Source organism: Ambystoma mexicanum, chromosome 3q (assembly GCF_040938575.1).
Source record: "Ambystoma mexicanum isolate Mex_15411 chromosome 3q, UKY_AmexF1_1, whole genome shotgun sequence".
NCBI classification, from domain to species: Eukaryota; Metazoa; Chordata; class Amphibia; order Caudata; family Ambystomatidae; genus Ambystoma; species Ambystoma mexicanum.
The window spans coordinates 337,329,904-337,618,261 of record NC_090926.1 but is presented as its reverse complement, the minus strand read 5'-3'; the positions used below and the strand labels follow the sequence as shown (position 1 = coordinate 337,618,261).

General features: G+C 47.4%; 1 protein-coding gene across 1 annotated transcript; it reads right to left on the bottom strand.

Annotated features, from left to right (window-relative positions):
- Positions 1 to 103,383: 103,383 nt before the first annotated feature.
- Positions 103,384 to 274,726, bottom strand: LOC138582555 (hepatitis A virus cellular receptor 1-like). Its single transcript, XM_069653934.1, has 7 exons — positions 274,542 to 274,726; positions 214,741 to 215,073; positions 204,198 to 205,478; positions 147,038 to 147,093; positions 122,615 to 122,711; positions 116,930 to 116,969; positions 103,384 to 103,826 (listed from the first exon to the last, which is right to left on the bottom strand). Exons 1-7 carry the CDS (start codon positions 274,618 to 274,620, stop codon positions 103,742 to 103,744), a joined length of 1,971 nt encoding a protein of 656 aa, XP_069510035.1. The 5' UTR covers positions 274,621 to 274,726; the 3' UTR covers positions 103,384 to 103,741.
- Between the last annotated feature and the right edge of the window lie 13,632 nt (positions 274,727 to 288,358).

Genomic DNA, 288,358 nt, shown 5'->3' with positions numbered 1-288,358 from the left:
ATGGATGGTGCGGCTCCCATTTTGGGAGCAGGGCTGGAAAGAAATGAAGCCTCTTCCTCACGCCTGTGTCCGGACCTCCTGATTGTTTCCTTCTTCTGTCCTGCCTTCCAAGTACCGAAGTAACATGGCTCACTGCATCCAAGAAGTCAGGAGTCCAGTAACTTCACAGGTGTACCAACACAGCACTTCTCTCAGAGGTGCCAGCATAAGGGTGCACCATCTTTAATGATCAACCCTAGAGGGTAGGATTGAGGTGAGCTGTGGGGCTGGATTTCACTACTTGCTTTGTGATGCAGGCCCCAAAGGGTAATCCTGGAGGTGCCACAGCTCTGTCTTCCTATCCCTGACCTCATATGTGTTCCTAGTCTCTCAGACAAAAACTCCCAAATATCCCTGAAAACGATGGCTGTACTTTTGTTGGTCCACGTGACTCAAAACGGAAGCGAGACACTTGTGGACATGCTGGGTGTAGGGGCTGGCATCCCTTGAGCTGTGGTAGGTCCAAAGTAAACAATTTTAGTTCAGGGGGAGAATTAATGAGAAATGTTTGTTGGTAATACTTAGCCCCCAAATGTACCCGTTTGTGGGGATCTGTGATCAGCCTTGAACAATCCCAATCTTTGCTGTACAAAGGAGGCATTGCAATGATCCAGAATACTCTGGAGAGGGTTGTGAGTCTTTGACTCACAGCTATACTAATTCCAAAAAGGTAGCCGCATTTTCTGTGAGTTTATAAAGTGGTGCTATAGGGTGCTCAGCATCAAATTGAAATTCCATGAAGAAAGGGTAGTCCCAGTAGCTGAAGAACGATGCACAGACATGCTTGCACCACAAATACACCTTTACGCAATGGTAACCCTTCCCCATAAATAGGGTTACAAAAAGCACAAGTGTTTATTGTAAAGCAAAAGTGCTCTTCTATTGTACTACTTGGTGGTACAGCCCAAGCTTTCCATGGTTGTACATCATGGTTTGGGCCCCCGGTTGCTCAAGCACACTTTCGAAACAAATAGAGGTGGCTTGGTACTGTAAAGGAATGTAGCACAATTACAGCAGTCGAGAGACTAAATGGAGGATCATACTCCCTGGTACTCTGCTACGTCACATAGTACTCCACTATAGGTCTGCTATTTGTTAAAGTACATATTGTGTATATCTGGGCAATGGCAGCACTAGAATAATTATAGAGAAAGAAAAAAGTGACACATACTGAATACTACATAAGAGTACTTAATACACCAAATTAGGAAGTATAGCCAGACTTCACCTTGTGATTCATTTATGTGTCAATTCTTCTTACAGCCAACATGTGTTTCAAACCCCCAGCGCACTTTTCAAGGCAAAAAAAATTGATACTACATTAAAATCAATGCACAACCAATTTTACGATTAAGATGATTTTAGAATTGACACAACAAAAACATTTCTTTTCATTGAACATAATAGGAAAATGGCGCCATTATATATCCTAAAAGTAGACATCAATAAGTGGAAGAAACAAATGTTACCATAAGAAATCATAAGAATTCAGGTATTGTTTTGATCTTATCTAATTAGCTTTATAAATGAAGGGGCTTTGGGTGTTACACCCACATTTCTTTAGGAGAAATACACCTCTGCCTACTTCCCCTTCTGTACTTAAATTTCTTGAATTCAGGGGATCCGAAAATGGCATCCTTCACATGCATGTCTTCTGTGTATTTGTGTCAATTTTCAAACGATCACAATGATGTCATCACGTTCGAAGCACCTTTATGACATCAAAGCAAAACAATCAATTTTAGCGTGATCCATAATTTGTACATTTCTGGTGAAAACGATAGCATTAAAGTTAAATAGTTTGAATTATGTTATCAAGCATACTAGTGTAATGAACTAAATAATATATTTTATTTATCAATTATTGTTCCTTCAAATTCTACATCATGGCAATATTCAAAAGAGTAACTTGCTTAATTTTGAATTTCATTTATCAATGTACGTCTTTTTATAATTTATATTAAAAGAAATTAAAATAGTTTTTTGTATTTATGGCATAATATTCTTTTTTAAACAATGAAATGTGTCTCACATTTCAAAGTACTTTGTTAGGAGGGAAATCTCTTATTCATCGAGGATTATGAATTATTGTGAGTAAATCACAATTTAAATACATTTGGGATGGGTCCAGTGTTATAGATTTGCTTGAACTATGCCACAACTTTTTCATGATCAGTGTTTAGAAGCACCTTAGAGTTTATAATATAATAAGAGCAGGATACCGAGGGAATGGCATCTAATTTTTCACATTTGTTATTGTTAAATCAGTAATGATCAATTGGTTGATCATTGCCAGTGTCTCCATTTTCCATCGTGCTCTCTGTACCGTGCTAATGACAGCTTTAGTCAGCTGCCGAACCAACACTCCTCAGCCCTCTTCGCCTGGGCCACTCGTTACTGCTCTGCCAGCCTGCCCGATGCCGCCTCCCTTCTTCAAGACCCCGGACAGACTCAGTTTTAGATCTCCATAGGCCAGCCAACCATCTGCTCCATAACCTGGTCCACTGCTGGCCTGCCCCTCAGGGCCCTCAAGAACAGCCAATTGGGTATGGAGCCCCCACAGCCGACCCAGAGCGCTTCATGCTCTGGTAGCCAACCGACTAACACACGACAGGGCTGCCGGGATATCATCCACCAACAACAATCATCTTGAAAAAACATCTGGGACATCATACTATCCTGGTGAGGTTGCAAATGTCAGGACAAAATCTGAGTCAGCATTTCTAAACTACCTCTATATATAAAGTGCTGTTGTGTTGGGTAACACAATCTGGGGTACTGGGAAAAAAGATCATATTTGCCCTCTGTCTTCCAGGGACAAACATGGAGACCACCTTATTATAAAATCTCAAATGAACAGTATACCAGAGTCTATGGTGGTCAGTGGATTGAGTGTGCTTGTTTACTGTAAATCACATGTTAAAATAGTTTTTTTTCTACTTTTAAGAAATTGGGGGTCCCCGCCATCCCACTTCCTTCCTTTCCTGAACCCACACACCATCCATTCCATTCCTAAGCACAACCCCTGGGCTGCCCACGAAGCTCAGGATCAGTGGTAGTCAGGAGAGACAGGTAAGGGGCAGGCAAGGGTGATATGTGGGGACATAAGCAAAAGAGTATTTACCATTTGCCTTGGTAACCTATGCCTGTCTCTACCTCATACAATTGCATGCTACACAGTAATACAGCGCAAGCCCAAACCCCTTTTTAAGCAGACATCTGAAGAGGTCCAATAAAGGGAGTGGTTGAAGGTAAAGAGGAGGGAGAACAGAGAAGAAGGTGAAGTGCAGATAGAAACAGAGCATTCAAGAGTGGTACATTGGTTAAATCAGTGAACAAGTGCTATTCGAGAAGCAGGAGATGCAGAAATTAAGGAGAGTGTGGCGAGATGGTGAAGAGGTGGAAGGTACAACTGACATCTCACTAGTATTTTATTTTGTATTTTATTAGGGATTTATAAAGCGCTTTAATCCAAAGCGATGTACAGAGATTCATAAAAACGGTACAATAAAATGAAAATATAAGCAAGAATAGGACAGCAGTCAGCTTTGTATATCCGTTTGCAATAAAAAGGTCTTCAGTGAGGAACAAAATAAAGAGTATGAAGAAACTGAACAGAGAGAAAATGGGAGACAATTCCAATGAAAAGGAGCTAACAAAGTAAAAGAACGAATGTGGGAACTAGCACAAGGAGTACGGGAAGCTGCAAGAATAAATTGTGACTGAGAGCGAAGAGAACGAGTAGGGATATAAAAAAAGAGAACATTGAGGAGAGATAAGTAGGTGCAAGATTATGAACAGATTTAAAGACTAGACACAAAAAATAAAATTTAAGACGAGTATGGAAAGCGAGCCAGCCGAGAGTAGAGAGAGAAGAGACAATCCAATCACATAGGAGAAGAAGATAAATAAGACAAATAGAAGCATTAAAACATTATTTTAGTGGAGCAAGACGGGAGAGAAAGACCAACTAGAGAGACAGAACAAAAGAAAAGTCGAGAAAAAATTAACAAAGAGATCAGAGATTTTGTTGTGTTAAATGTTAAAAGTTAAGAAAGAACGAGATTTGTGGATGTTGTACAAATGATAAGGACAGGCGTGGGGAGCTAAAGAGATATGATGAGGAAAAGATAGATCAGAATCAAATTAGAGTCCCAAGATATGAGCCGAGAAAGAAATAGGAAGCAAAGAAAGAGGAAAAGAAATAGAAGAGGGAGGAAGAGGACAAGGAATAGGGTTTGCAGAGAAAAAGAGTACTTCAGTTTTGGCAGCATTTAATACCAAAAAGTGTTCTGTCATCCAAGAATTGATGGCTAGGAGACATGTAGAGAATTGATTGTGACTTCATGAGTGAAAGGAGAGAAAGACAAGAAAAGTTGAGTGTCATCCGCATAAAACTGGCGAGAAAGACTGAACAATGAAATAACTTCCGCCAAGGGAGAAGTATAGTGAGAAAAAAGGAATGGACCAAGGAGCAAGCCTTGGAGAACACCATGGACAAGAGGAAATGTGTCAGAGGGTGATTCACCCCAAGAGACTGAGAATGTCCTTTGGGATAAATAGGACCGGAACCAAGAATGAACAGACCCTGAAAATCCAAAAGAAGTAAGAGAAGAAAGTATAAGAGCGTGATCAACAGTGTCAAAAGCTGCAGACAAGTTTAACAGAATAAGTAAGGATACATTTTTAGAATTGCGTGCTGAAAGTAAAGAATTAGAAACAGAAATAAGAACGGTTTCAATAGAGTGAAAAGGCTGGAACCCCGACTGAAAAAGAGGAAGAGTAGAATTATCAGAAACAAAAGTGGAGACTTCAGAATAAACAAGACGTTCCAGTAGTTTAGAGAGAATAGGCAAAAGAGAAATAGGATGAAAATTAGAAACGAGAGAAGGATCAGAGGAAGGTTTTTTCAGGATATGAAGGATATTGGCATGCTTGAAAGAGGCAGGAAAAACAGAAGTTGAAAGACAAATATTAAAGAAAGAAGTTGGCTAAGAGACGGGAGAAGGATAGATTTTAGGAAGGAGCACTAGGAGCACTGATGGGATAGGGTCAATCAGAGTTGCAGTGGGGTGAGCCTGGGTTAACAAGAGAGAAGTCTCATCATTCGTAATAAGAGAAAATTAGGAAATAGTAGTGTTAAGAGACAATGGTGAAACAGTCTTACCAAAAGTAGAAGACTCAATGGAGGCATGATGAGTGGCCACCTTTGAGGAGAAACATAAAGCAAGATCAGATGCAGATAAAGTAGAGTTGCTAGAGTGATCAGGAGTAGTAGAAGAAGGAAGGCATGTGAGAGTTTGAAACAAACATTGAGGGTGAGTTAACTAAGTGTGAAGAAGATCAGAAATAAAAGAACTAGTCAACGTACATAACCTTCAAACCCATACTCAAGGCAGCTCTTCTAATCTCACATTCTTATCTTCCTCGCTGGTCTCCTCGGCTCCCACAATTGACCCCTTCCTCATTCACTTCTCTATTCCTCCACCAAGCTCTCATCCTGCACCCTCATCTACCACCAAACATAAATGCAAGCCCGACTCCCTGGTCCCCTATCTCAGCCAAGTAAACCTCTAATTTCAAACTCTCTCTCCTCCACTTGCTCACTCAATTGAACTCAACTTTTTCAAATTCCGCTTTGCAGTGTGTTAACCCTGATCACTACCCTGCCCTTTCGTTCAACGGCTCCTTCCTGCATTCTCAACAATGGCTTTCCCGAGCTATACAGATGCTGAGGGCTCCAATGTATCCCTCCTTACTCTGCGGGCACAAAGACAGAAACCCCACTGTTCTCATTGTCGACAAGGTCTCTCTACTGAGCCTGACCACAGCTCCCAAATCCTCTTATTACAATAATCTGTTTTCCTCACACCGCTCACAAACTCACAAACTATCTGTGACCTTACAGATAGGCTTCCCCCCAAGAACCATTGCATTTCCCCCTCTCTCTCTCCGTGAATCATGTGCCTTCTAATTCTCCTTCTAAATTACCATAATATGTGGCATGTTGCCAATGTTTCTATCATTCTCAGCCTTTTCCCTATTCTCCCCTCCTCAAATCTTTTGCACACTCCACCTCTACCTCACATCATTTCCCCTACGTCCTCTACTGACATTCTACCCATCCTGCACTCCCTAAACTCTTCCTTCATTGCAACTGCCCGCTTTGCACGACATGTTGTTAAGGAACTTGCCCCCTTTGCCCACCTTTCCATCTTATTTAACTGATATTCCAACTCATACCTTTGGCCCCCCCATTAGAAAACCACTACAGTTATACCTTTCCTAAATAAACCACGTGCTTACCACAAAAAAAACCCATTCTACAGAACTGTCTCTCCCCTTTCCTACCACTCTAAAATCTTCAAGAGGGTTGCCTTTAACTGTATATTCAATTATCTTGAGGTACACTCGCTTGCTAAACCCCTCCAAACCAGATTCTGCTTCAAATACTCCAGAGAGACTGAGTTCATCCATGTCACCAATGCTGTTGCAGTTTTACCTCTCCTCCATTCTCATCCTTCTAGGTCATTCCTCTACCTTTGACACTGGATTATCCCTCTCTCCTTAATTCTCTCCCTCGTTGGCTTCATGGACACCATACGCAGCTGAGTGACCTTCTATCTCCTTGACTGCTCTTTCTCCATCTCATGGGACTCCAACACCCCCTCTCCATCACCCTTTACTGTGGGTGTTCTCCAAAGATCAGCCCTGGGCCCTCTCCTCTTCATCCTATAGACTTGGCAAAATCATTTCCTAATTTGGCATCAACTATCACCTTTGTGCTAACAATTCTCTTATATTACCCTCCTCCCCCTTCACCCTTACATCCCTGAATTTACAGACAACTTCTGAACTGCCATCTGCATCTGGATGGCTCTGTGCTGCATCAAGATAAACTCTTCAAAGATTGAAGTCATCTTCCTCCCTGGCTCCAACGCCAACCCCGCTATCTCCTATGCATTTTCTTTTCTCCCTCACCTTCTCACCCTTCACCCATGGCTTGAAACCTTGGGGATCCTTTCACAGCAACCTGAAACTATATCATTTCATCTTGGCTGCTGCCAATACAGACCGACCGAGACCTCCTAAATGTTAGACAAATCTGCCCACATCTCTCTCACCACTCAACTCAATTTTCTCTACTCTTGCGCTCAGGAAATTGGACTACTGTGCAAGCCTATTTCATCATCTACCCCTCTGCTATTATGGTCCCCTCAAAAAGTCCTCAACTTGGCAACACACACCGTTTGCAACCTACCCAAATCTTCACACACCTCTCTTTACTGTCACCAGAAAGGATAGTTCTTCACACGGAATCAATATCTCTTTAAATTCCTGCTACTCGTCTATTAATCCATCGTGGTTTTGCTCCCCCCACATTTCTGAATGCATCTCACTGTACTCTCCCACCATAACTCTCTGATCCTCTGCTCTTTACAACCTTACAGTCCCGTCTGTGCCTCCCCCACATTCACTCCTTTTCCTCACTTGCCCCACTCACCTGAAATGCTCGCCCTCTGGGCATCAAAGCCATCGCTTCAGTGGAACTGTTCAACACAAGGCTCAAACTTCACTGCTATGGATGGAAGCAGCCCCACAAGCTCCCAGCCCCTCAACGTCTTATCTAAACTAACCTCTTAATCCACCTCTCCTGAATTCTGCCCTCAATACTACTCTATGTAAATATGTAAATACTGCTCCCAGGCTCCGAATGTTGAGCATATTATTATATGCTCCAGTCCATGTCATTATTATATGTTCCTGCTGTTACCCTTTACCACCTGGTATACTCCAATCCAACAATGCCCTTATGCAGACACCTTATCCGATGACTGCCTCTGCTATCCTTTACTGCCTGCTTTGTAAACAATATCTGTTCAAAAGGGCACCCTGTGCTTAGATAAATACACATACAACAACAAATACAAATACAAGAAACTGGAAGAGAAGGGGAGGTGCAGGTGAAAGGGGGTCATGTCAGAGTGACGAGGAGGTGCAATAAAAGAGAGTAGAGGAGAAACAGAGGTGCAGGAGAGGCAAATAACAGAGGCAGTCTCTCAATCACTGTCACAGTCTTCCTGTCACAGACACATTCTCGCCGTAATGTTCTCCCAATCGCTACCACAGTCTCAGTCACACTCTTACAGTCATAGGGCCTCAATACGACTTTGGAGGTAGCCATCGAATCTGGGTCCGGGTTCCCTGAATGGGGAAATACCGGGCCATTCCGAGTATGGAGGGCCCAGTATTTCCCCCTTCAGGGAACCCGGGCTCGGTCCTTCCCCATTCCCATTCCCATTCGAGCCCACATAGGGCTCAATGGGAATGGGGAGGGAGCTAACAACGGGCCCATTACGAACGGGCCCGTTGTTAGCTCCCTGGTCCCCTCGCGGGACCCGCTATGGACGTCTGGAAAAAAAAAAACAGACTTCCAGAGCGGGTCCCGCGAGGGGACCTCGTAATAGCGCACAGTGGGTCTAATGGCGCCGGCAACATTACCGGCGCCGTTAAACCCATTCCGCACATGTTGTAATGAGGCCCATAGTCTCAGTCACAATGTACTAATCACAATGTCACAGTCCCTCAGTCACAAACATTCAGTCACAGTTTCTCAGTCTCAGAATGTAAGCCTGCCTGATTCTCTGCCAAAGTATCATGGTATCTCAGTCGAAGTCTCATAGTTTCTTCATCAGAGTCTCCCAGTCACAGTCCCTTAGTCTCTCAATCCCATCCTTTTAAAGTCTCAGTTGCAATCTCTGGGTCTCAGTCTCTAAGTCACAGCTTATCAGCCTTATTCTCAGTCACTGGGCCTCATTACGAGTTATGCCGGTAAGGGACAAATGATGCCGGTATGTAAATACCGGCATCATTTAACGTTCCGTAGCATTCTGACCCAGAAACGCGGTATTAACGGCACCGTTATTTACGGTGCCACTAATAGCGGCATAGGCGCGTACACGCGCCTCCTCAGGTAGCAAATACCGGCATGCCTGTAATAGGGGGCAATCACAACCCACGCAAACATGCAAATACCGGCATCGCGAACACGGTAATAACGGGCTGCATGATGGGGGAAAAACAGGCATCGCGGACCACCCGCAAACAGCAACCAAGATACAAGGCAGCTGCCACAGGTGCACACAATCCCCACAGGTGGAGTCAAAGGAGGCTGTGCCAGTATGAACTGAGCACACCCACACACCACAACCCCCCCCCCACAGGTGTAGGCAATGCAGAGTGGCCCAGTACAAAAGGAGCACACCTACACACCACACCCCTTCCTACACCAAAATGCTACCACTAGCATTTGCAATCATGGCGCAGGAGGACATGTCTATACTGCTACAACTACAGCAACAACAGCAACAACAGCAACAACAACAACAACTACAGCAGCAAGAACAGGCAGCACAGAGGAGACGCAGGAGGAGAAGGAGGGTGAGACAGGCCCAGCAATTACCACCAGCGCAGCCACCAGCGCCTCGTAGGCAGCCACCAATCTCTTGCACCAGACCCAGCCCATTCCACCTAACCCCTGAGCAGATCCACACCCTGTACCGGTTGGACCGTGACACCATCACCACCATAGTGGACATGATACACAACGACATTGCCAGCCACATACAAATACGCACTGCCATCCCCCCACTACTGAAGGTGGTGTCTGTGCTACACTTCCTGGCCACAGGCACCTACCAACACACAGTGGGCCAGCTGCATGGCATTTCACAGCCACTATTCTCACGCATGCTGAACCAAGTGCTCGATGCCCTCCTGAAGCACGCAAGCACCCACATATCCCTACCACGGACTGGCCAGGAGATAGCCGAAACCAAAGTAGGCTTCCATGCACTGGCCGGCATGCCCAATTGTGTTGGTGCCATCGACTGCACCCATGTGGAATTGGTAGTCCCCCATGCCATAGAGGCGGTGTACCGCAATCGCAAGCAATAGCACTCCATCAATGTGCAAATGGTATGTGACTCCAGCAAAATCATCACCCATTGCTGCGCCAGATTTCCTGGATCCACACATGATGCCATGGTACTGCGCAACTCCACGCTACCCCGTCACATGGAGCGACATGCTGGACCACGTGCCTGGCTGCTCAGTGAGTTGCACAACAGGCCCATGGCCATGCTGTGAGGTACTCATGTGTGCAGATGCAGAAGGGGGGGATAGTACACCTGGGTGGAAAAGGGGGGGATACTCTACCACGGTGGGAAAGGGGGGGGTAGTTTACCAGGGTGGGAAAGGGGGGGTTAAAAGTACACCTGGGTGGCAATAGCCAGTGAGTGGAGAATGAATGCAGAGCTAAACACTCCTCACCTGACACAGCCAAACGGAAAATGACACATCACTGGGCCACATATCACAAATAATGCAAATGGATGACAACAAGTAAGAGGCACAACCGGGGCACCATGGTGATGGCAAGCAATGCATGACTGAATAGGATGGCAACTGTTCCAATGCGGCCAGTGTGACCATGCAAAGTAAAGAGTACACAGCATGAATTGGAGGCTAAACATTGTTGCACTGCCACAGCACATCTGCCTCAGCATGCATGATTACACCCTGCATCATCTATTCAACCCCATCCAGTGTTCCACACCTCTTTCCAGTATACATCCCATATAGGTGACTATTTGGTACACGTACAGGGACATGTGCATGCTCACACCTAATAGCTGCTGCCATGACCGTGCTCCCTGAAGGTGTCAGTTCAGTGTGACACACACCTATTTGTATCTGCTTGCAGGTGATGGAGGATATCCCTTGAGGCCGTGGCTACTTACCCCTGTGTGGAACCCACAGAACAGCCATGAAAAGGAGTACAATCGTGTGCACACTCATACCCGTGTCGTGATTGAGCAGACCTTTGGCCTGTTGAAGGCACGGTTCCGCTGCCTAAGCAGGTCTGGTGGGGCACTCCTATATAGGCCTGAGAAGGTAGCAAAGATCCCCATGGCCTGTGTCATGCTGCACAACATGTGCGTCCGAAGGAATGTACCACTGCCACCTGACATTGACATGCATGGCCCGGGTGAGGATGAAGGGGATCGAGACGGAGGCGAAGGAGCCCCCCTACCAGTACGTGATGCACGGGACGGCCATGCTGTATGCCAAGCACTAATTGACGAATACTTTTAAGACACAGGGACCATGAATGACTTTTGTCAGTCAGACACTAGGCCAATGTGAAAATGCACAAAGGGAATGTTGTAATTTTGAGACTGAACACCGTAACACATTAAATGGATGCACACCAAAAATGACAATGTCCAGCCATGGATTGTTCTCCAGAAAACCTGTGTATTATATGAAAGTGCAAAACTGTGCCCACTCCCCCCTCCCACGATCCCCCAACAAACTCCCTCACCCACCCCACAGACCCCAGTGAACAGCCCAACAAACTCCCTCACCCACCCCACAGATCCCAGATGTCCCCATGTGTGCAACAAACAGTGTTGCCTTCAACAATCCTACTCCTCACATTTCTTCCATTTTTCAAAAAGTCACTTTTTGGCGACTTTCAGGTCTGGGGGTGCCATGGCCATGCACCGTGCACTCCTGCGCGTTAAGCGCACGGGGCTTGATTGGACAGAGGTGGAAGGTGTTGATGTGGTCGAGGTGTCAATTGTCAATCCTCTGTCAGACCTATGGTGTGGCTGCTGCACTTGCCTGATGTTGGCTAGTAGGGCCTCGGTCAGTGACCCCATGCACTGCCTGAATGCAGACGTGGACGCCTCCACGGCTGCTGTATTTGCGGCAATGGCCGTGGCTATGGCCTTCATGGCCGCATTACCGGCAACGACCTGTTGCCACATTATCTGCAGCATCTCGTCTTGACGGGCCTCCACCCTTGCCAGACGGACCTCAAAGGGGGTTTCTGTCGCAGGTGTACCGGTGGAGGGCTGGGTGGTGGAGGGCTGGGTGGTGGAGGGCTGGGTGGCGGAGGGCTGGGTGGTGGCAGGCACCTGCATGGGGCCCTCGTCCTGGGCACTGTCATCCTCAAATATGCCGATGTCCGAGTCCCCTAGGTCGGAGTCATGGAGACATGGGTCATCCAGGCTCTCTGTCTCCGCAGTGGTGGAGGGGGGGCCAATGGGTGTTGGGCTGGGCGATCCCGAAAATTCTTCGGCCTCTTCAACCACCTCTGTGGACAGGACGTCCGTGGTGGCCGGCGGTACAGCTGGCACTGTCGCAGCAGGTGCCCCCTGCAGAGATAATGCTTGCGTGGCACACTGGGAGTGGTCAGAGGACATTTTTTGGAGGAGGGGGTTTCGGTGTCCTTGGTCCCCTTGCTTGCACTGGATGTGCCTGGCCCCCTGTCCTGGGTTCCACCTTCCTCATCGGTGCCTGGGGGATAGAAGAGATGCAGGTCATCAGTGAGATTGCCAAATAGCAGCTGTGATTTGTGGCAGTGTTATATCTTGATACATTCAGGCATGATTTCATTTCTGTTGTGTGGCATTTGGTGTACTGAGGGGACATGTTGGCAATGATTGCATGGCTGGTGGCAATGGATTGTCTAGGTGTGGGGGAGGACATGGGCATGGATGAGTTTACAGATTTAACGCAGCATGCGTGTGGTGCAGGGGGTGGCAATCAATATTCTGTTGGTGAGTCGATGTTGCCTTGGTTATGGGAATTGCCTTGCCTATTCTGACTCCCACCTCACTTGTGTCACATCATGTTTTGTTATAGGTGGATGTGATGGTTCACTCACCTTCCTCTGTTGTAGTAGCTGCCCCGTACTCCTGCTCTCCAATCCCCTCGATGGATTCTGGATCGATGAATCCACTTGCAATCTCCTCCCATGTGGTGAGCTTAACAGGGGAGTGTGTGCCACCGCCTGTCGCCATTGCGGCCCTCCGGTTCTCCGCAAGGATCTTCCGCACACGGAGGCGGAGGTCGTCCCAGTGCTTTCTGCAATCCCGGACAATCCTTGGGGTAACCCCCACTGCTGTTACACTATGCGCAACCTCCTGCCACACCTGTTTTTTATGCGTTTGGGCCGCATGCTTCAGGTCCGTGCTTCGGATAATGTCAGCATGCTGTTGTAGGGTGTCCGCTAGCATTGTCAATTCTGCATCTGAGAAGCGCTGCTTCCTCTTCCTTTGTTTGCTTTGTTTGCTTTTTCCGGTGGCCTTTGACATCCTGGTTCTGTTTTGGCACTCAACAACACGGGTGTAGTGGTGGTAATGGAGGATGGCAATGGATTGTGTTTTTAAAGATGGTCACCGGCCCATTTCCCGTTCCTGCACGATGACGTAATTTCCGGGTCTGTTTTTTGCGAACACGGTAATACCATGGTGGTATTACCGTGCCGGTATTTACGGGTTAGTGTGAGGCGGTAGCGCAATGGGCGGGCCCCGCAATGCCGGTATAGGGGGTTTGGAGGCCCTTTACCGGCATGGCGGTGTTGCCACTACCGGCATGGGGGAACGCGTGTGCTCGCGCACTCGTAATGGCCCGCTATTAGTGGGTTCATACGTGCACGGACCCGCTCATTCCGCCATGCCGGTAATGAACACGGTTTTACCGGCATACTCGTAATGAGGCCCACAGTCTATTATTCTCCCTCCATCTCATTTCCGTTCTTTCAGTCACAGGCTCTGTCCCAGTTTCTCAGTCTCAGTCTCTCAAGGTCTCAGTTATAGGGCCTCATTACACGGAAGGCGGTAAGCCATGGCGCTATTAGCGCCATGGCTGCCGCCGGTACCTTACCGGGTCCGCCTTGGTGGATGGCGGAATTAGCGCCATATTCCAAGGTGCGTGGGGGCGCTAATTCCGCCATCCACCATTGCCCCTTCACCATTGCCAGTCAGCCCCATAGGGCTCCATGTTAATGGTGAAGGTGCTAATTACGGTACCGCAAATTGCGGTACCGTAATTAGCACCAAGGTCCCTTTGCGGGTCCCGTACTTAACGCCTGTAAAAACCAGGCGTTAAGGGAGGACCCGCAAAGGGACCTCGTAGTAAGGCGGTAAGGGTTTACCGGTACCGGTGCCCTTACCGGTACCGGTAAACCCTTACCGCCTTCCGTGTAATGAGGCCCATAGTCCCACGTTCTTCGTCTCAGTAACATTCTTGCAGTCACAGGGCCTCATTACACGGATGGTGGAGAACCATGGCGATATTAGCGCCATGGTTCATGCCGGTAAAATACCGGCACCGCCTTGGCGGAAAGGGGAATTACCGCCCCATTCCAAGGTTGGCGGGGCGGTAATTTCCCCTTCCACCATTGCCCTTCCCCATTCCCATTTTTGCCCCATAGGGCTCAATGAGAATGGGGAAGGCGCTAATTACGGTACCGCAAATTGCAGTACCGTAATTAGCTCCCTGGGTCCCTTTGCGGGTTGGTTTTTAACGCCTGCAAAAAGCTGGCATTAAATCCCCCAACCCGCAAAGGGACCTCGTAGTAAGGCGGTAAGGATTTACCGGTACCGGTATTTTACCGGTAAATCCTTACCGCCATCCGTTTAATGAGGCCCACAGTCTCTGTCTCTGTCGTTCACAATCTCTCAGTCCCCGTCTCTGTCACAGTTTGTCAATAACTGAAGCTTAGTCACAGTGTATCATTCCCAATGTATCAGTCACATTGGGGGTCATTCCGAGTTGGGCGGTAAGGGATACCGGGCACCAGTAAGGAGACCGGTGCCGGTAATCCCTTAACGCCCTATTCCAAGGTCCCTTGGCGCGGACCGTAAGGAACGTGTGGTCTGACCACACGTCCCTTAAGGGGTCCCGCTAAGGGACCAGGGCGCTAATAACTGGCTTGCAAGTCGCGAGCCCGTTGTTAGCACCCTCCCCATTTCCATTGAGCCCTATGGGGGCTCAAATGGGAATGGGGAATGGTGTGTTCAATTGGGATTTACCGGTCCCGCCAGGGTCAGACTACACCGGTAAGTCCCCATTGAACGAGACCGGACACTGGCATGGTATGGGAGGCAGCCATCAGCCATGGAGCTAATAGCTCCATGGCTACTGCCCATCTCGTAATGAGGCCCATTCTCTCAGTAACTGGGCCTCATTCTGAGTAGGGCGGTAAGGGATACCGGGCACCGGTAAGGAGACCAGTGCCGGTAATCCCTTACCGCCCTACTACGAGGTCCCTTAGCGGGTCTCTCCTTTAATACCAGGTCTGACCTGGCGTTATGGACGGGACCCGTTAAGGGACCAGTGCGCAAATAACAGGTTTGACATACGCGAGCCCGTTGTTTGCGCCCTCCCCATTCCCATTGAGCCCTATGGGGGCTCAAATGGGAATGGGGAATGGCATTTTCAATGGGGACTTACCGGTCCCGCAAAGGTCGGACTACACCGGTAAGTGCCCATTGAACTAGGCCGGTGCCGGATCCGTTATTGGTGGCAGTCATGGCGCAAATAGCGCCATGACTACCACCAACCTCGAAATGAGGCCCACTGTCTCTAAGGCTCCAATCTTTCAGTTCTAGTATCACTGCCAGTATCTATTTCTCAGTGTCTAAATCATAGTCACCATCTCTCTGTCTTTTAGATTAAGTCAGTCTTTCAGTCTCAGCTTCATAGTCTCCATCACAGTCTCTGCATCTCATCTCATCCTGTCTTAGTCACAGCTTTTTATCATAGTCATACAGTCTCAGTCACAGGGCCTCATTACACGGAATGCGGTAAGGGTTTACCGGTACCGGTAAGGGCACCAGTACCGGTAAACCCTCACTGCCTTACTATGAGGTCCCTTTGCGGGACCCGACCTCAACAGCTGGTTTTACCAGCCGTTAAGGAACGGGCCCGCAAAGGGACCTTGGTGTTAATTACGGTACCGCAATTTGAGGTACCGTAATTAGCTCCTTCCCCATTCCCATTGAGCCCTATAGGGGCAAAAATGGGAATGGCGAAGTGCCTTGGTGAATAGGGAATTACCGCCCCCGCTCACCTTGGAGTAGGGCGGAAATTCCGCCATCCACCAAGGCGGACACAGTAAAATAGCGGCGGCAACCATGGCACTAATAGCGCCATGGTTACCGCATAGCGTGTAATGAGGCCCACAGTCTCAATAAGTCTGTATATCAGTAACAGTCTTTGAGTCTCATTCGCAGACTCTCAGTCACAGTGTATTAGTATCAGGCTCACAGTCATAATCTCTCAGTACCCATCCCAGGTTCAGTCTTCTGGTCACAAGCTCACAGTCATAGTCTCTCAGTCTTCATCTTAGCCTCAATCTATCAGCAGCATTTATTTATAGGGCTTCATCACGAGATTGGTGGTGCCAGAAAAAGTTGGTGGTAGATCTGTTTCTGCCACCTTTCCCACACTGCCAAATTACAAATTTGGAGTAATTACTGTTAAGCAGAATCCTGTGCAGTTCCCTTGGGGATCACTACAGAAGATTAAGACTACAAGTATGAGCAATAAATCTCCTTTGGTATCAATGTGTACCACAAAGATTTAGTTGGTAGCTGTGGCTGAGCAATCAGACTTATCTCAAGAGGGAGATGAGCAGTATTCAGGGTTTACACAATAGGGCTACAGTACTATGGTACAAGGAAACAATGACCAAAGCTTTGTATTAAAAAATAATATATATATATATATATATATATATATATATATATATATATATATATATATATATATATATATATGTTTATTTTACACACTTCTAGTGCAACACATAAATCACAGTTAATAAAGCAAGTTAAATCAGTCAAGAAAAGTATACACAACTCCCTAGTTAAATTGTAGACAAGTTTGAGAGTGAAAACTGAGCAAAACGGCACAGTGAAAACCAAACACAAATGGCACTCTAGCAGTTTCTCATAAGGGAGGGAAAGCACAAGTTATACTGTAATATCTTCTTACACACCCCAGCAACACTTTCCAAAAGTTTGTGAACAAGTTTAGTCCAGCCAGTATTTTAGTATAGAGAATACGTAAATGAAAACCGAGCAAAATGGCACTTGACAAGTTTGAAGAGAGGGAAGGAAAAGCAGTTTAGAAGAATTAGGTGCACCAACACATTTCTAGTTGAGAAGCAATACAGAGAAGGCAGTTTTAACAAATTCAGCCAGAGTCAATAGGCCTGTGCCAAAGTCAGTGGTACAGGGCAAAGAGCCCAGGAGCAAAATGTTCTTGTAGCTGCAGTCAAGTCTTTGGTTAACGATTCGAAAAGGTGGATGCAGAAGGTGAAAGACAATGTTAGACGACAGGGGCGGCCAACCCAACAGGTAGGTAAAGGATTTAAAACACCTTTAGCACTACCACTCGAAAAAGGGAGGCCTGGCGGAACAAAGTACCTTAATATAAAGAAGAGGCTCCTGCAGTGGCGGTTGTTCCTGGTAGTTCCTGCAGTTCGGGGGATCCAGCAGAAGAAGAGGGACTCTCGTCGTGGAGGAAGGTTCGAGTTATTGCACTACCTACGGATGAAACCAGCCGCAGAGCTGCCAAACGAAATAAAAGGTACGCTCCTTTAAATCGCGATCCGGGTGGATGGCTGCCTGGCTATCCGGCGTCCAAGTGTAGGGCACTGGCGTTTCGACCAAGGCATGTCCAAGAAGGTGATTGGCAAACTGGTTGGCCCCAACAGCTCAAGGGAAGAAGGCTCTTTCAGATGAAGATCTCCTCTCGTCGTGTGGAGAAAAGTGGTGAGACGCTGCAGTAGGGCTTCACCGGTGGTTCGGTCATTGCAGGTGTCTTTGGCTTCTCTCCTCTTCGGTTCCTCAGTTCCAGTGGTGAAGTCTTGCTCTTCCAGTCCTCAGGACCCTGTTTTTATGCAAAAAGACCCCCATTCATACAGCCTAGCTGTCACTCACACAGTGGAGTGGTCATCTTGGTGGGAGACCCTCCAGCCTATCAGGTTAGAGTGCGACTTGAGTTGCTGTGGCAACTCTGTCCAGGGGTCCTACTCCCCCTCCCACACAACGGACCCACCCCAGACTCAGTGGCGCCGAAAGGAGGGCTTATTGGTAGAAGCCCGCCAAATGTACGAACAAAGGATCCCCGACCTGGTTTAGGAGTTTAGAGAAAGACACGAGAAAGAATTTATATTAAAGTTCTGGCAAATAAAACCAACCGGAGGAAAGTTAATAATAAAATAAACCGGCGGTATGTTAGAGGCTGTCAGTAAAAGTGGCAGCTGAGAACAATGGGAAAATCTCATATGAAAATATTTGCGGTCGAATATTTCCGGTGGTAACCACTACCACCAGCCAGAAACTTTTGAGAGAGGGACTGTACGGTACCCTCTCGAAAATGAACACCAGGGAAAAACTATTAACCCTTCCCAGTACCTCCATAGTAAGATGGGTTGTACTGGTTTAGTTCATAACTATTGACTAGTAAAGTCAATGGGGACTTTAAATACCCTGGGAGACAGTAGTCAGTCCCAGGGTATGGAGTCTATGTTTGGGGGTTGCTATGACACCCCTGTGTCACTGCACGGACGGTGCTGTGTAACACATGTGTAAAACGATCGTTCCTATGAGGGTGAGATAAACCCCTTAGACATTAAAGACAAAAAATAGCCTAGAACACACATAGAAAATATGTCTAAGGGATTTCAAAAAATGAGGATTTATACCACCTACCACCACTTGCAGTCCCTTAGTAAACCCAAGTTGCGGAATAGTATTTCCATTTGGCGGCATCTCAGTGGATTTACAATCAAAATACTGCCAAACACATAATGAGGTCCATAGTGTCTCAATATGTGACATTGGGCCTCATTGTTGCCTGTGTTACTGGTGGGTTGCCGCCGGACCCGTAAATATTTACTGGCGCTTGATTTCCCAATGCCACCGGGAGATTACAACCCCGGTGGCCCGAAAAGTCAGGAACCGGTAAAATGTAAGCCCTATTCCCATAGAGTTCAGTGGGGAGTGGGGACACGGAAGCACCAGCACTGTTGCTAACGGTGCCAGTGCCTCCGTGACCATTCTACTTACTGTGTCCGCTGTGACCTGCAGGGTCAGAACTGTCAGGCATGTCAGCTCCGGCAGGCAGACCTGTAATATGCCGGTTCGGAAACAACAGTGCCAGTAAGCTTACCAGCACCCTTGTTTCCAGACCGGCAGGGTCATAATGAGGCCCATTGTAATTTTTCACTGTGACTGTTATAGTCTCTGACACAGGGCCTCATTGCGACCCTGGCACTCCCGTAATGAAGGGGGCCGGTACGGGACCAGCCCCCTTCATTACAGGAGTGCCTATTACGAGTTTCTCTTTGCAGGACCCGGATCAGACGTCTGGTAAAACCAGACGTCTTTTCTGCGTCCTGCGAGGGGAAGAGGGAGGTAACAACAGGACACTTGTAATGTGCCCGTTGTTACCTCCCTCCCCATTCCCATTGAGCCCTATGGGGGATCAAATGGGAATGGTGAATGGTTCCTGCAAGAAGGAATTACCGGGTCCTCCTATGTCAGAATGACCCGGTAGCTCCCCATTGCATTAACCCGGTAATGGAGCCCGGTTTGGAAGCAGCCATCTTTCTTACTGTCTAATTCTCTTATCCAAAGTCGTTCAGCCTCAGTCACAGCCTCTCTCTCTCTTCCCTCAGTGGCTGTTGGCTATTTTTCCACTTAAAGGTTGATTCAGACACAAATCCTCCCAGACTAAAATGAGAATAACACGTCTCCAACAGATGGCCAATGTATTCTCGGGTGAGGGGGGGAGAGCAGGGACGGGGAACATCGGGATACTGGGAACATGTTTAGTGGAACCCTGTAAAACAAAAGGAAGCAAGGTGAGGTTCAGCGTGTAACATGCATCACAAATAAAGCAGCATGACTTTGCAAATTAGCTTATTTTTTATATGTTTGTATTGGGCATTTGTATGGCACCTATACCCAAGTGTTTCCAAGCGCCTTACCTAAAAGAGATCTCTAAACACATCACAATAACCACTTCAAGTGTGGGGAGAGATTAGACCAGTGGCTACTGAAAAAGACCTGCAAAATGGGTGGGCACTTTTTATTGTCTAATGCAGCAGCCCATCACCTCTATTGGAATTTAGAAGCATGTATTATTTCCAATGTTTTAAGCCAACTCTGTTACTGCACTGCCTTTTGATCCTCCCTTGCCCTAATTTAGCCCCCAAATTTGAGCCATCGCTCATTTGCCTCAAATGTTTCTGTGATAACGTCTTGTGTTTTCTCTGGTTCCCTAATGAGGCACAGTTCTTTCATTAAGAAGTCAAACAAATTATAAAACTGCAATGTTTGGTGGGTCGGGAGATGCCCTGGTGTATGTATCCCTGATAGGTAACAAAATAGGTGACAGGTATGTTGCTTTCCCCAGGTAAAACAAGCAAAGTCATGGTAATCATTACTACTACACAACACATATTTGTGTGGAGGCCTGGCAAGTTTCCTTGGTATGACTTTCAAATTCGTGTCAAATTGTTGTATGTGCAGGAGTGTAATTTTGAGCCTTGGAAGCTGGATTCCCCACATTACCAAAACTGTGTGATCCTGAGCATATCACCTTCTCTATATACCTCAGTTCGCTTAAGCGTCAATATGAGTGTGCAGAAAACAGTAGCAACCAACCATAAGTAGGACTACAAGAAAACTAAACATGCTTTGGCAAAGCCAATAGGTCTTGCTTTGGTATATTGTAAAGATGGTCTTTACATGGTCTGTGAAGAGCAGGGACATGAGAGTTAGTGAGGAGTTAGGGAATGGGAGCAAACAGATTCACCAGAGCGGAATTACCGCTTGTGGTAAATACACCAAGATCCACATAGATTGCTACAGACTCCAAAAATGGGGACTAACACTGCATCACCACCACTAGTAATGACACAGTGGATTGAGTCTTGCAGGTTTATTGTGTGAGATACAGCAAAGGAGGCAAATGCAGGCAAATCAATGTTTGTCATGTTGCTATAGAATGTTGCAAATGTGTATGGGTGGTAAGATATTTATTTGCGGGGGGGCACCCAATATCTTTCGCACAGGGCTCTGTCAAGTCCAAGGCTGGCCTGAAGAAAAAAAAAGGTGAGTGGTGGGAACAATAAAAATAGGGTATGATCCGATAGGTAAAAATTCATCTGACTTTTAGGACCACTTACAAGTTTGACGGTGTGGGCAAAAAACTGGTGGTAATTCCATTATATCAATTCTTTGGTGGTAACATAATTACCACTGTTTTTATAGCACTGCCGAACTACAAGTTTAACCTTAAATTGGAAAAGATTTCTCCAGCATTGGGATGTAAATCCACACTTTAAGGTAAAAATGCAGCGAAATAATGCAGCAGCATTACTGCTTGCTGCATTTCTTCTGAAATCTCCCTGGACTTCTGTGGACTACAAAATGGTGATTAACAGCACCCTACCACCACTTGTAATCATGTGGCAAGACCACAGGATAATTTATCGTTACATTGCAGTAACGGTAAACAAGTTTGGGGTAATACAGTAGATTTACTATCGAATTACCACCACACATGTAATGAGGCCTACTGTTTCTTCTGAATGGCTAATGCAAAAATGGGAAATTACCCAGACAATAAGTGAAGTGGGAGCGCAAGCGCTGATCAAAGGATAAATGGGGAATAACCACCCACATTCATATGAATGGAGTTACAGTAAGAATGAAACACTGCAATGGGGAGCAAACTCTTGCTCGGGAAGATGAGGTTGTGGAAGTAACTGAGTCACAGACATAGAAGCAAGGATAACTGGCCAGTAAAAGTATGGAGAAACACAGTGCGAGCAGAAGACTAGCTCAAAGAAACAATGCCACTGGGGGGAAAGAAAACCAGGGGCGATACTCGGACTGGGGAGTAACCATGACAAGTTCTAATGTAAATAGTACGGAAAGTGCCAGGGACTCTAGAGAATCAACATATAAGGAGTTCTAAGCAAAATAACACACTGCAGAGGAAACAAGAGCACAGTCAAAATGGCAGACAGAAAAACAGAAACCTCGAAAACATGACATAGCCCAAAGAATGTCAATCTAAGCCTACAAGGGAACAAAAACCTAACTAAATTATTTCCGTAGCGCGACGAGTCAAAAGATCTCATCCCTTTAGGAAGAAGCCCCACTCCCATACCAAAACCAAGACGCTATTTGAAAGTTCCCACGGCTCCCACTCCTATAAATATAAAGAGGATAAGTATCCAACATTCTAGTCTTTTTTCATTTACTGAAACTGACCTGGAAATGAGGACTGAAAAGAAACATGGCACGAGAGCCCCAGGAGAAAGCCCTCGAAACTGGGGAAGCATTAGTGCAAACCACAGAATGAGAAGCAAACACGAGCAGAGAAAGAGAGTGCAAGAAAGATACTGGCCAGTTTACAGCAGACAGAAGAAATAGGAGACCACTGGAGAAACACAGAAGGCATTTCTTAGAAGGACCCACTAGAGTGGAGACACCGGTGAAGGGGAGTGCAGCGTCAGGTCCTAGCTACTAGCCTGGTCTCGGATTACCACAGAGGCAAAGCAAACACCTTATTGAAGCCGCCATCGCCTAATTCCCTATGGCGCTTACGAAAAGCGGATTCAGTAAAGCCTCTACAGAGAAATTCAGTCTTCTGGAAGCACCGCCGAGTGGCAGTCGCAAACCAAAGCCCTGCGACCTGGAAAGACCTCAGCAACCAAAATGTATTCATCATGGGAAAGGACTTCCCTATTTAGAAGAGATGTTAGCAAAACAGAGGGAGAGAGCACATTTAAGAACAAGCATTCAGGACCACTATCAGAAGACCTGGAATCCCATAGTACACTGAGAACAGTGCTCTTCTTTGTCCTAGTGTTGTGGGAAGACATCCAAATTATTTGGCAGGAAAGTGAACCAGGTAGACTGAGCTAAACAAATAAAAACACAGACCTTGGCAGGAGAGTACACCAAGGCTGCCAGGCAAGTGGAAGCCCAACATGGAACCCAAACAAAGAACAACCGCATTTCTGGAAGTCAGTTGAGACCTGTTAAAATGACTTTGAAGTGTGCCGTGCTGCAGAAAAGTACCCCATGGGGAGAGTGGTTTGTGACAGGACATTGGGGCAATAACAAAGTTAACACGAAGTGGAAAACATGTGTTATAACACTCCTAAGTCCAGTACAGTCCCAAACATGATCACACCACCTGACCCTGAAACAGCCTAAATACATAACAATAAGAGCCATTAAAATAAGCACTACATAATCAAACATATAGGCTTGGCATAGGAGTACCCCAAGCCTGCGAGTTCAAGTAAAGCCTGGAAAAGAAGCCCAATTTATCAAAAGGGCCTATGCACATAATAGGTTCACAAAGATGTTATCAGGGGAGTAAACCAAGACTGTGAATCAACCACTAATCGGACAAAGAGGAAACACATAATTTAGAAGCACAGAGATTATCAAGGGGAGTGTGGCAAACCCTGTTCATGCTGTATGGAACTTTTCTTTTGGAACACCGAGCTTTTCATATTGGAACTTTCATTTTGGAAACTACTAAACAAGGCTGCAGGAGGCCAGCCAAGAGACATTTGGCTGCATTATGACCCTGCTGGTCCGGAAACAAGGGTGCCGGTAAGCTCACCGGCACTGTTGTTTTCCGGCCAGCATATTACAGGTATCCCTGTCGGAGCCTCCGTGCCTGACAGGACTGACCCTGCCGGGCACAGCGGCCACGGTAGGCTGGCCGGTCACGGAAGCATCGGCACCATTAGGAACAGTGCCGCTGCTTCCATGTCCCCACTATGGGAATGGGGACTTACATTTTACCAGCGCCTGACATTCCGGGCCGCCAGTGTTGTAATCCCCCAGTGGCACCGGCAGGGTTACCGGCGGACCCGTAATGAGGCACATTGTGTTCCCTTTTGACTATTTTCTTGATTTTAGAGCATGAGGGTCAGATTAGGTTTTGGACACAGGACGGAGAACTTTATTTTGGACACTCTGACATTGACATCAGTTCGTTTTGTTGAAGCAGTGAACCCCTTTTTAGGATTAGGGAAAGTAAGGAATTTCTCACAATACCCCGTTCTTTTGTTATCAATAAAAGAATACTAAGTATGACAATACTGCTGTGTCTGTCCCCTAACTTCTGATTCCTTACAATGGGTAACGCAGAGAGAAATGTCAAACCAAAAGGATGACATTCACATTACCCAAATAGCAGAAGCCAAAGCACAAACCGGAACACCAAGGTGGCTAGATGTTCTCAACTAACTACATTCTTCTCTGGCTTCTAAAAGTAGTGCATGTACTGACCTAGACGTACTAACTGGCCCTAAACGTACCCACTAGTCCACTGACAGTAGAGCCGACTTGCAGTGTAATTCCCTAAATGTCGTACAACAGCTCTCACCTACCTTATCCATGTACCACTGCTCTATCTAACCCTATTCCACTTCCACTCATCTCAGAACTTCCAGGCCATTGTTCTTTATTGTTTTACCTTCTGTTCTTATTTTTCGTATAATATTATGTTCCCCTGCATTCATATTCCTTTCTCTCTATCTCTGCTTTCTTTCTCTCTATCTCTTCTTTCATTCTTTCTTTCTTTCTTTATCACTGCTTTCTTTCTTTCTTTCTTTCTTTCTTTCTTTCTTTCTTTCTTTCTTTCTTTCTTTCTTTCTTTCTCCTCTGGTCCTTCTTTTACCCATCCATATATTCCGTTGTCTCTCTCTTGGTCTCTCTCTTCCTCTCTTGCTTGCTCTCTCTTTCCCTCACTTTCCCTACCTTGCACTGTGGAGTGTGGTGTGGTGCTGGCCATGGTGGAAATAACCCAAAGAAAGGAGAAAAAAGAATGAAAAAGGGATGAAGGTTTTGTAAGGGGACTCAATCCTGAAAGGGAACTGAATGAAAGCTAAACCATCACCCCCAAAGCCTGCATAAAGATCTGTGTGTGTGGTATTTCTACATCCTGCAACTGGGGGCCTTGCTTGCCCCGGGGTTTTGAGGTATGCATAGAACATAAGCTCTGCTATTAAGCATTAACTAGCATTCCAGCTTTGAGTATAGTAGCTGCTTCAGTTGTCTGTAGTTGAATGGTAAGGCTTGCATGCTGCTCAAAATTTGTCACCAAAAATGGCATATAGCCATCACACTAGTGGAATTTCTTTATCTCAGTTATACGTCACATTTCACTTGAATGTTGACGCCATCTTTGCTGGGTCTGGGTATAGCATGGTATTCTCATATTGTTGAAAAAAGCAGGTATCAAGCAGCATGCCTTCTATCCAACTGGACCCTTCATCTCCAGTGTTGTTAACAAAGGAAGTCTAACTCGCCTCTTTCTGGACCATGTTCCCCTGGCTTTTACCCCAACCAAACATTTCCTTAAACATCCTTGGTCTTACTCCCTAACTTATCTCTTGCCACTGGTGGTAAGCAGGTATTTGAGAGCAACAAGGAGTGCAGATTGTGTACCGCCACCTGGTTGGAAAACTGCTTGCGCTCGGTAGGGAACCTCAGAGAACTCAATGGGGGTTTGGGGTTGACACGTGTCCACTGTTTCATGAAGTTCAGCTGGAGCATGCCAAATGAAGGTGTTGCGAAGTAAGAAGCTATTCAGGGAGTGTGATAAATTGGTGTCTGGGGATGGTGAAGGAAATATGACAAAGGGGGGAGAACTGCTGAAAATAACATGCAACTTAGACACGGTATGAAAGGCTAACATAAGAGGGGGCGGAACCTTTCATTACCTTGGAGATTCTCTATGCGCATTTGTCTCACCTGCACTCAGGTTCTCTTCTCTAACAGAGGTTGTGCTGTCTTTAGTTGCTAGGAAACCGTCCCGAAGACGGAGGAAGAAAACGTCAGTTACGAGTGGGCATAGTAGGATATGCTCCAGCGCAACGTTAGAAAGGTTTTATTATTTGCAAAAGTTGCGCCGTTGTGCTGTGTTACTGTTGATAAACTTCGTTTGCCACATGAGAAAAGAAATGGACTGAGTCGTAGAAGCCTCAAGTGTGCAGTGAAATCTGTCCGAAACGACACAGCAGGTGATACAGGAAGCAGGAGTCGAAACGCCCTTCCGAGATGGAAGAAGCAGAAGCGACGTGACGAGCCTCCGACAGTGAGGGGCTGGTCAATCCTGGCCGAATCCTATACGCCGACTCGACCGAGAGAGGGAGGAGCGATTGACGAGCGTCTAAAGGTGAGGGGTTGGCTTATCAATGAGAGCGAGTCTCAAAGCTGACAGACTCCGCTCAGGTGTTCACCGCATCTTTAACGTAGGGCATGAAAGAACTGAGACGGGAGATGTCAAAACGGATCAACTGAAGGAAAATACAGTTATACGAACTGAATCCACTGCTGCGTTTGAGAGGAGGGGCTTTGACTATAAGGACACTAACATTGCACAGCGCCTCTCCCTCTAAACATCCTGTTTGTCACGGAATGATTGAATTGAGCCTAAGTTCTGCAAAAGACTGCCTTTGCTTAAATTAAAAGGGAAAGAACAAGTATTTACACACGGCAGAGTGAGAAGTTATAAATTTTGAACTACAGTTTAATCCACGTTACTATGATAAAAGAATCTTCCCGAGGAAGTGAGAGATTTACAGGTCATCCAGAATAGTGGTCAGAAGCTACCGGAAAGCTGTGCTACACAGTAGGGAAATTCTGAACTGAGATATTAGGTCTTGGACATATGGACTTCCTTTACAGAGGAGGCTAAAGGAATATGTGGTCTTCATCGAGATAGAAGAACTCTACAGATCCAGAAGAGACCTTCACTTCGAGTATCCTTTTTAAGGAAAAGATAAAAGATAGTTTGAAATAAAGTTGCTTGAGACCAAGAGCCCTGTGTGCGTATTCTCTTATTCCCACAAGTGGTGACAGGGAGCAAGGATGGGTCCTTAGAACGGGAGTGACTCTGGCAGATTGACCACAAAGATGGACTTTGCTAGAAAGGGGGGGGCACATTAAGGACTATGACAAGAGCTTTACTATTAATTCCAGCGCAACGGTTCAGGATTTGTGCATGCATTGGTAGTGGGGCGAACCAAATTTTAGGTTCAGGAGTGAACTTGAGAAGGAATCAAGGCAACAGTAATTTACGTCATGATGCCTAAGGGATATGATATGATATGGCATTTGTAATGCACCTATACACAAGTGTTTCAAGGCACGACGAGAAAAGGAAGGGGGATCAGAGGGAGGACAGAGACAACGATCTTACTAGGCCAAGTGACATTGAGGTTGTGCAAGTGCAAGGGAGAGGGGAGGGCAAAAGTGCCAGGGGAAAGGGGAGGGGGGCAGTGCTGTACATGCGATCAAAACAATAACAAGAAGTGCGGCCAGCAGGTGGCAGGTGCAAGGGTAAGTGCAGATAGCAGGTGTCCAAAAGTGCAGGTAGGAGGACTGCAGGGTTACAGATACCGACCCAAGTGCAAGGGCTGCTGGGAGGCAGTGCGGGTGTGCAACTGGGCAAGCAGGGACCTGGGCCTGAAATCAGAGGGTATCCAGGTGACCAGTGCAGTATCAGACAGGAAATCAGTAGGGGAGAGGAAGGGAGAAGGCAGAAGTCTTGAGGTGCTTCCGGAACCGGAGATGGTTCTCCTCAAGTTTCAGAGAGGCAGGGAGGTTGTTCCACAGGAAGGCCCCAGCCGAAGAAAGAGATCTATCACCAACACGTTGCTTGGAGAATTGAATGACCCTTAGGGAATTGGAGGTGGAGGAGCGAAGAGCTTGAGTAGGAAGGTATTTATGAAGAGAGAGTTGGATGTATTGAGGACAAAGGCCCCTGAATGCCTTATGAGCAATGCAGAGGGTCTTGAACTTCATCCTTGCAGCCACTGCGAGCCAATGCAGAGATTTCAGTGCTGGAGGGATACGATCCCTGGGCTTGAGGCCAAGGTGAACTGTTGCAGTCCTGTTCTGAATGAGTTGCAGAGGGCAGAGAGTAGAAGCAGGCAGATTTAGAAAGAGGCGGTTGCAGTAGTCCAGCCTAGAGAGAACCAGAGCTCTAGAGACACCGAGCTTCTGGGGGAAGGCGAGGAAAGGATGACTACCTCTGAGGAGGTGCAGTTGGTAGTTTGACTTCTTAGAGATGCCAGGGTAGGAGCGTATCTCAGAAGGAGGATGAGTGGGGTTGGTGTCACTTCACATATCTAAGTGATTGGCTTTTACCTCTTCGATGGAAAAGGGCCATTCTCTGTATAAATCACTGGTAGAGTACCTTGCAGAGGAAGTGGCTGTAGGGGATGAAAGCTTATTGACAGTCAAAGACAGAGATGGGGATATGCGTAGGATATATAGACGGAAGAGACATCGTGGAAGCAATGGTGACATTTAGTGAAAGGGATGAGCCAACATTAATGACAGGCAGGTTTCTGAATAGGACATCCAACGAGTAACCCATCAGAGGTCTGAGTAGCATGCTAGAGTTGCATGTAGCCAGAGATGCGTGTTGTCCACCAGAGATGCAAGTAAAATGCCATGGGTGCGAGTAGTCGGCCAATGGTGCAAGAAGCCTGACAGCAGGGCGAGTAGCCCACCAAAGGTGCGAGCAGCCTGGCAGAGGTGTAGGGCCATGAATGAGTGAAGATTAAAAGTTAACAAATTGCCATTGAAGTTATGCTATGTATCATGTTGCTACCCGTTTGGATCAGGAATTTCAGATTCTACTCTTGATGGCCTAGTGGTCACAAGGAATTACCATCAAGCATGGATTCCATAATTTGTTGGCATGCAAGGGCAGGGTGTCTCAGTGGGTTTGCAGCCTACCTAGCCAGTTGGCCAGATAACCATTCAGAGTACTGCAATGCCCTACTTGCAGGAACTTATGAACGTGATCTGAGCAAATTACAGATTATCTAAAACAGTGCCCTGCGTGCTTCCACACGTATATCCAAGCATGACCATGTCACCGAAGCTTCCGTGAGAGGATTATCTTCAAAACCTTATCCATCATGCACAGATGTCTCTCCAACAATGCCCGCGTCTATCTCTCTCAACGGGCGGAAAGATACACCCCGCGTGCCCACTTCAATCTGCAAACTGCCACCTAGTCAAAGTCCCCAGCTTCAGACGCAAATCCGCTGGAGACTCGAGCTTCCCTGTCATGGCCGCCAAACTATGGAACAACTACCCCATTGACTTGAGAAAGGAGCCCTCATACTGAACATTCAGAAATAATCTCAGAACCTGGCTGTTCACTTAAAGCACCATGTTCCTAGACTCGACTATCCACCAACTTCATCTCAGTGTACTGAAACTATTATACTTGACCTTCCATGTACCCCCAACAGCTCTCCCATCCCTTAATCTTTTGCTGTTCTTTCTCCTGATATATCAATGTAACGTGCGCCCAGACTATCAATGTAACGTGCACCCAGATACCCAAGTGTTCAGAGCGCTGTAACAAATGCAAAAAGAAAAAAAAGAATAAAAGAATAGGCAGTTGGTCAGATAGCCTACCTAGTCCACAAGGTAGCTCAGTCAGCCAGGAACTTACTGCTGTGATCTGTGTTCATCCTGCAGGTTACAGGTATGAATTCTGGCTTCACTCGGCCTCATTATGAGTATGCCGGTCCAGTAGCAACAGTGCCGATAAGCTACCGGCACTGTTGTTACCGGACCTGCATACTCTGAGTTCTGCGAGCGGGGTGCCTTTCCGCCCAACAGGTTTGAACTGGCGGGCAGAACGGCATCCGCTCGCAAACTTTGACGGATGCACCGGCACTGTTGCACACAGTGCCGGTGCATCCGTCCTCCCCATTCCCATTGAGTCCTATGGGACTCGGATGGGAATGTGGAGAATTTTCCTGGCACCCGGTAATGGGGAATTACCGCAACCACCGGGGTTGTAATGCCCCGGTAAGTCCCCATTGCCGGGCACCGGGCAAAAAATGACTCCGGCTGCAGACGTGACGTTTTTACCGGCACGGCTACCGCCGGGGTCATAATGAGGCCCACTGACTCATTCCTCCATCCTTTCAAAGTTGATAAATTGACGTACAGTAAATTGGGAAAACGTTTCACCTGCGATTTACTATGCTACAAAATGATACACACTGCACTAAAAGAGGTGTGTAAAACAATGTACTATTTAATAATAGCACATGGAAATCGTTATTGACCTCCTCTCAGCCAATCAGAATGTTCACAGTGCAGTCCATAACAACATTATGGAGTGAATTCTGAACATTATGGCTCCAAAAGCTGACAGGGAAGCAAAAATGCAATTTTCGAACAAGATGTATTTTCAACAAGATACTTTCTCTCTAAGAGAAGTATATTTCCCCCCCTGCAACATCCTATTTCGCACACCAACAAGAAAGCTAATATATAGGATTGCTTTCACTTTCCTATAGAGAAACTGTTTACTTTTACACGAACCGTAATGCAGGTTCATATTAAACCTGTTCCACTAAGTTTGCAATTGAAATGCTTAACGTTTCAAAGACAAGCTTTTAAACACTACAAAATAAAACCACATTCAATTTACTAACTCAGTTTGTCTACTTACTTTTTCGTTAATAAAGTTTTTACTTCGCAAAAAGATCCAAAACACGTATTGCTGCCACTATAATGTGCTAATAGCCGTACAGCCCTCGAAAGGGGTCATTATCGCTTAGGCTGACCCTTCCCCAAGGGTTATATTATTATAACCCGATGCCCAGGGTAATTCATCTAAATGAACATGTACTGGCGCCGTTTCCGTGCCCCATCTTTCCTGGCCTCCTGTAATATATGGGCCAATCTTTTAATACAAGCTATTTCCCGAATTTAGGCCATTGCCTGCATATTAGCAGTGCCGCCTGGGAGGTGGCGTACACTGGCTTCCAACCAATCAGTGAGCTCGTAGTGCAGGCTTTATTTCACAGTACTGCCTGCAATCCGCAGGCCCCCTGCTGAGTTGCATGCTTCCCTCATGGGTTGTTGCCTTTCTTCACCCAGGTCCCCCTCTAACTTTCCCTCACCCCATCCCTTTTACATGATTCCCCCATCACCTATCTTTGGTCTGCTTCTAGCCACCACAGAGCACGCTGTCCCTGACACTCCTCCAGCCGGTGACAGATAGCTGCCAAGGAAAGGTAGAATTGGTGGCCATTTTTGATTTGCAGTTTCTTTGACTTGTGAAACGGCTGCTAGGCCGCGTCACAACTTTAGCTATGAGCCCCTCGAGTCGAGGGCTTTAGCCCTCAGGAAGAGCTCTGTCGACTGTATTAAGGCCTGAGCAGCATTACAGAGTGATGAAGCCGGCCGCCTCAGGCACTACGTTGAAGCATACCTGCCTACATTTTAAAATCAAAAATCCTGAGATGTACGACCTGCCCACAACCACACAAGACTCGGCCCCTTTGCACACAGTTCCGACCAAACACACAAAAAAGGTAAACTCGGTTGTTGTAGCTGGCATTAGAATCACGTTTGCAGTTTGCACTTTACAGTGGAATGCAATAAATGTCATTACATTGGCTATTACTAACCACCCAAATTGTATAGGACGAATGTCATTTGCCTGCCATAAAATCAATGCACACACAAACCGAGAGAGGATTTTTTCTTCCATTAGTGTTTTTTGGAAACGTTAAAATGCGTGCATGTTTTAAACTCCAAGAACTGATACAAAGGTTTTCCCAGAAAATAGCAGTACCGAAATTGGACATTTCACCTTAGTTGTTATTTGCCCGTTTCTTGGCCCGGGCGCTTCGGGCAGCTGCCCAGGGCGCAATTGCCCCGTCCCTGGAGCCTCTGGAAGGGATGAAATCCCCCAGTTTGTGGGATGGCCCATTGCCGTGGGGAAAGTTCTATTGGTCAGGTGCTGGCGCTGCCCCTTCCGACTGTAATGTCACGTAGTGCGCAAGTACTATGTGACATTACAGAAGTCAGATTCAACCTCTGACCACTTTCGCGCCACTTGGAGCGGGGTGGGGGCATAAGCACAACAATTAAAACACTTCAGGTCCCTCTGTAGATAAGACCAGCCCCTTCCATCACAATTCCGGCAGGAAACTGCTAATGGTGGCCCATTAGTCAATGAAGGGTTTTGTGCTGGCATTGAGATGGGAGGGGAGGTGCAGTGGGGTGTGGGGAGTGGGTGTGCATTCTAGGCAGCTTTGCCTCTCCCAAAATAATAGTTTTAAAGCAGTGCTATTTCTTTCATGCCGCTTCTTTTCCAGACTATATATCAATTCCACTTTAAAGCACTTCATAGCACTGGTGATGAGTTACTTCATTATGCTGATAAAAGTTTTGACCAGTGTTGCTAAGTAAATATTCTTTAAGCCACGACCCAGTTTATTTATTTATTCATGCAATGTTTGTCGGGTACGTGAAAACAGATAATTTATTTATTTATGTAATGTTTGTAGGATACCAGTATCCGACAAACATGGCATAAATAAATAAATATACAGGTACCCGACAAACATTGCATGAATAAATAAATAAGCTGAGTCCATGTATCCTTATAACAAGTCATTTTTTACTGTATCAAAGCATACACTTGATTCCCATTCAAAGAATTTTAAAGTGATTGTTTATTGGGTTCAGGTGTCTCCTTGTCATTGCCCTTTTGGCTTAGGTTGCCTCCAAACCCCATTCACCATCTTGTGTTCTTTGTTGGTTGTATATATTACATCCTATGCCATATTCATGGTCTCTTGGTGTGCCCAGTCCTCATTAGCTGTAGCCTAAATTGAACTGGGCCATACAATTGTCTTGGGCACCAATGAAAAAGTGGCCCACCGTTGCAAATGGCAATTCATTCCTTGTGTGACGGACTGCTTGACTTTGGCTAGGATCCCTTAACGGTGTAGTTTGAAGTGGCATGCAGGGTGTGGTGGGGTTGATGCATGGGGTCCAGTGGGGTTAGCGCGCGGGGTGTGCTTGGAGTGGTGCGCAGGGTGAAGTCGGAGTGGCACGTGGGATGGCGTGTGTGGGGGGGCGCATTCCTAGTGTTTCGCCCTGGGCACCAAATGGACTACAAACTGCCCTAATGAGGTTATATAGTGCAGTGGTGAGGTGTCCAGCCTGCAAACCTGATGGCTGTGGTTCAATCCCTGAGTTAGGATTTAATTAATGAATTCAAAGCGGACCTTCAATGTTTCTCACTTTAGCTGGGGCAGGGGGTGTAAGTGGGTGGACTGAGTCCACCCGCGTGTACCCTCGACTTGAGCCTTGGCAAACTGGCCAAAAAGAATAAAAGATGAACAACTAAGAAATGCGAAATACTGCTTTCAATGACACCGGATTGAAAGCAGTATTACCCGTTTGTTTTGCTTAAGCTTTCATAACACTCTTTTCAATCTAGCAGTATTACCGTGTTTATTTTGCTACCGGCAGCAGTCTTTTGTAGCCAATCAGATGGAGGATTGGACGGGACCCGAAAACCCAGAGACTCATTGGTCTTCCCCGAGACCCAGAGAAGGGGCTAAAAATCCGAAGAAACCCAGAGGATAGGCAGGTATGCGTTGAAGCCATATTACATGATCTTACAATGCAGGTCATCACCAAAATAGATCCTAGAATTCTAGCCATTGGCCCTCATTACGAGTTTGGCGGTAGCCATGGAGCTGTTAGCTCCATGGCTGCCACCTAACCGGGCTTGTTTACCGGGTTCCTGCAATGAGGAATAACCGGGTCATTCCAACATTGCAGGAACCATTCCCCATTCCCATTTGAGCCCCCATAGGGCTCAATGGGAATGGGGTGGGAGGTAACAACGGGCACATTACCAGGGTAATTCATAGAATTTCGCACAAAAGTGGCGCACGCGGCTGGCGCACAGTGTGCGCGTGCGAATGTCTGCGCCCGCCGCGTGCGCTAAAATCGATATCCGCGCACAGCGTATTCATGGATTTTAGCCTCCAAAACCAGCCGTGGCGCAGCGACCCTGCAGCAGTGCCAGTTACGCCCCCAAGAACGCCCTCGTGCAAGGAAAAGCCATCAAAATTCCCAATTCAGCGCAAAGGGCTGCGCTAACCCTGGACCAGTAGACAGGGCTGGCAAACAGCAAACGCAGAGCGGGGAACGTGTATTACTGAGGTGCGCGGGAAGTTCCACATGCGATTTCAGCAGGGTACGTGTATTTCTGGGGTGCGGTGATGTTTAACATGCGATTACAGCAGGGTACGTGTATTACAGGTGTGTGCGGGAAGTTCCACACGCGATTTCAGCAGGGTACGTGTATTTCTGGGGTGCGCAGGAAGTTCCACATGCGATTTCAGCAGGGTACGTGTATTTCTGGGATGCGGGGAAGTTTTACACGCGATTTCAGCAGGGTACGTGTATTACAGGGGTGCGCGGGAAGTTCCACACACAATTTCAGCAGGGTACGTGAATTTCTGGGGTGCGGGGAAGTACTACACGTAATTTCAGCAGGGTACTTGTATTACAGGGGTGCGCGGGAAGTTCCACACGCGATTTCAGCAGGGTACGTGTATTACTGGGGTGCGCGGGAAGTTTAACACGCGATTTCAGCAGGGTACGTGTATTACAGGGGTGCGCGGGAAGTTCCACATGCGATTTCAGCAGGGCACGTGTATTTCTGGGGTGCGGGGAAGTTTTACACGCGATTCCAGCAGGATAAGTGTATTACAGGGGTGCGCGGGAAGTTCGACACGCGATTTCAGCAGGGTAGGTGTATTTCTGGGGTGCAGGGAATTTTAACACGCGAATACAGCAGGGTATGTGTATTACAGGGGTGCGCGGGAAGTGCCACACGCAATTTCAGCAGGGTACGTGTATTACTCGGGTGCGGGCAAGTTTCACACATGATAGGCCCTGTGCGAGTGGGGTATGTGTATTTCGGGGGTGCAGGGGAGTCCTACACGTGAATTGGCAGTGTGGGTCCTCCCAGGTGTTCCCTCTACACCCTCCACGGCCCCTGAAGGCAGACCCCACCACAGGGGACTACCCTGCACCCCTGGTCATGTTCCGCAGGCAGCCCATCCACCATGGGCATGCCCCTCCAGCTAAGCCACATGTCACCTTGCACTAGTGATCACCAACACATTACCCCCTTGCACCCCCAGCCCACAGCAGTGCAGGGCACCTGCCAGCAGGCCCCCACTCATATCCCCCAGCACCCCTAGCCCCCAAACAGTGCAGGGCACCTGCCAGCAGGCCCCCACAAATGTCCCACTCATTTCCCCTTGCACGCCAACCCCCCAGCACTGAGGGGCACCTGCCAGCAGGCCCCCACTCATGTCCCCTTGCACCCCCACCCCCCAGCAGTGCAGGGCACCTGCCAGCAGGCCCCCACTCATGTCCCACTCATGTCCCCTTGCACCCCCACTCCCCAGCACTGAGGGGCACCTGCCAACAGACCCCCACACATGTCCCCTGCACCCCCACCCCCCAGCAGTGCAGGGCACCTGAAAGCAGGCCCCCACTCATGTCCCCTTGCACACCCATCCCCAGCAGTGTGGGGCACCTGCCAGCAGGCCCCCACTCATGTCCCCTTGCACACACACCTCCCAGCAGTGCGGGGCACCTGCCAGCAGGCCCCCACTCATGTCCCCTTGCACACCCACCCCCCAGCAGTGCGGGGCACCTGCCAGCAGGCCCCCACTCATGTCCCCTTACACACCCACCCCCCAGCAGTGCGGGGCACCTGCCAGCAGGCCCCCACTCATGTCCCCTTGCACCCCCACCCCCCAGCAGTGCGGGGCACCTGCCAGCAGGCCCCTACTCATGTCCCCTTGCACCCCCACCCCCCAGCACTGAGGGGCACCTGCCAACAGGCCCCCACACATGTCCCCTGCACCCTCACCCCCCAGCAGTGCGGGGCACCTGCCAGCAGGCCACGACACATGTCCCCCAGCCAACAAGTCATCACAATCTAGATCCCTGGCCCTTATGGCCAGCCTCCACATGCCAAAGACCCACCCAAGTATTGCATCCACCCACATAGAAATGCAAATTACATTATACAACCCCAATGGCAAGTATGTAAATGAACACATGTCCGTCACACACACACAATGGGTGCAAGTGAATGTCAAAACCCATATCATGACATGCATGAAACCAATGAGATGATACCACAAATGGAAGCATAAAAAAATATATTAAAGATAACATGAACACAAATCAAATTAAACAGACAACAATGGGAATAACAAAAGAAATAGTCCATGTCCGATAAATTAAGAAAATCAAGAAAACGTAAGCAAAAGAAATCCAAAAAGAAATGTTGTCCAAAGTCACAGTTCAAGAAATCAAATCCAAGGGAAAATAAAAACCATTGCTCCATGGTGAACAAAAAAAAATACCAAAAAAGATGAATCCAATGTAAAACTATCTACAATTGAAGAATCCAGGATCCATGAGCCCAATTTAAGAAATGAAACCTACCAGAAACTACTACCTAATATACAATATACAAAAATGTGGTCCATTGTCCAAGCGGTCCAAAATAAAGAAAAAAACAAAGGAAACCTAATACTATTTAACTATTTACAAGGGCAGCGGGCAAGTCCAACGGCTCACATGTTGATGTTCCGGGCCAGGGCATCATCGAACTCCTGCTCGATGTCCGGGAGGCGGTCCTCTTCCATGGCCCCGAGGGTTCGCAGGGACGATGACAACTGGAACTCTAGGTCCCTGCGAATGGCCTCGAGGCACTCGGCCCGCCTCAGGGCCCTACGCATGGAGTTCTCTGCCCTGACCATCGTGAGCCATGCCTCTTCCGCCCGCTGCCGCTCCGCATCTATCGCATGGCCCAACCGCTGCCACACGGAAGACACTTCCCGTCCAGAGTCCTCCTGCCCTCCGGCCGATGCCTGCCCCTCCGTTGTTGATGGCCCTGAGCCATCATTGCTCCCACCAATAGCCTGCTCCTGCTGCTGCTGTCCATGTGCCCTGTCCGAAGGTGCCTGCACATCCTCCATCTGCTGGTCTCCGGTTGTGGTGTCCACCCCTGCTGGACTGCCAACTCCCGACTGTGGCAGGGATGGGATCTCCCCCAAGCTGGCTGTATTGGTCAGGCCAGGTCCACAGGGGGCTCTGGTGGAATCTGGGCTGGAAGACGATGTGGAGAACGACCGGCGCATAGCCTCCACAGAGGAGGAGAGGTCCACCAGAGTGCGCGTCACATGTAGGAACCCACCGACCAGGGCCCCTCCCAGCAGTGCCACGTCACGACGCTGCTCTTCGTGATGGCGTGCGTTCTCCGCCCAGGAAGAACGCACGTCATCACGAATGACACGCGTGCGCAACACGACACCCACCAGGACGGATCCCATACGGTCGCGGGACCCCTCGCCCGCAGGTAGTGGAGAGGCAGGTGATATGGCACCCTCCCCTACCTGCGGACGGGCCTGGGACGGGGCCTCCCTGCTATTGCATGATGGTGCAGTCACAGGGTCAAGGACAGCGACATGCACAAGCCCCTCCGCAGTGACCTGTGCTGCCTCCTGGCCCTGGACTGCACCACTTGCACCAGTGGTACTACCCCCACCAGGCCCCATGTGCGGCTCAGTAGCGGGCTCCTCCTCTGTGGAGACCACCAACCTGGATGTCTCCACACCGTCTTCCGCCATTGGAAGTCCCTGTGGGGGCTCACCCAGCCCTTCCGCCACAGCCGTTGTGGCAGATGCAGCACCAGCCCCCTCACTCCCGGATGATGGTAATTCCTGAGAGGGTGGCTGGGCCTTGCGTCGCCGCCCAGTGGAGGCATCCCCGCCGCTTGGCTCCACAGCGCCGTCTCCGCCCTCTTCTTCACTTGTCGCTGCGTAGTGGGAGACATAGAACACAAGCATCAGGGTACAGTACAAAATACCCTAGACAGGAAGCAATAACACATGAGTGGCACTGTCAAATGTCACTTCCATCCTGTCATTCCACAACACATGGGCGAATGCACACAACACACATGCAGAAACAGTCCTGGCGCCTGCAACCAACATCAACATCCATGTAGAAGGGCCCCTGTAAATCAAGATGTTGCCTTCAAAATCACATGCATCCATGGCGTTTCAAAGTCACACACACACTTCTCAGGCACACACACACACATGTGCACCATACATGTACATGACATCAGCACCCATTCCTCACCCCCTCTCCATGTCCAGGAACAGAGACAGTCATGCTTTCATGTGTGCATTCCACATAGAGCTCCCCATGTTGCATTAAAACACATGCACCAACCATGTGGTTCACACATTGCTGGTCTCACATGCATGACCATGATGTCCCTGCACACACACATCCATACAAGGCCTATGTCACACATACAGGCAAGCATCAGACTACCAGCACACTGCAACATGCCCTGTCTCACACAGCAATGCTTGGCCACTTACCGCTCAACTCCAGATGGGTCTGCCTCGGAAGGATCTGGGCGTGGACCGCTGGGCCTACGCATTCCAGGACCCTCATCTGGATGGTACTCAGGCGTGCCCGGCCCCCCTCCGTGAGGCGCCGGGCCTTGGACGTGAAGTCCTCCCAGCGCTTCTTGACGTGCTTGATGTTGCGGGTTGCCACCCCCTCCGCATTGATGGCAACCACTACGTTGTCCCAGATCCTCTCCCGTCCTTCCTTGTTGGCGCGTGATGTTCTGGAGAGGGCATCATAATGCCCCAGGACATGCTCCACCAGGACACCAACTTCGGTGGCAGTGAAGCTGGTGGCCCTCTGCCTCTCTGGCTGGGGGTTGCCAGTGGTGCCAGATGGAGATGTGCCCGACATGGCAACCCCAGAGACAGGAGTGGGTAGGCAAATGGGTCCTGAGGCTGGGCTGTGGAATGATGGAATCCCAGTCGGGAGTCTTCTGTTCCAGCAGGGGTGGACACAGCAACTGGACCCCTGCAGATGGCTGACGTGCAGGCACCAAATAGCAGGGTATGTGGGCAGCAGGCAGACAGGCAGCAGCAGATGGCTGGTGGGAGCATGCTCGGGGCTCTGGGGGGAAGGAAAATGGCCTTCTGGGCAGGAGCGTAGTCTTCCGTGTGTGTATGCGTGGCCAGCTTGATACAGAGTGATTTGGCACGTGAAAATCTTGCACGTCAGTGTGTAATTCGAGGAAAGGCCCTTAGCGCGTAAGCGCGTCAGCACACGTACGCGATATCATTGGACCAAAGGCCTTTAGCGCGTAAGTGCGTCTGTGACGTATTGTGCACGGGCGTTGCCCTTTCCCGTGTAAAACTTGCCGTGCACCCCTGAAATTCACGTACTCCCTCGACCAAGGCCCTTTCGCGTGTGAAACTTCACACAAACCCGTAATACACTTACCATGCTGAAATCGCAGGTGAAACTTCACGCGAACCCCAGGAATACACGTACCCTGCTGAAATCGCGGGTGAAACTTCACACGAACCCTGTAATACACGTACCCTGCTGAAATCGCGGGTGAAACTTCACGCGAACCCCAGGAATACACGTACCCTGCTGAAATCGTGGGTGAAACTTCACGCGAACCCCGTAATACACGTACCCTGCTGAAATCGCGGGTGAAACTTCACGCGAACCCCAGGAATACACGTACCCTGCTGAAATCGTGGGTGAAACTTCACGCGAACCCCAGGGATACACGTACCCTGCTGAAATCGCGGGTAAAACTTCACGCAAACCCCAGGAATACACGTACCCTGCTCGCTCGCACAGGGCCAATATTCCTGGGGTTTGCGTGAAGTTTCACCCATGATAGGCCCTGTGCGAGTGGGGTACGTGTATTTCAGGGGTTTGCGGGAAGTTTCACACGTGAATTGGCAGTGTGGGTCCTCCCAGGTGATCCCTCTACACCCTCCACGGCCCCTGCAGGCAGACCACACCACAGGGGACTACCCCGCACCCCTGGTCATGTCCCGCAGGCAGCCCATCCACCATGGCCATGCACCCCAGACAAGCCACCTGTCCGCTTGCACCACTGATCACCAACTCATGTCCCCCTGCGACCCCACACCCACAGCAGTCAGGGGCACCTGCCAGCAGGCCCCCACTCATGTCCCCCAGCACCCCCAACCCCCAGCAGTGCAGGGCACCTGCCAGCAGGCCCCCACTCATGTCCCCTTGCAGCCCCACCCCCCAGCAGAGCAGGGCACCTGCCAGCAGGCCCCCACTCATGTCCCCTTGCACCCCCACCCCCAAGCAGTGCAGAGCACCTGCCAGCAGGCCCCCACTCATGTCCCACTCATGTCCCCTTTCACCCCCACCCCCCAGCAGTGCAGGGCACCTGCCAGCAGGCCCCCACTCATGTCCCACTCATGTCCCCTTGCACCCCCACCCCCCAGCACTGAGGGGCACCTGCCAACAGGCCCCCACACATGTCCCCTGCACCCCCACCCCCCAGCAGTGCGGGGCACCTGCCAGCAGGCCCCCACTCATGTCCCCTTGCACACCCACCCCCATCAGTGTGGGGCACCTGCCAGCAGGCCCCCACTCATGTCCCCTTGCACACACACCTCCCAGCAGTGCGGGGCACCTTCCAGCAGGCCCCCACTCATGTCCCCTTGCACACCCACCCCCCAGCAGTGCAAGGCACCTGCCAGCAGGACCCCACTCATGTCCCCTTACACACCCACCCCCCAGCAGTGCAGGGCACCTGCCAGCAGGCCCCCACTCATGTCCCACTCATGTCCCCCAGCACCCCCACCCCCCAGCAGTGCAGGGCACCTGCCGGCAGGCCCCCACTCATGTTCCCCAGTACCCCCACCCCCCAGCAGTGCAGGGCACCTGCCAGCAGGCCCCCACTTATATCCCCTTGCAGCCCCACCCCTCAGCAGAGCAGGGCACCTGCCAGCAGGCCCCCACTCATGTCCCACACATGTCTCCCCGCACTCCCATCCCCCAGCAGTGCAGGGCACCTGCCAGCAGGCCCCCACTCATGTCCCACTCATGTCCTCCAGCACCCCCACCCCCAGCAGTGCAGGGCACCTGCCAGCACGCCCCCACTCATGTCCCACTCATGTCCCCCTGCACCCCCACCCCACAGCAGTGGAGGGCACCTGCCAGCAGGCCCCCACTCATGTCCCCCAGCACCCCCACCCCCCAGCAGTGCAGGGCACCTGCCAGCAGGCCCCCACTCATGTCCCACTCATGTCCCCCAGCACCCCCACCCCCCAGCAGTGCAGGGCACCTGCCAGCAGGCCCCCACTCATGTCCCATTGGAACCCCACCCCCAGCAGTGCAGGGCACCTGCCAGCAGGCCCCCACTCATGTCCCCTTGCATCCCCACCCCCAGCAGTGCAGGGCACCTGCCAGCAGGCCCCCACTCATGTCCCACTCATGTCCCCCAGAACCCCCACCTCCAGCAGTGCAGGGCACCTGCCAACAGGCCCCCACTCATGTCCCACTCATGTCCCCCAGCACCCCCACCCCCCCAGCAGTGCAGGGCACCTGCCAGCAGGCCCCCACTCATGTCCCATTGCACCCCCACTCCCCAGCAGTGCAGGGCACTTGCCAGCAGGCCCCGACACATGTCCCCCAGCCAACACGTCATCACAATCTAGATCCCTGGCCCTTATGGCCAGCCTCCACATGCCAAAGACCCATCCAAGTATTGCATCCACCCACATAGAAATGCCAATTACATGATACAACCCCAGTGGCAAGTATGTAAATGAACACATGTCCGTCACACACACACAATGGGTGCAAGTGAATGTCAAAACCCATATCATGACATGCATGAAACCAATGAGATAATACCACACATCGAAGTATGAAGAAAAAAAGGTATTAAAAGCAACATGAATAGAATTAAAATCAAACAAACAACAATGGGAATAAAAAAAGAAAAGCTGCATGTCCGTAAAATAATGAAAAACCAGAAATCATAATCCAAAGGAAAGGTGTCCAAAGTCACAGTCCAACAAAGCAAATCCAAGGGAAAAACAAAAGTGAAAACCATTGCTCCATGGGGAAATCAAAAAAAAAGTTGAATCCAATAATGAACTATATACAGATGAACAATCCAGGGTCCATGATCCCAACTGAAGAAATTAAACCTATCAAAAATACTACATAATGAAAAACTATATACAGAAACGTGGTGCATTGTCCAAGCGCAACCAAAATAAATAAAAAAACAAAGGAAACCTAACACTATTTAACTATTTACAAGGGCAGCGGGCAAGTCCAATGGCTCACATGTTGATGTCCCGGGCCAGGGCATCATCGAACTCCTGCTCGATGTCCCGGAGGCGGTCCTCTTCCATGGCCCCGAGGGTTCGCAGGGACGATGACATCTGGAACTCCAGGTCCCTGCGAATGGCCTCGAGGAACTCGGCCCGCCTCAGGGCCCTACGCATGGATTTCTCTGCCCTGACCATCGTGAGCCGTGCCTCTTCCACCCGCTGCCGCTCCGCATCTATCGATTGGCCCAACCGCTGCCACACGGAAGACACTTCCCATCCAGGGACTTCCTGCCCTCCGGCTGATGCCTGCCCCTCCGATGATGAAGGCCCTGAGCCATCATGGCTCCCACCTTGTTGCTGCTGCTGCTGTGCCACTGCCTGTGCCCTGGCTCCTGCTGCCTGCACATCCTCCTCCAGCTGGGGTGCAGTTGTTGAGGTGGCCACCCCTGCTGGACATCCGACTCCCGACTGTGGCAGGGATGTGTCCTCCACCAACCTGGCCGCAGGGTCAGAGGCAGCTCCACAGGGCACCCAGGTGACACATGGGTGGGCAGATGGCACGGAGGACGACTGGGGCATAGGGGGTTCAGTTGAGGAGGGGGTCGGAACAAGGTCCAGAAAACTGAGGAATCCGGCCCTGGTGAGCTGTCCCAGTGGGTCAACACGGTCAACGAGCCATGCGAGAAGACGTGCAGTCTCCTCATGAAAAGACTGCAGGTCAGCTCGCATGGCACGTTGACGCAACGCCATCTCACCCAGGACAGGCTCAACCCGGTGCTGGATAGCCACATCCGCAGGGAGAGGAAGGCCAGTTGATGTAAGCCAATCCCCTCCCTGAGAACGGGTCTGGACATAGGTATCCCTGCTGTTGCAAGATGATGCAGTCACAGGATCGGGGACAGGATTACACACAGGCACCTCTGCGGCAGCCTGTGCTGCCTCCTGTCCCTGCCCCTGCACTGCACCACTAGCACCAGTGGAATCCCCACCTCCAGACCCCGTCTCTGTCCCTTCCACGGCCTCCTCCTCCACCAAACCCCCCACCAACCTGGATGACTCCGTGCCATCTTCCTCCGCCGTGTCCTGTGGGGTCTCAGCTGCCCCTTCGGCTGCTGAGGAGTCCAACTCCAACCTCTGCCTCTTGGACCTCCCCTCGGCAGCTGCGACCTGGGACGCGGCACCGGACTCCTCACTCCCCGACGAGATGACAACGTGGGATGGGAGCCGGCCCTTGCGTCTCCGGCTGGTGGTGCGATCCCTGCCGCTGTGCTCCACAGCACCTTCTCCGCCCTCTTCATCAGTTGATGCTACAGACAGGGAGAGATACGAGACAGGCATCAGGGCACTGTACAATGGACTCATACACACATGACAGTTGTACCTGAGTGGCATTGCCAAACTTCAGACATGGCATCACAATCCCCAAGACACATGTCATTGCAACTCACACACATGAGCTTTTACACAGCCATATTGCAACAGCCAGCACCATCCATACACATACAACAGCATGAGCAGCCAAAGGTGAGCCAGACATCACATGAAACAAAGGGAGAAACACTAGACATGCACACACGCCACCACAATTACATGCATGCCAACTGTCGCAGTGATGAGATTGGCATCCATGTCACATCTGGCAATCAGTCTTCTACATATCAGTCTCACATGCATCCATGTTGCATCACTGTTGCACCCATGTCAAATACACACACATGCACATGTACACGGTGCAGATACATGCAGCTGGAACCAACATCCATGTGTGACACCACAACCATGCCAATTTACATACACAATAATCCAAACATGTGTGCTCACACATCTGCATTTGGCCTGCATGCTTACCCACACATACACCATCCATGTGTCTCACACATGAAAGGACTTGCATGTGTCAGCCTCACAGCCCTGTACATACACATCAATACATGGCCCTACAAAACCACATGTACAACCTGCACACTACTGGCACACGACCACACGCACAGCTTCCAATCAGTATGCATGTACACTTACCGCTCGACTACAGACGGGTCTGCCTCTCAAGGACCTGGATGTGGAGCGCTGGGCGTATGCGTTCCAGGACCCTCATCTGATGTTCCAACAGGTGGCCCCGGCGCCCCTTGGCATCTGCTGCCTTCAATAGGCGCCGGGCCTTGTTGAGGGTCCTGGACCTAAAGTCCTCCCAGCGCTTCTTGACATGTTGGAAGTCGCGTACTGCCACCCCCTCCACGTTGATGGCCTTCCTTGTTGGCAGGCGAACTTCCAAAGAGGGCATCATACTGCCCCAGGACTTGCTCCACCAGGACACCAACTTCAGTGGCAGTGAAACTGGTGGCCCTCTGCCTCTCTGGCTGGGGTTTGCCAGTGGTGCCAGATGGTGTAGTGCCCGACATGGCAACCCCAGAGGCAGTTGTGGGTGGGCAACTGGGTCCGGGAGCTGGGCTGTGGAGCGATGGAATAGCAGTCGGGAGTCTTCGGTTCCAGAAGGGGTGGTCACAGCAACAGCACCCCAGGCTGACGTGGAGGCAGCAAATGGCAGGGCACGTTTGCAGCAGGCAATCAGGCAGCAGCAGATGACAGGTGGGAGCATGCTCGGGGCTCTGGGGGCAGTAATTCGGCCTTCTGGGCAGGAGCGTGGTCTTCAGTGTGTGAACGCGTGGCCAGCTTGATACGGAGTGATTTGGCACGTGAAAATCAGCGTGTAATTCGAGGAAAGGCCCTTAGCGCGTAAGTGCGTCAGCGCACGTACGCAATTTCATTGGACCAAAGGCCCTTAGCGCGTAAGCGTGTCTGTGACATGACACACGCGGGTGTTTCCCTCATAGCACGTGATGACAGAGCACACGTGGAAAAGCTGCACGTCCGAGTGTCAGTGCGTGTAATTGGCAGAAAGGACGCGTACACGCGTAAGTGACGTGTACGTGTGGGCCAGTTTAAAAGGTATGTGTAGAACGCCATTTTCTAGTACGTGCTTTTCGTGGAGAGCGAGTGGGTGAATTCTGTACTTCTTGTCGGTTCACAAGCGATTACTTCACAGCGTTTCAAGTTCATACTCCCTGTTACCTCTGACAGCTTTCATTTTTCTACTTTTTTTGGGCCTGTTTCCTCAAACAGTGTTCACTTCTCCTTTTGTCCTGTCTCCTCAGACAGCGTACAATTTTTCTTTTGGCGGGGGGTGTTGCCAACGCGCACACGCGCGTATTTTTCACATTCTTATTCCAAGCAGACGGTGAGTTCCGCACATACTTAGCAACTGTGCTTGCCCTGTGTGTGGCGTTCCCCTTCAGAGGTCATTGTAGCCTGCGTGTATTACGCGTATGCTTATTTTTGTGTTTCTGGGTGCCACAGCGTAGTGCGGGTTCATTGTTCCACGCACGTAGTCTACGACGGGTTGCGTGCACGTTTACTTTTGTTTTTGGGCTGCCTGTGCGTTGCGTGACCCGTCATCTTCCCCCAGGGGTCACAGACAGCCATGTTAGAGCACTAGGGTACGAATCCCATCTAGTACCCTACCCCTTTGACCCCCAATTGCCCAGGACAATAGTTTACTCCTCCTCCCATATGCACAACAACATCAGTGCCATGGTTGGGAGGCGACCAAGCGGTAAGGGAGGCAAAGGCGGCCGACCTTCAAAAGGTGGACGTGGTGGGTGCGGTAGAGGACGTGGCCAGGATTTGCAGGGTGCCCCTAGACCCCCATGTGTGGAGGACCAATCAGGGATGCCCATGCTTCCCCCCATGGTTGAGGGAAACGCGGCTGAGACCATCCCAGCTCAGCCCCTGTTGGACCAGCCCATTGTGGCACCTGACCTGGCACAGGATGACTCCCTGGCTGACTTCCAGGTCAGCAAGTCTAGGCCACGTGTGGCGGTGCAAGTTGTCACCAAGGCACGTGGATCTGGGGCAGCTATGTCATCTGCTGCCCCAAGTATGCACGGTGGTGATGCTGCAGGGGCAGCTGCAGCTCCATCCACCCCAGCTCTGACTCTCCCAGCCAGGACAGTGTCGGTCCTGGTCCATCATACTGATGTTCCCCCTGCCAACATCACACTTCAGACAATGCCTGCACCAAGTCCTATGGTCAATGTGCATTCACACACTCCAAAAACCGAGTCCACCAGTGATTCTGCCCCTACTGACCAGAGCGGTGTTAGCCACTCTGGCTCCGCTCCACCTTCTAAAAAGAGGAAGAAGGGTGCTCTGGCGCGACAGGCTGAGACCCCAGGCACGGCTACACACTCCGGCACGTCAAGAAAGCCTTGCTTTAATGACGCAGAGCTTCATGCACTTGTGAGCTATGTGTCGCAACATAGCCACAAAATGGTGGTGACTGCAGGGTCCAAGACCACACCTGGTCAACGTAAGGCACACTGGCAGACCATCGCCGACCACATAAGTGCCCTTGGATTTGTGAGGCGCTCAGCTGATGATTGCTACAAGCGGTGGAACGACCTGAAACGCAGAGCAAAGGACAAGCTGGCCTCAAATCATGCCGCTACTCTGGTGACTGGCGGTGGGTCTCCACAAGAGGACAACAAACTCACTGAACATGAGTCTGTTGCTGGCACCTTCATCACAGAGGAACAGATCCGAGGTGTGGGAGAACTACCTGATTATGAAGCATTGTCCGGTGAGTGCCCATGCGTGTGTGTGTGTAGTGCCTGTGTATGTATTTTGGGTGACGGGTTCTGATTGAGTGCCAGGTGAGGGTGTGTACTCCAGAGTGTTATGGGTCACCCATTTCCTTCCTCACATGGGATCACGTGCCTTTTATTTGGCTATGACTGCATCCCATCTGCCCACAGTATCCTATTAGGTCCACAATTGTGCAGTTGACCTTGTACTGCCATCTTGCAACTACATTGGTCAGAATTTGTAAGTGTGCCTTCAGGATAATATTTTCCACTCTCCCCTTTTTTGCTAGACATTTATCAACCATATTGCGACATATGTGATATGCTTCGGTCATTGTTTACTGGCCACACTGGGGCAATGTTTTACCTGGTTATGTAAACAATGAGACCATTCAGGCGGATGGAGTATTGGCCAGCACAAATGTTTAGATGAGTGCCTGTTTGCATGTGGAAAATGACAGATGTTTCCTGCGATGTCAATGTGAGGAAAAATAGATCAGCCAACTATTACTGTATTCTTGTACCTTGCATGTGTTGCAGTGAGTGGCACATGTGTACTTAGTCCCAGTATGCAGCATTTTTCATGTCATCATGTCCATCTCACATGGATGGGTTACAGTACTCAATCACTGACATATGGCTGTACTTGTCAAATGTACCATGGCTATTCTAAATGCCATCTGTGTGCTGCCATGTGTCATATATGTGTATTGGACATGCCACTCACAGGCCAATGTGTGATGGCAGTGCTACCCAGCATGCAGCAAGTGTGTTGCTCTCCCATATTGGTGTCATCAGTGTCTGCCTTTTGCCTCCCCTTACTACTCAGTGACAGTGCAGGCATGGGAGGGTTATAGTCATGTGGGACATGTGTGAATCATGTACTGGTTCTGTAGCTTGACAGGCCTATTTGTGTGCTATGGTGCTAATGCCTGTTTCCATTTTTTCTCTTTCATGTTTTTGCAGGGGATGATGCACTTGATGCAGTTGAGGTTGAGGAGATGGTGCAGACCCAGGAGGAATCCCAGGCACGACCGGGCACCAGCGGGGGACGTGGTGTGGTGGTGGGTGAGAACCCAATCCTCCTGCAGACCATACTTTCCAGGGGTGTCTCTGGGTACACCTCCCCAGACCTCTATTCAGGTGCTTATTCGGATGATGAGACCTATGTGCCATCACAGGTAAGTGTTTCTGGCAGGGATTCTGTTCTGGCCAACCCACCTGCACCAGGGGTAGATCCCTCTATGGGGATGTCAGTGTTGGTAGAGGCGCCTTTGGTGGTTACGGATGCAGGGTCACACTCCACAGCATCTGATCCTGTTCCTGGGCCAGCAGATCAGAGGGGGAATGCAGTCCTGCAGCCTCAGGCGGTGCCAGCACAGCAAGGTGCACATCGCCTTGCCCCAAACAGGTGTGGTACCAATCGACGCGGTGGCCGTACGCCACCAGGCAATAGCGTATGGGAGAACTCCATGTACGCTATGGCAACCCAACAGTCAGCATCAGTTGAAATGATGGCTCAGGCAATGGAGAGGGTGGCCACTTCCATTATCCCCCCTGAAAGGCAGATGGAGCAACTACAGCAGGCAACAGACTCCATTTGCCAATCACACAGGGAAGACATGTTGGCGTCCAACAGGGACCGACGGGTGGCACTGGAGACTCTGCGCCAATCCATCTCAATAGAGTCCCAGGCCCACAGGGAAGCCCTGAGTGAAGAACTCCATAACCTCAGGCAGACTCTTCTTGAGCTTGAGACTTCCGCTAATTTTAGGGCAGAACAGCAGCTGGAGCACCTCACAAGTACGCTCTCAGCTGAGATGCGGGCAACTCAGGAGTAGATCCGGGCATCACGTCAGGTGTTGCATGGGGATCTCCGCACTATAATCCTCCAGAACGAGACCTTCCACACCCGCATGCTTGCTGCCATGGAGGACCATACCAGGGCTTTGCGTGGGCTGCCTCCCATAGCACCACCACCTCCTGATGCAGCAGCAGAGGGTCATGAAGGCGATGGCAGCAATTCTCCCACATTGGCATAGCCGTGCAGGCCATGAGCCCATGGAGGTGTTTTTTTCCCCAACATCCACACAGGTGGCTGTTGGTGCTCACCCTGTCCTCGGACCTCCTGGGTGGCCTCCCCCCCCCGCCCCCCACATGGCCATTTTTGATTTTTGAGTTTTGATTTTTTTAAAAAATAATTTGACAGTGTGTTGCCTTGTGTGGCTCCCGTGGGCATCCACTGTATTCTGGCTGGGCACATGCAGGCTTGTCCTGAGTTTGGGTTAGATGCTTGGGTTCATGAGACACACACCCCTCCTGCTTCCCGTTTCCATTGGCTTGCAAAGGGTGTGACCAAGTGAAAGTGATGTACACAGTGACATTGGGCTCCCATGAGCTGTGTGGGCAGTGTTAGTCAATATTGTGTTGACATTTCTTGTGTATATTGTTGTTGTATTGTACACTGCATGGTGTATTAATGTATGATTTTGCTTCCATGTCTCCCGCTGAATTTGCAGGTTCATTCCTCATGTGTTCACAAGGCCGTCTACTTTGGAGATGGAGTTCATGTTGTATGCAGTACACAGACCAGTTTTGAAGGCTGCAAGACTACAGTTTGAAGGGTGCGATGTGGTGGCATATTCAGGTTGTATGACTACGACTACTTTAACTTAGTACCGTCATGTTTTAGAAATGTTTGAACTTGTCTAGATGCATTGTTTAGTTGGTAAGTATTTGGTCATGTGTGTTGTTAGTTCAACATTACTAGGAGCATATTGTGTGTGGCCAGTTTCCATTAGGGACACTGTACTTTGTGACACTTGTGTCAGGTTTTTGGGATTGCTTTGGTTGCTCTCACATAGCATGACATGCCATGGTGTGTTGGGTGGCGGTGCTGGAGAGGGGTTGGGTTACAAGGCACTGTTCTCATGTTGTATTTTGCAAGGGGGTCATGCATTTAGCAGCATATGTGTCTTTTGATGACACAGCATTGGTGGTGTTTCTGTAGGTAGGGATGCACACATTGTGACACTTCCAGGTGACCAATCTCAGGATGGTATGGTTGTGACAGTTGACTGTCCCTCATGTCATCATCATTGATTGTCAGCTGGTATGTGGCAGGGCTGTGTGCACTCCACAGGGTGTGATTCTAAGTGAAGTAATTAGCCACCAGCTGTGTTCGGGCTGCCTCAGCCCGTGCCCTTTCCACTCCCATGCGCAGCGGGCATGCATGTGGTTGGGGATGTGGGGGCACCACCATGTCCACCGGCAGGCCCCGGCGTGTTGCAATGTTGTGCAGGACACATCCTGCCACTATGATCCTGCACACTACTGGGGGAGCGTATAACAGCTGCCCACCAGAACGGTCAAGGGAGCGAAAGCGTGACTTGAGCACTCCGAATGTGCACTCCACTATGCCCCGGGTTGCAATATGGGCTGTGTTGTATCTTACCTCGGGTGGCGTGGTGGGGTTCCGAATTGGCGTCATATTGTGGGTGCTCAGAGGGTAGGCACTGTCCCCTGGGGAGGTTGTGATGGGTATCATTAGTGGGGTTGTGACATTACTCAGTATCTGGCATGCATGCATGTGCTGTGGCATTTATACTCACCAAGCAGCCATGTATCGCCATGCCTCCCAGCTCCTAGGTCCCGGTTTAGGGTTGACATTCTGTAAATGAAACTGTTGTGGGTGGACCCTGGATAGTTGGCATATACCGAGGTGATGATTCCCTTGGCATCACATACTACCTGCACGTTGATGGAATGCCACTGCTTGCGGTTTCTATAGATGTGCTCTGATGTCCTGGGGGGACGTAAGGCCACATGGGTGCAATCAATGGCACCGAGGACTTTGGGGAATTGTGCCACCCCGTAGAAATCCTGGACAACAGCCTGCCTTTCTGCAGCTGTTCTGGGCAGGTATATGTGCCTGCGGACTGATGGGCTTGCAGTCATGATGGCCAAGACCTGGTGTAGGCAGCGTGACTGTGTGGCCTGTGACACCCCCCTACTATAGCACTTGTCCGCTGAAATGATCCGGTGGCCAAAAAGTGCAGTACATTGAGGACCTTCTCCAGGGGGCTGAGTGCTTGGGAGCAGAGGGTGGGTGATGTGAGGTCATCTTCCCACTCACTGACCAGGTCAAGTATTATGTGAGGTGGAAACCTGTACCTCCCATACACCTGGTCATCAGGCATGCCAAAAAGTCTGAATCTGGGTGTGAAAATTCTGGGCCTGACTATCCTCCTCCTCCTCCTGCGGTATCCGACGACCACTGCTGCTAGGAACGGTATGTTCTACCTGGCGTCTGAGCTTGCTTGTTGTTTGCGCGCACTTTTATGCTCCGCGGGTCCACGTACGCCTGCTTGCTGCTGGCGTATGTGTTTCTGGATTAGCGCGTCTTTTTGGCGCGTGTGTGTGTGTGTTCCATGCATTTGCCTCCTGTACTCCCCCGCCCACCCCAGATTTACACGTACCCCACTCGCACAGGCCCAATCACGTGTAAAACTTCACGTGAGCCCAACTTCCCTTGAGCCCCTGAAGTACACGTACCCCGCTCGCCCAGGCACAATCGCGTGTTAAACTTCCCACGCACCCACGAAATACACGCTATTGTTGACACAGCGGGTGTCCGTGTTTGTCGCGTACCCCTTTGCACGTCATTTGTCCTGGAGGGCCACAGTATGGGAAATTCATCAGAGCTGTATATACGTGCTTTTTGATAGCGCACATTTTTTTAATGCGCAGGGACGCTACCGCCTGCCTTCGTGTGGCGGACATGTGTTGATGTACATAGATGACTTTTGGTTTGTGTCATGGAATCCCCATTGCACTGCTGGGGGTCCAAGGGGACATGAGTGGGGGCCTGCTGGCAGGTGCCCCTGACTGCTGGGGGGGTAGGGGGTGTTGGGGGACATGAGCGGGGGCCTACTGGCAGGTGCCCCTGACTGCTGGGGGGTGGGGGTGCAGGGGGACATGAGTGGGACATGAGTCAGGGCCTGCTGGCAGGTGCCCCTGACTGCTGGGGGTTGGGGGTGCAAGGGGACATATGTGGGGGCCTGCTGGCAGGTGCCCCTGACTGCTGGGGGGTGGGGGTGCTGGGGGACATGAGTGGGGGCCTGCTGGCAGGTGCCCCTGACTGCTGGGGGTGGGGGTGCTGGTAGACATGAGTGGGGGCCTGCTGGCAGGTGCCCCTGACTGCTGGGGGGTGGGGGTGCAAGAGGACATGAGTGGGGGCCTGCTGGCAGGTGCCCCTGACTGCTGGGGGGTGGGGGTGCTGGGGGACATGAGTCGGGGCCTGCTGGCAGGTGCCCCTGACTGCTGGGGGTGGGGGTGCAAGGGGACATGAGTGGGGGCCTGCTGGCAGGTGCTCCTGACTGCTGGGAGGTGGGGGTGCTGGGGACATGAGTGGGGGCCTGCTGGCAGGTGCCCCTGACTGCTGGGGGTGGGGGTGCTGGTGGACATGAGTGGGGGCCTGTTGGCAGGTGCCCCTGACTGCTGGGGGGTGGGGGTGCAAGGGGACATGAGTGGGGGCCTGCTGGCAGGTGCCCCTGGCTGCTGGGGGGTGGGGGTGCTGGGGGACATGAGTGGGGGCCTGCTGGCAGGTGCCCCTGACTGCTGGGGGGTGGGGGTGCAGGGGGACATGAGTAGGGGCCTGCTGGCAGGTGCCCCTGACTGCTGAGGGGTGGGGTGCAGGGGACATGAGTGGGACATGAGTGGGGGCCTGCTGGCAGGTGCCCCTGATTGCTGGAGGGTGGGGGTGGTGAGGGACATGAGCGGGGGCCTGCTGGCAGGTGCCCCTGATTGCTGGGGTGTGGGATGCTGGGGGACATGAGTGGGGGCCTGCTGGCAGGTGCCCCTGACTGCTGGGAGGTGGAGGTGCAAGGGGACATGAGTGGGGGCCTGCTGGCAGGTGCCCCTGACTGCTGGGGGGTGGGGGTGCAGGGGGACATGAGTGGGGGCCTGCTGGCAGGTGCCCCTGACTGCTGGGGGGTGGGGGTGCAGGGGGACATGAGTGGGACATGAGTGAGGGCCTGCTGGCAGGTGCCCCTGACTGCTGGGGGGTACAAGGGGACATGAGTGGGGGCCTGCTGGCAGGTTCCCCTAACTGCTGGGGGGTGGGGGTGCTGGGGGACATGAGTGGGACATGAGTGGGGGCCTGCTGGCAGGTGCCCCTGACTGCTGGGGAGTGGGGTGCTGGTGGAAATGAGTGGGGGCCTGCTGGCAGGTGCCCCTGACTGCTGGGGGTGGGGGTACTGGGAGACATGAGTGGGGGCCTGCTGGCAGGTGCCCCTGACTGCTGGGGGTGGGGGTGCTGGGGGACATGAATGGGGGCTTGCTGGCAGGTGTCCCTGACTGCTGGGGGTCGGGGTGCTGGGGGACATGAGTGGGGGACTGCTGGCAGGTGCCCCTGACTGCTAGGGGGTGGGGGTGCAGGGGGACATGAGTGGGACATGTGTGGGGGCCTGCTGGCAGGTGCCCCTGACTGCTTGGGGGTGGGGGTGCAGGGGGACATGTGTGGGACATGACTGGGGGCCTGCTGGCAGGTGCCCCTGACTGCTGGGGGGTGGGGGTGCAAGAGGACATGAGTGGGGGCCTGCTGGCAGGTGCCCCTGACTGCTGGGGGTGGGGGTGCTGGGGGACATGAGTGGGGGCCTGCTGGCAGGTGCCCCTGACTGCTGGGGGGTGGGGGTGCAAGGGGACATGAGTGGGGGCCTGCTGGCAGGTGCCCTTGACTGCTGGGGGGTAGGGGTGCAGGGGGACATGAGTGGGGACCTTCTGGCAGGTACCCCTGACTGCTGGCGGGTGGGGGTGCTGGGGGACATGAGTGGGGGCCTGCTGGCAGGTGCCCCTGACTGCTGGGGGTTGGGGGTGCAGGGGGACATGAGTGGGGGCCTGCTGGCAGGTGCCCCTGACTGCTGGGGGTTGGGGGTGCAGGGGGACATGAGTGGGACATGAGTGGGGGCCTACTGGCAGGTGTCCCTGACTGCTGGGGGGTGGGGGTGCAAGGAGACATGAGTGGGGGCCTGCTGGCAGGTGCCCCTGACTGCTGGGGGGAGGGGGTGCTGGGGGACATGAGTGGGGGCCTGCTGGCAGGTGCCCCTGACTGCTGGGGGGTGGGGGTGCTGGTGGACATGAGTGGGGGCCTGCTGGCAGGTGCCCCTGACTGCTGGGGGTGGGGGTGCAAGTGGACATGAGTGGGGGCCTGCTGGCAGGTGCTCCTGACTGCTGGGGGGTGGGGGTGCTCGGGACATGATTGGGGGCCTGCTGGCAGTTTCCCCTGACTGCTGGGGGGTGGGGGTGCTGGTGGACATGTGTGGGGGCCTGCTGGCAGGTGCCCCTGACTGCTGGGGGGTGGGGGTGCAAGGGTACATGAGTGGGGGCCTGCTGGCAGGTGCCCCAGACTGCTGGGGGGTGGGGGTGCTGGGGGACATGAGTGGGGGCCTGCTGGCAGGTGCCCCTGACTGCCGGGGGGTGGGGGTGCAGGGGGACATGAGTAGGGGCCTGCTGGCAGGTGCCCCTGACTGCTGGGGGGTGGGTGGGCAGGGGGACATGAGTGGGACATGAGTGGGGGCCTGCTGGCAGGTGCCCCTGACTGCTGGGGGTGGGGGTGAAGGGGACATGAGTGGGGGCCTGCTGGCAGGTGCCCCTGACTGCTGGGGTGTGGGGGTGCTGGGGGACATGAGTGGGGGCCTGCTGGAAGGTGCCCCTGACTGCTGGGGGGTGGAGGTGCAAGGGGACATGAGTGGGGACCTGTTGGCAGGTTCCCCTGACTGCTGGGGTGTGGGGGTGCAGGGGGACATGAGTGGGGGCCTGCTGGCAGGTGCCCCTGACTGCTGGGGGGTGGGGGTGCAGGGGGACATGAGTGGGACATGAGTGGGGGCCTGCTGGCAGGTGCCTCTGACTGCTGGGGGGTGCAAGGGGACATGAGTGGGGGCCTGCTGCCAGGTTCCCCTGACTGCTGGGGGGTGGGGGTGCTGGGGGACATGAGTGGGACATGAGTGGGGGCCTGCTGGCAGGTGCCCCTGACTGCTGGGGAGTGGGGGTGCTGGTGGACATGAGTGGGGGCCTGCTGGCAGGTGCCCCTGACTGCTGGGGGTGGGGGTACTGGGGGACATGAGTGGGGGCCTGCTGGCAGGTGCCCCTGACTGCTGGGGGGTGGGGGTGCTGGGGGACATGAGTGGGGGCCTGCTGGCAGGTGCCCCTGACTGCTGGGGGTCGGGGTGCTGGGGGACATGAGTGGGGGACTGCTGGCAGGTGCCCCTGACTGATAGGGGGTGGGGGCGCAGAGAGACATGAGTGGGACATGAGTGGGGGCCTGCTGGCAGGTGCCCCTGACTGCTGGGGGGTGGGGGTGCAGGGGGACATGAGTGGGACATGACTGGGGGCCTGCTGGCAGGTGCCCCTGACTGCTGGGGGGTGGGGGTGCAAGGGGACATGAGTGAGGGCCTGCTGGCAGGTGCCCCTGACTGCTGGGGGTGGGGGTGCTGGGGGACATGACTGGGGGCCTGCTGGCAGGTGCCCCTGACTGCTGGGGGGTGGGGGTGCAAGGGGACATGAGTGGGGCCTGCTGGCAGGTGCCCTTGACTGCTGGGGGGTAGGGGTGCAGGGGGAAATGAGTTGGGACCTTCTGGAAGGTACCCCTGACTGCTGGGGGGTGGGGGTGATGGGGGACATGAGTGGGGACCTGCTGGCAGGTGCCCCTGACTGCTGGGGGGTGGGGGTGCAGGGGGACATGAGTGGGGGCCTGCTGGCAGGTGCCCCTTACTGCTGGGGGTTGGGGGTGCAGGGGGACATGGGTGGGACATGAGTGGGGGCCTGCTGGCAGGTGCCCCTGACTGCTGGGGGGTGGGGGTACAAGGGGACATGAGTGGGGGCCTGCTGGCAGGTGCCCCTGACTGCTGGGGGGTGGGGGTGCTGGGGGACATGAGAGGGGGCCTGCTGGCAGGTGCCCCTGACTGCTGGGGGGTGGGGGTGCTGGTGGACATGAGTGGGGGCCTGCTGGCAGGTGCCCCTGACTGCTGGGGGGTGGGGGTGCAAGAGGACATGAGTGGGGGCCTGCTGGCAGGTTCCCCTGACTTCTGGGGGGTGGGGGTGCTGGGGGACATGAGTGGGGGCCTGCTGGCAGGTGCCCCTGACTGCTGGGGGGTGGGGGTGCAAGGGGACATGAGTGGGGGCCTGCTGGCAGGTGCCCCAGACTGCTGGGGGGTGGGGGTGCTGGGGGACATGAGTGGGGGCCTGCTGGCAGGTGCCCCTGACTGCCAGGGGGTGGGGGTGCAGGGGGACATGAGTAGGGGCCTGCTGGCAGGTTCCCCTGACTGCTGGGGGGTGGGGGTGCAGGGGGACATGAGTGGGACATGAGTGGGGGCCTGCTGGCAGGTGCCCCTGACTGCTGGGGGGTGGGGGTGAAGGGGACATGAGTGGGGGCCTGCTGGCAGGTGCCCCTGACTGCTGGAGGGTGGGGGTGGTGGGGGACATGAGTGGGGGCCTGCTGGCAGGTGCCCCTGACTGCTGGGGTGTGGGGGTGCTGGGGGACATGAGTGGGGGCCTGCTGGCAGGTGCCCCTGCCTGCTGGGGGGTGGAGGTGCAAGGGGACATGAGTGGGGGCCTGCTGGCAGGTGCCCCTGACTGCTGGGGGGTGGCGGTGCAGGGGGACATGAGTGGGGGCCTGCTGGCAGCTGCCCCTGACTGCTGGGGGGTGGGGGTGCAGGGGGACATGAGTGGGGGCCTGCTGGCAGGTGTCCCTGACTGCTGGGGCGTGGGGGCGCAAGGGGGGACATGAGTGGGGGCCTGCTGGCAGGTGCCCCTGACTGCTGGGGGGTGGGGGTGCAGGGGGACATGAGTGGGACATGAGTGGGGGCCTGCTGGCAGGTGCCCCTGACTGCTGGGGGGTGCAAGGAGACATGAGTGGGGGCCTGCTGGCAGGTGCCCCTGACTGCTGGGGGGTGGGAGTGCTGGGGGACATGAGTGGGACATGAGTGGGGGCCTGCTGGCAGGTGTCCCTGACTGCTGGGGAGTGGGGGTGCTGGTGGACATGAGTGGGGGCCTGCTGGCAGGTGCCCCTGACTGCTGGGGGGTGGGGGTGTTGGGGGACATGAGTGGGGGCCTGCTGGCAGGTGCCCCTGACTGCTGGGGGGTGGGGGTGCTGGGGGACATGAGTGGGGGACTGCTGGCAGGTGCCCCTGACTGCTAGGGGGTGCGGGTGCAGGGGGACATGAGTGGGCCATGAGTGGGGGCCTGCTGGCAGGTGCCCCTGACTGCTGGGGGTCGGGGTGCTGGGGGACATGAGTGGGGGACTGCTGGCAGGTGCCCCTGACTGCTAGGGGGTGCGGGTGCAGGGGGACATGAGTGGGCCATGAGTGGGGGTCTGCTGGCAGGTGCCCCTGACTGCTGGGGGGTGGGTGGGGGTGCAAGGGGACATGAGTGGGGGCCTGCTGGCAGGTGCCCCTGACTGCTGGGGGGTGGGGGTGCAAGGGGACATGAGTGGGGGCCTGCTGGCAGGTGCCCCTGACTGCTGGGGGGTAGGGGTGCAGGGGGACATGAGTGGGGACCTTCTGGCTGGTACCCCTGACTGCTGGGGGGTGGGGGTGCTGGGGGACATGAGTGGGGGCCTGCTGGCAGGTGCCCCTGACTGCTGGGGGGTGGGGTGCAGGGGGACATGAGTGGGGGCCTGCTGGCAGATGCCCCTGACTGCTGGGGGGTAGGGGTGCAGGGGGACATAAGTGGGACATGAGTGGGGGCCAGCTGGCAGGTGTCCCTGACTGCTGGGGGGGTGGGGGTGCAAGGGGACATGAGTGGGGGCCTGCTGGCAGGTGCCCCAGACTGCTGGGGGGTGGGGGTGCTGGGGGACATGAGTGGGGGCCTGCTGGCAGGTGCCCCTGACTGCTGGGGGGTGGGGGTGCTCGGGACATGATTGGGGGCCTGCAGGCAGGTGCCCCTGACTGCTGGGTGGTGGGGGTGCAGGGGGACATGAGTGGGACATGACTGGGGGCCTGCTGGCAGGTGCCCCTGACTGCTGGGGGCGCAAGGGGACATGCGTGGGGGCCTGCTGGCAGGTGCCCCTGACTGCTGGGGGTGGGGGAGCTGTGGGACATGAGAGGGGGTCTGCTGGCAGGTGCCCCTGACTGCTGGGGGGTGGGGGTGCTGGGGGACATGAGTCGGGGCCTGCTGGCAGGTGCCCCTGACTGCTGGGGGGGTGGGGGTGCAAGGGGACATGAGTGGGGGCCTGCTGGCAGGTGCCCCTGACTGCTGGGGGGTGGGGGTGCAGGGGGACATGAGTGGGGACCTTCTGGCAGGTGCCCCTGACTGCTCGGAGGTGGGGGTGCTGGGGGACATGAGTGGGGTCCTGCTGGCAGGTGCCCCTGACTGCTGGGGGGTGGGGGTGCAAAGGGACATGAGTGGGGTCCTGCTGGCAGGTGCCCCTGACTGCTGGGGGGTAGGGGTGCAGGGGGACATGAGTGGGACACGAGTGGGGGCCAGCTGGCAGGTGCCCCTGACTGCTGGGGGGTGGGGGTGCAAGGGGACATGAGTGGGGGCCTGCTGGCAGGTGCCCCAGACTGCTGGGGGGTGGGGGTGCTGGGGGACATGAGTGGGGGCCTGCTGGCAGGTGCCCCTGACTGCTGGGGGGTGGGGGTGCTCGGGACATGAGTGGGGGCCTGCTGGCAGGTGCCCCTTACTGCTGGGGGTGGGGGTGCAAGGGGACATGAGTGGGGGCCTGCTGGCAGGTGCCCCTGACTGCTGGGGGGTGGTGGTGCAGGGGGACATGAGTGGGACATGAATGGGGGCTTGCTGGCAGGTGCCCCTGACTGCTAGGTGGTGGGGGTGCTGGGGGACATGAGTGGTGGCCTGCTGGCAGGTGCCACTGACTGCTGGGGGGTGGGGGTGCAGGGTGACATGAGTGGACGCCTGCTGGCAGGTGCCCCTGACTGCTGGGGGTGGGGGTGCTGGGGGACATGAGTGGGGGCCTGCTGGCAGGTGCCCCTGACTGCTGGGGGGTGGAGGTGCAGGGGGACATGAGTGGGACATGAGTGGGGGCCTGCTGGCAGGTGCCCCTGACTGCTGGGGGTTGGGGGTGCAGGGGGACATGAGTGGGACATGACTGGGGGCCTGCAGGCAGGTGCCCCAGACTGCTGGGGGGTGGGGGTGCTGGGGGACATGAGTGGGGGCCTGCTGGCAGGTGCCCCTGTCTGCTGGGGGGTGGGGGTGCTCGGGGACATGAGTGGGGGCCTGCTGGCAGGTGCCCCTGACTGATGGGGGTGGGGGTGCAAGGGGACATGAGTGGGGGCCTGCTGGCAGGTGCCCCTGACTGCTGGGGGGTGGTGGTGCATGGGGACATGAGTGGGACATGAGTGGGGGCTTGCTGGCAGGTGCCCCTGACTGCTAGGGGGTGTGGGTGCTGGGGGACATGAGTGGGGGCCTGCTGGCAGGTGCCCCTGACTGCTGGGGGGTGGGGGTGCAGGGTGACATGAGTGGGGGCCTGTTGGCAGGTGCCCCTGACTGCTGGGGGGTGGGGGTGCAGGGGGACATGAGTCGGACATGAGTGGAGGCCTGCTGGCAGGTGCCCCTGAATGCTGGGGGGTGGGGGTGCAAGGGGACATGAGTGGGGGCCTGCTGGCAGGTGCCCCTGACTGCTGGGGGTGGGGGTGTTGGGGGACATGAGTGGGGGCCTGCTGGCAGGTGCCCCTAACTGCAGGGGGTGGGGGTGCTGGGGGACAGGAGTGGGGGCCTGCGGGCAGGTGTCCCTAACTGCTGGGGGGTGGGGGTGCTGGGGGGCATGAGTGGGGGCCTGCTGGCAGGTGCCCCTGACTACTGGGGGGTGGGGGTGCAGGGGGGCATGAGTGGGACATGAGTGGGGGCCTGCTGGCAGGTGCCCCTGACTGCTGGGGGGTGGGGGTGCTGGGGGACATGTGTGGGGGTCTGCTGGCATGTGCCACTGATTGCTGGGGGTTGGGGGTGCAAGGGGACATCAGTTGAGGTCAGCTGGCAGGTGCCCCTGACTGCTGGGGGGTTGGGGTGCTGGGGGACATGAGTGGGGGCCTGCTGGCAGGTGCCCCTGACTGCTGGGGGTGGGGGTGCAAGGGGACATGAGTAGGGGCCTGCTGGCAGGTGCCCCTGACTGCTGGGGGGTGTGGGTGCAGGGGGACATGAGTTGTTGATCATATTGCAAGGTGACATGTGCCTTGGCTGGGGGGCATGCCCATGGTGGATGGGCTGCCTGCGGGACATGACCAGGGTGCAGGGTAGTCCCCTGTGGTGTGGGCTGCCTGCAGGGGTCGTGGAGGAGGTAGAGGGTACACCTGGGGGGACCCACACTGCCAATTCACGTGTAGGACTCCCCGTGCACCCCCTAAATACACGTTCCCCACTCTGACAGCAAAATCGCATGTGAAACTTCCCGCGCACCCCTGAAATACACGTACCCAGGCCAATCGTGTGTGAAACTTCCTGCGCACCCCAGATTTACACGTACCCTGCTCGTCCAAGGACAATCGCGTGTGAAACTTCACGCGAACCCCTGAAATACACGTACCCCGCTCGCCCAAGGCCTATCGCGTGTGAAACTTCACGCGAACCCCTGAAATTCACGTTCCCCGCTCGCTCAAGGCCTATCGTGTGTGAAACTTCCCGCACACCCCTGAGATACATGCACACGCTATTCTTCACACAGCGGGTGTCAGTGTTTGTCGCGTACCCCTTTACACGTCATTTGTCCTAGAGGGCCACAGTATGGGACATTCATCATGGCTGTATATACGTCCTTTTTGTTAGCGCACATTTTGGCGCACATTTCTTTCATGCGCAGGGATGCTACCGCCTGCCTTCGTGTGGCGGACGTGTTTAGGCCTGTGCGCGTCTTTGCCCGTGCTCTGGTTTGTCCTATTCGATTCCATGAATACGTGTTGTAGGCGAGTGTGTGGGCGTTCTGCGCACTTGCCTCCTGTACTTCCCCCGTGATGCCCTCATTTTCACGCATTGTTCCCTATTCCGCGTGTCACGCCCCGTGTTACGCCTACTTTTGTTATGTGCGCTGCGCTATGTGCACTTACGCTGTGGCCGTAGCGCACGCAGTTAGATGACCTGTGCGCCGGCGTGCGCCACGCAGATTTTCAGCGCTCATCCCAGATTTTACTCGCGCACGGACTTCCATGAATCGATGTGCGCGGGTTTCCCTGCGATTTTCGCACTTGCACTGCGATTTTCGCACTTGCACTGCGATTCGCACGGTTTCACACGCTTGCGCAGGAATTTTCAGCGCACATTAATTCCATGAATCGGCTTGTATAAGTGTCCCGTTGTTACCGCCTTCTTACCCTCACGGGACCCGGATAGCACACCAGGCGTGCGATCCGGGTCCCGCGATGGGAAGCTTGTAATCAGCCCTGATGGATTGAAGGGGGCCAGTCCCGTAACGGCCACCTTCATTCCGTCAGCGCCAGCCCCGTCATGAGGCCCATTATTGTCTCGCCTGATTTTAACTTCGATGTACACCCTTAGAAAACAAGATATGATGCCACTTGACCTTAGGATTCAGACCGTCACCCATACTGATCTTAAAATTCAAGAGAAGTATCTCATCTAAATTTCGTTTTCAAGTCGCGGTGTACTGCAGCGGGCCGCCATTTCACGTGCTTTGCGCCTGGTGCAGAGGCTTTTGAAATAACTCTTTGTTCCACAGGAAGTACTTTTTTTTAATGTGGGCTTAGTGCGGTTCGAGTCTGGCACTGCAAACTCAGCATAAGGGTTACCTCACCAGAACTCTTGCATAACACTGGGCTGAAACATACATGTTTTCTTTCATCAACAAGCGAACAGTCTCCAAGTTGTGTACGGCAGAGCCGAGAAGGCGATGCCAGAGTGAGCACACTGCCATGCTCTAATCACAAGCACATGTGCATGCCGTGTAAGAATGTGTTTTCTGAAGACGCAACTGCACGCACGCTTCTATGTGATTTGAGCGAGGAGAATACGTTGACTTCAAGTTCAACGATTTTTATTTTTGTGTGATTAATTTCATCACAAATATATGTGGGGAGACCCCCTGCAGCCGCACCCCTCTTTCACCCTCCACCTTAATTATTACTCTTATCCACGCCTGCATATATTTGTAGTGAAATTCGATAAAAAATGTTTTTGTTGAATCCGAATTCGATGGATTATCCTGCGCAGTAAACTTCCTATCCACACTAAAGGAACCTGTGCCATGTTTAGCGGAGATTTCCATATCGGCGCGTTGCCTCAAACAGCCTCACGCACAGGCTCGCCACTTTTGCCAGCCGATTGCCAAACTATATCAGGCTGCCCGAATTAAGTCCACTAATGAACGTCAAAATTGTGCCAACCTGTGACGAGTCTAGGGATGGTGGGTCAATGCAGTGCTGTCGGCTATGCAGGGGTGGGGAGGCGCTGAAAGTTTTCATCCCCCCCCCAATCCCCTCCATGGTTACACTGGGACATAACGTAGGACCAGGCACCAAAGATAAAGTGGCCCACGATCACATAGTGCTTTCCAAGGAGGGATTTTTGATCAAATATGTTGCAAATAATGCCTTTGAAAGAATATCTGCCTTAGACTTGTGTAGTAACTTATGAAATAGGCCCACACTGCGCAGAAAAGTGGTACGTTCTGCCCAAAAATGTGGCCCAGACTAGAATCATGGGATGGCGCTTTGGGCATTGCCCTATAGGCCAGTCCGAGCCCACCGCCTCGCATGAATGGCGTCTTACTAGCCATGCACTACAGGGTGCAAGGGGTGAAGAGCAGCCTTTACGCTGAGCCAGACTCCTTACAAGTGAACAGGGTCATCTCTAAAGATCCTGGAGCTCATGGTGCGGGACCTGTTATATTTGCACTCAGGTGCAACGATGCCCTCCTTTTCCACTACGCAGTGCAAATTGAGTAAACGCTGCCTGCCATTTACGCAACCAGGCATCTTTTGCAATGTATTGCTTTGGAAAGCAAGTGTCTGAGGGCCCTGGGTAGGCGGTAATGGTGGTAGAACTTAGGGTAGGAGGAATGAATGGCTTTCACAAGTGTGACAGTGATCAATGTTCTATACTTTTTAAGTTGTCTATTATTCTACTAATAGATTTGTGTATTCAGGGGTATGCCTTTTGCCGGAAACAGCCTGGTCGCCTCAACAGGTTTTGCAGCTATATAAGTGATTTGCCCAGGGTCACCCCATTTGTTCAAGTGCCAATTTAGCTCTCCTTTTCCATCCATGCATCCCTTCCAAAATCACATTCTCTTCCATACTCCTCCGGAGGTCTTTTGCTCTCCTCTTCCACCCACTTCTTCGTCTCCTTGCAAAACCTCTCCATCCTTTCACCATCCATTCAGTACTGTCTTCATCTTCCATCTGTCCCCCATCCCTCTCACATTCCATCCATTATTCCAACCGCTCTCCCCTTCCCCGTAAGGAAAACAAATGCACAGCATGAAAAATGAAAGCTGTACAGCACAGACACCTGAACAAGAGCCTGAGAGGTGAATCCCAATCAATCACGTTAAGCAAAATAGTCGGGATAACCCCAACTGATCAATGCGCTTAAGCTCTTATTTAATTTCTAGCTGTGTCGCATGGCACTTGAACGTGGTAAGGAGTGCTTTCCTAGCCTTCCATGTGAATTAAGTAAATCAAATATATTCAAATCTCTAATGCGCCACGTTCCTGATATCGTGGTTGTAATACAATTCCCAAGTGGAGTATTGCATGTAATCAAATATCCAGAATTCAATAATTAATTAAACCAATTTTATTGCTAAATCAAGGTAAGCTTCATGAGCCGTGAAACCAAGTAAACTAAATGAGCGGACACATGTTTCGAGAATTGGTTCTCTTCCTCAGGGCTGTCAGTGCCATCAGAATGTAATGGTTCATAAACAATCATTACATAAATCATAACATAAGTTCTACTATATGATGTTACTATTGTGATCAATTTATACACAATTATTCTTATATTGGCATTAGCCAATCATATTATGGGGGGGTGCTAGGTAACGGCATCAACAACAATGTGCTTCCCTCATATCAAAGGCTGTTTTTTCGAACTGGATAAGATGGATTGCTGCAGTTGTGCGTGTAGTGGGCCTTTGGCATAAATGAAGGTCTGGAAATGAATCCTTGCAAAATTAATGGCCGCCCGTGTGACTGTGATAATAGTCATGTGCCCAAAGCATACATTTGAATAGTGAAGTATATAACCTTCCGTATCATAAATTGAGGATTCTCCGCTGGCCCGCCTGATAACGTGGAGCCAGAAAAGGAACAGTCCGGATGCCTTCTGTCCTGTCGTTGGTGCCCTTATAATAAAAGTTATCTACCTTTTATTCAACATATCAACAGTAATTGAGCTATACAAAAACAGTACAAATCCCAAGCAAAATAGAAAGAAGACAACCGCTCTTCCCTTGGCATCTTCTCTTCCCTTTCAGTTCCATCCATGCTCCCTTCACCTTTCACATCCACAGTCACCTTCTATCTGCTCCCCCTACCACCATGCCTGTTTACCAGCACTGTGGTGCACCCACACCCTGTCTTCTTGGCTTGGCTGGTGGAGGGAATTTGGGGAAAAGACTGAGCAATGAGAACTCCAGTCTTTATTCCATCTCAGCTTCAGCGTGTTAAGATAATGCCACCCTGAACACGGTGGATGGTGTATCCAAATGGCAATGAAATCATTGGCCATTCACTGCCGCACAGCATCAGATTTCACAAAAGTGCTTTGGGCCCGCCGCACAACACAAACATTACTGATTTAAAACAGCAGACCAACTCAGGGGTGTCCTTTAAACCACTGGGGTGAGAGCCAGGAGGACACGGCCCTGCTGTGGTGCTGGTGGGGTGATCAGGGATGTGGATGCGAGGAGATGATGGAGGGGTAGTTCACAGAGAGACGAAGACCCATATGTGATCGATAACAAATACTTTTCTGTTGACCCTCCGTTTCTCTGGTACGGGGGCAGGGGTGCTTAACCATGGGAGGATGTCTGAGGATCTCTGATCCCCAGGGACACTGTTTCGTCCTTTCAATGTTTTCCGTTGAAATGGGCCCTGATCTGCATGTGGCCCCCAAGCAGCTGTTCCCATATTGCCAATCTTAAATCACAGAAACATGCACCTTTAATTTAGGACAATAAATGTGCGCTTTGCGGCGTGCACGTTGCAGGCCATCTTTGCTGGCACCCTCTGGCCATCACCTCCCTTGGGCCTCTTGCAGTATCCAGCAGTGTTTTTACGACTGGGTTATCTTTTTACTCAGTATCGTATACATTAGCCCCTTGCTGACAAAGACCAATTAACAGTTTTTCAGTGGAAATTTAGCATTTCAGCTCCTAGCTCGCAACTGTCCACTGCTAATCTGCAGCTATTAACATACTCAGTGCAATCCTTTATCTCCATTATAATGTGAGCACCACACAAGTACCTCCGACTGTTTTTACTAGCTGTAGGCAAGCGGGCCCTCAAACATCATGTGGGTGATCCCCCTACAGCAGAGGTGGTCGGTGGCACTGCATGCACTGCTGCTGACTGCCAGCACTGTGCAGCACTAACACATCCAGGGAGTGCAGGGGAGTCATCAGAAGAATGAAAGAAGACAGATAAGTGTCCAGGTGAAAGTTCTGGGGCACCTCTAACTATGGTACCTCATAAATGCAATAGGAGCAGGATTTTCTTGATTGAGAGCCTGCTAAGGCGTCCTTGCACCGATAAAAAAAGCACATTTGCAGAGCTAAGGGGGTGGTTCTGGACATTCCCAAACGGATGTGCTTTGAAATTCCTCAAAACAAGGGTCTACCCCCTGCACCTGTACCGAACAAGAATGAAAACAAAAAAGTTCCCAAAAGATTAGGGAGTTCCTGTCCCCTGCGATCTATCACTAGCTTATAAAAAAGGTCAATTTGAAGACGCGGTAATATACAAATTCTTAAGGTAAGTGCTAGTTTAAAGACAAGTCTATTGTGCAATGCTTTTATATAGATATCTTATGTAAACACCAGATATCTCTGTAACAATTAATTGCTCCTAAAACATTAATCTTTATTCAGAAAGTGACCCAACGTGTTTCGAGAAATCTGCTCTTCATCAGGGGTCTTGAGGTAATAATTGATCTACAAAATGATCAATAACATCAATTAATTTTATGTCTGGAACTTATAAATGTTCACTTATTATATAGTTAAAAAAAACAAAGTATATTGTATTAACAAGAAGATACTACTAATTCAAATGTGAAGCAAATAAAATTTAGAAAAAAGGGGTTACCAAATTGTGTCTAAATATACAATTGAATAGATGTATGAGTAGAAGATCATGGACATTACATATATATAATTGTGTATCATTATACAATCAAACAAACTCTAGTCAAAATCCATAATAGGAGAAAAACAACATTCAGTATATGTTGGCAAACAACAATAAACCATCCAAGGAGCACATCTAATGCAAATTGTCAATAAGGGAGATACACCTTCAAAATGTCCAATTCTTCCATGTTATTTATGTATTTATTTATTTATTTTGACATTTGTAGAGCGCACCCAACCCTAAGGAATCTGGGCGCTAAGTTTCTTATGAGCAGTACAAGCCGTGAGGCAAAAGAGACAGCAATTCAGTGTTACACTCAGTGGTACAGCACTTGAAAGGTTACAATACAATGGTGGAACAACAACAGTTAGTGCAAACATGAGGGCGTACATTTTCAGTACAGATACGCCAGTAACATCAAGCCGATATGAGCATAGGTGGGTGAAGTGACATAGAAGCTTAGACTGAGTGAGATTGCTCTTGTGTGAAGAGCCACGTTTTCAGACTCTTGCAGAAGGCCCAGAAGGAGGATTCTGATCTAAGTGGTAAGCGCTTTGGAGTAAAGCTCTCTATGAATTTAATAAATACAAATACAAGTGGTGGTGGCAGTGCGTTACAGTGTTTAGCAGCTGCCACTGGAAAGCTATTGCCCCCTGCTTTCTGAAGTTTGCATTTAGGAATGATGAGTAGATGCATGTAAGCTGTGTGAGTGGGTCTATCTGATTTATACTGCGTGAATTTATTCGATAGGTATTTAGGGGCTGACAATGAGATACATTTGTGTGTCAATGAGAGGATTGTGAAGACAATTCAATCACAGACCGGCAGCCAATGGACTTTGCGTCTCTCCGCCAATATATGGGAGACTTTGGGGATGAGTGCTGCTCACAAAGCGTTGTTTTGGATCACTTGTAGTTTTTTTAGGTTACGTTTGTTAGTGCCTGAGTAGCGGGCTTTGCAATAGTCTAATTTGGATAAGATGAGAGCTCTGGCCATAGTGATACAACTGTCTGATGACAAGAAGGGTCTGCAGGCGTTGATAAGTTTAGATATGTAGGCTGCTGCCGAGGCTGTGGCGTTGACTTGTCGGGTTACTGTGAGGGCAGAGCACAGGTTAACGCCAAACGTTTTTACTTCCTTCAAGACTTTGATGGTATTGCCGTCAATTGTGAAGGATTTGAAGGAGTTCTCGAGTTTGTTTAGTTGGTGTTGTGATCCTATGAGGAGTAATTCTGTCTTTTCATCGTTTAGGCAGAGGCCGTGTTTGGCCATCCAAGCCTGGATTGTTTGGTGGATTTAATTTAGTGATTTGGTGTTGAGGTCGTAAATACCAGTTATAGGTATGAGTATTTGGGTGTCATCTGCATAGTTAGTGTAGATGACACCCAAACTGTCGAGAAGGTCTAATAAGAGTTTTGTGAAAATATAGTAAAGTGTCGGTAATGCGCAGTATCCTTGCGGTATGCCGCAGATTACAGGGGCAGGCAGCACTACTACTGTTCATAAGAAGACTCTCATAGTTCTGTTGGCGAGGAAGGAATGTTTCCAGAGTATGGCATTAGAAGAGAAATGGACTGCCGAGGCAAGGTGATTACATAAGATGTTGTGGTTGACTAAGTCGAAGGCTTCGGATAAGTCAAGCAGAAGGAGGAGTACTAGCTAGCCATTGTCTTTTATCTCGTCCATTTGTATTTTTAGGTCCAATAAGGCTGTTTCAGTGCCGTGTTCTGGTCTGAACCCAGATTGGCGTAGGCCTAGGTGGTTATTAGTTTCAAGATGATTTTGAATTTGCAGCTGGTCTGCTTGGTCTAGTATTTTGAGGAGGAAAATAACTGTTGTTATTGGACAGTAGTTTGTGGGTATATTGGGGTCTAATGTAGATTTCTTGAGTAGTGGGAGGGGAGGACCCATGCGTCTTTTAGGTTGTTACGGACAGAGTTTGTTTCAAAGGAGGCGTTGTTTAAAGTTGTGATGAAGGGGTTGAGTTCAGCCGCACATTGTTTGATGAAGGAGGCTGGGCATATGTCACCTTGGCATTGCAAAGGTTTGAGGCTTGAGATGACTTTCCATACTTCCTTAGTTGTGACAGGGGCAAAGTCAAAGTAGGTGATAGGGTGCTAGGTAGAGTACATTGGCATCTGCATTCGTTTATTTGGAGTGAGGATTGACTTTTTCTGTTCAATTGTTGACTGGAGCATGGCAATTTTGTCTAGTAGAGCATTTTGAACATCTATGCACCAAGTGGTGTCTTTGATGCAAGAGTCTTGTTGAGGCACTGGAGACTCAAGCCCGCGTAGTATAGTGAACAGTTCTTTAGTCCCAGAGTTAGCTTTAGTGAATGTGTCGTTGCAGGTGGAGCTTCTGGTCATTAGGATAGCCTTTTTGTAGTTTCTGGAGGCAGGGGTGCTTTTTTCAAATTAGTCTCCACTGTTATTATGGTAGAACATATGGTTTTAAAGTTGGGGGTGTACAAAAGATTGATTGCACATACGGTTTGGCTTTACGCAGGCTCAGAGGTGCTTATTTGTCTAGGGCCGCTAGACAGGTTTGGTAATATAGCTCTACCATAGCAGATAAGTCATTGTCAGTGCAGGTTTGATGTTCTGTGATCGGCAGGATCAGAGGTAGTAGTTTCTCTGGCATGTTGCAAGAGTTTCTGGATGGGGCAGCAGGGACGATAGTAGTGAGGTGTCTATGGTCCTATTTTTAGGTATCGTGAATGAGATGAGGTGGTGGTCAGACCACAGACACAGTGGGTTGGCCAGGATGTTGATGTTGCAGTTGTGATCCGTCAGCCAATCGAGAGTGTGGCCTTTGGCATGTGTAGGGTTGGTAATGCTGTGTGTAAAGCCCAACACATCCATTGTGTCGGTGAGTGTAGAAGCATAGTCATCCTTCGGGTCACTGAGACCCAAGTTTAGTTCCCCCAGCAAGATGATGTGAGACGAGGGATTTGTGTTCATGGCAAGAAGTTGGGCCACGTCTTCTTCGAAGGAACATACTGCACCCAGTGGTCTGTATATGAGGTGGGTGGTCATGGTGCTGGTATTTGTGAGTGCTAGTTTGACGCAGAGTAATTCCCCTGAGTGGATTGATTGGTTAGGGACTTCCCTTATGAGGAGTTGGTTTTTGGCAATGGTTGCTACTCCACCCCCATTAGCGCCAGGCATAGTGATGGACACGCTGCTGCATGTAGTCATGTTTCAGTGATGGCTATGAAGTCCAAATTGTTAGTGGTGATTATGTGGTGATTATGTCTGCAATGTCTAGAGCGTGTGCTATTGATGAGAGCGCCTTTGATATGGGTGACATCTGTGTTGGTTGTGTCTTGGGAGGTAGTTTTGTGCCGATTGTTTGGCGGTGGCATCAATGTGTAAGAGTGTGAGGTACTCTTAACGGTGATGGGTACATGGGTGAGGGTATTGTTCGGGGAGTTAGGTATGGAATCTTTCAGGTTCCGTTTGGGGGTGCTGGCGTCCAAGGACAGGGCCTGCACGGTAGGAAGACAAGGCAGCTGGTAGAATTTCTTGGTGGTGTGATGAAAGGTTCTTGAGTTGAGGTTTTTCTCAGTGCGAGTGAGGGGATGGTTGTTCTCAGTGAAGGAAAGGCTATGGCTATTCACGATCGGGGCCTGTATATGTGAGTGTAGAGAGGACAGGGTTGGCTATGACCGTTGGATAGGAGATTGTGAGTGGTACACATGATGTCATCAGTCTTATGTTGATTGAGATGGGATTTGAGTTTTTGATCACTAGATACTGTAGGTAAGGCCTGAACTACTGTCTGTAGTAGAAAGCGCGTGGGTGGGATAGTGTCCAAATCAGGTAGAGTATTGTTCTTGAAAGTGATCTGTATTCTATGTCCCATTATGTTCACCTGGGGAAAGATGAATCAGTTATTGTCTAAAGTTACATTCCTAATCTCTAAATAGTTGCTTACCACAGTGTAGGTGCTGTCTGAGGTAGTCAATATTGGAGCTAATGGGCAATCTTGTTAGATATCGCGTTCATCTGTAGAAGCAGGGAATGGAAAACGAGCAAAAGTAAGGTCATAAATTAAAGTAAGGGATCTTAGGGGCACCTGCCAAAAAGTTAAAATGGTGTGTAGTCCTTAACAGACTCACCTACTAGACTACAAGAAATGCACATAGGGGAATATCAATGTGTGTGATCCAGCTTTCGCGGGCAGAATAGCTCAGAAATAGCCACTTAAAATATCGGCGTAATGACACTACATGATAACGTCATGCCGTATTGACACCCAGGATGTCATAAATGTAAACAGAGAAGTTGTCGCGTACTGCGGGCCTAAGGTTGAAGAAAACAGATACATGTAAATACATCCTAGAGTGTCAATGTCACAATTGAGTGGGTACAGTCAGATTGACAAGTGATTGATCTACATGAATAAAACTGAATTAATAAAAATGTTCCCAATGGCCGGTATACTAAACAGCCAAGGCTAGAAATTAGTGATATCCAGACTTCAGTATCTGTAATCTCCACCTATTACTTTGAGATGAATACCATATCCCTATCTCCATGATGGAGAGATGGTGAATGTATGTGTAAGAGTGAGGTCAGCTAAGTCTGCAACAAGATACTCAACCAAGTTCATAATACAGTACATTGGTGGTAGAGGTCGCAGTATATAGCCCTTTCGATACAGTCACAACAATACTTGATTGTAACTCAAAAGAGTGTACAATCTGTGGATCGTTAGTAATTACAATTTGTTAGCAAGACATATCTTGAAGATAACCATGAAATAAGTCCCATTGCAAGTTAGGATTAGCTGTCTCATGTATGTTATATAAAAAGTGAGGACAATGGCTGCAGGTGTTGTTACAAAAAAATGATAATTACTATAGAAAGAACAGCTCTGGTAGACATTAATGTACAATCCTCCTTGTATGCACCTGGCACCTAGGTGGCTACTACTGTTGTACCTTGATATTTACAGGAATGCACCCAGATAGAAATCTTTGTTCATCTCAAGAGGGGCAACTCCATCTATATGGTAAATCCAATGTAGTTCTCGTTGTGCTAACTTTCTAGTCATATAGCCACCTCTTGGTAGTGGGTACACTATTTCAAGAATAACCCATCTCATTTGTGTTATAGCGTGTTGATTACATGGTAGTGCCTGTAGATAGGTGATTTTTCATTATCTGTCCTGATGTTGGATTTATATTCTGTCCACCTTTCCTTAGCTTTAAGTATTGTTTGCCCTATATAGTACTTTCCACATGGGCATCAAAGTGCATAGACAATATTTTTACTATTGCTTGTTGCAAAATCGTGGAGTTTAATCTTTTTACCCGTATTCGGGTGTCTGATGCAGTCTCCCTTGGTGACATCGAGCAGTGTTGACAATTAAGGCATGGGTGTATACCGGGTTTCTGTTTCTGCAGTACTCATTGGACCTACTGCTTAGGGCGCTCTTCTTTGACCAGAGAGTCTTTCAAATTTCTACCCCTCTTTTTAGGCCGTCATGGGAGGTTCTGGGAATAACCGATTAAGTTGTTGATGTGTAGAAAATCGAAGGGTATGTATCAACCTAGTTTTCTCTTCTCTGTGTGTAGATGTAAGGAGTTCTTCGCTTCTATGTAGTTCTGTTCTTAAAATTGACTTATCTAGTATGTCTGGGGGATAACCTCAGTCTTTGAACCTCTCTGTCATTGTGTCGTATTCCTTTGCAGAGTTTCTGTATTGGAGACAATTCTTTTTAATCTCAAAAAGTGGCCACAGGGAAGGCACTCTTTCAAATGCCTATGATGGAAACTCTTGAAGTGCAAGGTGTTATTCATATCGATAGGGTTTCTGTATATGCTGGTCAGCAATTCCACAACACTATGGCTAACCAACACGTCTAAAACGTGTAAACTCGGATCTCCTATGTCATGTGTGAACTTAATATGCTCATGACAAGCATTTAATTACTGAAAAAGATCTTCCAAGTCTGTCCTGGTTCCTTTCCAAATAGCAAAAACACTGTTTATGTATCTTTCCACAGTACTATTTCAGAAGACCATTGTTCTTTTTCCAAAATGTAATTTTTTTCTAAATAAAATATGAAGGCATAGGTAGGTGCAACAGAGGACCCCATAGAGGTGCCCAATATCGGTGGGTAGAATATCCCGTCAAATCTGAAGTAGTTGTTATATAATATCAAGTGGATAAGTTCAATGGCAAAGACTTTATGGATCTGAGTATACTCATGCTCTAATAGAAACTATTCCATAGATTTGATGCCTTCTCCATGTGGGATAGAAGTGTAAAGGCTGCTGACATCCAAGGAAAAGAAGATAAAATAGGTATCTGTCAACTGCAGTTCCCATAAAATGTTAAGGAAATGAGATGTGTCTTTCAAATATGTGGGCTGCTGTTGTACCAGAGGTCGAAGAGCTATGTCCAGATATAGTGCTAACGGGTCAATGATACTCTCCGTCCGTGCCACTATGGGTCGAAACAGAGGACTGGTAGAATGTATATGCACCTTGGGTAGTGCATAAAATATCGGAATCACTGGATGCTTTTTAATCAAGAAATCTGCTGTCTTAAGAGTTATCAACTTGGCTTCATTAACCTTGTAAATTGTATCTTCAAAGTTGTAATCACTTTAGTCAGATCTTGTTCCAAAACCAAATAATGTTTTAGGGTCCTGCAATAAATTAAGACAGCCTTGGTGGTCCATTATCACCAAGGCCCCTCCTTTGTCAGCAGATTTCATAGTTATAGAGATATCCTCAGCCAGTATTTTTAAAGTTTGTAACTCGTGTCTCCTCATGTTACGCTGTCTTGTGGGCACAGGGCAAGCCGCAAATCATGGCTGGGTCATTTTGGACCCTGTCATGATTTGTTTTTGAAGTGCTATCATGCTAGCATTTCCATCCCTCAAACGGGAGGGAAACACTTGTTTTTCCCCTGTCATTTCACTTTAACAGCCCCTCTTGGTGAAATGCACGGCCAGTAATACAGTAGTAATATATGCAAAGGGGATGGATAGCAAACCATTGTGCTATTGTCTAGCCCCTCCCGGAATGCTCAGGTCAGCTTTGTGATTAAGGTGACCAGAGCATTACTGAGAATAGTGCAAATGAAATGAGCGCATTCTCTGCACTCCTTTCATTCGCACTATTTTATGAGAGTCTGACCCAATGCATTTATGAACTGATAGTCAATGTTGTGAAACCATCGCTGGGGCAATAGGCCCGCTGCTGTCCAGATGCAGGAGCAGACAGGTCACTGCATTTTACAATCTCAACCAGTGAGTTAGCTAATACTTTGCAGCTTCCACATTCATCCTGCATAGCCTGGGCCTGTCATCTATGGTGCTAAAATGGCCTTTGCCTTATGTTATGCTATTTGATGTTTGTATAGTGCCTAACTACTTATGCGAGAAGTCAACAGTGGAAACATCGGTTTCAATAACTGAATACAGAGGAAACCAGCCACTGCAGCAATCTGGGGTCAGAGGGGAGCATAGAATCAAGCAGCATTCTTCTGTTCTTTGCCTTGTGCACAGGTGCCGGATATCTGGACTCTGTGGCCAGGTTTCTATTGGCCAAGAATGCAGGGAGGCACCCACCACATTGTTTTCCGTTTTTTGAGCTACTCACCTTTCGTTTATTATGCTCCCTCCTTTTGCCGATATTTCTTGGAGGTTAATGAATAAGGGTGAATGCTGACCAAGAACTGTGTATCACTGGCTGAGTTGTAAAGCTGTATATCCTATGTCTACTATACGCCCATACATGGTCTAAGACAGACAGTGAAAAGCAGCGCCCATAGTGCTGAGCCCTGGAGGACTCTACAGGTAGCTTTGGAAAAGTTCATATCTACAACGCCGAAATAAAAGTTGCCTTATCCTGAGCATTGAGAATAGAAATCATCCAGCGAAGGGCCACATGGCTCACAGTCAGATGGTTGATCCAGTTGAGTAGAATCTGGTGGTCAAAGGTGTCAAAAGCTACAGCAGGGTGTAGCACGATCAACGCTCTGGCAATGCCAACATCTACCTTGCTCCTTGGATTATCCATAACTCTGTAGAGGAGGTCCCAAATATGGCCTGCCCTCCAGCCAGCCATTTTGAGATACCAGAAGTATACTTGCCAAGATATGTGACGTATAAGGAGCAAATAAACCAAGAGAGCCACAGAGGGGCTCTGCCCAGTACCCATCAGAAGAACTTGTATACCTATTGAAGCATCAATAAACAGACAACCATGGGCTGCACAATACCCATTGAGACAACCATATCAGCAGCTGACGCGAAATGAAGACTACTTACAAACGGTCCCGGAAGAGACCCAAAGGGCCCTTATTGGAGGCGAATGGTGACGACACAATGGTCCGGATAGACTCACAGATGAAAGAAACGACAACCGAACAGGTGATAAACAAAAACGAAATGATGTGAATAATAATGTAATGGACATAGAAGAAGAAACAATGCCAAACTTTAAAGAAACATCACCATTGAAAGCAGGATGGAAAATATGTAACTGGCTAAATGCCTGTAAATAGGCTTGGAACGCAAGAAACTAAGGAAACAATACGGCTTGCAATGCTTAGTAGAAGGATAGAGCGGCAAGCACCAACTATATATCACTACCTCAAACAGCAAATTATACAAGTGCGACTCCATTTTACAAAAGCATAATTAAGCCTAGGTTGATAGAGGATGAACAGGCCAGGTTTCATTAACTAGCTCAAAGTCAGACGAAAGAGTGGAATCGAAACTCAGCAAGAAGCAGCTCATGGCTAGGATTTCGAGGTCAACCCAAGGAAGGGAGGAGAGCAGCAACTCTGAAGAATCGAAACTTGAGAGGACTGAAGCCTGCCCCATGAAGGTCGAGATAAGGAGGCCCAGGCAGGTGGCGAGGTCGGACAAAGAATCAAATACACAAATAGAGGGGAAAATGAAGCCGATTCACGGTGAACAGACATGTGACCAGCCTGGCACGGAGAGGTGCCCACATCTGATGTCATCCAAACCTAGAGGATGCCATAACTTTTCCAGATAAGAAGCTACAGTTCGAGGCCACTCTCAGCCAAATAATTGACACATAGCCCTAAAGCGCTAATTGATGGAAGGGAGGTCGGGTGTATATTGGGGCACACTGCATCTGGGTGTCCATTCTGCATGCTGCTAATTAAAGTGGAGATTTATGTCTAGGGGTGTAACCGACACAATCACAATGGATCAAATAATCTAGGGTCCTATAGCGAGTAGAACCAATAAGGCGTCGTACTTTTAGTGACGTCTATCACAAGTGTCGTAGAGGGATGGGCATAGACGCCCACCCGATAAGAGTTATCCAATCCCCACACTCTGTTATCATATACAGATATAGTACCTATACTTAAATTACCTTTTCCAACCAATAGAATTGCATGTCAAACTTAGGCATTTTACATGTCAATGATGATGAGAATGTGCTATAAAAGTTACGGTTTGCATGAAGAATTTGGAAATTGAAGCGAGACAGGCGATCGCAACTCTGATGATTTCCATTTGTTTCCCATTTTTTGTACCTGTCATTAAACAGACTTCCCTTTGCCAAACCGTTGACTTGTCCTTATTGATTGGTGTTGGAGTAAGAGAATCCTGCACCCCATCCTCCTCAAGATGTAGCTATCTTGTCTTAAGGTACTCGAGGGTGAGCTCTGAATCTCATGGGCCCGTTCAGAGGTTGATCCGCCCTCCTGTACACTTGGTAGCAGAGGATGGTTTTGACCATCAACTATTGAATTTTGATTATTGATAAGACACCTATTGACCATTGACACAAAGTAACTCTAGGTCTTCGGCAATATCACAAGTCCTTCGCCATTTTGGCTGAGTAGACTGTGAAGCTTCCCGTGGACAATGATAGTAAAAACGTGACCAAAAAACTGCAGTGGGTTGAAGGCACCTGTTTTACAAAACATAAACCCTTCCATTCCTGCGGGCAGTGGATCAGACGAAAGACCATAAAAAAGGCGGAAACGGAGGCTGTGTTCCCGAGGATTCAGAGAGGAACGATGCAAGCAGTGAGTGAAATGAAAATTGATGCTTTAGCAAATGGCAATAGAACTAGAAAGGGGAAAGGTAACGGAGGGAGGTGGAGAAAACAAAAATAGTCAGAAGTAGAGAAGACTGTATATATATATATATTTATATATATATATAGGGGGATAATGACTTGAGAATAACTGAATGAAAAGAGAGTATACCGGGGAGGACACCTGAGATAAAGAGAGAGGATACCGGGGAGGACACCTAAGATAAAGAGAGAGGATACCGGGGAGACACCCGAGAGAGAGGATACACCTTGTTCCTGTGCTTTAATATAGCAGTCAGAAGAAACGTGAACTCATAAATACGTCGTAAAAGGAGTTTGTTTAAACTCTATGTCGGGGTATTGATTAGAAGGCAGAGATATCTGTGTCCAGCTGGTGTCTGTCTAGTCTGTCTAATGTTTGTCATACATGTCCTGTTGATGTGTCACATGTAAGGAAATTTGTGTCCTTGATGTTTGAAATTCATTAAGGGTTTTACGCGATTCTATAGTTGAGAGGGAATCGCACATGAATTTATGTCCTTGTGTCAATTGGTGATATAAAATTTGGCAGGAAAAGATTGGATTGGAGCTTGCGATATTTGGTGCTCGCTCATATTGTTGGGTGTGGTGAAGTTGCATGAAAGTATTGCTAGAACAGATTTAAGCATGGAAGATATTACTCCGCTTGCACACTTATGTAAACAATTGCCTAAACATGCACCCAAGCTTAAGAAATACAGTACAGAGTGGATTAAGGGTACTGCCCACAAGATGTTTATGCCGTGACCACAGAACAGGTCCTTATCTAAAGCCGTTTTACAACATATGACGACTTATTTGCATGCCACGTATACAGGCAAAAAACTAGAGAAACGCCTCACTGTTCTAGAACTTTGGAAAATGTTTGAACAGTCGATAGAGGAAGAGCCACCTGCAGACTGGATATTAAATGTATGCACGGAGGGGGGTGAGTCGCCTCCCACGCCACCTGCCCTGCCTGAAACAGTAACCGAGGGAAGTAAGTCAGAGGGACTCTACCCATTAAGAGAGCTTAAGGAAGCTACGGGGTACAGCAACCCCGCATATGAGTCACCTACGTACAGTAGTGACGACAATAAAGGGATGGATCAGGATAAGAATATTACCTCTGCAGTCCCGAGGGACAAGGAGAGACACGATGATGAGAGAAGGGACCAGGCACAGATTAGTGCATCTCTCTATAAAGAGAGTGAGGGGACGAAATGGAAAGGAAGTGAAGACAGAACTGATGAGATAGCATTCACGAAAGACGAATGGATGGAACGACAGATATTGTTGAAACTCGATGGTAAAGGAAGTGATGATGTGGGACCGAGAGAGAAGTCTGATGAGGCACAGAGAAAGGAAAAGGAGAAGGAAAGGGAAATAAGGGACGAAAGGATAAAAAGGAAAGATAGGCTAAGGCGAGAACAGCTATATCGCGAAGAACAAGGAAAACAGCTCAGTTGCAAACAGATTGTACCCTATAACCATTACAGGCAGAACCTGGAAAAACTGGAAGAGGAGCAGAGAACACATGAATAAAGGATAAAGAGATGAGAAGATGAGGAAGTTCAAAGGGCAAATGAACGTAGAAATGAAAGGAGAAGGGAAGAAGATAAGGTTAGAGAAGAGGTGAGAAAGCGTGAAGAATTTGATGATGTTAAACGCAATATCTGGAGCGCAGGGTTAAAAAACCCAATCCTGCTATAGAATGGGAAGAAATTGAAGAATTTTTTCCTGCGTACGATTCAGTACCAGGCACTAGTGCGGCGAATATTGAAGATTACTTCGACACCAGCAGCATCAGGGAAACGATCGATAAGATATATGATGAAATGGGGTTAGAACCTATATCCCAAGGGGAAGATGAGCGCTTGGAAAGCACTCCACTGTATGACACTGAAGACGTCACCCGAAGTAGTGGGAGCAGGAGACTGTCCCTGGATAGGCTGGAAATCAGTAAGAACGATGATGACGCAAGGAGTTGCATGAATTTGGAACAATTGATGTCCGACTCCGGAGAGGATACAGAGTGTGAGACAAATGAAAAAGGGAGACAGCGCGAAAAGCGGCTCCCAAGGGACAAAGGGGTGAGATGGTCGGATGCTAGCGAGTCTGCACCCAGGGCATCAGAATCTGCATTACAGTCTGACCGACATGAAGGAACACCCCATAGTCAGAGGGGGGTGTCAGCACCCGCCTATGTGGACAGGTTGAGGACATTGCCAGGTAGACAGTGATGCAGGAATGTTACCACAGCGATAGACAGGAGAGCTGTGGGGAAAGAGAAGGGAGTCTGTGTGTTCCAATTTCCGTTTCTAGGGGAGCAAGACCGCAATATATTCCATGGCCACACATGGATCGGGAGAACCTAAAAAACAAGCATCCAATGCTGACATCGGGAGCTGGGAAGTGGATACACGAGTTAGAAAAGATGACAGGGGGTGTCACGTTAGCTTTAGGGGACATTAAAGGTCTCCTGATTGCCATACTCAGCGAGAGAGCAGACGATGTATGGGCACGGGCTGGGTAACCTGGTCTTATCATAATTAACACTGCCCACGACAAAGCGCCATTCTACAATTGCAGAGCAGCAATATGGAAAGCGCTACGAGTGCTTTACCCAGACACTTCCGATATGGGAGCTATAATGACTCGCAAAATGAAGGAGTCAGAAGATCTGTTAATTTATATCCAGAATTTCCAAGACGTGTGGTTGCTCGAAACGCATGAATCTTGGACAAAATCCATACCTGTGTTTTACCACATTTTATGCCAGGGGTTACCAGAGCCTGTACAAAAACAGTTTAAGAAATTAGTAGGAGTTGAGTCTAAACCCTGGGCCAAAATACAGTTGACTATTGCAAATTACTGTAGGTTGTTGCAAGAAAAGAATCGGAAAATGGAGGCAACTCGAAAAGGTGAGGAAGCAAAGCTAGTGCAAAAGAAATTATCCAAGTACGCTCTCAAAGGAGCCATGCTGACTAGCCCAGCTGAACAGAACGCACAACAGGTGACTATCCCAGAGCAGAATAACCAGGGTTTCGTAGGACAATACCCAAGGGGAAGGGGATTCAGAGGGAGAGGATGGCAGAGTAATCAGGGAGGTTTCCAGAGTAATCAAGGAGGATTTCAAAACGTGCAGATGGGCAGTCCAGATATGTCAAATGGACAAATAGCCCGACCACCGCCAGTGTGTTGGCTGTGTGGAATGACAGGGCATCTGGCACGCTCGTGCAGAAGCCAACATGTGTGGCAAGATAGCCAAAGATTGGGAGCAGGCGCAGCAAATTCACCTGCGATCCCACCACAGGGCGGTGCACAGAATCACACAGTACAGCAGCAAGAACCAGGCATGTAGCAGGGTGTGCAGCAGGGTGTTCAACCCCCGAGCATGGGAAGTTTGCCACAAGCGCAACTTCAACAGGCACCATTGCAAATGTCGCAGGGCACAAACTCTGCTAGGGGAGGCAACCCCAGGAATGGAGAAAATCTACAAGTGTACAGTGGACCGATCTTATATATGAATTAGGACAGCTCACTGGGAACCCTTATGTGCTCTATCCTATCAGTGACACCAGACACTAATTGGGAACATAGGGTGAATGTCACCATAGGGGGTAAAGAATATTCCTTCTTAGTTGACACGGGGGCAACACGCTTGTGCATACGAGAAGGCAAGTTTTCCTTGTCCGGCGAAGCTATAGATACTCAGAGTTTTACAGGAGCTCACAGTCGAGTCCCCTTTGCAGACGCACTCCCAGTCTCCATAGGGGAATGCGAAATTAATGTATATTTGTTGTATTCGCTTCAGATCCCAGTAAACATTGTGGGTCGAGATTTAATGACAAAATTGAATATGACCATCTTGTTTACAGAGGAGGGCATAATATGCTCTACTCTAGGAATGCATTATTCAAACGTGTGCGATATGATCAGAGCCTATTCAGGACACAGACATGAGAGCTATACCACTGGAACCGAGGTTTTCGCATATGGCATGCGTGTACTTATGGTGGGATTACCAGGCCTTGCAAACAAGGTCAGGAGAACCCATGACAAATTTCTATTTAGGCCGAGAATACCAATGTATGAAGAGAAGGGGCAAGTATTTCCCTTGATGATACATGCTGCAGCAGTGCGAGGCAGGATAGCATTAGTTGAAGGCTACAATGATGAAGGCAGACAATGGTGTGCGATTATCACCATTGAAGAAGGGTATCGAGTGACTGACATCACCAATGACGATCTGTTTGAAGAACTACCAGACTCAGAAGAGACAAGGGTGGAAGTGAGTCTCATATTTTGGGTAAAAATTATCAAAAGAAAAGTGCCCCAGAGAATGATGTTGGCATTGATACGTCCAGAATACTTTGATGACGACATGGCTCAGGTGCGTGTCTCAGTATGGACCACAGGACCTTATGACATAGGCCTCCTGAAGGGGGGGGAGTGAAAATTAAGCTGAAACCATGAGCAATTTTACCAAGAGCATGACAATATCCCATGTCCAGGGAGGCGGATGAAGGAATCGCAAAGACCATTCCGCCATGATGGACCAGGGCATCTTAGTGACATCAGAGTCACCATGTAATACAGTGATTTATCCTGTCAAGAAATCAAAGTGAGGGTCTTGGCATTTAATCCAAGATTTAAGAGCATTAAACGATATTGTTGAAGCTGAGTTCCCTCTAGTCCCTAATCCTTCTCCAATTTTATGTAATATACCCGTTGAGGCAAAATATTTCATGGTGATTTACTTGAAAAATGCCTTTTTCTCAATCCCGTTGCACCGTGATTCACAAAATCTGACATTGTTCACATTCAGACAAATGCGTCTGAAAAGCACAAGGTTCCCACAGGGGTACTGCGAGTCCCCATCCATCTTTAACAGAGTCCTGCAGATGGACCTGGGTAATATGCAGTAGAAAGTGTCATCTTGCAGTATGTGGATGACATTCTAATCTGCAGCACAACAGAAGAACAATGCAGGCGCGATTCTGTCCAGCTACTGACTATACTGGCTGAGAAAGGCTATAAGATTGACAAGCAAAAACTGCAATATTGTCAACAGGAGGTGCTGTATATAGGCCAGTTAATTTTGCATGAGGGGGAAAAAGGTAACCCCAGAAAGGGCTGAAGCCATCATGAACACGGCAAGCCACTCACGGTAAAACAAATGCAGAGCTTTTTAGGTATGTGCAATTATGTTAGAGCATGGGTCTTCGATTACAGCTCGTATACCAAGCGCTTGCTCCAGGCCCTGAAGAAGGCCCAGATGACAAAGGAAAAGATTGCATGGACCGAGGCAATGGAAAAGGGGTTTATGGAACTCAAGAGAGCAATTTCCTCCAGTTATCGGGATTCCTAATTATGCAGAGGAATTCTACCTATTCTCGCACACAGATGGCATTGTTATGATGGCACTGCTCGCTCAAAGAACCTCGTTGGGGTACTACAAGCCCCTGGTGTATTTCAGTGGGAATCTGGACCCAGTGATGAGAGGCCAGTTCCCGTGCGAACAAAGCTTAGCTGCCGCAGCGTTCGCCCTAGAGAAAGCGAAAACCATTGTAATGTGATGTTCTATGACGTTATACATCGAGCACTCATTATTTGCCATCTTAGAGAAACCAAAGGGTACGTTGACATCTCAAAGAGCTTCTGCCTATGAGGTGATCATATCAAATCCATCGATCAAAATAGTTTGATGTAAAACAGTAAACCCAGCTACGTTCATAGCCGAGCCAATCACTGAAGGAGAACCGATACGTGCAAATTACAAAGGATTTTATGATGAAATCCCCAGGGTAAAAGAAAACACCCTAGCAGGAGGAGAGATCATTTTCATTGACGGTTCTTCGAGAATCGACCAAGAAGACGGACACAGATACACAGGCTTTGCTGTGAGGAAACACATAGCAAACGGAGAATTTCGAGTACTCGTCAGTGCACGAATACCATCTCATTACTCAGCACAGGCTGCAGAGTTATTGGCGTTGATACTCGCCATTGAGAATCACGCAGACCAGGAAGTAATGGTATACAGTGACTCCGCCTATGTGACATCCACAGTGCACGCAGGCCTAGCATGCTGGAAGAGGAGGGGCTACCTCTGAGCGGACGGCACGCCAGTGCAGCATGCAGCCTTATTGGACAGGCTGATTAAGGCACTACAGCTCCCAGTGGGCATAGCAGTCGTAAAATGCGCTGCCCATACTCACGGGACAGATTTTGTGTTGCGAGGAAATCACGCAGCAGACACGGAAGCCAAACGTATTGCATCCAAGAGTGAGACGATCATTGAAGTGGAAGTGGCGTACACTCAGGAAAGAATGATGGTAGCATGAACCACACAAGAAGCCTATAGTAATATGGAGCAGACACAACTAATGGAGCTTCAAGGGGAGGCACCGCAAGATGAAAAGAACCGTTGGAAACATCAAGGGTGTTCTTTAAACCCCTCTGATGGATTGTGGCAGCAAGACAGCACTGGTAAACCAGTCATGCCTGCAACCCTACTAAAAATAGCATTGGAACAATTACATTACCCATTACATATGTCAAAAGAGAATCTAGCAGCAACGCTCGCAGAAGACTGGTTTATACTGAATTTAGCTGAGCATGTTGCATTCTTTATGGTGAACTGCATAATTTGCCAACAATTCACTGCTGGGCACACATTAAAAGTAGTGAGAGGAGTCATCCCCTGGCCAAATGGGCCTTTTCAGCACTTGCATGTCGATTACGTTGACATGATCCAAGTGTGTAACGGGTACAGGTACTTAATTGTAGTGGTGTGTCCATTCTCTAGATGGATAGAAGTAGGTCCTTGACACACCCAGACTCAACCTGTGCGGCAAAATTCCTGGTGAGGGAAGTGTTCCCTAGATGGGGGGTGTGTGAGGTGATGAGGTTAGACAACGGGGCTCATTTTGTTAACTCAGTCTTTGAGCAGATCAGCTTGTTGCTTGGTATAAAGCACATGTTCTCGTCAGCGTATCATCTGGAAGGTAATGGTATTTGTGAGAGGCTCAATGGCTTGTTAAAGGAAAGGATAGCCAAGTTGAAGCTTACTCTAAAGAAGGGATGGTTGCACTGCCTTCCATTGACATTGTATGCTCTTCGGAACCAACCAGGTCTGACCATCATGTTATGCCGCACGAGATAGTCACAGGAAGGAGGATCAATACCCCCCTTACCCCATGAGATAGAGCTAGATGTGATACCCAGCCAACCCGAGAGGTCCTGTGAACCGAATTGTCAAAGTACCTTAACTGTATGACATCCAGCCTTACTGTAATTTCAGACCAGCTGCAGCAGTGATGAAAAGGGTGCAGCAAAGCACAAAGCATTGCAGAAGACTCTGCAACAGACCCCGCTCAAGGTCTTTGTGTACCACTCGTTTTCCCTGGAGACACAGTCTTAATCAAAAACCACACGAGGAAAAGGTGGGATGAGCCGAGATTCAGTGGTCCTTTCATCGTAGAAGACTGCACTCCATCAGCAGTAAAATTGCAGGGCAGGAGAGCATAGATTTTTCTCAATGACATTAAGCCCTACATCGGAGAAAGCCCTCTAGCTGCACCCCACCGTGAAGAAACTACAGACAACGGGGAAGAACCTCAGCACGTGCAGACGAGATCCATGACGAGGAAGAGGGACGCATGAGCAGCAAAGCCAAAACAAAGAACCCGTTTGCAAGTTGTGGCTTAAACTGGACAATTCCTCTAAACAAAAAGGGGATAAGGACATAACGGACACTCTATGCATCTCAGTTGTAGGATGAAGAAGCCAATAGCACATCTAAGGGGCAACACGTTTGTTGACACAAACTTGTAAATCAATTACACCGAAGTGTTGGTGAAAACAAGACTCAAATAGATTGTGATCAAAGACTTTTGCCTAAAGAGCTAAACACAGCATCCCGACTCATCAAGGAGCAAGACGTCGCTTACATCATTTATGGTGTCACCCAGCAGGAATATCATGAGGGATGTACTGTCCTGTTTCAAATTAGTGCTAGAGACATATCCGTCACTTGTAGGGAGAGTCACCAGTGTCACGTCATCGCAGAGGCCTTCGTTTCCCTGCATGAATACAGTGATAAGGACACAAATGCTTCCACCACAGGCAATTATAGATGAGCTCCTCAATACACTCTTCTTTCACATCATAGAGGAGTGCCCACCTATTGTTGGAAGAATCACAGACACGTTGACATTTATTTGAAATCCAGCAAACTCTGAACATTTGGGTCAACTGTGGAATAAACTAAACTACTTAGTAGCAATCCATGCAGCAGCAAAGTGCAGGGTCTGTTCATGTCAAGGGAAAGGCCTGTGATCCAGAACCCAGCAAAGCTGGACAAATGTCCCTGTCACCCGAGGACAGCCGATTGGCACACAACGTCCTGTTTCGCCTAGTCACTGACTTTCCAGAAATGGTGGGGAGACCTGCCGAGGTCGATGTCATCACCTTCATCAGAGAACCAACTAAGTCATCTTTCCGCCGAGGGACAGATCGAGAGGACAGAGACAAGAACTTCACCTTTTATTTTTTGATTAACCACATTTTTCAATGTTTTGCATTGCATTGAACAGGTTCCAGCATGTCTTCAGGATTGAAGCAGATTCGGAGGGTTGACTGGGAACTCACCTATTTTGAATATGCACAATGAATGTGACTCGCCAAAGGTGTTAGTCTAATCTATTTTCCATAATCTAGCAAGGGAACTGTATCTCATATCCAGAGACAATCGTAACCCACAAGAGGGGGGACACTTGCGAATCACCAGACACTTTAAGATACAAACTTTTTGAGAAACAATAATGGAGTGAGTGAAAAAGAATAAAACATTGACATTTTGCTATGATTGAAATGTGGGCCCCAATTAGTAACCTGGTCCTCCCACCAGCAGAGGGGCACCCCCACTTCCCTGGAAGGAAATGCTGCCACCTGTCGTACCGCACGATTATATGTATATGCATGGTGATTATCATTGGCTTTCTATCATTAACAATCAGGACTGCATTCTTTATTGGTGCCCGAAACGGTCCAATTGCAGTACATCCACCTGATGATGTACGCATGAGTACCACAAAGGCACCCAGAATCTATATAATCATTCCAGTCCCAAGAAAATCTGATAGTAAGGTTGAATGTAATTAGCAGGAATACACACACTTGAGTTAACGAATGAAGAGAAAAGCTGGAGACAGGGTCAGCACGGAACAAATGAAAACATAGAACTGACCACTACACGCACCCACACACCGAATGCACACAAACTAGGGCAAGTGTCAATGGCTGCAGAACCTCATGCAAAGGCAGCAGAGAGCACAAGACTGCCTACCGAACAATCAGCCCCTGAAAACAACGAGAGAAACCGAAAGAAATCAAGTGAAAGGCCGACTAATGCAGACATAGCAAAAGCCCTCGAGAAGACAGAAGCGGCTACGAGAGAATTCAGTGCAAGAACACAAATATTGATAGATTATTTATTCCCGTTCATAGCTAGAGCGAAGAAACTACATGAGGGACTGAAAAATAAACCTGCAGAGACTGTATCGACAAACACACAAGTTCCAACCCAAGAGACAAGCATCAGACCTACCATACAGCCATATGCAGGACCAGTGTCAGGCTGGATAGCCTGGGCACTTGCACGCAGAAAAGAAAAGATGCATGAGGACCAGGAAAGAGCAGACAGAATTGTGTCCACTGAAATGACACCTATAAAAAGGCCTGCACCATGGATTGAAGTGCCTGAGAGTCCTCCAACACGAAAATGTCACACAGACGTGTTTAGAGATGTAGTTATAGCTAACCACAGAAAGACATTAAGAATCAAGAGGAGCCCACATAAAGATAACATTGAATTGAACGATTACCTGGATGGCACAGCACATCTGGGGAACAACATTTGGTACCAACACATGAAAGAAGTTGAAAGACGAAATTCAGAAGGAGAATGCTGCGTGTGTCCTACCGTACAGAATGGGAAAATCCAAGATCTTTGTAGCTGTAAAAATCGATGTTCCGACAGCACACTGCTTGTCACACGTAGCAATGTGCAACACCAGAGGACAGTTTATGGGAAAATATGCCTCACTGATATGGGCAACTGAAACAGCATATCCAGATGAAGATGACTATGTCCAGGACATTAAGACAAGAAACAGAGCTCATACTAGGAATCGCGTGATCATGTATGAAAAGCCAGAAGTGAAAGGAGCAGGAACAAGATGGGAAATTAACGCGATACTGAACGTCCAAGGAAAAACTCCGGAAGAAGCCCAAATTTGGAAGAACAGAGGCCAAATGCATATTTGGGGAACAATGCTTTCACCAGATGGATGGGAAGAAGGAGTAGTGATATGCCGAGCCTGGATGGTCCTTGGAGCCTGCAAGGAAGCAGTAGAAAACACACAAAAACTGTGCAAACCTCTATGGCCAAAGTTGATAAAGTTACTAACATGGGTTGAAGACAGAGGAGGACCATTGCAGATAGTACCACTGGAAAGCCCAAAATTGTGCTTCAGGACAATCGCACGAGGAAGATGGGAGAGAATCAGAACTGCAGATGCATCTTTGAAGCTCCAGGTATGACTCACGGAACCGCAGTAATTATGGACCATTACTGGGCATGTGGATCCAAAGCATACATAAGGCTGCAGAGAAACTGGGGAGGCATATGCACAATAGTGAATGTCCACGTTCCTGCACTAGTAATGCACACCTGATGAAAAGGAGATCTGGGGAGCTGGTATCCCGAATGAAGAGAGAAAACTACTTTTCTGCCAAATCAGAAGAGGTGTTCCACGCACTCCCGTATGAACACAGGTTCTTCAGCCTCACCTCATCAGTGTTCACAACAATCCTCATGCCATGGATCCAAGTTGGAGTGAATACCAAATGGTTGCAGATAACCAGATGGAAGTTATTGCAGACCATCAACACAACCATAAATATTCAGTGCTATTAAGGAAGAACTAAGAGCAATCCGACTGATGACCCTCCAGAACAGATATGTACTTGACATGATCACAGCGATAGATGGAGGTGTTTGCGCAAAAATTGTAGAATCATGTTGCCCATTTATACCTTCGCATGACGAAGAAAATGGAACCTTAACAGAAGCCATAAGTATGCTGACAAACCTACAGAACCAGATGATCAATGAAACTGACAAAGTTGATGATGACGGCTGGTTTGGAATTCTATTCTCATGGGTCACACAATGGATGGCAGATATATTCAAATTTCTGGGAGCCTTGCTATTGATGATACTACTAGGATTTTGTGTTATCAAGATAATCATCACACAATGCCAGAAAAGTGGAACAGAAAGCCATTGGGATGAAGATCATGATTGAGGTTGAACCAGGATGGAAGCCGAGAGACCTGACAGATGAAGAAATAAGAGACTTTGTGAAGTCCAGCGAATTTGCACCAGAAGGAACAAAATTTGTGTATGCCAGAAAACATAGACATTATGAAGGAAGATGGATCTATTGCAGACCAAATGGACAGTGTCAGCTAATGACCTAGAACAAAGACGAACATGTAAAAACAGCAAGAAGCCTGAAAGCAGTGATAAAAATATGGACTCCAAAGAAACACACATTCATACCATCATATACAAACCCAGAAGACGAAGAATTGGATGCAGAAGAACCAAGTAAGAGTAATCTAAAGGATTAATCTAAAGAGTAATCTAAAGGAGGAAGAAGAAGTGGTCGATAAACCGACCAGAGGGGGGTGTGTAGAGGAGGTCCCAAATATGGCCTGCACTCCAGCCACCCATTTTGAGATACCAGAAGCATATGTGACGTATAAAGAGCAAATAAACCAACAGAGAGCCACAGTGGTGCTCTGTCCAGTACCCATCAGAAGAACTTGTATACCTATTGAAGCATCAGTAACCAGACAACCATGGGCCGCACGATACCCATTGAGACAACCACATCAGCAGCTGACGCGAAATGAAGACTACTTGCAAACTGTCCCGGAAGAGACCCAAAGAGCCCTTATTGGAGGCGAATGTTGATGACACAATGGTCCGGACAGACTCATAGATGAAAGAAACTACAACCAAAAAGGTGATAAACAAAGACGAAATGATGCAAATAATAATTTCATGGACATAGAAGAAGAAACAATGCCAAACTTTAAAGAAACGTAACCATTGAAAGCAGGATGGAAATATGTAACTGGCTAAATGCCTGTAAATAGGCTTGGAACGCAACAAGCTAAGGAAACGATACTGCTTGCAATGCTTAGTAGAAGGATAGAGCGGCAAGCGCCAACTATATATATTTACCTCAAGCAGCACATTATACAAGTGCGACTCCATTTTACAAAAGCAGAATTAAGCCTAGAATGATAGAGGATGAACAGGCCAGGATTCATAAACTAGCTCAAAGTCAGACGAAAGAGAGGAATCAAAACTCAGCAAAAAGCAACTCATGGCTAGGAATTCGAGGTCAACCCAAGGAAGGGAGGAGAGCAGCAACTCTGAAGAATTGAAACTTGAGAGCATTGAAGCCTGCCCCGTGAAGGTCAGGATAAGGAGGCCCAGGCAGGTGGCGAGGCCGAGCAAAGAATCAAATACACAAATAGAGGGAAAATGAAGCCGATTCACAGTGAACAGACATGTGACCAGCCTGGCATGGAGAGGTGCCCACATCTGATGTCATCCAAACCCAGAGGATGCCATAACTTTTCTGGATAAGAAGCTACAGTTCGAGGCAACTCTCAGCCAACTAATTGACACGTATCCCTAAAGCCCTGATTGATGGAAGGGAGGTAGGGTGTATCTTGGGGCACACCACATCTGGGTGTGCATTCTGCATGCTGCTAATTAAAGTGGAGATTTATGCCTAGGGGTGTAACCGACCCAATCACAATGGACCAAATAATCTAGGGTCCTATAGCGAGTAGAACCAATAAGACGTCGTACTTTTAGTGACGTCTATCACAAGTGTCATAGAGGGATGGGCATAGACACCCACCCGATAAGAGTTATCCAGTCCCCACACTCTGTTACTATATACAAATATAGTACCTATACTTAAGTTACCTTTTCCAACCAATACAATTGCATGTCAAACTTAGGAGTTTCACACGTCAATGATGACGATAATTTGCTTTAAAAGATAAGTGTTTGCATGAAGAATTTGGAAGTTGAAGCGAGACAGGCGATCGCAACTCTGATGATTTCCATTTGTTTCCCCGTTGTTTGTACTTGTCATTAAACGGACTTCCCTTTGCCAAACCATTGACTTGTCCTTATTGATTGGTGTTGGAGTAAGAGAATCCTGCACCCCATCCTCCTCAAGGTGCAGCTATCTCGTCTTAAGGTACTCGAGGGTGAGCTCTGAATCTCATGGGCCCGTTCAGAGGTCGCTCCGCCCTCCTGTACAACTCAAATGACCATGTATTCCGATCCCAGCATTGTAGGGAAAGTGGTGCTTTGTGTGGTAGATTGGATATGAGTGTGTATGAGGCAAAGATGCAATGGGTAGGAGGCAATGATGCAAGGGTATGAGGACCATGCCAACCCATAACAGCCTAACAATTTGTGTTGCAGCGAGGCCCATCTGAAGGCTGGTAGGGCCATGAGAACCCTGAATCATCACTATTAGCACCCCATTTTAGCATGCAGGTTGCTATTGGGAACATTTGTGGCTGGGAAAAGGATTTGCCTAGGCAGCTGTTATAATTTTTCCACAGCAATAAAATATTACAAACAAACATGGCCACCAGAAAATAGAAATGGGAGCTCCCAGACAGGCCCACTTTTATTTTGCTGATTGGCCAGCCCGGGGCTAACGGTGGTGGGGTGAGGGCAGCAGGCGGCCAATAAATGCAAGGATGCTTATGTCTTTAGGCGAAGAAGGTAGGCCGGAAGTGGGTGAGGAGCAGAGGATTTTGGGGGCAGAACGGGGAGCCACGAGGAGTGTGGAATATTGTTCATTATAAATAGATGCAGCCTGGATGCTGAGCAACCTGAATGGCTGTGGCATCTGCCCAAAGTGCTAACTTGATATTTCATATGGAATTCTGTTTTTTTAAATAGCGCGTCGACCCATTCATGTTTCGGTGCAGTTGCTACTGTTGCAGTTTCAAAGGAGGATCAATGACTTCTGGTATTTGAATTTATGTCAGTGGGCATGTAGCTAAAGATTTAAAAATGACAACTGGACAGACGTCTAAAGGAGATCCTGACTTCTTGTTCTTGCCAATGAAAATGGGTATACGTTCCAATGAGGGGGAGGTGGCAATGAAGTGGGCATCCTTGTTCCAGGCCAGCCCTATACCTGTTTATATGAATTGATGATGCTAGAAGTACTTTCTCAATAGTCACAAAGATGTTCTGTATCATGGGAGTGATAAAAGCCTTAAGCAAGTCTCATAAAGCTTGAGAATCCACAATCTCAGTTTTTTTACACATTTTTCCAGGATATTAAAACATGTTCTTTTTGAGGTGTGGAAGGGATCCTCTCGCTGTAGCACAAATTCCTGCAGCATCTTTTCGTATACATTCAAATAATTGAGCGGGTAAGGAGCACCTAACATCTGAATATTCCTCCTATGGGACCCCATAGAAATCTTTGGTTTCGGATGTCAATCCTTCGCAACGAACATTCAAATGTACCCGAAGGTGAGCCGTGTAATCCAGCGATAGAGGGCTCGCTAGTGCCACCTGGAGGAAAGGAGCTCGGCTTCAGTGGAAGGAAACCAAGATGGAGGGAGAATGTCTTCTGGGCTGAAGGAGGTCCTCTGGAAGCTCTCTCTGGGAAATGCGTCATCGCTGCCTATCACCAATCACATTCACCTCAAAGATCCGTAGGACCGGGGTTTCTGGCTTCACAACACCCTTACACTGAAAAGACACATTGCAGTCACAGTAAATGTTTCCATCTTACCGCTCAGAGTCTGAAGAAATTATTTTCTCAAATTCCAAATGAAGACAGTATTGCAGTGGTGGGGGGTATGTGTAATCTGTGAATTCACTGATGTAACATCATGTTTTCGGATGTCCCAAGAAACCCACTAACTGACCGTAACTGGCTACAAAATGCAGAAGTGGGAATCAGACCTACATTTACTAGTTCATGAAGGCCCTCCATTGGCTGCCTATCACTCGAAGAGTACTCGTTAGGACTACGTTCACATACAGACGCGAATGCACTGAAGTAAGATCAATATTTATATGAACTTGGTTTCTTTCTCTGGTAGGACACAAGACATTGACAGTGCCCCTGTTCCCTGTAAGTGCTGAGGGCATCTGTTCAGCCTGAATTCCCATAAGAAATCATTGTAGGCTCCGTCCATTCAGTGGCGTCGCCAGGAATCAAATATAGGGGGGCACAGAGGGGACCAAAGACAAAGGTAGGGGGCCACAGACAAAAGTAACGGGGACGCCTTTGAAAGGGAATGTGTGACTTCACAAGCGCTCCTGCAGTGAAGCTTTTGTGCACACCAAAAACCCACTGCACCTCCCGTCCCATCAGAATGTAGGCACAAAACCATTAAGTCACTAATGACCCATCATTCACAGTTGTGTGCGCTACATTCTGATGGGAGGGCCTGGTCTTGATGGCAGAGGGAATTTAACAGCTCTTTATTGTTGATTGCAGCCCTGTGTGTGTGTGCCATATGGGCAAACACAGCACTGCAGACAGTGCAGAGTGAGTAGCCCAGCTGACGTGGGAGGGGTGAGGGGGCTCAAGGGGGCAGGAGCAGGATTTCAGAGAAGGGGCCCAGCCTCCCGTAGCCCCCAACGACGCCACTCTGCCCATTCCCGCAGTTATTAAGCAAAACTCTTCAAAGCCTAGAACGTTCCAGAAGGAAATCCCCAGTCACCAGTGAGAATCAGTGGAATCTATTGCAAGTTTTTAAGACTGCACACTGACATATATTACAGGTCACAGTGTCATGTCCCACACACTAGAGGGCAGCCGAGAGACACTCTGGCCCTTACTTAGTGTGATGTTGGCTGCCGCCGGTGAGGTGGGCAGCAGCGGAGTTATGGGGTGGGCCCTGACAGAGGCCTACTCCAGTGTGCAGCGCAGCGGGGCGCAGCGCGGCAAGGAAAACACGACCACTCGCTAAGGTGCATAAACCCGGACTGGCGCGCTGACGCCAGTTCCGGTGATTCCTTTATTTCCTTATCGTCACGTGCCCCGGGCTAACGGGTCACGTGACACCACATTCCTCCCCAACTTGGAGATGTTTAACCAACTGTTTGACATATGTGATTTTAGCAAGATATCATTAGCTCTGCTGTCTTAAAGTCTGTCTTGGCAGGGTTTCCTGTATATTCCGTCCACCACGTACCCTTCAAGACGAGACGACGGTCTGGGTCTTTCTCTTAGAAGGTACCGAGTGCTGCTTCTCTCCGGTGTGTCTGTGTTCGGGGCTGCCGGCAAGGCTGAGTCTTCTTGCTGGGGCGGTGTCTCGGAGGTGGGTGTTGTGGCGCGGGCTCTTGACAGTGTGTTGTTCTGGGGCGTGAGTGGTGCTATCGCCTCGCTCCTTGAAGATCCTGGTTGCTCTTCCCAAAATTCAGCTGGTACTCTCCTGAAATGCGACACATTTCTTGTCACGGTCTCGTTTCCTCGCGTGGCGGTGAACATGCTGTGGTTCGTCGTGCTAACTGTCCATGGTTGCGGCTCGAAGTTAAGGGACATCTTCTTGGGTGTTTCTCGGTTTCTGACAATTACTGTATCACTTGGTCTTAGTTCTCTGTGGCGGGCCCGTCGGGCAGTGCTTTCTTGTTCGTTCCGCCTTAGTCGCGCCTCTTCTTTGGCTGGGATGTCCGGTTCGGGGCTACCCATCGAGGGTGTATGGGGAGCTCTGCCTGTATCGGTACCCAGAGCATGAGGGCAGCAGGGCTGACCCCAGTGGATGAATGAGGGGTTTGCCTGTGTGTTCTTAGGAATCGATAGACAGCTTTCAGCCATGGGTGTCCTTTTCCTTTGGCGATGCGAATGACTTTGTTCAGCGACCCCATAAATCTTTCTGCGTCGCCATTCGCCTGGGGCCATCTGGGGGTGATGCGCTGCTGTTTTACGTTCACTTCTTTGAAGAATTTGCGCAGTTCTTGGCTGGTGAACGATGGGCCGTTGTCGCTCTTCACCTTCCTCGGAATTCCGTGTGTTGCGAAAATCTTCTCCAGTGTGAGAATCGTGGGCTCCGGGTTTGTGGATGCGACGTGCTCTACCTCAGGATATCTGCTGAACTCGTCGATCACTACGAGTAGGTATCCCTCGCCTGCGATTGTGCAGTGATCCATGCTGACTGCATCCCACCGATTGCTGCTTCTCGGAGCGCTGCTGAGGGGTTCCGGATTCTCTGGTCTCCTGGATGCTTGGCACGCAGCACATGATTCCACCAGCTCCATTACTCTTTGTTGCATGTTGGGCATCCACATTCTAGATTTGAGGTATGCAGTGGTCTTGACGATACCTTGGTGGCCGCTGTGGGCTAGCCGTAGGGCTCTCTCTTCCAATGACTCGGGTAACACGATGCGGTGGCCTTTGAGGATCACTCCTTCCGGAGCAACGGAGAGTTTGTGTCGTATCCCGAACAGTGCCCGGAGTTTGGTTTGGGCTGATGTGGTTCGCTGGGCTATGGAGGTGAAGTATGTCTTCCAGTTGCCTGATTGGATGGCGTTTGTAGTGTATTGCAGGATGGTGTCTGCTTCTGTTTCATCGGCTATTTCTTTTAAGGTGAGGGCGCGTGGTCGGGCGCAGGCGACCACGTGGCACACATGTTCGTCCGTTTCTTTCGAGTGATGTTGTTCTCCCTTGGTGGCAGGTCTGGGGTGGCGGGACAAATAGTCCGCTGGGTTGTCTGTTCCTGGGCGGTAGTCGACCTCTATGTTATAGGGCTGTAGCTGCAGCATCCATTTCTCAATGCGTGCCGGGGGGTGGGGAGCAGGGCCTCGGAATATCAGGATCAGTGGCTTATGATCGGAGTAAACTTTCGCTTGTTTTCCGAGCAGGTATACCTTGAAATGACGACATCCCCATAGGATGGCAAGGGCTTCCTTCTCAATGTGAGCATAGTTTTGCTCTGGTTTGGTGAGCGCCCGACTGGCAAACGCAATAGGGAACACATTACCCTCGTTGTCCGTTTGAGTTAGGACAGCGCCTAGGCCTACTGGGCTGGCATCTACCAGTAGTTCGGTGTGCCTGTTTACGTTGAAGAAGGCCATGGTCGTTGATGCTGACAATGTGTCTTTGATCTGCTGGAAGGCTTGTTGGTGGATTGATGTCCACTCCCATTTCTGGTCTTTTTTAGTCAGCTCACGTAGTGGGCTTGCGATGTTAGCAAGGTCTGGAATGAAGCAGGCACAGTATGTCGCCATTCCCATAAAGCTTCTCACCTCCGTGGCCGATTGAGGTGCTTTGGTGTTCTTAATGTCGTTTACTTTTGATGGATCAGGGGATACGCCTTTGGCACTGAAAATATATCCAAAGAAGCATAGCTCCTCTTTTGCGAATTCACATTTCTCCGCATTCAGCGTTAGGCCTGCTGTTTCTAGCCTGTTCAGGACTGCTGCTAGGCGTTTGTGGTGCTCTTTCTCATCTGAGGCGTACACGAGAATGTCGTCGCTGATATTCGTGGTGCCATCTAGGCCTGTGATGACTTTGCGGATTACGTGCTGGAAAACTTCGGCCGCCGACGATATTCCAAAATGTAGTCGTTTGTACCTCATTAGCCCAAGGTGAGAGGAAAATGTGGTGATGTACCTTGAGTCTCTGGCTAGTTTGAGCTGATGATAGCCCGATCGTAGGTCTAGTTTGCTGAAGATTGTCGCTCCAGTGAGATCTACGATGAGCTCGTCTATCGTTGGGGTGATGTGGCATTCTCTTCCGATCGCCGCGTTGGGGAGCCTCATATCTATACAAATTCTTACGGCATTGGGCTGTTTCGGTTTTTGGGCCACCACCATTGGTGACACCCACGGGGTAGGACCCGATGTCTTTTCGATTATCCCTGCTTCTTCGAGTTTGGTTAGTTCTTCCTCTACGGCCTCACGCAGATGGAATGGTATCCGCCGGTGCCGTAATGCTTTCGGCTCAATCGTGGGGTCTATGTGGAGTTTGACTGTGCGGCCTTTTAGACACCTGATGCCTTGGAACAGTTTCTTGTGTTGCTGTAGTAGGTCATCAAGATCGTTGTGTTGGAGGCTTAATGCAAAATGGATTAGCTTTAGTTTCTCTGCAGTCTTGCAGCTGAGTAGTATTTCACAGCCAGCATCCACTACATAGATGTGTGCCCTGCAGCTAGTGTTATTGTGGGAGAAATCAGACTTGAAAGACCCTAGTACGGGTAGGGGTCTCTTACATCCATACGCGTATAGTGTGACTTTCTTCTTGTGGAGCGTGGGTTTCAGGCAAAGCTTGCTGAATGCAGTTGCTGGCATTACGTTCACTGTTGCGCCAGTGTCGATGACCACTTTCAGTGGTTCGCCGTTGGCGATGACGGTACACGATGGTCTCTTTCTTCATCGTGATCGGTGTGGTTCGACGGCCGATATAAGGTGTACTCGGTGTATCCGTTTGCCTCTTTTCTTCCGTCTCTCTTTTTTCTCCGGGGATACACTGTCGTCGCTGTCGTTGCTGTCGCTCGTGTCTGGGGACCTTTGAGAGTGGTCGACAGCTCTGGCCTTTCCTTTCCGGTCTTGCTTGTGTGAATATTCTCTCGGGGCGAACTTTTCCCGTCGCTCTGGTGGTGGTTGTGACACTGCTTCTCGGTCGCTTCGGTTTGGCGGGTTCATGCAGACCGCTGCATAGTGATTGAGGCGGTTGCTTTTCCTGCACGTGGATCCCCATGCTGGGCAGGATTCTCCTTTGTGCCACGGGCCACCGCACCATTTTCAGGATTTGTTCCGTTCTTGCGGCATCTGTGATTTTTGGCCGTGCTTCATGCGAGTGTTTTGATGTGTAGACAAAGCTGCTACCTCTTCTGATGGCTTGGGGTTGTCTAACGGGAGCCTTTGGATCGCTGCTTCGATCACCGCTACCTGGTCTTCGGTTTGCTCGCAAAGGCGCGCCATTTCTAGAATGCGTGATAGCCGTATGTTTCTTTCTGAGAGTATTGCTCTTCTCAGCTTTTCAGAGGATATGCCGTTGATTATTTGGAGGCGGATTGCGAACTCTTCGTCCGGAAACTCACAGCCAACTGCCATCTCGCGAAGGCGAGCGTGAAATTTGTCAACTGTTTCCTTCTCACGCTGTCTGGCCATGCAAAAATGGAAGCGTTCATAATCCGGGTTGAGGTCGGGTTTGAACATGTTCATGAGGATTGCTTTGGCTGCGTCATAGTTGTTGTGGTCTCCGCGATCAGGTGTAGCGTTGAAGAGGCGTAGGGTGGCCGCTCCGACATTGAGCAAGAGAAACGTGCGCTTCTTTCTCGCTATGGTGATGTCTCTGGCGTCAAGGTGCATTTCAAATTGTAGTAGCCAGATTTCCCATCTGATGGCAGCCCCTGTGGTAAATAGGTCAAATGGTGGCATGAACGTCGTGAATGCTGGGTCCGGGTGGTCTGTGATGGGGCTCTTTCTGATGGAGGAGCCGGTGTTGGTTCTTAAGGGGCTGCTTTCGGAGCTCGACATGTTGTTAAGGCAGTGAGGCTTCACACTAGGTAGACTGGGCCTAGTGGAAGGGCGTGTCACTGTGCTGCCTTACTGGATGGGGTGGTTGTTCCACTCACCGGTGTCTAGGTCGTGATGGTTTGATGGCGACCGTAGGTTCCTGTTGTTTGTGTGGCCACTAGGCAGTCAGGATTCTTGCACGTTGTGCGTGTGTGAGGCGGTGTTTCCTCACTGCTGGTGCGCGTGTTAATACGCGGCGTCATGGAATGTTCGGGATACTGCTGCTGACGTTGTAGTGGCCGACGCGTGGGCAGGATGTTACCTGACGGAGCATCAGCGTTGGTTGTGGCTGTCCGTGGCCTCGCCGAAGGATCGATATTGTTTCTGCGTGCGAGGCACGGCAACTGGAGTGCGTATGACCGCGCGGCTCCGCGGACAGGCGGGAGGGAGGCGCGGTCCCACGTGGATTTTTCCACGGCCTCGTCGCCAGTGTGATGTTGGCTGCCGCCGGTGAGGTGGGCAGCAGCGGAGTTATGGGGTGGGCCCTGACAGAGGCCTACTCCAGTGCGCAGCGCGGTGGGGCGCAGCGCGGCAAGGAAAACACGACCACTCGCTAAGGTGCATAAACCCGGACTGGCGCACTGACGCCAGTTCCGGTGATTCCTTTATTTCCTTATCGTCACGTGCCCCGGGCTAACGGGTCACGTGACACCACACTTAGAAACCAGGCGCTGTTATTGGTATATTCCTAAAACGCAAACCATGCAATATGTCTGGTCATACTGAACATGAGTTCTCAACAGTTGTGGCTATTGCAGTTTGCACACTTCGGTGGAATCCGTTCTGGCAAAAGAATGTGGTTTTGGATCTAGCATTTCCAAGTTATCACAAACTAAAATAGAGAAGGACTAGAAGCGCATTCCAGGCTATTATTGGCCAATGAGACGGGTTGGTGCCTAGGCCAGGTGCGCATGATTGTTTAGTTATCATAGTATCTGGTTTTGCGATGTGAACGTGGGGTGGCTGCTCGTAGTCCATACACGCCCTCTCCCGGCCATGCACAATGTCAGCTGCGCCCCTTGTTCACCATTTTTTGGTGTGTCCGCCTTCGGTTTTGTTGATGTTTGGCTGTGTTCGGTTGTTTGTAGTGTAGGCTGCCTGGGGCAACATTTCTCTCCAACACTAAAGTGAGCCTGTGTGGCTGATTTGCCTGTCACGTGTGAAGTGCGTCATTTCGAGGCGATGCTGAAGATTTCAAAGATGTCTTCTAAACCCTTCTTGGTTTCACAATGGTTTCTGACACCACTTGTTGTTTTTCTAAGCTCGCATTTTTGACTTTGTGTGTTCGAAATCTGGTTAGTAAAATGCGTGAGTTTGACTTTGTGTGTTGACTTCTGTGGTACTGCAGCTCTGCATAAGCTACAATTATTTGTAGGGCCTGTGTTTTCCATGGCCGAGTTCAGTGCTGCTTGAATGTCTCTTCTATGAATATTGTGCTATTGTGCTCAGTGTTGCAATGGGGTCGTGTACGTTTTTAAAGCGTGTGGCTTACACGTGTCCCATTCATCACCTTTCACAGTTCTGGAAGCTGGTAGCGTGTGTATCCATTTTGGGGAAGTGGAATGATGTTCCCCTCTGCTTCATGACACTTGGTGGAGCTGCACAGCAGCACCTCTACAGATGTCGGTCATGTGTGTTCCTTATGTGTTTAGATGCACTGCAAGATCATCACTCCATATTTGAAATACATAGGGCTTCATTACGAGACTGGAGGTAGCCATGGAGCTATTAGCTCCATGGCTGCCTCTGTTCCGGGCTCCATTAGCGGGTTCCTGCAATGGGGATTTACCGGGTTACCCTGACACAGGAGGACCCGGTAATTCCGCCTTGCAGGAACCCAGCCCCCATAGGGCTCAATGGGAATGGGGAGGGAGGTAATAACGGGCAGATTACATCTGGCCCGTTATTGCCTCCCTCTTCCCCTCGCGGGACCCGGAAAGCATGTCTGGTTTTACCAGGTGTGCGATCCGGGTCCCGCGATGGAAAGCTTGTAATCGGTGCTCCCGGAATGAAGGGGGCCGGTGCTGTACCGGCCCCCTTCATTCCGGGAGCGCTAGCCTTATAATGAGGCCCATACTCTCTTTATCTATTATAAGGGTGCAGGCTCACCACTATGCATAGGCCCCACTGAAGGCGGTTCAATTCCTTTTCATAAAGGTTGGTGTTGCTTCTAGCAGTTTCACGCATTGCATCTGCCGTACCCACAAAAGCAGAATTTCTCTTCTTCTGTGACATCCCAGTCCCAGCCGACCCCATATAAAAATAGGGATAAGCAACTGTCTTATATCCATGGTTTCTGATACCTAATAAATGGCATGTCGGTACAGGGATACTTCTCAGCCGATCACGCTAGTCGTGTAAGCATCGGTTGACTTGCAGGCGAGCCAACCCACCCTCAGCGTCCGCCATTTGGGAAGCGCTGGGATCATCCCTGACCAAGGCAATGTCCATGTTGCTTGAGTATGACTTGACACTGACAAAGGCAGTGAATATGCCATAGGGCCACAGTACAGCCACATCAGCAGCCTGAAATTCTCTGAAGACACACAAAGGGACCAAATGGGCCCCATGTAAAGGCTTGAAACCAGATTTTAAACCATAAAAGTCAGTAGGAGAATGTGTCAGGCACTATGGTGTCAGCCCCTCTCAAGAGCAATGTAGATGCGTGTGTTGTAATTGAATGCATTTGTTGTATCCTTTGAAAGAGTGTTGGTGCAAGCGAGGGAAGTCGTGGGTGTGTGAGGCAGAGTGCAATGCTGAGAGAATGGCCTGAGCGAATGCTACCAGGTTGCCAGTCGGGGCTTGAAGCTGAAGCGGATGGTGTGTTTCTGTAACTTAAGCTGTACCTGAGAAGTGAAGCGAGTAATGTTAAATTATTTCTAAGGCTCCAGTGTCATCCTTACCAAGTGACTACAGTAACAATGGCACAGGGTCTATGAGTGTTGTCCATTAGTCTGGGAGGTTGCTGTATGTATCTCGGTGGGGGTTAAATGCGTGTGCCCATGCAGTGCCTCTCTGTCATTGGCTTTTTTTGATCAATGGGTATCAATGGGTCCTTCTTTTACGAAGGGTCTGTACATTTCCAGGATCTATGTTATTACTGCGCACTAATCACTGTGACTCTGACAAATATTGAATCGGTTACAACAAATGTATGTGAAATTAAATGCGAGGGGGGACCCCCCATAGCTCCCCACTTTATTGTATACCTCAACCCCCCTCTATAATTTCACCTAAATTTGTTGTAACCGTTTTGTTATTTTCTGAGTCACAGTGCCACTATCAGCAGTAATGGGGTGATATACATTTCCAGAGGCTTCGTGTCTCTCCTATCCTCTCGCTGACTCTGGCCATCATCTACAGGCTCCCTGGCCCGGTGTCCCTCTTCCTCTCAGAGTGGTCTGACCTCATCTCTTCACTCCTGGCCTCCATCTCCAAGTTTCTCCTCCTCTGAGACTTTCATATTCACCATGACTCCCCTGATGCTGCCTCTGGACTCTTTCGCAAACCTCTGTGACAGTCTTTCGCTCTCCATTCTTCCCTCCGATCCGACGCACTCAGCCTTACACACCTTGGATGGTCTCATCACTGTTGACATCCCCATCCATTTGCAACCCTCTCACTACTCTCTTCGCAGCTGGTCTGATCATGCTCTCCTGTCTTTTCACCTGGACCTCCTGGGTCCCTCGGCTAAGCCGCTGCCTGCACCGCCAGTCTCCTTCTCCGTCATCCGACGTATGAAGTGAGTGTCAGTTGCTGCTTTTGCCGCTGCTTTCCCTCACCCCCAACTCCTTCGTCTGACTCTCACATAGACCTTACTAACCTTCAACTCTCCATCTACAACACTCTCGACATCCTTGCCCCTGTCATGAGGATCCACATAAAGCCTGCCTCCAAGCACACCTGGTATGACTCCGACCTGGCCTCTCTGAAATGCAAGTGCAGAGCTGCTGTGCGGAAGTGGCAGTCTTCGAGCACATTCTCTGACAAACTGGCCTACCACCTGCTCGAAAGGCAATACTGACTCTCCATCTGCTCAAAGAAGAGGGCCTATATGCAAGCTTGCATCTATGGGGCCACTAACAACATTATTGAACGTTTCAGAATATGCAAGTAACTCGCCAATCCTACTGCAATCTCCATATATCCTCTTCCTTCCCTGGCCCTCTGCACTGCAACAGCCTCTTACTTCATCTCTAAAATTCAGGACATCCTGTCTTCATGCTCCTCTACACCAATCTCTTCTCCCACATCCGTTCTTAGGCCTCCCTTATCCCTGCACCCCGTTCCCTCCTACTCTCCACTTTCTCTCCCATATCACCTGATGAGGTTACTAGACAATTCTTCTCTATGAAAGTCTCACCCAAACAGCTGACCCCCTGCTCCTCTAAAACTATCAAGGACAACATTGTCTCCCCTGTTCCAGCCTTGGCTGATTTCTGCAATCACTCCTTTTCCACTGAATCCTTCCTCTCACTCCTCAAGCCCTCCCTTGTGCATCCTCTCCTCAAAAAGCCTTCTGCCAACCCTTCCTGTCCGGCCAACTACTGCCCTATCTCCATTACCCACTTCCTGGGCAAACACTTGGAGAAGCTGGCCATCTCACAGCTTATCCACAACCCTGAATCTGTTGGTTGTCTCCACGACCACAAGTCTGGCTTCAGAGCTGTCAGAGGCATGCAAACTGCCCTCCTGATCACCTGTGAAGACTTGCTCTGTAATCTCGATTCCAACTCTCCTTTCTCATACATCTTGACATTTTCTCTGCCTTTGATACAGTCAATCATGCCACCCTTACAAATCCGCTCCGTGATACACTTGTCATCATGGCCCAGGCTCTGGATTGATTGACCTCTTTCCTCTCTGACCAACCCTCCCTTTTCTCTCCTCCATCACACTCTGCATATTCGTTTTCCCTCAGGGCTCTATCCTTTCGCCTTGGATTTTCAACATTTATCTTACCCCTCTAGACCATTTGATCTCCACCTTCTCTCCTAACATTCAGTGTTATGTGGACAACTTGTAGCTCTCCTTCAAGCTTCTCTCCCCTGCCTCCTCCTCTTCCTCTGACATTCTTGATTACCTGCCTGCTATTCAGGCATGGTGCACTGCTAACGATCTCTGCTTTAATGCCGGGTAAGACTGAGATCCTTCTCATCAGGACCCCTGCTCCCTCCTTCCTTCCCACACTCTAGCTGCCCTCCATGGGCCCCCTTCCCTCACCCTCCTGTGAGGCAAAATACTTTGGTGTCATCTTCAACTCCTCTCTCTCCTTCTCTCCTCACATCATGGACCTTGCCAAAAAGGCTTCATTTTAAGCTGCATCTCTTTAGAGGCATCCTCCCTTTCCTCCCCTTCCCCCAGAAACTAATTGTCTCCAGAGCTCTGGTCCTCTCCATGCTGGACTACTGCAACAGCTTCTTCCTCAATCTGCCTAACTCTTCCCTTCGCTCTCTTCAACTAATCTAGAATAGGACTGCGAGACAAATCCTTGGCCTCAAGCCCAGGGACCACATCTCTCCATCCTAAAATCTCTCCACTGGCTTCCGATTGCTGCAGGGATGTAATTAATAAAACTCTGCATCATCCATGAGGCTTTCTGTGGCCTGGGACCCACTGCATCCAACTTTCTCTACCTAAATCCCTTCCTGCTAAAGTCCTTCAGTCTTCCAACTCCAACTCTCTGCAGATCAGTTGCTTTTCCAACCAGAGAGTGGGGGAGGGATCTCTCTCCTCCGCAGGGGCTTCCCTCTGGAATGGCCTCCCTGACCCTCTCAGACTTGAGCTGGATCTCCTTAAGTTCTGGAAGCTTCTCAAGACCTTCCTTTTATCTTCCTCCTTCCTTCTCCCCTTACCCCTCCCCTGCTAATGTCCCCGTCTGCCTCTTGACTGGCTGCCTGGTTCCTTCATATTCTTACAGTAAACCAGGCCCTCCTCGGCCAGTCTACCCCTGCACTTGGCTCCCCTGACCCCCCAATCTGCACTTGCCCTTGTGGGCTCTTCCCATGAACTATCCTGGCTGGGTCTGCACCCCTTGAGCCCTTCCAGCCCTGTACCTGGCACTTCCACATGGAACTTCCTTCCCTTGCACTCTCTGCATTCCCCTGGCTCTGTCCACCTGGCCTCCCCTGTCGCTCGCTAATCCTACATGCCTTCTGCCCTTTCCTGCACTTCCCCCTTTCCCTCTCTCCCACACTTCTTGTTAATGCACTTGCACAATCCGAAATGTCACAAGGCCTCGTAGAACCGTTTCTTTTTTTTTCTATCATGTCCCCGCCCCCTTGGTTCCATGTGATAAGGTCCCTGCAAAAAGGCTGTGTGGTAAAAAAGTTGCCGCAAAATGTCTGTGGTTTGCGGGGACATTATCACATGGAACCTGCGGGAGACACCGCCGCAACCCCTGTTTAACATTTTTATTTTCCCAAAGGCGAGTGGGGGATAGCCCCGCTCCCCTCACAAATGGTCACCATACATAATGTCCCCACTGCCTTTTCACGGCGACTATATGTATGGCGACCATATGTGTTGGGGTAATATTACCGGATACCCCCTTGTCTTGTTGCGCCTTGAAACACATTGTGTATAGGTGCATTAGAAATATCCAATAAATAAATGAAATACATCAGTTGAATAATGTGCCAGGCTTAACTTTTCACAATAGGGAAATATAAAAAGACACAAATAAACCATTAAAAAAAAATCTCTCTTTATATATTACACATAAGAAATATACATTCCTGTTGCCTCAAAGGCTTGTACAAGTTTAGTTACATCAGATATCTTCCGGGTTAATAAAACTCATTAGAAGTACAAAAATCATTCGGATTCCATCACCCCTCTGCCTCCACACCCTGACAGCATAATGGGATTTCATCCTCTCTGTGTTCATGTTGGTTGTACCCTGTACATTCCAGCCTGCTCGCTTCAGTGGTAACAGCAGCGCTAAGTGGTCCACTTTCAAGTCTGTGTGTGTGTGTCTGTGTCCTCAGTGGTAGGAGCAGCCCTAAGAGGTCCCCTTTTAAGTGTGTGTGTTTGTCGTGTGTGTTGTCATAAGGCGAAGATGATGTCTGATTCTTCTCCGTACGGCAACGTCCTGTTGAATATCTCTGCCGGTCTTCCATCAGCCCAAAACCTGCAGAAGAGAGGGGGAAGTACAGTGAGTGTGGAAGCAGAGCAAGTCATTATCATTTATACCGTTAATGCAGCGATACATAAGATCCTTCATGTAGGCACCTGGTGTAGTAGTGTTGTGGCGGTGCAGATACTATGTAAGGAAGGGAGCGGAGAGATGAAGATTGATGGATCATACATGAGATTGGGACTTGGTATCTCCCGCTCCTTCAAAAGCAGCGTTACTAGGACATGACTGGTGAAGGATTCTCTCCCTCAATTCATTGATTCAACCGAGTTCTTTTGGAAAATGGAAAAAGCTAAGTAAAATTCCAATCTCCTTATGCTTTCATCTTCCTCGTCTGAAATATCAGACTCTCTCTCTGCCAAGAGTAGTCGGAGTTAAGAGCGAAGTAGCTACATGAGCTATTTGGAGAGTCTTTTAGAGAGGAGGGATCAGTCAGAAGACGATCCAGGATGCATTAGGGGAACCCTTCTTCTTCACTCTCCACATCCTCAGAGTTGGAGAAGGCCTCCAAACCCAAGGGCAAGCTGCTTGATCGCAAAGCTGCAGCAAAGGTCCTGGCTCAAGTCGCTGCCTGTGTGAAATTGAAAGAACCTGATCTTAACAAGGATGAAGTACAATGATTTCAGGAGGAGGTCAAAAGAGGTCTGCCCCTCATCGCTGCCATAAAAACGAAACTAGTGAAAGAATGAAAAAATGGTATTGCCTCATCTCAAGAGCAAACTCTGTCCACTGGAACCTGAGGACAAGCTTCCTGATTCAGTAGTGGACTCCTTGTTTTCCAGCCTCGTGGTCAGACCATTAATGGTCTCTGAGAATGATGCTGTGAGAGACCCAACAGGTTCTAGAGTAGATGCATCCTTTAAAAAGAACTTTGTGAGTCTTCATCTGGCCGTGAGATCATGCACCTGTGGACTGTATGCTGTGCAGTCTCTGCTCAAGGATTTCCAGCATCTATACGACATGGACATGATGGACTCATTGGAGATATGCACCAGGAGGCCGATTTTTTTAATCACTTGTCACTTTTTCTGGGTATGAGGTGGCTGACATCACCATGGGGTCCTCCATCATAGCCAGACAAGTGTTTGGCATTACATCTGCCATCCCTGGATCCAAGTTGTGGGGGGATGTTTTAGAAGAGAAACTAGTCAAGGTTCTACAAGCAGAGCAAACATGCATACACTCTCAGATGGAAGGCTCTATCTTATCCCCAAAAGCAAGAAAATCTGCTATGGGTCCACGGTCGGGCACGGCCCATCCATCTTCAAGGTCCCATGCAGGTCATACCCACCCCAGGTTGGCATTGTACCACCCACACAAAAAGTCAGCAGGCCTCACTGGATTAGCAAGTGTATCTCGGTTCGACCATCAGTAGGGGAATGTTATGGTGGACCGTTTGGTGCTCTGGATCATCAAGGCAAGTTATCCCACAGAGTGCTCAGCGACACGACTCCACCACATGCAGGCCCTCATATCACTCCTATTCCTCAGGACAGCATGAGGAAGACTGTGTTACAAGAAGAACGGAAGTCTCCTCTTCGGAAGACTTCCTTTCAGGTTATTCGGGCTGATGGAGTGGGTGTTAATAATATATCTCATCCCAAAAGACGGTGGGGGGGCGCGGTCAGGCTGGTGATCAACCTGAAAAAGGTCAATACCTTTGTAGAGAAAATCCCATTCAAATTGGACACTTTGCAGAGGATAATCCTGCTCATCTCAAAAGGGGACTGGCGGGCAACTCCAGATCTGATGATGCTTATCCCTGCAACTCTGTCCACCCACCCACCACCTCTGTCTATGGTTTGCAATGGGTCATGAGCACTATCCGTTTGTGGTTTTTCCCTTTGATCTGAGCTCAACCCCCAAGTGATGAACAGGCTTCTTTGGTGGGGCTGTTGCACAGGGAGGGAATGAGGATCTACCGCCACCTAGATGATTGGCTGATTCAGGAGTCATCCTAGGGTGAGGTGAAGGAGTATGTCAACTGGATCTGCAACCTCCATTGAGCATCTTCCTCTTGATATCTATCACAATGTCCTAGCTGACTCTGACACAGAAGTTGCAGTACATAGGCACTGTCTTCCACACTCACATAGGAGTGGTTCTGCTCTCATCCTGTGCCAGGGCTTTGAAGCTTCAGCCAGGACATATGTGAGGATCCAGGGCCTGATAACAGCAACAGTGTTTGTAACCGCCTGGGCACACTACCTCACCCCGCTGTGCCTGCTCGTGTCCCATCTGCATGGTATTAGGTGGCCCTGTTCTTAGGACTTTCAGAGGAGAATCCCTATCTCAGATGAACTCAAAACCCTGCTTCGGTGGTGGCGGGTCATGTAGAATCTGCTGAAGGGTTTCCCGCTGGATCCCATGCTGCCCCAGAATTTGACCATGGGCTCTAGGACTGCAGGACGGGGACATTCATGGATTTCAGTACTTGCCACGGTCAATGGTCACCTCGCGAAAACAGGATGTACTCTAACTGCAGGGAGCTAGAGGTCATTTTTCGGCTCTGTGTATGTTCAGATAGGAGCTGCAGGGAAAGGAAGTCCTAGTTTGTATGGACAAATTGATCCACAGCCGATGTGAACAAGCAAGGGGTCATAAGATCAGGCACTTGGATTGAATAGCTTGGACTTTGGGCCTTTGGGGGTCGGGCACAATCTTCTCCCACTCGGGCAGTTCAACTGATGGGGGTGGCACTCTCTCTCTTGTAGATAGACCGAGTCATTCTTTTTCATCATCTGCAGGATGGAGATTGTCATCAGGGACCTGCAGCCTCACCACCTAGGCCTGTTACATCCCCAGGATAGACATGTCTGCCTCAGGGGGGAATACCTTGGTGCCTATGGGTGTCTCATGGGATGGATGCACTTCCATCTCGTGGGCACAAGATGCTGTCTATGCCTTTCCTCCAGTTCCTGCAGTCCAGTCCCCTTAATTCCCTGAGTGATTCAAAAGATGAGATGCTGCCGGGTGAAGGTGATCCTGGTCACTGCCCGGAAGACCTGAAGGACGTGGTTCCCCATCTGAAGGATCTGACAAGGGCTCCTGCCCTGATTCTCCCACTCGTCCCACCCCATGTTCCCTCTCCCACAGGCTTTTTGCTGAGCAATAGTTAGCACTGGGTGGCCTGCAATTGGAACATGAGGCCTTCTGCAATAGGGGTTGAATGTGGAGGTATCACTGGAGGTCAATCGTGACTTGGTTCGATGATCACATGGTTTGTTCCTCTGGGCTGTGGTAGCCCAGGTTTTTCACAGTTTCTGCAGGACGGGTTCAGGAGAAGGGGTGCGAACCCCTTCTTCTCTCTCAGCCTCAGGGGGGCTGTCAAGGGTTTCAGAGAGTGCTGGGGTGGGGCTGTCAGTGAGGAAGGTGAAGGCCATAGTGTCTCCACTGCTTAAGAGATTCTTGATAGCGCTGCTGCATGCTGCTCTTTGTTTCACTTAATTCTATTGACATGAAGTTTCTGAGATGGACAACAGCCTTCTTGATCGCCTCTATCTAAGCAGGATTGGCTGACTAAGCATGGGGCCCTTCTGTTCTGTCCCCCAATAATTAGTCATATTTTGCGTTGTCTCTAGAGACAATCACATGTCAATTTTCCCCCTTTTCCGAAGGTGGTCTCCTCCTTCTGCTCATCACAAAGAGATTATCATCCCCTCCCTTCCTCAGGACCTCTTGTCTGCAGATACCCCCGCGTGGCATAAGGAAGGTTCTATTAGCATATCTTGCAAGGACTGTCAACCTTTAAACGTCCAACTTCCTGTTTGTGACTTTTAGAATCTCTGGCAGAGTTAGGAAGGCCTAACAATCCGTCGCTGGCTGAAGCAAATCATTGTGCTTGTGCTCTGCAGGATCTCGTGCCCCCGCCCCGGTGCAAGGTGGATCCACCCAGGGGATGGCGAGAGGCTGCCTCCTGTGTGGGAAGTAAGGGCCGCATCGATCATAGGGATCTGTCGGGCAGCCATGTGGGCTTCCTTTTTGACATTTGCTCAATGTTTTGGGGGCTGCATCCCCGCACTGTTCAATTGTTTGATGAAAGGTCACGGGGTGTGCAGCATGAGGAGCCTTGTTAATTTGGTGGTCAAATCAACAAGCGCCTCGCTTATGCTTAATATGTAAGAACTGGGATGAAGAAGAAGGACGCAGAGGTAATCCCAGGATTACTTACCAGTAAACATTAGTATGCCTAGTCCTGCTCTTCCTTGCCCCGGTGATCACGCCCTCCCTTGATGGGTTAGGTCGCTTCAACCAAGTGGTATGTCAGGAAGTGCCAAGGTAAGTACCCTCTTTTATAAGAGAAGGTAAGAGCTGGAAACGCACCAAGCATTTGTTTTTGGGGAATCTCTCTGGGGATGTCAAAGAGTCTTTATTTGTGCATACTGTGACGAGGAGATTAATGGTAAATGCCTGCGGCTGGATATTCCATAGGCATGTGCAGGGATGAAAGCATGGGATTGGATGAGATCTTGAACATGGGTTGGATTGGTGTTTGGTTGAAAGAGTCTGTGAAGCTGTGTGTCCCGTGTGTGGGTGTGTGCATAGGGCAATGTGCGAGTTTGCCTTAATAGGACTGCATGCAGGGGTGCACAGTAGTGTGTGTGTATTTTGTATTTAGTTGGAGGGTGTGCATGTGGGACTGTGTGAGACTGTCTATGTGAGATTCTGCATGTTAGGTTGTATGTGTGGGATGGGGTATGTATGGAGATTTGCGTGCTGGCATGTGTGCAGAACTGCACGATGATGAGCTGTGGGAGTGTGCATAAGAAGGAGTAAGAGCAGGGCTGTGTAAAAAGGAATGCATGTGTGTGCGAGTGCATATTCGAAATTGCATGTGATGTGGTGGCAGTGACTGTATCTGATGGCATACTGTATGCATCTTCCTGGGTGCAAGGGGGGGTGGGAGAGCATATACTCCATTCAAATCAAGAACTGAGTCTGTGCTGCCTGAGTGGCGGGGTTGCACATACAGATCTAAAGGGACACCCAAAGGCACACAAGCACCCTGCCCTCCAAGTGTGTGTTATCGAGAACGATAATCAATGTTTACAAGCGTTGCCTCAGTGTGACAGTGGGTGATTGGATGATGTTAGGCCTGCGAGACCATGCGTGCTAATTAAGTGCTCAGCAATTAGAGCACCATAGCATAACATAACATTGGCACAGGATAACATAATATTGCATAGCCACATGACATAACATAACACGGGATCTGAGCTAAAAACCAGAAAGAATTGAACGACCCCTCGATTACTCGGTGTGCCACTCCACTGCCCATACAGCTCCATAGATCTCAACATGCCAGCCTTTGATCCTTTTTCCATGTGGAATTTCGTACACTTTAAGAAATATTCCATTGTTATGGGATTTTGGGCATGATTTCAGTGAATTCTATACATTGCTTTTAACCAAAGTATGCAAAAACTCATGTAGGAGTTTAAGATTGTTCGAATTTGTCTACACATTTAAATAATTGTGCTCATCTGTCTGCAATAACAATGGAGCATGTTTACCACGTGTGGGCATAGTGAATCTGCCTTTGCATAAGAAGGGAGTTCAGCATAATATTTGCATTGTGCAGCATCCCACGAGGACTTCAAGATGCCAATTGTTGTGCCCCCCCAAACCCCCCCCCCCCCCGAGGAGTACACAGGGCTAACTTGGGATCAACAGCTTTATTGCACTGTGTAAACAAGATGCTGCACAGCTAACTTCACTCTGCCAGGAAATGACCAGTAGGGGTAAATATAATGGTAACGTGAATGTGGGACATCAGCTGTGCAGTTAGTTTATGAAATAAAGTCAATCTTCATAGGAAAGAGGAGCGGCGTGGTCACATTGCGATCTCGCCCGCCCCCCGCACTTATAATGCCTCTTGCAGATCCCGCTGTGGTGCGTAGCTACCTCAGGTCTCGCAAGCGTCGAGCATCTGACATCTCACGAGACTCCAATCCCCACATACCTGCTTTTGTTGAGCAGCTGAGTACTACCCCATAACAAAGTATGCGAACCATGTGGGTCTTTTCTTATCTCGCTGAGGCCTGTTCTCTCTGCTCTCCTCACTCCGCTGCACCTTCTTAACCACTTCATCCTGCTCTGCTTGCTCTTTGCTTCCTGCCAACCGTGTCTCTTCTTGCTCTCTAATGGTCTCCGACATCTCAGTCCTTGCGTGCTCCTGCACGTCGATGTGTCTTCTATCGATCTGAGTATCACTATCCTCATGCCTTCATTCTCAACCTTCTTGTTCATTAGACTCTTCGGCCTTCCTCTCATACAGCATCACATAAGTTCCATTTTCTCCCGTCTTGAGTGCACACATGATTAGACCCTCTTTGCAGCACCTTGAGGGGTCTGCTGTTCTTGCACCCTCACTTAATATCTTTATGACGTAGCATTTTTTTGACCCAGTCGCCTGCCTGGATTTCAATCTCTTGGACTGCTCTTCTTCTGTTATTTCAGACCTTAATCTGAGTATTGCTTTTCTTCATTCTCCACACTAACTCCTCCATGACTATCGCACATCCTCCCTTACTCTCAACAGCCAGGGCGGGCCAAGTGTGGAGGCCACTCTTTGCCCCTTCAACATGCAAAACAGTGAAACACTGGTAGTCCCATTGAGGGTCCAGGGATGGGTGGCAATGGCTTCCTTGACCGTGCTGTAAGGGTCTATGTCAGACGCTGTGGCCAGTTCCATTGCCCCTTTGATAAACCTATTAGTTCACTCCACAAGCCCATTGGCCTGGGGATGATTCCAGTGCAGCTTTGAATTGTCAGATATTGTTGTCCTTCAAGAACTTTTTCATCTCCCTGGAGGCAAGTTGGACTCTGTTGTCCGTGACAATTTCCTTGGTCAGGCCTTTCCTCTGAAACATTGAGGACCCTCAGGGCTGTGGATGCTGTGATGTCAGGTACGAAATCAACCTCCACCAACTTTGCCAGATAGTCGACCACAACTATCCTGTATTTGTGTTCATGTGACATCCCCTCCAAGGGAACTATGAAGTCAAGCCCCAGCTTGTGCAACACGCCTTCCGGTATCTCTGTTGGACGCAACAGAGCTTGTCTGACCTTCAACCGCTTGTCGCTGTTGAGGCACTCATGACACCATTCCACCATGATTCTTCATTTTGCTTCCCAGGTTCACGGCATGAGCCCTGCAGGTGAGGATTTTCGTCATACCTACGGACGGAATAACTTGATGGCCTCTCATTTACAGGCCCTCAAGTTCAAAGATTTCCTCTGCCACCTTCCTGTATGGCCGGAGTCCTTCAGAAATCACTCTTTCATCAGGCCAACCTTTCCTGACCCACTCTGTGAGCTTCCCCGGCTCAGCATGTGGACCTTTGTTTTCTGGTCTGTCAACAGTTTAAATCTCATGCCCCACACATATATCCTGGAGTAGTCCACCACCCAAGCACACGCTAACATCCCCTTCTCCATTGTGGAATAGTTATTCATGGGAGGGGTCACCTAAGAAAAGTTGGGAACAAATTTTGCGTAATATTCCACCAGTCCAAAAAACAACATCTGTTCTTCTTTGTTGGTGGGTGCTGGCACATTCACCATAGCCTGCAACAAGTTCTTTTTAGGGCTGATCCTTCTCAGAAGTTCTTATAGTCTAAGTACTTCATTTCTTTAGGTTTGAACCCACACTTGTCAAACCATAGTCTAGTAGGTGCCAAATAGGGTTATAAACACTGTCAATGTCCTTGAGTCCTTATGAAGGCTGATCTGGTGATACACGTCTCTCATATCGAGTTTGGTAAACACCTTGGCCTCCTTCACCATTAGGATTAGGTATTTAATACTAGGGATCGGGTAGCTGACCGTAGCCACGTCCAGGTTTAGACTGCGCGAATCGAAGCAGACACGCAAGTCTTCTGAGTGCTGTTTCTTTATTAAGACTCCTGGGCTCAGCCATTCGGATGACTCCATAGTCTCTAACATGCCGTTCTTCAACATTTTCTCCAGTTGTGCTTGCAATGCCCCCCTTGCCCTCACCATCATGGACCTCACTTTGTGATTTACAGGAACGCCACCCTGCTTGAGCACTATCTTGTGTGCATAATTCTTTATCTTCCACAGTTTATCGGAGAATAAGGCGGGACATTCTTCCCTGGACACCGACACTCCTCCTGTGCTGACCGATAACACTTGATCCTCCATGCTGGGATCTAGCCAGATCTTTAACTTGGCCTGGTCATACCAGTAGAGCATGGCCCTTCTCCGAAAATAGACCATGGTCTTCATCATTCTCCTTTGAATTCGACTGTACCTATAATGAAGTCTAGCAAGTCAACAGTAGCTCCTCCAAAAACCTTAGGCTTGTGCTTCATCGTCTGCACTTCCACCTTGTTTTTCTGTCGACCATATCTTTATACGTGGTGATTGGCAATATCATGAGATCAGAACCACAGTTCGCCATCACTCTCATCTCATTACCATCGATCTTGATAACACAATGTGGTTTCTCCCTCTGCGTATTGCCACTGTCCACCATGATGACGGTGGGACACCACTCTTCTTCTGGCGACTCATCACCCCTCACTTCGACACTATGTACAGACACGGTCAACTTCTTTCCTTGTCACTTGCAAGCTATGGCAATATGTCTGAACCTCCTGCAACTTGAACACTCCTTGTTCCTCGCAGGCCATTCTCTGGCGTTCACCAGACAGCGAACACTGGTACACCTGTGACACATGAGCGGTTCCAGCGTTTCCACCTCTCTCATCTTTGGTTTCACGTTTCCACTTGTCCAGCCTCCCCATGAACTGCATGGGGTGTACTTCTGGGACTGGGAGGCTTCCTGCCAGCTTCTTTCACCTGCACAAGGTCTCCTCTACTGCCCTGGCTATCTGGATAGCCTTGTCCAGTTGTAACTCCTTTTCCAAGATGAACTTGTCTTGGACCTTCCGACTAATGGTATGTACTTTCAGCATATCGCAGATTCTTTCTTCTGCGACCTTCCCAAAAGCACAGAGCTGCCATTTCCCTCATTTTAATGATGTAGGCGCCCACAGGTTCGGTGGCCTCTTGCTTCATGCTGTATAACCTGATCCCGTGCAGCATAACATTCTACTTGCTCGAACACCTCTTCACAATCCTCCGTACAGCCTCTTTGAACACATCATCGCCATCATCTTGCACAACTTCAGGCTTGAAACCTGCAAACATTCTCTAGCCTTCCACGCCCAAAGCAGTGAGCAGCATGGCTCTCTTCCTCCCTGCTGCGCAGCCTGCACCACCCACTGCCTCCAAATATGTCTTGAATAACGGTTCCCATTGAGGCCTTGGAATGGTGGGGCTACCTGGCGATTGCAGGAAGGCAGGTGGCGGTGTTGCTCCTGGCATCATCCTGGCTGCAGGCCTTCAATCCCGTCCTCGTCGCCAAATATATTGTGCTCCCCCCCACCCACAGGAGTACACAGGGCCACCTTGCACTGTTTAAACAAGGATGCTACACAGTTAACTTTACTGTGCCACTAAATGCCCAGTAAGGGTAAATTACAGCTGTTTAATTTTGGACACTGTTCGGCGCTACGTATTCTGACTTTTGGATTACCTGGAAATTGACCTTGGATTTCCTTACGGATTTGCTCTTGGATCTCCCTGGTTTTGCCTTCTACTGTTATTGGATTACTCAACACGGATCACGGACTGTTTTATGGACTCCCGCTTGGTCGACCCTTTGGCATTACGTTCTTTGGTCCCCTTGTCCAGGACTTTAATATCAGGTGGGCCCGGTTCACGAATATTACACCTGACCTACTGGCATACATCTCCCGCTAGGAGAACCCTTGGTGGGTCCCGGAAACCCTATTAGTACAGACTATCAAGTCACCGCCTCTGTGGGTAAGACCTTTTCGTTTGTTCTTGTTTGGTCAGTGTTGGTTGTTGTTGCCGTATACTTAACCGGTGCTTTGTTTACAGTGGTCCGGGGTTCCAAGAGGTCTGCGGTTCCGGAAGACGATCTCCCACCTGTGGCCTCAAAGGTTGTACAGGGAGTACTATTAACTCTCTCTGTGCGGCACTTGTGGACAGAGGACTCTTCTGACTACACAACAGTCAAGATACAACAGAATTACAGGCACGTGGAAACATATAACATTTCAGAAACATTTACCCTACCTCCTGAGCATTCTGCTTTAGGATTCCCTACTTCTCCAACACCCGCCAAACAGCTTGCCTCCTCCCCTCACCCTCAGCAATCAAGACGGATTGATGAGGAGGCCTTCCCACTTTGAGGTGAGCAGCAGTTGCTAATTTTGCATGATGCTTCCTAACACCTCACCAAGCATGGCCCCCACATGAGAGGAGCCAGAACTGTACCCAGTGATTTATCAAGCAAGGCACTCAATCCAATAATTATTTATTTTTTTCCGCTTTTGGTTGCCCCATACAAATACTTGCAGAACCTCCATGTGGGCAAATGAAACTCCTGTCCCCGTTGTTCAAGGAGAATGGGGCAACTCCCCCCCCCATCTGCGCGGAACCTATGGTTGCACTTGTTTCTTCAGGCCTTCTTTCTAAAGATAGTCCCGTCTGCCACTGCGCATCTATTGTCCATCGCATCAACTGCACCTCAAATTTCACATCTCAGGACTGTTGTAAGCATCCTGATTTCCAATTTTTTGGTTTCCCAAACTTTAGAAATCAAACCCCCTTCCCCCCATCTTCCCAGATTGTCCGTAATGGAGGCTGCTTTAAGAATGTGCAAGGTCAGTTTAAGACACTAATTAGAAATCGGAACTCAACAGCACTCCAATGGCCAATTATATCTGGATAGGTCAAACACAGATGTGGAAAGTAGCTGATATCAAGTTCGATTGACTGGCACTTTTAAGAGTAAGGTGATGGAGAGGGGATCACAGTGTATAACCGACGGATTGGGGCAGCTACATTGCAGCCAACAATCTACCAGTCTCGTACACGTTAGGTCTGTGGTCTATGTTCTGTGCATTGTCAGTCGGGATGGGAGCTCTCACTAATTGGTGGAAAATTCGAACCTCTAGAGTCTCCATTTGGCCGGCAGCTCCTCTGAAGTCATTGCTGATGTTCTGTACATTGAGGTTTTGTATTAACAATGTTATCTGGACCATGATCTTTATAATAATGCAAGATCTGGATTCTTGCCCTTTGGGGAGGAGACCTCGTATCCTGTCTGGCTATACATCACTGCTTTATCATGGATTTGCTGGGATCGATCGCACACCAGTAGCCACATTCTGGACTGAGGAGTGAGATGTACCTCAAATCTCTAAGCTCGTTTTACCGCCATAGAAGAAAGACGCTACTTGGGCTTTTCTGGAGCCTCCATTTTTGCAGATCATTCTGAAGTCAGAACGAGCATTTCATTGAAAGAAGTGATACTTGGCCGGAAGTGCAGTTCTCTTTGTGGGCAAGAGAGCGGCACTTATATTTGGCGATAAGACGGTGAGGTCCAGGGGTGCTTGAAGGTTCTGCGGGTATCTCTCGAAATAGCTAACATTCTGCAGAAGTCCTGAGCTCCTATTCTAATTTATCTTCAACATTTTCTGGTGGAGGGGAGGGGTCATTTGGTATTTTATCTTGAATCTTACGTCACCCCTATCCCACATCCTGTAAGTGCCCTTCTTCTGGAGGTCCCTCTCTTTGCCTTCTAGGCATGAACTTGGCTTGAATGACTACTCATATTTCAGAAACAACCCCAATGATCCAAACATCAAATTGAATGTAGCCAATGAAATATTATACAAACCTTTGTGGCATGAAGGTGACATGAAGTTTCGATCAATAGGAAACATGATCAATTGGTTACCCGTTTGGATGGCAGAGTATTATTTCAGGACCACCCACAATGATAAATGGGTTCCCAGCTGGATGGCAGAGCGCCATTTCAGGAAGCACCCCAGTGAAGAATGGATTCCCAGCTGGATGGCAGATCGCCATTTCAGGAAGCACCCCAGTGAAGAATGGATTCCCAGCTGGATGGCAGAGCGCCATTTCAGGAAGCACCCCAATGATAAACGGGTACCCAGCTGGATGGCAGAGCGTAATTTCAGGAAGCACCCCATTGATGAATGGGTTCCCAGGTGGAAGGCAGATGCCATTTCAGGAAGCACCCCAATGATAAATGGGTTCCCAGCTGGATGGCAGAGCGCCATTTCAGGAAGCACCCCAGTGATGAATGGGTTCCCAGGTGGAAGGCAGGTGCCATTTCAGGAAGCACCCCAATGATAAACGGGTACCCAGCTGGATGGCAGAGCGTAATTTCAGGAAGCACCCCATTGATGAATGGGTTCCCAGCTGGATGGCAGAGCGCCATTTCAGGAAGCACCCCAGTGATGAATGGGTTCCCAGCTGGATGGCACAGTGCCATTTCAGGAAGCACCCCAGTAAGCACCCCAGTGATAAATGGGTTCTTAGCTGGATGGAGGAGTGCCATTTCAGGCCCACCCCCAAAGATAAATTGGTTTCCAGCTGGATGGCAAAGTGCCATTTCAGGACCACCCCCGCGATGAATGGGTTCTTATCTGGATGGCAGAGCGCCATTTCAGGAAGCACCCCCGCGATGAATGGGTTCTCATCTGGATGGCAGAGCGCCATTTCAGGCCCACCCCCAAAGATAAATTGGTTTCCAGCTGCATGGCAGAGTGCCATTTCAGGAAGCAACCCAGTGATAAATGGGTTCCTAGCTGGATGGAGGAGTGGCATTTCAGGCCCACCCCCAAAGATACATTGGTTTCCAGCTGGATGGCAGAGTGCCATTTCAGGACCACCCCAGTGATAAACGGGCTCCCAGCTGGATGGCAGAGTGCCACTTCAGGAAGCACCCCAGTGATGAATGGGTTCCCAGCTGGATGGCACAGTGCCATTTCAGGAAGCACCCCAGTGATGAATGAGTTCCCAGCTGGATGGCAGAGTGCCACTTCAAGAAGCACCCCAGTGATGAATGGGTCACCAGCTGGATGGCAGAGTGCCACTTCAAGAAGCACCACAGTGATGAATGGGTTCCCAGCTGGATGGCAGAGTGCCACTTCAGGAAGCACCCCAGCGATGAATGGGTTCCCAGCTGGATGGCAGAGTGTCACTTCAGGAAGCACACTAGAGCTTACCTTTCACTTTTGTCCAGGTGGTACTTGCTCCATATTTTGCCTGTGAGGAAAGGAGATCGGATTAATTATTGAAAAGTCGGCAGTGGAGCGGGCACACAGAGCGTGAAATGGGTGAGAGGGTGCGAGGGGGCAAGTGGAGCTCAGAGAAAAGTGACAGAGGCTGCACCCCATTTTCATCACACAATGAGTCTGCTTTGCCCAAAATGTAAATCAGTGAAAGAACAGCCAGGAGAGTCAGTGGAAACGATCAACAACTTGTTATGATATTGCTTTGAGTTAATCTTCCTGCGTTCTGTTTATTGATTGTGGTGACACAAACATGGGCTGTTACTTTGTGTGATTTCTTAGACCAGGGATAGAACGTGTAGCTTTTATGGCTATACGTCAAAATAGATAGCGTCCCTTGCCCGACAATAGAACGGTTCCAGTGGTCGAAGTGAGCGAGAGCGGTGCTCCTCTACTTTTTTTAAATTAAGTTTTACTGTTCTTAAACTTTTATTTTAAAAATAAAACGATCCGGAACAGTTTCGTTTTAAAATAACTGTAGGGAGACGTTGAAACAACACTGAACGTTCCCTTAAACAGCAGGTGCATGTGTTTGGAGTTTGTATTGTGTGTGGGAGGCAGCATGGTGATGGGGTTTGTGGGGAGTGGGTGCAGGCTAGCAGGGAACATAGTTCCACGACTTCTTTTCGTACACTTCGACCACTGTTAGAACCACCAGCATTGCCTGTATGGCACATGAAGAGTAGTGTTTCTTGTCTGACTTCACAATCAGCAGCATCGTCTGTTTCACATCTCGCATAGTAACAGCTCATGTCCATGATACCTCAGCACAAACATGTTTATGTCCTGACACCAAAAGCAGCACACACAGCTATGTCTTGTCTGATATCACAAATATCAATAATTCTTATACAATGTCACAGTCAGTTGTACTGACAGTGTGTGGCATGGCACATGGCAGTATGCCTTGCCTGAAAGCATACGCAGTAGTGTTTCCTGGCTAATCCAACATGCGCAATAGTGCCTCTGGCCTGACATCACTAACCTCACAAACAGTAGTGTCACCAGGCTGACATCACAAGCAGCAGTATTCCTTGCCTGACATCACAATCAGTCACATCGCCAGTCATGGTAAATAGTAGTGCATCTCGTCTGACATCACAAGCAGCAGTATTCCTTGCCTGACATCACAATCAGCCACATCGCCAGTCATGGTAAATAGTAGTGCATCTCGTCTGACATCACAAGCAGCAGTATTCCTTGCCTGACATCACAATCAGCCACATCGCCAGTCATGGTAAATAGTAGTGCATCTCGTCTGACATCACAAGCAGCAGTATACCTTGCCTGACATCACAATCAGCCACATCGCCAGTCATGGTAAATAGTAGTGCATCTCGTCTGACATCACAAGCAGCAGTATTCCTTGCCTGACATCACAATCAGCCACATCGCCAGTCATGGTAAATAGTAGTGCATCTCGTCTGACATCACAAGCAGCAGTATTCCTTGCCTGACATCACAATCAGCCACCTCGCCAGTCATGGTAAATAGTAGTGCATCTCGTCTGACATCACAAGCAGCAGTATACCTTGCCTGACATCACAATCAGCCACATCGCCAGTCATGGTAAATAGTAGTGCATCTCGTCTGACATCACAAGCAGCAGTATTCCTTGCCTGACATCACAATCAGCCACCTCGCCAGTCATGGTAAATAGTAGTGCATCTCGTCTGACATCACAAGCAGCAGTATACCTTGCCTGACATCACAATCAGCCACATCGCCAGTCATGGTAAATAGTAGTGCATCTCGTCTGACATCACAAGCAGCAGTATTCCTTGCCTGACATCACAATCAGCCACATCGCCAGTCATGGTAAATAGTAGTGCATCTCGTCTGACATCACAAGCAGCAGTATTCCTTGCCTGACATCACAATCAGCCACATCGCCAGTCATGGTAAATAGTAGGGCATCTCGTCTGACATCACAAGCAGCAGTATACCTTGCCTGACATCACAATCAGCCACATCGCCAGTCATGGTAAATAGTAGTGCATCTCGTCTGACATCACAAGCAGCAGTATTCCTTGCCTGACATCACAATCAGCCACCTCGCCAGTCATGGTAAATAGTAGTGCATCTCGTCTGACATCACAAGCAGCAGTATTCCTTGCCTGACATCACAATCAGCCACCTCGCCAGTCATGGTAAATAGTAGTGCATCTCGTCTGACATCCCAAGCAGTAGTATTCCTTGCCTGACATCACAATCAGCCACATCGCCAGTCATGGTAAATAGTAGTGCATCTCGTCTGACATCCCAAGCAGTAGTATGCCTTGTCTAACATCGCCATCTGTAGGATCACTTGTCCGACACCATGAATAGTAGTACTTCTGCTCTGATATCACAAGCAGCTCGACCTCTTACCTGACATCTCCATCATCAGCATCACTTGTCAAACATCATAAAGTACTTCTCGTCTGACATCACGACAAGCAGCATTCATTGTCTTATTTCACAAATGGAAATAGTCGTGAACGGCTCCTCTAAAGTGCTAAATACCGAATAAATGTATCTAACAGCATATTCATAAAACGAAAAATTCCTTACTTTATTACAAATTCATTACAATTTAAAACATAGTACAAAACATGTAAAAACCTAGTGAAACAACCCACAGGAACACCCCCTACACAAAAATCACAATACACACAATCAATAGCAATATTATGAACACATTGAAAATGTACATTCACCCACAATTGGACAAAAAACAAATTCTTAGATGACCCAATATGTGTAAAACAATTATCAGCACTACATGTTTCTGTCCATATCACACAAAAAGTAAGACATTCATCAGAGGCTACCCACTGCACACTTGCGAGATTTTTTTTATACGTGGGTATGCTGATCTCCATGGCGATTTGACCAAGTTGCAGGATTTCTAATACTGAAAACAATCAAGAACAGTGGAAAATGTCACCAATTTCAAAACCACCAAATTTAAACAAGCCAGAAAAAAAACACAGATGGAATAAATTCGGATCAATGCTTGTTCAAAAACAAACAAAAACAATGGGGTACCTGCTCACTGCACATGGTATCGCCCATATTGATGAAAGTCAATTTCAGGTCGTCATTAGTACGGCTTCTAAATGTATGCCACAGCCTCAAACTGGCCACCGCTCACAATGCAATGTAAAAACACACCAAACAAAGGCTGACACTAGAGGGATCTCTAGGAATAACTTTGAAGTTGGCTCTGGAGAACGACGTTCGCCTGGTATGATAGGATATGATTGGTTATTTATAAGTGTTCAATACCCAGAGTTTATACTCCATTGGTTTTGTTGTAATGGTTATACTCCATTGGTTTTGTTGTTCCGGGGATTGAGAGAATACATATGTTTTGTGGTGAGGGTGAGGGTGAAGGGAAGTCGGAGAGCCCTCTAGTGTAAGCCTTTGTTTGGTGTGTTTTTACATTACAGTGTGAGCAGTGGGTAGTTTGACGTTGTGACATATATTTGGAAGTTCTACTAATGAGGACCTGAAATTGACTTTCATCAATATTGGAGATAACATGAGCAGTGAGCAGGTACCCCTTATCAATTATTTGTGTTTGTCTTTGTGCAAGCATTGACCCGGATTAATTCCATCTGTGCTTTTTTTCCGGCTTGTTTAGATTAATCAATTTGGTTGTTTTGGAATTGGTGATTTTTTCCACAGTTCTTGATTGTTGTCAGTATTAGAAATCCTGTGACTAGGTTAAAGCGCAGTGGAACTCAGCATACCATACGTATCAAAAATTGTGCAAGTGTGCACTGGATAGTCCCCAATGAATGTCTGACTATTCTTGTGATATGGACGGAAACATCTTGGACTGATAATTGTTTTACTCAAATCGGGTCATCTAAGAATTCGTTTTTTGTCCAATTGTGGGTGAATGTAAATTTTCAATGTGTTTGTAATATTGCTATTGATTTTGTGTATGTGATATTTGTGTTGGCTGTGTTCCTGTGGGTTTTAATAGGTTTTTAAATTGTAATGAATTTGTAAAAAAAAATAAGGCATGTTTCATTTGATGAATATGCTATTAGAGTACTGTTGTCAGAATATAGCAGGTTAGAGGAATCAGTTACAACTATTTTGCTTAAATGATCTCTTTTCTCTTCTTTATACAAGCATAAACCGTTGGTCCCAGATGGTAGAGAAAGGCATCCCTAGTTTAGGGTTTGAACCTGGGAGTAGTTAGTTACCCGTAGTATAATATTGTGTCTTATTTCAAAACTCCATTATTCTCTATGTGACCACAAACAGCAGTATTGCTCGCCTGACAATGAAAGAACAGGCAACACCTGTCTGACATCACACAGAGTAGTATTCCATTCCGATATCGAGCATATTAACATTTTTGTGTGTCTAACATTTAACACTATTTAACATTACAAACATTATACTCATTGTCTGACATCACACATACTATCTGTACCGCCATATGACATGACAATACTGTTTTGTTGCTGACGTTCAACCATCGTGTGTTCCTTGTATGTATTGTCTGACATCAGAGGGAACGCATCCCCTGTATGGCATTACAAACACCATACCCTGTGTATGACATCACGCATTATCGATTACTTTTCGCTGACATCACAGTAATATTTATTTCCCAACATTGCAGCCCTTTCATTTTCAGCATCCAACACCGTAGACAGTAATACGTCTTAACTGATACCCCAAAGCGTAGCATTCCTCTCTATGACATCACGCACAGTGTGCACTCCCTGGCCAGTTTCCACTGTTGACGACGTCACGTTAGCAGTTCCCCTCCTACATAGTGCACAGTTATTCCCTATCTAACATCACACATGGACGTCTTCCCTGCTTGAAATCACAGCATTAGCACCCCAGCCTGACATACACTGAGTAGCACGCCATGGCTGCAATGCCACTGTGCCAGCAGACTGGAAACAGGCAGAATCTGGGTCCTTTCTGTCACATGCACATGTTTTGGTGGGAATCATAGTTTGATTGGCCATGTACTCTCTACCAGCGCCATTACATTAAAACACTGCAGGTGGGAAGGCAATCGAGTGGGTTAGTACTTTTAGTTTTGGTCATTGGTGGTGCCTGCATCACCTAACATCCTGTGTAAAGTTAAGTGCACTTCATGTTTACTCTTTATTGGAGATGATGGCCCTCATTAGGAACCTGGCGCTAAGTGTTTAACGGCGCCGTAAAAGGCAGCGGCGCCGTTAATCACTTAGCGCCTTACTACGAGGTCCCTTTGCGTGACCCGACCTGAACAGCTGGTCTAGACCAGCCGTTAAAGTAGGGACCCGCAAAGGGACCTTGGTGCTAAGTACGGTACCGCAATTTGCGGTACCGTTTTTAGCGCCTTCCCCAGTCCCATTGTGCCCTACAGGGCAAAAATGGGAATGGGGAAGGGCCAATGTTCAATGGGGAATTACCGCCCCGCCAACCTTGGAATGGGGTGGTAATTCCCCTTTGAACATTGGCGGATTTGTTACGGTACTGGCACCAACCATGGTGCTAATAGCACTATGGTTTAGCCCCAGAATCGTAATGAGGGCCGATGTCATCCAAGCTAAGGGGCGCAGATTTAAGCCCAAACCACAAAAGCAGACACGGTTCCGCCCCAGGGTCACTTACTTTTTACTCTCACCGCGAGCAGAAGTATCAGGACACAGAGGGCCGCCGATCCACAAACCACGGCAATCAGCGAGGAGCTAGAGAGGGGAGACGTGTCCTGAGGGAGAGAGAGAAGTCAGAGCTGTAAAATGGAGAACGATCGAGGCGCGTTATATACAAGATACATGCCATATCTTTTCTCTGTTGTCTTTTATTATTGTACATTTGAAATGTAAATAAAAAAAGAAACATGCCATGGAGAGAGATTGACTGGCAATGTTTCATATTCAAAACTGTCTATATTGTGTTCCCAAAATGCTCTTGGCTTTTATGCAAATATTCCCTTGGCTTCTATGCTTTTATGTGTGCGTTCCAAGGAGGAGAGGGATCTCAGTGTTTTTTTTTTCTTTTTTCATTTACACTACTGTGCATGTAGGGACGTCATGTGGAGATCATTCTCCTTTGCTACCCCTGTAAAAAAATTAAAATATATATATATATATATATATATATATATATATATATATATATATATATATAATTTTTTTCTTTTTAAACTGAAGGTTCTTGGAGAAGGGGGAACCCCGCCACACCAGGTCTGGGTGTGACCCAGTGCAGTCTTCACCCATCGGGGTGAAGGCTGGCCCGGGGCTTGCAGTGCAAGAAGGAAGCGCTCAGTAGGGGTTGGAGCTGACAGTGACATGTGGCACGTGTTACCCACGTTCAGCTACAACCCCTTCTCCTCCGGCTTCCTCGCGACTCATATACAGCAACAAGGACGCTCTCCCAGCTTCCTGGTTCCTGTTTGTGAGCAGCACAGAGGAGCCAAGGGGGCCTGGAGTGACGAACCAAAGCTGGAAAAACAGGTAAGAAGGTTTAAAAAAGAAAATTGGTTGTGTATTTTACATGTGTGAACTGCATGTTAGATGTATGTATGTGCTATGGGTCAGTGAGTGGTGGGTGGATGTATTTATTTATTTATTGTGTAAGGTGCTTATACATCAAGTAAATTGTGTTTCAAAGCGCCCACAGAGCAACAGGGAGGGAACATGGGAATGAAAGGCAAATATAACAATGAAAGGGAGAGGCGGTCCTACTAGACCTTGTGAGCATTCAGAATGTGAAAGTGCAGAAAGAGAGAAGGGATGGGGGAGTGGGGGTAAGTGCTAGGAGTATCACAGAGGGAAGTGCTAGGGAGTAAGTTGCAAGTAGCTGTTATGTGACTAGCAGAGATCACTTGGTAAGAGTAGTCAACTGCCAACAAATAAGTGCAGACCTGTGATAGCATAGGCCAGAGGGCAGCAAGGCAAGTGCTGGGAGTGGGCGGAGGCTGAAGACGGTTGGGTGTGGGAGGCCAGGACCCAGGTGGACACATGAGGGCCCTGGTCACCAATCTCAGTGGCTGTGGGGATTAGCAACGGAGGGAGAGGGGGAAGGAGGAGAAAAGGAAAGTCTTGAGGAGCGTCTGGAATTTGAGGAGATCTGGTTCAAGATGAAGAGGATGGGGGAGGTTGTTCCAAAGGAGGGAGCCAGCCGAGAAAAGAGATCGGCCACCAGCTTGCTGTTTAGCAAAGCGCTTGACATATAGAGAGTTGGTGTCAGAGGAACGTAAAGATCTGGAGGGAGAGTATTTAGTAAGATCCAGCTGTAGATAGTGTGGTCGCCAGCCCTAGACAGCCTTGTTGATGATGCAGAGGGATTTGAATTTGATTCTTGCAGCAACCAGGAGCCAGTGGAGAGATTTTAGGGCTGGAGCGATACCATCCCTGGGCTTGAGGTCAAGCCTCAAACCCTAAAAATTCCATGAATCAAGTCCATTGCTGTTTTTGGAGTGAGCTTGTGGACTGTTGAAGACAAGCACTGGTACTTAATGTATATGTCCTCTATGATCTAACTCATGAAAAAGAACATGGTTCTTTGGTGAACTAGGGAGAAAGGCAGGGAGTGCGACAAAGAACCCTTGAAAACAAGGACAACACCCACTTCATAGAAATAAAGGTACTTGGTAAGTGAATAAGGTAGTGCTCATCCACGGGAATCTTCAAAGAACGTTAATGGTTCAAGTCCATTGGGCCTTCGCCATGTAGGGGCAAGAAAATTCCAGTGGCAGGAGGTTTAGGAGTGAAGGCAGCCCTTAGCTAGGAGCCTATGCAGCAATCTAATGAGAAGAGTTATGTTATGTTAAGTTTATTTATTTATCGAGGCATCATGGCGCTAAACAAAAAAATGCAGCTATACGGTATCCCTAAGTCTAAAAAAATGTGTTTTTAGGAAATGATGGAAAAGAAAATGATCTTCGATAGTGGATGTGGTAGCTGGTTCCATCAGGCGGCCGCAGCCACTGAGAGAGTGCATCATCCGAACCATGAGTGACTGAAACTAGGAACCTGGATGAAACGGGACTCTTGAGAGCAAAGGGCATGGGCAGAACTTAGATAGGAGGTTTTCAGTGCCTACACAATAGAAGGTGCAATGAACAAAACATAGAGACTTGAAATGAATGCGACTAAGAACCGGAAGCAAGTGAAGCGAGTGCCAAAAAGGCAAAACGGAAGTCTGATACAAGAAATGAATCGCAACTCCTGTAGCCAAGTACTGCAAAACTTGCATATGATGGGAGACTCTTCTGGAGCAGCTTTCATTCGCAGCAGCCAGCCTGGCATACCACACTAATTTAGGGTTCCGCAGACACGCAGGCAGAGATCTTACAGCCAATACCCTTAGCCGCTGAAACAGGGGTAGGAAAAGGCCCCAGCCAACATGACAGAGTCTGGAAATAGACACCCAAAGGAGGACCAACTACCAACACATCAGTCTTGTCTCCATTCAGCTTCAGCCAGTTGTCACCCGTCCATTTCCCCACGGCTTCCAAGCAGAGCCTGAGGCATAAGGAAGTGTTAGGCTGTGAAAGATCTAGCCGAATAAACAGCTGAGTGTCGTCTGCGTATGAGTACCACAGGAAGCTGTGGGACTGGATAAGCTTGGCAAGTGGCTGAATATAAACATTAAACAAGATGGGGCAAAGGGCAGAGCCCTGAGGGATCCCACAAACCAGAGGGGCTGCAATGGATCAATAGGCAGAAGAGAGAGAGATTGAACCCGCCTTGCTAGGATAGAACTAAACCAAGATAGCAAAGGGCCGACACGTCTGCAGCTGCCAGACAATCAAGCAAGATGGAATAATCAATGGTGTCAAAAGCGGCTGATAGATCAATTATGATCAAAGCCCGGACACCACTCTGATCACAAAGCTGTGAAAGATTGTCTACTTCTGAAAAAAGCACTGTTTCTGTGCCACGGCCTGGGTGAAGGCCAGACTGAAAAGGATCAAAAAAAGAGGATTCCCCAAGGAAAGTGCTGTGCAAGGGATTAATCAGAGATTACAAGAGTTCCATTAAAAAGGGAAGAAGAGAAATATGGCAGAAATGAGCAGAAGTGGGATCCAAGGAAGGTTTTTTTTAATAATGGGATTACCAATGCGTGCTTTAACGACAAAGGAATAGAACCAGATGTGAAAGACTGGTTAACTGCCTCGGTAACCAAAGATGCAATAGTGGGCATGGGTCCTTTCAGAACGTCAAGAGGAATGGGACCCAAAAGGGTGGCTGATTTCATTTGGTTAGTGGCAGCTACATTGCCAGCAGGAGTGGAAAAAAGAAAACTCCAATATGAATGTACAGGGTTCACATTCTTTGAGTTAGAGTTTTCCACTGTCATAGGTTACCCATCCACAAATCCATGATATTCTGCTCTGCCTTGAGCCATGGGACATCTTAAGATGGAAACCTCACCATATGGTGAGCCGCAATCATCTCACTGTGCCTATACCAAAGAGACGGCTAAAGTGGCCAGACCATTCTTGGAAACTTGCCACTTCCAATTCATCGATTAATAGTAGATTATGAAGGGGATGGGCTAATCTGAGCCTTCTGGCAATGTTCCCTGCTGAGCATTAAAATGTCAAAATATTTGGTAGCTTCTGAGCAATCTGCTGGGGGTGTAGAGGTATGAAGGAGAGCGAACACAGGCTTGATGATGTGCCGGCTTATCAATTGATATGGTGCTTTGAACTACCTCAAGAATAATTGAGAAAAAAAGTATATTTTCTACAAATGGTTAGCCACTGGGATAGTTACAGGTAGGTTAGTTTCCATTTAAGATTATCTGGGTGTGCCCAGTTCCAATGAATAGCCTTTAGTGTCATAAGTGTTACTACCAAAAAACGTGAACCTATCACTATTTTGCTAAGCTGTTAAAGAAGTCACATGGTTTGGCTGTAGTTATGTTGCAGTGTTTTCTAGGGTGCTCATATACCTTAAAGGAATGGTTCGGTCAAAAATGTTTATTGTCCCTACGGGTCGGCCATGTGTTTTTAAGCCTAAATCGCTCGATTTTAGAAAAATTTCCTATGGACCTTACCCGAGTTTTCGTCCATTAAACGCACATGAACACAGGCACCAGGGAGCTGCCATTTTGTGATAATCCTATCACTTGCCCCATCGCCCTGGCTGACCTGCTTTTGCGGCACTAAATCACGTACCCCGCCTCTGAGCCTGTCATAAGCAGATGCGTACCGCCCATTTCACAACGTCAAAGCACGTCTCGTGTCAACAATCGCTGCGCTTCAGCTAATGACGTGTCGCCATGGAAATGGCAGGACGCCTCTTTCCTCAATAAGTATAAACAGACCGTTTCACAACACACAGCAGCAGATTTTCAATTCCATTCCTCTCTCTGTGTTACTTTGAGTATTCTGTAACTCGTTTCTGTGCTCTGGTCAGCTACCTTCACCGCTTGTAGCCCGTGTGAACACCTGAACCATCGCTATAAATTATTTTAGTTTGTTTACCACACAATGGCTACAATAATGCCCTACATGTACGAACCCGAGCATACCGAGGAGGAACTACTGGAAAGGGAAACATGCGAAAACGATGGGGCTTCGGACGGCAGTTGGCAGGACGAATCAACGGATGAAGACACTGGACCTAGTCGCATGGACAATCGGTGCAAGCTAATGCCAACCAAGGAGGAGAACTGCTGCTGCTGTGAAAACTCGGGATGCGTGGCCTATATTTCAGAAGGCGAGACATGACCGCAATGCATCACCGAGCTGCCAGACTTCAGGGCAGCCTGCCTCACACGGTCCGTGTTGAGGATAATGATGGTGCAAACTTTGTGCAACTGTTCGTCCTCGTAATCCGATTAACGAGTAAGTATACTCTGGTTGTGATGCCACTACTATTTCATGGTCATCTCCTATATCCAAAATGACATCTACATATCATTGTAACGCATGAAAGTCATTCAGTAGTGTGCAGTGTCTAGATAGCATTTGTCAGAGCAGAATGCCATTAGTTACAAGAATTGTCATTGACAACAAACGTTTAAAGGATAGTTCCAGGACTTTTTTTTTATTGTCCCTACGGTTCGGCCATGTGTTTTTAAGCATAAATCGGTAGATCGTAGAAAACTTTCCTATGGACCTTACCCGACTTTTCGTCCATTAACGCACTCGAAATCAGCCACCATTTTATGATAATCCTATCACTTGCCGCATCGCCCTGACTGACCTGCTTTTGCGGCACTAAATCAAATCCCCCGCCCCTGAGCCTGACATCAGCAGACGCATACCGCCCATTTCCCAACGCCAAAGCACGTTTCGTGACAACAATCGCTGCGCCTCAGCTAATGACGTGTCGCCATGGAAATGGCAGGACGTCTCTTTCCTCAATAAGTATAAACACACCGTTTCACAACATACAGCAGCAGATTTTCGATTCCATTCCTCTCTCTGTGTTACTTTGAGTATTCTGTGACTCGTTTCTGTGCTCTGGTCAGCTACCTTCGCCGCTTCTAGGCCTTGTGAACACCTGTACCATCTCTGTAAATTATTTTACTTTCTTTACCTCACAATGGCTACAATAATGCTGTATATGTACGAGCCCGAGTACACCGAGGAGGAACTACTGGAAAGGCAAGCACGTGAAAACGATGGGGATTCGGACGGCAGTTGGGAGGACAAGTCAACGAATGAAGAGCCTGGACCACCTGGTGCACGTGCAATCGGTGCGAGCTAATGCCAACTGAGGAGGAGAACTGCTGCTGCCGTGAAAATTCCGGGTGCTTGGCCTACATTTCGGAAGGCGAGCCAAGTCCGCAATGCATCACCGAGCTGCCAGAGTTCAGGGAAGCCTGCCTCTCACGGACCGTGTTGAGGATAATGATGGTGCTTATGCACGAACTTCGCGGCACTGTTCGTCCGCGTAATCCGAGTAACGAGTAAGTATACTCTGGTTGTGATGTCAGTGATGCCACTACTATTTCATGGTCGTCTCCCACATATAAAATTACATCTACATATCATTCGAATGCATGTAAATTGGTTCCATATTGTGCATTTTCTAGATAGAATTTTTTTCAAAGCAGAATGACATTTTTTACCTGAATCGACAGTGATAAGAAAGTTTTGTCATTTTAATACAGTTTGCATCTTTCATTTTCACAGGTGGTACAGGCTGGTGGCCTATCGTTGCTTCACTTGGTGGCTTCACGGGAGGCTCGGACACCGCGTTCGGAGAGTAATACCTGCCTGTGCGGTACTTGCCATTAGACAACATTTCCCCAGCGACAGTGGACAATACCGCGGATTTTCCCTGGATGTGCTGCAACCGGAACTTTATAATGTGTAATGTTTATTATTTATGTTCAATTGAAATTAAGATCTAAAATAAAACCCAACATATATTTTAACAATGGTTGTTTTGATTTTTTAAATGAATCTTGTGTGTCTCCACTTTGTTCAAGCGTTGGCAATAAAAGGAAGGCCGTTGGATTTTATTGATACAAAATATGGTTATAGGTAAATAATCAATATGGTTGATCATAATAAATCATCCTTTTGGGCACCGGGTACAGAGATGACCCCCTCTGGCCCGTGCTGCCTTGCCACCACAGGCCAGCCTGCTGCTGACTAACTGCCTAGGCATCCAGGGTCTCCAGGGTGAACTGCACCCATATATTCTCCTGGGAGGCTGAGGTATTTATAAACTCACCCCCCTGCCTTCCATGTACTAGATCCTGCAGCCTGCCTCTTACATGCAGTTAGATGGCCTCTCCTTGGTGAGGCCCTGCGGCAAACGAGTCTTGTCTGCAGACCACCGCCCCAATCCACCCCCCCGCCCTATCAAAGGCAGTTCGCACCGGGGTACTTGTGCTGGCAAGTGGAGCTGTCAGGGAGCGATAAAGGCCAAGAGGTGCCAAATAGCATGTACACTTCAAAGTGGTCTATAGAGCATGGGTTGTTGTTCCCATGTCTACCTCCAGACCCCGTGTCTCCTGCCAAGCATCCCCCCTCACGCTGGACGGCCCCCTGCAATCCACATAAGTGTGTCTCCATTCACGAGTCTTCCTGTGTCTTGTCTGCACGACCACCGCCCCAATCCACCCCCCGCCCTATCAAAGGCAGTTCGCACCGGTGTACTTGTGCTGGCAAGTGGAGCTGTCAGGGAGCGATAAAGGCCAAGAGGTGCCAAAGACCATGTACACTTCAAAGTGGTCTATAGAGCATGGGTTGTTGTTCCCATGTCTACCTCCAGACCCCGTGTCTCCTGCCAAGCATCCCCCCTCACGCTGGACGGCCCCCTGCAATCCACATAAGTGTGTCTCCATTCACGAGTCTTCCTGTGTCTTGTCTGCACGACCACCGCCCCAATCCACCCCCCGCCCTATCAAAGGCAGTTCGCACCGGGGTACTTGTGCTGGCAAGTGGAGCTGTCAGGGAGCGATAAAGGCCAAGAGGTGCCAAAGACCATGTACACTTCAAAGTGGTCTATAGAGCAATGGTTGTTGTTCCCATGTCTACCTCCAGACCCCGTGTCTCCTGCCAAGCATCCCCCATCACGCTGGACGGCCCCCTGCAAACCGCATAATGCCACGACATATACACGTCATTCATTCACAAACACACCCCTGTTTCGAATTCTTTATAACCCACTTCATATTTCTAATGAGCAATTCTTTGCGCTTTGCTAGTCAACCCGTGAAGGTGCTGGTTATCTGCTCTTCGTCTCTGTGAACTTCCGTGACCACTTCGAGGAAACTCGTCAGTTTGCAACCTGTGAACTGCTCCCTGTTCTACGACAAGAAACTACTCTGATCCCTGCATCTAACTGTTTGTTCGTCAAGGTAAGGCCATGTACCATAATCATTTTGCGTCCAATTTCTTTTCGTTCAAGACAGTACATGCAAGGAACTAGTCACATGTTCTGAGTTTACATTGGTATTCATAGAGAATTGTTGATCTTTACTTTTCAGAACTTTCCACAATGCCGGCCTGTTCCATTGGCGGTTGCCCTTCGAAGACCCATAATAAATCTGAAGGTATTATAATGCATGTTTTCCCTAAGACAATAGATCAGATAAGAGAATGGGTCCGATATTGCAGATATCGACCGTCTGAGCTTAAAAGTAGAGTCCTAGAAGTCTTTGCGGACAAGAGGGGTGATCGATACCGCATCTGCAGCAGGCACTTTACCTCTGACATGTACTCCACATCATTGCTAATAAAGAAGAACACACCGCGAGCGAGGCGAAAATTGCTCTCCACCGCTATTCCCACTCTATTCGTCCACATCCCTCCACTGGTGAGTCAAGTTTACGTATTTATCTCTCGGCCTTGCGGTAGTGTGTAGCATTAGCTAACAATAATTTCCCCATTTATATATCCACTCAATATGAAGGCGGAAGATTCTCCATCCGTGTCGTTATTGCAGTCATCAGCCACTTCAAGCGCCTATCGGTTAATCTTACTTGGCTATTCTGCCACTGACTTGTTTTAGGCATGTAAATCAATAGTTTTAATTTATCGTGTAATATTTTACCTAATGGTACACCCTTGTACTCGTCCTCTAGTCTTTGTTTTCAGTTATAATTATTGTTATCCAAAATAATGCAAGTACTGTCTTTCAGGGAGATGCTGAGGAGTCCAACGTATTGACGACTACCGTTGATGTCACTCAGATGCTCGAGGTACGTTTCCGGACAGTTCCATCGATGGAGATAATCAGATCTTGCATTCTTGTAGCGTGATTGTTACACACAATGTTTCTTTCGTTTTTAGCCATTGATATGTCCTTCTGTCGTCGCCCTCCTATGTGTCTTCTTTTTTCAATATTGTGTTCATTACTAATGAAAGTCCTTTGTTTCAGGGAGTCGATGGAGCATTAGTCCAAGAAGAAGGGGGAGCATGCAGTTACGGGTCGGCGCAACAGCTTGCAGAAGTGTGCACCGCAGTTACATCGTCCCTTGATGTTCTTATGCATTTCGAGGTATGGATACTGACAGTTCGATCAAGCCAAATCATATGACGTGATTACATCCGCTATACTTCCTTCTTTATTAACGCAAGTACTATGTTTCAGGGAGATGACGGAGCTTCTTCTACAAGAACATCACCCCTAGTAGTTGATGCAGATCTCTGGGTGGTGACACTTCCAACGATCGAGCAAATCGAATCATATTTACATATCCATTATTTATTTTAGACAACTGATCATTTGTGCAGGTCTATTTAGATGAGCCGTTGACGCCTGCACAAAGTTATGTTCTTTTTAACAAAATAGAAAACCATACTAATGCAATTACTGTGTTTCAGGGAGTTACTGAAGCATCATCTTCAATAATATCATCAATGGAAGTCTATGAGGAGCCCGAGGTATGGATTTACAGTTCCTTCTAACTAGATCAACAATGCGTGAATAATTGTTGTTTGAATGTTCTACACAAAGCGTTCATTCGTGTTTTGCTATTGAGATGTACGTGTGTATTGGTCCCCAAGTACATTTTGTGTTTTCGATATTATCATACATACTAATGAAAGTTCTATGTTTCAGGGAGTCGATGGAGCGTCAGTGCGTGATGGATGTGCTTATCATGAAAATATAGTCGTTGCAGCGCAAGAGGAAGTGGAGACATGCACACACGAGTCGGAGCAACAGCGTCCTGATGTTGAAGTTCGAGGCAAGAAAGTTTCAAAGAAAAGAAAGCAAAAGAAGGTTAGTGTCCTGGTCACTATATTATGTTGTTTTTCACTGTTAATAGTTCAATACTGCAAGTTGTGTTTAAACTGAACATCCCTTTTCCAATCTGTCCTCTAGTTGCGAGTGGGTGTACGAACTAGATCTACACAGACAGTGAAGCGAACGAGAGATGTTGCTTGTCAAACCTTTTGGCAGGGACTTGAGACTGGAGATGCATCGTGCCAATGGGAAGAATATGAAGTGATTGACAACGGAGCTATACCACCACCAGCCATTGATAGTGAATGTCCTCCTGGTAGTTCGGATGCAGTCGGAGATCAATTCACAGAATCCACACCCGCAAAAACTAAGACCGCGAGAAAGTTGAAGAAATTGTTTTATTCACCCATCACCGGAGAAGGAACAGATGTTGCAATGGAAGAGAATGAAGTGGACGACAATGAAACACCATCAATATCACTGAACATAGCGGAAGACGATATCAGAGATTCTACCTTTCATGTGAGTGACATGTCCTCAACGTTACAGGCCGAACCAGCTGGGATGCAGAGTGACAATATAAGGAAAGAGGCCAAATTCATTGTATTCGATAGTTGTTTGATTGATATTATTATTCGGATGAAATGTGGGCATTCGGTTGGTGGGGAAGTATCTGGGGAGCCATTGATTAATGTGACTCGTGCAATTCGAGGCACTAACCTTAAAATACATGCCACCTGTACAAAATATCATCCTTTCTCATGGTCTGCACAACCCATGCTGGGGCAACTGCCAGCAGGCAATCTACTTTGTGCAGCAGCTGCACTTTTTAGTGGTTCAAGTTTTAAAAAGTTAGAGTCTTTCTTTCAATTTGTGGGAATCCATTTCATTGCGAAAACTCAGTTCTACAAATACCAAACCGATTATCTATTGCCAGCCATTAGCGAAGCTTGGAGAATGGAAAAAATGTCTATTGATAGTACATTCGCGGGCAAACGGTTCAGGCTAGCCGGTGATGGACAGTGCGACAGCCCAGGATTTTCAGCCAAGTACTGCACCTATCACTTCCAGGACATGGAAAGTAAGAAAATTGTGAGTTCGGTGGTCGTGCAGGTGTCACAAAGTACCTCCTCAGTGGCCATGGAGAAAGTTGGCTTTGTAGCATCATTGCAAGAACTACAATCGCGGGGAATGGTGATCGACCTGATAGCCACGGACAGACACGTTTCAATTGCCAAGACAATGAGAGAAGAGTACAAAAATATAAATCACCAATTTGACGTTTGGCATCTTGCAAAAACAATCAATAAAAAAATGTCGGCTGCAGGTAAAAAAAAAGATATGCAAGGTATTTCACAGTGGTCCAAGTCAATCAGCAACCATCTTTGGTGGAGCTCAAAAACATGTGGAGGGTCGTTGGAAATTCTACTGGAAAAATGGTGGTCAGTAATGCTACACTGTACCAACGTTCACCGTTTGAACACAAACCAACATTTCCACAATTGTGAACATGGCCATTTGTCCACAGAGGAGGCACGGAAGAAGAAGTGGTTGATTCCTTCATCACCCACTCACAAAGCCATTGAAAAGATTGTATTTGATAAAACTATAACAAGAGATTTGAGGGGACTCACGGAATTCTGCCACACAGGAGATTTGGAGGTGTTCCACAATATGTGCCTAAAGTACAGGCCAAAACGATTGCATTTTGGCATGGAGGGCATGATAAATCGGACTCTTCTAGCGGTCTTGGCACATAACCATAATGTGTGCCGTCAACAAAGTAGGACGACCGGAACTTTAGGGACGCTTCGCTACAATAAGGCCTTCACTAAAAGAAGTAAACAATGGGTGATCAAACCAGTGTTTGAGGATATGCAATATGAGTTTATTGAAAGACTTATTGTTGACGTCCTAGATAGGCACATAAATGGAGTTGTGAACGAACCTGTGCAGGGGACAACTGCATTGCCACCCAACATTGCCTGTGTTCCATGTCCACCTAAAGAAGAGCTCATTGAGAAATACACATCACGGTTTAAATGATTGTAATTTTATTGTCTGTTCTCTCGAGTCTCCTCATGTTGCAGGCCCATTGAATATGTGTATCTATGTAATGTGTAAATAAAAGTGATTGCTCAGTGTACATGCAATGTGTCTCTCCACCGTTGCCCCTCCCTTCACCGTGCAGTTGTGCGAACCACCCGGGTGTCACCTGTGACGTTGCTCTGGAGTCTCCTCATGTTGCAGGCCCATTGAATATGTGTAACTATGTATTGTGTAAATAAAAGTGATTGCTCAATGTAGATGCAATGTGTCTATCCAACCTTGTTCATTTGCGCATTAAATTAAACCAAACAGTAATATAAATCATTTTTCAAAAAATATAGAATGTCTCCGTATTTATGGTTCTCTGGGGCTGCAAATGCACGCAGACAAAATGCAAAGATGGAGTGTAAATTTCAAGTCCTGTGAGATGGCCTTACACTGAATGTAGCTAACTAGGAATGTGTGCTCGTTCAAAGTGAAGGTCAGCTGCTTTGATTTTTTGCTCGGGTGCCGGAATGGCCCACGACTCAGTATAAGGTTCTATTGTTATTTGACCTGGACAGGCCGGGACCATCCCGAAAGACTTCTTTTTGGGGGTGTGGGGCAATAACGTAAGAAACGATAATGAATATAATTTCAGAAACGAAAGCCATTTAATGTTCGTTCATTAGAAGAAATAACGTCGGCATAGAAGGAGTGGTATTTCGGGGCTGCCCTACGCACAGACACAATGGAAAATGCAAATATAATGTAAGTAACTCTTTAGATGAGTTTATACCGCAATTTAATTACTATACAGTAGCTTTAAAGACGGGTTAAGTTGTACTTGTTCGTTCTATGTGGCATATTGTTTTGTACCGCGCACTATCTTGAGGAGAACCATCTCCTTTTACGGAAGCACCTCAAAACCTTCCTCTTTGCTTCTGCTTTCTCTCTCCCTCTCCCCTGCTACAACTGGTCCACTGTCTGCGACCTCGGTCCTGGGCCCTTCCACTCTCCACCTGCACTGCCTCCCTGTCAACCCCTGCACTGGGGACTGTCTCAGTATCCTACAGCCCCCCTTGACGTATAATACCCAGTTGCACTGTCCTAGCTATGAAATAATTTCCCGACCTAATATATAAAATGAATAATTTTAATAAAGATCTGATGGTGAGTCTAATTTCATTTTTTATGTTTTTCAAACAGGTACATCATCCATTATTGCATGTGTCACGAGTACCAGACACCGGCGGATGGGTTTTTCAACCGCCAGTTGCTTCTCCGTGTGAACAACGTTACCACCCTGACCATTTTATGGGACGATCGCCAAGTACAAGTATGCCCTTACGCGGTACTAACGGCTAGATGCAACATACAGACCGTTGTGGTGGCCTAGTGCCTCGTTGTTGGAACAGCCATGCGATTATCAGTGCGACCGAAGAGCTTATTTTATCGTAAACCAACACCCTGTATACTGCACACGAACATCGCGTGCCTCAAGACGAACTATTTTGGATCGAGAGCAAAGAAAAATGCAAATCGCTGAATATTCTCAAAACATTTGATGTCAAATAAATGTACTTTGCCAAATGTACAATCTTGCCGTTTGCTTTTAAACCACAGTTTCATATTCCGAATTGTGGCGCTGTATTGTGAGATGATCTAAGACCCTGTGTACAACAAAGGAACATCGCGTGCCTCAAAACAAACTTTTTGGAACGTGAGCAAATAAAAATGCAAATCGCTGAATATTCTCAAAACATTTAATGTCAAATAAATGTACTTTGCCAAATGTACAATCTTGCCGTTTGCTTTTAAACCACAGTTTCATATTCCGAATTGTGGCGCTGTATTGTGAGATGATCTAAGACCCTGTGTACAGCAAAGGAACATCACGTGCCTCAAAACAAACTTTTTGGAACGTGAGCAAATAAAAATGCAAATCGCTGAATATTCTCAAAACATTTGATGTCAAATAAATGTACTTTACCAAATTTACAATCTTGCGGTTTAATTTAAAAGTACAGTTTCATATTCCCAATTGTGCCGCGCTGTGTTGTGTGAGCTCATCTGTGTTGATTTCCTGGTTCTGTGTGGAGTCGCGTAGAAGACGCCTCGGCGCGTTTGCCTACGCAGCACAGTCACGTCACGGATAGAGGCGGGGAATATGAATGTTTTGATAAAGTCTGTTTCAGGGGCGGGGGATTTGATTTAGTGCCGCAAAAGCAGGTCAGCCAGGGCGAAGCGGCAAGTGATAGGATTATCAGAAAATGGCGGCTGATTTCGAGTGCGTTAATGGACAAAAAGTCGGGTAAGGTCCATAGGAAAGTTTTCTACGATCTACCGATTTATGCTTAAAAACACATGGCCGAACCGTAGGGACAATAAAAAAAAAGTCCCGGAACTATCCTTTAATAAACTTATCTTGATCATTTAAAAACAGTTTGTATCATTCTTTTTCACAGGTGGTACAGGCTGGTGGCCTATCGTTCCTTTACATGGTGGCTTCACGGGAGGCTTGGACACCGCGTTCAAAGAGTAATACCCGCCTGTGCCGTTCATGCCATAAGACAAACTTTCCCCAGTGACAGCGGTCAGTACAGGGGATTTGTCCTCGCTTTGCTGCAACCTGACCTGTACAATGTGTAAAGTTTTGTATTTTTGTGCCATCAAAATAAGAAACAAAATAAAACACCACATATATTTTAACAACGGTTGTTTTGATTTTTTAAATGAATCAAGTGTGTATCCATTCAGCAGTCTTCCTATGCCTTGCTTATCTGCACGCCCACCGGCCCATCCACCCCCCCCATCAAAGGCGGTTCGCGCCAGTGGATGCGCGCTGCCATGGGGTGCAAACGGGCAATGTGCCAAACACCATGTACACTTCAAAAGGTATCCCACGCCCAGGGGCCATTGCTCACATGGCCTCCTCAGACCCCGTTTCTCCAGGAAGTCCTCCCCTGACGCTGGCCGCCCCCCTGCAATCCACATAAGTGTGTATCCATTCAGCAGTCTTTCTGTGCCTTGCTTGTCTGCACGCCCACCGGCCCATCCACCCCCCCATCAAAGGCGGTTCACGCCAGTGGATGCGCACTGCCATGGGGGGCTGTCAGGGGCGCAAAGGGCCAAGGTGCCAAACACCATGTACACTTCAAAAGGTATCCCACACCCAGGGGCCATCGCTCACATGGCCTCCTCAGACCCCGTGTCCCCAGGAAGGCCTCTGCTGACGCTGGCCACCCCCCTGCAATCCACATAAGTGTGTCTCCATTCAGCAGTCTTCCTGTGCCTTGCTTGTCTGCATGCCCACCGACCATCCACCCCTCCCATCAAAGGCGGTTTGCGCCAGTGGATGCGCGCTGCCATGGGGGGCTGTCAGGGGCGCAAACAGCCAAGGTGCCAAACACCATGTACACTTCAAAAGGTATCCCACGCCCAGGGGCCATCGCTCACATGGCCTCCTCAGACCCCGTGTCTCCAGGACCCCCCTCACGCTGGCCGGCCACCGGCAAACAACATAATACCTCAACATACACACGTCATTCATTCACAAACACACCCGTTTCTAATACTTTATAAACCACTTGATATGTCTCATGAGAACATCTTTGTGCTTTTCAAGTCAACTCCTGAACGTGCTACCTGAGAACCACTGAGATATATGCTAATCTGCTCGTCGTTGTGCTATCCGTGAACTTCTGTGACCGCTTCGAGCAAACTCGTCAGTGTGCTACCTGTTGCCATCTGCCTTTTCTCCTGCAACATACTGCTCTGCTTGCTGAATCCAACTGTTTGTTGGTCAAGGTAAGGCCATGTATCCTAGTCAAATTTTGTTGATTTTTAAATTTCTATCTATTTGCGAGTAGAGTACTCAATAGTGCTATGTTCATTGGTCTCATTGCTATTGACTTGAGTTTCAATTGTTATGCTATCAATAGATCTATTTATTTTCATCTGTGTCAATTGTCATCGAATTGCATCCTTCGGGGGTCCAGTCTATAATGTAAGCATGTTTCCTTCTCATGCAAGACAGAACATCCAAGGGACGAGTCACATGTCCAAAGTTTAGTCACATCATTTATAAATTTCTGCAACTTATTCAAATACTAAGCCGCACATGATGAACTGGTATAGTTCCGGCGACCAAATCAAACCTTGCATTGAACATGGTATGGTTCATTTACTTTTGTATCACATTTTTATTCATCAAGATTGTATAATAACGAACGGCGATATTTACTTTTCAGAATTTTCAACAATGCCTGCCTGTTCGATTAGCGGGTGCCCTTCGAAGACCCATGCTAAATCTGAAGGCACTACAATGCATGTATTCCTGAAAATTGTTGATCGAATAAGATAATGGGTCAGACATTGCGGATATCCACTGGTTGAGCTGGAAAGTAGAGTCCAAGAAGTCTTAAGTCTTAGTGGACAAGCGTGGTGATCGATACCACATCTGCAGCCGGCACTTTCCCTCGAACATGTACACCACATCTTGTGTAACAACGAAGAATAAACTGCGAACAACACGAAAATTGCTTGCAAACGCCATTCCCACTCTATTCGTCCACATTCCGACACTGGTGAGTCAAGTGTCCGGATTTAGCTTTAGGCCTTGCGGTAGTGTGTAGATAGCTGAATGGATTAATTGATATTTTAGGTGTTGTGTCCCTTGTAATACTATCAATATTGATATGAGTGTATAGCTTTTTGAAAAATGGCAATTTTTAATATTGGCATTTCATTATCAAACAATAATTTACCTTTACAACTGCTTGACTATCCCTTAAATCTGAAGCAAGAACATTCTACATCTGTGACGTGCTCGCAGTTATCAACCACTTGTAGCGCGTATCAGGTACTTGGCTATTCCGCTACAGACTTGTTTTATGCATGTGAAGTAATAGTTTTTATGTATCATGTAATTATTTTCCCGAATGTTTGGTTAGTGCTTTCCAATTGATATACACCTTAGTTATCGTCCACTGGAGTTTGTTTTCAGTTATAATTAGTGTAATCTATACTAATGCAAGTACTCTCTTTCAGGGAGATGCAGAATCGTCCACCACATTGACAACATCCCTAGATGTTCTTCATCAGCAAGAGGTATGGGTACTGACAGCTCCATCGAACTAGATCATCAGAGCTGGAATACTTGTCGTTTGATTGTTCTACACAATGTTTCATTCGTGGTTAGCCATTAATATGTACCTGTGCGGTCGACCCCAAGTGTGTGTTATTTTTTCAATATTGTAATCCCTACTAATGCAAGTACTATGTTTCAGGCAGTTGATGGAGTGTCAACACCTGCACTTGATGCAGAGCCTGACATTCAAGTAATTCCAGGAGAAGTGGAAGCGGGACCTTGCATATACGAATCGGCGCAACAGCTTTCGGAAGTGCGCACTACATTTACAACATCCCTAGATATTCTTCGGCAGCATGCGGTATGGATACTGACAGCTCCATCGAGCGTGATCATATAATGTGATTCCATTTGCTATACTTTCTTCCCTATTAACGCAAGTACTGTGTTTCAGGGAGACGACGGAGCTTGCACTACAATCACAACATCACATTTAGATGATGCAGATCTAAATAAATCGGAGAAATAAGTCGATTAAATCTGATCCTATTTAGATATTCCTTGATTCTTTTAGACAATGCATCATTATCATTTGTGGTTATCTCTTTATATGTACCTGTGCCGTCGACCCCAAGTGTGTGTTATGTTTACAATATTGAAAACCATACTAACGCAAGTACTGTGTTTCAGGGACACGACGGAGCTTCCTCTACAATCACAACATCCCTTGTTGGTGATGCAGATGTAAATAAATCGGAGAAATAAGTCAATTAAATCGGTTCATATTTAGATATCCATTGATTCTTTTAGACAATGCATCATTTGTGGTTATCTCTTTATATGTACCTGTGCCGTTGACCACAAGTGTATGTTATGTTTACAATATTGAAAACCATACTTATGCAAGTACTGTGTTTCAGGGAGTTGCTGATGCCTCCTATCCAATACAATCATTCATGGCAGTCCATGCGGAGCCAGAGGTATGAATACTGACAGTTCCATCGAACTAGATCATCAGTGCTCGAATACTTGTCATTTGATTGTTCCACACAATGTTTAATTCTTGTTTAGCTATTGAGATGTACCTGTGTGTTCGTCCTCACGTGTGTTTTATGTTTTCAATATTGTGATACATAGTAATGAAAGTACTATGTTTCAGGGAGTCGATGGAGCGTCATTCCGTGCTGTCTACGCGGATACAGAAAATATAGTCGTTGCAGCGCAAGAGGAAGGGAAGACATGCGGAAACGAATCGTAGCAGAACTTGATATTAGATCGAATCAGAACTTGATATCAGCGATATTACTTTCAATTGTGGTGATATCTCCTCAACGATACTGTCCGAAACAACTTTGACGCCGGATGACAGTCTCATGAAAGAGGGCAAATACATAGTATTCGACAGTTGTCTGATGGATATTATAAGTATGCTGAAATGTGGACATTCAGTTAGAGGGAAAGTATGTGGGAAGCCATTGATTCATGTGACTCGTCAAAAACAAGGCAGTAACGTCAAAATACATGCCGCAGTAGATTAAATCATACGATCTCATGGTCTGCACAACCGATGCTGGGGAAACTACCAACAGGCAATCTACTGTGTGCAGCTGCCTCACGTTTTAGTGGGTCCAGTTTAAGAAAGTTAGAGTCTTTCTTTCAGTTTGTGGGACTCCATTTCATTTCTAAAACGCAGTACTACAAATTCCAACATGATTATCTATTTTCAGCCATTAGTGATGCTTGGAAAATTGAACAATTGTCTCTAGCAAGTACATTCGGAGGCAAACAATTCAGGCTAGCCGGCGATGGACAGAGCAACAGCCCTGGATTTTCTGCCAAGTACTGCACCTACCACTTTCAGGACATGGATAGTAAGAAAATTGTGAGTTCGGTGGTCGTGCAGGTGTCCCAATGTAAATCCTCAGTGGCCATGGAGAAACTAGGATTTATAAAATCATTGAAATATCTACAATCGAGGGGAATGCACATTGACCTCATAGCCACGGACAGACACGTTTCAATTGCCAAGACAATGAGAGAGCAGTTCCCACATATTAAACATCAATTTGACGTATGGCTTCTTGCTAAATCAATCAATAAGAAAATCTTGGCTGCAGGGAAAAAAAAGGTTTGGAAAGTATTTCACAGTGGTCCCAGTCTATCAGCAACCATGTTTGGTGGAGCTCCAAAACTTGTGAAGGGTCAGTGGAAATCCTAATTGAAAAATGGCAGTCACTGATGCACCACTGTACCAACGTTCACCGCTGGACAGAAAACCAACATTTCCACCAATGTGAACATGGCCCTTTGTCCCCAGAGGAGGCACGGAAGAAGAAGTGGTTGATTCCATCTTCACCTACACACAAAGCCATTGAGAAGATTGTTTTTGATAAAACTCTATCAAGAGATTCGAGGGGACTGACAGAATTCTGTCACACAGGAGGTTTGGAGGTGTTCCACAATATATGCCTAAAGTACAGGCCAAAGTGATTGCATTTCGGCATACAGGACATGAGACTTTGGACTCTACTAGTGGTCTTGGCCCATAATGAGAATGTGTGCCGTGAACAATCTAGGACTACGGGAAATGTAGGGATGCCTCGCTACACTACAGCCTTTGCAAAAAGAAGTAAGAAATGGGTGGTGAAACCAGTATATGAGGAAATGGAGTTCGACTTTGTTAAAGGCCTTATTGTTACTGTACTAGAGAAGCACAGATATGGAATGTTGAGCGTTTCTGTGCACAGCACTGATGCATTGCCGCCGAACATTGCCACTGTGCCATGTCCACCCAAAGCAGAGCTCATTGAGAAGTACAAATCCCGGTTTAAATGATTGTAATCTGATTGTCTTTTTGAAAATAATGTTATTGTACAGTGTGCATACAAAGTATGCTAACCCTAACTCCTCTCTTCACCATCCTGGGTGGCGAACAACATGGGTGTCATCTTTAACTTCTCTCTCTATTCACCTCATATCGCTGACCTTGTGAATATGTGTATGTATATATTTTTGTTGCTGTAACTAAGTTTCTCAATCTCATGTAAATGCTGCGCACTGTTAACCGAGGGGAGGCTTGCGTATTGCAAATAATAAAACAAACAAACAATAAATCTCACTTTCAACTCAACTCCTCGGGTACTTTATACTTTCCCTGACCTTCCCCCCAAAAGTCAATGGGCCTCATTACACGGATGGCGGTAAGGGTTTACCGGTACCGGTATTTTACCGGTACCAGTAAATCCTTACCGCCTTACTACGAGGTCCCTTTGCGGGTTGGGGAATTTAACGCCTGCTTTTTGCAGGCGTTAAAAACCAACCCGCAAAGGGACCAGGGAGCTAATTACGGTACTGTTATTGTACAGTGTGCATACAAAGTATGCTAACCCTAACCCCTTCCTTCACCATCCTGGGTGGCGAACAACATGGGTGTCATCTTTGACTTCTCTCTCTATTCACCTCATATCGCTGACCTTGTGAATATGTGTATGTATATATTTTTGTTGCTGTAACTAAGTTTCTCAATCTCATGTAAATGCTGCGCACTGTTAACCGAGGGGAGGCTTGCGTATTGCAAATAATAAAACAAACAAACAATAAATCTCACTTTCAACTCAACTCCTCGGGTACTTTATACTTTCCCTGACCTTCCCCCCAAAAGTCAATGGGCCTCATTACACGGATGGCGGTAAGGGTTTACCGGTACCGGTATTTTACCGGTACCGGTAAATCCTTACCGCCTTGCTACGAGGTCCCTTTGCGGGTTGGGGAATTTAACGCCTGCTTTTTGCAGGCGTTAAAAACCAACCCGCAAAGGGACCAGGGAGCTAATTACGGTACCGCAATTTGCGGTGCCGTAATTAGCACCTTCCCATTCCCATAGAGCCCTATGGGGCAAAAATGGGAATGGGGAAGGGCAATGGGGGAAGGGGGAATTACCACCCCACCAACCTTGGAATAGGGCGGTAATTCCCCTTTCCACCAAGGCGCTGCCGGTATTTTACCGGCATGGACCAAGGTGCTTATAGCACCTTGGTCCACCGCCATCCGTGTAATGAGGCCCAATGTCTCCATAGTTATGGTTCTCTAGGGCTGCAAAGCTCGCGGACAACGAGGACAAAATTGGGGGCCTTAGATCGCGCCAAGCGAGGCGTTTCAGATGGGCGAGAAGCCAGTTCGAATTTGCATATTGAGGCCTAGTACATAGATGGAGTCGAAAATTCAAGTTCTCACAGATGGCTTTACACGGGATGTTGCAAAGTAAGAATGTATGCTCATGCAGATTGAAGGTCAGCAGCTTTGTTTTCTTGCTCGCGGACTGAAGAGGCCCGCGACTCGCACTGGCAGTATAAGGATCTATTGTTTTTTGACCTTGAGAGACAGGGACCATGCTGAAAGGACTTCATTTGAAGGAGGGGTGCAATAACATAAGAGACGATAAGGCTGAAAATTCTGAAACTAGACCGAGTTTCATGTTAGTTCAGTATATGAAAAATCGTTGGTACGAACACAGTGGGATTTACGGACTGCATTACGCAGAGACACAATGGAAATGGCAAATATAATTTAAGTAACTCTTTAGACGCTTTTATACCGGAATGAATGAATGAATGAAGAGCAAGTACAACATTTGTGGGATTGTCTTTCTACCGGGCACATGGGCACGCATGTGCCCATTCGACACGCATGTAGACAAACAGTCGTTTCTCAGTGGTTCAACGCTAAAAAATCATTACATTGTGTGTTTACCTCGATTTATTTCGTTAGTTTTCGCATTGCTTTTAGAGCCGAACATACTCCATTGCACTATCCTCGCAAGCAAATAGTTTCAGCTCGGCCGTAATAAATAAAATGAATTATAGCAATAAAGATCGGCTGGTGAGACTAATTTCAATTTTTATGTTTTCTAAACAGGTACATCCTACCGTATTGTGACTGCCACCTATTCCAGACCCCGGCCGATGGTTTCTTCAATCACCAGCTGCAGCTTCTTGTCAACAACTGCACAACGTTGACCATTTTATGGGACGATTGCCAAATGCCCATATGCCCTTACCCAGTACTAGCAGCTAGAAGCGAACATATCAACCTTTACAGTGGCCTAGTGCCTAGTTGATGGAATAGCCTTTCGGTTCACTGTGCATCCAAAGTGCTTCTTTTAATGAAAACCAACACTGTGTGCACCATTAAGGAACAGCGCGTGACTCACGATCAACTTTAGAGGATTTGCGGATCGAGAGAAAAGAAAAAAAATTCCATTCCGATTTAATATGCCAATTGCTGAATATTCTCCAAACATTTAATGGAAAATAAATGTACTTTACCAAATGTACCGTATTGCTGTTTGATTTTAAAGTACAGTTTCATATTCCAAATTGTGGCACGCAGCGTCATGAGTTGATCTGTGTTGGTTTCCGGGTTCTGTGTGAAGTCGCGTAGAAGACGACTGGGCGTGTTTGCCTACGCAGCACAGTAACGTCAAAGAGAGAGGAGGGGAATATGAATGTTTTGATAATGTAAGGCTCAGGGGTGGGGGATATGATTTAGTGCCGCAAAAGCAGCTCAGCCAGGGCGATGGGGCAAGTGATAGGATTATCACAAAATGGCAGCTCCCTGGTGCCTGTTTTCGCATGCGTTTAATCGATGAAAACTCGGGTAAAGTCCATAGGAAATTTTTCTAAATCGTGCGACTTAGGCTTAAAAACACATGGCCGACCCGTAGGGACAATAACATTTTTTGACAGGAACATCGTATCCAAATGAATACAGTTTTAACTTTACTCTTGAGTAGGTCATACAACAAGCGTCAGGGCGTTCCAAGTAAGTTAAAAGGCGTTCCAAGTAAGTGAAATCAAAACTGAAAAGAAGGAGTCCCCTGAACCTCGTAAAGAATGGTCCAGTCGAAAACAAATTTGATTGCACTTGCTTAGTTCAATTTTTTTTTAAAGTGTGTGTGTGTGTGATTAAGGTAACATTGTTTCTACAGTGAAGACAAAGGGGACTGTTTTGGCACTTGTGTTGGGTAGTGCCATTGGAAACTCCCAGACTCAAATTCATTGTGTTGATTATCATTGTAAACTCCATTGGTGCCAGAATGACACGAGAGCATGATTGTGGTGCAGATTCTCCGTTTTGGGGAATGCTGTGTATAATGTAATGCTTCTTGTCAGAAGTAGCTATCTGGCAACTGTATTTTTGTTTGTCTTAGGGCCCTACTTCAAACTAAAGTAAAGTCCACTGTATTTGGACGTGTTTTACTGTTTTGATCTACGACTCCCAAAAGCCTTAGCCAGCATAGTCAATGGCAAGTGATCATGGGATTTGTAGTCCAAAATATCTGGATGGTAGCAGACCTCGGGCCTAGAGTGTTCATCTAAATACATTCTCAACTGAAATTGGTTGAGGCAGATGTGGCTATGAGATGCTCTTGAATTATGTAATATGAATATATTTTTGCTTTTTTTTCAAGAATGGTTACAACTTTTCTATTTTTATATATTTTCTATGATCAATTGTTCCACTAAAATATAAGTGTGCGACATATTTCTTTTATGTGTACAAGGACCTGATAAAACACTACTCATTTACTGAGATTGCATGTGCTATGATGTCATTGTAGCCTGCCCATCAGTCCTCTACAGATTAGAGGGCAACCATTCAGTCTTCTATTAAACAGTGAACCGGGTATTCTTGGAAACCATTTGTTGGACTTTGCCTGGGAAATCAGGTAGCTTACGGAGGCCCTCTCTTGAACCTCCCAAAATACTGCTGTAGGTTACAGAGCATCCCCGCCGCCCCCATTGACTGCAATAATTTAATGTCCAGTCGTTATTTGCAAGCTTCAAGCCATACTCTGCCTTCATTACTCTGGAATACTGTGTAACTTACTCTAGGCATTTCGGAGAACCAGGAGGTTATCTCACTTCTCAGGGACAAAGCAGGAGTCTCACTGCTCAGTGAGGATGGTAGAAAGGGCACGGACTGGTGCTTAGAAGGGTTGGGTGAGAGGATCCACTCCCTGCGACCAGTGCTCCTCGAATGAACTGCAAGGGGCATTAGCGAGAGCAGGGGGCCTGCTAGGGGGGCCTGCGTCTTTTGGTTGTAGCCCCAGATAGAATCTCAGGAGCTACATCCAAAAGGCTAGCTATCCCCCAGTCCCGACAGTTCCGACATTAGCGTAGCCCCAGGTCTTTTCCAGACCTAGCAACACCCCTGGGCCTGTGCATGCCCTTTCCTTTGGAGGGCGGCAACCTCTACGCTGGCTCCTTGTGCGCCCATTGCGTGGCCAGACCTTGTCATACTCACTTGTTTGTGTATCTCGTTTTCAGTCCATGAATCCTCTGTTTCAGACACTGGAATGGCTGTGGAAAAAATGACAAGCACAGGAGACGGAATTAGTGAGTTATGTCTGTGAAGCGGTGGTTAGTTGATGACAGGCTTGGGTGGATTATTCTACAGAGATTATTAAGTCAAAAAGAAAGCAGATCACCAAGAGACGAACATGTTCATTGTGTAGCTCAGCCAGCCTGATATTACCAGCAGGGAAGGGCGGTGGGCAAGCTGCGAGGGTCCCTAACATTTTGCTGTCTATGGATCGATCAGGGCTCAAATCGAGGGTACACGCGGGTGGACGGAGTCCCCACTTTTTTTAAAAGACCACCTTAAGATGCTAATTTCTGGGGATGCCAGATTTAATTTGTAGGTTAATGAGCCCCCCCACATTTTGTTTAGGACGTGACCCCTGGGATCGATGTATCCTGAGCCTGCAATGAGAATGTGTTCTTGATGTAGGCACCGGGGGCAACCGCATGACGCCCTGAACGCATTGGCAGGTTTGGCGACATGCTTCAGGCGAATGGGGAGAGGAAGGAGACAGGATATGACATGAAAGCCCCTATAAAAGCAGGGTGTCTTCCCTGGCACAACTTGCTTCTCTCCATTTTCTGATTTTCATTTACATCGATGTCCCCGGGTCATCATCAATGCAAGCTATCGGGGGCGGTGGGTGGGGAGCTTCAGGATTATTGTGTTGTGGATTATTTATATCAACACTTCAAGTCCACAGTCAATATGCATGCCCTTGAAAATGACTTTTCCTGAAAAGCTACTCATCCCAATTACTTTCTAATAGACCATCTTCATTGCCAACATCAACCTCTGTCTCGACAACCCTGAGAACAACCCACCAGTGAACTGCTCGGAAATAGCTCCTACGTCTATTTCGCAGATTAGATACAAATCCAGACCCCACACCCCCCATGCGCAAAGGTTGGAAGTTCTCTTCTCACGTAATTGCCCCTTTGACGACCCCTCGTCTGGCCCTGAGTTTTGGTCAGACCATCACCTGTTAAAATGTGCCTTCCTTCAAGAACCTCTCAAATCATGCAGCCTTCCACCAGTGAATAAAGTTATTTATCTTGTTGCCAACAGCAGCTAAACCGTCACATCCTGAGCAAGAAAAAGGTACATTTGAGGCCAATTTCAAACAGCCATAGCCCATGTATCGCCCTGCTCTGCTCACCTTTTCAAATCCCTGATCATTGACCTTGTGACTTATACTGCCGGGCCGAAGGATCAAAAGACAATGCAAGACTGTGCAAGAATTCACTATAAGTTTTATTTTAGTCACAGAAAATAGCATTTGGTTTGACAGAGCTCTGTGGGATGGGGTTAGGGTGACATCATCAGCACACTGGGTCTCTCCCAGAATCTTCAAAGGACCATGCTCCTCAGCCCATCCGTCTCTCCCTTATATTAGGCAGGCCTGCTCTACAGGAAAAAACAGTCACTCACAGTCTCTAGGAGTATATACTTTCCCAAACACTTCCTTCTTGTCTCTGTGTCATTCTTGTGATTGTGTCCGAAGTCACCTGGGTCATGTTTTGGTTCTCCAAGGCTCTCCTACCAGGTAATTTCACCAGAGACCCATACGTTTGACACTGTGGCATGGCTTTAGGCACAAAGTAGCTGTAACGGTATTGTCTGCTTCACCCTCTGGGTCAGGCTAAGCAAACTAGTTTCTCAACCTGTACTGGTCTAGGCTGTTTGGGTCGTTCCCTGGCTTTTACTCTGCTGCCTCAGGACGTTCCTTAATGCCGAAGGTCTACAGTTGTCACCCCTTTGCCTTCACTTCCTCCTCCCACCACCTTCTTTTCCTCTTCTCTCTCTCTGCTACTCCTTTCCACCTCCTTGCCAGCCCGATATCTGCATTTCCCATCCCTCTGCCTTCCAACTCCAAACTCCCACAGCTTCCCACCCCATCTCTCCCCCTTATACACCCTAGTGGGGCTGGAGCCAGGCTGGGTATATGTGAGATCAGGGTCAGCCTTGTGTCCATTGCAAATGGACTTGGTTATTGAATAAAACCTGGAGAAACCACCATTTCCCCGGGTAGTCTGAATTGTACGGCAGAACACGCTGTGGATCCACAGGACGGGGGTTACAAACCAGATTTCGACCATTTTAAAATGAGTCTTCCAGTGTCTCTGGGTAACCTGGTTCCCTCATGCGACCTCCAGGTTTTGAGGCGGAACACTCTTTATGGTAACAAGTCCATCTTCTTTATAACAGCGGGGGCCTGTGGTCTGTGGTGAGCGCGTCCCGTGACTGTATTCGATGTGTGAGGCGTGCATGCTTGCTCTGCCCTAACCTAAAGGATTCATGGTTGTTGCTGAATGGTGGGTAGAGTCCCATGGTTGCGGATCCATGTGGGGCTCCTTCCTCAATCTCCAAGCTTCCTTTTCCTGTCATACCCTCCTCTGTCCGCAGAAGGATTCGACGGCTGGTGGTGAGCCTTCTGCGTATCTGCGGGATGATGGGAACCCATCCTATTCATCCTCCTGGGCCAGCATCACGGAATAGCTGGTGATCTCTCTGTTCCAGAGTTACCCTGCTTCTCTTCCCTATCCACTCACAAGTCAACTTATCGCAAGAACTTCCGCCATCCCTCCCTATGTTCTTGTCAGGGGTCTATGGGCCCCATGGCTCCTGCTGTAACCCTGCTGCTGAAGAAACAGAATGCGTCTCCTTCATTCCTTTCCAGCTACCGTCCCATTGGTAACATCGTTGAAAGAATTATCACGAAACAACTGCAAGAATTCAGTGAACAGAACAAAGTGGATCTTTTCCATTCAGATGTCAAGAGTCCACCCTACCTGACAGTTGCAAAGGGACACTTTGACTAGCCGAGAATAAGCAGTCAGCTGTTATCGTACTCCTTGACCACTCGTCGGCCATTGATACCATGGATTACATCATCCTCCTGTTTCGAATTCGATGCAATATAGGTATTTAAGTCTCAGTCTGGAAGAGGATCACCTCATTGCTGAAAGACCGATCTGCCCGAGTGAAGCTCAGTGTTTTGCCTCCCAGAGAACAACCCTAACTTTCCCTTTTCCCATGATTATTCAATGCATACATTCACCCTCTAGCGTTCTACACTTTTACAACCCTTTTAATATTTATGCAGACGACACCCAGTTGAGTATCCCACAAGATGGCCCCTCTACCCCCCTCCTAAAGGCAGCTATTGTCCTCATTGTCATCCAAACATGGGCCTCCAATAGCCAGCTCTGCCTGAATTCAGATGCGTCTGAACTCCTTTTGTGTGGGGTCAACCAGAGCCTAACAGTACTTAGCTTGTACGCATCATCCCTGGGACCCCTCTAGCCATGTCAAAAACAGTGTGGAACGTAGGTACAACATTTGACCAACACGCGTCCTTTACCCCTCGAATAGCTAACCTGACCAGCAAGTGTCACCCACAAGTGAATATGCTGCGAATAGTCCTTCCAGCACTGGACAGCCAACACAGGATCTTGATCATAAAAGCACTCTTTCTGTCAAAATCTGACTACTGCCCTAATATCTACTAAGACCTCTCATATAAAGAACCGTCGAAACTCCAAGCACTACAAAACAGAACACCACGCCGAGGTGTTGTGCACAGTCTGGAAAGCAGTCATGAATGTTGGCCCAGAACACCCCCATAAATTCTTCCAGAAATACACCCCGAAGAGAACCATTTGATCAAGCACAAGCAATCCAGGTACTGTACCAAAAAGCCACTCGGTTATCATTGGCAATACAAGTCTTGCCCCAAAGTGCCCAGAATTGTGAAACAAAGCACGACTTTCGCTGAGACGAACACTGGGACTTCTGAAGGTACACACAACTCTCCTCTTACTCCAGCATTAGCTTTCCGGCAGCTGATCAAGACATCCCCTGGTGGTCACTCTCAGCCAGATACCTGCATCCTACTTCATCCTGCCTGAAGGCCGGTCGGTCAGGGCACAGGTTTCCCTCGGCCCAGAACACAGCTGATGCTGTGACTTCATGTAGACACTATTATGCTGGACTCATTGTTAAGTCACACTATTAGTATTAGCAGAGTGTTGTCCATGTGTTATAATGTATCATTGCTTGGATGCTTTAACGGTGCTTAATCATGTAAAACGTTGCTACTAATGTAACTGACTACCAAGGCCTAGCCCTGGGTTTTGCCAGCATACCTTTCTCCCTTCCCTCTGCCTCCTGCCCCTACTGCGTCCACTGTTAGTGCACCCCCTTTCCATTCCCCCTTTCCCTCTTGGCAGCATTCACTGATTGAATGGGACTCATTATGAAACCCCAAATAAATAAATTAGAATAAAAGTTTAACACAATCTTCTTATTAGAATTACTCTGCCTCTGAAATTTCTCATCAAATTTGCTGTGCCACTATATCGGCACACTGGGACTGAAGATGCTTGTTAACAGTACTGTGCCCCACAATAAACACATCAGAATTGCTGTGCTACAGAACACGCTCATCAAAATCTCCGTGCAACATAACACGCTCTTCAAATATGTACATCTGAATGTCTGTGACACCGAACATACTCATCGGTATTACTGCGCCAAATCCTACGCACGCCAGAATTACAGTGCCAGATAACACAGCAGAAATCTATACAGTTAGATTAAACACAAAGGGATTCCTTCAAAACGACCTGTGTATCATTTATATACTTATAACTAAGAGCTTCCAATAGCATAAAAACGGAATTTCCACACAGCAAAGCTCACATTCTGTTTTATAGTAAACTGTTTCAAATCCACCAGAGTCCTTGTGAGGAAAGGACCTGGTAAATGTACAGTCTCCCATATTAAATAGTCTGCAAGTAGCCTGTCGCCCGCACACAGTACCAACAACAAGTCCCAAGCAAGCCACAAACAGAAGTATATGCTTCTGCTTCTCCCAGAGGCAGGGAGACCAATGTTGGAGTACCATCCACGGCGCCGAAGCAGTTGTAATCATGGCTGCTGTGTACAACATATGGACAACTGTCGATATGTGTATAAAAGACCTTCAAGAAGCCCCAATCACCCCTAATGGCAACCCTATGGTAATAAAGCGATCAAGCGTGGGTGAGGCCGATGTGTTAACGTGATTGGGGTTTGTTACGAAGTGATTTGGTTTTGTCCAGGTGCAACCATGTAAAAAATGATTTTAAATCTTGGTTTTATAATCTTTTTAACAGAATCTTTTATGCCTTGTATATAGACGTTCCTACCCCCCTTTTAACGCGTGTAACCATTTATTTTCTTAACTTTTCTTTAAATGTCATAATGCATGTGTATATGGTTTATGTTAACCAAAATTGCACAATAAAACAAAATAAAAAAAATATGTCTTGTGTTTTGCACGTTGCCTTCTTGATTAAGTGATTGGATAGTATAGTGTGTTACAAAGATTTCTATGACGCAGCAATCACGCAAAAAGGCATCTTTACACAGATGTTGTCAGGGTAGAGTACTGACTGAGCGAGTAGAACCTCTTTAAATAGTGTCTAAACTGCAAATGCGGGGTGGCAGAGGATGCCAACATGTTGCTGCGGCTGCTGCGCCCCGCCTCCGATAGCTGAACCCGGGACTAGCAAGAAGGCTGGCAGATGACGGCGATAGACTTCTAGCGGGTTTGCAACGGACAGAACGAGAGCCCAGACGCAGTTGCAGTAGGCGCTATGAACCAAGTCGAGTGCTTTACCCACCAGCAACCAGAGGAGCGCCTTAAAACCTGGTGAGATCGGATCGTGACTGCCACAACGGAGCACAAGTCCTGCTGCCACCTCCGGAGTAGTCTGGAGCCTCTGCCCTGGACATTGTGGAGGTCCCACAGTAGTCCAAACAGCTGGAAACAAATCTGTTCACTATTTGAACTCTAGTCTACAAACCTTTGAAGGCTCCCAGTCCTAAAATGCAAACAAATAATTCTGGTGGCCACATGACACCATTGAGCAAACCCGTTGCTCTCTGCCCAGGTAGAACGATGCCGCCGGCTCCAGGCATCGTGCAGCGCACGGTGTCAACTGGCAGGTTTATCTAGCAGGAAAAGAGGAATTATTCGCCGCTCTACTGGCAATTAATACTCACGTTTTTGCCGATGGTCAGTTGTGCCTTCTTTGTATTGCTTTATAACGATCCATTGTGAGATGTGTTCATCGTGGACTAGAGCTGGTGGACACACATCACTTGTGCTCTTCATTGGGCAGGGCTGAATACATTAAGGGCCCGATCAAAAAAAAAAAAGTGCAAAGACGCTGCATAGTATTGTGCGTGTAAAACAACTGAGCGCCTACTTGCGCACAGACGTTTCTTTGCGTGCTGCGCGTATTCATGGAAAAATAACCGCAAAGTAACTTGAGGTGCAAATAGCGGCTGGAATGCCAAAGACACACCCGCACGCAAACCAAAACCAGCGACACATACCAACATTCGCACCTACCTGATCCCCACCATCAATCACCGTGGTAATACTGCAGGCTGCCCCCCCCCCGCATCCAAGGCAGCACTCCAGCAACACTGCATATGAACCCCGTAACCCAAAAGTGCACACCAATAATCTGCGTACTATTTTGCATAATCCAAGGCAGCGGCCGGTAAACCTGCGTGCGAAACCCTGTATTTCCAGGCTGCAACCAGCTAATCTGCATACAATCACTCCTAACTCCAAGCAGCACCTCAAATAAGTTCCGTCACCCCTTAATTGCTTTGCGCGTTGGATACTATGTGCACAGTGTTCTGCGCATCCTATCATGTGGCGGTGAGTTCGCGAGGTTTGCGTGTAACTTTTCCCAAGGTGAGGTTGCGCTTTGGGTTCCATAAATTCGGTTATGTTTGCGCTTCACTGGGCATGCGATTTCACTGTGTGGACCGCTCTCATTATTCCTCATTTTGTCGGACGAATGGGGAATATGCATGCTCCAACCCTATTCATTTCTTTGCGTGGAGTGTCACGCAAAGCGCTTGACTGCACGCGAAGACGTGACAGACCGGCACAAAGTCTCGGAAATGCACGCAAAGTCTGATCCATGAATCGGGAAAAGTGCAAAAAATTCTATGACTCAGGCCCTAAATGTTTTAACATGTGTGTTGTTCTTATCATCACCACCCCGGTATTGTCATCTTATTACCTGCTATCAAATGGTCCATGAGAGCTGACGAACGCTTACAGCTATTTTCATGTGCCCTGTATTTCCATTTGTGTGAATGGCTTCCCTGGGAAGGCATTATCACATTTAAAACAATCTAAATGTTGCAGTCTTCTGACCTGACGTCACACCAGTGGAATATGGTTAGGATATTCCACTGTTGTGACCTCATGGCAGATGAATACATCATTGTCTCTGCTGCCCACAATTCTAATCCGACCGGAGGGAAGAACAGGAGGCCAAGTACTCTCTGGGCCTCATTACGAGTATGGAGGGAGCCATGCCGCTCCGGGTACCGGGTCCGGGTTCCAGGAATAGGGAATTACTGGGCCATGCCGACTGTGGCGGGCCCGGTAATTCCCATTCTTGGGACCCGGACCCACTACATCGTCATTCCCATTTGAGCCCCCATCAGGCTCAATGGGAATGGGGAGGATGCCAACAACGGGCCTGTTAATGACGGGCCCGTTGTTAGCATGCTGGGCCGCTCGCGGGTCCTGCTAAGGACGCCTGGTCTGGACAGACATCCTGAGCGGGACCCGCTGCAGACCTCGTAATGAGGCGGCCCGGGAATGAACGGTGCCGGTCCCTTACAGGCACCGTTCATTCTGCGGCCGCCTAACGTGTAATGAGGCCCTCTGTCACCAAAGCAGCATGTGCCACGACGGTCGTGGCACATAACTATACTGCGTGGTACACTCCCACGTCCATGAAAACGTGGAAAATGGCACTCTTTTGAAGCGCAAATCATGGAGGTCTGCCTCAATGAAGGGTTGTTTTTTTTGCTCCAGATCAAGGCTGATCAAGAGGTGTGGCGGAATGCGAGGGTCGTATCCAAGCATGTCTTTACAGGCAGGCCCCCTCCCTCCCCACCCCCATCCTCCGACTGCTCTTTTATTAGAAGGCTAAGCAGGGACAGTCACATCATATAGCAGTATTTGTGGTCGTGGTGCTGCTTCGTTGCTGCTGGCTTAGGGGGGCGGAGCCCAATGTTTATCTAAAAACATTCCAAACATTCCCCACTGCCTCCTGGGCAGAAGTGATTTGGACAAAGTACATCTGCATTTTAACTTCATCAGCTTCTAGCACGCCAAGGTGTGAATATGTTATTTTCCCATCCCTGTCAGGGCCAGGGATTACACATAAATAGCATCAGCAGAACATACCCCACTCACCCAAATCCTCGAGAGAGCACTCTCATCCAACCAGCAACTAATCCATCCCTGATTTTCCCACGCCTTCCACACACCCCCTTACATCAATGTGGAAGCCATACAGCTTCTGCTACTGATTACAGAAGCTGCTGTCCCAAATTAATGAAACTCAGGGGAAAATAAGAGACCCCACCTACCGAGGGAGAGAGAGAGAGAAAGAAAGAGAGAGAAAGAGAGATTCTTTTAAGGCTGGGTCATGGACAACGGATTCTAAATTGCAAAGAGAGAAAGGAGCTCCATTTGGAAGAGCAGGGATGGCGTCCGGGCCTTTCAACTATTTCAGATTTAGGAGTCCTGAGTTGCAGCCCCCATATTGGCAGTCTCATTTAAAAAAAAGTGTTCTTTGTACTTTAATTCAGTACATTAAATGTGCGCTTTGCAACACACACTTTACAGACTGCATTTACTGGCATCTTGAGGCAAAATGTAATTCAGGCATTGAAGTATCCAGCAGTCTTCTTATACCAGCACCCGTTTTTGACCGGCACCCGACAAGTACAGACCGCGGCCGAACTCTGCCATTTACCCTAGTGAGCCGCAACACACCAAACGGAGCGGTAAAATGGCATCGCACACATATAGTAATGTATGATTATTTGATGGCCCATACTCAGTGGTGTTATCTGATTGGGCCCCCTCGGGGGGGATTTTCCTTTTTCCATAGATTCGCCCCTCCTACTATAAAGGAAACAAGTCCTCATCTACCTGCAGGGTCTACAGGCAAGGAGATTCCATCAGCATCCTAAGAGCTGACACCTAGAGCGAGCCACGACACACAACCCAGATGCCTGTGTAATCAACCAACACATGAAATTGTGATCTACTTCCCACCGACTACTGTATTTTTGGCTTACTTACCTTTAAGGTGAGTGGGCGAAGGAGTTACACCGATGACAAGTATTTATGGCACAAATTCTTTAAGCACAATAGAAAAGCTGAATTTCCTCCTTTTCCTTGCAGTTGCAGCAACCAAGGACTTATACGCAGTCCTCCCTTATTCACAAAGTGAGGTTCCCCCACTAGAACCTTCTAAGGTAATTTTGTAACCTTTTAGTAAGGTTCCAAGTTCGAGTTAATAAACCACGAGTGATAGCAGAGTTAGTAATTAGCTATTTCCCACTTCCTTTTTAACCTACAGGTTGTATGTGATTCCATTTTCTCTAATTGGAGCCTCTGAATAGGATTTTGCCCATGAAAATCTTTCTCCTGACGAATGTTCCACATTCATTTGTACAGCACAAAACCATGTTGAGACTTCTGTACTCTGGATGTAAACAGAGACATTGAACACACGTTTTTGATGATTGCTATTAAGTTGACTATTGTACACAATGACTGAGAAGCATTGTGTTATTGCTGATTGATTTGTGGTTAAACAATCCATTCATTGAGGTTGACGTTTTCCCATGGGACCAATTTTTGGACCTATTATTGATGCCAGGTAGCATTGATGCTAACCCACATATATCTATTTAATACTCTTTTTAACTATTGTTTCAGATTTATTAAAATATTTCTATTTTTGAATTGTATGTAAACTCACCAATTCTGTCGATTATCACTACTACCTGTCGTGCTTTACTCTATCTCTTTTATCCTAAAGTGTCTACCCTCCCCGGGCCTAGATAGAGTCCACACTCCCAACCCTGGTTGGGTTAGTGTGAACCGGGATTCCTCACAGATTCCCTTGATTGCTGTATTGGTACCTGGCAACAAGATGGCAACGACTGGTAAATGGTGATAGTGCTTGAGCATATGATGATAGTGACTGTGCATATGATGATAGTGCTTGTGCATATGATGATAGTGCCTGTGCATATGATGATAGTGCCTGTGCATATGATGATAGTGCTTGTGCATATGATGATATTGCTTGTGTATATGATGATAGTGCCTGTGCATATGATGATAGTGCTTGTGCATATGATGATAGTGCCTGTGCATATGATGATAGTGCTTGTGCATATGATGATATTGCTTGTGTATATGATGATAGTGCCTGTGCATATGATGATAGTGCTTGTGCATATGATGATATTGCTTGTGTATATGATGATAGTGCCTGTGCATATGATGATAGTGCTTGTGCATATGATGATATTGCTTGTGTATATGATGATAGTGCCTGTGCATATGATGATAGTGCTTGTGCATATGATGATAGTGCTTGTGCATATGATGATAGTTTCTGTGCATATGATGATAGTGCTTGTGCATATGGTGATAGTGCTTGTGCATATGGTGATAGTGCTTGTGCATATGCCTGTAGGATATATAATGCATATAAAAGAGCCAAAACTGTTGGTTTTTCCAATGCTTGTTTTGAACAAGAATGCAGGGCAAGCAATATTGCTTATACATGAAGTGGTTGAAGGCACACTGGTCAAGACGTCTTTATTTAATCAGGCTCTAGTTACAGCTGCATTCGAGCCATGACTGACCTTTCAGAAGACTTCTTAGGAATAACATGTCCATCCCCTTAAAAGGTTTGGAGCTAGCGGAAAAAGATGTGGCTTTGGGGTTCGGTGTAGGGGAGAGGAGAGAGGTTGCTTTGGGCAGGGAAGAGTACATACTGGGCGGAAATGACCATAGGGATTACCATGGCCATGGACTATCAATGGGTTGGTAAAATCTGAACAACACCTACAGGCTTGTGTGTACCTCGCAACATCCCATCTCACTCCTAGCTTCACTTCCCATGCCAATAGTTGTGTTGTATAGGCAGCACTTACAGCACCACCTAATAACCACCTAATCGCCAAAACTGAACATGAAGCAGGCCACACCGCCAAGGGAGCCTGCACATTGTACTGGTCGACATGATGTAGAAATATCGTAGATTCCACAGCAGCTGAATTGTCTCTGCAAGCCTCTTAACAGCTGGGTACAGACCAGTCCTACCGCGCTTAGAAACCTCTGGGTATTGTCTCGGGAGGATAGCTCAGGGGCAACGTGCTCACCTTGGAAGCAAGACGAAATGGATCAATGTAGGTTCGATCCCTGGGTCCGCGCTTAGAAACCTCTGGGTATTAAGCGCGTTCTAAATAACATATCATATCATATCCCATTGCATGTGTCTACAGCAGCGTGGATCTTTGAAATGCCTCTTAAAATACCAGGGGCAGCCCAGGTAGCAGGGCTCATACCTTCAACCCAAGTCAGAGCTGGATACAGAAAAAGTGAGAAAAAGAAACAATGCGGGCATCACTGCATTTATTGTGTAGAATGGATCCTTTCAAAATGGCGCTGTAGCGGAGAAGGGATGCAGTTATCCAGGCACTACAAGGGGCAGGGTAAGGCAGGAGAGGGCAGTAACAACCAGGCCTTCATGAACTTCCGGAAACCGACTGGATTCCAAATGGCCTGAATCAGGGCCATTTCTAGGGGCAGAACAAACGGGCAATGGTAGTGGGCACAGATGGTCTAACGGGCGCAGCTGAGATCAGACTGTTGAATCTCTCACTTGGGAGAGCAGTGAGCTTTTGCAGTTTAACACCACTAACACTGTGGCAGCCTGCCCTACCCTGATCCATCTACCCCCATGATGAAGCCGATGGCTTAATACTCTCTCACCTCTCAAATGAGCATCTCTTTGTGAATCTAAACTTCCTTAAATGGCCTCAGAACCTTGGACAGTGTGACAATTGCTGCATGGCACTAGCAAGCCAGAATTTCGGGTTGGGGGTTTATGTAGACCCAGACGTTGTTTGAATAAGCTTAATCGAAAGGACCAGTGAATGCCTGCAGGAGTAGGAGGTTGTAGGGGCAGGAGTGGAATACAGAAGTAAATAGTAAAAAGATTGCTTAGCATATGAGGAAGGGAGAAATTGACACTCTGTTGTGGCCTTTTAGCAGATGACTGTGATCAATTCCTTGTTTACAGGATGTTTTAGGGGGATCAAATAAGTGACTCTATGTCATCTGAACACCACCGGGGTATCTTTTGAAAATCATTGTTTTCTGGTATATTAATACAGTTGAAAGAAAAAGAGCCTAACCCAGAGAATGCATTGATCTGTTACATGAAAGCCCAGGACTGAAGAACACGTGTTCAGGTGATATGTAGTCACCTTGCTAAAATATACAGTTTATTGAGAGGTAAAACAAGTTTGAGGAAGTAAGGAAAACATCAACATTGTTACTTATTAAGTTTGTTGCTGCCCTCTAGGTTTTGGCAAAGGGACCAGGAGAAGGACACATGGAAGATATGAAGGCTGTGGGGATTGTGAGTATGATATGATATGGCATTTATAACGTGCCTATACACACGCGTAAGGTGATTACTTCATTTGTTTGGGGTTCTGTGTGCCCTGTGGCAATTGTGTGTGTGTTTGTGTCTGTGTGAGTGTGTACGTGTGTTATTTACTGTGAACTAATTGTACGTGCAAAGGTAGAAAACAAGCATTAAGAAAGCCAAGGGTTTTGACTTGTAGCGACATGCTTTTCTTTGTCGTTACTGTAGGTATTGCGATTACATGTCCCTGTACACTAACCATATGCCTAGTGTTCAAACTGCAACATTTGCTAGGTGTTGCCAGGATACGTCAACATACAACCAATTACAGGTATTGTCATCAAACAGGAAAGTACTCACATCACAGTCATGTACTCACACAAATTGACAGCTTTTGCCATCCAATAAAAGGAATGGGGACAATGTTCGAGTCATTTTAATATGTTGGTGTTGTACTCGAATCATATCATTTGTTGATTTTTTAGAACTTCATCTAGACTACTTCCAAGCTCTGTATGAATGAATATTATTACTACCCACTGATGGTATTCGATTCATCGTGCTCAGGTGGTGAATGGTGTAGCGGCCCAACCAGGGTTTTGAATCTGTCGCATAGCATTGCCTCATTCCCAAAACAAGCAAGTTTCACATGCGCTATCCATCCAATATGCAACTATTTGCCAATACTCACACCATCAGGCTGCTAACTCAATCACATTCTATCATCACATCAAATTACACCCTTGTGTGTCATATAACTAACCCATTCTCTATTGGTTTACTCTAAGGGCCTCATTCCGAGGTGGGCGCAAAGGGATACAGGGCACCGTTAAGGACATCGGTGCCGGTAATCCCTTTGCACCCTATTCCGAGGTCCCTTAGCGGGTCCCGCAATGGGCACCTGGTTTTACCAGGCGCCCTTAGCGGGAGCCGCAAAAGGACCGGGGAGCAAATAACGGTACCGCAAATTGCGGTACCGTTATAAGCTCCCTCCCCATTCCCATTGGGCTCAATGGGAATGAGGATTGCCTTTTTCAATGGGGACTTACCGGTCCCTCCAGGGTCGGAATGGACCGGTAAGTCCCCATTGAACCAGGTCGGACCCAGACCCAGTATGGGAGGTAGTCATGGTGCAAATAGCGCCATGACTACCTCCATACTCGGAATGAGGCCCCATATCTGCCTTTGCTTCTATGGCCCTCATTACGACCCTGGCGGAGATCGTGGTGCAATATGCACCATGGAGCACGGCGGAAAGCTGCCGATACCGCCATGGGGGTTGGCGGATTTACCGCCCCATTCCAACCTTGGCGGGGCGGTAAATCCCCATTCCCCATTTTACCCTTCCCCATTCCCATTTTTGCCCCATAGGGTATAATGGGAGTGGGGAAGGCGTTAATTACGCCACCGTAAATTACGGTGGCGTAATTAACAACAAGGTCCCGTAGCGCCATGGATTTCTCCGCCCGGAAAAACCAGGCGGAAACCGCTCCATGGCGCTACGGGAACTCGTAGTAGGGCGGAAGGGTCCGCCGCGAATACCGCTGGCGTAAACCTACTCCGCCAGGGTCGTAATGAGGGCCTATGTCTTTCTCTCCATCTTGGCTATTCCTTCCTACCAGCAGACTGTCGCCTGGACACACGTTGGGCAGGTTCACAATATGCTGATACCAAGGCAGGGCTAGGTGCCGTAAGACCACTGCGGTGGTGATGACTGCAGCATATCTTAAGATAACATAACTTGATATTGTCATTTTCTTGATATTGCAATCATATACCCAGGTCTCTATTGGCAGCTATTGTTACAATGGGCCTCATTACAAGTGTGGCGGTAAGGGGTTAACGGTGCCGGTAAAGGTGCCAGAGCCACCAACCCCTTACCACCGCATTGCAAGGTCCTTTAGCGGGTCCCGCTAAGGGCGCCTGGTTTTACCAGGCGCCCTTAGAGGGACCCGCTAAAGGACCAGCATGCTAACGGCATGGTTCCCATTCCCATTGAGCCCTATGGGGGCTCGAATGGGAATGGGGATGGGTTCCCTGAATGGGGAAATTCCGGGTCCTACAAGGTTGGAATGGCCTGGTACTTCCCCATTCAGGGAACCCGGACCCGGTATGCAGTATGGGGGTAGCTATGGCCCTAATAGCACCATGGCTACCTCCAACCTCGTAATGACCCCCAATCTCTCTGGGTACTCATAGCATAAGGCAACAGGACTGCTTTCCCTCATTGCTTCTCTGGTCTTCCCATATAGCACTTTGAAATAGCTTCAAGGCTCTCTTTGTGCGCTAACCTTACTTAAAAGAACGACAAACTGCCTTCTTGTTCACTGCCGCCAAACTCTTACTTTCTTTCACACCCATCTTCCATTCTCCCGCTGGAGCATTTGGAACAGCCTCTGAGCGCTGTGTTTACCAATTGAAGAGAGCGATTGATTCTTGCTACACTTTTAATTGAGAGCATAATAGTTATAAAAATAGATCACGCAGCACATATAGGGGAGGAGTGTCCGTTTACTCAAGGAAGATGAACACGGGCTAATGTAATCTAATTCCTGTTTGTAATATTGTTGTATACGTTGTTGACGTATTAATTTTAAATACTAGTCAGTAAAAGGGTATCTAAATTCCAATGATTTCATAATTTTGGAGAGGGAGTGCAGTGTGGGGTAGCAGTAAAGGAACAACACGGGGGTGGGGGTTTGTATTCTGGTATTTCAACCAGAGCCCGTCTCTGGAGGGACAGTATCCCCTGGTTTCAGCGACGGTAAATACTTCTAAGTAATTTACTTTGAAGTGATTACTTCGAAATGACTTCAAAATATACATGTAGTTGTGAGTTAAGGGGTAAAAAGGGGGTGGGAAGGGTTTTGGGGTAGGGTTAGTAGTGAAGAGGACGGGAGGGCATGGCAGGGAGCCCGCCCAAACTTAAATCACTTCGAAATAAATGACCTCGAGGTAATTTTTTGGGGCGAAATGACATGGAGCCAGAGGGACTGTTCCATGGTTGGATGCCTTTGTCAGGGAAGACCCCGCCCTCTATTTTGTGGACTGAAGTGCTACCAGGAGCTGTTTATCAGCATGGATTGGCGTGTCATTTTGGAATGCATCCATGATGATGTGCACGCTTGTACCACAAAACGCTTTAGGAGGAATTCACAGGGTTTCAAAAGAGGTGCTGTACCAAGCATTGGAAGAATGGTGCCGAGGCAGCCAGCATCCTAGTTCTGAACCACGCCTACCCAGTTGCCTAGTCAAGTCACAATGAAACAAGAGTTGTGGCAGCTATCGCTTAGTGAGGGAATGCAAAATAATGTTCGGCGTCCGAGGGTTCAGCAATGGGCGTGAACCCTAGATGACGCAAGATGTTTCCCTATGCAGATGGCAGAACCCCTACGGTATTGGGCTCACCCCTCTTGAATCCAGGTGTTCAAGGAGCTATCCACACTGCGCATGCTCAGCTAGAGGTGGCTGTGGAACAGCCTGGTTCCAACTTCCTGCAGACGAATCATCAGACAGGCGGAGGCTGCCATCCTCAGCCTGTGAACAAGCCATGGCATTCTAGCTCCTCTATGGGCGTTTCAGGAGGCAAGTTATTGAATTGCTCATCCTCATTGGTCCCGTTGGTAACAAATAACAATCACACGTGTCTTATCGTCTGGCGATGATCCACTTCAAAGGCACATCTGCCATGTCCTTCTTCCATGCCCCGCCCTCTTAGCTACAGTCTTTTGCCTGCATTTGTCTTATACACTGATTACTGCCCTGTCAGGATTCTCTCTTCTGGTAACTGGAGGGATAGCCCATCACCGACAGAACACTGGGCTAGTAGAACTTGGTTAACAAGGAGGGGTTTGTTCTGCCGTATAACATTTTTAGGAGCGGGACTACTTCCTGATTCTAGTAGGCCCAAGTCATTTCTATTGTGTCCAAGGAAATACAAAAACACTGTAAATGTGAAGATGTACACAAAATAGTTCAGACAGAAATAGGTGTTATTTATACAGCTTGTAAGTTTATTTTGCTGTGGGTGCATTTAGTAAATCATGCATCCATATTGTTGAAACCGGACTGTTTTTACTGAGAGTCAACAGAAATGCAAAACTAATTTTTCCATTCAGAGATACTTGGTATGCAGGAGGTATACACCATTATACACCATTATAATGGCCAAATTAATTGGCAGAATGCAGTAAAACAAAAGAACAAAAGAACAAAGTAACCATCACCATTAGTGACATGTGATTATCGTGTGTTCAGATGCGAGACAACCCAGAACAAACACATTAAATGGGAAATTCTTTGTTGTCTGTAGCCAGGCTTGAGGGTGACCTAACACGTGGTCGACGTCTAGAATTAGATCAAAAGATTTTTTGGGACCAGGAGAGGTATGCAGATATTGGTCCTAAAGACGTTTCGGCTGGTAGCCTTCATCTTGGGCCTGGAATAGGTCTCCCTTGGGGGCTGCGATGCTGCAGGATTCTGTGGATTGTTTTTTGCCACCCAAGACAATTAGGGTGCAGAGTTGGGTGGGCTTCTGGGCGTTAATGGCAGGCTGTAAAACGCTTGCTGGGTGTTTTATGTGTCCAAAAAATGCTGGAAATTCCTAGGAAGTTGGGAAGTAGGCCAAAGTCAGCACAAGTCTGACTTCCACGTAAAGACGGCTGAATAAGGGCCTGGTTCGATGACAGGTCTTTGGTCGGGTTCTAAGTGTGCTGCAGTCTGGCGAGTGACTTCTCGTGGGCTGCCCACGAGAAGTCACTCGCCAGACTGCAGCACACTTAGAACCCGACCAAAGACCTGTCATCGAACCAGGCCCTTATTCAGCCGTCTTTACGTGGAAGTCAGACTTGTGCTGACTTTGGCCTACTTCCCAACTTCCTAGGAATTTCCAGCATTTTTTGGACACATAAAACACCCAGCAAGCGTTTTACAGCCTGCCATTAACGCCCAGAAGCCCACCCAACTCTGCACCCTAATTGTCTTGGGTGGCAAAAAACAATCCACAGAATCCTGCAGCATCGCAGCCCCCAAGGGAGACCTATTCCAGGCCCAAGATGAAGGCTACCAGCCGAAACGTCTTTAGGACCAATATCTGCATACCTCTCCTGGTCCCAAAAAATCTTTTGATCTAATTCTAGACGTCGACCACGTGTTAGGTCACCCTCAAGCCTGGCTACAGACAACAAAGAATTTCCCATTTAATGTGTTTGTTCTGGGTTGTCTCGCATCTGAACACACGATAATCACATGTCACTAATGGTGATGGTTACTTTGTTCTTTTGTTCTTTTGTTTTACTGCATTCTGCCAATTAATTTGGCCATTATAATGGTGTATAATGGTGTATACCTCCTGCATACCAAGTATCTCTGAATGGAAAAATTAGTTTTGCATTTCTGTTGACTCTCAGTAAAAACAGTCCGGTTTCAACAATATGGATGCATGATTTACTAAATGCACCCACAGCAAAATAAACTTACAAGCTGTATAAATAACACCTATTTCTGTCTGAACTATTTTGTGTACATCTTCACATTTACAGTGTTTTTGTATTTCCTTGGACACAATAGAAATGACTTGGGCCTACTAGAATCAGGAAGTAGTCCCGCTCCTAAAAATGTTATACGGCAGAACAAACCCCTCCTTGTTAACCAGGATTCTCTCTTCAACAGGCCCAGTGGTACATCCTTACAACCTGTTCAATTGAAACGGGCACCAACACAGTGGGTGTGGCATGCAACTTTTCTTTGTTCTGCTGTGCAGAGGCCAATCAACAGCCCACCCCGCACCCCTACGATATTAGCAGCTATCAACTCCGTCCCTCGGTTGGTTTATCTAGGATTTTGCCGCAGAAGGAAGCCACAGGGTGGTTGATTGAATGCACATATTCCCTAAGGAAGTATCACTCTCCCAAACTAAAGCTGTGTCATTTTTAAATGTGCATTTGCTGGCCAAAGACAGACTTTTACAAAAAGGTGCAAACTTATCAGAGACATGTGTACCCTGTTTTCAGGTCCTTGGTGCGGGGGAAGTTAGTGTGCTTGGAGACTAATGAAATTCAAGGTATTTCAGCGCTCCACTTCGCCACGACGCGTTACGCGGAAACGACATTTTCAGTTGGGATCGATCCCAGTTATTACATCTTCAGTAATGGTTACAAGAAACAATGCTGGATATGCCCTGATTTGAGAAAGGCACCTTGCCGAAACACTAATCTATAGGGCAATTTAATTAAACCTTCCTATCACATAACCCTACCTGGAATCAACCTTATTTTCTTCTGGCGCAGCAGTATGGTTCAGTAACAGCAGCTTGTTTTTCAAGGTATTTCATGTTATGCAGCCTAAAGGACGCAACCAGGGTCATGACCCGCTGGAAGTCACTTTAGGGTATGCCTTCCCTTGCAATCAATGCACCGTACAGCGGCCTGCCCCAGCGGGCGTCCATTACCTGCGTTGCAGCGAATGCAGGCTTCCCTTTCCTTATGACCCATGTACTACGTGATCGGGCATGTGCACCAGAGATGTAAAACTGCACCGACTCTGCTAGGGGCCTGAAGAGTGCATTTACCATTTGCCCACTGCCCTTTTGCCTTTGAAATTTGAAGCTATACCACATCAACGCATGTTTGTGGTTAGTATATGCAAAGAGTGCTTCTTAGTTGTAGGCAAGGGAAAATGGGCCCTCGGGGTCTTCTGCCAGCCCTTCCCTTCACTTTCTTGAGCTGCTCACATGGGTTTGCTCCCCATGTGTGAGATCATAATTATTGATGAGCCCAGGCGATACATTATAGCATTCTTTGGCTGTTAGCTATTGGCTCTGGGAGCGCGGGGTGGGTTGTGGGGTCAGGGGGGGTTTGAGTCAGGGGGAGGAAAGCGGCTTGCCCATTGCATGCTGCTTCCTGCTCTTTGAAAGTGCAACAGCAGCCGCCACATGGCATATGAAGGGCATTGCACTATGACTCACGTGAGATATTGATACTATGTAGCAGATGTGACAAGGATAGTATGTGCCACATTAAATGAAACATGACACATGAGGGGCTACGTATGATGACATGGTGAGGTTATTATGTGGCAGTCATGATGGGCAAAATGCATCTAATCACTGATGAGGATGTTATGGGGGACGTGTGAGGAAGATACTACATGGCATAGCGGGGTAGGGCTATTGGGCACACACACTGAGAACAGGAAGGCGATCGGCTGAACCCGTTACCTGGATAGCCTTTAATGCACGATGTTGACACTGTGAGGCCTGATGGATGGCGATATCATGGCACATAAGGTGAGAATATGTGACTCCCAATTTAGGAAATGACACGTCACATATTCTGATGATAGTATCTGGCACAACCCATAACATTATGTCTCACATCATTTAAGATGATTCGGTGGCAGATAGTAGGAGGCTGACTGTACGTGCCAGATATGGTAAGTGCCAAGCCTCTGAGGGATATTACGAGCCTTGGGAGACGAGGGTGTAATGTGCTGTGCTTGCTGCACGTGATGAGGAGTTTGTTTGATGGAGATATTCCATGGCACATGTGGGGAGGTATTCTCTGGCGCTTTATCATATTTTCTGGTGCACATGGTGACCGCGTGTGTTTTGCCAGTCAACACCGTCCGTCCTGTTTCTATAATTTAACACACACTCTTTAACCCAGGGCAGCGAGGCTGTGGAACTGCACTCCACTGGATCGAGCATGACATGCTGGATGAGCCCCAACCTTTCTGGCTTCCTCGTGCACCCGGTGAACCTCATCCTAAAATAGAATCCTCGCAAAGAGAAGTGGGGAAGCTAACGCCATGGGCCAGACCGCAGATTACAGGGAAAACTGAGGGCCAGAAAAAAGGAGGAGGAGGGCGGCCGAGGGAGAAAGAGGGACGGGGTGATACAGAAGAAAGAAGGGAGAGTTATTGCGAGAGAGATGTAGGCAGAAACGGGAGAGGAAAAGAAGATGAGGGAAAGTTGAGTCACAACTCGAGAAGGTGGAACAGTAACAGACGCGTCTGATGGGTGGAGAGGAAAAAACGACAGCCCGCGTGTGTACAAAGAAAGATGGCCTGGCAATGGAGATGGAGATGCGAGGCATGGAGAGGAAGTGGTGGCATAGTGCCACTCGCCCCGTCGAGGCCCCTGCTAGTAAAATGCACTCATGTTTCAGGCCATAGCAACGCGAATGTAGGCACAGCATGTACACGTAAGGATTTCCAATGCAGATCACGTGCACACATGCTGGACATTCTGAGAATCAAGAATGTCCATTAGCGACTGGACATGTGCACAGCCCCATACACAGAGACCTCCCCGCACCAGGGCACAAGTCAAGGGACCACGCTGGAGGACGGTGTCGATTCACCCACTTTTTTGAGAGGGCGGACGGAGTCCTCCCTGTGTGTTTTAAGGAACTAAAAAACTAAACAATTTGCTGCATCCACTTGAAGTGGGCAGTGTGGTGGCTGAGATTTCAATCCCGTTTGTGCGGACACTTAACCACAAGACCACACAAATAGCCTTTTTTACACCTGCACAATGTCTCACATAGACATTGTGCACTACAGGACATGTTTTGTTAGTGATTCTTACATCTGAAAGATAGGCACATTTTATAATTATGCAAAACAAAGAGGGGTCTGGGAGTCTCTCTTCCAGCACGAACACGGCCTATTGACCTGGTCTTGGGTGGATGGCCCCTAGGAGAATCTCAACCAAGTCTTTAGCTCACTGTCTCTTTCACAGAGGAGAAATATCCCTGCATATTAGTCTTTGTCCTGCCCAGGGGCAGTCCAGCACCGAAATCCTAGGCAATTCTTCTCTGAACAAGAGTACCAACAGCAACCCCATACACGTGTTTCAGCCTTGTTGGGCATCATCAGTGAGGTGGAGCTCTGCCTCTCTGAGAACAGTGAGCAAGGGGTCCACGTCTGAATTCCCCTGGTAACTTAGGGTGAGACCCAAAGTTACTTATTATGCAAAAAAAGAGGGGTCTGGGAGTCTCTCTACCAGCACGAACACGGCCCATTGACCTGTTCTTGGGTGGATGGCCCCTTGGAGAGTCTCAACTAAGCTAAAGACTTGGTTGAGACTCTCCCAGGGGCCATCCACCCAAGAACAGGTCAATGGGCTGTGTTCGTGTTGGTAGAGAGACTTCCAGACCCCCCTTTGATTTGCACGTTTTATAATTAGCCAACAGCGCAAGAGGAAAATGTATTCTATTGGTAAATGTTTATTTGTCCTGTGCACTTTCTTCAACTGTAAAAGACAAGTTGAAGGAAATGTGCACATTTAATGTAAGGAAATGTTCACATCCCATGATGTCACTTCCCAATGAGCATGTCATAATCCCCCCAGCCACACACTTTGTTTTTAGGACACACGCCCTGTCATAGTCCCTGCTTCCCTCTCAGCTTTATGTTTTCTAAAATGCATAATTAACAAGAAGGAGAACAGCTTTGGACTCCAATGGAGTGTTAGACATTGCAGACGTGTTATTGTCACAGTTCTGTGGTTGTCCAAATAATAATGTATGGTTCATGGTTCCAAAAATCTTAATGTTGGTGTGAGTGTTGTGAAAAATAAATAGACACCAAGCCCAGAACACATTGTGCACTTTGTGATTCAAGCGTACACCACTTTTATCACAAACCTATTTGTCAAATATAAAGATGTGTGGTCATGCTTATGTGCCCAATATACGCTTTTATTTTATGCAAAGCAGCCATGATCCTTCATGTGCACTGTTTGTCCCATTTCTCTTTCCGATAGTGGTACCAAAGGAAATAATATATTTGGTTAGTCTAGGTTTTGATAATGTACTTTGCTCAGTAAGATAAGGTTACAATTCTTATTATGACTGCAATATACCTTGAAATTGATAATTACGAATGAATTGAATGTGAATCCGGAGACGCCGAAAGATCCATCGTTAGCCCAAGAGATAATTCAATGATCCTCACGTATACACATCATAGAAATACCAGAGGAAGGGGTTAATGAGCAGGCAAACTTTTCATTTTATTTTTTTACAGCACAAGAAGTCCAAGCAGAGAGGGAAAAGGGTACAAACTAAAAAATCAAAAACAAGCCTAGGAAGACACAAAACGAAGGGTCTTGCATATTCTTGCAGACCTTAACTACCACGTGGCCATTAACAAAAGAGCCTGCGGCCGCAAACACAGCTAGAGGATACAAAGAGAAGGAGGATCAACTGGCAGTACAGTGCCGATCAGTACAACTTGGGCAGATGATATCTCTGGATAACACAGATGACCTGGCTGAGAATTTAATTAATCTATCCATTTATTTACAAGAGGACCAAGAGCCAAGTCAAGCACAGAGAGTGGTTCAGGCTCCAAAAGTGATGCGAATAGAGCAGCCGATAAAACGAACCGCAATCTCTCTGGAGAATGGAACCAGGCACGCGGCTGGGATTAAATATTCAATTGACTTAATGCATAATCTTACCATTTTTCTTTATACTTTAGATTAAACAAAGAACGTTATTAGAAAAGGGCGAGGAGCATCCGGGGCAACCTACAGGTGGGGAAAGTTGGCCAATAGAAAGCATCAAGATGAATACAGATGTTCACTATTAGGGCCATTGCCCATTTCCAAGGAAGCAATGACTTTAATCAAAGCTAATGCACTGAACTTGTTTGACACAGTTCCCGCTCTTCGTGCGATACAGTCAAGAGCCATTGATCAGAATGAATTGTGTTGTAGTTTTTAGCTGGATAAGGTGTTTTTACACATTACCTCAAGATTGGTAAGGAATGTCATGTTAGATGCGGCCCTCCCTATTCTCCCAATGGGATGTGATCTCAGGGAAGTAAATGAGGCAGATGTACTTGCAACCCTGAGCTCTGAAGAGCCAGGAGTTAAGCCGGACTCAAATACGTGGGGGCTCCAACCGTCACAAGTGACAAGCCGAACTACTAATTCCTCACTTCCAAGAGTCACGACATACTCGCAGGAGTAGCAAACTGAGAGGCCAGCAGAGAACTGGTGGTGGACAGCTGGGGCCCTAGATATGGGTTCCAGTAAAATGTAACTAAGTGAGGGAATGGCATCCGTAGACGTGATAATTGGTTTGTGGAACACAAGAGGGCATTTATATCAACCCTGGGCAGCTGCACAGATTGTGTGTGCTATAGTTTTGCTCCAAGGAACGTGGCGTATGCAGTCTCCACTCTTGGATGGTTACACTACCCCATTAAACCCCACTGGTAAAGGACCAAAAGGGAGACGTAGGAGACCTAGGTGGGGCCTTCTAATGGCTTTACGAAATGAGAGGGGTTTAAAGCTACAAGAATGGGAAATGCCTAATATATTTGTTCAGGATGAAAAACTTAGTCTTTTGCCCTGATAAACTTACACTGGAACCCGCAGGGTATATTTGATGGTGACTTGTTAGACAGCATAGAGGAAGAGATTGATGAATGCCTGTTGGATCCCTCAATTATACGAATTATAGGAGCAGGAGACTTGGATATTACGTGTGCCACGTTAGATGCTGAAACAAAGAGAGAGGGGTGGTGTCAGAAAGAGAGTCTTGGCTTGGTTGGAACTCACAGAAACTAAGGGTCTATGTACGTTAAATGGTGCCGTTGTGGGGGATATCCCGGCTAAACGTACCTGGCAAGGGCCCTCTCCACGGGCAAACCTGGATTATGTCTGTTTCGGAAAATGTCTTTGAATATGTAAGTGAATGGAAAGTAATGAGATGCTCTGGTAGTGATCATAATAGTTTGATGTCTAGGGGGTCTCTGCCTGGTGAGATGAGATTAGAAGGAGATGTGGCCATAAATTGGAAGTGAAAAGGGGGGAGGGGTGGTGGCGGTGCAGGAGTAAGGTGGAATGAAACAGAAGTAATACATGTGAATGAATATTTTAAAATTACATTTGCCGACTCAAAACATGACTGTAAAGTAAAGGCTGAGGCTGCGGACTGGACAAAGGTCTTAAAGTCTTTTTTTACTAGGTTAGAAATAGTTAAACCTTATTACAAGCACGAATATTAGGGAATGCTCCTGGGTCACAGTATTTTACAGAGATTACAAAGTTGAAATTGCAGTTTCGCTACTGGTTGCAAGGTTATAGAGCTTCACTGTTGCAAAAGGATGCTGAAGGCATGTCTGCGGCCCTAGCTACTAAGCGTTCCTCAGAGATTTGGAAATTAAGGAGGATGGCACTGCATATAAATCCAGTCTCAAAGGAGGCATGCATGGATTCTTTCTTGATGTATTTAAGCAGGCCTACATGGTAGAGGAGGCTAGGACAAACTCGGCTGGGACATGTTGGCCTTTGGCTTTTGACAAAGAAGAGATTGTTGATTTGATCATGAAATGTAGTAGTTCACGGGCCAATGCTCCGGATGGCCTCCACAACTATATATTGAAGCTGTTTCCAAATCAGTGAGCCTGTGTTCTGCGTTCATGCAATACATGCAAATTAAGGATACAAACAAATTTCACCTTCATGGAAATTGACCACTGTTGTTCCTTTATACGAGAAGGGTGATCAAACGAGTCCCAAGAATTACCATCCTATCGCCCCTTTTGACACACCGGGTAAGCTTTTTGCAACTCTGGTTTTAAAAGAACTAAGAGAATAGGTTAGTAGTTCCTCTAGATTTGATGTGAATCAGTCAGGCTTCGTAAAGGGAAATGGCATGTCGCTGATTGGATTTACGTTAAACTGGTATAAGAGAAAAGCTAGAATGAAGGGGAATACTGTTATGGGCCTTCATAGATTTTGAAGGAGCGTTCGATAGTATAGACCAGCATTTGTTAGGGCAGAAGCTATGCTCTTGGGGATGTCCACAGGGTTTACTTCACATTGTAATCCAGCTGTATAGTAACACTTTGCTCTAAGTGAGGCTTAATAAGCAAAATAAATTATCCAAGCAAATATTCACCTACAGAGGTTTAAAGCAGGGCTGCATGCTTGCCCATGCTTTATTTAATTTAGTTATTTCTGATCTGAAAAAAAACGCTAACGCAGTCGTATCCACCGTGTATAAAAGGCCACGTGCTGCAATGGCTGCTACATGCAGACAACTTGCTCCTTTTGGATCAACCGTCAATAGGTTTACAAAGCTCGTTGGATGGTCTCCAACGATACGCGGTGAAAAATAATTTTAAAGTAAACATCTGTAAGTCAAATGTGATGGGGTTAAAGTCATCCAGATCAAAAAGAAGTAGTTATTATGCATGGCGCTTGGATGATTTCGCCCTAATGAGAGTGAACACTTACCTCTATCTAGGATTTAATGAGAGCAACGATTCTAAAGATAATGTTTAGGAGCAAGTAGACGCTACCCTGCCAGTTCCCGCCCTCTCACCGCTGTCATGTTCAACAGCTGAAGAAGAGCAGTACATGGGACCTCCTGTATTGTTCCCATACTGCATCAAGTGTATGAGAGACGCTATGCACTAAGACAGCCATACAGAATGTACCCTCGCACTGAAAGCATGGAACGATGTTGCAAGGAAGAGTGCTACATGAAAGGATGTCGCCTGCCAAGATGTCAGAATGCATCAATGAATATTATGGACGGACATCAAAATGAAATCTGACAAGGACAAAGTGATGTCATAAAGAACATATAGGAATCTATGCTGAAACGATATGAACATACTGAAGAGTAACAATGTAACTGAAGTACTAAGAGTAAAATGTACTTAAAGCTAAAGAAATCATGGATCCAAAGAAGATGAAGTAACTTACTGACCAATAACTGTAAATAACCAGTAACGCAAGGTAGATAGAAAATGTATAGAAGCTTGCTATACAGGAATATATAACATGGCAAGGACGGCCATAGTAGGAAAATGGACGCTGGCTCATGTATAACTTAACCAAGCTACCTCAGAAACAGGCTGAGACTGAAGAATCAGGAGACGCAGAAAAATAGCTCCATGTGCAGACTCGACAAGGAGTCACGGTTGGCCCATAGAGAAGATGCTATTTCGAGGGATAAGCACAGAGCACAAAGGGAGTACATGGATAAACTCTGAATGTGGGACATTCTTCATAGATGAAGGATGACAAAAATATCTGTGAGAGCCAAACTGCTGGTCGATTAAAAGCATACAAAGTTCATGTGAGATAGAGTGAGCAAGTCTCTAGAGGCCAAAAGGAGTAACAACACCCTGCATAAGTAAATTAAATAGCAGTAAATAGAAGGCTGAAATGGATAGATTCATGATCTCTTCACATGTGACTCAGAAGTTGAAAACAAAGATTATTCATTAGAGCCTTAAATTAGGATAGTGGCATGCTCACACTCCCTTGAATGTTCCAGGACAGTGAGCAGGCACAACGTCAACTACAAACAGAAGACTTTGGCTGATGGACTACTGATGAGAGATGATGGACTAACCAGGGAAATGGTGAGGAGTCTGGTGGGATTCAAACACCTACATTTGTATTTCACATACGTGCTACTAAGGAGCCGAAGATACAAGGTTGGGATGGTATGCCAACCAATCAGTGGGGTTAGGGGACAACCTAATACACAAAGTTGCAGAAACCAATCCACTGTGGTTTTGTCCACTATAATCAGTACTATATGTATTTAGAGGTAGTTCAAGGTGTGTCCTAAAGATAAGGGGTAGCCAGTGATGTACAAATCCTTATACATTCTATAAGCAGATATGTTCCCTTAACCAAACCCTTCCCTTGATAGGTTTTGTATTTTGCCACATAGAATGACATCATAGATGACACATATTGGGGTATAAGACCTCCATGCAATCAAGTTTGTTGGTGAGTGTGCATGCATCAGTCTGATGTCTACCAGTTTGCCCTGCTTTATTGAATTGATTATAACGTAGTACCTTGCCATATTGTTTGAGTCTATCCAATTATTTGGTCTGAGATCATTATTGTTATTCCATCTAGCACAAAAAGACGCTTCAAGGTGCTAGAGCACAATTCTGTTAACACTTACGAGCTTAGAAGAAAGGCTGAGGCATTTGCAACCCACAGAGCAATGCTCTTAAAGTGATATGGAAGATATTCGAAACTATCTGCAATTCACTTTTGCAAGATGAAGGTAGTGTCCTGTTTAGTCAATGATGGAGAAACAGCTGTATGTAGCCTTGGAGCGATATGGAATATATTGGAGGGCATGTACTTGAAAAAGGTACGGAAATTGCCTAAAAGTATAACGATTCAGATGAACCACTTCGAGCTAGGTTTGCTCTCTTTATAAGGTACACTGTAATGGATGGCACTGGCTTTCTACCGTAATCTGTTAGCGAATAGCAATACAAAACAATGTCCAGTTTTTGATGAGGCATTGGCACACAAAAGTGACAAAATTCTGCTGCTATGGAAAAGAAAAAATGTTTGACGTTGATGGTCAAAACGGGTATAAACTGGGAAGTTCTATTGAATAATCCAGAGGCAGCTAAGGCAACAATGTGGATTGGGTCTGTACCCAAGACCAATGTACAAAATATAAGATATGTTTACATTTTCAAAGGGAGCCAAAAGCCCTGAATCCATTGCCAAGTTTTTTTTAATTAAGTTTCCAAATGCTGATTTTAGAGAATTGTTTTTAAGACTGCGTTTTAACTAATTTAGAGAGTTAGAGACAATAAGGCACGCAGTGATAGAATGTAAAAATCTTGAAGATCTAAGAAGTGGGGATGATTGGTGGGTGTTACTGTTTAGTCGGATCTATGTGAGTTTATCGTTGGTAGTGATTAAAGATCTATTTCTGTAACTTGACCATTTGATAATTAATTTTAATGTGCAATATGTTAGTTAATTGAGAGGATGGGCAGTTTAACCTCTTGGATATAAAGGTATTCAATTGTTATAACGGATTTACAAATGGATGAATTGTCCCATTGTACAATTTTTTGTAATTGGAGACATTATTTTAAAAGTTTTTCTGTATGATGTGTTTATATATTATTGGATTATCTGTGATGATGTCTAATTTTGCAATATTTATTTTGGCATTCTAAATAAAAAATGAACTTAGTAAAAAAAATGTTTTAAAAACGAGTTTACATATTTAGTACACTTAATTGATTTTCGTTTTTAATAGCTACTTTTTTTGAGATTACACACTATTTTGTCTCTCAAAATGTCCTTCCTTTTTGGAAAGAATTATGCTTGGATTAAAACTAATGTTCTGTGTTTTTGTGATCACTAGGGCAATGTTTCATTTTGTTTTGCTGGTCACAGATAGGTCGGCTTGCCAGTGCTGCTGAACCACCATCCTTTTTGTCACAGTTTGCACAAACATTAATAATGAACAAAAACATAAGTTAGTTTTACATTCTGCATCCTGGTCCTCTGGTCTGTCTGAAATTTAGCACACCCTGCAAAGCCTATGTCTATCCCCTGCACATCCCACTCATGAACAATGCACCCTCAGTGTGTTGGGCATACTCCTGCAGGACACACACACACACACAATGGGCCTCATTACGACGCGTGCGGTAAGGGATTACCGGTACCGGTAAGAGCACCGGTAGTGTAATCTCTTACCGCCCAATTCCGAGGTCCCTTTGCGGGTCCTCCCTTAACGGCTGGTTTTACCAGCCGTTAAGGACGGGACCCGCAAAGGGACTTTGGAGGTAATAACAGTCCAGCAATTTGCGGTACCGTAATTACCACCTTCCCCATTCCCATTGAGCCCTATAGGGGCTCAATGGGAAAGGGGAAGGGCCATGGTGAATGGGGAATTACCGCCCCCGCAAACCTTGGCATGGGGCGGTAATTCAACCATTCACCATGGCGGAATCGGTAGTTTACCGGTGGCAACCATGGCGCAAATAGCGCCATGGTTACCGCCCGGGTCGTAATGAGGCCCAATGACAGAGTATGTCTCAAAATATGTCTGTCTCCATCTCAGTGACGTCTGCGTCGCTGCTCCTCTTATTCTCATGTTAACCTTAGGAAAGACAGGTCCATCCCCATAAAGATATCTGTGTTTTTCCTCTGGCTGTGCTGCCAGCAACCTCTGATGTGTGTTCAGAAAAAGGGGTCAAGCAATGTGTTAGGGGATGAGGGGGGATGGAGAGGGCAGGAGCAGAGGTTCTGCAGAAACCACCTCTTCCCCTGAAGGGAAAACTGATAAGAGCTGCCACTCCGATTAATGCATTGAGTGGCTGTCAACATTCACATAACCTTCAATAATCGTGCACCAGCACTTTTTAAATTGAGTTCAAAGCATTCCCATTTTGATGGCATGAATTGCAGATGGGCAAGTAGGTTTTTGAATTCAGATGCTCTCAGATCGCTGGCAAAGTTGTGTCATACATTTCTACGGCCTGCTTGAGCACGCCTCAAGTCCATCACACAACTACGTCCCATGCGTCGTTGGTTCTAGACATTGCAATCACAATCAAATTCTGCTCTAATCCGAGCTGTACTCTCCAGAGTCCTACACTCATGCTTACCAGTAAGGTATACTGTATGAGAACACACATCCCTACTTCGACAATCATATCTCCTCCCACTCATCACAACTGTTTTTCCTCTATGTTTGTGGTTATTCTGTTATCTAGTTTCTCTTTCCTATCACCTCCTCCCCAAACCTCCCCTTCATTTCCACAGACTAATCTCTGACGACGCCCTAGAAGGGTCATAATATGCCACCTCTCAGACTAGGCCAGGCACCGTAAAACGGCTATGGTGGTGATGGGCAAATTATGAATGTTAGATAACATAACACAACAAACGTGAGGTCCGACCGTTCACTCGCACACTAATGAAGCGTAGATCTAATTGTGTGCTGGCAGCCACTGTTGGATTGCAGTTCACTATTTATTGTAGTCAGTCGCCGAAGTGGGCAGTAGCGGTTGGGAGCAGTGCTCCTCTACTTTCTAAAAGGTTTTACTCTTCCTATGCTTTTATTTTCAAAAGAACCCATTCCTGAATGGTTTCGTTTTAAAATAAAAGTGTAGGAAGAAGTTGAAACTTGCACTTCAGTGCACTGCACGAAACATTCCCTTAAACAGCATGGGCCTAATTCAAGGAAGCGTTTTATAATGGCAAAACCCCATTGGAAAACATTCTGTGAATAAGGGCCCATGTGTTTTTGTTTGGAGGTTTTGATTGGGCATGGGAGGGGGCGTGGTGATGGTGTTTGTGAGGAGCGGGGGCAGGCCAGCCGGGAACATAGTTCCACTACTTCTTTTCGTACACTTCGACCACTGTTGGTAGTGGTATATCCCAACAATTGTTTTGGAAATTCTAGTGACCCTACATAAACACCCCCAGATCCCCTTTTGCCCCCTCCTTTCGAAATGTTAGCAAGGCTTCTTATGTCACATTGCACAACACAATTGATTACTAAAATACTGCAACGGTCACTGGAAAACTACAGGCCTGTTCCCCTGCTCCGTGCATCTTCCCTCTCCTCACATGACGCCTGCAGGACGGGGCATGCGATGCCCAGCGAGGCTCTTGCACTCATTCACAGCCAGGGGCAGAGGAAGAGATAAGGAGTGTGTGAGAGAGAGCCCCAGCGCTGTGTCTGATTCGCCAGGTGCAGCTAGACCAACTGCAGTTTATCACTTGGTGCATTGACAAGCTCGTCCCTGGGTGCACAAATAAATCATTCTCAAACGATGAGTAAATGTGAGTTATTTAAGAGAAGAAACAATGCCGTATTCTTAGAGTGAATCTGCCAAAGTAAATTAGAATAGTCAAGGAATCGACTGAAAATAAAATTCGACTCATCGTCAGTAGGAGAACTATGAATCTGTTTTTAGGATAATATGCTCTTTAACAGCATAAAATATGGATACCCATAAAAAATAATGGCCACCATTGATGCTGAATACCGTTCTTTCCTGGGTTTTGGGATATGTGTGACAAAATGACCACTCCTCAGCAGGAGTACATGAATGAGTAGTGGCTAAAGAACCTTCTCAGTCCAACACCACTACTAAACCGGCAGTGACCACAACTGCATCGTTGAGACCAACACAACCTGAATACTATATTGTCTAGACCTCTTTTGGTAACTTGGGTGGAGGGCAGGGATGTATGCTAGCAGAGAAACATTCCAAACAGCAATAGCACTGTCTACCAAAATAAAGGAAATGCCAAATCAAGGTTCTACAAAAATCAAAAAGTAAAAATGCACAGAACCACAAAATGAAAACTCTTGTAACACCCATGCAAAGGGAAACACGCAGAATGCAGACTTTGCAATAAAGGGACACTGTGCGTTTGGAGGCAGGAGGCACATGTGACCTTTGCAGGTGGCCCGTTGCCACTGCAGGTCAGTCACCAGGGGATATCATGAGACTGTCACAGCAAAGCTACGTGGGTGCGCTATGAGTTTGGCCTGGAGCATAATGAAAGTGTGGTCTGAATAGGAGGCCCCGCTTTCAGGACATAAGTACCTTCCTCATTTTAGTCTTAAAAAGTTCAGGCTTCCTACCCTCACAGATGGCATTCTTTCACAGTTGACTGAACCTGCAGTTAGTGCCTTTCTCCTGTCATTGCCCCTCCCCTACCTGGTACCCACCAGCTGCAAGTGTGTCAGAACACTGCAGGGAGCGGGACATTTTGGCATGAGCATGTGGTTAGAGCAAGGCCACAAGCCTTCTCTCCTATCATTCCATGAAATTAATTCCCCAACCTGGGCTGCCAGTACACATCAGAGGCGTGTTTGCCTGTGGCTATACCAGACAACTACTTGCCAGACTGGATCCAGTTAATCAAGCAATGGCAATGTCAATAGTTTTGGCTTTTGTGTAGACACGGAAAAGGTATTTGCTAGGCATTGCCATACTGACACTAACTGCCCATTAATGGTAGCAGAATTCGTGCACATACCGCTGAAACTGTTAGCTTTGCCAATGCTTGTTATTAACAGGACCTCAGTGAAGGATACACATACTGCTCTAAATCAAATAGCTGAAGACAGACCTGTTGAAACATGTTTATTACAGCAGTAACATGTTAACAGCACTGTAATAGTAGCACCCTTTGGGACTCCCACGGGATCGCGATGCCGTTCCACATGGTGTTCCCTTTCTCAAAGAACACATAGAGCTTGGAGAACGGTGCACAATTTGTTCTTCTTTAAGTGCTCCAACGGTTCTCCCTCTCTCACGTCACGTCGCTTTCTTCCTCATCCTTCAGGCCCCATCCCTTCCTGTAACAACTAGAATGTTAACACAACACTACAATATCCTCCCTATTTAAGCTAGCAGTCCTCATTACCTCATTTCTTCAATGAGTCGATGAGGACGGGTCCAGGCCCTTTTAGGTCTCTCATGTCTGTCTCCTTGTCTGGGTTCCAGGACTGCTCCCCACCAGGTCCTACCTCGGATCACCCTCCAAATCCTCACCATCTCCTTGGTACGATCTGTCTGAACCCTGGATGTCCTCTTCACTGTCGCTTTGGACGCTGCCCTTCCACTTCGCTACTTCGCTCCTGCCACTTTCTGGAAGTGTGTGGAGTTCCTTTTCACCTGGTGATGTTTGCCGTCACCATCGAGACATGTTTCTGAATAACTATCAGGGGATCCGCATGTCGAATGCTTGTGAGTCTTAGGTTGGTGCACTATCACCATATCATTAACGGCCACACCTGATTCCCTGGCTCGAGAGCTGGCATCCACATAGTTCTTTAATTTTTATTTTTCCTTCACCTTTCCATCTTGACTTCTCATACTCTCATCTTCCTGATACGCTTCCGTGAGCTCCGGGACATTATGTTGTGCCAGGACATGACTTCCGATGAACACTTCCCTGTCATGCTGTGGAGTATGCTTCTCTAATCCCGCAATAATTGATATAGCAACTGATCAAATGGCTTGCCAGTCAAGTGTGCTATCTGCATGGCTCTTTTTAAATTTCCCATTAATCTTTCCACAGTCCCATTGGCATGGGGCCACAATGACATTATTTGTCTGTGCTTGAATCCCATGTACTTGGCAAATGTCCGGATATCGTAATAGCAGTTGTTGTCTGACTTGACCACCCAGGGAATGCCATATGCCATGAATATCTTGTCCAGTGTGGGAATGGCATGATGAGCAGCAGTGGATGTCACTACCTGTGTTTCCAGGAACCTTGAATCTTCCTCCACTGCCACCAAGATGTAAGGGCCCACATCTATCGGTCCATAGAAGTCAACAGCTACCTCTTCCCAGACCCTGTCAGGTAGGGGTGCCATCTGGCGGGGCTCTGGGCGGGTTGATGAAGTTATGATAAAGCAAGTGGGACACATCTTGAGTAACTCTTCCATGTGAGCATCAAGCTGTGGGAACCACACCTTCTGCCTCAGCAGCCGTAATGTTGACACAATGCCAAGATGATCCTCACGCGCTCGCTCCATCACCTGACGTCGCAGCACTGCTGGTATAAGGACTGTATTTCCTTTGAGAAGTAGACCATCTTCTGACATAGAGAATTCCTCTTTGGCCAGTAGAAGATTCTGAACATCATTCTGAACTTCACGTGACTCTGCCTCCATTTTCTTCTTGGCATGTTTCCATCTCCCCGACTTGAGACATTCTGTGATGAAGCAGAACGACCTGTCCTCTTCAGATTGCTGCAGTATCCTTAGGCTATCCACCCCTTTTTGAGTGGCTTGTTGCAGCACATAGTGAATATACCTGTTGGCCACAGATGGTTCAGGGATTGCTGACTTCACTGGTTGTTGTGGTAGGAAGTCAGCTGGATTATCCTCCTTGCCAAGCCGAAGTGTTATCTGGAATGTCTAGTGTTTCAGCTGCAGTGCCCACCTCTCAATCCATTGGGGCATTCTCACCTAAGGGTTGCCGTAGATGAATAGTAACGCCTGATGATCAGTTATTATGGTGAAAGACTTTCTGTACAGGAAAAGGTGACAATGTTCACAAGCCCACACCACCGCCATACTCCTTTTCAGCTTGGGAGTACTGCTGTTCCGTCTTTGACAGACTTTGACTCATGTGACGCCTGTGGGATGTATCTTCCTCCACTCGTGCAAGAATGGGGCCAAGCCCCATCGGGCATGTGTCCACTGTCAACTCTGTGTTTCGATTATATGTTAAGATGTACCCAGGAAAATGTAGTCAAGTGAAAATGTAGCCAGCAAAAGTTGTTTTAAAAAATGTAGTCATTCAAAACAATCAATGCAAAGTGTAAAAATGTTGCCAATAATGAGGTCGCCAAAAAAGCAAAAAAATACACAGAAGTACAAGACTGTAACCCTAACTATGACCCAAACCTTTAACGAAACCTCCACAATCAACCTAACTCCGTTCCTAAACCTTCCCCTAACTCTAATTACTACCCTGAACTCTTAGAAAACACTAACCCTTCAGCGTGTTAAAGCATTTTGTTTGAATATTACGCAACCCAAAATCAATGGGAAAAGATCAGTGAACCTAGATCCAACCCCATCACGGCTTGCCATAAAGGACAAAGCCTTTGCCCTTAACCCAAAGCCTTCGCTCTAATCCTAACCCTAGCCTTACTCTACTGTAACTCTAACACTTCTCTTAATGCTTACTTTACTCGAAACACTAGGTTTATCCTAAGCCCTACCCTGTGCCAACATCACCAGCCCTCCCCAACTTCCCTATGCCTTTCTTTGACACTCACCCAACCGATTGCTCTATTAGCCACAGTCTTGCCATAACTCCCACCCTAACCCCAACTCTGACACTTAAACTACCCAAGTGACTAATCAAACCCCAAAGGCACCAGTCCTGCAGCAGCTCCCCTAACATTTACCCTAATTCCAACCAAAATCTTTAATCTAACCCTAACCCACTCCTAAAACAGCAAATCACAAGCACACAACACCCTCCTTAACCCTAACAATTACAGTAGCTGCACTCCATTTTTGGCTACTCTTTAGCTTTTTTTAATGACTACTTTTTGCTTGGCAATCGTTCACTGCAGAGGTATTTTCACAACAACTTTTTCACTGACTACATTTTTGCTGGCAACATTTCCACTGAATACCCGTGTTTCTTGATGTGTAAAAGTATGCCATGTTTTCTTCTGCTGTGATCCTGTGACAGATGGTCACAAATATCTCTTGGCCGTCCTTGGACCACTGGTATGCGTCTCTCAGGGGCCTGCTGAAGGTTGCAAAATCCTTTCTACAGAAGGTTCAGTAGCCGGCCAGTCCTAGGAAGGATCTCAGCTTTGAGACATTGGTAGGTGGAGGTGTCTCATTCAGGACCACCACCTTCTTGGGGTCTGGTGCCATTCCCTGCGCTGAAAAGATGTGCCCAAAGAATTGAAGTGTGTCCTTGCGGAATTCGCACTTGTCCTTGTTTAGTGTGAGGCTCGGCGCTTCCAGCACCATGCATACCCTCGGAAAGGTGTTCTCATTCTGTACCGTATCTGTTCCAAAGACCAGAAGTTGTTATATGAAGTGGTGGGGCCTGAGGGAAGAGGAAGAAAGGGAGTTGACGTGAGAGATAGAGAACTGTTGGAGCACTTGAAGAATAAAGAAGTGTGTACCCATTCTCCAGGTTCCAAGTCTTCTTTGAGAAAGGGGACTCTGTGTGAGATGGCATTGGTACCCCGTGGAAGTCCCTCAGGGTGCCACCATACAAGCACTAACTAAACCATTAGCTTTCAAAAGGCTGCTTTGAAAAAACCATGGCACACACTTTGATTGCAAAATTTGATTTTAAGGCTTGATAAAGGTAGCTCAAAGTGATCCCAGGAGGGTGTGCTTTGGTCGGGAGGGACAGAAAGCGGGTGGGAATGGCCATGGGGAACAGCATGGCCATAGGCAGTCAATGGGTGGGTAAATAACTAAGCAACTTTTACAAGCATTGTGTTGCTCATATGCCATTTCTTCCAAGCTGTACACAAATGTGTGATCTTCAGTTTATGAGTGACACTAAAGCTAAAGTGTCCCAAAACTAAAAAGGACAGGAATGCAAAAAGTGCACAATGTAGCCATAACAAAACAGTTTGTCGAAGCGGTGCAAAACTTTGGTAAGGTAAGCGTTTAGGAGAGAAGCACCGGTCCACAGTGAACCTGGTGGGTCTGGACACTAGGGTGGCCAACCGCCCCGTATTTTGCGCAAATGACATGCATTGATGGGTTTTGTCCCACCATTTGCAGGCACCCTCTGCAGGATGCCTCAAACCTGATCACAGCCCTTTCTGCCCTGAGCTCCCACTTCGTATGATAGTGGAAGGTCAGGGCAGAAGAGAGGCTCTCCCAGAGGGCGCCGCATCTTAACGCGTTGTTCTGTGTCAACAGACCCTTACAATGGCAGCAATTAGACATTAATAGGCAGGAGGGGGGATTATAAGCAGGGACTTTTGCCGCTTAAGACATGTGGATGAGGGTGATTAGAAATGGGAAAGGTGCACAATGCAGCGTGCTGTGCTTGAAATAAGACTATGGTTTTAAAACCCAAGTGAGAATGTTTTGTCTCACACTGGTGCTACTGTGACCTTTCATGCAGGGTGGGGAATATAAAGCTAACGTCATAGTCATACCAAGTCAAGGCTATAATAAATATCTATATCAAGCGAACCTTGAAAGATATGTGGTCACCTGCTTAAATTGCCCACACCCTGTTTTCACCCCCTACCAAAGTGTGTGATCCGGAGCAAATCATTTAATCTCACAGTGCCTTATCTGGAGTCCCTATAAGTGATTCACTTCATAGCTTATGTTATTATACCATTATGTTATTATAAGCTGTTATAATAAAAAATCATCACTCATGGTTTTAATAGCTAGAGTTGCTACCTATATAATAATAACAGTGCCATTTGTGCATGTCACACCACAAAGTTATTTGACACTCAATTTACTCATGGCAACTTACAGTAATGTCACTTCCCTTGGTGTCTCTAGGTAGCAAAGACCGGGAATGCTCTTTGCAGTGGTGTTTTTGTGAAATCACTTATGTTGTTGTCAACCCGTATGCAAATTTGGATGTTTGACTATATTTTGGACAACAGGGCCTGGCCAGAGCTCTAACAGATGAGTGTCCTGCATACATAATGGCCTACAGTTGGGTTTTTGTTGTGTTAAAATGTCATCTGCCACTAATGTTACCAAATAGAATGGATGGGGAGGGGGGGGTCTGTTAATGACACCACATGGAACCACTGCAGGCCGTTCCGGATGCGCTGCACACCACATCTAAAGTGTCCCGCTGAACCATTCTGTAAAGATGGCCACCCTAGCGGACACAGTTGAGTGTTTGGTTCTGCATAGACGTCCGTGTTTTCTAGCAAAGGCTGCTTGGAAATGGGCAACTTTCGTTTTCACTCTGAGCTTTCACCTCTTCACCTGGACGTGATAGCATGTCCAGACACAATCCCCGTGTTCAGAAGACGCTATCTCCTCACTTCCTCTTCCCCGGGCTCCCACGGACAGAAGCAAAACAGGAAACGCCTTTGCGGCGACGCAGCAACATCTCACAAAGTAACCAGAATCTTGGGCAGTATTAGGAGAGAGAAAGTGCTGAGAGGCCCAGACGCTCTGGCGCTAGGAGACAGAAGATGCTGAACAGTACTTTCAGCGGGGAAAGAAATCGGTTAGGGACCTAAGGAATAAAACATGTTGAGCACGCCCTAAGAATACTAAGGAATCTTATGTAACTAAAGGCTTGGCCTAACCTGAAAGGGAGTACATTGAATTATAAAATGTGTATTAAATATACCATACTTAACAGCAGGCAAAAAGCTGCCAATGTATTTTTATCTAAACTGAAATCAAATCACAATACGTCAATACATGTTCCAATTTCTCATTTTTTTCAAGATTATCCATGATTATTGTGTATTAATTTAATTAAACCATTGTAATGACAACACTTCAACATAACGTTACAAAAATCGAAGGAAGTATCCTGTATATTTTCTCTGTAGATTATTATGAACCAAATAATGTAACTCCAAATGTTTGATTGTAAAATGTATTATAATGACAGCTGCTGGGGAAGAGCGGTGTTGCCACTAGTTTTTTCATTGACTTTTAGCATGGAGCAATCGGTTCTATGTCATTTCGTTGACGGTGTAATTTCGATGGGTTTTTTCTGATTATTTTTTACCAAAAAATCTCATCAAAATTGATTTATGTTTATTTTTGGTGGGGTACCCCCAAAAAACCCCATCCCCTATTGTTTTTTTTTACCTATTCCCACCCCCCCGACCCCTTATATATATTGTTCCAATCCCCCTATATATTTCGATTCGTTTTTTTCGGTAAAATGTACCCATCGAAATTACACCTGTCGATGAAAAAACGCTATACCAGAGAAATTAGGCCTGAGGGGTCCCAGCAGAGCCCTGTCTCAATGGGAATTTTTGGTGCTGAGACACTTAAGAAGAGACAGTGCTGCGAGGCCCAGATTCTTGGACACTTAGGAGAGGGATGGGGAGTAAGGGGTGTGTGGGAGCGAGGGGCCAATGGGCACCTCTCTGCCATCACTTCTCAGTACAAAACTCGGACCAAATGCCTCTAGTGGTGGGTATGCCCCTCGCCCTTACGCAATGTTAACTTTGGGTTACATTCGCGTAGATGGGACCACTGAGCAGGACACGGGGCATCCATTTTTTGTACCCCCTTTCGACTCCATCTTGGTGACCAGGCCTCACTGCGATAGTACAAAATGTCTCTCTCCCTTTTCCCTGCCGCAGCAGCTCGGAACACATGGCCCCCACCTCGTTCCCACTCCAACTGGAAAACTCCACAGCTCCATTCTCACGCTGAAGCCGGAGATGCTTGCAACAAATAATGAATATAACACATCTCTTTTCCTCTGAGATGACTGTCCTGCATGTGAACCAACATGTGCCAAGCACATAGCTCGTCCATCTCCACAAAAGTGTCCTTGCCCTCTTACCCTCGCGAGTTGGAACTTATTGCCATTCTAACACTGTGCCCCTGCAAGATATTCCTTTCATGTGCCAGACCGCTGACCATGCTATGAAGCCCACCCAACAGACCCCCAACTAACATTAGACCCCTGCTGCAGTATATTGTGCCCAATACTAACAAATGCCACATACCTGAGATTCTTGTGAAACTAACCCCACAGGTCAATGAGAGTATTATGGTGGTCAAGACCCGTAAACCTGTGACCTGTATAACCCAAATGTTATAGATTATATAGATCCCTGAGTGATTTGTACAATGACATGATAAACTACTGAGGGTCTTTTGATCAACCATTATTTAGTGCATGCATTATTTAGAATGTATTTTCTTAGCTAAGATAGTGAACACCGTGTTTCACAGCGACCTGACCTTCACCCATCCAGAGCACAGATGCCTGACGTCAATCCTCCCGCCAAGCAAGCAACCAACCCGGAGGAAGAGATGATGCCCACACCTAAAACACCACCCTGGCTGACCAATCGAGGTCCAACGTAGCATCATATGTTAGATATGCCAATGTCCTTATATAAATGTGTTGTAACCTTGATGTGGTCAGAGCACTCTCAGAGATCTAGATAAACTTTTCCTTGAACTCTCGCAGCCTGCTCTTTTGTTCCTTATTCCCTGTCCAGGGAGTGTCTGTTTTATTCATTTTTACATGTATAAGTCAGGGAGGGCACAAACATTTGTTGATCCCCTGCAACGTGATTGGAGAGGTGCCTCGAGGCCTGCGCCGTGCGGCGAGATCCGGGATGCCCCCACCAAAACCATCGCCTCTGCGGCCGACCAGCATGTGCGCACTACGAAGAAGGTTCAAGGGTTCCCGGTTGACGAATACCCGACTGAAAAGCTGCTCGCCTAGGCGGGCCACGGCTTGGTTGGGGTGCGAGCCTGACTGGGGTCGGACTGCCAGCGGCGACCCTCGAGTCACCTGACTGAACATGTGAATGCAGGTTGCGAAGGTTACTAAGGAAAGGCAAGGGGGATATAGGGGGACAGGTGGTAATGGGTTATAGGGAAGAGTAGGGCCTGTGTGAGTGATGATGAGGCTTTTCTGATCTGTCCTTTATATGGCCATTAGGTTTTTGTAAGCAGTGAAGAGAAAAAGAGTAGTGGTATCCTAGCCCAAACGGGGTAGAAGGCGGCGCCGCATAGCATTGTCTCGTCCAGTGCAGAATAAATAAGTGAAGATACAGAGAGAACAGTAGGAGTCTCGTATATTGAGTTGACTCGGAGTAGTTATTTAGAACATTCTTTTTCTGGGTACGAAAGAATTCTTGGAAAAGAGTAAGAGGGTGTAAGAGGTGGGGAGTCAATGAGAAGACTAGGCGAAACGGGGAAGGGGTGGTAAAAAGAACAGACAGGAAGAAAAAGCGCGCAGGTAGTGCATGTGCATGATATACGTTATATGTCTTTTGTGCTCTGTCCAGTTTTGTCAAGGATATCCAAATACCATGAATGATTTTGGGTAAAAGTGGCAAAATATGCAAAAATGAACTGTTGAATTTGAACATGCAATCATTATAAGGGCAACATTGAAAATTGATTTATATATACATATTGATACATATATGTGCATATAAACTACAAGTAATTGAGAAGATTCGTGGTATATTGTCCAGCTAGAAGGGAAGAAAAGCCAGTGAAGAAGTGATCAAAGGGAAAGAGAGGTCGAAGGGCAAGTACAGATAAAGGGAAAGAAGACAAAATATCGTTATGGGGGGAATAACACCACTAGCCCATATTTATCATCACCTTCCGTTATACAGTGAGAAGATACAAAAATACCACGATCAGTGGTTGACGGAGATAAAAGGAGACAGCGTGACGCCAATTTGGCCAGAAGGTGGGTCATTTGATAAAAGGGTGTTAGATCTAGTGTCCACACACTTGTTAGCAAGGTATAAGGGGAAACAACTACAGAATAGAAGAGAAGTACTAGACCTGTGGCGAATGTTTGAAGAAGTTACGCCCACAGCAGAGGTAGGTCAAGAAAGAACGAACGAAACCCAGGAAACGCAGGAAGAGGTAAGCGGAACGCCAAAGTGCGAGTGCACAACCACTACAGCAGAAGGTGATACAACAAACATATATCCTTTAATGTCAAGGCCAGCAGTAGGATACAGCGAGCCCCTGAACATACCAGCATGTCCCACCTCCACACCCTTAACCGGAGCAGTTGCCACGGCACCGCCGCCCTATGATAAAGGAGGTTTGTATGGTCCGACAAGTGCACCCCTGTGAATTTGGCACACTTAACTGGGAAATTAGACCGCCAGCTAGCGCATGCACAGATGGAGATAACGCGGCTAAGGGCATTGTGCGATAGAGGCCAAATGCTGCCAGGGGAGGAGAGGTGCCACCGTTATCTATGGCAGATCTAACGCCAACATTAAGCGCAGCAGGGGCAAGCAATCTCAGAGCCAGCGCGATCAATATCATCACAAGGAACACGCATACCACAAGGGCGAGAAAAAGAATGGCAGTCAGGGGAGTTCCTGTTTCATCTAAATGACAAACCCGTGAGGATTATACGCCCGCCCACCCCAGAAAGTGAGAAAGGGGAAGGATGTGAAGGAAACTATGAGCAAGAATCAGAAATAGAAGAGGTGAGGAGTGACTTAGACGAATATGAAGAGGCAGCTGCCGAGGCCGGGTCCCCACTGCCAAACCGCCGTTACCGAGATACACCATTGCCACCACTATTGATGGTAAGTAAAATAAAGAAAGGTGCGGTAAGTAAGGTAGGAAAGAAACACAAATTACAAATGCCATTGATACATAAAGGAGCCACACTACATTCCATGGGCTCAAATGGATAAAAACAACTTGCTGAAGGTCCTCCCCCCACTATCGGGAGGGGCTGGGAAATTGATACACGCCTTTGAGAAAAACACGGCAGGAGTGACACTAGCGATAGAGGATGTGGAAAGTTTATTAGTGTCAGCAATTGGTGACCAAGCAGACGCAGTGTGGGAAAAGGCCGGATTCCCCGGGGTAACGATGAGTTGTGACCGCCACGATGGGTCGCGTTCAACAACGTTCGAGCACAAGTGTGGGATGCATTGCGGCACACGTTTCCAGATATTCCAGATTTACATTTGGTGATGCAGTGTACAATGGAGGAGAATGAAGATCCTATGCAATTCATACTTCGAGTGCAGGAGTTATGGAGAAGCAAAACTGGCACGGTGTGGAACCAGTCCACTGCATTGTTCTATTTTATCATCAAAAAGGGGCTCCTTGAGGAGGTACAGAAGGCCTTGGACAAAATAGCTGGGATAGAAGCCAAGGGCTGACCTGAAATACAGAGCATAATTGTACACCGCTGCAGGAGGATCAAAGAGAGAGAAAAGGAGATAGCACAAAAAAGGCTGGCAGACGAGGCGAAGCTGGTACAAAAAAAATTAGTGAAGGTCGCCGACATCAATGCCAGCATAGCCACAGACAGAGAAAACGAGGGGGGGTGAAGGAGTGGGAAACAGACCAGAAACCATAGCGGCACTGCGGGCCACAGGAGGACAAGAACCGTGGAACGGAGAAGAGCAGTACGGTGGACAACAGTGGCAAGAAAGACCAGCAAGAGGAAGAGGTGGGTACCGTGGCCAGAGAGGGGGGTTTGGAGGTATGGGGAATAGAGGATTTGGTGGTCAAGGAACGAGAGGTGGGCCACAAGGGTCATGCTGGAACTGTTGGAGATGGGGACACTATTCTAGAGATTGCAGAATGTGGCCTTTGGGGTATTTCCAGGGGCAACAGCCCATGGAGAATGAACAAGGCTGGGGGTGCCCACACCCAGGTAGCCCCTATGGACTACCGATGGGAGGAGGGAGAAGGCAGGACCAGTACTATAATGGACCTCAAATGCAGCAAGAACAGCAACCACCGCCACAACCTATGGCAAGACGAAACGCAGTAGGAAACGCAAACAATAATTGTTTTGCAACAGCCGCAAATGGTGCGCCCGCACCATACCGTGGTGTGACCGTGGTTGGAGACAATGTCTTTTCAGTGCCAGGGCAAGAAAGACATTCGGATTAGGACAGCCCACAGGGAACACTTGCGTGTCCAGTCCTATCTACCACCCTGCGTGCAGAAGAGGAACCACTAGTGGGGGCAGAGATAGGAAATAAGCAGTTTTTCTTTATGGTAGACTCAGGAGCAGAGCGGTCATGTCTTATGGAAGGGCGGTTTTCGCTCTCAGGCAGGAATTTGGAGACGCAGGGGTTCTCTGGGGCTATTTTGAAAGTTCCTTACACTAAAGATCTTGATATAACGGTGAGGGGAAAAACTGTGCGCGCACCCTTACTGTACCACAAAGACGCGCCGATCAATTTGCTGGGAGAGATTTGTAAAGCAAATTAAATATGACCATCTTGTTTACAGAATAAGGAATAGTGTGTTCAACCCCAGGAGTATGCCCAGTACGAGCCATGTTGATGATCAGCACAGTGATGAATGAAGTTGTGGTACGAGGGATACCTATTGATATAAGCATGTTTATTTATGGCATCAAGGTATTAGCACGAGTGGTACCAGAGATAACGAAAAAAGAATGGAGAACACCATCAGATTTCATATTCCGCCCAATTGCACACACATATGTCGTGCCAGGTACGATAATGTCCATAGACATCGAGGCAGTTCAGGTATCCAGCAAACGTATTGTGGTCATAGGACTGGACGCGCAGGGGTGCGAGTGGAGAACTGTGTTATGCATAGACCCAAACATAATGCTACGAGACATAACAGATGAGGAATTATTCACTGATAGTGAAGATGACAGAGAAATAATAATGGAAATAAGTATACCATGTGATATTATGATCCAGTACAGAGAGGTACACAACCCACTCATCGCTAGCGTTAATGCCCCACTGACTATATTCGAGGAAGACATGGCAAAGGTAGCACCTGAAATTTGGACCACAGGGCCCCACGATGTAGGGTTACTGCATGAGGTGACACCAATAAAAATAAAACTCAAGCCAGGTGCAATACCGCTGAGGGTAAAACAATATCCCATATCGAGAGAAGCAGAGGAGGGAATTAGGGAAACCATAAATGCACTCCTAAAACAAGGCATCATAGTGCCATCAAATTCCCCATGTAATACAGTGATTTTCCTGATCAAAAAAGCAAAAGGAGGGGCATGGAGGATGATCCAGGATCTCCGCCCACTCAATGACGTCATTCAAAAAGAGTTCCCATTAGTGCCTAACCCGGCATCAATATTGTGCAGCGTACCGAAAGAATCAACATGTTTTACTGTAATTGATTTGAAGAATGCCTTCTTCTCCATACCACTCGACCCAGGATCCCAATACCTGACAGCGTTCACATTAGGGAACAACAGGTATGAACATCGCAGACTCCCGCAAGGGTATTGCGAAAGTCCCAGCATTTTTAACAGGGCGTTACGTGAAGACATTGGAAACATAGATGTAGACAGCACCATCATTCAATACGTAGACGATTTACTCGTCTGCAGCCACACACAAGAAAAGTGGAGAGAAGACTCGATAGCACTACTGAATGTGCTATCTACCAAGGGGTACAAGGTGGACAAAGGAAAATTACAGTACTGCCTCGCCGAGGTTGTATACCTCGGACAGCTAATATCAAAAGATGGGAAGCGAATACTCCCAGACAGACCAGCTGCTATACGCAACATAATAATCCCAAAAACTGTGAAAGACATGCAAAAGTTTCTTGGCATTTGTAACTATTGCCAAGCCTGATCCTTGATTACGCGGCATACACACGTCCCTTACTACAAGCGTTAAAAGAAGCACAGAAAAATAGAGCCGCAATAAAATGGACACATGAAATGATGACACAGTATTTTAAATTAAAAGACCTCATCGCTGATGCCCCAGTACTCGCGAACCCAGATTATGAGAGGGAATTTTTCTTGTTTTCACACTGTAATGGAACACTGATGACGGCAGTACTGACACAAAAAACATCTTTAGGTTACAAACCATTTGCTTATTACAGTGGGACACTAGACCCAGTAATGCAAGGCCATTTCGCGTGCGAACAGGCTCTCGCAGCTGCAGCCTTCGTGATTGAAAAGAGCGCCACCATTGTCATGGGATGTTCAGTAACGCTATATGCCGAGCATTCCCTATTCGCCATTCTTGAGCGATCAAAATCAACACTGACGACACAGAGCAACAGCATATGAAATAATAATTTCGAGCCCCAACGTACACGTTGTGAGGTGCAAAACAGTAAACCCAGCAACATTCATCACAGAGCCATGTACGACAGAGGACATACAGGAACACAATTGCGCCACATATGAGGGGGAAGGTGATGACATCCCAAAAGCAAGTGAAAACGCCCTGAAGGAGGGAGAAATATATTTCATAGATGGGTCAGCATCAATAAACCCTGAAACAGGGGAAAAACACATAGGGATGGCGGTAGTGAGCATGGATGAAGGTGACTATGAGACAATTGGGCAAAAGCACCTCCCATCCCATTACTCTGCACAGGCAGCCGAACTAACTGCACTTATCGAAGCACTACGCACAGCTAAGGCATGTGCGGTGGCAATATATGCAGACTCAGCATATGCAACTACCACAGTCCACTCAGGGTTGTCACGGTGGCATAAACAGGGATTCAGGAGGGCAGACGGCTCTCCAGTACAGCATGCAACATTGTTGAATGAGTTAATAGATGCATTAGCAGTACCATCGGTAGTGGCAGTGGTGAAATGCCAAGCCCATACCAACAACACAGATGCAATCTCATTGGGAAACGCGGCAGCTGACACAGCGGCGAAGGAGGCCTCGTATTTCAATGTAACACCAACATTTGAATGCATTGTAAAAGCAACTATTACAGACACACTAGAAGAAGCCTACAGTAAGTAACACACCAATAGCGCAGATAATAGAGTTACAAAGAAGAGCACCACAGGAGGAGCAAGAATTATGGAGCAAACGGGGATGTAAACAATCAGCCACGGATCTTATTTGGAGACAGGAGACAACAGCAAAGGTAGTAATGCCCGTAGAGTTACTAGAAATAGCATTCCAACAGTTGCATTTCCCCGGCCATGTAGCAAAAAAACACATTGCCGCAGACATCCAGGAACACTGGTTCGTCCCCAATTTGCAAGAGCACCTGTCAAAATTCATTGTAGGATGCATAATATGCCAAACATATAATTCAGGGACGACATTGAGAACACAGCGCGTTACACTGCCCCGACCAACAGGACCATTTAGAGAGCTCCATGTGGACTATGCTGATATGGGAGAGCGGTGTAATGGAGCGAGATATTTGATTGTGGTGGTATGCCCCTTTTCGAGATGGGTGGAAGCGGGCCCATGTCCCCACCCAGACGCGAAGTGTGCGGCAAAATTCCTTGTTCGGGAAGTGTTTTCTCGATGGGGAATATGCGATGTCATAAGATCCGACAACGGTACGCACTTCGTGAATGACCTCTTCAAGGAAGTGACATCACTCCTGGGGGTAAAACACAAACTATTTTCAATTTATAACTACGATGGCGAATGGAGTGGTAGAAAAGATCAACGGATTGCTGAAGAGTTATCAAAGTTGTGTAACACACTGAAGAAGAACTGGGTGTATTGCTTGCCCCTAGCACTGTTCCAACTCAGGACACAACCATGTAAAGACCACCATCTGAGTCCCCACAAAATTGTAACTGGGAGGCGAATACACACGCCAGTGTCCCCGATTAGAAGAGCATCGGATGCGCACAGGGCTGCCACGGTGCTGGGGGAAGAGTTCAAGGAATACCTGACCCAGTTAACACGCGCAGTACGCAGCATAGCGCAACAAATAGCACCGCCTTTCACTGAAAATGTGGCGACTGATACTACCACACCGGCCACAGAAAACTCAAGTGGGCCGCTGATGCCAGGAGCACCCGTGTACGTCCGGAGCTTTGTGAGGAGGTGGAATTCGCCTAGGTTTCACGGCCCTTACGAGGTCATCTATAGTACACCCACGGCAGTGAAGGCAAAAGGATTGAAGTATTGGGTGCACTTATCAGATGTGAGGAGGGCGCATGATAGTACAATCCCCCAGGAGGAACAAGATGGTGCCACTGGTACCACAAATGAGGTTGAAAAGGGATAATAAAATTGTCGGTAAAGAGAACGTAGAGATAAAAGTTATGATATGCATCTTGTTTTGCACAACTTATCTCCTACTTCCTTCTTTTCCATTTTTTCTTTTTTTCTTTTTTGATTGTTCCATAGTATCTCCACACCTCTCTACTCTCTACTCTCTCTCTCTCTCTCTCTCCTTCCTTTCGATCATTGTTCCACGCGTTTCTCTATCACTCTTTCACTCTCCTCCTCTCCATAGTAAAAGCAAATGTGTAATAGAGTAAATGAGCAAACATGACTAAAAATGATGATTACATGTGAAGTTGAACAAGAAATGTAAATACATGTGTATATTGTAGTGTAGTGACTTAACAAATTTATATCGCCCCTCCAGGTGACAAATGGCCCAACGAACCACAATCGCGGAGAACCAGTTAATGCTAGATAGTGATAGGGACGCCATTAGGGCTAAAAGGTTCAGTAATGTTGAATGTGTTTTGAAATGTACTGCAGTTTTGATGTCAGTAATGTTATTTTTCGTGGCGTGGTATTATACCCTTCTGTCTCTGGTAAATAAATATGCACGGGGGGGGGGGCGGGGCTAACATGATACGGGAAGGGTCGCACTTGATATGGACTGGGGTGAAGACTATGTGGAAAGAATCACATGAGGTTAACATGAACAATACAGATGTGATGCAACCTTGAGAACACGCCACTGTAGGACCAACAAGAGTATCATTGTTACGTCTGAACATAAATGTGAGTGATGATTATGAATTTAATGAATGCAATGGAGATTATTATTGGCCAAATGATTTAACTAACACTAGTACACATTCACAGACAACCATACATCCTTCCTCACGCGACATTGCTGCTACTGGTAAAGATACACATGCCACATTGAATAATAATGATACAACCTGGGCTGGAATGTTTTCAATACATTACAAAAAGGTGAAAAGCAATAACAAGGAAGGGAGGAGGAGGAGAAAAAGGGGGGGCGGGAGGGAAAAGTTACGACATTTATCATATCTTGGGGTTAGATGAAATAGAAGACACCCGCCACCCTGATCACTGAAATAAATGGTATTCCGACATGAGTGCTACGGCGGAGCAAGCAACAAATGAAAGCTGCTACATCTGTTCACTCATCCCGCATGCATCAGGGACACCGAAAATGTTAGTACCACAGGAAGTGCCCTTGTCGGAGGCCCAATGTTTAATTCATCTCGTTTTGTGCAGAATAAAGAGCACGTTCCAAGCGCACACCGTCACATTGAAAAAACCGGAGAATGAGAGAACGTGCACAAGCAGACGCCAAGGAGTAATTTGCCTCAAGGAACCTTTTCTTGTCATCAAGGGGACGCGATATGCAGAAAATAAGTGGCACGAAGAAACTATCGAATGCAAAGCAGAAGCACTTCGAGGCCTATCCAATGACACGTTCCAATGGATAAAGGAGGTATGTGACCCCATCTGGTCGCAACATGTCACAAAGCTAACGTGGGTCACAGCATTAGAAAAGCCTATCAAAATACAGAAAGAAGTGCCACATGAACTGTGTTTCCATGGGGAAGGAAGAGTGAACATGGGGGGAGACAAAGAAATGTAACAAGACGGTAATAATACCTGACAAGAAGAAAGGCACCGCTGCACTAATGGATATGTACTGGGTTTGCGGCAAACAAGCCTACCTGCAACTCCCCGCATCGTGGAAAGGAACTTGTGCTCTAGCCACCCTCCACACAGCCCTGATGGTAATACCTGAGAGCCATATCCAAGGGCCAGCAGGAAAATCGGCTGGCATATCGGCAGCAGAGCAATCGGCTGGGATATCGGCAGCAGGGCAATTGGCTGAACCATCGATAGCACCCCAACTAATGATAACAGAAGGTCCCGCGTATGAACTATTGTCAGAATATGAACTAAAGAAAAGATTGCATGAAGTAAAAGATCCTCCAATTACATCTCATCCGAATCATCGAAACTCCTTGCGGAGATCCCGCAGAAATACAAGCCCTTTTCATCAGCAGAGACATTTTTCGCCTCACTTCTTGTCCCGGGACTGCAAGCACGAACAAATGCCAAATGGTTGCAGATAGTGCGCTGGGAGCTCATCCAACTGGATAATGACACTGAAGGTGGCCCCTTAGTCTACAGAGCAGTTTGGCGTGAACGGAACCTTACCCCAGGTGGACCCTTAGTCTATAGAGCAGCTTAGGGTGAACAGAACCTTCCTCCTGGCGGATCCTTAGTGTACAGAGCCGCTTGACATGAACAGAACCTTTCTCCAGGTGGACCCTTAGTCTATAGAGCAGCTTGGCATGAAGAGAACTTTCCTCCACATGAAACGTTGTCTATTCGGAAGCTTCACTGGAACAGAATCTTCCTCCAGGCAGACCCTTACTCTATAGAGCAGCTTGGTGTGAAAAGAATCTTCGTCCAGGCGGACCCTTAGTCTATAGAGCAGCTTGGCGTGAAAAGAACCTTCCTCCAGGCGAACCCTTTGTCTATAGAGCAGCTTGGCATGAACGGAACCTTCCTCCAGGTGGACCCTTAGTCGATAGAGCAGCTTGGCATGAATGGAACCTTACCCCTGGTGGATCCTTAGTCTATAGAGCAGCTTGGCGTGAACAGAACTTTCCTCCAGGCGGACCCTTAGTCTATAGAGCAGCTTGGCATGAACAAAACCTTCCTCCAGGTGGACCCTTAGTCTATAGAGCAGTTTGGCGTGAATGGAACCTTCCTCTAGGTGGACCATTAGTCTATAGAGCAGCTTGGCGTAAACAGAACTTTCCTCCAGGTGGACCCTAGAACAGCTTGGCGTGAACAGAACTTTTCTCCAGACGGACCCTATCTATAGAGCAGCTTGGCGTGAACAGAACTTTCCTCCAGGCGGACCCTATCTATAGAGCAGCTTGGCGTGAACAGAACCTTCCTACAGGTGGACCCTTAGTCTATAGAGCAGCTTAGCGTGAACGGAACCTTACCCCAGGTGGCCCCTTAGTCTACAGAGCAGCTTGGCGTGAACGGAACCTTACCCCAGGTGGACCCTTAGTGTATAGAGCAGCTTAGGGTGAAGAGAACCTTCCTCCAGTTGGACCCTTAGTCTATAGAGCAGCTTGGTGTGAACAGAATCTTCCTCCAGGTGGACCCTTAGTCTATAGAGCAGCTTGGCGTGAACAGAACCTTCCTACAGGCGGACCCTTAGTATATAGAGCAGCTTGGCATGAACAGAACCTTCCTCCAGGTGGACCCTTAGTCTATAAAGCAGCTTGGTGTGCACAGAACTTTCCTCCAGGTGGACCCTTAGTCTATAGAGCAGCTTGGCGTGAACAGCACCTTCCTCCAAGTGGACCCTTAGTCTGTAGAGCAGCTTGGCATGAACAGAACCTTCCTACAGGTGGACCGTTAGTATATAGAGCAGCTTGGCATGAACAGAACCTTACTCCAGGCGGACCCTTAGTCTATAAAGCAGGTTGGGATGTACAGAACCTTCGTCCAAGTGGACCCTTAGTCTATAGAGCATCTTAGCGTGAACGGAACCTTACCCCAGGTGGACCCTTAGTCTACAGAGCAGCTTGGCGTGAACGGAACCTTACCCCAGGCAGACCCTTAGTCTATAGAGCAGCTTGGTGTGAACAGAACATTTCTCCAAGCGGACCCTTAATATACAGACTAGCTTGGCATGAACAAAACCTTCCTCAAGGTGGACCCTTAGTCAATAGAGCAGCTTGGCATGAACAGAACCTTCCTCCAGGCGAACCCTTAGTCTATAGAGCAGCTTGGTGTGAAAAGAATCTTCCTCCAGACGGACCCTTAGTCGTTAGAGCAGCTTGGCATGAACAGAACCTTCCTCCTGGCGGATACTTAGTCTACAGAGCCGCTTGACATGAACAGAACATTTCTCCAGGTGGACCCTTAGTCTATAGAGCAGCTTGGCATGAAGAGAACTTTCCTCCACATGAAACGTTGTCTATTCGGAAGCTTCACTTGAAAAGAATCTTCCTCCAGGCAGACCCTTACTCTATGGAGCAGCTTGGTGTGAAAAGAATCTTCCTCCAGGTGGACCCTTTGTCTATAGAGCAGCTTGGCATGAACAGAACCTTCCTCCAGGTGGACCTTAGTCGATAGAGGAGCTTGGCATGAATGGAACCTTACCCCTGGTGGATCCTTAGTCTATAGAGCAGCTTGGCATGAACAGAACTTTCCTCCAGGCGGACCCTTAGTCTATATAGCAGCTTGGCGTGAACAGAACTTTCCTCCAGGCAGACCCTTAGTCTATATAGCAGCTTGGCGTGAACAGAACTTTCCTCCAGGCAGACCCTTAGTCTACAGAGCAGCTTGGCGTGAACGGAACCTTACCCCAGGTGGACCCTTAGTCTACAGAGCAGCTTGGCGTGAACGGAACCTTACCCCAGGTGGACCCTTAGTCTATAGAGCAGCTTGGTGTAAACAGAAACTTTCTCCAGGCGGACCCTTAATATACAGAGTAGCTTGGCATGAACAAAACCTTCCTCCAGGTGGACCCTTAGTCTATAGAGCAGCTTGGCATGAACAGAACCTTCATCCAGGCGAACCCTTAGTCTATAGAGCAGCTTGGCGTGCACAGAACTTTCCTCCAGGTGGACACTTAGTGTATAGAGCAGCTTGACGTGAACAGAACCATCCTCCAGGCAGAACCTTAGTCTATAGAGCAGCTTGGCATGAACACAGCTTTCCTCCACATGAAACTTGTCTATTGGGAAGCTTCACTGAACAGAATCTTCCTCCAGGCAGAACCTTAGTCTATAGAAAGGCTTGGTGTGAAAAGAATCTTCCTCCAGGTGGACTCTTAGTTTATAGAGCAGCTTGGCGTGAAAAGAACCTTCCACCAAGGTGGACCCTTAGTCAATGGAGCAGCTTGGCGTGAACAGAACCTTCCCACAGGTGGACCCTTAGTCTATAGGGCAGCTTGACGTGAATGGAACCTTACCCCAGGTGGACCCTTAGTCTATAGTGCAGCTCGGCATGAACAGAACTTTCCTCCACATGAAACGTTGTCTTTCGGAATCTTCACTGGAACAGAACATTCCTCCAGGCAGACCCTGAGTCTATAGAGCAGCTTAGCATGAAAAGAACTTTCACCTAGGAGGACCCTATCTATAGAGCAGCTTGGCATGAACAGAACCTTCCTCCAGGTTGCCCCTTAGTCTATAGAGCAGCTCGGCGTGAACAGAACCTTATCCCAAGTGGACCCTTAGTCTATAGAGCAGCTTGGCGTGAACTGAACCTTACCCCAGGTTGACCCTTAGTCTATAGAGCAGATTAGCATGAACAGAACCTTCCTCCAGGCGGATGTTTAAACTATAAAGCAGCTTGACGTGAACAGAACCATCCTCCAGGTGGACCCTTACTCTATAGAGCAGCTTGGCATGAACACAACGTTCCTCCACATGAAACGTTTTCTATTGGGAAGCGTCACTCGAACAGAATCTTCCTCCAGGCAAAACCTTAGTCTAGAGAACAGCTTGGTGTGAAAAGAATCTTCCTCCAGGCGGACCCTTAATCTCTAGTGCAGCTTGGCGTGAAAAGAACATTCCACCAAGGTAGACCCTTAGTCAATAGAGCCGATTGGCGTGAACAGAACCGCCCTCCAGGTGGACACTTAATCTATAGAGCAGCTTGGCATGAATGGAACCTTACCCCAGGTGGACCCTTAGTCTATAGAGCAGCTTGGCATGAACAGAACTTTCCTCCACATGAAACGTTGTCTATTGGGAATCTTCACTGGAACAATACCTTCCTCCAGGAGCAGCTTGGCATGAACAGAACCTTCCTCCAGGCGGAACCTTAATCTATAGAGCAGCTTGGCGTGAAAAGAGCTTTCCTCCACATGAAAACGTTGTCTATTGGGAAGCTTCACTGGAATAGAACGTTCCTCCAGGTGGACCCTTAGTCTCTAGAGCAGCTTGGCGTGAACAGGACCTTCCTCCAGGCAGACCCTTAGTCTACAGAGCAGCTTGGCGTGAACAGAACCTTCCTCCAGGCGGACCCTTAGTGTATAGAGCAGCTTGGCGTGAACAGAACCTTCCTCCAAGCAACCGTTAGTCTATAGGGCATCTTGGCGTGAACAGAACCTTCCTCCAGGTGAACCCTTAGTCTATAGAGCAGCTTGGCATGAACAGAACCTTCCTCCAGGTTGCCCCTTAGTCTATAGAGCAGCTCGGCGTGAACAGAACCTTACCCCAAGTGGACCCTTAGTCTATAGAGCAGCTTAGCATGAACAGAACCTTCCTCCAGGCGGATGTTTAGACTATAAAGCAGCTTGACGTGAACAGAACCATCCTCCAGGTGGACCCTTACTCTATAGAGCAGCTTGGCATGAACACAACGTTCCTCCACATGAAACGTTTTCTATTGGGAAGCGTCACTCGAACAGAATCTTCCTACAGGCAAACCTTAGTCTAGAGAACAGCTTGGTGTGAAAAGAATCTTCCTCCAGGCGGACCCTTAATCTCTAGTGCAGCTTGGCGTGAAAAGAACTTTCCACCAAGGTAGACCCTTAGTCAATAGAGCCGATTGGCGTGAACAGAACCGCCCTCCAGGTGGACACTTAATCTATAGAGCAGCTTGGCATGAATGGAACCTTACCCCAGGTGGACCCTTAGTCTATAGAGCAGCTTGGCATGAACAGAACTTTCCTCCACATGAAACGTTGTCTATTGGGAATCTTCACTGGAACAATACCTTCCTCCAGGAGGACCCTTAGTCTATAGAGCAGCTTGTACTAAACGGAACCTTCCTCCAGGTGGACCCTCAGTCTATAGAGCAGCTTGGCATGAACAGAACCTTCCTCCAGGCGGAACCTTAATCTATAGAGCAGCTTGGCGTGAAAAGAACTTTCCTCCACATGAAAACGTTGTCTATTGGGAAGCTTCACTGGAATAGAACGTTCCTCCAGGTGGACCCTTAGTCTCTAGAGCAGCTTGGCGTGAACAGGACCTTCCTCCAAGCAGACCCTTAGTCTACAGAGCAGCTTGGCGTGAACAGAACCTTCCTCCAGGCGGACCCTTAGTGTATAGAGCAGCTTGGCGTGAACAGAACCTTCCTCCAAGCAACCGTTAGTCTATAGGGCATCTTGGCGTGAACAGAACCTTCCTCCAGGTGAACCCTTAGTCTATAGAGCAGCTTGGCATGAACATAACTTTCCTCCACATGAAACGTTGCCTATTGGGAAGCTTCACTGGAACAGAACCTTCCTCCAGGCAGACCCTTAATCTATAGAGCAGCTTGGCATGAACGGAAACTTCCTCCAGGCGAACCCTTAGTCTCTAGATCAGCTTGGCCTCAACGGAACCTTCTTCCACAGGGGGCTTAGTTTACAGGAAAGTTTAGCATGAACACAAACTTCCTACAAAGGGATCTTTGGCCTATAGGCAAGATTGGCATGAACAGAACCGTACGCCACAGGGAATCTTGATGTATAGGGAATGCTTGCAATGAACAGAGCCTTCCTCCACAGGGAACCTTGATCTAGAGGGAAAATTGGCATGAACAGAAATAACTTTCCTCCACAGGAAGCCTTGGTCTATAGGCAAATTTGGTATGAACGGAACCTTCCACCACAGGGAATCTTGTGTATAGGGAATGCTTGCATTGAACAGAACCTTCCTCCACAGGGATCCTTAATCTAAAGGGAAAATTGGCATGATCAGAAAGAACTTTCATCTATTGGAGCCCTTGGTATATAAGCAAGCTTGGCATGAACAGAACCTTCCACCACAGTTAATCTTGATGTATAGGGAATGCCTGCAATGAACAGAACCTTCCTCCATAGGTAGCCTTGGTCTGTAGGAAAGCTTGGCGTGAACAGGAACCTCCTGCACAGGGAACCTTGGTCTACAAGGTAAATCGTCGTGAACAGAAAGAACTTTCTTCAATATTAAACCTTGATTGATAAGGAACCTTGGCATCAACAGAAACCTGAGCCACAGGACACCTCGGCCTACAGAGAAGCTTGCCGTGAACTGGACCTTACTCCACTGGGAATTTTGATAAAAAGGGACCCTTGGTTTTGCAAAGATCTTTGACTTTTAGTGAACAGTAGCATTGAAAGCGCTTCAATACGAATGCAGACTTATTTGTAAAGGCCCCTTGTCTTTGCGGAAAGATGGAATAGAAATGAATCTGCCCCACTGGAAACCTTAATCGATACAGAGCTTCGGTTTGTTGAAAACCATGGGCAGAATTTTACTGTGGTCTGTATGGAGCCTGGGCCACCTTACACAACTGTAATCCACAGGGAATCATGTCCCAAATGTAGCCTTGAGGGTACGCAGTGATTCCTTCGACCACATTTACTTTCTGTTCTTCTACTTTGGCTCTTCTTGGTCAACTTTTTCATTATATTCATATATATATATGTGTGTGTGTGTGTGTGTGTGTGTGTGTGTGTGTGTGTGGAGGGTGAGGTAGGGGCATGGAGGAAGGGGACATTGGTAGGATCCTCACTGAAAGAAACGAAAAAAGTCTACATTGTAGAGTTACAGTAGAAGACCGCAAGGGTACATGTGGCCAATGGAATCACACAGAACCAATATAATGAAAGCACTACGTTTATTTGGTGGTCAAATGTTTAACAAATATGAGGGCACCAATGCAAGCCTCACAGGATTCAGAAAACTGAGTAAAACAAAGTCAAAATCCACAAGCCCAAAGCCCAACACTCGTGTTTGAGGATCCACCCGGAGTAGGGATAGTCTCTGCTCAGCAGCTAATGCCAGCATCACTAATGTTCTCAACTTACTCTTGGAAAATTATGCAAAACGCAACCCACAGGCTACTACAACATGAAGAGTGAGAGAGAAAAGGAACCGCAAAATGTTTGATTTTCTATTAGATGAATGTTGGGCCCTGATGCATTCTGGGATGAATAAAATATGTAAATTCAGCTCTCGCCCTACCAGCCCCAAGTCTTCCTCCCAAACCTTGAATGGCTGGATGGAAAAATTACCCCATCATAAGAAAAGGGTCCAATTTGTATGAGCTACAAATGTTTGAGGTTTTCAGTTGGACAAGGCCCTTCCTACTGCCACCAGCAAGTCATGTACATGTTTAAGATCCAGCACCACGAGGCCTTCAATTGGATCACAACCTTTCTCAGCCTCATAGTCTTCGAAAAATATAAACTGGCATATCCAACCACACAACAGCCTGCAGTCGTGCGCGCTGCTTCCTGCAGCTTTACTATGCTCAGAGCCCCTAGTTAAGGGATAGAGCGCTATGCAGCTGCTCCTTCCATGTCTTGTAGATTCCCCTTTCGCCCTAGCAAAGCAGTCTGCACAGCATGCACGAAATGCCATTTGTTATGCAATATTGGACCACAATGCTCAGAAAACCATCTCATTGAGGGTGTGTGCTCTGAGATGGCCCCAACTGTCTCAGGGCCATACTAACGGCACATTATCGCTTTACAGGTGATTCACGAGGGTAGCAGTCAATGTTTCTTTTACCAGAGGAATAATTCAGAGACAAGGGACCAGCCAAGCTCTCACAGACAACACAAGATTAGAAGACCCAAGAGTGTAGAAAGGAAGCAATCACCCTCCCCTACCTTCGGAGATGGCGACTGGCACTGTGGTCCGCATGGAGGCTCCACTCGTCTGTACTGGTGTTGCCTCAGTGTTGGCAGAGGGTAGCATCCCCATCATCTCAGTTGGGAGATATCCAGTTGAGTTCATGCTTTTTGCTGTGCCGATAGCAGTAGGTGTTCTTGTGCTAGTTGGTGTGTTTGTGTCCATTACTGCAGTTCTGGATCTATTCGTTATTAAAAATGTGGTGGTAGGAGAACCTGTAGGCACAACAGGCGTATTTGTAGCAGCATAAGTAGATCCAGATCTAGGCGAATGTGAATTTGTACGAAGCTCTGTGTCAAGTATCGTGTTACTGATTGTAGAGGTATTTCTGGTGTCATCTGCAGAACGTGTGGTATGTGTGGTAGTGCTTGTGGGTACACGTGATGATACTGTGATAGGGGTAGATGCAAGCGGCAGCCCTTTAGTGGCGATGGGTACGGGACTCGGTGCGATTGTATGATGGTTGATATGGGCAGTTGTAGATTGGCCTGGCAGTAGCGGAAATGTTCCAATAGTGGGCTCTATTGTCGTTTCTGTTGTGGGTATACTTGCAGGTAGGGTTGCACGTGTGATTGTCAATGTACCTGTCTCTGGGATTGCTGGTAAAGTTGCAGGTACTGATGCTGTAGGTGTAAGTGAAATGTGAGTATCATTGATTTGTGGAGTTGCAGATACCATTGTTGGTGTGCTGGTAAGTTCAGTTACCCGTGTGGGTGTATTGGAGATTCTCACTGTAATGGAGGTTGTAGCAGTGGTTTCAGCTCTACTTGCTTGTGTTGTAATAGCAGTAGTCACTAGTGGCTGTGTTGGTGGGGTTGCTGGTATGCTTGTTAGTGCTGGTGGGACTTTTGGACCAATAGTTGTATATGCACTTGTTAAAGCAGTTTTATCTTCAATTATTGGCGTTTTTGTAAGTGCAGTTGTTGGTGCAGATGTGGTTATAGTCACCACTGTTTCTGCAGTTGTTGTCGCAGTTGTTGGCAAAGCTATTGGTTTGGTTGTAGGTACAGTTGTAGGTGCTGATGTGGTTGTAGGCACCATTGTTTCTGCAGTTGTTGTCGCAGTTGTTGGCAAAGTTGTTGGTTTGGTTGTAGGTGCAGTTGCCGATATGGTTGTAGGTCCAACTGTTTCTGTGGGTGTTGTCGCAGTTGTTGTCAAAGTTGCTGGTTTGGTTGTTGTAGCAGGTGTGGTTGCTGTGGTTGTTGACATTGTTGTTGTGGTTGTTGTGGTTGTTGTCGTTGTTGTCGTTGTTGTAGGAACTAAAAAATAAACAATGACATTATGTTGAGGTGCAGACTTTGCTGGAAAACCTTTCCCACCCTAGCCACCACATACGGATTTGCCTAGCACTATGAACTCTGGAATAAGCAATAAGGGAGAGGAGGGACAGATGTAACGAGGAACCAAAAACCTCATGAATAAGGAAATGATATATAAGAGGAGGTGAGGGATGTGGAGACATCTGGGACAGAAGAATGTTATAGAAAAAGGACAGGTGCAAAGAAAGACAAGTAAAGAGCAGTGTCTAGATGTTGCTTGTGACGGCAGTGTGGTCCTAGCTCTACTCTTAACAGCTTGAGGCTTGCACATCATGAGGATTTTCTGATCACAGCAGTAAAACTGGAAGCAGCCAATAGAGATCTGGGGCCTTTAGTATACTCGAAATGGAGAGTGCCCCTTTGTTCAATAACAATACTGCATCCCTCTCGCCCGCCCCCCCACTTAATCTAAAGTCTAACAAGGGGTTTGGACTGCCACTCTTGCTATATAGATTGCAAGGCCGAACAGTAACACTCACCCACTGAATATGTAAAGGGGTCACGTGTGACAAATCAACTTCCGGGGCACTAGTGGTCCAGAGATAAATATCAGTTTCTAAACCATCAATCAGCCACACACCTTTAGTGTAACAGAAGGGGTCCGAACAGATGGGAAACACAAACAAATTATAAACCTCCTTGTCCAATTTTGGTAACGTGGATGGAACGGCAGGCTTATCTCTGCAAGGTCGTGGATCGTTGGTTAGTTGCAACACAGCAAAAATACAATTATTACCCAATGATAAAAGGGAATATACAGTCACCGTTGTATAAAAATATCAACTTTTTTATTATCATAAAAGACAGTGCTAGCACACTACAAAATACAACCCACACTGTAAAGGACTGCAGAGGACAGTCCATTTCAAGAAGGAAAAGGGATGCACTCTGGATACTGACAGGAGGGTAGTCGGCATAGTAATTAATTGTAATAGTTCAAGCATACTTGGTTTCAACACAAAGGGAGCAATGGGTCATATATTGTCACTAAGTGCCTTCAGAGAACGACCAGGGTGACAAAACCAAAATGTGCCTTGTGCTGTAGGAGTTCTTGGTGCTCGACAGGGTTGAGTCGGTTTCAGGGCATTTTTCAGCTTTTACGGCAGAGTACAAGATGGGAGACAGCTGCGGGTATCAGGCGACAGGCAGTTCAGCAAGCAAATCTGGACGGATGGCTGCAGGCTGGCAGAGGCGTATCCAGGGTTGTCTAACAAGTGGGCCTCGAAGCTAATATAGTTGAGCCCACCACAGTGACATTCATTAACATCTGTAAATTCCCACACAGTGCTGCTGAGTGGGCATTTACATATTGTATGTGAGCCTTGCCCACTCAGGCCCTACCCTGTCTCTGCTTCTACAGGCAGGCCTACACGGCGGCTCAGGGTCAGGAATCGTTGTCTCAGTGCTGGTTGGTGGGTCTGAAGCACTGGTTGAGGCGTCTCAGATGGCTTTAGCGACTGCAGAGTAACAACAGGCAGAGGTGCAGTCGGTTGCAGCTCGAGGGGCATGACTGGATCGAAAAAAGTGTCCTTTAAGGCCGACATCGGTGGATGCTTGTCTATGCACTCCTCCTAGCTTCTTCACTGGGCTGGTGTTGTCCTTTAAGGAGGACGGCCCACTCTGAGGAGAATGTTGCAGGCAGCTGCCTTGTCCTTGGTTTGGTTCAGAGACTCTCTGGCACTTCCCACCTAGGAAGCTTGCTGCAGAGCCTAGCAGGGCATTCTGTCGGCTGGCTGGGTACCGGTTCTTGAGCTGCTGGAGTGTATACTGGATTCAGTATCTCCCTCTTTTCCCTGGGAGATGTTTAGGGGAGGGATCTTGCTACTCTCTTGGAGGTCCTGGACTTCCTACACTGGCAGAAGATGTAAGACAGACTGTACATTCAGCCTGGGTCCAGCGATGAGTTCTTCCTTCTGCTGGTGAAGTCTTCAAGATGCTCTGCTAAAAGAGGGGTTCAGCCCTCTTTTAAAGCCAAAAGGGCCACAGTTATTGGTGTAGGCTAAGCCTACCTTAATGAACCTATTCTGGGTCCCCAAAATAAATCTCCTGTATGCGTGCGTTCATAACCATAGTGCCTTGCAACAGAAAAGGAGAAGGGGTGAAAACCTATAATACTAAGTCCCACCCATCTTGATGTCTGATGTAGATCAAAGGGTCTCTCTGGTTAATGGAGCTCTCTGTGGCTCCTGATTAAAGTGGCAGGTCTCCCTTGAAGCTGCGGCATGACCAGACTTTCTAACTCCCTCAAACCACATACTCCTACCTTCTGAGTGGGGTATCCCTGTGGGGATGACTACTGTAAACATGCAGTCCCAAACATGACATTTCCCTGTCAATCAATATTGAAGCTGGGAGATGTCATCAGGTTGACACAGTGCATGTGAAACAGTGTTGGGGGTTTCCTGTCTCCTTTGTTAGCCTCTGCAGCCAGGCTCCATGTGGGCCTGTTTGAATTAAACTGATTAGTATGTGAATGCTGCCACCAGCTACATAGCTCAACAGAAGGACAAGTGGATCCATAGATCCTTTGTTAGTTAATTATGCTGGCCATGGCAGGGGAAAGTGTGGCCCTCGCCTTTCTGAGATGACATGTTGTCCTCCTGGCTGTCATATCCCAACCAAATTAGACAAGGAGGACTGTGCCTGTAGGCTGCGTTCACCCAGAGTACACAGGTCTATGTGTATGTTGTGCGGTGAGCATAGGAAAATATGTGTGGATTAGCCCCACACATTTTCCAGAGGTTGATCTACCATCATTCAATTTCATTTAAATTTTCTAAAAACTCAGGCGAACGCACACCCACGATGGGGATGGTCGAATTCCTCACATCATGAGGTGTACTACCACACAATACACCAATAATAAAGTAATATAATCTTAGCTGATTTACTTATAACTGCAATAACATTTATTAACAAAAATCACACATTCATAATTGAGTGAGGCGGAATTTGAGCGACAACCAAAGTTCTCCTGCTGTAACCGGTACGTCATAAATTTGCATCAAAACATGTTACATTTTGTAATGTCTCTCTCATAATTGGACGCAACTTCTTTCCATAACGCTGGCCCTCCATTTCAGGGGCAAAAGCTCTTCAGGGTTCAGTCGGGAAAGGGAGAGGATGGTTTCACAAGTGCAGCGGCTGAAGCCCAGAACTTGAGTGCACAGAACAGAGGGAGGTCTAGCACGATGAGCCTCGTTGTGGAAAAGGATCACATCAGGGGCACAGTTTTCGCAGGTCAGCAAGGCCCACTGTCAGGATCAAAGGAGCTAGGGGCCAGGGCACCACCAGGACAGGTCACAATGCCTTTCTTAATGTTCTCTTCCAAAGACTAGAGGCCATGTTTGCATGTAGGGCTACAAGGCAGTACGGAAAGCGGAAGTGTTGACTGGATTCAAACTGGTCTAGGCAGAGGTAACAGAAATGTTGCTATTCCCACTGAAACAGGTCCTCGTGTGGCGAGAGCTAGACCAAGGGGTCTCAAAATGTCAGGAGCACATAGTCCTCACATCTCACAGGGAGGAGCCATTTATAGATCAGCTTGGTTTCCACATCCTCGTCAGTCGGGCAATGTCCAGGGGCCAGAACAGACCACTGAAGGTCACAACAACAGAGGGATGGCTGCAGCGCCAGGGAGGACTAGATCCATCAGATTCTCACAAGCACCACATCTCAATGCCAGGCTCATGGTGCTCTTCCGGGTCTGTCAACCATTGGTTTATCCCAAGAGTGGAACATCTATGAACCAGGACTGTCAACTGTAGTGCTGTGCTTTTTCTGGAGGGCTTTATGTCATAAGGAACAAGGACTGCACCCTGGGCTTTAACAGATCACATAAGTGCATTCACTCAATCTTCCAAATACACCTTCATTCTAAGAGGCAATGTGGGAGTGTGTGTTACCAAAGAATTGGTTGTCCACCTCAAGCAGATGTGGGTTTCAGTGGCAACCTGAACCACACAGGAGTGGCAACCAAGAATGAGATGAGATGAGGAGCATGTGAGTTGAATTCACGGGAGAGTCTCCTCTTTCTGCATTTGCTTTTCATTGGAAGATAGCGCCATTTGAATGATTCCCGCAGTTGATCAGGCTTGCAGTTTCTATCACCACCAGTTTCAAGTGAAGGAGAAAAACTTTTTGTATCGAAAGGCATTTGTTCAACCAAGATCCATCCACATCGTGGGGGTCCACCGAGCTCCATAAATCAGTGTGCAAAGATCTTCAATTTATTCTATTAATGTGCTCAATGTTTAAAAGGATAAGCCACAGACCAACCAAGAGTGAAGTCATCTGCTGGACGTGGCCCGATTAATCCACGAGGCATATATACTACATGTTTTACGTGTCTCTGGTGCAGTGTAGCCAAATAACTAGACCCATAGACTTCACGCCACTTCTCACAAGCAGGGGACATCCTTATCTTGGTCAGAGCATACACTGCTGAATGATGGGAACTGACCCAAGATCCATCAGATTGACTACTCAGCCACCTACCTGAATGTACATTGCTCGAACACTTAAGGCCCAGACGCCCTTAATAAGGACCAACCACCACTTGCCCTCCGCCGTGATAAAGACTTAGGTCAAAACACTTGTTGGCTTGTTTCTCGCATTCACCTAGCATATGTGCTAGGCCGATTGGATATTGACCAACAAATAAACCTTACATGTGAATGCGAACCAAGAGTTGCTAACTTCTTTCAAACCAACAAACCAGAAATTAATGTTTCCAACCATTCTCCAGCGCTATTACCAAGCAAGGTTTGCATGTCCACCCGACATCCTTACCTTACCCTCATGTGTGTTTTGTGGCACATGTTCAGGAACATATCATCAGGATGCTCCAGCTGAAGGCTTAGAACAAGCAATGCTGCTTCTGCCACAGTACTAGAGCAGCCTCAATTCCTTTGCGGGTTGTTGAAGGTGGTGGAGCGAGGGTGGTGGAGCAAAAGAAGATTGTATGACTTCATCCTCTCTTGCTCGACTGTTAGAAGTCCACTGGTGGATGTCCACTTGTCTCCCAATTTGGTGGCTCCTCTTCGAAAGAGACCTCATTCCCTTGGCCTTGTGCTATGTGCCCCAGGGTGAGCATTTGTTGGCTTCATCTATGCATAGCCCTCTCTTTCTAGGTTGGTAGCATTATATGACAGACCTGGATGGCATTCTTCCCATGACGTGAACTCCCTGGGCCTATGCACCAAACCCCAGGTCACGAGCTTTGCTATGAGTCGATTCTTCCTGCCCCAAAATCTTTTACTTGCAGCTCTTTCACTGCCCAGTGGTAAGAGAACTGCATTGCCCTTCACGGTATTAGGCTCTTTTGGATGGCTTGATGTTGAGACTGGTATCCTCTAAAAAATTGGAAGGCCAGGGGCAATGGGACAAGAATGTATTGCTTAATGGGCATTGTTTGTTTGGGATTCAGCATCAGCACCCTCTCATGGGTCCTAATGAGGGCTTCTCGGGTTCGGCTCAAACCCAAGCTGAGATTACTGCTTCACTGAATGTCCCTCGCCAGGCATCATGCTTCTATCATATGCTACTGGGTGCCACCGGGTTCCCAGCACATAGGAATCTGCAGAACTTGGGAGAACATTGCAAAACCTTAGGGGTCCTCTTTGTCATGTGATGTCCTCTATACACATAAGCGAGGACCTGGACAAACCTCCCTTTCACGTGGTGTCCTAGTCCTGCATGCAGTGTCACATCGGTGTGTACTCAATGGCTTTCCTGAAACACTCCCAGAATAGTCCCCATAGGACTCCGCTCTACAGAAACCCAAGGGCGCTCCTCAGGGGAATCCATCCACTAGTATGGTCTGATACGGATAGGCCATAAGGGTGACCTGTACATTTCCAGGCAGGGTGATGCTTATAAAAAACATCTATGGCTGGGATCGGATCCATCACATGTTAGGTGAAGGTCTGTTGGCTACTCTCCCAGCCTCCTTATAGGCAGGTCCAACTGTAAACCCCATCCACAAGAGGGACCAATACTCTTCAATTAAACGCCCTGTGTCTGCCAATGATGTGTCCTTCTGTTTCTCTGCCATCCTGGACTCTGTGCAGGTGCTTAACCTGCTCGTGTCACTCTCACAGCAGGGTTCCATTAACCAGTGACACGCAGTGCTACTCAACTGCAGATTCTGGACGGAATCACGCGCTGACCTAAGAACATGTTGCCAGGAGTCACAGCCTCTCACCACTGACCTGCACTATTCGCTGAGTAGCCCATTGGAGGCAGACCCCCAAAGGAGCGAGCCCAACAGATCCACTTCATGGACCCATCCTATGAGATCTCTCATGAAGACCCCAAAGCCTCCTATGAATGCCTGAATATGCTTACTCCCTATTGCATCACAGCAACATTGAGCACCCTGGTGTGGTGACTCTGCTTGCCGATAGTACCCTTGGTTGTGCAAAAAGTTAGATTCAACGGTGCTGATAACGGAATATGCATATTACATCCGCCCATAACACCACCACTGCTCCCAGGCCACAAACCATATTTAACCTTGCGGCCATTTAGAATTGGGGAGCAAGACCCATGCTGTCCCTGCACATGTGGGTGTGACCTCTCGTACTGATCTGACCTCCATTATACCATGGAAGTCAATCGCTGGTATACAGCTGTGCCAGCGTCTACATTTTAAGCCAAGACTGGCATCATGGAAGCCATTCAGTTGCCACCTTTGTACCACATGGCCTAGAAAAACTACAACGGGTGGACCAGGGATCCCACTAAGTTGTTCCATTCTGTGTGGTTGCCCCCCGTTTCCTTCTTATTGCAACATCCGCTTCCACCAATCCGGAAACTACAACTGCCAGCCTCACGCCCCAAGGAACCGAGCAGAGGTATGGAAAGACATCAACAACAAGGACCCTTATCCACTAGGAACCAATAACACCAATGACAGCTGGAGCTCTTCATCTGTGGAGTCCAGGGACTTCACTAAAGTAACTTTCATCATTGTCTTAATACCCCATCATACCTCCAGTAGCTGAAATCTTTCTGCTACAGTTTCTCTGTGTTCACATAAGAATGTATCCAGTAAGACTCAGTCCCTTCAAAGAGCTTGCTTAGGGTATGTCCAAGGGAACTTTTTTTATTGCATATAATGTTCTACTGTGAAAGTAAACAGTTACTGTTTGTCTAAACTGGCAATGCCTGACATAAATCTTACCTAATCTGATAGAATATCTTGTGTCTGTAGAGTTTGGCCCTTGACTGTGCGGGGGGAGGAGGTGGTACTTTTAGTGGGATAAGAAATCGAGGAGATCACAAAACAATATTGTAGGATGGGACCTCAGAAGTGTCTGATGTGGCGTAAGAATCAAATACATTTACAATAAATAAATAAAGTAAAAACTATGGAACCTTTAAAAGTAGTGTGGCCTAAATAAAGGTATCACACCTTCCATGAAAGGAAGGAATATCTAATAATAAAAAAGGCGTGGTAAATAGAATTAATTAGCAGTAAATTCCAAAGTCAGTAAGATAGATGATAAAGAGTTCATATGCATCAGCAGCAGAAGGCACACGCCAGAGCAATGCTTGCCCAAAGACCACAAAATCCACCCTTCCATTCCTCTCATCCAACAAATCAAAGCCCACTCCCCAATACTCCCATGGCTCACACCCTGCATCAATTCCGATCCCAGTGCTCTCCTGGCTTTCACACCACCTGCCACCCCAACAAAGCAAGGATGTCCCAGCATGCATCCCATCCCATCCCAGTACCCCCAGTGCCGCCATGCCTTCCATCCCTCTTCACACCCCAGTAATTGCAGGTCTCAAAACATTCCTCTCAGCTCAATAACCCTATGACTCCCATCAGGTACCAATAATAGCCTGACTGCAACATTGATCTCATATCCATAAACTCATTATCCCGCCTCCCAGTGATCCTAACACTCCCATCATATATGCAACACCTCAGAGGATAAGGCTTCTTGCATAAACTCCTGCCAAGTAACCCAAACACTCCCAGCATGCAATGGTGCCCCGCATTCATACAATACCACAAATGATAGGGCTTATATCATGAACACCAACCGAGTGACATGAAGACTCCCAGCATGCAATGGAGCCGAGAATGCTTGCAATACTACAAATGATAGGGCTTCTTTCATTAAAAAAAGCCAAGTTACCCAAAGACTCCCAGCATGGAATGGACCCCAGCATGCATGCAATACCACAAATGATAGGGTTTCTTTCATAAACAACAGCCAAGTGATCCAAAGACCCCTAGCATGCAATGGAACCTAGCATGCATGAAATACCACAAATCATAGTGCTTCTTTCATAAACACCTACCAAGTGAACCAAAGACTCCCAGCATGTAATGGAGCCCAGCATGCACACAAAACCACAAAAGATAGGGTTTCTTTCATAAACACCAGCCACGTGACCCTGAGACTACTAGCATGCAATTGAGCCTACCATGCATGCAATACCACAAATGATAGGGTGTCTTTCATAAACACCAGCCAAGTGGCCAAAACACTCCCAGCACACAATGTAGCCCAGCATGCATGCAATAGCACACATTAAAGGGCTTCTTCCATAAACACCTGCCAATTGACCCATAGTCTCCCAGTATGCAATCGAGCCCAGCATGCATGCAATAGCACACATTAAAGGGCTTCTTCCATAAACACCTGCCAATTGACCCATAGACTCCCAGTATGCAATCGAGCCCAGCATGCATGCAATAGCACACATTAAAGGGCTTCTTCCATAAACACCTGCCAATTGACCCATAGACTCCCAGTATGCAATCGAGCCCAGCATGGATGCAATACTACAAATGGTAGGGCTTCTTTCATAAATACCTACCAAGTGTCCCGAAGACTCCCAGCATGCAATGGATCCCATCCTGTGCCTCGTCCATTTAATCACCTCGTCTTGCCAATCATTACCCCACATTCCAAAAGATCCAAAACGCATCTGATGCCAATGACCCCAGGACTCGCATCAAACATTTTATACCAATGATTGCATCTTTAAACTGTAATCCCTTCCTAATGATTGCATGCCTGGCATCTGGTATCCCATAGCAGTAATCCCATGGCTCCAAGCATGCATTTTATGCAAATGGTCCTTTAGCTGCGCTCATGCTCATCCTATGAATAATGATCACATCCGCCCATCAGTCATTCATCTCTGCCCATCTACATTGGGCCGGGCTACCACTAACCTTCCATCATCCGCAGGTCGATGTTGTTTTTGATGTCATTGAACCAGCCGGGCACATCGATGCGGCAGCAGTACGTCCCACTGTCCCCCTGCTTGGCATCCACAATGGTCAGTGACACGTCTCCCGTGGAAAGATCGCCCTGGAGCTGATAGCGATTGGATGTCCTCCAGGTGACACTCGTCTTGGCCGTCTGGATGAGTGGGTCACTGCACTGAGACATCGGGCATCCCCCGCGCCCCCAGCAGACTGGGTAGACTCCGCCGGTGTATCTGCAGGGGAGCGTGACGGGTCTTCCCACCCACCCAGTCACTGTTACTGCTGATACGATTGAGACTGGAAGAGAGAAAGACATATAACATTAGAATCTTTCCATCAGAGACCTGTGGCCCTTATAGACAGAGAGGAAAAGCTGCACAGTATACAGTGTCTATACGAATCATTGGCACATTAAGCTTGCTTGTCTGTTGGGGTCAATAGAGGCCCTTCAGGGCCCAACTGGGACCACATCAATGGCATTGCACCAGTGTGTGGAAGGCAAAGGGTTCAAACGCTTCACGGGGCTCCTTTCATAGCAGAGCAGATATACCCACCTAACATGTCCCAAAACGCACATGTTCCCAGACTCCCTCATAGCAAACTTGCGAGAACAATGAATCGAGCCTTCTCTACTGTTGGTCCGAGGCTATGGAATAGTCTTCCAACCTCACCATGGAGTAACCCCAACACTCACTACTCTTCGGGTAAGCAAATAGTCCAAAACACAACTGACCTGCTCTGCTCTTTCTGTGGGACTGCTACAGCCGCATAACCATATGACCACCATATGACCACACTGCAAGAACCAGGCGCCTTCTGTAAAATGCCACCCACCGCAGCTGAGACAACGTGGGCAACACTACAAGAATAAGCTGTTTGCTGTGGAAGATCCTCATTGATCATTCGAGCCCCATGGCACCGAACCCCGTTTTAAAGAACAGGCTAGGTAATGAAATGCAGATATCAACGACTCAATGGTATGGGTTGCTGTTTAGTAAATAGTGGCAAGGGATGAGAACAATCGTTGTGTTTGGCACCAGGACGACTTCTGTTTCTCAGTGGGTGCCTTCCAAACCATAAGTAAAATAAGTGTGTGTCTGTGGCAGGATACTGCGCAGGTGTGCTGCCCTACGGCTAAAATGGCGGACTCTCTGCTGGTAATCGCACACCTCTTGTATCACTGATCCCCCTACCCCCGTGGCCATCCATTATGCCTACCGTGTGCCTGCCTGTACATTAGCTTTGAGGAGACATTCTAACCAGTGCTGGCAGAGGTTATAAAACGGGCGAAGAGCATTTACCTGTGCCACAATAGGGATATATATTTAGGAAACTAAACATGAGTCGATACCACTACAAAAGCAGAAATAAAAAAAAGGACATTTCAGAATAACCGGGCACTGCAAGTGCATCAGTGCAACACCGACCTCCTGTTCGTAGGGTGTAGCACGTGACGGAAAGGCAGGCTTTCAGCGGCTTGCAGAGACAGCAAGGTAAAGTGTAAGGTGGCGAAACAAAATGGCTACCGACAACTGGCAGGGTTCTGTTTTCAGTTCAGACAAACTGACAAGAGAGGGCGGGCCCTGTGGCTGTAGTCAATGTCTTTCTGCCTTGCAATGTGTGTAGTTTTCATGCAGGCGACTCATTGGCATTAGTAGTGGGCTCCTTGTGGGGATGGCCACACTGCTTATGGTAGTATTGCCAATGGCCGTCTGATGTTCTCCTGCACACGTCCAGGTGTTACTTACTTGCTTGTATCCAGGTATCTCTGGCTCCTCCTGATCGTGCCATAGCATTTTTGGTCTAGTATGCAACCGCGACCTTTCTCAATCATTATGCAGGAAAAGGGCTATGGGTAAAATTGCATATGTTAGTCAGTGTCACAAAGGCCCTGTACCACACTCTGCTCCTTCCACCTGCAATAACCCAACCAGGATCACTAGAGCCAGGAGGAAAGCTTGTGACCAATGAGATGGTCCTTCACCAGAGGTTGATGGACAGTCCCTCCTGCTAATTAAACAGGAGCGCGTGGTGCAAACGTGTGCACTTATGTGCAGTGCAGTCCCCTCGGTGCAATTATGATTGTTTGCACTACGAATTGGTGTTCTGTGCGTTGTTTGCACTTAATACCGCAAACAATTGAAAATGCCTCCTGCCATGTACGTGCATATGATGAGGTGTTTACATGGATTCCTATGAAATCCGCTGACTTACATTGCTAAAAGCCGGCGGATTCCATAGAAGTCGAATGCATTTCCGCCCAGCATCGAAATCCAATGCTGGCGGAAATGCTTGCGTATTCGATATGCAGAACGGCAGGAGTGGCTGGAACTCACATTACGCTCCATGCCCCTTCTCAGCTTGCCAATTGCCAAACACTTACAAAACAACAGGGGTGTGAAATGAGGTGCAAAATCATCTGTTCCGTGTGGTTTTTGCACCCCATTGATTTTCGGGGGATTAGCAAATGGGGGCCAGTCTGTTTGCAGGGATGGAGAGGCATCTCTCCCAAAATAATAGTGCACACGGTGCCCACATAATTCCCTGTGTGGCTTCCAATTTAAAGGTGTGGCTACTGGCGGAATGTAAGCACAACTTGAATAATAATGAATGTAAACCCAAAACAGCGTCAGCGAGGGCTACCAGGGTGCGGCTTGTACTTAGAGCAAGAGAAGCATTCCCCCTGAGTGTGAGCGGGGGTGGGGTGTAAGGCAGGGGGGACAAAGGTGGGGGGGACTTAGCAAGGCGAAGCGCCCAGGACACCTAAAGTCAAGAGTTCTGGATTGTTTCTCACTCCCACCTGATTTGATCCCGGATCTATGGCAATGTGTGCATATCTGCCCTGTAGGTGACCCCTCTCCCCCACATCCACACGGACGACAATCAGCATGAGGTCACTCAAGGGCATCAATCTTTGTTTAGGCCTGCGTTTTTTAGCCAGGTAAAATACAAGTGTGAAATTGGCAAACTAGCACCGGGGTTGGGAGGGCAAGGTGGCGGCTCCCTCGGTGTCTTACTCCGATGCTGCATGGAAGGTGTATTCTGGGTGAACAATGCAGTCTGGTTTGAAAAAGGGGCTTGTGTCTCTATGATAAAAAGCTTTGGATCTGATACCTTCATCTGTGACTCACAGGGGCTCGTTTTGATTGTGGAAGCATTCCTCTCGGTGCAATAGTTATTGACTTGGGCCTTTGTGTGTGTACAGTCAGCACAGAAATACCACAGATATCACAGGGGTCCTGGGCTTCTATGCTGGCTTACACCAATGCGCAGAAGCAGTCCTTAATGCCACCCACCATGTAGCGTACTCTACTAGCCTGACCAATAGCATGAACTCCTATGGATTCAGGCATTACCGCTGCAGTGTACAGTCAGTGTGGGCCGACATGCGTATGGATTTATTGCACAGAGTGGTAGGAGATGGTCGGAGCTTAGGTTATGCTCCTTCCCCTGGCTCTGTGTAACACGTCAGTAGAAATTTCCAGGCTTGTAATTTACCGGCGAGACCACAGGCTTCATTCCAAGTGTGTCGGTCCAGAAATAGAGGGTGCCGGTCGCACTGCACCGGAACCCTTTCTAGACTGCCACACTCCAACTCTGCCTTCCGGGGCTGTTGCACCCGGCAGGTCTGGCCTACCGGGCACACTGGCCACGGTAGACAGAGTTGACACGGAAGCACCAGCACCGTGACCAACAGTGCCGGTGCTTCCATGAACCCATTCCGATGGAGTCGGGAATGGGGACTTACCGAATCTGGCGCCTGACTTCCCGCTCTGCCAGGACTTGTAATGAGGCCCCACCTCTTATTGCCATAGTGCTGACGTATCTATAATTTGTGTAAAGTATCTTTAATTTATCCAGGTGCTTAACATGAGATCCAATGCTATTACTAAGCTTCAAAGTATGCAGTGAGAAGTGTAGGCAATGTACTTGGACAGTATTGCCGCCGGTGAAGAAGGGATTGTTTTTGCAATGAGTGCTTAGCAGCCATGATGATGAGTGCAGGTAGGTACAGCGCCCAGCGCAGGTATGGCAGGTTTCCTGAGCAATGTCGTAGAGTGCGCCTGGCCTGTAGGCACTCAAATATATATAATTACTTCCTTGGTAACAAAGAGTATGGCTCATGAGATAGTTCATTGGATTGCAGATTGCAAGCAATCTCTTAGTCTGTGGAAAATTTGGCGGAATCATAGCAATTGTGCAATTTAGTTGAGTCCTTAATATACGTAGTTAAGTCAAACTGAAACAATAATCTTTGCCAATGGCCTTTACAAATATATCAGTACGTCTACTGAAAAGTGCTGACACTAACACATTAAAGTATAGCAGTTGTGTTAGCTTTGTTGCCTCTTAGACTAGCAACTTCTATTTGACCCATGTTGACTGTTGTCTGTCCTGTTTTAGCGCCTCCGTGCCGTTGTTCCCGCGCTATATAAATAAAATAAATACATAGCAGCCCTGATAATGAGTGCATGTGTTATCCATTAAAATAACTGTGTAGCAGGCCTGCTGCGAAGTGCTGCACGCCGCCGTCCATTGCCTACTGGACATTAAAAGGTCAGCGGACATTTTGGAAAGCCCTTCTGTCGTCAACGTAAAAACATAGCAACCCCGCTGCGCAGTGCTGGGAACGTGCCCCCGACCCATGAAAGGGGCATCAAAAGTAGCGCAGATGCCACTGGTTTGGTTTCTGGCATGGTCCCAACGCATGGTTTACTGAAACAACTTGCAAGGGTGTAGCCAGATGTCATTGGCAAAGAGGTTTGAGCAAAAATTGTTCAATATGAAAAACCCTGTATCAGAATTTTTGGATTTCCTTAAAATGAGGGTGCAGGGACAACAAACCTCATCCTGTCCCTGAAGGCATGAGCAGCAGCCGGTCCCCCGAGAGTGGCCCTGGCTTTGGTATGGGCACCTCTGGGTTCTTGGCTGTCCTCGCTTATGCCGTAGCCTGGCCATGCACTCCAATGGCGCTTTGGCTTAAGTCGCGGAGTGACCTTATGTTAATCCAGGTTTCTAAAAGTGGATTCAGAACTTCTGCTTGCAATTGATTAACTGGTCCATTAGACTCTGTAGCAAAGCAGTTTGTGAAGGTCTGAGTGGCTCTTTTGGAATACATTAATTTCAATATATCAGCCCGGCTTTTCCAGAGGGATATCCCCGATTACTCTAAACATCTAGAGCGTTTCCTAATGGCCTGTCAAGTCTTCTCCGTAAACTAGCAGCCTTTCATCTGTGGAGCCTTTCATTTTTCTACAGCCTTTGGACATGTCGGCCTAATTGCTTATCGTTCAGATGCGAACTCGAGGAAGAGGCTTGTGCTGGTAGCCGCCATGTTCATCTGTGCCTGTGTCTGCCTCTCCTCTCCAGACACGTGTCATCTGGCCAGGCCACTGATGGAAATGTCTTCCCACTTGGCGCATTCACTGAAGTCTGTGTGCCCCTGACACCGGCAGACCTGCGTATGGTGGTATAACGGTATTGTATCTCGAGCTGTGGAAGCGGGCTCAGTGCATAGGAACGCCTGCAAATCTCTACCCAGGTTTTCTTCTTTTGCTCATGGCTCATTTTTAGTTTGGGCTATTAGGTGGTGCTTGCACCACCTGTAAGCCAAAACGATTGCATTAGAGTTCAGATAGGGAGGAATGGCGAGGGACACACAGCATGTAAGTGTTGGTTGGGTATTTGCCCACCCATTTACTGCCCATAGCCATGCTAAACCCATAGCCATTCTCACCCAGTTCCTGCCCTCCCCGCCGAAAACATTTCCTCATGGGAACTCTTTGAGCTCGCTTTAACCAAACCTTACCATCAAACTTAGCATGCCTGTTTTTTTTTAAAGCAGTCTTCTGAGAGTTGATGGGCCTCATTACGAACCTGGCGGCCGCGGTGGTGTCCAGTTATTTGATCGAATACAAAGGATCGTATGACAAAAAGTTCCAGCCAAAAGGATCGAAAAACAATTTTTTCGAATGCATTTTTAAAAAAAAGTTTTTAAATTGAATATAGTTAAAAAACATATTTTTTTAAAAGAAAACAGGGAGGTTGAGGTTGGGGGAACCCCCCATAAAAAAAAATGCATTCAACCATTTTTTTTCTCGGCCCTTTTGACTCGAAAAAATGGCATTCGATCCTTTGTAATTCGACCCTTTAACCTATAACTGGTCGTGGTATGAACGGCGCCGGTAAGGTACTGGCACCGTTCATACCGGGCTGCCACATTATTAGTTTGTTCGCGGGTGGCGGTATGCACGTCTGGTCTGGCCAGACGTGCATACCGGCACCCACGAGCAGACCAGGATGCTAACAACGGACCCGTCATTAACGGGTCCGTTGTTAGCATCCTCTCCATTCCCATTAATGGGAGCTGGTCCCGAAAATGGAAATTACCGGGCCCGCAAAAGTCAGAATGGCCCGGTTATTCCCTTTTTTCGGGACCCAGACACGAGTTTGGAGGTAGCCATGCCGGTAATGATGGCATGGCTACCTCCAAACTCGTAATGAGGCCCAATGACTTAATTGGAGCTGCAACCTTGCTACTTGTGTAATAGAAACTGCCTTAACCAGGTCTGCCTTCAGCCACTCCATGTTTAAGCACCATGCGTGTCCTTCACTGAAGTCCTGTTATAAACAAGCCTTGGCAAAGCTAACAGATTTGGCTTGTGTATAAGTATTAGGCATTTTCCAGGCACTGCTATTAGATGCCCGGGCACTCGCACCATTTTGCACCTGCTACCATCAATGGCCAGTTAATACCACTATGGCAGTGTCTGGCAAGCAGGGTCGGATTGGCCCCTCAGCCTCGCCGAAATCGTCCCTGGGGAGTGGGGGCCGGTTTCTGGCCATCCATGAGCCAGTTTGGAAGAAAAAAAAAATGTTAAATCATATTTTTTGTTTCAATTTCGTTTTTTTTTAAAAAAAAGTCTTTCATCCTTCTTAGGTCGATAAATGAGTACCAACACAGGTTGGGTGATATTGTATGCATATTTGTTCTATAAAAAAGAGCTTAAGCGTAAAAGCTATACAATAACATTTTATCATTTGGCCTTGGACATCTGCTTGGATTCACAGTAATTTAGTGTACTTAGGAACAATGCTATTTGATGCCACTTCCTGTTTTGTCAAGGGGTGAAAGGTCATGTTTCATCGCTTCCCGGGCACTTTGGGGTGGGGTCAAATGACGTCACTTCCGGTGATGTCATCGAAGGTCAAGGGTCGTGAGGCGTGGGATGGGCCACTTTTTTGAGGTGAGGGGTGGGACACTTTTTTTTGGGTGACCGGGCCTATTTCTTGTCCCAGTCCGACCCTGCTGGCAAGTGGCTTTCCCATGCTGACACAAAAACTGTTGGCAATGCCAATGCTTGTTCCAACATGGTACAGCAACATTTCACGAGGCTTTAGTTCCTGGGCTGGAATCCCTATTTCAGCTTTGCTGAAGTCTGGCTGTTACTGGTCCCTCTCCGACGTGGGGTGCCACCAGGGTTTCATCTAGAGGGAATCTCTGTGTGGGGCTAGAGTCAGTGGTGGCTTCTATGCCAATCAGGAATCTGGTGCATCCCGCAGCTGCTGCGGGCTCCTTCTGCATGGCTGGCGGCTTGGTTGACGTCAGTGGAGCTGTAGGTGGTGGGGGGGAGGGTTTGAAGAGGTGTCTTACTCTTAGGGTGTCATGTTTCTGCATTGCTGCATGAAAGATGGGTATGGGTCGGCCATATTTGCTCTCTCGCTCAGCATATTATGATTGATTTTAATGGTTGGCAAGGGTACTGCAATGTTAGTGTGTGGCCTATTTACTATTCCCTGTGTGTTAGCCACCTGTGGATGTGGAGGGTCGCATCATAGTAGAGGGCTGGGAGCATGCCAGGGTCGGCTGTCTCTCGTTATGTTGTCTGGGGCCCCAGTGTTTTCAGAGGCCCATGAATGTGCAGATTGATGGCAACTGGGATGGTGGTCCAGATGTGCACGAGGCTGTGATTGCTATGGTGGAAGGGTGGGCATCCTAAGAGGCTCCCACTGCTCTTATTAGCGCCGGGGTAGCTGTGGAGACAGTCCAGGCTCTGCTGATGGCAGCACAATGTGATGTGTTGCAGTCCATGCTCCTTCAGACTTGCACAATGGCAAGGGAGAGGGGCACTACTGGTGTAGCGAAAATGTACATACATTCCAGAATCACCATAAAGTAATGGGTGTCATTCACTTAAGATCATAGATGTGACTTCTGGTGCTGCAGGATATAGTCTCCAGGCCTAAGGAGACTCCATACAATACAAAAGAACACACAGCCAAAGTGGACAAAAGTCCTACACACACATTCGTGAGTTGACTGCAGTTTTCTGATTTCTTTCATCTACTTATCAATCTCGATCTCCTGATAGTCCTTATTTCTCTTTACCTTTACCCTCTTGCCACCACATTCTCTTACTCTCTTTCCCAGACACGCCTCTTAAAAAAGTATTAATGGTAGCGATTTGCATTTTTTGGATAATATGTACCCTTACAATGCAAATTTGTAAATGCTTTGATCCCTTTCCTTCATGTCAATCCTATTTTCAAGGCGGTGGAAGGCCAATCTTTTGGATGCATGGCCCTAAATTAACAGTTGACACTTTTGATGTGCACGGATGAAAAATAATATTTTTTATTTTAAGTCTGCTTGTTGCCCAAAAATTGAATAGTGCAAAAGGCCATAGCATGTTTCAATGAATATGGTTTCCGCACTGTAGGGTTTTCACTATTCGCTTGTCGTTTTTAGAATATGCTGTAATTTACAGTGGAACGTTTTCATGAAATGATTGTAGACATCAATGATGTACCGAATTTAGTTTGATGGTTAATAATAATAATAATACTTTCATACCTATTGATTCATGCTCGGTTACTTCTGCTTTTAAGCAATGTGATAAAGGGATTATTTGTTCCCAACACTTAACGCACTGCCCTACCTCGCCACAGAGTAGGGCAAATGTTCTCACGCAGGTCTCACACAGATCAGTGAATGAGCTGGATTTAAGCTGGGCCACAAGATGGTGCAGTGACTTACCTCTGGACCCAAAGAGTTGGCGGGTTAGAGTAAGGGATAGATTGAAGCCAGGGTGATACAGTGACTTACCTCAGGCTCCACAGTGTTGGCGGGATAGAGTAAGGCATAGATTGAAGCTAGGGGTGTGCAGTGACTCACCTCAGGCTCCACAAAGGTGGCGGGATAGAGTAAGGGATAGATTGAAGCTAGGGGTGTGCAGTGACTCACCCCAGGCTCCACAGAGTTGGCGGGATAGACTAGGGCATAGATTGAAGCCAGGGGGGTTCAGTGACTCACCTCAGGCTCCACAGTGTTGGCGGGATAGAGTAAGGCATAGATTGAAGCCAGGGGGTTTCAGTGACTCACCTCAGGCTCCACAGTGTTGGCGGGATAGAGTTAGGCATAGATTGAAGCCAGGGTGGTGAAGTGACTCACCTCAGGCTCCACAGAGTTGGCGGGGTAGAGTAAGGGATAGATTGAAGCTAGGGGTGTGCAGTGACTCACCTCAGGCTGCACAAAGGTGGCGGGATAGAGTAAGGGATAGATTGAAGCTAGGGGTGTGCAGTGACTCACCTCAGGCTCCACAGAGTTGGCGGGATAGAGTAGGGCATAGATTGAAGCCAGGGGGGTGCAGTGACTCACCTCAGACTCCACAGAGTTGGCGGGATAGAGTAAGGAATAGATTGTAGCTAGGGGAGTGCAGTGACTCACCTCAGGCTCCACAGAGTTGGCGGGATAGAGTAAGGAATAGATTGTAGCTAGGGGGGTGCAGTGACTCACCTCAGGCTCCACAGAGTTGGCGGGATAGAGTAAGGGATAGATAGATTGAAGCCAGGTCAGTATAGGAGACTAGTTATGTGTAGATTGCGGCACAGGGGTGCGTGCAGTGGCACACCTCAGGTCGCACCGAGTTGCCATGGTGGAATCATGGTTAGCCTGAGGCACTGGCACAGAATGGTGCAGTGACTCAGCTCACACAGAGAAAGCATGGCACAGTCATGGTTAGACAGAGGTAAAGGGCAGCAAAGGTTTATATGCTACATGCAGGCCAGCACAGAGTCTTTCACGGAATTGTGTGTTGTGATGGCGCAGTGTCTCTGTGACCGTCCAGCTCGGATTGTAACACAAACTGGCCAGGATCATGACTCCAAATAGATCTTGCAAGGCAGAAGTGAAAGCTGGTCCCCGGAAGCTTGAAGTATTAGCAGTTCCTTGTCGGGGGCTCTCCGATGGTGAAGATGGGCACATTACCCGGGCAGAGACAGACAAACGGCAGAAAGTGCCGCGCCATCACTTCCAATTCCTCTTCTTTTAAAATCCCGATGGTCAGCTTTCTGATACCACAAACCCTCATCTCAGCTGCTGAGTCCAATGGCAATATGTCCATGGAAGGACTGGGGCAGAGCTTGTCTTATTGCTGATTTTTACAGCGCATGGTGTTTCAGGGCCGGCTTTAATCCCTCCACATCCCCGAAGACCATCTACCTCGCTCCACTTCCAGGTGCCACAGGGGACGGACAATAGCACAGCCTTCAGTGCAGCATCCAGGCCTCCTTTACAGTTCTAAACCTCTCCAATGCAACGCCCTAAAGATGTTTCTTTTCCTGGAAACAAACATGTGCACAGCATTGTATACTTCACACATTCTCAGTCCGAACACACTATCCTGTAGGCTCCTACTCTCAGATACATTCATGATGCGGGGTCATTTTAAGCGGAGCAGTAATCCAAGGCATTATGCGTTTATGGATTGCTACCACTCCAGCCCATGTTTGTCCTTTTCACGGCGTATGCCAGGCATGAAGTGGAGGTTGCATCTCCACCGTGCTTTCCTCCTCCGTCTTGGAAGAGCACCGCGTTTTTACAGATTCATTGTGGGGTTTCGCTGGGAGATAACCAACTTCTCCAGGAGTTTGCCCAGGAAAGGAGGGATACAGATTGGGCGATTGTTTGCCAGAATGGAGGGGTCGGCAGAAGGCTTTTTTAGTAGGGGTGCACAAGGGAGTGCTTGAGAAGAGAATGGAAAGAGACAGTGGCGAAGGAGCGATTGCAGAAATCGGCCTAAACTGGAGCGAGAGAACAAATTTTGTCCTTAATGGTTCTGGAGGAGCAGGGGGTCACCTGTTTAGATGAGACATTCATAGACCGGACTTGTCTGGAAACATCATCAGGTGTTACAGGAGAGGAGGGAAGGCGAGGAGGGGGGTGGTGGCAAAGGAGGGCCTGTGAGCATGGTCGGACTGGGCCATAAAATTGTCTCGGGCACCAATGAAAAAGTTGCCCACCGTTGCAAATGGCTATTCTTTCGTTTTGTGACTCTGCTTGAATAGTACCCAGGGGGAGGTTTTTTGATAAAATGTGATGCAAATTGTGCATTTTAAAGAATATTTTTTCAGCAAAACTGGCTGCATAGTGAAATAACTCATCAAACTGGCCCATGGCAACATTTTACATTTTTGGTTCAACCATGGGCCTATTGCCCTATAGGCCAGTCTGAGCCTGCCTGCGAGAGGTGGAGGTGGAGAGAAGAGAAGAGGAGGAGAGTACGGACAGGATGTCCTGGGTTTTAGTGGTGAAATGAGAAGCCAGAGCCGTGCAGAGGGCCTGGGTTAGTGTAGAAGAGGTAAATACTGCTGTAGGATTGGCCAGCTGCTTGTAGATTTTGAAAGATTCAGCTGTGTTGTTAAGAGGCCGCATAGATGCAGGCTTGAATATACACCATCTTCTTAGAGAAGATGGCGAGTCTGTATTGACTTTGGAGCAGGCGGCATGCCAGTTTGTCAGAGAGTGCTCCCGAAGCGCCCCACTTCCATTCAGCAACACTGCACTTGCGTTTCAGACCGCCCAGATCATAGTCATACCAAGAATTGCACTTGGTGGCAGGCGGATCCTCATAACAGGGACACGGATATCCAGAGTGTTAGAGATGGAAAGGTGAAGGTTGGAAAGAGCTGTGTCAGGATGGGTGTCAGCTGCAGGAGTAAGTGGGGGAGAGAAAGTGGAGACAAAGGAGGCCACTGGCACTCACTTCATAGGTTGAATGACAGTGAAGGACGCTTAAAGTGAGAAGAAAGAAGAAAAGTGGTCAGTCCGGGAGAGAGGAGTAGTAATAGGATTAAAGAAGGGGATGTCCGAAGAGATGAGAACATCAACGGTGTGGCCGGCAGAGTGAGTTGGTCAAGAGGGTAGAATGGAGAGAGAAAGAGAGTTGCATAGGTTGTGAAAAAGCCCAGAGGAGTCTGGGAGTCCAGTTGGATTTTGAGATCCCCAAGGAGGAGAAGCTGGGAGGTTGAGGAAAGGAAAGAGGAAATGAGGTCAGCCCATTCAGAGAGGAAGAGGGTGACCTGGCCGTGTGGCCTGTAGATGATGGCCAAGGTCAGAGAGAGGTTAGCAGAGATAGGGAGCCTGAAGACCAGGTATTCAAAGGGGGAATAGGTCTGAGTGGGATGATGGAAGCAGGGTCCACTCAGGAACGATCAGGGTCACTCCGCCATGGGCCTATTGGGCCTGGGTTTGGAGAGGATCTTGTAGCCCTCGGGTACGAGTGTGTCAAAGCCTGTGGCCGAGCTGGCCATGAACCATGTATTCAAAGGAAGAATAGGTCTGAGTGGGATGATGGAAGCAGGGATCCACTCAGGAACGATCAGGGTCGAGCTGGCCATGAACCATGTATCAAATCCCGTGGTCGAGCTGGCCATGAACCATGTATTCAAAGGAGGAATAGGTCTGAGTGGGATGATGGAAGCAGGGATCCACTCAGGAACAATCAGGGTCGAGCTGGCCATGAACCAGGTATTTAAAAGAGGAATAGGTCTGAGTGGGATGATGGAAGCAGGGATCCACTCAGGAATGATCAGGGTCACTCCACCTATGGGCCTATTGGGCCTGGGCTTGGAGAGGATCTTGTAGCCCTCGGGTAGGAGTGTGTCAAAGCCCGTGGCCGAGCTGGCCATGAACCATGTCTCGGTAAGAGCGAGAACATCCAGGTCCAGGAGCTCAAGGAGGAGGCAGATGTCAGAGGAGTGTTTGACAGCAGAGCGAGAGTTGAGAGTAGCCATGTAGAGCAGGTTGCCACTTTTGAAAAGACCTTGGAGGTTGGGGGAGGAGGAGTACCCATTAGAAAGTGGCAGAGGAGCCAGAGAGGTGGAAAGAGGAGGTGGCAGAGGAGCCAGAGAGGTAGTGGATGGCAGGGGAGCCAGAGAGGTGGAGGACAGAAGTGACAGAGGAGCCATGCAGTAGTAAATGTCATAGGAGCCACAGCAATAGAAGAAGGAGGTGGCAGAGGAGCCAGAGAAGTGGTAGAAGGAATAGCAGGAGTAGGAAGAAAATTGATAAGGCGAGGGAGGCGCCTATCAAATAGTAGGAGATTAGGCTGAGGGCCCTGGACCATGAAAGTGCCATTTAGATAGACATTAATGCCTACTTTGGAGCACTGGAATGGGGCCAAGAAGATCTCCCATCGGGTGCCACCATTAATGGTAGGAAAGGAGGAAGGAGAGAGAAGTGTGACCATATGAAGGGTTCACAGGTTGGGCGAAAGAACAACAAAGAGGATGTCAGTGAGAGTCTGTCTGGGGGAAGCACTGTCATAGGTGTCAGCGATGGGAAGGCCTGGGTTGGAGACCAGAGTGTCCTTCTTGAGCTTCTTCCTACCAGTCTTAGAAGAGTAGGATAGGAGATAGAAAATCAGTTGGAGAAGATGGGGGAAATTGAGAGCACCATAGTGGGTGTGATAGAGGGACGAGAAAGGGCAGGCGAGAGAAGGAGAAGAGGACACGCTGCACAAAGCTATGACCGACAGGGTGCACAAGGGGGGGATTTGTGAAAAATGGGGGTGGAGTAAACATAAAGAGCAACGGGCAACAGCAGAGCGCAGACAGAGACAAGTAAGCAAGTGCAGCAACAGGCAGTGAGTAGAGAAAACGGTGGGAGCCGACCAGGCTCAGCTCAATCTAGAGAGGAAAAAAGGCCTGGAGGGCAACAGTAGTGATCACAGCATAGGGGGGAACATAGAGAAGAACCTAGAGAAGAGAAGAAAGACCTAGTGAACACAGCAAGCCGTGTGCAAGCACACCCAGGAACATTCACCTAGGTGAGAGATGCAGAAAATGCAAGAGAAATACAAAGAACAATGATAGAGGCCAATACATTCACCTAGATGGGAAACATGCAGAACAAGCAGGGTCAAGCAGAGAAACAGCGAAGGAGGCCAAAACTATCACCGAGATGGGAAAAAGCAGAGAAACAGTTGCAAAGACACAGAAAAACAAAGTACGGCTACCCTGGAGAGGGACAGCATAATGGATGCGTAGAGACAGTGCAGGGTGAGATTTGCATTGAAATGGAAGAGCGAGGTAGGGCAGTTTAGTAGGATGCAGTAATGGCTGCGTCCCCGCCCCTCACCTGTCTTACCTTGCGGTCGCTTCGGGTCGCCGGCTGTGCTGCATGCTCGCAGAATGTGTTCTAACCCCTTTGATGCCAAATACCTGTGTCGCACAGCACCACAACCTTATCCTGCAAGGGCCTTGCTGCAGAGGGTCAATCCTCGGTTCTTAAAGGTTTGGATGGGTTTGGATGGGTGGATGTAGCAAAACATGTGGCTTATCGATGGGCATCATCTCCTGCTGTCCTGTGTTGGACAACACTGCGGCCTTGTCCTGCAAGGGCTTTGCCTCAGAGGGTCCGATCCTCAGAGCTTAAAGGTTTGACTGCGTGAACATAGCACAATGGGCATCGATGGGCAGAGTCTCCTGCGGTCATGCGTTGCACAACACTGTGGTCTTGTCCCCTGTGGGCTTAGCCGCATAAGGTCCAATCCTCGGTTCTTAAAAGTTTGGATGCGTGGATGTAGCACAACGTACTATGTATCAACAGGTAGCATATCCTGCGGTGCTGCATCACACAACACAGCAGCCTTGTCTTGCGAGTGCTTTTCCTTAAGGATCTATGAAGGTTTAAAGAATTATTTTTCACCAAATGTGCCAATTTCATTTACGGCAAAATGTGGTGCAGGAACGCCATGCACCCCCGCTTATACTCTCAGGCCCACTTACCAATCGGTAAACAAATCGGCAAAGTTGCATTAGGAAAAAGTGTGGAATTCTCTGATTTATACCCTGTGCAGGGTCACAATTCGTCCACAATTTGGACAAGATTTTGGTGCTTCAAGCCCACTACAGCGGTTTCGTGCACAGTATGAAAGATTAATAGCATGACCGCATTTCCAAATACAGTAGATCAGAAATTGAAATCTGTAGTATTTGTAGCCAACATTTAGATTGTTCTCTGCAGACATAAAAGGCGTCAATTTATGTGTATTTGAATTTTGAGTTTCTTATGTTGGCATTCATTAAACTGGCATGAGAATTCCTACTGCCCAGAGAGTGTCCCACCTACCTACCCACCTAAACTAAGCCTTTCAGCAAAAAATGTCCAAGGGAGACACTGCCACTCTAGAGCATGCATGTAAAATAACAGAGCATGCAAGTAAAATGAACCGTAGCACACATGTAGATGGCAAAATGAAGAATCAGCCACCATCAGACATGTACAGATGTGTCCTAGCACATACGTGCATGTAACCCTTTATAAAAATGAAAATGGAGTAAATGGCACATGTGTGAAGCAAACCAAAAGCCCACAGATAACATGGTCCCTCACTGCACTCGTTAATGGGAGCAGACAACCGTCAGATAAATGGAGCCCAGAGCTAGGGCAAAGGTGACCCAAGCAGAGATGTAAATGGATCCCGCAGTACACGCGGTGGGGCCCAGATCCCATGTAGAGACCTTTCATCACTCGTGGAAAGAGATCTCGCAGCAACCTTGTGTTGTGTTTTCTAGCATACATATACAGGAAACTGAGCATGCACTGAAAATGGAGGAAACCACCACACATCCCGAACCGAGACTGTCACTTCTGTGAGGAATGCTGCATGCTGGGATGTAGAGCACTAACTCCCATATTGAAACTAGAAACTCCTTTAAGCAAGAATGTATACAAGCCAAGACATGCAGTAAAAGGTCCTACATTAAACAAGTAATAACAACAATCAATAAGGAGTACATACAGCGGCTGAGAGTCAAAAATCAAGGTGAATCCGGATCTTGCTCCAGGACCAGACCTAGGGCCTCATTACACGGAAGGTGGTAAGAGTTACCGGTGACCGTTAACCCTTACCGCCTTACTACGAGGTCCCTTTGCGGGTAGGTACTTTAACGCCTGCTGTTTAGCAGGCGTTAAAAACCAACCTGCAAAGGGACCAGGGTGCTAATTACGGTACGGCAATTTGCGGCACCGTAATTAGCGCCTTCCCCATTCCCATAGAGCCCTATGGGTCAAAAAATGGGAATGGGGAAGGGCAATGGGGGAAGGGGGAATTACCGCCCGCCAACCTTGGAATAGGGCGGTAATTCCCCTTTCCATCAAGGCGGTGCCGGTATTTTACCGGCATGGACCAAGGTGCTAAGAGCACCTTGGTCCTCCGCCTACCTTGTAATTAGGCCCCTAGTCTCTATACAAGTTCTGAATACTGAAACACAGTGTTGAGGAGAAGTTGTACGCATTATCTCTAACTCCCGCCCCCTCACCACCGTTCTACTGGAACAGTAGGAGAAGGGCTCTACATGGGTCCCTGTTAGGCAGAATCCTGTGCAGTTCCCTTGGGGAACACTGCAAAAAAATTAAGACTACAGGAGTAAGCAGTAAACCCAATTGGTAGCAGTCTGCACCACCCAGATTTACCTGGTAGCTGTGGCTGAGCAGTCAAACTTCTCTCAAGAAGAGTAGGGCAGTATATAGAGCATACACAATAGGGCAAAAAACACAGTAGAGCAAACAAACACTGACCAGAGCTTTGTATCAAAAGTATATAATTATTTTAGGCAATATACTAGCACTCTAAATCAAAACCAAGTTAAAACACAGTCAGGTAAAGTATACACACATCCCTTGATAACTATCAGACAAGTCAGAGTTAAAACATCACAATTTGTTAAACAAATGTGAGCGCATAACCTGATGGCACTCCAATAGTTCAGTTAAAGGGAGAGAAAAAGGCAGAGCATAGAAATAAAACAGGTCTCAACACTTTTAGGAGTTCTCAGCAAATGAATAAAGGCAGTAAATACTGTGGAGCAAAGTTCATAGGTCAGGCCCACTTTAAAGGGAGCAAGGCGAAATGTGCCCAGGATCACACGGTTTAAAATGCACGAAAAGTCTTTGCAGAATGTTCAAAAGAGGTTGGGGTGATTCAAGAAGGTAAAGTCAGAAGGTCTGGGGCCAACCCAGTTGGCAAGCCAAGGATTTAAGGGTCACTTTGAGCAAACCGAAGAAAGGGAGGCCAGGCAGGACACAGTACCTTAAATAGAGAGGAGGCTCCAATGGTGGCAGTTGTTCCTGGCAATGGTTGCAGTTCATTGTTTCGACCAGGGGAAGAGAGGATCTCGTTGAGGAGGAAACGTGGAGTCATTGCACTGCACATGGATGAAACCAGCCGCGGAGTTCGTCAATAAAAGGTGCGTTCCTTTTATTCACGGTCAAAGTGGTGAAGCTTGGCTATCCGGCCGCCGGGGTGCTTGGCACGGGCGATTGGACCAAGAGACGTCTTTGGAAGGCGAAAAGGGTGAACTGGTTGGTCCCACCAGCTCAGAGGAAGACGACTCGTCCAGCAGAAGATCTTCTCTTGTCGTCGGGAAAGTGGTGAGGTAGTTGCAGCAGGGCTTCACTGGTGGTGTCGTCATTGCAGATGGCTCAGCTTCTTCCCTCTTCAGATTCTTAGGTCCTGTGGCGACTTCTGAAGTTCCAGTACAAAGGCCCTGCTTTTATGCAGAAAAACCCCCATTCATCAGCCTAGCTGTCAATCACACATGCTAAGTGGTGAGCCGGGCGGCTCACCACTGGGCCAAAAAGAGTAGAGTGTGACTTGGGTTATCTAGGGTGCCAATTCCCCCCTCCACCCTTCCTGTGGAACCCAGACAGAGTGGGACCATTTGGAGGGCTTCTGTGGAGAAGCCCACCAAAAAGTGGAACAAAGGGCTCGACCTTGGTCAGAGTTACAGAGACGACACGAACTCCATTTTAAAAAGAGTTCTGGCAAAAAGACCCAACCGTTAATTTAATATTAAATAAATAAACCGGCGGTATCTTTAACATTGCTCCAAAAAGTGGTACATTTAAAATCAATGGGAAAATCCCATAGAGAATATCCCGGTGGAATTTTTTGCGTGGTAACCACTGTCACCAGCCAGAAACTCGACAAGGGGGGACTGTGCAGTGCCCCCTTGTAAACAGACCGAGGGGCAATATAATTAACCCCTTCCAGTACTTCCACAATATGATGGTTTGTACTGGTTCTGTTCACAATTTAGGACTAGTAAAGTCAATGGTGACTTTACATGCCCTGGGAGACAGCAGTCAGTCCCAGGGTATGGAGTCTATGTTTGGGGGTCACTATGACACCCCTGTGTTACTGCACTGAGGGTGCTGTGTAACACACACATAAAAAATAGATGATACCCTATGGAGAAGAAAGAAAACCCCATAGCCCATAAGCACACAAAAAGTCAAAGACATACCTCAAATCATGCCTAAGAGTGGGAGAAAAAGAGTCTCACTCTTAGCAGGAGAAAAAAACAAACCCCAAAAATCCAGCAAAGCTGCTGGGGGACTCACTAGGTTTGGGAAATTAGCCTTATAAGAGAATTCTCCCCAACAAACCCTATGTGTTGTTCCTATACCGCATCGAGTGTAGGAGAGAAGATATGCACTCCGACAGCCGTACCGAATGTACCCTCGCACTTAAAGTGTGGAAGGATGCCATATGGAAGGATGTCAGCGTGTACCATTGGACATCATTGAGCGCTGAGTGAAACCTGACGTGGGTAGAGTGATGTCATGTAGAAGATATACAAAGCCATACTGAAACAATATGAAAATACTGAAGAGTGCTCATGTAACTGAAGTGACAGGAGAAACATGTACGAAACGATAAAGTTATCATATATAATAAGAAGATAAATTAACTTGCTGACCAATAAGTGTAAATACGCAGTAACGCAAGGTAGAAAATATACATAGAGGTTTGCTATAGAAGAATATATAATGTAGCAAGGACAGCCATTATTGGAAAATGGACGCCGGCTTGTGCAACAATTCAACTCAACTACCTCAGAAACAGACCAGGGTTGAAGAGTCAGGAGACGCTGGAAGAACAGTTTTGTGTGCAAAACAAAGAGGAGTCGATGTTGGCTTGGGATACAAGGAGGCTACTTTTAAGGAATAGCTGCAAAGCACAAAGGGAGGCCGACGGATGAGTCATGGACGTAAGACATATTTCTATAAGATTAAAGAAGAAGAAAACATTTACAAGAACCAAGTATTGGGCAATTAAAAGTGTATAAAGTCTATGCAAGGTAGAGTGAACAAGTCTGTAGAGGTCAAGAGAAGCAATGACACCTAGTATCATTAAATTAAATAGCAGTATATAAGAGGCTGAAATGGACACATTTGTGGTGTCTTTACATATGACCCAAATGTCAAAAACAAGGACTATTCATTAAGCCTCGGATGAAGATAGTGATGTGCTTTCACTCCATTGAATGTCCTAGAATAGAGAACAGGCTAGAAGGTCAACTACAGACTGGAATCCATGGCTCATGGCTGGACTGATAAGAGATGATGGACTAATTGGGAAAGTAGGGAGTTATCTGATGTGATTCAAGCACCTGGGTTTCCGTTTCCTTACGTGCTGCTAGCCGAGTCGATAGTCCAAGGTTGGGTGGAAATGCCAACCAATCAATGGGTCTATGGGGCAACCTGCTATACAATGTTGCAAAGACCAATCCACTGCCATTTTGTTTGCTATAATCAGTATTATACATGTTTAGAGATAGTTTGAGGGTTGTCTTACAGATAAGAGACACCCAATGAAGTACTAACCTGTATACCTTCTATAAGTAGATATTTCCCCCCAGTCCAATCCCTCCTGCTAATAGGTTTTATGGTTTGCCACGTAGGTTGACATCATGATGATGAAATTTGGGGTAGAAGACCCCCAGTGTAATCAAGTTAGTGTGTGAGTGTGCACGCATCAGTCCGATGTCTGCCAGATGACCATGCTTTATTAAATTGAGGATAAAGTAGTACTTTCCCATATTCTTTGAGTCTGTCCAGTTATTTGTCCTGAGATCTTTACTGGTAATCCCATCCAGCACAAGAGATGCTACAGGTGCTAGAGCACATGTTGGACAATGGTCCGTAGCCCTCCTTATTTATTTATTTATTTATTTATTTACTTACTTACTTACTTACTTACTTACTTACTTACTTATTTATAACGCGCCAAAGCCCGCAGACATTAGGATGTGTGTTTACAGTATTTGTTGAGGAAGATGAGGTGGAGGAAGACAGCTTATTTCTTGCTGAGAAAGGAACAACCTTTCTGAGAGCATTGCGGTCATTGGGTTTGGTGTGGCGGTGCATGGAGGTGGTCCCGTAGGAGTACTGTCCAGGTAGTCTGAGATTGAGCACTCGGTGCATTTCACTTTGGTAGCTTTAGCCTTTGGTACACTCCCAACAGTAGCAAATAACTGGCACACCCATGATTCGATCTTGGTGCTAGAAGTAGGCACTTCCTCTACCTCATCTTCTTGGTCCTCTTTATTGTCTTTGAAAGTACTGAGCTTTTTCTTTTGTGAAGGTCCTCCAGCTGGTGGTGGTGGTGGCATTTGGGGAGGAGGAATGGCAATAACTGATGCCATTTTTAAGATAAATAGCAGTTTTGATAAAATTCTTCAAGTATGTACTGTGTACTAGATTGGTAATGGATAATGAGTACGAAAAGGTGTAGGAGGTGTGCAAGGGAAATTTGGAAGTTGATCAGTAGAAAATGCAGTTCCGAACCACGGATCCGATCACAAACTGCAGATGCCTTCGCAAACACGTCACAATGCTCCACGCAATCATATGGTCACGTGGCACTGTCCAGAAGATCTGCGATTAAGTCAGATGTTCCTGGACATCTACAGATGCAAAATTCTTTCAAAAAGTTGCAAAAAATGTATAGACGTGTTAAAAATGATGCTACAAGGTGGGAAATGGCAGAGTTTTAAGGTGAAACTTTGTAAATTGGACAAAAATATTGCTTATTGGCTAAGTATGATATTAGTAAGTTGTAGGAAAATAGCATGACCTGGTAAAAACCCATGAAATTCACTGAAAAAACTTTGTTAAAGGGATGTTATGGTTAAATTGCACTACTAAAAACCTATGAAATTCAATGAAAAAACTTTGCTAAAGAGACATTATGGTTAAGTTGCACTAATAAAAACCTATGTAATTCAATGAAAAAACTTTTTTAAAGGGACATTATGGTTAAGTTGCACAAAGAAAAACCTATGAAATCAAATGAAAAAACTTTGTTAGAGGGACGCTATGGTTAAGTTGCACTAATAAAAACCTATGAAAAACTTAATTAAGGGGACATTATGGTTATAAGTAAAACCGGAAAACCTCAGAAATTCGCAGTTATGGTAAGATAAGCAACCATAACTCGCGCCACCACTGTGCACCGGTCAGACTAACACCCAGGACATCAAAGATGACATCACAAATGTCATTGATGACATCACTGATGACATCACATATCTGGCTCACTTATGTTGGTTCACTGAAAAATCTAGGACAGGTGGTTCTATTCCCTGACAATCATAATATTAAAATTCAAAAGGTGCTGTGTATCAAAACTTCAACCTTGTCGTATGTTCTTAAAGTACTTTCCTTAGGGTTTGGTCTCAGCTCATGGTGCACATGCATGGGGCAATAGCAGGCCTCAAACACAAAATTCATTTGAATACAGGAAGATAAACTTTAATGCTATTAACATTTTCTGATGTTGCTGTTTCTTTCTTCCTTACTTTAGTGTCCCTGTATGTGTCTCTGATTTATTTGTATTGTGGGTCTTCATATGTATGGTTTGTACTAGCACAGTGTGTAGTAAGTTTTGAATTGTTAGCTAGTTGTTACATGTTTAACATTACACAATCACCCCTGACATCTTGTTACCAACATAATAAAAACAAACTCTTGTAGGTAGGGACTTTTCATCAACATTAATTTCACATGTGATGTCATCAATGACATTTGTATGTCATCTTTGATGTCCTGGGTGTTAGTCTCAGCAGTGCACGGTGGTGGCGCGAGTTATGGTTGCTTAGTTTACCATAACTGGCGAATTTCTGAGGTTTTTCGGTTTTACCTATAGCCATAACGTCCCTGTAACAATATTTTTCCATTGAATTTCATAGTTTTTTATTAGTGCACCCGTAACTACATTTTTGCATTGAATTTACATATATACATATAAAGCTAACAGGATTTTGGGGATTATAAAGAAGAGAAATAGATACCTTGATTCCCGAATTCAAGGGAACGTTAAGATACACACAAAAAAGACTCCAGATAGGGTTGTTAAGGATACCTGAGCAAAGCCAACAAAAAGAGTGTTTACCAGGCTCCAAAACGGGGCAAAAATGAGATGAGAAACATTTACTGAAGATAGTAAAGGAAGGAGTATGCAGGAGAAAATGTATTAAGTGCACATGTGTAGGGTTATACATATGTCAGTGTAAATCTTTTGGTGTGTTTAAACTAGTAGATATAAAACAATAGTAAAACATTTAAGTGATTTTTTGGGATTTTTGATCAAGAGATTGACATCAATCAGAAGGATAAATATTAAAGGCAATTAATAAATAAATAAAGAAGAGATTTTTAAAATGTAAATGATAACACGAGATATTAAAAATTGATAAAAAGTGTAAACGAAGAAACAAAAAGAACATTATTGTGTAGAATTTTAAAAAGCGGATGAAATATTTGGATTTCCGGAATAATTAAACAGCAATTGGTGGTGCCTGCTCAAATTGATCAGTGTGGTATATTTGATAATATAAAGAGAAGAATAAAAATTTGGGTAAGTACGAACAATAGAGATTGACTTGTCATCAGTGGAGACACTCCTCTTCTACACTTAGGACATTACCAAGATATACAACTAAGATAAGGAACTATCATTGGGCATGGGTCAGAGGTACAACTAATAAGACACTTATGCCAAGGCCTCAGGAGGGTTCATTATCAAAGACAATATTGCAACATATGACAAGGCATTTTCATGCTACACATAAGGGAAAGAGGTTACAGAGGAGGGTGGCTGTTTTAGATCTATGAAAGATGTACCAGAGTGAGAAAGGAGATCCAGCGGAGAAGGAGTGGATGCTTAATCAGCATAAAGGAGAGTATAAAACGCCTTCGGCTCTCCTTTCCCCTCCTGAAAACAAGAGCATAGACACAGAGGAGAAGGGATTTTATCCTTTAAAGGAATTGAAAGCAATGCAGGGTACATTAATATGACATTTAAACCGCCTGCCTATAATAGTGAGGACAATGCGGAAGAGAGCCAAATCAGAGAATACAAATATATCTTGATACGCGATGAAAGTAAACAGAGTGATGAGAGAAAGGACAGACAAGATAAACTGATGGAGAAAGAGAAGGAAGTAAAGAAGCAGAAATAAATAAAGGGCAAAGCTAAGGGAATAACAATAGTACAGAATGAATGGATGGAGAACAGATATTACTCAAGCTGGATGATAAGGGCATTGCTGGGGTTTGAGAAAGAGAAGAGAAAGAAGAGTGGTAAAAGAAAGAAAAGGAAGAAGATAGGGCATATAAAGAAGAGAAATAAAGAGAATGCAAGCAAAGGGAAGAACGAAGAAGACACAAGGCAAGGAAAGAAAAGGAGAGATTAGAAGAGAAGAGACAATAGGAGGAAGAAGAGCAAATAATGCAAGAACATAGGTTGCAAAGAAAGTGAGAGGAAGATGAATTAAGGACGATGAGGAGAAGGGAAGAAGAAATTAACAGAATTAGAGGACTAACAAATGATCAGATAGATTATCTATGTCATAGATGCATAGTGCTGATTGAAGCACAAGAACGACTTGAGGAAGAGAGAAGGTAACAACAGCCCTGCGTGGAGCTGCAAGGGGTACCAAGAATACCATCATGGGCTGATGTGCAAGATACAAAAGGCGTAGAGAAATGACTTGGGGATTTATATAGGCAAATGAGGGATTAGGAAGGGTATAAAACCCAAGAGAACGCGGAAGGATCTCTTTCGAGGGAAATTGGATGCAGGTCAGAGGATGTCATAACAGACGAGCATAGAATGCTGCCTTTAAGTAGGCTCAAGCTTGATGATGTGGAAAAAGATAACGGTCATACAAGCTGGGGCATAATAATGTCAGGCGACGAAAGGGAAATTAATGAGAGAGGGAGAGCGCATGGAGATTTTCAAAAGAATCGAGTGTAGAGAAAGGGGTAAAATGGTAAGATGTAAATTACTGAGTTTACCTTCGGGTACAGGAAAATGGATTAATGAATCAGAGAGGATTACATCAGGAATGACGTTGGCTATAGGTGACATAAAAGGCTTATTAGCAGCGATTGTCGAGGAGAGGGGAGAGAGCTGATGACATTTGGAAACATGGACGCTACACAGGTGTGACTGAACAAAACACAATACATGATGGAGCAACATTTAATAACTGCAGAATAGACGAATCGCGGGCACTCAGAGTGCAATACCCCTATACATCAGACATGGGGTTGATTATGACTAGGAAATGGGGGAGGACGAAGACCCTGTTGCTTATATTCAAGATGTTCAAGACAGATGCCGCCTTGAGACAAGTGACCCATGGAATAAAATGGTAGCATTATTTTACCACATGTTGTGTCAAGGACTGCCCTGCAACGGTTACTGAAGAAACAGGTGGGAACGCAAGTGAAGCCATTGCCAGAAATATAATTGACAATCGTGCATCACTGCCAGTTAATGCAGGAGACGACTAAGAAGAAAGCTAAGAATCGAAAGCAGGAAGAGGTGAAGTTAGTTCAGAAGAAGTTGTCAAAAATAGCCAGAGAGGAAGTGGTATTGACGAGTAATGAAGGAGGGATGCAAAATAATGCAGGGTATCCCACAGATCAGAGTGGGTACAACTTTTGGCCAAGGGGAAGAGGAAATGGGCCTAAAGGAGTAGGACGAGGTGGATTTCAAAACCCTCAAGGAAGAGGAGGATTTAATGGTGGACAGCTGCAACAATGCTGGAATTGCAGAATACAAGAACACATAGCTAGAACATGTAGAATCAGAGGAAGCATGAAGCAAAATTGGCAAGCTCCAAAAGGGGGGATGGGCTATGCTCCACAATTTTATTTAATACAGAGCCACAGAAATATTCTGCCCAAGATCATACGCATGTTCAGACATATGCACCACAACCACAGCAAATGCAGTAAGCGCCATTACAAATGCAATCACCACAAGGGCAATCACAGCAAGTACCCATTCAAGCACACCAAGTACAAACTCAGATAGCACTGACACAGCAGGCCATGGTGCCACAATGGAATATGACTCCGGGAGGCCAGCAAGCACCTGCACCCAAATTAGGCAGTGTGACTGTTGTAGGAGGAAATCCTTTTACAGGTACAGAGATTAATTTATATCCACAATAGGACATCCCACAGAGCAACCTGATGTGTTCAGTACTATCAGTGACACCGGAACCCCAAGAGGAACCAGGGTCAGGTGACGATAGGAGGCAAGACATTTTTATTTCTTGTGGACAGTGGAGCAACTCATTCCTGTGTCCTTGAGGGAAAATACCCAATGTCAGTCATTGCACTGAATATGCAGTGATTCTCTGGGGCAATGCATTTAGTTCAGTTTACAGACGAATTACCATTCTCTATAGGATAAGACGACATGTCTATGCCATTATTTTATTTTAGGCAAATGCCAGTTAACATATTAGGGAGACACTTAATGATGAAACGTAACATAGCAATATATTTTTGATTGACAAAAGAATAGTGTTTTGCACTCCAGGGATAGATTATATGAATGTGAGAGAGTTTATTTTAGCCTCTACAGGCCAGAAAGCATTACAAGGGAACCCTTTGGACACAGAAGTATTTCTATATGGAGTGACTAGTTTATTATCGTGGTTGCCCAGATTGATATGTAAACTATTAAGAATACTTGATGAGTTTTTGTTCAGACCAGAAATCTCTATTGATTATGAAGAAGGGCAGATTATCCCCTTGGAGTTAGAAGCAGTAGTGGTTAGAGGAGAAAGGGTGGTTCTTCATGGGACAGATGATGAGGGAAGAGGATGGAGATAAATGATAGCCCTCAGTGAAGGATATAGGCTGACAGATTTGACAGACGAGGAGTTGTTTAAGTATGTGTACTCAGATGATGAATTAGTATTTTTCATAAGTCTCACTTATTGGATAAAAGAAGAGAATAGAGAAATACCCCAGAGAATGCCTTTGGTAAAAAGGAAACGATTATTTTTCCAGGAAGATTTAGGGAAAGTGCCAAAGGTTTTATAGACCACAAGTCCATATGATCTGGTTCTATTAAAAGGAGTAGGATCAGTTAAAATCAAGCTTAAACCAGGAGTACTTTTACCATGTGCAAAGCAATACCCTATGTCATGAGAGGATGGACGAAGGTATATTTGAAACCATTTCTGCTTTGATGAAGCAAGGAATATTGGTACCATCCAATTCTCCATGTAACACGGCCATGTACCCAGTGAGAAAATCGACAGGGGGGTCGTGGAGATTTATTCAGGACCTTTGCCCTCTAAACAATATAGTCGAAGCTGATTTTCCTTTAGTTTCATATCCCGCGACAGTATTGTGCAACATTCCATCTAAGGCTAAATATTTTAGTCATAGATTTAAAAATGCATTCTTTTCAATTCCCCTTCACGAAGACTCACAGGATTTGACTTCCTTTATGTACAGAACGACCCACCTGAAACATACTCAATTACCCCAGGGGCACTGTGAGTCCCCTTCAATCTTTAAAAGAGTCCTCCAAATGGACTTAGACAATGTTCAGCTCGAAAGTGCAATAGTTTAATATGTGGAGGACATTTTGGTGTGCAGTGAGACAGAAGAAATATGTAGGGAAGATTCAATTAATCTCATGACTAGTCATTCAGAGAAAGAATATAAAGTGGACAAAGAGAAGTTATGATACTGTCAGGAAGAGGTCTTGTATATAGGACAGTTAATTTCTCATGAAGGGAGGAAAGGGACACCTGAAAGAGCAGAAGCAAGTATGAAGACCTCAGAACCTAAAACAGTGAGGGAAACGCAACCGTTTGTAGGCCTATGCAACTATTGCAGGGCCTGGGTTTTTGATTACAGTAAATACATTCAACCACTTTTAAAAGAGCCTAAAGACCCACAGGTGGGCAAGAGCAAAATAATGTGGACAGATGAAATGACTGAAGGATTTGAAGAATTAAAAAAGGTGATCAAAACAGCCCCTGTGTTAGAAATTCCAGATTATCATGAAGAATTGTATTTATATTCCAATTCAAATGGAGAAGTCATAACAGCAATCCTTACACAAAAAACTAGATTTGGACAGGAGTTTAAATGCAGTTATGAAAGGGCATTATCCTTGTGAGCAGTCTTTAGCTGCTGCTGCATACACAATTAAAAAAGCTTCACAAATAAATATGCGGTGTTCAGTAACATTATTTGTTGAACATACATTATTTGCACTTTTAGAGAAACCTAAAAGTATATTGACCACACAGAGGGCATCAGGATATGAGGCAATAATATTAAATCCTGAGATTAAAATTGTCAGATGTAAGACAGTGAACCCAGCAATGTTCATAGCTGAACCAGTAGGAGAGGATGATTATATACATCATTGCACAACGGATACTGAGAATTATAATGAAATTCTCCAAGCTAGAGAAAATGCCCTCGGAGGGGGAGGAGTTGTTTTTATTGTTGGTTCATCAAAAATTTACCAAACGACTGGTGAAAGGCATACTGGATCAGCCGTAGTGGAGCTGAACTGAGAGGGTGAATTTGAGGTAGTGACAAGAGCGAGATTGCCTTGGCATTGCTCAGTACATGCTGCAGAATTAGTGGTGCTTATCACTGTGCTTCATAAAATGTGATGATGAGGAAGTGATGGTGTACTCTGACTCTGACTCTGCCTATGTGCCGTCAACAGTACATGCAGGTTTGTCATGCTGGAAAAGGATGGACTTCCTCCGCGCAGACGGCACTCCAGTACAACATGCAGCACTATTGCATAAACCTATTGAAGCAGTAGCACTCTCATTGACACTCGCAGTTGTAAAAGGCCCAGTGCATTCTAAAAGGACAGATTTAATTCCTCGCAGAAACAAAGCTGCAGATTTAGAAGCCAAAAAGGCAGCCTATTTTCCAGCCATTTCTAGTTTTGAAATCAAATTAAACAAATGACAGGATGATGCATGTTGATAAAGGAGGGATTTAACATACTGTCTATTGTCCAGTTAATTGAGATACAAGGGCGAGCACCACAAGAAGGGAAGGATCTATGGAAGAAGCAGTGGTATTCTTTATCCCCCACTGAGGCAATTTGGAGACAGGATAGCACTGGAAATACGGTTATGCCTCTTGCATTATTGAGAGTAGCATAGGAGCAACTCCACTACCCTGCGCATATGACTGAAGAAGGTATAGCTGCAACAATTGCAAAAGAGTGGCTTTCGACTAACCTGTTAGAGCATACTGCAACGTTTATTGTAAATTGCATTGTGTGCCAGTGTTAGGCAGAAACCTGTGCAGTTCCCTCTGGGACCACTGCAAAAGATTTAACACCACAGGTGTTTAGCAGTAAACCCACTTGGTAGCAGTCTGTACCACACAGATTCACTTGGTAGCTGTGGCTGAGCAGTCAGACTTCCCTCAAGAAGAGTTAGGCAGTATACAGAGTATTCACAATAGGTATTCACAAGAGTATTCACAAGAGAACACAGTAGAACAAGTAAACACTGACAAGGGCTTGGTGTAAAAGAGATATAATTATTTATTTAAACACCACATCTAGGAAAACACACAGGCACTAATAGTAAGCAATTCAAAAACACGGTCACTAAAAGATAACACTCCCTTAAAAGAATATTAGACAAGTCTTAAGTAAAGCCCCACTTATTTTCAGACAGCGGTGAGCGCTTAACGTAGATGGCACTCTAATAATTCGTTTTTAAAAAGGAAGAGAAAAAGCAGAGAATAAATTGAAACAGATCCCAACACTTTTTTCACGAACACACAAGAGAGGAAGGCAAAGTAACACAGTGAATTCAGAGTCAGTAGGCTGGATCCGCTTTAAGAGGATCGAAACAAAATGTGTCCAAGGTCACACGGTTGCAGTGCACAAAAGTCTTGTAACGGTTCAAAAAGGAGTTGGACCAAAGAAAGGGACCAGTTAGAGGGTCAAGGCGGCCAGCCCAGTCCAGAAGGTTAAGGGGTTATTATTGCCTTGTAGCAATCTTTAGGAAGGGAGGCCTGGCGGACACGGTACCTTAATGTGGTGAGAATACTCCAGCGGGGGCAGTTGTTCCTGGCAGTGGATGCAAGTCGGTGCTTCGTCCGGTGGAAGAGAAGATCTTGTTGGGGAGGAAGACAGGAGTCTGTTGCACTGCCAGGGAAGAAACCAGCCGCAGAGTTTCTCAGGTACAAGGAGCGGTCCGTTGATTTGCGGTTCAGTGGTGAGTGGCTATCCGGCTGCTGGGGTGCTTGGCACGGGCAGTTTGACCACAAACCGGTCTGGGGTGCGAAGAAAAGAAGGTAAACTGGTTGTGCCCACCAGTCAGGGGAAGAATCCTCTCCAGCCGGGAGATCTTCTCTGTCGTCGAGAAGTGGGGAGTCGGTTCCGCAGGGCTCCACCGGTGGTGTCGTCGTGGTAGGTCGGCTCAGCTTCTCCCTCGTCGGATTCTCAGGTCCTGTGGCGACTTCTGAAGTTTCAGTCCCCAAAGCCCTGCTTTTATGCAGCATACCCCCATTCACTCAGCCTAGCTGTCAATCAAACATGCTAAGTGGTGAGCCGGCCGGCTCACCACTTGGGCCAATCACACAAGAGTGCGACTTGAGTTACCAAGGTAACTCAGTCCATGGTGCCTAAACCCCCTCCCACACCCTCTGTGGTACCCAGACAGAGTGGCACCACTTTTGGAGGCTTCTGTGGAGAAGCCCGCCAAAAAGTGGAACAAAGGGCAAGACTTGGGTTGGAGTCACAGAAGAGAACACAAACGCCATTTTAGAATCGAGTCCTGGCAAAAAATACCAACCGGCAAATTAATATTCATTAAATAAACCAGTGGTATGTTCGAGGCTGTGAGAATTAAATAATTAAAGTTGGTAGCCTCGAACAATGGGAAAATCCCATAGGGAAATATTTGCAGTCGAATATAAAAAGTTGTTTCCACTGCCACCAGTCAAAACTCGATCAGGGGGGACGGAGACGTGCCCCCTCGACTAACAGACCCCGGGGCAATTCGATTGTCCACAATATGATGGTTTGTACTGGTTTCTGTTAATAATTTGGGACTAGTAAAGCCAATGGTGACTTTACTTACCCTGGGAGACAGTAGTCACTATGACACCCCTGTGTTACTGCACGGAGGGTGCTGTGTAACACACATAGTAAAAACACATGAGACCCTATGGAGTAAAGGACCCCATAGCCCATAAAACACATTCACAGTCAAATGAACACCATAAATCATGTCCAAGAGTGGGAGAGTCTCACTCTTGGCAGGAGAAAAAAACAAACTCCAGAAATCCAGCAAAGCTGCTGGGGGACTCACTAGGTTAGGAAATTCAGCCTAAAGAGAGAATTCTCCCTAACAGCCAGACATTTACAGCAGGGCATACTTTGCGAACAGTAAGAGGAACAATTCCTATACTCAATGGCCCATTTCAGCACCTACATATAGATGATGTAGATATGCTGCACACATGAAACAGTTACAAATATATTCTGGTTGTGATATGTCCTTTTTTTAGATGTATCGAGGAAGGTCCATGCACACACCTTGATGCCAAATGCGCTGACAAGTACCTTGGCCATGAAGTGTTCCCAAAATGGGGTGTGTGTGAGGTTTTGCAGTCTGACAATGGAACGCATTTTGTAAATGAACTCTTTGAGCAAATAGTTCTTCTATTAGGCATTAAGCACAGGTTTTCTTCCACTTATCACCCACAGATGAATTACGTCTGTGAACGATTAAACTGACTATTGAAGGAAAGGACAGCAAAGATAAAGATAACTTTGAAGAAGGGATGGCTACATTGCCTACCCCTATTATTATACGCTATAAGGAATCAGCCTGGTTCAGATCACCATCTAACTCCTCATGATTTGGTGACTGGATGCCACATGAGAACCCCCATTGCTCCTCCAACTACGTTAAAAACTGGTGACCATGGTGTAGCGAAGACATTAGGCGACAAGGTGCATGGTTACCTAACAATGACCGCAAGCGTTTATTTCATGTCTCAAAAGGTCAAGAATCGAAGGGAGGGGTCAAAAAGAAGTGACAAAGATGATCAACCCATTGAAGCAGAGGATTTGTTAAAACAACCAAGCTTATACCCAAGAGACCAGGTGCTGGTATGAAAGTGTGTATACACTTGGAGTACTCCTCGCTTTGAAGGTCTGTATGAGGTGGAAGAAGTTACACCCACAGCAGCCAGGTTAAAAGGACAAAGAGCCTGGCTTCATTTGCACGACATCAAGCCATATAAATGAGAAACCTTGGACTCTCCTGCAACTCCCCACAGTGAAGCAAGAGAAGAAGTTCCACATATGCAGAGTTGTCTATGGCCAAGAGTAAAGGCAAGGGAAGTGAAGAACACAGCAGCACAATGGACTAAAGGCTGATATCTTTTAACATTTGATAAGGAGTAAACAGGCTTGCAGTTATTCTGGAACTTTTTAGATAAGTTAAAAAGACTATGCATTGAAGTACCGGAGTTGAAAGAAGAAAGGCACACTTCATTGTTATGTTACCTATTGCAATAAGATTACATACGTTCTGTTTACAGTCTTATCCAGCTCTAACCAGAAGATATGTCAACGTCATAGCATTCTTTGGAGATCCTAAGAACAATTTTATAATTTTTAGGATAATTGTTGGAATCATCTTCCATGTCTTGATATAAAGGTGTGATTCATAGAGACTTACAGAATAACATATTAAGGGGGTAATTCATAGAATGCAGCGCACAAGTGGCGCACGCGGCTGGCCCACAGTGTGCGCGTGTGAATCCCTGCGCCAGCCGCGTGCGCTAAAATCCATTTCCGCGCACATGGTATTCATGGATTCCAGCCACCAAAACCAGCCGTGGCGCACAGTGGCGCAGCGACCCTGCAGCAGCGCCAGTTACGCCACCAAGAACGCCTCTCGCGCAGGGAAAAGCCATCAAAATCCCCAATCCAGCGCAAAGGGCTGCGCTAACCCTGTACCAGCACGGCAAGCGGCTACGTGTATCACTGGGGTGCGCGGGAAGTACCTCACGCGATTGGCCCCGTGCAAGCAGGGTACACGTATTTCAGGGGTGCGCAGGAAGTTCCACACGCAATTGCCGCAGGGTACGTGTATTTCAGAGGTGCGCGGGAAGTTCCACACGCGATTTCAGCAGGGTACGTGTATTTCAGGGGTGCGCGGGAAGTTCCACACGCGATTGGGCCTGTGCGAGCAGGGTACGTGTATTTCAGGGGTGCGCAGGAAGTTCCACACGCGATTTCAGCAGGATACGTGTATTTCAGGGGTGCGCGGGAAGTTCCACACGCGATTGGCCCCATGCGAGCAGGGTGCACATATTTCAGGGGTGCACGGGAAGTTCCACACGCGATTCCAGCAGGGTATGTTTACTTCAGGGGTGCGCGGGAAGTTCCACACGCGATTTCAGCAGGGTACGCATATTTCAGGGGTGCGCGGGAAGTTCCACACGCGATTCCAGCAGGGCACGTGTATTTCAGGGGTGCACGGGCAGTTCCACACGCGATTTCAGCAGGGTACGCCTATTTCAGGGGTGCGCAGGAAGTTCCACACGCGATTTCAGCAGGGTACGCCTATTTCAGGGGTGCGGGGGAACTATCACACGCAACATCATCAGGGTACGTGTATTCCAGGGGTGCGCGGGAAGTTCCACACGCGATTCCATCAGGGTACGTGTATTACAGGGGTGCGCGGGGAGCACCACACGTGAATTGCACGTGTGGGTCCTCCCAGGTGTTCCCTCTACACCCTCCACGGCCCCTGCAGGTGGCTCACACTACAGGGGCCTACCCTGCACATGTCCTGCAGGCACCCCATCCACCATGGCCATGCCCCCCAGCCCACCCACATGTCAACTTGCACTACTGCCCACCAACGTATGTCCCCCTGCACCCCCAGCCACCAGGGGCACCCTCCACCAGGCCCCCACCCATGTCTCCCACCCCCCCCCCAGCACTGTGGGGCACCTGCCAGCAGGCCCCCACCCATGTCCAACTCATGTTCCCCACCCCCCCACCCCCCAGCACTGTGGGGCACCTGCCAGCAGGCCCCCACCCATGTCCAACTCATGTTCCCCCCCCAACCCCCCAGCAGTGCAGGGGCACCCTCCACTAGGCCCCCACCCATGTCTCTCACCCCCCCTACCCCCCAGCACTGTGGGGCACCTGCCAGCAGGCCCCCACCCATGTCTCCCACCCCCCCACCCCCCAGCATTGTGGGGCACCTGCTAGCAGGCCCCCAGCCATGTCTCCCGCCCCCCCCACCCCCGAGCACTGTGGGGCACCTGCCAGCAGGCCCCCACCCATGTCCAACTCATGTTCCCTACCCCCCCACCCCCCAGCACTGTGGGGCACCTTCCAGCAGGCCCCCACCCATGTCCAACTCATGTTCCCCATCCCCCCCACCCCCCAGCACTGTGGGGCACCTGCCAGCAGGCCCCCACCCATGTCCAACTCATGTTCCCCACCACCCCCACCCCCCAGCACTGTGGGGCACCTGCCAGCCGGCCCCCACCCATGTCCAACTCATGTTCCCCACCCCCCCACCCCCCAGCACTGTGGGGCACCTGCCAGCAGGCCCACACCCATGTCCAACTCATGTTCCCCACCACCCCACCCCGCAGCACTGTGGGGCACCTGCCAGCAGGCCCCCACCCATGTCCAACTCATGTTCCCCACCCCCCACCCCCCAGCACTGTGAGGCACCTGCCAGCAGGCCCCCACACATGTCTCCCAGCACCCCCAGCAGTCATGGGGCACCTGCCAGCAGGCCACCACACATGTCTCCCACCACCCCCACCCCCCCAGCAGTCATGGGGCACCTGCCAGCAGGCCCCCACCCATGTCCAACTCATGTTCCCTACCCCCCCACCCCCCAGCACTGTGGGGCACCTTCCAGCAGGCCCCCACCCATGTCCAACTCATGTTCCCCATCCCCCCCACCCCCCAGCACTGTGGGGCACCTGCCAGCAGGCCCCCACCCATGTCCAACTCATGTTCCCCACCACCCCCACCCCCCAGCACTGTGGGGCACCTGCCAGCAGGCCCCCACCCATGTCCAACTCATGTTCCCCACCCCCCCACCCCCCAGCACTGTGGGGCACCTGCCAGCAGGCCCACACCCATGTCCAACTAATGTTCCCCACCACCCCACCCCCCAGCACTGTGGGGCACCTGCCAGCAGGCCCCCACCCATGTCCAACTCATGTTCCCCACCCCCCACCCCCCAGCACTGTGAGGCACCTGCCAGCAGGCCCCCACACATGTCTCCCAGCACCCCCAGCAGTCATGGGGCACCTGCCAGCAGGCCACCACACATGTCTCCCACCACCCCCACCCCCCCAGCAGTCATGGGGCACCCATCACCAGGCCCTCGCCCATGTCCCATCCATGCCCCCCTGCACCTGGGTCCCACCAATCCCCAATCATGTCCGTAATGGCCATCCTCCCCTGCCAAAAGGCCCAACCAACTATCACATCCACCCACATATCAAAGGCAATTACATGTTACACACCCAATGTAAATAATGCAAATGAACACATGTCTGTCACACACAATGGCTGCAAGTGAATGTTAAAACACCCAACATGACATGCATGAAAGCAATGAGATGATACGACACATTGAAGGATGAAAATAAAAATGTATTTAAAATCAACTTGAATGGAAATGAAATGAGAAAAACCACAAAGCAAAACAACCAAAAGAAGATGAATGTCCATGAAAAAAATCAAAAACACACAGCACAATCAAAATAAATGATGTCCAAAGTCACAGTCAGAAAAGTAATCCAAGTGTAAATGATAAACAAAAACCATTGCTCCATGGCGATGAAAAAAATCCAAAAAATAAAAAAATCCATTGAAGAACTATTTACAAGATAATCCCGGGTCCATGAGCCCAACCGAATGAAACCTAACTATGACAACTAACTAAAAACTGAACTATATACAAAAATGTGGCTCATTGTCCAATCGCAACCAAATAAAAAAATAAATAAAGGAAACCTAACACTAACTATATAACTATATACAAAGGCGGCGGGCAAGTCCAGCCGCTCACTCCGTGGTGTTCCGGGCCAGGGCATCATCGAACTCCCCCACGCCCGATCGCGTGAAAAACTTCACACAAACCCCTGAAATACACGTAACCCGCTCCCCCAGGCCCGATCGCGTGAAAAAGTTCACGCGAACCCCTGAAATACACGTAGCCCGCTCCCCCAGGCCCGATCGCGTGAAAAACTTCCCGCGCACCCCCGAAATACACGTACCCCGCTCAATCGCGTGTGTAACTTCCCGTGCACCCCCGAAATACACGTACCCCGCTCAATCGCGTGTGTAACTTCCCGCGCAACCCCGAAATACACGTGCCCTGCTTGCACAGGCCCAATTGCTGTATGTTACCACTTTTGTAATGCGCAGGGACGCTACCGCCTGCCTTCGTGTGGCGGACGTGTTTCGGCTTGTGCGTGTCTTTGGCTGTGCGTGGCTTTGCCCTATTCAATTCCATGAATACGTGTGGTTCGGGTGCGTGTGGGCGTTCCGTCTGCTTCCCTGCAGTACATCCCCAGTTACGTCCTTATTTTCGCGCGTTGTTCCCCATTCCGCGCGCTACGCCCCGTGTTCCGCCCACTTTCTAGTGTATGCGCCGAGGTTGTGCGCTTTCACTGTGCGCGTCGCGCACGCCTTTCTGGATGTTGCAGTGACGTGTGCGCCATGCACGGGTTTGGCGCACATCCCGAGGAAAACACGCGCAGGGACTTCCATGAATCGCTTGTGCCTGCTTGCGCAAAGATTTTCGGCGCACGTTTGTTCCATGAATCGGCCCCTCAAAGTTTTAGCAAAAATGAGGAGGTTTCAGGATATAAGAGGCTCATTGCCGTCAAAGAAATTGATGAGTTTCCATGGAATAATAATTGTGGTGTCATTCTGCATTATGATTTGTGTTTTCCTCCTGATTATTATGACATTTAGACAAGTTATAAGAAACAATACAGGTATGGTAGATGACAATGAAACTTTTACTGTTGCCCCTGATTAAATCACGAACAGCATTTTTTATAATCTTACTAGGCATTTATTTTGATTTGAAAGGGATGTTGGGAAAAATCATGAAGGTATAGAGGTGTATCTTGACAATTCGGCACATTTAAAGAATAACCTATGGTATCAGCACATGAAAAGGGTGTTAAGGAGAACATCAGATGAAAGCTGCTAGGTTTGTCCCCTCATACCATATGCTTTGGAAACCTATAAAATATTCATGTCAACAGAAGTATCAGTGACAAAGGCACATTGCATGACACATCTTGCACTTTACCTAACAAGAGGACAGTTCCAAGGCAGAACAGCATACATAGTGTGGGTGAATAAAGTGACATCTCAGAAGGAAGACATCTATACATAAGACATACAGTCAAGAGAAAAGCCAGAAACAATGCATCAAATAATAAAATACAAACAGCCTGGAATACATGAAGCAGGAATCAAGATTGAAGAAAGTAAGATGCTACAATGCAAGGATAAGAAAGGGAAGGAGATACAAGAATGCTTGGAAAGAGGTCAACTACAAATTAAAGGAACACTGTTTACTCCAGAAGGATGGGCTGAAAGATTGTGTGCAGAGCAACTGCATTAACCGGACAATGGGAAGTAGTTGTGGGAAATGCAGTAAAGGAATGAAAAACCCAATGGCCTAAGATTGCAATATTGTTGACATGGGTCAACGATGAGGGAGGACCATTGCAGATACTACCCCTGAAAAATGCATCTTTATGCTTCAGAAATAATGGTACAGTGAAAGTTGGAGAGAACCGCAAGTTTGGCCGAGTTTTTGATGTACCAGGCATGAAGGAAGGAACAACAGTCCTGATGGACCATTACTAGGCCTGTGGATCAAGAGCATTCATAAAGTTGCCACCAAATTGGGAAGGGGTTTGTTCATTGGTACTGATAAGCATACCAGCCTTAGTAGTACCACAAAGGGACATGCAGATTACAGACTTCCCAAAGATGGACACAAACCTGAGGAATAAACAAGCGTTTTACTGAAGCAGACAGAGGAGAAGCAATTACTTCTCAGAAAAATCAATAGAAGCCTATTATGACATTCCAGATGAGAATAAGTTGTTCGGCAGAACAGCAGTGATATATAGAGATATATTCCTGCCGGGAATCCAGACTGCAGTGAACTCCAAGTGGCTGCAAATCACCAGATGGGAGCAGCTGCAAATGATCAACATGACAGTAAAATGACTTAATGCTATCAAAGAAGAGTTGAGGACAATCAGGCTCATGGCCCTCCAGAACAAGTATGTTCTAGAGTTAATTACAGTAATGAAAAGAGGCGTGTTTGTCAATGTCGGGCCTTGTTGCTGTACATTTACACCTACTCATGATTAAAACAATGCAACTTTATCAGAAGCAATAAAGATGTTGGCAACCCTGCATACGAAGATGGAGGATGAAGTAGACAAGATTGAGGGCGACAGCTGGTTTTCGTCTCTGTTTTCGTCGATTCCAACTTGGTTGTCAAACGCATTTAAATTACTTGGAGCAGAACTTATATTGGTATTCCTAGAATTTTGTTGCATAAGGATCATCTTGGGATAATGCCAGAAGAAAGCCAAATAAGCTATTCGGATGAGGATCATGATTGATTTAGATGCTGGAACTGGCGAGCAGATGCAAAATGAAGAAATTACCTGTGAGAATATAAAGAAAAGTACCCTTGCACCTCCAGGAACGATGTTCTACTACCCTAAATAGCATAATAAATATGCAGGAGTGGGCATATTCTGTCCACCATCAGGAGATTGCTGCCACCTGAACTGGAGTGTGGATGAACATACAAAGAATGCAGGTCACCTAAGGGGGATGACAAAGATATGTATCCCAAAGAAACAATCATATGAAGAGATGATAAAGGAGAATGAAAAGGAAAATGGAGAGAGGAATGTGGTTGAGAACTCGACCAGAGGGCGGAATATAGAGGAGCAGTTGGACACATTATCCCTAACTCCCACCACCTCACCAGCGTTATACTGGAACAGTATGAGAAGGGCTCTGTATGGGACCCCATGTGTTGCTCCTACACCGGATTGAGTGTATGAGAGATGATATGCACTCAGACAGGCGTACCGAAGGTACCCTTGCACTGAACGTGTGGCAGGATGTCAGCACACACCATTGGACACCATGGAGCACTGAGTGAAAGCCGACATGGGCAGAGTGATGTCATGAAGAAGATATACAAAACCATACTGAAACAATATGAAAATACTGAAGAGTGAAGATGTAACTGAAGTGACAAGAGAAACAAGTGTGAAACGATAAAGTAATAATATATACTAAGAAGATAAAGTAACTTGCGGAACAATAAGTGTAAATATGCAGTAGCGCAAGGTAGAAAAGATACATAGAAGCTTGCTATAGAGGAATATATAACATCGCAAGGCTTGCCATTATCAGAAAATGGATGCTGGCTTGTGCAATGATTCATTAAAGAACAGCTTTTTGTGCAAAACAAAGAGTCATTGATGTTGGCTTGGCATCAAGGAGGCTATTTTTAAGGTATAACTGCAAAGCACATAGGGATGCAGACATGAGTCATGGACGTAAGACATATTTCACAAAGATTAAAGAAAAAGAAAACATGTTTACAAGACCCAAGTAGTGGACAATTAAAAGTGTTTAAGGTCTATGCAAGGTAGAGTGAGCAAGTCTCTAGAGGCCAAGAGTAGCAATGACACCTAGTATAATTAAACTAAAATGGCATTAAATAAGAGGCTGAAATTGACAAATGTGTGGTCTTGTCAAATGTGAGCCAGAAGTAAAACATTCATTAAGCCTCGAATGAAGATAGTGATGTGCTTTCACTCCCTTGAATGTCCTAGAACAGAGAGCAGGCTACAAGGTTAACTACAGACTGGAATCCATGGCTCATGGCTGGACTGCTGAGAGATGATGGACTAATTGGGAAAGTAGGGAGTAATCTGATGTGATTCAAGCACCAGGGTTTTGGTTCCTTACATGCTGCTAGCCGAGTCAAAAGTCTAAAGTTGGATGGGAATGTCAACCAATCAGTGGGTGTATTGGGCAACCTGCTATACAATGTTGCATAGACCAATCCGCTGCCATTTTCTTTGCTAGAATCAGTATATGTATTGAGAGGTAAGTCGAGGGTTGTCTTACAGATGAGAGACAGTCAATGAAGTACTAACTTGTATACCTTCTAAAAGTAGATATTTTCCCCTAATCTAATCCCTCCCACTAATAGGTTTTATGGTTTGCCACGTAGGATGACATCATAAATTATGGATATTGGGGTATAAGACCCCAGTGCAATCAAGTTTGTGTGTGAGTGTGCAAGCATCAGTCCGATGTCTGCCAAATTACCCAGCTTTATTAAATTGAGAATAAAGTAGTATTTGGCCATATTCTTTGAGTCTGTTCAGTTATTTAGTCTGAGATCTTTGTTGGTAATCCCATCTAGCACAAGAGACACTACATGTGCAAGAGCAGAACAGTCCCAGTTGTTCTATTCTAGGGATTAGTCCAGACACCTTCCCTTTCTAACCCCCATTATTTATAGCTGTCCGAGAACCTATCTTCAAGATACCCCGTTAGACACCCGACCGACATAGACATGTTCAATAAAACCCTAGTGGTTGGCCATGAGATACTCCAAGACTCTGTGAGAACCCATGGGGAGAGACAGTTGACGACTCAAGAAAGTCAACTAGTCGTAACCAAGCAGAGAGAGGCTATAGCATTGTCCTTGAGGCATCCTGATGTCCCAGCAACACTGTGACAAAGATGTTCAAAAGGAGATGATAGTGTCACCTAATTAATTAAATATATAGAGAGAGCTGTCTGAAGTGCAACCTGGCTTGAGGAGAGGCGGAGTCAGTACATCACACCACTTTTAACAGGAAAATTACAATGCTAGCCCCATCGGAGAAATCACTTACCCAATAAATAAGAAATCCATTTGCGAGTTTGGGCAAAGGTTGGGCAAAGGAGATGGGCGTATCAAGACTGGTTTGAGCAGGCCATGATTCCACTCACTCAATAGACCCTGAGACAAACTAACTAATGTCCGAATAATCTGGCCAACAAATGTTTAACTGCCACTTATTCCAGAAAGAAGCCAGAGGCGTTCATTCTAGAGCCATTGCTAGAATCACTCCATTACGTATGAAAGTATTGACTGAGGACCTCAGCAACGGCATACCCTGGATGAAGCCATTAGTATCTCCTCAGCCTTCCAATGAGCTGGAGGATATCAGGGTACATCTGTTCAGATACCAAAGAGTATAAGTATCCGAAATAGACCAAAAAGATCAGTGGGGCGACTTTAATCAAATCGAACCACAAAAAGTGGGGATCATGTCCATAATGTCACCACCTCTAAAAGCCCACCCCAGATCATTGTTGGTGACCCAGACCATATATTATTTCTTTGCTCATAGACACTATAGAGATTGGAGATATCCATAAATACCATCATCCCATCTACCAAGAGGTCCATTTGACAGACAAATAATTAGCAATGTGTTAATGTGCGTTGGGAAGGAGAACCTGCTTTACACCTAAAAAGGGACAGAGACCCAGGGCCAGGCCCAACACATTTCCTGATGAAGAGTATAACCACTCCACATTGTCCTTTGGACCGAATCAAAAATCGATATTTCTGTAAAATACCCAAGTGAAAATACGTTGTCTCGAAACTATTGCCATGTTAGAATCAATTCAGTAAACAGGCGGCAGCCGTATCTGACTTCGTTGTCCCATGAGAATAAACACAGGGAAGACCAACACAAAATGATCCCCTGAATCTAGCCCATCCCAAGGGTGGAAGAGGAAAGTTTAGAGGCATCCGGGAGGGCATTTCTCTCCCTCAATCCAATTGAAATTCAAGAGAGGTGAGGAAGTTAAGAAGGAAGGTGTTTGACGAAAAATCATCTTTCGGTGGCCTGGAATGTCCTCATGGGAAGTCTGTTGCCAGTGGCTGCAGTCAGATGATCACGGCCGGGTTTAGGCCCGGAATACCCCGGCAACTGCCCGGGACTCCTCATTAGCCTGCCTGCCATGCCAGCTCGGGGGAGTCTTTCAAGGGCTCTCAAGATGATTTATACGTAAGGAACGGGAAAGGGGAAAAGACACAGGCCCATAGGAAGGCAGCATATGCTAGCAGCAACAAAACCGCTGAACCTGAGAAATACAGAAAGGGGTAGCCGCCCTTTTCGGAAGAAGCAGCCATGGGGGGCTGAGTCCAATACCCGCAGCCAGTACAAGACACAAAATGCCAGCAAGGCTCCCATTTGCTGGAATTTTGAAAAAGGGCAATGCACATGGGGCAAAGAATGCAGGTATAGGCACAATTGCTCCAACTGCGGGGGAGACCACTCCCGCAACAGTTGCACCCGCCTGCTAGGCAAGGGCCCCAAAATGAAGAGCTTTGACTTAGCAAGAAATAACCCAGAAATGATGAGGGCAAGAATCAAAAAAGAACTAGAACTGGGAAGAATCAGGGGGCATGGGAACAAATGCCTTTCAAAAAATATAGTTTCCCCTTTGGGTTTAGTACCCAAGAAGGAACCGCGAAAAATGAGAATGATACATCATCTATCATACCCAAAAGGGCAGTCCGTGAATGAGAGAATCCCGGAAACATAATCCGCAGTGACCTACACTCATTTCCAGGAGGCACTCAGAATAGTCAGGAAATGCAGAAAAGGGGGTTCTGATGGCAAAATTGGACATAGAGTCGGCATTTAGACTGCTACCTGTCAACCCAAACTCACAGCCATGGCTAGGTTTCTTTTTTGATAGAAAGTTCTACGTGGATAGGTGCCTACCAATGGGGTGCGCAGTATAATGCGCACTATTTGAGCAGTTCAGCTCATTTTTTCGGTGGCTTTTCTAAAACGGGTACCAGAGGCACATGTATTCCATTATTTAGATGTTTTCATGTTGATAGGACAACCAGAAACAGGAGAGTGCCAAAGGGCACTGACCAAGGTGATAGAAATGGCTGAACAATGGGGCATACCAATGGCAATGGAAAAAACAACCAAACCAGCAACAAGCATAATTTTCTTAGGCATAGAAATAGGCACCATAGCAGGGGTTTGCAGAATACCAAGCACAAAGATAAAAGAACTGCTAGATAAAATCAAGAAAATGAGGGAAAGAGAAAAGAGCTCAATCAAGGAGATACAATCGCTGGCAGAAAGTTTGAACTTTGCAGCCAGGGTGATCCTGCAAGGCAAGGCTTTCGCTAGGAGTTTAGAACTAAAGACAAAAGCCTGTAGCAAGCCACATCTGCACATCAGACTGGGGGAAGAGGTGAGAAAAGATCTAAGAATATGGGAAGATTTCCTCACATATTTCAACGGTAGAACACTATGGCGCACGCCATTGAATACAAATGAAGAAATTGTACTATTTACCGATGCAGCTGGGAGCAAAGGTTTTGGGGCCATCCTGGGGACAGAATGGTTCGCAGGAGAATGGCCAGCCGCATGGCATTCAGTGGGCTGTACTGAAAACATTAAGCTCCTGGAGATCATACTGATCTGGCTAGCACTACATATCTGGGGAAGGCGCTTGGAACACTGCACTAACCGCATGGTCAGACAACATGGCAGTGGTGGGAATTATGAACAGAAGAACAACCAAGTGCCAATTAGTACTGAAAGTTTTAAGAGCCATCACTAAAATTACATTGTTTGAAAATATTGTGGTTAGAGCAAAGCACATTGCAGGGACAGACAATAACATTGCTGCTGCATTATCTCGTTTTCAGTGGACAAAATTTCACCAAATAGCACCAAATGCCCAAACAGATATGACAAAGATCGCAAAGGGCTGTTGGGATATTATGGAAAAACAACAAAATCAGCATCAACGCCAACGCCGAACGGCCGGGATGCGCAACCAGCACCATCAAACACCTTAAACACAGGTGAATGCAGTCAAATACCGCCAATGAAAAATATGGACCCTGACACAGGGTTACTTTTAGAGCTGGCCAAGAAAGCCCTGGCAGACAACACCACAGCACTATATAGTAAGTGCCTGAAAACGGTACTGAATGTGACACACCTAAACCATGTAGAATTGTTAACAACAAAAGATTTCAATGCCTTTTTGGGGTGGGCATACAGACAGGGATTTAAGAGGGAATGGGCGAAAAAAGACACCTGACAGCCGTGACTTTTTTTTCCAAATTACAGGGAGACTCAGATCCACCCCGAGTTCCCTAATTGCACATGATTTAAAAGTCTGGGGGAAAAAGAAGGGCCACAAATAGACAAAAGACACCCAATAGACTTCCAAAATCTAGTCAAAATAGCAGGATTCCTGGAAGAGATATGTTCACACCCATATGAAACTTTGCTGTTTAGAACAGCTTTCTCTCTAGCATATTTTGGGGCTTTCAGAGTGAGCGAGCTCATAGCGTCAAGCAACAAAGCCAACAATGGGGCAGGGATGATGGACATAAGGGTGAGATCAGACAGCATTATCATTGATGTTCAGAAGTCCAAAACAGGGTACAAAAGAAAAATGAATATCTATTGTATTGATGATTCAAACAACTGTCCAGTATGCACCACAAACAAATATTGCGTGCAGCGCCCGCTAGTAGGAGGCAGGTTCCTGATTCACAGGGACTCATCTGCCCTGTGTCAGTTTCAGTTCAAAGGAATACTGATGAAGGCCATTTGCAAAGCAGGGTGGGACCCTAAGGAGTTTGGGACCCATTAATTTAGAATTGGCGCTGCAACAACTGCATGGCTAGGGGTCTGGGGACACAGCAAGTAAAATGCATAGAGGGTTGGAAATCGGAATGTTTCAAGAGATACATGAGACCGGAACTAATCTAAACCATTTTTCCCACACACAGATCTAGAAGCCGCACTCAAATATGCCTGGAAAATAGGGCACTCTTTCATGTTCAGAACAGGGAGCTGGGCAGACGAAACAAAAGAGGGGACAACATTTATAAACACCATCACCTCATGGTGGGGCTACATGGGGCTACTGTGGCCAGACATCCATGAAAATCTGGCATCCTTGGTGGCATACATGGATCCCCCTGAATTCCTGGTCATACACCTAAGGGGCAACAACCTAGTCTCAATGGGAAGCAGAAATCTATTGGAAGACACATGCGCCTCTTTAGCAGGCATAGCTCACAACTGGAAGCGAACAGAACATTTTTATTCAGCCATCATATCGAGGAAAACAGGGTTGGGGGCAAACTCATTAAAATCTATGGACATTGCCAGGAGAAAACGAAATAGAGGGATAGAGGGATTCTGCGCAACCTGCGGTCTTGGTTTCATCAAACACAGCACAATACCCCTGGCCAACCCGGAGCTTTTTCACAAAGACGGGACACACGTATCAGGGGCAGGAATGGAGCATTTCCACAGAGAAAAAGTGGACAATCTGGCAGCTAGGGGATGTCGGTAGCAACTTTTGGTGCACCTGGAAGGCCAGCAACCCATCCAGGTGAGGCGGCACGAGCCAGAGGGCGCTACTTCAGGACCTCGTGCCCAAAAGTACACATTATGGTTATGGTTATTATGATTAGGATTGTTTTGTTTTATTATCACATAATCATGTGCAATAAAAACCCATAGCCTTTTTATTGCAAACACTCACCCTATGCTTTTGTGTGGTACATGGGGGGATTTCTGGGTTACTACTCTCTACCTCTGGGTGCACAGGTTACTAGGACGAATGCAACCTGCGCCTCCACATCAAGCTCTAAACGGTGTGCACCTCGATGCCAGGCTGCACCCATTCTGTACTTGGATCAAGAAACAGTGTAGGGTTCTTTGAAGAAATGCACCAGAACCCTTGTTTTTGTATTAGGAGGGTCATGCTATCCTTTATCTGTACTAAACATTTGAGAAAACCTTGACTAAAAGTCCTGAAACATGCCCTTCCTTTTTTCATTCTGGAACCCCAGAAACAGGGACAAATTGCCTCTTATGATTGAACGTCACTTGTTTTTTATCTTCAAAAAACCTCATTCATACATTAACCAAATGTGTAAATCATGTGTTGATAATGCATGTGTATTGGGAACAGAGCACATGCATAGTCGTGGCTCTCAAATGCCAATGAAGTGACTGATCACAGAGACATTCTATTTCCACACATGCACAACCAACTTCTGAGGCTGTCCAAATCAGTATATATGTTTCAATGTTATGCATATTTTAATGTTAGGGTGAGTGTTGTGAAAAATACAATGAGCAGTTCCAGTGAGCAGTATGTACTTAGTGATTGAAGCATACAACCTTTTTCTCACAGACATATTTGTCAAATATAAAGATTTGTTGCTGTTCTTTTCCCAAAAAATCTCTTTCATTTTATGCAAAGCAGCCAGCAACACACGTCCATGCTATTTGTCTCCAGGGCCAGTTCACGTCAGAACAATTAAATTAGATCCTTTTTGTGATTTATTTAACACACTATTTTGCACACAAAAGCACTGCACTGCCCCCAAGATGTCTAATTTTCTTTTTTAATCTCCACGTGTACAGAAGTCAACAACACCTGGGGTGGCTCTAGCAAATGCACACCTGACCATGCAACTCCAACCCACAGTGAAAGAGGCAGAGATATAGAATGAGATGGAAAGAGAAAGAGAGGGCAGAGAGAGAGTACGAGAGATTCTCGTACTCTCTATCACCCTCTGTAGAGGGAGAGGAGCACTAAATCCACATAGAATATGTGGTGTCAACTAGTTTTTTATTTTCTTTTGAAAGGAATGTTGTGATAGACAACAGTTGTGCTGATGTTTTCTATGGGTGGTTGTCATAAGTATTCATACAATGATGATCAATCCAGACACAATCTGCTCGTGAGTACTGTATGTGGTCTTAGAAAAATGTATGCCTGAGTATTGGGCCTTAGCCAATCTGTCTGCATATCTGGCCAGATACAGCATGTACCTGCACATAAGGCCGCAGTACAGCGAGTGACTATAAATGAGGTCATTGAAAGTCTGTGCCTACATATGAGGCCATAGGCGATCTCTGGCTGTATAGATAGTCTGCCCATGAAGGTCAGGCCATAGACCGCTTGTGGGTTCCTACCACGACATCAACAATGTGCACCTTTGTATCTGGATATGTCTTTTGGCCTTGTCATTTTAAGCACATGTAATGTAATGCAATGTAAATAATCAAATCCACGTACAACTCAATCAGCTGCAAGGTGAAGATTAACAATATGCAAACTGGGTGTTCTAAAAAGGAAGGAGGAGTGAGTCAAGGGTGCTCAATCTTTATATCCTCTTTATACGCCTCAATGCCTCTGGGTTGTCTGTGCACTTTATAAATAAAGAAATAAATAAATATCACTGACCTCCCTACCTTCATAGAGGAATCTAGGCCCCAGGTCTGAGACTGAATTAATATTATTATTATTATTATTATTATTATTATGATTTTTATTGAGTGTGGATCTAGCTTTGGGAAGCAATGGAGCGCTTTGCAAGTCCTATGGGGAAGGCGAGGGAAGCAGAGATATAAGGGAGAGGGGAGCTAACAGTGGGGGTCAGAGGGTGCAGGCAAGTTGGCTGCAAGGGATTTACAGGCCACTATGGGAAATGGCACAGGAATGAAACGCCTGCTATATGCAGATGCGCCTGTCATAATGGCGCCCAATACGGAAGGCCTGCGATACAACCTTAACTTCCCTGAAATATACTGCAAGACACGGGCTTTAGGGGTAAACTTAAAAAAGACCAACATCATGGCATTCCAGATTAAAGCAAAGAACAACAACACATTCAAAGTATTGCTTTAATGGCACACATGTTAAGCAGGTTGCAGACTCTACCCAAGCCTCAGAACAGGAGCACGTGGGAGCTATAGACTGGCAATAAAAGCACTTCAGGAAAAGGCCGTCCATGCACTCTGCGCTATAACCAACCACTAGCATAATTCAATCCACCAGTAAAATGAATACCTAAGCCTTTTGGCACAGCATTAATACTATCCTAATTTACAGGAGTGAGATGCGCAGTCAGAATGGGACGCATCCCCCACAAAATTACTCACCTGCAGGTTCCTCATGATCATGGACACTGCCCAAACCATGAGTGCTGAGCAGCACTAGGCAGATTCCCCCGGCAGCCCAACATCCAAAAGCAGATTTTTAGTTTGAGGTATTGCCTATAAGCCAAAACTATTGCATTAGAGTACAGCTATGGAGGAATGCCATATGAGGGGCGGAACAAAGCTTGTAGGTGTTGCTTGGTTATTTTCCCGCTCATTAACTGCCAATGGCCATGCTAAATCCGACAGCCATTCCAACCCAGTTCCTGGCCCTGCCTGCCCAAAACACCGTTGAGCTTTTAGCAAGCCTTACCATCAAACTGTGTACTCAAAGTGCCTACCAGTGTTTTTTTAAGCAGTCATCTGAGAGTTAATTAGTTAATTGAAGCTGTAAACATGCAACTGGTGTAATAAAAATGTCATAAACAGGTTTTCATTCAGTCACTCCATGTTTAAGCACTATGTGTGTCCTTCACTGAAGTCCAGTTAAAAACAAGCATTGGTAAAGCCACCAGTTTTGGCTTGTGTATAGGTATTAAGCATTTGCCAGGCACTGCTATTAGATGCCCAGGTACTCGCACCCCTTTCTCACCTGTTACCATCAATTGCCAATAAATAACCCTACAGCTTTGCCGGGCAAGTGCTGTTCTCGTGCCTACACAAAAACCCCAACTATTGGCATTGTCAATGCTTGTTAATTTCTGATGTCATATCAAGAGCTGTAACCCAAACTCCCTCCACTAGCAGGCACTCCAAGCCCAAATAGCAGAACCCTCAGCGCAATCCCTTGATCAATAGATTACAGATGTGCAGTCATTCAGCAGTGATGCCCTTCAGTTTCAAAGCATGAAAACCAAAGACAGGAGGAGAAACTGACCAAGGACTTAGATCAAGGCCCTAATGAAGCGATACACAATCTACTGGTTCGCCACAATTTCGATCCCCGGGCCTGCGCTTTGAGACCTACGGGTATTGAGCGCGTTATAAGTAACCAATCATATCATGTCATATCTACTGGCAAGCAGAAGGTGGACTGTGCAAGCAGCTAGAAGACTGATATCGGTCATGGAGGCAAAACGTTTTACTTGCAGAGTACTGAATGTTTGTAAAAACCAAAAGCACAGGCAAACCCTCACTAAAGATAGACTGAGTGACCACAATCTGGAAATAGAGACTAGCTGACACATAGCAAAGGAGAAGGTCGGGCCGAACCTGGCCTGCCAGGGACACTTTCCCTGCAGAGCCCTGCATAAACAGATGTTCCCCGCATTCTGCGAGAATGGGGAAGTCGCTGCAAGTAAAACTGGTCCAGCACAGCTCTGCTTCATCCTTGGACACATGCCAGCAGTGCCAGAGAACAGCAAGCTGTGTGCATGCATGGCTCCAGCGAAGACAAAGCCACATTACGAGTTCCGGCATGCAGTCAAAAAAGGGGCCGCAATTCTGTTACCATTTCTTTTTTGGTGGTAACGGAATGACAGCCACTTATACCGCACCACCAAATTCCGAGTTTGGTGGTAAAGAAAAAGGTTCCAACAAAACACTGGGGATAAATCCTCCACTTTGCCACCAGAAATAGGCAGAATTACTGCGGCAGGATTACCGCTTGCAGGAATTCAGCCGAAACACCTATGGCGTACTATGGACTCCAGAAATGGGGATTTACACTGCCTTGCCACCACTCATAATCCAGTCGTGGGTATGCGCACCTGAGTGGTGGTGGTAACTGTAATCAATTTCGGTGGTAATTCGGCAGATGTATCATCAAATTACCTCTAAAGCTGTAATGCGTCCTAACATGCATAAATCAACCTGGAGCTTAGAGAAGAGCTGACAGCCCAAATGATCGCTACTGAAGAGAGGTGCGTCCCAGGAATAGAACGTGCCAATATTTGTCTACCTTGTCACGCCAATAAAGATCTTTGTATTGTGATGGGTTTGTCACACACAGGTGTGGGACGAGTAGTGGGGGATGGGTGCTTAAAAAGTAGGGAGGTGACATAGGGATCTGGAGACAGGATAAGCCCCCTTGATGTTCCTAAATAACCCTGAAGGTGACGTAGTAATGATTGTGGCGAGTGGGGGGAGGCGGTAAAAGGGCAGAGGTCAGTGGCAGAGCTCGAAGCCCCCTGCCCTCCCCCCACCTTTACTCACCTCTGTGCAAGTCGTTTGTAGAGATGCAGGCACCGAACACACATATCGAGAATCCTGCATAAGGGCAATAGACAATTGCCTTCTATGGGAGTTGAAATGTAATGATGGCTTCCTATGTCTTTTTTAATACTCCCATGAGCACCCGCACCCCGCCCTGCGGGCCTGTTTCTGGTACATGCCCCAAGCCAGCGTGCCACTATGGCATGTTTAGGACACACATATTTATGAGGGCCCACTGTTTCCTGATGCATAGCGTGGTGCCTGCAGTCTTGCGCAGGCCAGTGGGTCATACTGAGTGGTCAGCAATGCACACTGCCACTCGCCATCAGCCCCAACCTGCCTAAGAGCTGCAAGGATGATACCACCCAGCGAGCGGGCATGTCGACAACGGAGGGAATGGTGCTATTAAAGAGTGTGGACAACATGGCCGCAGAGGTGTGACTCTTCGCTCCCCATCCCTGTCAAGGTAGTGGCAGGGCAATGCTGTCCAGCAATCTCCCGTCATGATATGCGGGCATGAGGAGAAGGCTCGGCCTGACCTATATGATAAAATAAAATTGTCAGGAGTGCCAGCATGACAGGCAGGTGTGGGCCATCCAGAGCATTTAGTAAATGGTGTAGCTGGTAGTTTTGAGTAGTGCTACTGGTCCAATGTGCTTTATAGGGCATTGTCTGTCCTGTGTTCCCATGATACAGTCACTGTGCTTCCTTCAGGAGCTAGACACCTTTACAGGAAGGTTGAGGCTTCCCCCTGGAGCTAGAGACCTTCACGAGAAGCCACCGGTTTCCCATGGGAGCTAGAATGCCCCAGGCCCCGTGCTGCACGAAGTGCGGCACGATAGAGGGCCTGGGGGGTTAGGCGCAGGGTGGGGGGGATCCCAACAGGCGGGAAAGCAGAAGGGAGGGGCAGACAGAGCGGCGCCCCCACCCACGGAGCGACCAAAAGGAGACACAAGGAGGGAAAAGCAAGGTGTGAAAGTATCAGGGGGGTGGGGGGACAGGAAGGGACACTGCGGCCCAAAATCACCACAACAAAAGGCGGAAGGGGGATAAATACCCCAGAGAAGAAGGAGCAAGGCACAACCAGGTTAGGAGCTCACCTCACTCGGGTAAGCTCCCAGCCCCTGGTTAAAGGCGGTAAAGGATTCGTTTGGTCGCTTTCGCCTCTGCGGGATTAAGCGGCGTGGTGTCGGTTCTTCCTCTTGGTTTTGCCTCTACGGGCTTTATTGAGAAAGAGACCGCCGGTGGAGCAGAAGGAAGGAAGACTCACCTCGTCGGGTCGGAGAACGGGACCACGAAGCAAGAAGACCGGAAACCCAGTGCATCGGAGGCGGCGGTCGGGAGCAGGAGAAGCCGGGAGAAGCAGTCACGCCATCGCCGGCTAGGAGAGTCTGCAGCAGAGGCGGCGGTCGGAAGCAGGAGAAGCCGGGAGAAGCAGTCACGCCATCGCCGGCTAGGAGAGTCTGCAGCAGAGGCGGCGGTCGGAAGCAGGAGAAGCCGTGAGAAGCAGTCACACCATCGCCGGCTAGGAGAGTCTGCAGCAGAGGCGGCGGTCGGAAGCAGGAGAAGCCGGGAGAAGCAGTCACGCCATCGCCGGCTAGGAGAGTCTGCAGCAGAGGCGGCGGTCGGAAGCAGGAGAAGCCGTGAGAAGCGGTCCCGCCATCGACGGTTCGGAGAGACTGCATCGGAGGCGGAGGTCGGGAGCAGGCGAAGCCGGGAGAAGCGGTCCCGCCATCGCCGGCGAGGAGAGACAGGAAAGAGGAATTAGGTGCCCGCGGAAGAGCCGAGGAGCAGGAGAAGCCGGGAAAGCGCATCGCGGAACAGGAGCACCGAAGAGGAGGAAGCAAGCGACCGCGGAAGGTGCGGAGGACGACGTCACGCATCGGAGGCGGGCATAAAGGCATACAGGAGGGGGCCTTAAAGGGGCAGCACACCACCAAGCGAGAGCGGCCCCAGTGGCCTGATGGATAAGGCAGTGGCCTACTTAAACCAGAGATCGTGGGTTCGAGTCCCATCAGGGGTGGATCCTGGAATTTCGAAAGAGCAACGAGGGGCAGGTGGCACAGGGAGTGAAGGCGCGAGTCGCACATCAGCGGCAGTGCCTGCGAACACAGGTTCGAAGCCCGGCAGGGGCAATCTCAGCCCGCCACCCTTCCGGATCAGGAAAAACACCCATCAACCAACGGCATTATTGATTTGTTTTAGCCAAGCCAGTTGCTGTGACACGGGCAGTAAGTGGCAGGATTGGCCCTGAAAGTAAATCATACAGCTCCAAAAAGATTACAAAAATTTTCTCCAGAAGCAAGAAAAGGAGAGGAATGGAGGAAAAGCTAAGAAAAGCGCAGGAGTTCAGCGCATGGGCCAAAAAGGCAGAGAAAGATTATGGAGCTAAATGGGTCTTGGATGTGATACAGAAGGAGGAAAGGGCTAGGGCAATGTCGCCCCTGCTGCTGGAGGATTCCACAGACAGCGAGGAGGAAGCAGCGGTACCCCAAGGCCAAAAGAGGGCAAAAGGAACAGGGGAAGAGCTGCAAGAACCGGAGAGGCCCAGGAAGAAGCAGAAAAACAAGGGTATCTTAAAATTAAGCAACAGTATTAAGCACAGCTGAGAGACCCGTGGGGCAAGTCATTCTCGGTTGGTGCCGATAGCACATGGAGCAGAACACAGAGTCCTGCGCAGAGCCGGTCGAGCTCAGGTTCGAATCCCGGCAGCATCAAACTCAACATATATCGAAGAGACCCAAAGGCAATAATCTGGAAGGAAAAGCAAAAGGCGGAAACGTAAAATGGCAGAGGAAAGGAGCAGTAAGGTCGGAAGAAAGGGCTAAGGCAATGTCGCCTCGGCTGCTTGAGGAATCCGCTGGCAGCGACGAAGAAGCTGCAGTACCACAAGGTCAAAAGAGGTGAAGAGAGATCTCAAGGGAGCGACATGAAGAAAGAGCAAGAAGAGCACAGGAATTCAGTGCATGGGCCAAAAAGGCGGAGAAGGAATATGGAGCGCAGTGGGTAATGAATGTGGTACAGTCGGAAGAAAGGGCTAGGGCAATGTCGCCTCTGCTGCTTGGGGAATCCGCTGGCAGCGACGAAGAAGCTGCAGTACCACAAGGCCAAAAGAGGTTAAGAGAGATCGCAAGGGAGCCACAAGACCCCGAGGATAAAACGGAAGAAAGGAACCACGAAAGGTATCGTAAAATTGAATAACAATATTAACAAAAATGATGAAAGTGTTAAATGCAGGTATCACGGCCCAGGATAAGTCGCCCAGAGCCAACAAGGGGAGAAGGAAGGAGTACAAAAATAGGGCAGGGGCTGCCATCCGAGGCAAATAGTAGCGAAGATGAAGAGAGGGATCACCTGCAGGCATGGGGGGAAACAAAAGGGGTAATAAGTAAAGAAAAACAGAAAGCGGATAAGGCAGGGGTAGGTCAGGGGGCAGGAGGTCAAGGGCCAACAGACAGCGGGGATCCAATAACACAAGGGCCTCCACAAAATACGGGTCCCCAGGGGTCACCTGCCATTGAAGCAGTAACTACGACAGAGCCGCCCGTAGTGAAATAACAGAGCCTACCTCAGTTATGGCTAAGTAGGCCAACGATAGGCAAGGATGCACAGGGTCGGTCCTTAAAGGCACAAAGCATGGTATAGCTATTATAGGAAACAATATGTTCAGAATGATTACGGTAACGAGTATAGGTACAACAGGAGATACGAGACTCCATATGACAGATCAAGGGAGCAGAATTCTCGGAGTAGAGAGGGCGGCAGAGCAACATATCCCCGACGGCACAAGGGGGTGGTAAAGGGAGTAACGGGACAGCGAGGTCGGAGCCAGCACTAGGAGGTGAACCCCAGCTTACCAGTGGCACCCGCAGGGTTCACCCATGTACCAACACAAGGGACAGTCATAGTCCCAGCAGGGCCACTCACTGGCACAGCAGGAAAGGAGGGTGACCCAGTATGGTGGGCCCACGGTTGGGAAGGACACCCAAGGCCAGTCCATGAAGGCACAGTCATGGCACATTAGGGAGAAGGTAAAGGAGAAAATAGGGAGAAAAGTGTTTATAGATATTTCTTTGAAGGGCCCGGATAGCTCAGTCGGTAGAACATCAGTCTTGCCCTGCTGGAATGCCAAAAGAGAGGACAGAATGCATCAATAGGGGGAGGATGAGAAAGGCGTATTAAGGTACCAAAGAGTTTTTTAAAAATAGATGGCGGTTTTTCAAATAATGTCCACTATTATACTGCAAAAATACCCAGAGGACGGGGTACCGTTGGGGAAATACCAGCAGAGAGTATTGAAGGTACAAAGCATTTAGGGGGGGAAGCATGGAAAAATAGGACCACGAATTTAAGAAAGAAATGGTTTGCTTCCCAGATTTAGGTTGGAATGAGGAAAACTGCAACATGCACATGGCCCCAACACTTCAGGGGGCACCAATAGTGCCAAACTCAGGAGGGGTACCGCAAGGTACCAACCCACAGCCAATAGGACCCATAGGAGCAACAGCAGTACCAGTGGCAGGAAGGGGTACTGAGGAGGGCAACAGTCGTAAAGAGCTTCGACAGCTGGATGACTGCCTTTCAGACAAAAGCCGACAATTATATTACAGAAACTCCCAGAGGGCGGGATAGCATTGGTAGCATATCAGCAGTGGGCGTTAAAAGTATACAAGGCATGCGGGGGGGATGCATGGAATGAAGCAGGAGCACGAGTTTAGAGGAGAAATGGATTGCTTTCCGGATATGGGATAGGACTTTTTTGAACCTGACATATTTAACATAGTAAAAGAAGAGTTGATCAGGAAAAAGGAAGCACAGAAATGGCTAGGTATGCAAGAGGAGGAGGAATATTTCAGGGAGATATGTCTACATATGGGGCGTGCCAGCCCACGGCATATGGATAGAGGGGAGGTTCAGTCCGGCAAGGGGCAGTCTGCAAAAAGGGAGGAACAAGGCCACCGTGACAGAACGGCAAGCATTAGCTGAAAAGCTAAATACGGCGGGAATGGTTCACTAGCTGGGTAGCATTACGCGCAGCGGGAGGGGTGCTGAATAAAAAAGAAATAGCGGTGCAGTCGGATAACATGGCAGTGGTGCACGGGTCGAGTAAAGGGGGTGCACCATGCCCAGCTGTAGTAAGACTGTAGCTGTCACCTTGGCGCAGTTTCAGTGGCGAGAGGTGCAGGGAGCCAAGGCCGGGCACCAGAAAGGAGAAAAACGCCCACGCCAAAGAAGGCATGGGTCCCATCAAAAACCCTGAAAAGGGAAGAACGGTTGACTGTAAAGGTTAACTCAAAAAGAAAAAAAAAAAAAAAAAAAAAAAAAAAAAAAAAAAAAATGTGAAGGCTTGGTAAGGGCATTGGCCAAAAGGAAAAGGAAAAGTGGAAATGTCAAAGAAAAGCTCTGGAAATAAGTGCAGAGAAAGTGTGTGAAGGTTTGGAAGAGGCATTGGCCAAAAGGAAAGAGAAAAAGTCCATTAAAAACCTGGAAAGGAAAGTACGGTTGACTACAAAGGTTAACTCAAAAGGGAAAGAGGATACAGGACGGGTCATAAACAAGCGAGCAAGGAACGCCCTAATGTACAAAACAGGTAAGCAGTACGAGAAGCAGGTAATAAATGCAGTGGCGAAAACAGGAGCACAGGAGGCGGGCGTAATTTCGGCAAAAAGCGGTTGAATGTTGGGAAGAGGCATTGGCCAAAGGGAGAAAGAAAAGCTGGGCCGAGTCATACCATGGGGTTTTTTCAGGGCAGGGGAACTAATGGCCCGTAACACGATAGATGGGGAGAGCCAGGCGAAAAGCAAGGTTCGGATTCCAATAGGGGCGGGCTGACGCGCAGCATAGGCGAGTCATTAAGGGCAATAGCCCAATGTCGGTGGAATACCGAAATTTTCATGTCCGAAATAATTACCCGCAGAACTTGGTATGGGGCACGCTGACGGCAGGCCATTGAGACGGCACGGGAAAAGCTAAACATAGCTGTAGGGAAATATTGTAGGAGCACGGGGTTACACTTCATAAAACAGGGGCTGTCTCAAAATGACCCCGAGTGGTTCCATCAGGACAGGGTGCACTTATCCAACAAAGGGTTGGGCAGATCAAGGCTGGGGCAGATTTGCGGACAACATTTTTTCAGCGCTAGCGGCACAGGGTTACAAATAGGTAGGGCAGCAGGGTCACTGTTTTGGGGGGACCTGAGCGGTTTAGCCAAGCAACCCCTCAGGTGTGGCGGCACGTGTCCAGGAAAGGATGCCACAGGACATCGAAAGGGAGGCCAAAGGAATGGGGGCATCCCAACCCCTGGACACGAGGTGCCCAAAAAAGTGCTGATTACTGTACAGCGGTCATAACCAGTGTACAGTGCCATTATTTGTATATAATAAAGGCCTACGGCCATTTTTAATTTTCCACACAAACAGATCTATTGCGTCATCATTTATGGGACAGGGCACATTACAACAGGGTCAAGAGCAGGGGGGGAACCCACACTACTCAGCCTATGCCCCAGGCCCCGTGCTGCACGAAGTGCGGCACGATAGAGGGCCTGGGGGGTTAGGCGCAGGGTGGGGGGGATCCCAACAGGCGGGAAAGCAGAAGGGAGGGGCAGACAGAGCGGCGCCCCCACCCACGGAGCGACCAAAAGGAGACACAAGGAGGGAAAAGCAAGGTGTGAAAGTATCAGGGGGGTGGGGGGACAGGAAGGGACACTGCGGCCCAAAATCACCACAACAAAAGGCGGAAGGGGGATAAATACCCCAGAGAAGAAGGAGCAAGGCACAACCAGGTTAGGAGCTCACCTCACTCGGGTAAGCTCCCAGCCCCTGGTTAAAGGCGGTAAAGGATTCGTTTTCCACCCAACCCACCCTACAAAAAAGGGAAGAAGAAAACCGGAACAGGAACGCCGAGTACTTCTGACGGTACACGGTAGAAGAAGAAAAAGTCGTAGGCGGCGGCACGTGTCCAGGAAAGGATGCCACAGGACATCGAAAGGGAGGCCAAAGGAATGGGGGCATCCCAACCCCTGGACACGAGGTGCCCAAAAAAGTGCTGATTACTGTACAGCGGTCATAACCAGTGTACAGTGCCATTATTTGTATATAATAAAGGCCTACGGCCATTTTTAATTTTCCACACAAACAGATCTATTGCGTCATCATTTATGGGACAGGGCACATTACAACAGGGTCAAGAGCAGGGGGGGGAACCCACACTACTCAGCCTAACATTTGCAAGAAGATAAAGGATTTCCACAAGAGCTAGATACCTTCACCGGATGCTAGAGGCTTCCCCCTGGAGCTATAGACCTTCATGAGAAGCCAAAGACTTCCCATGGGAGCTAGAAACATCTGTGCGAAGATAGAGGTTTTCCCCCTGGAGATGGATTCTCATGAGAAGCCTGAAGCTTCCCATGGGACCTAGAAACATGTTCAAGAAGATAGAGGATTTCCACAAGAAATACCTTCACCAGATGCTAGAGGCTTCACCCTGGAGCTGGAGATCTTCATGAGAAGCCTGTAGCTTCCCATGGGAGCTACAAACATTCCTGATAAGACAGGGGCACCCTCCTGGAGCTGGAGATCCTCGTGAGAAACCTGTAGCTTCCCATGGGAGCTACAAACATTCCTGATAAGACAAGGGCACCCTCCTGGAGCTGGAGATCCTCGTAGCTTCCCATGGGAGCTACAAACATTCCTGATAAGACAAGGGCACCCTCCTGGAGCTGGAGATCCTCGTGAGAAGCCTGTAGCTTCCCATGGGAGCTACAAACATTCCTGATAGGACAAGGGCACCCTCCTGGAGCTGGAGATCCTCGTGAGAAGCCTGTAGCTTCCCATGGGAGCTAGAAACATTCCTGATAAGACAGAGGCTTCCCCCTGGAGCTGGATATCCTCATGAGAAACCAGAGGCTTTCCATAAGGAGCTAGAAACATTTGCAAAAAGATAGAGTCGTCCTCCTGGAGCTAGAGATCTTAATGGAACTCTAACACATTCCCATTGGTAGCTAGAAACCTGTTCAATACGTTAGAGGCTCCCCTCAGGAGCTAAAAGCCTTCCCATGAATCCAGAAAATGCTGTCATCAGCTACATATCTTTACTCAAAGTTAGAAGCTTTTCTACTGAGATTGAGACATTTACAAGAGGAAAGGGGCTTCTGGCAGGATCTACATACCTTCGCGGGATGCTAGAGGCTTCCCCTTGGAGCTGGAAAACTTCATAAGAAGCCAATGGCTTCCATCTGGTTTTGACACCTTCCCATGATGCCAGGGGTTTCCTTCGGGTATTGAGACCCTCCTATAAAGCAAGAGGCTTCTCTCAGAATATAGAGACCTTTAGAAGAATGTATAGACGTCCATTGGAAGCTAGATACCTTCAGCAAATGATACAGAAGTGACAAGGATTATTTTTAAAGTGATAAGGATGGGAGGGAGTCTGCTGGTGAGTGTTACTGTGTACATCCTATGCATAGTAGCTAACATGTGTATGCTGTCTTCTTGGGATGTATGCTCACCCTCCAAATTCTGTGAAGAATTACCCTGGGACGTGATTCTGCATCCGACTTCCCACCACATAAGCAATGTTTTCAACTCTCCCTCATTTGGATAGTGCCACACAACAAAGTAAGTGCTTGATATGGAACTCGTCACAGCCATTTCACTCCTTTTGGAGACACAAGAGTTTGAGAGGTGAGTGTGGGCACTTAGTCTCTTGACATGTTCCATAATCAGAGCTACCCCTGGGTCCATGGGAAAGGTTTGTCCACCTCTTCTCCAGCGACTTCAATGACCCGGGAGGGAACAACTTCAAAACATTTCTGCATGGGCAGTGGCTTGGGATAGCAAAGTTTGAAGACCACTGATCTAGAGGCTTCCTTTGGGAGCTTGAGACCTTCCCACGAATCCAGAGGCTTCTCTCTGAAGATATAAACCCTTCCAAGAAGTGTAGACGTAGCTAGATATCTTCACGGAATGCCAGAGGCTCCCTGGAGATCTCCATGACAAACTATAGGCTTCCCTCAGGAGCTAGAGTCCTTCCATTAAGCCAGGTATTTCCCTCACAAGCTAGGAGCTGGATCAAGACACTTCCTGGAAAGATAGAATTCTTCTTGGGAAGCTTGGAGCTTAGCCCAGGAATTAGGGAGCTTTCCAAGAAACCAAACCTCCAGCCCAGAAAACTAGAGCCCTTCCAACATGCTTGTGGGCTACACGAGCAGAGCTAGGGTGCATGTTCCTGTCGAAGAGATAGGGAGAGTATCAGGAGCAAGGGTGCTTTGCTAGAGCTGGATGGTTTTTCTGGGAGCTAGCTTCTTCTATAAGGGATTGGCCATTTCTAGGAGCTAGATTAATTTCACGGAACTATGAACCTTTCCAGGAGCTATGGTCATTTTGAAGTATTAGGGTCAATATAGGCACTGGGGCCATTTTCTAGGAGCTAGTGTCCGGGCTCAGAGGTGCTGGGGTTCGGGTCCTCTTATAGAGCATCCATAAGAATACGAGAGCCCCCCAGCAAAGCGTCGGTGATGTCTTATTCTTCCTTTCACGTGCAATGAAAATGCAGCATTTTAGTAGAAACCAGTAGGGACATGTTTAAACGTTTTGGAAAAAGTATGAAACATAAGTACAACCCCAGAAAAGGAGAGCAGTTGTGATGTCCAGCCCTGGAGTCGGGCCAAGGCGAGTAATCAGGCCTCTCGCTCCGCTTTCCAGTGATGACATTATGGCTCGCACTGTTATTTTGGCTGAATTGGAGGCGCATTCCTGGGCTCTGGGCCTCCCGGGTAGTGCCTCCGCCTCTGCGAGCTGTTATGTGGGAAGGGGCCGAGGAAACGCATCCGGGCAGACCCCAGACCCAGACCCTCCAATGGCAGCCAATGTGCTGGAGGAGCGAATACTCGCTGGAACCCCGCAATGTCCCTCCTAAGGAGGGGTATGTGGCCGGCTGCCCCTCCTGGGGAGGGGTCCTGCTCTAACTGTTCACACCCGGAGACGCGCTTACGGAGAAGATGCCTCATAGGACGGAGGTGGACGTCCCCCTCCACTGATGAGGAATGAAGCCCACGTGCCCCTCTTACCCATGGGTGTCATCAGCAGGAGCACGGTCCAGAGCGGCAGCACCGGGGCCCGGGGCGGCGGGGCACGGCTGCGGGTCATACTCGCTGACTGGTATCACGCCGGACAGGAGTGGCGAACTTCCCCCGCAGCTCACTCCTGCTGACTCTCTCCAGATGTGTGTGTGTGTAAAATGCTTCTGTCACATCCCCACCTCCCTCTCAAGAAAAAAAAACGACAACCCCTCCCTCCCCCTCATTTCGAGACGAAGACCGAACAACAGCTGGTTCCAGCCTGGCGCCCCCATGATCAGTGTGCAAGTGAGGGGGTCAGGAGAACCCGCGCAGCACGGCATCGCAGGGGGGCCAGCTAAGGGAAAAGGCACAGGGGGGTTGCCATGGGAGGGGCCGAGACAGGGGTACTGACCCGACTCGAGCACAAACTGAGGCGTGCTGGCATACACTGGGAGGGACGTGCTGAACTGGCCCAGACTGGGCATGGCATAAGTTGGGCGGTGACAAAACTGGAAACGCAGGAGGAAGGAAGGAAAGAAAGAAAGAAAGAAAGAAAGAAAGAAAGAAAGAAAGAAAGAAAGAAAGAAAGAAAGAAAGAAAGAAAGAAAGAAAGAAAGAAAGAAAGAAAGAAAGAAAGAAAGAAAGAAAGAAAGAAAGAAAGAAAGAAAGAAAGATTGGGATAGGGGAAGGGTACAGACAGAGGAGACGAGGAGTGGGGTTGTGCCCAGAGTAGAGAGAACGGGGTGTGCTGGGGTAATTGCCTCAAACTGCGGGAGAGTGGGGTTGACTTTCAAAGATTGAGAGGTTCGGGGAATGCCTGAGACTGAAATAGCCTGGCACGCATTGAGAATGTTACCAAGCGGTTTAGATACTGGCACATACAGTGTAACGGTGTTTGGGGAAGTGGCCCACGCTGGCAGAAAGGAAGATACGACATGGGAAAGAGAGAGGGGGAGAGTGGCTGGTAGAAAAAAAAATAGCAGGCATTGCTCAGAATGGCGGACAGGCTGGCCCAGACTGTGAGGGAGACTGGCAAGGTCTGGGAGAGAGATGGCGAGTAACACAGGCGGTGTGGCCAACGGACTGGCACGGAGTAGGGGGGAGGGGAGGGGCGCAGCATAGAATGGAAAGGGGGTGTCACAGGTTGGGGGAAACGTGGGGCTGGCGGGATCTGGGGGGGGGGGAATAGCAGGATTGTGCAGATGGGGAACAAGGCATTGACCACAGATTGGGAGTGGCACACACTGGCAGAAGGAGGCACCGTTAATACAACAAGCCTGGCCGAGACTGGCAGAGGAGGCGTAGCCCCGGAATAGAGGTTCAGACTGGCAGAGAATGGTAGATGGGGAAACATGGGCATACTATGGATTGGGACTGGCAGAGACGCTGCACAGTACAGACACACGATACACAGAAGCACACAGTGGTGGGGCACGTGCTAAGAAAGAGGGGGTCCGCAGTCTCTCACTGGAGAGGGTGTCGAGGGGTGTCATCAGGCTCACAGTAAGGTGGGACACTCGGTGCCACTGTTGGGGTTGCGTGACATTGGCACTTCAGGTCAGCGGGGAGAAGTGGACATGGTTACATTGGCACCCAGATTCATAGTAGGCGCTAACATAGGCTCTCAGCCTGGGTCACAGGGATCGCCGGGCAGGTGCCCACTACAGGGAGGTGGGGAATCCCGTGCCTCGTTTAGGGGCACTTATGGGTACGCTTTTGCAGGTGGGGTAACAATGAGTCATCATAGTAATGATTGTTATCGTTATATTTGCTATTGCTATCAGGTACGCGTGCTTGATGGGATCTTTTGGACCACCGACCTGGAGCGGGGAGACAGTGGGCTGTCCTTTCGCTCCTCGGCTAATTCCCTTTAGTTGTGACAGGATTAGGCAGGGGAAGCCCCCGTCCTCTGCATCTACGCTGCAGCTGCGGATCAGACAAAGCCCTCCTCCCCACCCCCCGCGATGTGCGCGTAGAATGGAGCGGGCGGGTTCTGCTCCCGGGAGCACACACACCCCTCGGCCCTGATTGCATCAAGCAGGGGAATCATGCCTGCCGGCCTGCCCGGGAATGCCCCGCCTCTTCAACCGGCGAAGACAACTCGGGCCCAGGAAGATTCCGTTGCAGCCTACACTTGGACTCTTCACCATCATAGTGGGTATTCTTCAACAATTAGTCTTTTGCCAAAAATACATATAAAAGCACAATAATATCAAAATGCAACATATAATAAAACAAATCCAAGTGCTAGCATTTTATCATCCCCCGATATGCATGCTGTTAAAACGGTTTACTCATTTGATGCATATATACAAACTCCAGATAAACGTACATCAAATAACGATTGATGTAACATCATTCGATTTATCTAGTCAAGCTTTGAACATGCATTTGAATTTATAGTCCTATGTCCGCAATTTTCAATGACCTCATTCTTTTGAGCCAACCTCGGTGGATGTGACTAACTACACAATATACAATTTTAAGATCGTGTGTCTGCCTCACAACAATAAAGCTTGGTTATCGTGCCTTACACTGTCTGCATGCATAAAAGAGCGGTTTTAAAAAAAACCTGTTGTGGAGCGTTCTGTGCCCCTCGCAGAAAAGCAGAAAGCGGCAAGTTGTCTGTCTTTCTAGCCTACACACTGGGTACATAGCACTGAAGCTCGCAGTATTTAGAATGTTTTTCAAGTAGGAGCATCGTGGCATAGATGGACGCACGACATCCAAATATTTTAAGGAATCCTGTCCCCGACAGATAGAAATTGACCTGTACTTAAAAGGCTGCAGGCGTCAGTAAGTTCAAACACTTGCCAATTCACAGACAAATTTATTAACCTCTTTCCCAATTGATTTTGTTATTTTAGAGGGATCATCCCATAGGTCGCTTTGATTTAAATCACACAAAGTCTTTTTAATATGTGCGAACCAAGGGAGTGACCTTCCACTTTCCGGGCTTCAGACATGCTTCATTGCGTTACGATATTTAACAGGTCTCGAAGTAGCCCGTTACGATAGTTTACAAGTCTCGGAGTTGCCCGTTACATTAGTTAACACGTCTCGAAGATGCCTGCCCGTTACATAGTTAACAAGTCTCTAAATTGCCCGTTACGGTAGATAACAAGTCTCGAAGTTGCCTGTCCGTTATGATAGTTAACAAGTCTCGAAGTTGCCCTTTACGATAGTTAACAAGTCTCAGAGTTGCCTGGTACATTAGTTAACACGTCTCGAAGTTGCCTGCCCGTTACATAGTTAACAAGTCTCTAAGTTGCCCATTACAATAGTTAACAAGTCTCGAAGTTGCCTGTCCGTTATGATAGTTAACAAGTCTCGAAGTTGCCCGTTACAATAGTTAACAAGTCTCAGAGTTGCCTGTTACATTAGTTAACATGTCTCCAAGTTACCTGCCTGTTACATAGTTAACAAGTTTCGAAGTTGCCTTTTACGATAGTTAACAAGTCTCATAGTTGCCTGTCCGTTATGATAGTTAACAAGTCTCGAAGTTTCCCGTTACGATAGTTAACAAGTCTCGAAGTTGCATGCCCGTTATGATAGTTAACAAGTCTCAGAGTTGCCTGTTACATTAGCTAACATGTTTCCAAGTTACCTGCCTGTTACATAGTTAACAAGTCTCGAAGTTGCTTTTTACGATAGTTTACAAGTCTCGAAGTTGCATGCCCGTTATGATAGTTAACAAGTCTCGAATTTGCCGAGCTCCTCATCCAATATTGAGCTGGTCAAAGGCCCACATCTCCATCTATGCGCCTTAGACCCATCTCCACATAGAGCGAGGAACTCTGGCATGCAGAAGGTAAACCTAACATACCCTTAAAAAAGGCTTTTCCTGCCAGGGAGAGGCTATTGTTTGCATATCCCCATATTTCTGCCCCATAAAGGGCATCCAACTTTTCCTGGCCTGTATACATCTCAACAACAGGGGTTAATCTCTACCGTGGGTATTAAAAAGTGAAGAAGGAGACTTGAACATCTGGGTTGTCCACTGCCCATAATCGTTAAATCTAACACCAAAATAATCATAATAAGAAACTTGTTCCAGAACAAAGCCATTAACATTTAATGGGATCTTTTTAAATTTGCTGAATTTGGGTCAGAAAATCAGTTTTGGTTTTCCCTAAGGTAACCTCAAATTGAAGTTCAAAGGACGTGTCCAAAAATGCATGCATTGTCATTTCCAGATCTTTTTGGGACATAGCCAAAAGCACTGCATCATCGGTGAATAAAACAATACAGGGATAGATTCAGACCCCAACTTCGGCTGGTCTAAGCAATTAATCCACAAATCCCTGATCGTTTCATCAATATAAATTATAATATTAATTAAAAAAACAATAGGGGGGCGAGCACGCAACCTTGCCTCACCCCTCGAGTCACAAGGAAAGAATCATTAAATTCGCCACCTAATACCTAGCCCACAGCTGCTTTATTGTCTGAATAAAGTTTTGCCGAATATTTAACAAATTACGTGGGACTCCCCTTCTAGCTAGTACCAACCATAGCTGCATGCGCGGCACTCTGTCGAAAGCAGTTCTGAGGTCGACGAACACAGAAAAAAGCTTAATCTTCCTCAGAATAATATACTTTTGTACAGTCAGAAATAAACGAAATCCTTGGTCCACAGTGATTATCTCAGGTAAAAACCTGCTTGTAGGTAGTCAATTATACCATTTCCACTAGAGATGTTCATAAATGGTTTTAGCAAAAATTTCCCCAACACTATCCAATAAGGAAATGGGCCTATAATTCCCTGAATTGTCCCTCCTGCCTTGCTTGCAAAGTCTTTCATTTTGCCATGAAATAGGCACCTTATTAAGTTGCAAAAGCATATTGAAGTACCTCCATAAAATAGGGTTGCAGATAATCAGTTAATCTTGATAAAACTCTATCCGGATATTATCCACCACTTAAACTGTTCCCATTTTGTTATGACGTAATGGCTTTCCCAACTTCAAAACAACTAAGTTGAATAGGGTTGTAGATGCACTGAATAACAGGTAAACATTTTTGGTGATTTTTGGGAGAACCATGGAAAAAGGTATGATTTCTCTAGGACCATATAAGTTTGAGAAGTATTTCTCCAACTAATCACGTGGAGACGCTACAGTGTATTTTATTTTTCGCATCTCCCACCCTTTCACTAACAAGTCCCCTGAATTTACATGTATCACCACAAATAGTAGCTTCTTGCAAAGGTTCCCCCTTTGTTTGAACAAAGGTATCTTATTTTAGTCTGAATTAGAGATTTATATTTAGCTTTCAGGGTCAGAAGATCTTCTTTCTCAAAAGTCAGGCTGCTTTTGAAACAGTTCAAACGTTGGAGCGTGGCTACTTTGCATTCTTCATTGCTTTCTGTTTTTCATCACACTTCCCTGAACTTAAACAGGAAGTTGGTTTAGAGCAATTTACAATGCGATCAGCAGATATAATCTCATCAGCCTCTGCCGCAGTCACACAATTAGATAGACCATTATACATCTATATCCCTTAATAAAGCATTGATCTCTGTTATTAGGACATTGACATCCCTAACGGGTTCAAATAGTTTATAGACCCTTTTGCTACTGCCTTTTTCGCAAGCTAGACTGGGCAGCTTTCCTTTTAGAGATTTTGAGCATGGCAAGCAGCTATTTTACATGAAAAATGCAATTACAAAATCAGACTATCTAAAATAGGCAAGCTAGCTGTCTTTTACAAATTTGTTGTGACCGAACAGTATCAAATGAATATACGCATATGCATGGAAAAACGCATAGAAAATCAGTAACAATTCGGGCGTAATTTAAAAGTAAGTCACAAGATAAAAAAGCACATTATTATATTATAACAAAACCCCATTGAGGAAGAGCGAGGAATGCCCGACAGCTCAGTGGGCATGCATATTCTGAGGCCCACTATCTCACACACAGTTAGAATAACACTTTACAATCATGTTAAAAGTAAGATGAACCAATCAGCATATTCATAAAATGAACAATTACATATTTTATTCCAAATCCATTGCATAGAAAAAAGTATAAAACCTAGTAAAATCCACAGCAACAAAAAATCAAAACAAAGATCACAGTATAAACAATAAATAACAATTTTCTGAATACATAGAAATTTAGATTCACCCACAACTGGACAAAAAGCTATTTTTGTGGTAATCCAATTTCTGTGCAACAAATCTCAGCCCAACATGTTTCTGTCCCTATCACACAAATCGTAGAAAATACATCAGGGGCTATCCACAAAACACTTGTGAAATCCTTGAAATTGGGTATGCAGGTCTCCACAGCACTTAAACACAGTAACAGGATTTATAAAAAGTGCAGGATAAGGGCACGGAGGGAGCCAGGATACTTACTTGCCAGCTAGTGCTGCACTTCACCCTCTTTACACTCCCCATCTCACTCTCCCCAGGACTCCCATGTTAACCTCTGAAACAAACATAATGCAAGCTGTCGAAAGCACAGACTCATCCTTTCAATCAAGAGTTCTATAACCTTTCCTGGTTGCTAAACAACTACTCAAGTTACATAACATATGAAAGCATGGGAGGAGACCCAGTGGTGCCCACAGCCCAGTGGTGCCCACAGCAATGGAGCTTCCGTTTTGTTCAGTTGTTTACAATATAGGGGTCACAAAGGGCATGTCAGAGGTCGCAAGGCCCTAGCGACCCCCCAAATTACATCCCTGGGAGAGCGCCCATAAGGTAAAACACATCTGTAAATTTCAAACTTGTGAAACGGGGAAGGTTGAAGAGTGTATGAACAGCAAAGTTAAGGACTTCGACGAGAGGTGAAAACGCATAGTTGGGAAGTCCATAGAGTAGACTGGTACATAAGTCAGAGAGACAGACTACTAAAGAGGAGATTAGGTGCTTAGCACTATTGAAGGGAAGAAGATGTCTTATTTTTCTGATGTTAAGAAGATTAGGTCTGCCCTCAGTGGCAGATTTGGAGATGGGTCAAAGATGTCACCAAGCGAGCAGAAGCAGAGTAGGGAAGGTAGTCAGGAGAGAAGAATAGCAAAGGTGGAGAGGAACAGATGCCCTGTTTTGGATGGGAAGTAGAGAACCTCAGTCTTAGTGTGGTTGAGCCTGAGAAGCCATCCAGTATTTGATTGCGGAGAGACAGTTAGATTTTTTTTACTGTAGCTCGTCAGATAAGGAGGGAAAGGAAAAGAAGATCTGAGTGTCATCTGCAAAGAGTTGATAGGATAAGCCGTAGCAGTTGACCAAGGTGCCAAGAACAGAGATATAGGGAGTAAAAAGAAGTGGACCCAGGACTGCCCTTGGGGAACACCCACAGCAAGGTGGTGTGGAGGCAATGCTGTTCCAGGACCCACACCTGTAAATGACAGTATCTTGCACTGGAGCTGCAGGCACTAGGAGGCACGATGTGTGGCCACGCCCAGCACATGTAGCTCAGAAGCAGTGCACAACCCATTTGATTACAAGCACCAGGCGTTACTTGGCGCAGACAGTCCCATTGCCCCCTATTTTGTGCAGACCATCGAAAGATGGATTTAAAAAGGGATTTTACAGTGTGGTCTCTGTTCCTAGAACTTGACATGCATTTTAAGGTGAACCTGTAGTATGTTTGCATTGCTTCTTTCCTTCCTATGTGAACATTTCATGTATTTTCTAACATGCAAACATACATCACAACTAGTTGCATGTAAATGTGCCCATGTTTTGCATGTTCACTGGCATGTTTATTGTACCTGTGTAGCCGGCACAGTCACCTGTATGCCTCATCTGTGTGTTTGCACCTATTTTGTACAGCGCACCTGTCTGTGTGGCTGGAACCTGAGGCCCCCTTCTCCCCTCATTGCATTCTGAGTTGCTTGTCCTGACGGGACACAGTAGTGAGTACTAGTCTATGGGGAAACTCTGAGGTAAATGACACCCCTGGAGAAGCACGAGAAAGGCTTATGATGTGAATATGCATGAATAAAGGTGTTTAAGTGGTTGGAGATATGCCTGTTTGAATGCTATAACCCCAGTTCCAGCTTAATGTATTTCTAAACGCAGAAGCCAATCAAAAATAACATGGTGCCCTGGAAGGAGAAAAACACTGATAGACCCTTGTTTAAATGTTATAATTATAATTGTTCTTTTATAACATGTTTATACCAATGAGTGGTTTCTGAGCACGTGATCAGGATTCAAACCTGTGCTGCCCTGCATTGCCTTGCTTCCAAGACAAATCTGTTGCCCCTGAGCTATCCTTCCTTGTTGTGTTTCTTTAACTGCGTCCTATCCAGAAAAGTGCAATAGCTAAAACTTTGGCAGGTCCGACACCGCTGCGTTTCTGGCACCTTTGCGCTCGAGACAGGTGCACAGTGGGAATAACACAGCACCCTTTGTTAGGTTGCACAGGAAGTATTAGTGCTGAAGTCACTTCTGTTCTGTGGTGTGCAGTTTTAGTAGCATGTGGCAACCACTGGAATGCTTCCCTGCCATTGAATTCAGGCAAAGCTAATGAGCACGCATGCATTAAACGTGATTAGACTTCAAGGGAAAGCCCTGCACAGTTTGCTACACTGTGTTGGTATGAGTCCTGATGACAAGTGGTATAGGAACCACATGCCTTCTGCCCCCTTCTGCGTGCAGTGAAAGCGATGACACTGACTGCATACTGTTATTGTTATGATATGGTGTGGGGTGCATTTAAAGGCCCCAAACAGAAGTCCCATTCACATGAATGGCAGGCATTTTAAAAGCTGAAACAAACATGGCCTGGACTATGTTGTTGTTTTTCAAGTAACATTAAAGAGCCATGTGGAAAGGGGCCTACCTGTCATTACCAATTTATAAGCAGCACTTTAATTTACAAAGGAAGGAGGAATGAAAGATCCCTGTCACATGGAAAACATGATTTTTAAACATTGAAAACAAATACGGTCTGCACATGCGTGTGGAAATAAAAATGATTTTAAAAAGTAAAAGTGAAAAAAATATCACTGCTCACAGAAAAATTTCAGGAAAACAAAACATGACGTGCGGCTTGACCAAAAGCGAAGTATATTATTTTTCACCTACAAAACTCCAGTGACATTTGAAGAGCCACTTTGTTTTCATGGAAATACCAGCACAAGGTAGACTCTTTTGCTGGCTGAGGGCAAAACCTCAGAAGAAAACTCCTGTTCTCAGCCCGGATGTCACCAGCTGCAATAAAATGTCCTGCTAAAGGTGTCAAAATTCAGTGTTCTCCAGACCTTCTGGGGGCTCTAAAAGCATTGACTTCATGAAATACTCACCCTTGGCTGGAGCACGATTAATATGTGTGAAAATGTGGGCACCCAATTCAAAGAGCAAGCTTCCGAAAAACAAAGGAGACGGATTAAAAAAAACTGTGGGCACAGGCTGACCCAGTGAAAAAAAATGGCCAGAAGGCAGGAGTGAGGGCCATTTGTCCCACATGAAGATTCAGAATTAATTTAAAAGGACTATTATCATTTAGGCTTTTTCCTCTGCCATCATAAGGTGGATGGATTTCATCTCTATACCATATTTTATGTAATTTTCATGCGATTTTGGGGATATAAAATTCATCCATGTGTGGCTCATAGAACTGTAATGGCTATCTAAGATATGTTTCGTGCTGATCTGAACATGTTCCAAATGTGGGAGTTGGTGAGCGGATGGAAAATGAAATTAGGGATATGCTTAAAAACGTAATATTCATAACTGCTGTGCTTTTTATGCAAACAGCAGAAAGATGACACATGGGCGTGCTACATGATATGGTTTTGGATGTTGGCTTATCTAATTCCCCGTGATTAGCTTAAACAGAAAATATGTTTAGTGTGGCAGTTGCTGGTAAAATTATAAAGTTGTGATACATAACTAGTTTTTGCCAAAACGTTGAAAGGAGAACAAAGGGGTTATTACAATTGGGAATTGCCATATGTTGCTGCAAACCCCTAAACCAATCCTGACTTGGAGGCTGGGTTTGGGAGGTGAGAGAAGGGTAACTGTCCAATCCTAGTGGCAGGGATTGTTGCAAGGCACTTCCCTGAGATTGTAAAATTGGTGGTGTCATTGCTGCTATATAAGGGGGACTGCACTAGGACAGGAGGACAAAGAGAAGAAACAGACCATCAGGAAGGCTGCTGAAACTAACCATCTGACAGCTGTAAGGACACACCAGAGGAGGATTCCGAGAGTGCATCTGTGTGGAGCTGTCTATCTCTAGGAAGGCCTCAAAGCTGACTTGGTCCTATTGTGGAGAGCCGGAGGCCATCTTTGAGTTTGGAGTGACCAGACCCCTGCCCTATCTTTCCTGAGTGTCCTAAAATGCAGCTGGCTTTCCTGAACCTTAAACAGAGGCTTGCTATGAAAGTAGAACTGAGCCGTGGTAAACCAAAAGATGGGGGAGTCTTCTTGCCTTGAATCCTTTCCCTTTGTAGTGGGTGGGGGCGGGGCAAAACCGTATAGATCCTTAGCCTGTGCAACCAAAAATATTAATTTAATTAATTCCTCATTTGGCAGAACACTACGGGGTGAATTTTGGTAAAATTCAAAATTAACAAAGCTCACTTGCCAGTTTGTACTGAAAATTATAGCCTATAAATTAAATGGGTAATCCTTGTTGTCCAGCTGACCCCAACTTCTTTAAGGAAGAGGGTTGTCTTTATTCTTAAATCAGTCCAACCTTTTTATCCAGCGTTTCTAACACAGGCCTTCAGTAAGAGGGGTATGAAATCCAAAATTCCCCAAATCATTCAAATTTTTCTGTCTGACTTCCCCACATAGAGAAAAGCAAGGGGGGGTCTGAAAAACAAACCACTAAATCACCCTGTGGTTTTTTTAAACCAAAGGTTTGGGTGAAATTATAGCTGCCATATGTATTTTTACCAATCTTGAAATCCTACTACTACCCTTTTAAGCTAGAAGGAAAATCAAAATTGCACAACATTACGTAAGTGCCCATGTTACTGATCAGTGTCATTATTTTGTAAATTGAAATTTGCAGAAAGTTAAGAATTGTAATTGTGTTCTTTTTAACTTACTTTTGTGATTTATTTATGTTGTGAGAAGTTTATTATGTTGTGCCACAGATACCGTGGTATTGAAATGTTTGTGCTAATTTCTATTACTTTTAATTTAAATAAATACCAATATATTTCCCATACACCGGCCTGGTTCTTGGCTCATTGTTAGCTCCGTGGAGAGGGATCCAAGGAGCATGACAGACATGTGTCTGAGATAGGGCTAACAAAAGAATCTGTTAAACAGTTTGTTCCATAACCACGTGAGTTAGGAGGGAAGGAACCCCCCATGTTGAGGGTGGCTTCTCAATAAATTGTTATACATCGGGGGCTCGTCCGGGATCTGGCTTCCTATTCCTGACCCATGACAAGTACATTGTGACAGTCTATTCATGTTGATGCAATTGCATTAAGGTGGAGGGACAGTCATCTTCATTTTTGTATACGAATGTATTTGAGTGAGGAATTCAAGCAGGAACAGAGGGATTTTGCCCCCGTTGACAGTTTTATTAAAATGCAAAATGCCAATTGTGAAAATGACTATTGTACAAATGGGGAAAGCCAGGTAGCATCTCCTAACTCAATTATTTCTTGAAGGAGAATGGGTTGAGGACGATGCAGGAAACTAGCAAACCAGAATATTGTGGGAGGTTACCTCAGTACTCAATGATATTTGGCTTGAAGCCGGAATATTGCACAAAGCACTTGAAATATTTCCTATGACCACAACTACGCATGATGAACAGATAGAAATGGCTCAGCTAACAGCTCAGTAATATTATCATTTGCTGTCAGTAGAAGAACGTTGGCAAAATAGTGAGGCTAGTAGGATGAATCAGGCTGGAGACCAATCACAGGCCCAGGATTATGTTCAATAACTCAACGATGAGCTGAAAACACTGCAACAAGAAAGTGCAGAGCATGAAACACAATTCTGTGCACTGCAAAAATGCACATAAAGAGTGTGTAGAAAATCTGAGCATTCTGCAACACAAGCTAAATGACCAGGCTGCTCATAATAGAGTCATTTTGGATGACATTATGGCCTTTTCAAATGCAAATAAAGCAGTTGAAAAATGTAAACAGTCAGTTAATTATCAAAGGGGTTGATTCCCAAAATGACTTTGATCAGATACATCAGCAGGTAAGTACTCTGAAACAACAGAGGACGCAGCTCGCTCAGGAAAAAGATCTCTTTGTTGTGTCTTACCAAGCACAAACTATAGTAACTCACCAGTTTGGTATCTCACCCGACTCCTCTTCACTCTAGTGGGACACCGGACAACCGAACAGAACCCTGAGCGTGTGTCTGGAATGATACTCAGACCGCTAGTCAGGGTCTCCTCACCAGGAGGGAGTTCTTCCTATCAATGTGCCCCTCAATCAGGTATGAATATACTAATAGATGGGACAATTAATCGGAAGAGCAGGGCGGAAGCACAAGGAACACACCAGCTGTAATATCAGGAAGAACATCGGTTAGCGTAATGAGCAGATAACAATCAAGAAGGAGTGCTCAGTAGAATAGTGTGGCTAACCTCTTTCTAAAGAAGTGAGTCTTCTAATCAGGGTGCTATCGGTATGGTTTCACAGAGTAAGGCAGCCAGGGTATTCCCAGGAAGGTCTGGAAATGATTAGAGTGATAGTACAACGAGTTAGCAACTAGAGACAGGACTCAGACAAATAAGGATCAACTGGAGCATGAGAGTTTTACCAGCCACAGTGTACAGCAAGGGGCCCGGATAGAAATTGATGGTTCAGGTGTTCCAATCCAAGAAGCGTATGTGAAGGGAATAGGAGATGTTAGTGGGACCTGATTCCTGAATGCACAAGGACACCTGAACCACCGGGAATATGCACAAGAAGCAGGAAGTGTCTCTGGTCCATGCACTGATTTGGACGAAGCCGTGAAGCAGTCCGAAAAGAAAAGGTAGTTCAGTAGGAAGTCGGGCAGCAAGGTTTCCAAACAGAAAGCAAGATAGTCCAGGTACGGTTCAGAAGGTTGGGATTAGGCAGGCAGCAAGGTTTCCAAACAGCAGCCAAGAAAGTCCAGGTATGTAGCAGAGGGTTGGTGTTAGGCGGGCAGTGAGGTTTCCAAACAGTATGCGAAAGGCAGTCCAGGTGCAGTGCAGAGGGTTAGTGTTGGGTAGGCAGTGAGATTCTAATAACAGGTGGGATGATCTGGAAAGTAAGTCAAGAGAGCAGAAACAAGGTTGAGTAACAGGGACAAGAATTACAAGGAAAACAAGGAATTGAAGCAAGTATGCAACTTCAATCAGAAGCAATTAGCTTTCGGACAAGCGCATCATTATATTCGATAGGGAGACGGTGAACACTACGTTCTGCTGTCACACACTGGCATGCACAGCCCTTCCCTTGGCAACCACAGGGACAGTGTTACAAGATCTGGTGTACAGAGGTCTCCAACGTTGCCATGGTAATCTCCAATCGCCCAAACGCAGGCGATGTGTGGAAAAGTGGAGAACAGCTTAAAGAAGAACCATTATTTAGGGTTTTAGGCTTATTGTGCTGTGTACGTGCCAGAAACCTAACAGTATCCTCCCCAAAAGACCCCCCAACCTCTTGGGAGGCATGAAAATGAGCCAAAAGCAAGGGAAAGTTGATATGCCCTACGGGTTCCCAGGTCCTGTCCTCCAGACCACACCCCTTCCGTTCGACGAGGTAAAAGCGCACAACTCTGCGGATTTTCATGTAAAAGATGGCGTTAACCTCGTACTCCTCCAACCCACTGATGTTCACCGCAGGGGGCCGGGAAGGCAAGCGTAAGTTGGGAAGACAGGGTTTGAGTAGGGACACATGAAAAACCG

Coding starts and splice junctions, on each gene's coding strand:
- LOC138582555 (XM_069653934.1), bottom strand. CDS start 274,620: ATGACCCGCAGCCGTGCCCCGCCGCCCCGGGCCCCGGTGCTGCCGCTC. Junction 215,074..274,541: donor CCTGCTGATGACACCCATGG/GTAAGAGGGGCA, acceptor TCTCTCTTCCAG/TCTCAATCGTATCAGCAGTA. Junction 122,712..147,037: donor AAAACGAGATACACAAACAA/GTGAGTATGACA, acceptor TCTCTCCCTCAG/GACACGTCTCCCCTCTCTAG.